General features: G+C 43.8%; 1 protein-coding gene, 1 long non-coding RNA gene and 1 other non-coding gene across 4 annotated transcripts; 2 read left to right on the forward strand and 1 right to left on the reverse strand.

Moving 5' to 3' along the window:
* Nucleotides 1–10,740: 10,740 nt before the first annotated feature.
* Nucleotides 10,741–235,149, reverse strand: PPM1L (protein phosphatase, Mg2+/Mn2+ dependent 1L). Its single transcript, XM_033958278.1, has 4 exons — nt 234,343–235,149; nt 76,773–76,947; nt 30,479–30,640; nt 10,741–12,329 (listed from the first exon to the last, which is right to left on the reverse strand). Exons 1-4 carry the CDS (start codon nt 234,739–234,741, stop codon nt 11,986–11,988), a joined length of 1,080 nt encoding a protein of 359 aa, XP_033814169.1. The 5' UTR covers nt 234,742–235,149; the 3' UTR covers nt 10,741–11,985.
* LOC117366650 lies at nt 150,652–151,700 on the forward strand. Of its 2 annotated transcripts, none has more exons than XR_004540628.1 (3): nt 150,652–150,938; nt 151,191–151,281; nt 151,376–151,700. It is a non-coding gene; the product is annotated as an uncharacterized LOC117366650 (long non-coding RNA). The 2 variants fall into 2 exon arrangements; XR_004540629.1 differs by having other exon boundaries at nt 150,652–150,911.
* Nucleotides 158,549–158,620, forward strand: TRNAQ-UUG. The gene has a single exon. It is a non-coding gene; the product is annotated as a tRNA-Gln (tRNA).
* Nucleotides 235,150–267,257: the final 32,108 nt, after the last annotated feature.

Below are 267,257 nucleotides of genomic sequence, written 5' to 3' on the forward strand. Positions count from 1 at the left end.
CTAACAGACAGAATGTACTACTGCCATGTGTTATTAACCAGGCTCATTTATTGCATAAATTTACCCACCCTTTGAGTAAAATGGACCCTTTGGAAAATGTCTATCAATGTCAGAGCTTGCCTAACCATTAAACATGACAAGGTGGTCGCCTAGGGCAGCAGTATCTAGGGGGCACCAAAAGCAGTTGCATTTATAGCAAAAAAGTACGTCCCAACAAAATGAAAGAACTAGCAGTACCTATTCATATCTGCAAAACACACTTTAATATTTAGAAGGCTACCCCTCAGTTGTATATAAAGTGCTACAAATTGCAAGCACAATTTTGATCGAGTCCCCAAACTGCATGTTGTGGCTTACCTGATGCTTCCTATAAACACTGTACTTTTATTCAACAATTTTGGACTGCAGTGTGGACTCATTGGAGTGGAATGTATCATTAAACATGGAATCCGACTCCCTACATTAGTTTATTGGACAACACAACATCTGTAATTGAAGGTACTAGATTCTCTAGTCCAGGGATGTCAAAGTCCCTCCTCGAGGGCCGTAATCCAGTCGGGTTTTCAGGATTTCCCCAATGAATATGCATGAGATCTATTTGCATGCACTGCTTTCATTGTATGCTAATAGATCTCATGCATATTCATTGGGGAAATCCTGTAAACCTGACTGGATTGCGGCCCTCGAGGAGGGACTTTGACACCCCTGCTCTAGCCTCTTCCTGTGTAAGGCAGCCCTCATCGCTCAACATTGTAAATTACAGCAATAGATCCACTCAATGCCTCCCACCTTTTGCTGATATTCTCCCCTTTGTCTCTACAAATCGTTGAGAAAGTGGTCACTATTCAGCTATCGGATTTCATGGCAAAAAACAAATGTACTACATCCTCGCCATACTGGATTTCGATTTCATCACTCTACCGAACACACTCTATTGGGTCTTTTAAATTATATAAGACAAACTCTTGATAGTAAATGTGATGTTCTTTTTTCCTTGGATAAGTCAGCGGCTTTCGACTTGGTCGACCACGCTATTCTTTTTTTTTTTTAAATTATTTATTCATTTTAAAAGCTTTCAATAAGTGCAATACAAGATACAAACATTCTTCTTAATCAACTAAAAGACATTCAGGTGTCTGGATCTGCTTTTCAATGGTTCCAATCTTATTTGTCTAATCACACATGTTGTACAATATTTAAAAACATAACACTTATATCCTCCAGTTCAAACACTGAAGCTAAAGCTTAAGAACATAAGAATTGCCACTGCTGGGTCAGACCAGTGGTCCATCGTGCCCAGCAGTCCGCTCATGCAGTGGTCCTCTGGTCAAGGACCAGTGCCCTGAGACTAGCCCTACCTGCATACGTTCTGGTTCAGCAGGAACTTGTCTAATTTTGTCTTGAATCCCTGGAGAGTGTTTTCCCCTATGACAGACTCTGGAAGAGCGTTCCAGTTCTTTACCCCTCTCTGGGTAAAGAAGAACTTCCTTACGTTTGTACGGAATCCATCCCCTTTCAATTTTAGACAGTGCCCTCTCGTTTTCCCTACCTTGGAGAGGGTGAACAACCTGTCTGTATTTTGAATGTTTTGATCATGTCCCCTCTCAATCTCCTTTGTTTGAGGGAGAAGAGGCCGAGTTTTCCTAATCTTTCGCTGTACGGCAACTCCTCCAGCCCCTTAACCATTTTAATCACTCTTCTCTGGACCCTTTCGAGTAGTACCGTGTCCTTCATGTACGGCGACCAGTGCTGGATGCAGTATTCCAGGTGAGTGCATACTATTTTTTACCTAAAGCATACAGTTCAAGCACATATGCAGGGGAATTTGCCACAGAAGCTACCGGACAGTCATTTCTCCAGAGCTAAGAAGGAGAACCTGAATTCCTCATTGGTTAACCTTCAATGTTCTATCATAGGCAACCCCACGGTGCCAACTATAACGGTAAGGTGATTAAATATTAATCTAACAAAGTGCAAGCCACACTTATCTGTTGCTTCACGGCAGACAGGCCATTCTTCAGGAATAGGGCAATCACAGAGGAACCCACCCCACAGTAGCCAGGCCCCCTGCAACCCAGTCACAGAAGCTTTGGGGCACTTAGATCTGTTTTACATTTGTCTAAGTCCCAGCGGGTTAAGTTCTGGGAAAGCTTTGATTATATTTCTTCAGGATGTTCAGGTTTAAACCCGCCCGATGCCCACCCATAACACACCCCTTTGAGCTCTGGACCCACTGCTGAACGTCCAGAAAGTTTGTTTTGTTTCAGCATTTGGATATCCCTGCTATTAGGAAGTCCTTCCTGACTTAAGCAGGTTTTTGGACGTTTTAAAGTTTTGATTATGCCCCTACAAAATGGTGCCTGTGGACTTTGTATCTCCTTCATTAAGCTGACAGGGCACTGAAAAGAAAGAGTAGACAAGAGACGCACTGGCCTGTGCTGTCCTGGCTGGTGGACATTTCTTTGATTCTTACTAGAGAATGACATGGGGAAAAAATCTGTCCCCGTCACCGCCCCGTCACCGGCCCACCATCCTCTGCACCGCCCCGTCACCGCCGTTCCCTTCACCGCCCCGTCACCGTCACCGCCATCCCTTTCACCGCCCCGTCACCGCCACTGCCATCCCATTCACCGCCCCGTCACTGTCCCCGCTGCATCCATATAAGCCTTAGTACTGTAATATTTAGCTTATTCCTTTCTTATAAATCAAAGTTCCTGCTGCTGAACTAGAGAAAGAGATGTTCAGCTGGCAGGGCTTTGTTTATAAATTTTTATCAACACAACTAAATCAAAAAATAAATAGAATTTTTTTTCTACCTTTGTTGTCTGGTTTCTGCTTTCCACATCTTCTCATTCAATTCCTTCCATCCACTGTGTGTCTTCTCTCTGCGTCTTCCATTTGCTGTTACTGTGCCTCTCCCTTAACCCCCCCCCCCCAATTGGTCTAGCACCCATCTTCTTCCCTCCGCTCCCGCATAGTCTGGCATCTGTCTTCTTCCCACTCTGTCTTCCACATTTCCCTTCGGGGTCTGTTCCTCTCCACCCTCCTTCAATGTCTGTCCTATTCCTTTCCACCACCACCCTTCCCTCCCTCCTTTACCATCTGTTCCTTTCTACCACCCTTCAGCTCCTCTCGCGTGGCCTATCTATCTACCTTCCTCCCTCTTATTTTCATGGCACGTTACAATGTAATTTGTGCAAGCCACTGGAGCCTGCGAGCTCGGTCCCTGTCCCATCCCCACAAACCATTTCGCTTCTGTGCTCCTATTTTCCCCATTTCTAATATCTCCCCTATGTATCTGCCATTGCCCCCCCCCCCCTGTGTCCATATACCATCCCCATGGCATGTCCCCTTTATGTCTCTGTCCCTATGCCCCATGCACATAATTTCCCCTCTTTCTGTTACCTTCCTGTGTCCAGATTTCCCCTATCTTCCTCTTCCATACCAGTGTGTCTCTTCTTTTCAACCCCATCTAGCTTTTTTCCCTCTTTCTTCCCCCCCCCTGCTTCTAGCATCTGGCTCACCTGCCTGTCCTTCCCTTTCTTTCCTGCTGTGGATTTTTCTTCCGTTTTCATCCCCTTGGCCCAGAATCCTTTTCCCTTTCACTCCCTCCTTCCAATTTGAGCCGGGAACACTAGCGATCGCACGGTCCCCGCAGCCACTACCTGCCTGCCCAATCGATCCTAGTGTTTAGCCAGCTCTCTCCCTTCTCCTCACCTTAGTTTATAGGTTTTCTTTTTCGGCGACCCGCACGCTATCAGAGAGCCGCGCACGCGCGGCTGCTCAGTGTTCAATCTTCTGCTCTGCTGCAACTTCCTGTTTCCGGTTGCGTCAGAGCAGAAGATTGAACACTGAGCAGCCGCGCGTGCGCGGCTCTCTGATAGCGTGCGGGTCGCCGAAAAAGAAAATCTACAAACTAAGGTGAGGAGAAGGGAGAGAGCTGGCTAAACACTAGAATCGATTGGGCAGGCGGGTGTGAGCTGCGGGGACCGCGCGATCCTTCATGCCTCACTGCGGGGACAAGACCATTCACCGCCCCGCGGGCGGTGAATGGCCTTGTCCCCGTCGCCGCAGCGACTGCTAGTTTTCTTCCCCGTTTTCGGCGGGTGACCCGCGGCTAAAATGCGGTGGCCGCGGGTAAACCGCCACCGTGTCATTCTCTAATTCTTACCTCTCATAGATGACATCACAGACTCTGAACTCTCCCAGGAGATGTGAGAGAATGGACTAAAGTCTGGTACAGAGAAGCAGATCATGTGCTCTGGAAAGTAGTTGTACTATGGGATGGATTTTCAAACCTGTCCATGTCTTCCAGCCCTTTATAATCCCACTTCTGTCAAATTCAGGATTATTCTTCCAGTGAGTGTGAAAGTCCCGATATGGGGTGTCAGATATGACCAATAAAAGCAAAACCAGTTGATGTCACCTGGTCATTGGAGGGACAGTCTTGGCAGAGGGATCACGTACCAGGGTTTCTTCTGGAACTCTGCATCCAAGAGACAGAAATGTGGCCAGCAGAGGTCACCCATGACTTTCTCTTTCCAGGGGCTGTGAATTCTGCCTTAACAATAACCTCAGCCCCGTCTGATCTGAGGAGTGGAAAAGGCCCGACACAAGAGATGAAATTGGGAACTATCCACATAGCATTGCACAGCACAGCACATACTCATACGCCTGAGCCACTGGGCAGGCTAAGCTTTTTTTCTAATGGGGCACAGTTACGCTCAGCCTCTGAAATCATAACTTGTCATTTGTACTACTACCCTGTTTCCTGAAAATAAGCCCCTGCATGATTTTCGAGGTAGGTCCTAATATAAGCCCTACCCCCAAAATAAGCCCTAGCTAAGATCCCTCCCTCCTATCTCTTTGTGCACTGGAACCCCACCGGCCCTCCCACGGTGTTATATCTATCTCTCCCTCCCATCCCTTTGTGCAACGGAACACTATCCACCACCTTACATACTTTTCAAGCCTCAAAATGGGTGGCAGTACTCTGAATTGGGCTGCTTTGCAGCCTTCCCCGCTTGGGCCTTCCCTCTGCCGCATCACAGCGGGGAAAGCCACGAAGCAACACAAAGGGATGGGAGAGAGGGATAGGTATAACACGATGGGAGGGTCGGTGGTGTTCCGGTGCACAAAGGGATGAGAGGTATAACACAGTGGGGGGGGGGGGGGGAGGGGGTTAAGTGGTGTTCCTGTGTGCATAGGAATGAGAGGAATAGGTATAACATGGTTGGGGGGGGGGTGTTTCCGGTGCACAAAGGGATGGGAGGGAGGGATAGGTATAACATTGCAAGTGTCAAGGGTAGATACCATGTTTCCCCATAAATAAGCCCTAGTGCGTTTTTAGGAGCACAAATTAATAAAAGACCCTGTCTTATTTTCGAGGAAACACGGTAGGAAATGAACCATTTGCGTTAGCCACGGAGCTACAAAGTAGCAATTAATCAACAGTGAAGACTCACTGAATCTTGATGAGGAAATAAACTGAAATAATTAAAAAAAACAAATTTATTTAAAAAAAGCAGAGATTTGGCCCACGCCTTTATAGTATTAACTCAAGGTGCATTCCATTCAATTGCACTGTTTTTTTTCCTGACTCCAGAGGGTTTGCGACTGTACCCGAGGTGATGGAGGATTAAATGACTTGCCCAAGGTCGCAAGGAGCATCAGTGGGATTTGAATCTTGGCGTTCCCTGTTCCTCCTCCATTCCAGACAGTCTCAACAAGGTGCCTTTGTTGTCAGCTCAGAACATTTGCACATAATGAACGTTTCCTAGGCACAATCACTTAGTCAATGACATAGGTGCCAACATTTCAAAATGAACAGGGGTGCCGCACACAATACAAACTACCTCTCCCTAGACCAGACATGGGCAACTCCAGCCCTCGAGGGCTGGAATCCAATCGGGTTTTCCCCAATGAATATGCATTGAAAGCAGCGCATGCACATAGATCTCATGCATATTCATTGGGGAAATCCTGAAAACCCAATTGGATTCCAGCCCTCGAGGACCGGAGTTGCCCATGTCTGCCCTAGACACAGTGAAGGAGCTTACTCAATATTGGGGTGGGGTAGGGGGAGTGCTCAGCACCTACTGAGCTGGTTCCTGTGGTCTGTGAGAATTTATGACTTCAAGTACCCATTATCTGACACTGCCTGTGCTACAGTGAAAGGAGCACCGCAGGTTAGATTGAAATGCCACCTGTATGACCAATCCAGTGGCTCTCTGGTAAGTACTGTGCAAGCTCATGAGGAAGGCTTCCAGTTTACTTACTGGACAGGCCTTCTATATATTAGGGCTGGCAAAGCTACAGGAGGAACATTCACAGAGCCAGGGAGTCATGGCCATCTACAAGAGTGCCACCAGGGGATTGGATTTAGAGCAGGGATCTCAAAGTCCCTCCTTGAGGGCCGCAACCCAGTTGGGTTTTCAGGATTTCTCCAATGAATATGCATTGAAAGCAGTGCATGCACATAGATCTCATGCATATTCATTGGGGAAATCCTGAAAACCCGACTGGATTGAGGCCATCAAGGAGGGACTTTGAGATCCCTGATTTAGAGCAAATGACACAATGTTCTAGAACAGGGGTGTCAAAGTCCCTCCTCGAGGGCCGCAATCCAGTTGGGTTTTCAGGATTTCCCCAATGAATATGCATGAGATCTATTAGCATTCAATGAAAGCAGTGCATGAAAATAGATATCATGATATTCATTGGGGAAATCCTGAAAACCTGACTGGATTGCGGCCTTCGAGGAAGGACTTTGACACCCCTGTTCTAGAAGGAGTCCTGGGGCACTGATTCTGGTTTCCAGATTGTTCTGGAATGGCCAGACTAGAACAATCTTACTCAGTGCTGTGATCAAAATCTGCTTCTTTAAATTACGAATGATCCGTTCCTTGGCAAGCTGCCTTGACCTCACATCCCTTAATATCTTGGTCCACTCCCTTATAATATCAAAACTAGACTACTATAATTCCTTATACAAGGGCATTTCACAGAAAGAACTCCGGCACCTGCAAATAATTCAAAATCCCATTATGTTTATCACTAACTCCAGGAAATTTGATCATGCCACCCCTCTTCTGAAAAGGGCCCACTGGTTACCAGTCGCACAGCGAATTACCTATAAAATAGCGCTCATAACGTTTAAAGTTCAAATTACAAGTGCTCCCAGTTTCATTGATAAGCTTCTCATACCACACACTTTATCTCGTACATTAAGATCCTCCTCTCAAAATCTATTGACAGTTCCCTCGCTGAAACCTCCAGACGGGCCCTGAGACGCCAGTGGAGGTGCAAGCAGGGAAGAGGGCCGGAGAGAAGGAAAGGCGCTGATGCCCGCTTATTGCCTACAGGACATGCCTCTCGTCGCGATTTTCAGGATATCCCTAATGAATATGTAAGAGGGTTACAAGCCTAGTACTTCCATTATATGCAAATTTTTCTCATGATTGGCTACTAGGGATATCCTGAAAACCTGACCTGTGGGCAGCCCTACAGGACTGGGAGTGAATTCCACTACATTAGACCAGTGCTTTCCAAGTCAGTCCTGGCGAACTACCTTGACAGTCAGGTGTTCAGGATATCCACAATGAATATGCATGAAATTGATTTGCATATATTGCCTCCATCATATGTACATCTCTCTCATGCATATTCAGTGTAGATATCCTGAAAACCTGACTAGCACGGGGGTGCTCTAGCACCAACTTGGGGGACACTTACTTAGATTAATAGTACACTGGTTCTTTGTACAGTATTTATCACATTAAGTTCCCCTGTCACAGGCTCTAAGGCCAACCTCACAGTTCAGCCTTTGCTTTATTAAATAGTTAAGATGGTTGGATTAATTGTATCCACTGAAATATAATAGATATAAATGTAGAGTGTTTTTCTTGCTCCTCCTATCTGTCTTCTCTCTTCTTCAGCAGTGGTGAGGCAGGTGACTCACCTTGTTGGGTCTTGCCTACTAGAAAGGGGGGGGGGGTACACGTAATTCCCCGCTCCTTCTCAGCTACCAACTGCTTCAGTGGGGCAGGGAGGAGGGACTTTACCTCTCACCACCCCCTTAGTTCAAAACCACTTTCATTAATCCTTGACAGTGACCTTCCTCATGTTTTATAAGCTTTAGAGCCTGAAGAATGATTCACAGTAAAATCAAACAAGCAAAAGTTATATTTTAAGTTAGAGGGTGTTTGTGCAATATTGTATGAAATAGCACAGATAAGGTTGCCAGCTGTTTCCAGATTTGCCCTACACAGTTGATTCAGTATTGGGTTTACCTCATTGCATGCAGGGACTTGTAGTTTTGCTTTTCTTTAGGGAGTGCAATGGAGAATTCAGAGCCACAAGAAGTCCCTGCATGCAATGGACTAAACCCAGGACTGGATCAACCTTGGGCAAATCTGGATCCAGTTGGCAACCCTAAGCCCAGAGTAATATTTCAGCTGTACTAGCACCTGACCCCCTGAGTTAGGCTGACAATATCTGATGTCAATTAAATCTAATTGCAGCATGATTGTTGTGGGTGAGGTCGACTGTGGTTGCTAGAAGTTATGTCATCGCTGGTTCCCATGCGATGGAAGATCAGCTGCAGTGCCATGCACTATATTCTAATGCAGTGGTTTTTAAACCTGTCCTGGGGGACACCCCCAGCCAGTCAGGTTTTCAAGATATCCCCAATGAATATGCATGAGGCAGATTTGCATGCCTGTTACCTCTATTATATGCAAATCTGCCTCATGCATATTCATTAGGGATATCTTGACAACTTAACTGGTTTTCAAGATATCCCTAATGAATATGCATGAGGTGAATTTGCATATAAGAGGTGACTGGCGTGCAAATCCGCCTCATGTGTATTCATTAGGAATATCTTGAAAACCAAACCCGAATGGCTGGGTCTAATGGAAATGGAAGTATTTCTAAATAAAATGATAAATCTGAACGTGCAGTTTAGCTGTTCACTATTGAACAGGTTTGTCTGCGTCAGTGTAACAATCTCAGAAATGCACCGCAGTTTTTCTCTGATAAATGTAGTTTAATTAAACCTCAAAGGTGCCATCAAATGCTTCTAGGTAGCAGGAACTGATTTCAGCTTGCTGTTTGCACACAAACATCTCACACTTTACAAATGTAATACATATAAATAGTGGTCTCTGTGCCTACACAGTGAATCCTTTGGTTGTTTTCACCTGTGAAGTTCTTGCTGCTAGAAGATGGACCATTGGTCTGACCAGGTATGGTTATTCTTATTTTTGTATGGACCAGGGGTAGGTAATTCCGGTTCTCAAGAGCCATAGGCAGGTCAGGTTTTCAGGATATCCACAATGAAAATACTGTATATGAGATGGATTTGCATGCACTGCCTCCTTGAGATGCAAATCCAACTCATGCATATTTATTGTGGATATCCTGAAAACCTGACCTGCCTGTGGCTCTCGAGGACCGGAATTGCCTACCCCTGTTCTAGAAGAAGGAAAGGTGTACCACCTGCTTGAATACTATGTTACAGCACTTCCAACTGTACAGAAGCAAATAAAACTATCCACCCCACTGTTTGTCCTTTGTTTTTGGTGATGAAGCTTGGCAGTTAGGGTTGCACTGAGGGTTTCTGCCATTTATGTAGGAAAAAGCATCGTAGGGCACAATGAAGGCTGGCCCTATGGACGAGCTTGGATAGAGTTACCATATTTTGTGAAGTAAAATCCTAGATGCATGGCCCCGCCCCATTCTGCCTCTAGCTCTGCCCCCACAAAGCCTTGTCTCTTCATTCCTAACCTCCGGGCCGCATCCAGAAAGCCTATGAGCATGCACGGATGCATGTGACATCATCCACGTATGCGCAGAGGCCCTCCAGCTGCGGCTGGAGCTGGGGACTTTCCAAAACCTGTTCCAACTGCCAGGTTTTGGAAAATCCAACTGGACACCTGGCAGTCATCTAAAAAAAAGGATGTGTCTATGTTTTCCCGGATGTCTGGTAACCCTAAGCTTGGATAAAACAGGTTGATGCAAAGCAACACAGCAGTTAACTCTCCAGTAATATTGTCCAGTGTTCACATTCATAACATAAAAAAGTTCAAAGACTTTTTTGCCACAGGAGTCCCAGTCTGTCGACAGTTAAAAGGAGGTGCAACACTGCCATCAAAGCAGCAGGAAGGGACGATTAATTCAGACCAATTGGTGGCTAATACTTTTTCCCTCTTGGAAAAAAGATCCATTAATTAAAAAGCGCAAACCAAATCTGCGAGCACGAAAAGATTAAGGCATAGGCAAATCAGGCATGCACCTAAAGCCCAAATGTTTGGGAGATGCCCTTTTAAATAACTGAAGCCGGTGCTGTTTACAGAGGTCTGTGCGTTTTCTTCTGGCTGTTAGCAGTGCTGTCATCTGTTACTTCTCACCTGCAGTCAGAACCAAGCAGGCCCCCATTTGAAAGAGTTTTACAATGCGGGACCCAACATGATTGTTGGTCTAGGGCCTACCAAGGGGGTCAATCCTGCCCTGTATGTATGCTACAGATTATACGAAAAAAAAAAACAGGGGAAAACAAGATTATAACTTAAAACTGTACAGACAGATGTGCGTGCTGGTGGCATTCAGAACGAAGTCCTTGCTAGACTACCCTTGATGCAGTAGAAAACAAACTTCCCCTCTTTGTTAAAGGCTACCTATGAAGTCCCCAGTAGGGTGGCCTGCAGGTCACACTACACGTAATGCATTCTTAGTGGGGGGGGGGGGGGGGGAGGAAAATAACTAGCAGAGAAGTTGGTGGGTGCAGTTTACTAACCACTGAAAAACCTGTATCTACCTTCACCCATTTGCTAATTATAGATTATGGATTAAAGAGAATTTACCAAATTTTTCAATCAATTTCAGTAAATGCGGGATGGTAGATTCAGGATTTCTCAAATGAAGCAAGATATCATCTGCTTAAGTAGAGATCTTATATTTTTGGAAGTCGATATGGGGACATATTAATACCATATTGGATTCATCGATTCCATTAACCTATGATGTAGTTATCTGTGGGACACTTTTGCATATTAAACCCCCATTGGATAGGTATAAATTAACCCTCTTTCTTCCTCCCCTCTTAAAGTCAATCAATTTGTACCTTTGCTTAATCTTTGTAAACCGCTTAGAACTTCACGGTATTGTGGTATATAAGCTGTTATTATTATTATTATTATAAATGCCGGCTTTTCCTGATCATGACCGGGATTGCCATGCAAATGGTAACTCGCAATTGGAAAAATTGGGATCGCCTTAGTTTTACCTTTTGGTGGGCGAATGTATGTTTATGCTACAAGTATGAAAAAATGAACGCTGACATGTTGGGACATAATAAGTTATTCGGATTAGTTTGGGGTCCATTGATGACTTTTGTTACTTCGTTATAGTAGTCTTTTATCTTAATTTCCTCTAGATCAGTGGTTCCCAACCCTGTCTTGGAGGACCACCAGGCCAATCGGGTTTTCAGGCTAGCCCTAATGAATATGCATGGAGCAGATTTGCATGCCTGTCAGTTTCATTATATGCAAATATCTCTCATGCATATTCATTAGGGCTAGCCTGAAAACCCGATTGGCCTGGTGGTCTTCCAGGACAGGGTTGAGAACCACTGCTCTAGATTATACACACATCCGGGGAAGGGGGATTATCTCCTTTGTTTTAGTACTTGATTGAATGCACTGGATAGGAGGGGGGGGTAATTCATTTTGTATTGTTACTGATGGACTGTAAGTGCTGATTCTGATTATTAATATATGTACAATTTTATGCACTTTATAATAGCCTTGAAAACTTAATAAAGATTAAAAAAAAAAAGATTATGGACTAAAGATCAGTCCAAGAGTTTTTTCTCTTTAGTATTGAGTACAACCTTAATGAGGGTTGCTACGGTCTCCTACTATGTTAAAACGAGGCAGTTTGTTTGAAGTTCACGTGTCACCGCCACACGATGACCTCATCACTTTATTGTTCCGTTTTGCTGCTATTCCGGAACTTCACCACCATGACGGTTATATTGTCGGGGCAGCCTCTGTAAAAGGACTGCAAAACGATGCTTTTCGCTCCAAAGTGGGGCTCATCCAAGCGCTCTTTGATGAATCTGACCGCCTCTTCGTTGCTGAAGGCATCCCACAAGCCATCCGATGCCAAGATCATGAACTCGGGCTGCAGTTTGTCCAGGTCAAAGGTCAAGATGTCTGGGTCAGAGATGACAACATTGAGGTTCTTCAGAGGATAGTCACCCAGCGAACGAGACATGGCGAGGATACCCTGCACACGCCATGAGCCGTTGAAACTGATGAAACCACCTTGAGGAAAGAGAAAACCCAATGACCATAGATAGTACAGGAAACCATACATTAATGCAGAGAAACCTGAAATTAATGCAGAGAATTCCCACATTTCCTTTCTGGTTTAGCTTTAGGAACATGACACTGCTCATTGTAATCTCAGTTGTAGTCCAATGCTCGGCTAGAAAGAAAATGCGGATGATCAGGCTCATAATAATCAAAACATTTAAATGTACAGAAACCAGCTTAAGTTAGCACTTGGGCCTAGATGCAGTAAAGAGGATCGGAAAGGCCGTGTGGCTCTCTCCAATCTGATTTTTTGGCTGATTCAAAAAGAGCTATTGATGTACTAAAAGGTTTGCATGCAAATGATTCACACGGAGGTTCATCGTAATCTCGCAGAGCTGGTAGGAAAAGCCCAAATAGCTGAGATGCAGGGGAAGCCCTGAAAGCAGCCCCCTGCCACTCAGCTGTTCGGGGCAGGAAACCTTTTTTTTAATGGGTACACATGCTCTACTCCACCAACCCCCCCCCCCATACCTTTTCAGGTGGACACAAGAGGGAAGCATAATCCTTCCACCTTCATTGCCCACCGATCCAAAATGGCGGGCCTTCCCTCCTCAGTGTATCATGTGATGTAAGGGGAGGGGCCGAAGGCCCTGATTGCCTGCTGCGGAGGGGGGGGGGTCAGTTCCAGATGTCAGTTCATCAGGAGGGCCGTCATCGGCGGGGGAAGGGTGCTATTTTTCTAATGGGGCAGATATTGTGCATGTGTAACATGCTCAGCATCTGTGCCCGTTAAAAAAAAAGGTTAGAGAGGTAAGCGACTGGTTTAGACCAGTGATTCCCAACCCTGTCCTGGAGGAACACCAGGCCAATCGGGTTTTCAGGCTAGCCCTAATGAATATGCATGAGAGAGATTTGCATATGATGGAAGTGATAGGCATGCAAATTTGCTTCATGCATATTCATTAGGGCTAGCCTGAAAACCCAATTGGCCTGGTGTTCCTCCAGGACAGGGTTGGGAACCACTGGTTTAGACCAGGGGAAGGCAATTCCGGTCCTTGAGAGCCAGAGCCAGGTCAGGTTTTCAGGATATCCACAATGAATAAGTATGAGATAGATTTGCATGCACTGCCTCCTTGAGATGCAAATCTATCACATGCATATTTATGGGTTTGAAGGGTATTGAAGTAGAGTGCAACGGGGTCTGGGGGTGTCAGGGTGGCATGCAACAGGCTCAGGGGGTGTCATAGGTTCAGGGGTGCTGGAGTTTGGGTGGAATGTTGGGGTTCGATGGGGCAGGTGTAACTACTAGGCAGACAAAATGATTGCCTAGGGCAGCATGTTTTTGGTGGGGGGCAAAAAGCAATTGCGGTCAAACAACAATAGGCCTTCATTACAATTATCAACATGTACTTCTACTTACAGGGAGAACTGACACATTTCAAATAACCCATTTATTGGGATAAATAACTTTTGGAAATCGCTAACAACTGAGGCAAAATATAGAGCTGAAAATATGGTGTTTGGAATATGCATTTTTAGAGGATCACTTTGGGAGAGATGTTTTGGGATGATCATGATCGTTGAGTCTAATTAGCAAAAACTCAGGAAAAGGGGCCTAGGAACATGAAAGTAAATTAGGGGAGAGGGGATGTCCAAAGATAAAGGTTCCCTTATGCTGATTAATACAACCTTGCACCAGCCCTGTATAAAAACCCTATTTTAGTTCAACAATTGATCTTTTGTGTTCATTTAGCTTGGGAGTAGAACACACAGAAAGTCATTTTCCATCTCAGTTTTTGAAGGTTATTGAGTGTTCTAGCCTATGGCATTGTTTTAAAGTTACTGTGACCTAAAGACAAGAGCAATGTAGGAAGCTGTCACCACTGAGAAGCTGGTAATCTGTTTTATCGAGACTTGTCATTTTTTATTTCCCTCACTCAGCACGGCATCTGGCTCCTCACTTTTTAAATGCTGCCCTTTCTACAGCTCGCTTAAACAATGGCAATGTGGTTTAAGTGAATGTTTTATCCAGTCCAAAAGCACTATCAATAAATGTTCAAAAAGTATGTCTGGATCAATATAAGATTTTAATAACTTGTGATAAGTTCAAAAAGGACACCTCAGCCCCACCATTCCACCGCATGTAATATTTTCTATAGCGGGAAGCAAATTGTGGTGCTTCATCATTGGCTGTCACTTTTTGTTTTTGCACTGTTGTTTTTTGTTATTTTTTATATATATATATGTGTATTTTCTTTTAAATCTCAATAATTTAAAGAAATAAATATTTCCTTAACACTAAACATTCTCAGAGTCATAGTGTATAGTTTAAAAGTAAGTAGTACTTATCTCAGCCAACACCTAGGGAGTCTGACCCAATCTCAATAATTTAAAGAAATAAATATTTCCTTAACACTAAACATTCTCAGTGTCATAGTGTATAGTTTAAAAGTAAGTAGTACTTATCTCAGCCAACACCTAGGGAGTCTGACCCGACATGTTTCACACAACCAAGTGTTTTATCAAGGGTCTCCCTGTGAAATATAAAGCAAAGGGTGTCATATATACTTAAATGTCACCCCTCCCCTATCTAAAACTTATTAGAAAATTACATATTCGCATTTATTTACCCTTACACTCACCAAAGCTGCCGCTGTCATCCGACTCCATATCTAAGTGAGAAAAGATGGCGGCGGCGGCCCTGATCCAGAGTTTAAATCCTCCCTCTCAAACAACTATAGTAAACGCCCCCTGCAGTTCATTGGTCCAAAAATAGGTTACATCAGGGAACCCCATTCTAATTCGCTGTTCAGGCCATGAGGCTCAACTGTGTCAAGTGAAAAAATAAGCCTTTGCTCGTTTTCATTAAGCTTAACCTGGTCACATCCCCCATCCCACTCTGTCACTTTCTTTATGACACGCCATCTCAAGTCCGCAATAGTATGTCCCACCCTCAGCCAATGGTCTACTAAGGGGGCCTGCAACGTGCTATTAACTATGCAGGATTTATGTTCTGTTAACCGTATTTTGATTTTCCTACTCGTTCGACCCACGTATATGAGGTCACATGGACAAAGAATAATGTAAATCACCCCCTGGGTGTTACAATCAGTAACATGTTTGGATTTTAAAGTGATTGGTCTACCCGGAACCTTCCAAAGGTCCCCCTGGATGGTGGAGGGGCACCACTGGCACCGTCCACATGCCCCATGGTGTCCCCCCATCACCCCCTCATCGGGGCGAATACCATACCTTTGGAAGTTGCATTTTTGACCTAGCGTGCTCCCCCGGGTATATGCAATCCTAGGGAACAGTTCTAAAGGTTTATGAGGTTGTACAATAAACCAATATTTTTAAAACATGTTTACCATCGCCTTAGTTGCTCGTGAAAAAGGCAAAACACATGTGAGTTGGTCATCCTCACTTTTAATATGGGATGGTTCCTGTAGGAGTAATTCCCTCTGTGCATATTTTCCCCTAATGTAAGCCTGTTTAATAGCTCTTTCTGGATAGCCTCTCGCACGAAGGCGGTCCGTTAGTTTTTTTGCCTGTGTTCTATACTCCCCCAAAGAGGAACAGACTCTACGTATGCGTAAGAATTGTCCTATAGGTAAGTTAAACCGTAGTTTAAACGGATGAAAACTATCGAAATGCAGTATAGTGTTACGGGTGACTGGCTTCCTATAGAGGGTGGTATTAATATTACCCCCCCGTACTTGAACAGTAATATCTAGAAAATCAATATCTGTCTGGTGGCATGTCATGGTAAATTTTATGTTTGGATCCACTGAATTCAAAAATTCCACAAAGGAATCTAAATCCTGTTTTGTACTATCCCAAATAAAAAAGATATCATCTAAGAATCTGCCCCAAAATACAATATAGGAATACCATGGAGATGTATACACCCAAGACTCTTCAAATCTTGCCATATATAGGGCAGCTACAGAGGGGGCCAAGGTGGCACCCATCGCCACCCCCTGTATTTGTTGAAAAAAATGTTGGTGATGTTGGAAATAGTTCCTTTTAATTACCCAAAAGGCTAGCTGCATCAAGAATTCAGTGGACATTTGGTGGGTATCCCTTCTCTGGAGTGACTCACTTATGACCTGGAGAGCGTCATCCTGAGGAATTTGTGTGTATAACGAGACCACGTCCAGAGTCACCAGCCATTTGTCATTCATATCCAGTTGTAACCTGTCCAGATTTCTTAAGAAATGGGAAGAGTCTCTGATGTATGATTTAATTTTTGGGACTTCCTCCCTAAGGAAGAAATCGACTACCTTTGACAAAGGTTCCAAAATAGAGGATCGGGTGTTGACGATAGGTCTACCCGGAGGACTCGTGAGAGTCTTGGGGACAAATGAAATTTTAGGGACTTTTGGATTCTTTTCAAACATAAAGTTGTATTCTCTCATAGTAATCGTGCCCCTTTCACGATGTTCATTCAAGAATTGTAATATTTCTTCCCCTAATGCTGTAGTGGGATCCTCTTGGAGAAGGCTATAAGCCTGTGTGTTTGCTAGTTGGCGTGCTGCTTCCGTGTTGTAATCTTCCCTATTAAGTATAACATTGAACATTTATTAAAATCTTTTATTAAAAAGTTATCACAACTTATCACGAGTGGTGGGGCTGAGGTGTCCTTTTTGAACTTATCTCAAGTTATTAAAATCTTATATTGATCCAGACATACTTTTTGAACATTTATTGATAGTGCTTTTGGACTGGATAAAACATTCACTTAAACCACATTGCCATTGTTTAAGCGAGCTTTAAGTGGAAATTAGTATGGCACAAGATCAGACACAGTTTGAAGGATATACAGAGGAGCAGTTTAAAAAAGTATTATCATCAAGACCTGCTCTACTGGACGATGAAGAATTGCCTCCTGCAGAATCTTCTTGGCTCGAATTAGAGAACACAATGAAAAGAGCCATTAGAGCTGAACTACATTGTAGCACACTAGTGCAATATCTAAAAAATGCAATGATCCCTAGGGGTCTGCGCATTTTAAAAGAACCTAAAATGATTTCAACTGAAAAGTCTTTTACAGACCGATGGACAGCGATATTGAATAAATGTTCAAGAGACCTTATGATTCTCTTGGTAGAGACTACTGAGAGTACAGAAAAAGAATTGTGTGTTAAGGTTAGCAACATCAAAAATGAACTTCAACAACGGCAGGACACCAGTGATTTTGATCAGAAACTGCAAGATTTGAAAACATCAATGAAAAAGTTCAGAGATGAGATTAGGATTAATAAAATTAAGAAATGGAAAAGGGATCAAAGGGACTACCTACAGGATCTGGTATACTCATGGCAAAGAAAAACTTCTACTGCTTTACAGAAGAAAAAAGTATCATTTGACAGTTCATCTGGGGAGTCCGATACCACCAGTGAAGGCTCTATTGAAACAAATGCTGAGAAACCAGGGAAGCCTACCAATACGGACTCTCGTGGACGGGGACGGACAAGATATCAACGTACAAGGGGCAATGCCCAGCAAACAACGCAAAAAACTCGGACGACGATCTCTCGTCAGTGATTAATTTATCATCTTTGTGCCTCACCAATCCACAAAAGGAGATTTTGGAGAAAGGTCTAGGGTTTGTAATGTCTCATCCCCCTGATTTTTTTAAACTTCATGTGGCATTATATGCCTTTGTGAGGAAGATGCAATTGAAGGTCTTTTTCATGACAACATGAAGGAGGAACTTCAACTAGTGGAAGAAGAACAGACACCTCAGACATCAACTAACAGAAATTCTATTACTGTGTGTAAGGTTAGGTCCTCTTGGATTCCCCGGGGCCTATGGATCCTCTTATTTTTACCTTCAAGGAGTTGATCATTAAGGAACTTAAAGACCTTCAGAGATGTTGGCAGAATATAGGCCCCTACAATACAACTAAAGGACAGAAAAATGGTTTCCAGGAACTCCTGGAGAACAAAGATATCATCATCACTAAAGCTGATAAAGGAGGGGCCACGGTTATACTTAATAGGGAAGATTACAACACGGAAGCAGCACGCCAACTAGCAAACACACAGGCTTATAGCCTTCTCCAAGAGGATCCCACTACAGCATTAGGGGAAGAAATATTACAATTCTTGAATGAACATCGTGAAAGGGGCACGATTACTATGAGAGAATACAACTTTATGTTTGAAAAGAATCCAAAAGTCCCTAAAATTTCATTTGTCCCCAAGACTCTCACGAGTCCTCCGGGTAGACCTATCGTCAACACCCGATCCTCTATTTTGGAACCTTTGTCAAAGGTAGTCGATTTCTTCCTTAGGGAGGAAGTCCCAAAAATTAAATCATACATCAGAGACTCTTCCCATTTCTTAAGAAATCTGGACAGGTTACAACTGGATATGAATGACAAATGGCTGGTGACTCTGGACGTGGTCTCGTTATACACACAAATTCCTCAGGATGACGCTCTCCAGGTCATAAGTGAGTCACTCCAGAGAAGGGATACCCACCAAATGTCCACTGAATTCTTGATGCAGCTAGCCTTTTGGGTAATTAAAAGGAACTATTTCCAACATCACCAACATTTTTTTCAACAAATACAGGGGGTGGCGATGGGTGCCACCTTGGCCCCCTCTGTAGCTGCCCTATATATGGCAAGATTTGAAGAGTCTTGGGTGTATACATCTCCATGGTATTCCTATATTGTATTTTGGGGCAGATTCTTAGATGATATCTTTTTTATTTGGGATAGTACAAAACAGGATTTAGATTCCTTTGTGGAATTTTTGAATTCAGTGGATCCAAACATAAAATTTACCATGACATGCCACCAGACAGATATTGATTTTCTAGATATTACTGTTCAAGTACGGGGGGGTAATATTAATACCACCCTCTATAGGAAGCCAGTCACCCGTAACACTATACTGCATTTCGATAGTTTTCATCCGTTTAAACTACGGTTTAACTTACCTATAGGACAATTCTTACGCATACGTAGAGTCTGTTCCTCTTTGGGGGAGTATAGAACACAGGCAAAAAAACTAAAGGACCGCCTTCGGGCGAGAGGCTATCCAGAAAGAGCTATTAAACAGGCTTACATTAGGGGAAAATATGCACAGAGGGAATTACTCCTACAGGAACCATCCCATATTAAAAGTGAGGATGACCAACTCACATGTGTTTTGCCCTTTTCACGAGCAACTAAGGCGATGGTAAACATGTTTAAAAAATATTGGTTTATTGTACAACATCATAAACCTTTAGAACTGTTCCCTAGGATTGCATATACCCGGGGGAGCACGCTAGGTCAAAAATGCAACTTCCAAAGGTATGGTATTCGCCCCGATGAGGGGGTGATGGGGGGACACCATGGGGCATGTGGACGGTGCCAGTGGTGCCCCTCCACCATTCAGGGGGACCTTTGGAAGGTTCCGGGTAGATCAATCACTTTAAAATCCAAACATGTTACTGATTGTAACACCCAGGGGGTGATTTACATTATTCTTTGTCCATGTGACCTCATATACGTGGGTCGAACGAGTAGGAAAATCAAAATACGGTTAACAGAACATAAATCCTGCATAGTTAATAGCACGTTGCAAGTCCCCTTAGTAGACCATTGGCTGAGAGTGGGACATACTATTGCGGACTTGAGATGGCGTGTCATAAAGAAAGTGACAGGGTGGGATGGGGGATGTGACCAGGTTAAGCTTAATGAAAACGAGCAAAGGCTTATTTTTTCACTTGACACAGTTGAGCCTCATGGCCTTAACAGCGAATTAGAATGGGGTTCCCTGATGTAACCTATTTTTGGACCAATGAACTGCAGGGGGCGTTTACTATAGTTGTTTGAGAGGGAGGATTTAAACTCTGGATCAGGGCCGCCGCCGCCATCTTTTCTCACTTAGATATGGAGTCGGATGACAGCGGCAGCTTTGGTGAGTGTAAGGGTAAATAAATGCGAATATGTAATTTTCTAATAAGTTTTAGATAGGGGAGGGGTGACATTTAAGTATATATGACACCCTTTGCTTTATATTTCACAGGGAGACCCTTGATAAAACACTTGGTTGTGTGAAACATGTCGGGTCAGACTCCCTAGGTGTTGGCTGAGATAAGTACTACTTACTTTTAAACTATACACTATGACACTGAGAATGTTTAGTGTTAAGGAAATATTTATTTCTTTAAATTATTGAGATTTAAAAGAAAATACACATATATATATATATATATAAAATAACAAAAAACAACAGTGCAAAAACAAAAAGTGACAGCCAATGATGAAGCACCACAATTTGCTTCCCGCTATAGAAAATATTACATGCGGTGGAGTGGTGGGGCTGAGGTGTCCTTTTTGAACTTATCACAAGTTATTAAAATCTTATATTGATCCTGATATACTTTTTGAACATTTATTGATAGCCCTTTCTACAGCAACATGCACAATCCCCCGGACTATACTGTATATAGGTCGCACAAAATTGGGTGTGCAACTCAGAAAGAATGATTCTCTAAAAAGTATGTGCCAGCTGCAATGTGCAAATATGGAAAGGGAACTGAAGTAAAGGCTGCTTTGTTTACCTCATTGGAATAACTACGAGATGGCATTGTATCTTCCAAAACAGACAATATTTGTTTATTGTTAGTATAAAAACTTACAAAAGTACAGCAGCAAAGGCATAGCAGAAAAATGTATTGTCAGTTCAGAATATGCAATGGAGAGAAGAACTTGCACCTAAACGCTTAGCAGGGGGCTAGCAGTTCCCCGTAGCATAAGTAAGTGAATCTCTCTGGCCCTATCTGTGATGCACATGTTTTTTATACAGAGAAATTCTTCCTTTGTTCCAAAAAGTACATCCCCGAATTCTGGTCATGTGACCCCCCTATTGGTACAAAAAATGTATACCTAACTATTCCTCCTCTCAGTCCACGCCTCTCTCACTCCCCCCCCACGAGAGGAGCCCGAGCAGTCCAGAAACAGAGAATTCTTCATGAACTTTCTTCTTCCAGCTCTGAGATCCTTATCACTTTGCAGATGCTAATTAGTGGTTTTACAATTCAGCTGCTTGGTTCCCATAACTCGGTTCAGAGGGTACCAAGTTCTCTCATCTCGCTACACCCACATCGTCCTGCAGGGATCCTTGCTCATTATAAATGTTTTATGGCTTTCCAGGGTGCCTGGCATATGAAGTCATACAGCACTGATAACAGTTCAGCAGAACCTTGGAGAAATATCCTCCCAGCAGGGAATGGAGACAAAAACTTTGTAGCAGAGGTCAGCTGGGTTAGCATTGCAAAGGATACATGTGTTCACAGACAGAAAGGTACAGGCTGGGCCTGGCTATGGGAAAATATAGGTCTGTAGTGCCCAGCATACACATTTGAGGCCAGTATGTTCAGTTGATCCATCTGTATGTCCAGGTTATCCATCTCAGAATGTTGCCAGGGGCAGGTCATAGGCAGATTGTGGACCTTCCTAAAACTTAGGTGTACTGATATAGAATGATTTAGGCCTGGTTTTAGCAGGCCTAAATGCCTGAAACTAAGTTATGCATCATACACTGGCGCTAAGTGCGATTCTATAGAAGGTGTTCACACCTTGTAGAATTGTTCTAGTTGGCATTAATTTTTTAGGCAACATATATAGAATATGGCTTTATGTGGATAAGAACATAAGAATTGCCGTACTGGGACAGACCGAAGGTCCATCAAGCCCAGTATCCTGTTTCCAACAGTGGCCAACCCAGGTCCCAAGTAGTAAAACAGATTTTATGCTGCTTATCCTAGGAATAAGCAGTGGATTTCTCCAAGTTCATCTCAATAATGGCCTGTGGACTTCTCTTTTGGGAAATTATCTAAGACTTTTTGAAACCCCACTAAGCTAACTGATTTCTCCACATTCTCCGGCAGCAAATTCCAGAGTTTAATTACACGTTGTGTCAGGACATAGCATGGACTATTCTAGAACTTATCTGGATAGCAGGAATATTTAGTCAACTCTCTGGATAACTTAAAGTATCTGGAGAATTTTGGACAGGAAAAAAGTTGTCTTACCTCAACCAGACAGTGAACTAGATATCCTGCTACCAGTGGAGTAGCAAGGTAGGTTGGAGCTTAGGGAGGTGGCACCCAGCGTCGCTGTACTGTGTGCCCCCCAACTCTTCTCTACAACCTCCCCACTGCTTTGACACTCTCCACTCTTCCCCGCTGCTTGGGCACCCCCCAGTTCTGCCCCACTTGCGCCCCCCCCGCCCCCGCATACCTCTCGCAAGGTTCATCAGTGCAAACAGTATCTTGCACCGCCTGCTTGCACTGGCGTTGGATCCCTTCTGACATCACATCCTGGTCCCGTGACCAGAAAGTGACATCAGAAGGGAGCCGACGCTGGTGTGAGCAGTAAGTACAGGGTGGACCATGGAAAAGTAACCCGCCTCTAATACCGTTGCCAGAAAGTTGGTCTTCTCCCTGGAACGGTGAATAGTGATTGTGGAAGGCTATGTGCAAAGCGGATCAATTAAGGAAACGCAAGAAGCCGACAAGTACCCAGGAACAAACTCACCAGCTAAACATTGTATTCAGAGTCTGGTTTGGAAATGGCATCAAACTGGCTCCGTCACAAACATGATGAAATCAAGGCCTCCATCAGTCCGGACGTCCAAAGTCGTCCGTGACATTCAGCAATGGATTGCAATTAGCCCCCGAAAATCAACTCAAAGATTCTCTCAGCTAGTTGGTATATCACAAACGACATGTCGGTGAGTGCTGAAATCATTGAACCTCAAACTGTACCGAATAACATATGTGTAGAAACTGAAAGAGCCCGACAAAGCTAAACGCGTAAATTACAGTATATGGTTGTTGACTAGGATTGCTGATGGACATTTGGAACCATCGCTGTACTTCAGGGCTCCTTTCATGAAGGTGCGCTAGCATTTTTAGTGCGCGCTACAATGCCCTGCGCGCTAACCCTGCGCTACATGGAAAATACTAACACCAGCTCAATGGAGGCATTAGCGTCTAGCGCGCGTGCGCTAAAACCGCTAGTGCACCTTCGTAAAAGGAGCCCTTAGTTTAATTTATCAGGTCACATAAATTCCCAGAACATGAGGTACAGGTCCTCTGAAAATCCCCACTTAACTCACGAAACACCACTTCACAACCAGAAAATTGGTGCTAGGTGTCCACATGCGATTTTTATCTGTGGGGAAATTTAAAGCAGAAACCATGCCGAGCTCCATCTTTATGGAGATGATGAGGTATACAAACTTACAATTTAGTTTAGTTTACGCCAACAATCCATCTACGCTAGATGAACTCAAGGAAAACATCACGAACACTATCCGCAGAATCGCCGTCGAAGAGGTGGAAGCAGTATCAGCCAACATGATCCGACGTGCCCAAAGGTGCTTAGACGTGAAGTGGGACCACTTTCACCATCTGTTGTAACTTGTGTGTAAGTGAATAAAAACAATCCACTTGCTCGTTCATCTTTGAGTAGTTTTAAGAAAATGTTGAAGAAACACCTCTTCTTAAGAAGCTATGGAACCACGGGGTGCAAGGGGAGGTCCACCGATGGATCAAAAACTGGCTGGCAGACAAGAAACAGAGGGTTGGAGTAAAGGGCCATTACTCAGACTGGCAATGGGTCACGAGCGGAGTTCCGCAGGGATCGGTGCTGGGACCGCTCCTGTTCAATATATTTATTAACGATCTGGAGGCAGGAACAAAATGTGAGGTCATTAAATTTGCGGATGACACCAAGCTATACAGCAGGGTCAAAACCACGGAAGACTGCGAAGATCTCCAAAAGGATCTGACAACGCTGGAAGAATGGGCCAAAAAGTGGCAGATGAGCTTCAACATAGGGAAATGCAAGGTCATGCATGTAGGGAAAAAGAACCCGATGTTCACTTACAAAATGGGGGGATCACCGCTAGGGGTAAGTAACCTGGAAAGAGATCTGGGAGTGATGGTAGACACAACATTGAAGGCGTCGGCGCAGTGCGCCACAGCCTCAAGGAAAGCAAACAAAATGTTGGGCATCATTAAGAAAGGTATCACGACCAGGACGAAGGAAGTCATCCTGCCACTGTATCGTGATATGGTGCGCCCGCATCTGGAATACTGTGTCCAGTACTGGTCGCCGTACCTCAAGAAGGACATTGCAGTGCTGGAGGGAGTCCAGAGAAGAGCAACAAAGCTAATAAAGGGTATGGAAAACCTCTCATATCCTGACAGGCTGAAAGAGCTGGGGCTGTTCTCCCTGGAGAAGCGGAGACTTAGAGGAGACATGATAGAAACCTTCAAGATCATGAAGGGCATAGAAAAAGTAGACAGGGACAGATTTTTCAAATTATGGGGGACCACAAGTACAAGGGGGCACTCGGAGAAGATGAAAGGGGCAGGTTTAGAACAAACGCTAAGAAGTTCTTTTTCACCCAGAGAGTGGTGGATACATGGAACGCGCTTCCGGAGGCTGTGATAGGCCGAAGCACGTTGTAGGGTTTCAAAGAAGGTTTGGATAGGTTCCTAGAGGACAAAGGGATTGAGGGGTACAGATAAGAGTAGAGGAAGGTTATAGGGATAGGAGTGAGAGGCAATTTATAGGAATAGTCGGGACCACTGATCAGGCAAATGGGCCTGATGGACCGCCGCGGGAGCGGACCGCTGGGCGAGATGGACCTCTGGTCTGCCTCAGCGGAGGCAACTTCTTATGTTCTTAAATATTGGACCTGATCTATGGTGTTTTGATGCGAGGCGCTGGTAGCCTCTTTGCCATTTTAGGAGGCTTTACATTGTCATTATTATGTTTTATTGATGTTCCATTTGTTGTAACGTATGTGATTCTGTTTGTGTATGTTCTTTATTGTGACCCAATCACACTACTAGATGTTAATTCTCAAATGAGAGTATCCTAAAGGTATAATACTAAATAAAACAAAAGAAGGATACTTAAAATATTTAATCCCTTAAACCAGGGATAGGCAATTCCGGTCCTCGAGAGCCAGAGCCAGGTCAGGTTTTCAGGATATCCACAATAAATATGCATGAGATAGATTTGCATCTCAAGGAGGCAGTGCATGCAAATCCATCTCATACATATTCATTGTGGATAACCTGAAAACCTGACCTGGCTCCGGCTCTCGTGGACCGGAATTGCCTACCCCTGCCTTAAACTGAAAGAGGTGCTCAGAACCAATGAAGATGGTAAGAAAATCACGCACTGGGACAAGCCCCTAAATGCGCTTTCCATAGTCTATCATTGCACCATCTTTTTTTGCCGGTGAAAAGGTTTTTACTGTGTCAAAAAAATTGTGGATTATTCAATCTTTAAATATAAATATAAATGCTTTCAATTTGTAAAGTGCAAAGCTATAACTTAACTTGAATGTAGCCAGAAGAAGTCTCACTGCAGCGTGTACTGGCGGGCTGACGCGTTTCGCCAATAGCTTCCTCAGAGAACTCGCTGGCTCCTTTTTTGGCTACATTCAACTTAAGTTATAGCTTTGCACTTTACAAATTGAAAACATTTATATTTAAAGACTAAATACGCCACAATTTTTTGACACAGTAAAAATCTTTATTGCGACCGTCTAGAAGTCGCAAGATTGTGGCGGTATAGAAGAATAAAGTTATTATTATTATATCAGTTAGCAGACTGTGTAACAGCATCACAGGAGCTTCAAGTTGCCTGTTCCAATCGATTTTTACGCCAATTGGTTTAAACTTCATATGGTTATTGTTCGTGTGTGACTTCGAACATTCTGGACCCCTGAGGAAGGAGTGTCGGGTCCCGTCTTCTCACGAAGAAGAACCATTCTTTTGGCTGATTACAGTTTATTTACTCCAATAAAGTTCCTGTGCTTTGAACATCATTGCTCCAGTTCTGTTTTTGTTCTTGCTGATTGACTGTCACTGCAGACCGGTGAGACGCACTACTTTGCATTACGTACGAGAAGAAGATCCTGATACAGAACATGTTTTTCATTCTGTCTGTAGGGCAAAAGTCCTTTGAAGAGTATATAACGTCCATCTCCTGTAATTATTCACTTCTCCACTGGATGACAGAGAAATTGATTGAATGCGACTGTCCTGGTGTTCTGATATTCGCCTGCCTGGCATACTGAGAGAACAGCTGAAAATCCATTTCTTTCCCCCTGCCTGCTGTATGCAACCGGAGCACTTTCAGGAAAGAGCGAATGACGACTAGCAAAACGCTAAATGATTCTGAACTGTCTAAGGATTACTTGGATCACTTCTCGTTACGTGCACAAGTCTTTCAGTGCTTTCTGTGTCCAGTTTGTCAGTTTTTAACAGGACATGGATAGCCAGAGGAGAAGGGGGGCTGCCTTGGGTGAAAGATCACAGATTAAAAAAAAAAAAAAAAAAATCTTTTCAAGGCCTTTTTTGTTACAGAATTATGACAGAAAATGATAAAAATTTCCAGTTCAGGCTCTAGCAAATTTTCCCATGCAAACGAGCTTTGAGCCCATCTGTATACGTTTCCATGCCCAATCTATTTTTGACTGATGACCACTGTGCTGTGACAGTCCGTGGGAGGGACAAGTTGTTATGGACACCAGACCCCTGGGAACTAAGCTCAGATCACTGATTTACTGTATTTCACATAGGTCAGGACAGTAATAGCTTTTTATTTTTCTCCTAACAAAACCAGATTTTTGATGCATGAACTAAGGGTGAAAAGCTTACTTTTAACAAAATTTAAAAAAAAAAATCTCTCTGCCATGTGACCAAGTAATGCAACCTTCTATCATCCACAGTGATTTATACCGAGTAAACAGTACAGTATATTATAGTTGGCAAACTCCTGTAATATTAATGACACACTTTCATACGACAGTCAGGAGCCCACATATGAAACCGAGACCTGAAAAATCAGAACTGTAACATTGCTGATATACGTCAGTGGACTTAGGGGTATGGTTAGCAATGTGGGTTACTGTTACGACATATTATTTTACTGTTAAGCCCAGTTATTATGGGTCCTGTGGTACAATACGAGGGGGTGCTGAAAAGTTCTCCGTTCAACCAATGAACTTCCTAAATTCTGAGCATTATTTTGCCACTGTAGCTGAAAGGAGTATCATCTTATTTTGCAAAGTGGCAGTTTGCAGAATCCAAATGCTATGTTTTGACATTGTTTCAGATCGTTGGTTGAACAATGTCAACAAAAAGTATGGAACGTTCAAGTGTGGAACTCCGCGCCACCGTGAAGTTCCTATTCCCGCAGAAGAAAGCTCCAAAGGAAATCCATGAATGTATGATGCAAACATTAAGTGACAATTACCAATTAACTCCACATTGAAGATGTGGTGTGCAAACTTACTTGTGGAGATTTCGAGACTGAAAAGGCCTCAAACGGAGCCAGCTCCTGAAATTGTCGACCATGTCCATGATCTGATTTTGGCAGATCAGCGAATATCGGCTAAAACACTTGCTGAGACACTACAGATATCCAGGGAATGTGTCGGGTGTATAATCCATGAGCAACTGGGTATGCAGAAGTGGATGCCCAAATTTTTGGAATGCTGACGAGAAACAATGTCGAGTGGACACTTCCAAGTTGATTTTGCAGCATTTTCAGCAAGCTGGTGCCAACATTTTGGAATGACTAGCTACTGCTGATGCAACATGGTTACACCACTATGATCCTGAAACAAAACAAGAGTCCACGCAAAGGCAGCACTCAGGTTCTCCAAGGCCAAGGAAATTCAAGACCCAAAAATCAGCAGGAAATGTCATGGCCACAGTGGTTTGGGATCGAGAAGGTATTGTAATAATTAACTATCTTCCAAGGGGCCAAACAGTTAATGCAGAGTACTACTGTAACTTGCTGTGCTGATTAAAGGAGGCACTGAAAGCAAAAAGGAGGGGGAAGCTGTGGAAAGGAATTCTCTTTTTGCATGACAATGTACCTGCTCATAAGACTGGCAAAATGATGGGTGCTTTAGTGCAGTTGGGGTTTCAGTGCATAGACCATCCACCCCGTTCATCAGATCTTGCTCCGTCTGACTATTTTCTGTTTTTAAACCTTAAAAAGAGTTTGAAAGGGACACAATTTTCCAGTGATTCGGAGGTGATTGCAGCAGTGGAGCCGTATTTTAGTGACATCGGAATATTTTTTTTTGGAAGGGTTACAGAAACTTCAGACATGATGTACACAGTGTGTTGAACTTAGGGGTGAATATGTGGAATAACTTGCAAGTTTCATGGCTCTATGTCATTCCCTTCTTGGTTGGGCTGAGAACTTTTCTGCACTCCCTCGTAGCACAAATTAGTGGTTAAATAACACATCTTAACTGTAGCCCAATTTGACAGCTTCCACCCTTAATGTGAAAAGCTTGTCTCTGGTAAGAACATAAGAAGGTGCCTCCGCTGGGACAGACCAGAGGTCCATCTTGCCCAGCGATCCGCTCATGCGGCGGCCCATCAGGCCTATCGCCTGAGCAGTGGTCCCAGACTAATTTTGTAACTTACCTCTAATCCTATCCTTATAACCTACCTCTACTCCTATCTGTACCCCTCAATCCCTTTGTCCTCTAGGTACCTATCCAAATCTTCTTTGAAGACCTGTAGCGTGCTCCTGCTTATCACTTCTGGTAGCGCGTTCCATGTATCCACCACCCTCTGTGTGAAAAAGAACTTCCTGGCGTCTGGTAACCAGAGATGATATTGTGATGTCATAATGCTTCATTCCACCAATGCCTAACAGACAACCTTATCAATGATGTTACAATGGCTTGATTGCCCTGGTACTTGGCTCACTTTTATTACCTACAGCAGCGATTTTAATCTCTAGAGACATTTCTTTGTTCTCTAAGTGGGAAAGTTATCAATATGGGCTACTGTTAAATAGTGTTATTTTATTATTAACAAGTAACTAGATCTCACTGCATAAAATGGAATGTATGTTAAAATAACACGTTAGTGGTAAAATAACACATTAGTGATAAACTAAACTAAACTAAACCTTAGGTTTGTATACCGCGCCATCTCCACAAGCGTAGAGCTCGGCACGGTTTACAGGGTTAGGTTGAAAAGGAGCTACAATGAAGGGTTATAGGAAAGGAGCTAGGAAGATAAAGAACCAAAGAGCGGGAGGTGTTAGATTTTTGAAAAGAGCCAAGTTTTCAGGTGTTTGCGGAAGGATTGGAGGGAGCTTGAAACTCTGAGTGGGGATGTGAGGTTATTCCAGAGTTCTGTGGTTCTAAAGGGGAGGGATGTTCCTAGTTTTCCTACGCGGGATATGCCTTTTGTTGAGGGGAATTATAGTTTCAGTTTTTGGGAGGATCTAATGGAATTAGGGTTAGAGGAATTCCAGAAGAGTGGGATAACGGGAGGGAGGATGCCATGTAGGATCTTGAAGGCTAAACACGCACATTTAAAGAGGACTCTGGAGTGAACTGGGAGCCATCATAACATCATAACAATGGCCCACTTGATACAATAGTTACATTCCTTAACCAGTTAAATCCCGCAGCTGAATTTATTTGGATAACTCTATATCTGAGCTTGGTAGGAGTTCTGTCTGCTGAAAGAGAAGGTTGTCATCTGGAGGAACTTGGAGATTTCTGCTAGTTAAGGCATTTATGAGTTGGGGGGCTCTAGTGGGATTGGTAGGGGGCAGCGAATGGGAGGGTTGGAGAGTGGGGACGTGGGGGAGGGTAAGACAGAGAAAATATTTAGTGCTCACCCACTTTGGGCTCAGGCCTAGGGTTACCAGACGTCTGGATTTCCCCGTCCGGGTTTTGAAAAGCTTCTGACATCGGGACAGCATCCGCAAACGTGGTGATGTCACGCGCAACGTCATCGCATTGCATGCATGGATGCTATCCCAACGCATGAACAGGTTAAGGGGGATAGAGATGGGGACGGGATGTGGGTGAAGCCGGGCTGGCCTGGGGGTGTGGCCATGGGTCCGGATTTTCCTTCGGGAAAATCTGGTAACCCTACTCAGGCCTATCCAGAATTGGTGGTCTGGCTATTCTGCTGTTTGTGCTTTATATGGAAAAGTGTCACCATACTGGCATCCCCACCAGCCACAGCAAAGGTGTACCACTGCCTGGTGGGTCTGAGCTCAAGGTAGATGGGACTGCGTACCCGGGCCCACTGCACACAAGTCCAACATCCCAATAGCTCTGGAGATACTCACCAGCTCTTTTAATCCGCTTTCTTTCCTTCAGTTGGTAGGGCTTATGGTCATGGGATAAGGGGATCGCATTTCCATCTTTATCACACAAGACCCCACGCGAATCCCCAACATTTGCAACCGTAAGATCCTTGTCAGACAGCAGGGCAATCAAGCAGGTGGTACCTACAAATCAGAGAACAGCTGTAATGAAGACGTGACATGGTCTATCCAGATGTTATCTGCGCTCATCAAGTGAACAGATGCAGGAGATGCTTTGAACAAGAGAGACATTTACCATTCTGTTAGCAAACTATACTTAGTACAGAAAATGTTCCTTTTGCTTTCCTTTGATTCGTTTGCATTCAGCACATGCTATTAAGAAGCAAAATGAAGCAATGTTGCAAATCTCTAGACACTCGGGAGAAACTCTATAAGTGGGTGGCTCTGCCTAGGCATCCATATGCCATGCCATGAAAGCCTGTTCTATAACAGCATCTGGGCACCCAGGTTCTATTACAGAATACTAGTGTAACCCAGTCTTGGCTCACCTTCCATTTACATGCCCGTGTACAGTGGTGCAGTGGCATAGCGAGGGTGAGAGGCGCTCTCTCCCGCCCCCATCCGATCCTTCCCCGCCCCCTCCTGCCGTGTGCGTATGTGTCCCTCCCCTTCCACGTACCTCCGCTCTTCCTCTGACGCCACTTCCTAGGCACGGGTCCAGACATTGCCCTGGGCAGACCGTCCCCCACCCCACCCCTTACTACACCACTGCAATGGTGTATTATGAGGGACGGTGCTGTTTTCACAAGGGACACTGGAGCCAGCACCAGCGCTGGCACCTCTCCTCCTCCCCCCCCACACATACCTCTTTAAATGTTTGCTGGGTGCAAGAATCTTCCACTTGATGCTCGCACCGGTCTTGGCTCCCTCCTGATGTCACTTTCTGGTCACAGGACCAGTTCGTGACGTCAGAAGGGAGCAGTGCCTGGCGTGAGCAGCGGGTGGAAGATGCTGCTCGCACCGGCAAGCATTTCAAGAGGTACGAAAAGGGCAGAGGGTGCTCAAGTGGTGGGGAAGAGTGGGGATACACAGCGTGGTGATGCCAGGCACCACCGCCATGGGCACCAGTCTCCCTTGCTATGCCACTGCCCGTGTAAGTGTGGCAGGGATGCGTGCAACTTACAAGGGCAGCTCTAGAAAGAGACACCTATGTGGAGCTTATTCTCTAAAGTAGTGTATCGCAAACTGTGTGCCATGACACACCAGTGTGCCTCCTGAGATTTCAGGTGTGCCGCGACACACTGGCGAGGAGGAGAATCGTCCACGCCGACCGACTGCGCAGATGACTCTTATCTTGGCCGGCGTCTCTCCTCCTCTCTCCCGGATCCCTCCGCCGAAGCGTGTCGCGGCCGGCTGGGCTTCCGCGCATGCACAGATGTTGATGCGATGACATCACGCAGGCGCGTGACGTCATCGCATCGGTCGTTCGTTCACTTCCAGGTGCCTTCCAGCTGGGCCACTGAATTTACCCCTTCTTTTACAAAGGTGCGCTACGCTTGTTAGCGCTCACCAAACCCGCGCTAAACGCTAACGCGTGAATGTTATCCTATGGATGCGTGAGCGGTTAGTACACGCTAAATCCACGCTAAAATGCTTAGCACACCTTTGTAAAAGAGGGCCTTAGTGTGCCGCTGGCCGGACAGTTTGCGAGACACTGCTCTAAAGCAAAGTAGGCACCTATCATTTATGTTCAACTCATTTTTATTAGAGTGGATAAACAGCAGGGAAACATCAAATCCTACAAAGCAAGACCATTTAGGACAGTTCTTCAAATGCAGCCTTGGCATAAAGTATGACTGCCCTATTTTCCACTTTTTGATCATTCTCCCTCCCCAACCTCCCCCCCTCATAGAAAGCACTACAATTACCCTCATAGAAAGCACTACAATTACCTCATAGAAAGCACTACAATTACCCTCATAGAAAGCACTACAATTACCCTCATAGAAAGCACTACAATTACCTCATAGAAAGCACTACAATTACCCTCATAGAAAGCACTACAATTACCTCATAGAAAGCACTACAATTACCCTCATAGAAAGCACTACAATTACCTCATAGAAAGCACTACAATTACCTCATAGAAAGCACTACAATTACCTCATAGAAAGCACTACAATTACCCTCATAGAAAGCACTACAATTACCCTCATAGAAAGCACTACAATTACCCTCATAGAAAGCACTACAATTACCCTCATAGAAAGCACTACAATTACCTCATAGAAAGCACTACAATTACCCTCATAGAAAGCACTACAATTACCTCATAGAAAGCACTACAATTACCCTCATAGAAAGCACTACAATTACCTCATAGAAAGCACTACAATTACCCTCATAGAAAGCACTACAATTACCTCATAGAAAGCACTACAATTACCTCATAGAAAGCACTACAATTACCCTCATAGAAAGCACTACAATTACCCTCATAGAAAGCACTACAATTACCTCATAGAAAGCACAATTACCCTCATAGAAAGCACTACAATTACCTCATAGAAAGCACTACAATTACCTCATAGAAAGCACTATAATTACCCTCATAGAAAGCACTACAATTACCTCATAGAAAGCACTACAATTACCCTCATAGAAAGCACTACAATTACCCTCATAGAAAGCACTACAATTACCTCATAGAAAGCACTACAATTACCCTCATAGAAAGCACTACAATTACCTCATAGAAAGCACTACAATTACCATCATAGAAAGCACTACAATTACCCTCATAGAAAGCACTACAATTACCTCATAGAAAGCACTACAATTACCCTCATAGAAAGCACTACAATTACCCTCATAGAAAGCACTACAATTACCTCATAGAAAGCACAATTACCCTCATAGAAAGCACTACAATTACCTCATAGAAAGCACTACAATTACCCTCATAGAAAGCACTATAATTACCTCATAGAAAGCACTATAATTACCCTCATAGAAAGCACTACAATAACCCTCATAGAAAGCACTACAATTACCTCATAGAAAGCACTACAATTACCTCATAGAAAGCACTACAATTACCCTCATAGAAAGCACTACAATTACCCTCATAGAAAGCACTACAATTACCTCATAGAAAGCACTACAATTACCCTCATAGAAAGCACTACAATTACCCTCATAGAAAGCACTACAATTACCACAGTACTCCGTCTACATATTTAAGACGCAACTTTGTGCTTTTGGAAGACAGGTGGCCCAAACGTTTTCCCAAATACAATGAAACCTCAATCAAAGGTTACACTGAAATTCTGCACCTCCAAGCACTCCAGACAAACAAGACGTAACCTACTGAAGTCCCCCCAAAACTTGTAAGTTTGGTGGGTGCAAGGGAAAGCCATGCCACCAGTATAATTTTTTTATCCATCAGCTCTGCCCGCTGCTGCTTTCCTTTAGGGAGCGTGTTTGCACCTAGATTTGGGAGATCATTGCATAACTTAGAGCATTTTATAAATTATGTGAATGTGAACCACGCACACGCTCCAGCCAGACTCCACCCATGTGAATGCTCACCTGCAAGTTATGTGCCATCAAAGATATGTGCAAAGATACAGAATAGCGTGTTTCCAGATCATTAACATTTACGTGTGTATGTGTGCACACATGTATATATATCGGGGACACAGCCAGACACCCAGTTTCGAGTGGACCTGAGCCCAAAGTGGGTGGGCATGACAGCACTGCCACCCTGCCCAGCATCTTTCCCTTCCTTGCAGGCAATGGGGGGGGGGGTCGATTTTACTTCCTTGCCTCCCCGGTACCTTTAAATTCATTAGGTTTTTTCTGGCAGCTAGCTTGCTCATGCTGGCTCTAAGCCTTCCCTTTGATGTATCCCCCTGGTCCCACGACCAGGAAGTTTCATCAGAGGGAAGGCTCGGCTTGTGCAAGCAGTGGGAATGTGTGGCTGCTTGCTGCCAATGAAGAGCTAAAGGATTTAAAGGTATTAGGGGGGTAGGGGTGGGGGTTTGGGGTAGAGGTCTGCACGGGAACAGGGATCGCGGGAATCCCGCGGATCCCGCGGGAGTCCCGCAGGAATCCCCCCTTAATCCACGGGACTCCCATGGGGACTCCCCTCTAGCCAACGGGACTCCCACAGGGACGGAAGGCTTTGGAAGCAGGGTTCATCCATATAATATAATGGACACGTCAGCCTTAGTAAAAGAGGAGGTTTATAAGTTAATTACCTGAACAGAAAACAAAAAAAGGGTTCCACCAAAGAGATTCCACAAGGAAAACAGCAGCGCAAACACAAAAGAAACTGTGGAATTGATGATCCTGTCAGAAGTAATTGCTGCTTTTTATGGGGATGGGCGGGGATGGAGGTAATTCCTTGCGGGGATGGGTGGGGATGGAGAGAATCCTGTTGGGGACGGGGTGGGGACGGAGAGGATCCTGGCGGGGATGGGTGGGATTTCTGTCCCCGCGCAACTCTCTAGTTTGGGGAGTAGCATTACGTGACCCCCCCTCTAATCTTTTGGAGGGAGAGATGCCAGGAGTCTTCAGCTGGCGATCTCCACCAGTAATATTGCTGCTTTGCCACTGCTAGGTGGACTTGGATCCAAAATGGGTGCCAACCTGGGCTATACCACTGACATACAGTCCATTTTCATTATTCGTGTATTCATGATGTATGATTTCGCCTATCCACGGTTGCGTCAACTGCTACCAATATTCATGAACTGATGCTTTCAAGAAACAACTTTTTTGCTTTTACTTTCATCTCGTGGTCAGGCTTCGCTTCCCGAGAGTGAATTACAGGTACTTCAAGTGCTGTCCCATTTGGGAACCTATCTCTATTTCCCCAAAAGGATCCATTGATTGCTTTCTGGTGATTTGAGGCACAGCGTGAACTGCTGGCACCAGAGCTCTATTTTAACATAGACTCAATGTTTCATTATTTGTGATTTCATGGTTCGCGAACATGTTCAGGAATCGCACTACTGCAAATAACAAGAATGGACTGTATATGCCAGTATTCTGATCATTTATGGACTTAGGTGATACCCTAAATGTTGGTACATACTTTATGGAATTACCCCTTATATCCTGTGGCATCCAAGGAGCGGGAGTAACTTTGTGGTAGGGGACTAGGCCGAAGCCTGAGTTCACACAACTGTTTTAACACTACTTCAGGTACTTGTGGAAAGGGCCCCTATGATCTGGGCTCTACCAATGGCATAAGTGAATGTTTTGGATCTGCACAGCTTACCCATAATAGGGAAGCCTGATTCACACCATCTGTTTTTAGAAACTTCAGGGGAAAAGTTCCTAATAAGACAAAAATAATCTCCTTGCAGCCTGGAGACCAACTCTGGCAGATCGCTTCATGTTTATTAAACCAGTTTGCAAAAATGATTCTTTCTGTGTCATAAAAAAGCAGGAAACCTCCACAACCTATTCCCTATAGCACATTATACAGTAGCAGTACTGACACAATATAATTGCATTCAGTGTAATTAAATGGCTGTGTGTAGTATTCTCATTGCCGGCTATATTTTGTCATTAACTAAGACAGTAGAAATCTGTTTAAAGTAAGGTGACGAGGAGAATTAATGTGCAAGGGGTAATTAAAAGGTGAATTTTCAACACTATGGTGGTGATTTTAGAAGGCTTACTCATGATTTGCTTATTTAAAGGTGTGTATTATATACACACAAAACTCCATTCAGAAAGCCAATATTTACATGTACATATGTACATGTAAATCGAAATTTCACGGTGGCATGGTTTGGGAATGATTTGGGTTAGATTTACCAGACGTCCAGGGAAACCCAAACAAGTCCTCTTTTGGCCGATACTGCTTGCATTTGTCCAGGTTTGCAAAGCCCTTACAAGCTTCGGCTGCATCTGGAAGGCCTCTGAGCGTGCACAGATGATGTCACACGCATAAACGCATGCTCCAGGCTCTCCAGATGCGGCCGGAGCTTGTTGTAAAGAGAGGAGGCTTTCTGGGGGCCGGGCTGGAATGGGGCGGGACTACAGGCGGAACCGGGTGGGATGGAACAGGGCGGGGTTATGTGTCCGGGGTTTTCTTTTTTTAAATATGGTAATTAATTTGGGTGGCACATGTTTCAGAAGAGAAATACATGTGTATGTAAGAAAAAAAAAAACCACACTGGAATTTACACCTGTTCAAAAGAATGTACAGATTTTTTTTTTTAAGTATTTGTTTTAGCCAGCACTTTACAAGAAGAGTTAAGCGGTCCTTTTACTTAACTGTGTTAAGTGCTAACATGGGAAAAAAGGCTTACTGCAAAACACACTAAAGCAGTGGTCTCAAACTCAAACCCTTTGCAGGGCCACATTTGGGATTTGTAGGTACTTGGAGGGCCTCAGAAAAAAATAGTTAATGTCTTATTAAAGAAATGATCACTCTATAGAGAGATAAATTACTTAGTAATCTGTGGCTAACAGGATCTATATTTCAATTTTTCACAGATATAAATCATTTAGAGTCCAAACTTGTTATGATTATAAAAAATAATAATAAATAAATTATATAAATTATTTGTGAAGTGCTCAGACCTGATAACCCATTTAGTAGTGATGTCACCACAATGAGGTTAACTAGGGGACCATCATTGCCTTCACTTGTCCCCTGCCCTCCCTGAATATTGAATATATTATTCTATCTAATGATGGTACTTATCTTCGTTCAGGGGCTGTTCTTGTTGAAGGTGTTAACTCTCATTGGTAACTGGTGTAAATTAAAGTGCTCGTGCTTCTTTTAAAATTCTTGTAGGTTCTTTCTTAGGAAAACTCCCGTCCCCCCAACCCGGATTTCGTCTCTTCGTCAGGGTGGGACACTAAGAAAAATCGAACAGCAAACTAGAAATATATGATAACAAAATATATTGGGTTATATTTCTACCATCTAAACAATATCTAATGCTTAAAAGGCTCTAGTAACCAATTTCTTATATAAATCTTACTGGTTATTATATTACCTGATATCGGCTCACTATAGTCAGAGAAGTTCAAAGTGGACTGAGCGAATGAGGCTCACTTCACGGTACGTGTGTTATAAAGGGGAGCTAGCCGGAAGTTGACATCAAAGTTTTTTTGCCGACAGCCGGAAGTAAATGCATCATTGAGAGATTAGTTCACGGATCATTAATCTATATTGCTAACCATTCTATATCTAAGTTTAATCCTGTTGGCTGTAGGGTTTGCCAATTATATATCAGACGCTGTTCTTTAAGTATTAAGGACCTAGATATATCCCCTTCAGTTTTACGTGTTTGAATTAACACTGTGTACTTTAAGTCTTCTAGTGTGTGAGAATGCTGGGACCAATGAGAAACCAGGGGGGGCGGTAACCCTATTGGTTCTAATATTACTTAAATGTTCCGTAATTCGGGTTTTAATTTTCCGGATCGTTTGACCAATATAAACTTTTTTACAAGGACATTGTATATAGTAAACCACGCCCCTGGAGTCACAATTGGTCCCAGTATTCAAGAAGAAATGACGTGATCCTGATGGTGGAATTTCTATAAATGTAGCGTCTAATACATAACTACAAACCCTGCATTTTCCACAAGGTTTGTGGGGTAATTTATTTGTAGAACTTTTTTGATGATAATTATATTTGAGCAATTCGCCTAGATTAGAAGCCCGTGAGTAAGCAAATTTAGGTAAATTCTGAAAAGAAGAATGATATTGCAATATTGCCCAATGTTTTAGAATGATATGTTTTATGGCGTTACCTTTACTAGTGTGAGGCATCACACAGATCATATCCTGTTGTGTTTGTTTATTATGATCATTGAGCATTAACCAGGGGCGGTGACAATTTTTTGCTCTTTTCCATGCTTTCCTAACGATTTTCCCAGGATACCCTCTCTGAATAAATTTCTCATACATATCATGGGCCTCCTTGTCAAAATCAGATTCATCAGAGCAAATTCTTCGAATACGTAGGAACTGTCCAATTGGGATACTGTTCCTGAGGGCTTTTGGATGAAAGCTTTGATATTGTAACAATGTGTTTCGATCAGATTTTTTCTTGTGGAGGGTGGTGGAGATTTGTAGTTCATTTTTAACGATCTTTATATCCAAAAAGGATATTTGGTGCTTATCATATGTATATGTGAAGGCTATATTAGCATCTTTTTGATTTAGTTCTTGCATAAAGAGTTTTAAATCTTCTTCTCCCCCACTCCACACAAAAAATATATCATCGATGAAGCGTTTCCAACAGGAAACCAAGTGAAATTGTGAGGAATTATAAACATTGGTTTCCTCGTACTGAGTCATGTACAGGCATGCTAATGTGGGAGCAACAGTGGCTCCCATTGCTACTCCTTTGGTTTGGAGATAGATCTCATTCTCAAATTTGAAATAGTTGTTAAAAATGACCTTCTCTGCAAATTTTATCAAAAGACTTCGTTTGGAGATGGAACAATTTAATTTTGTAACTAGTGACTCAACCAACCGTACTGCTTCGACTTGCGGGACGTTGGTGTATAACACAACCACGTCAGCAGTAACTAGTAATACTTCTTGGGAGTCAATTTGTTCAGAATATTGTTGTATAAATTGCAAAAAATGGGTTGAGTCCTTTATATATGACTCAGCACGAGGAACCAAATGTTTTAATTGACTATCTAGGTATTGAGAGACTGGCTCAAGGACTGAGCCTGTGCCTACAACTATTGGTCGTCCTGGAGGTGCTGTGTCAGACTTATGTATCTTGGGAATGAAATGAATTCTGGGTATCCTGGGAAAATCGCTGGTAAGAAATTTAATCTCTTTGGAAGTTAAACTTTGTTCAATTCTAGCTGGAGGAATCGTCATTCAGAATTACACTGATTATAAAAATGAAGCCCATCGCCAATTAAATGATACGGCATATTACACGCAGCTGCTAAATGACCCCACAGCCGAAATTAAATGCAACATAGATGAGATACTAATGACAGCTAGAATTGAACAAAGTTTAACTTCCAAAGAGATTAAATTTCTTACCAGCGATTTTCCCAGGATACCCAGAATTCATTTCATTCCCAAGATACATAAGTCTAAATCTTCGCCAGCACGAGCAGCTTCTCTGCCTGCTGCTCGTGCTGGCTTTCCCTCTGACATCACTTCCTGGCCCTGTGACCTGGAAGTGATTTCAGAGAGAACCAAGCATGCGCGAGCAACAGACTAGAGTAGATGCTCATGCTGGCGAAGATTTTAAAGAGGTATGGGGGCAGGGAAGGGAGGGCGCGAGCTTGGTATGTGGGGGGGAGCGCAAAGAGGTGTCGGCGCCCATACCAAAACTGCGCCTGAGGCGGTCCTTTCCCCCTTACTACGCCACTGCTCTGGAGTTTTCTTACTATACTAGGAATCAAGGGCTATTGTGTTGTACCGCATACAAACCCAGCATCATTGAGAAACCCGGCGCATCTTTGAGCACTTTCAGTTGCAGTCCTAGTTCAGATGGGGCTTTTTGTGCCGCTCTCTGAGTGGCAAGCCACAATTTGCAGTGCCGGCTCCTCCTCCTCTTTCAAAGCGTGTAGTCAGTGCTCTTCTCTGCAATGCTATCAGGCTGCAAACCATACAACAAACGCCTGATCCATACTTAAGGGGACCATACGTCCTGTTTTGAACGGGACTGTCCTGTTTTTAGATCCCCTGTCCCGTTGTTCCCACACACAGCTTCAGGATGCCGAAATGTCCCGTTTTCAGGGACAGCGTTCCGAAGCTGTGCCAATTCAAACCACCCCCCTCGGTACGCCGCTGCCGCTTGCCTGCCAGAAGCCTTCTTCCCGACATCAATTCCGACAGTGATTGGCTGGCCTGGAACTTCCTCTCCGACGTCAGACTGGGCGGCAAGAAGTGGCGGTGGACTGGGGTGGGGTTTGAATCGGGCGCTGGAGGGAGAGAAGGTGGGAGGCTGGCTTTGGCGCGGTAGGGAGGGACGGAGGCAGGCAGGCAGGCAGGCTATGGTGCGGCAGGGAGAGAGGGAGGTAGGCAGGCTGGCTTCGGAGGAGGGGTGGGACAAAGGCTGGAAGGCAGTGAGGACATAGGAAGGCGCACTGGGGGCTTTAAGGACATAGGAAGGGGCACTAAGGACATGGGAAGGAGGCACTGGTGGCACTAAAGACATAGGAAGGGGCACTAAGGACATGGGAAGGAGGCACTGGGGGCACTAAAGACATAGGAAGGGGCACTAAGGACATGGGAAGGAGGCACTAAGGACATAGAAAGGAGGCACTGGGGGCACTAAGGACATAGGAAGGAGGCACTAAGGACATGGGAAGGAGGCACTGAGGGCACGGGAAGGGGCACTAAGGACATAGGAAGCAGACATTGAGGATAATAAGGACATGGGAAGGAGGCACTGGGGGCATAAAGACATAGGAAGGGGCACTAAGGACATAGGAAGGAGGCACTGGGGGCACTAAGGACATGGGAAGGAGGCACAAAGGACATAGGAAGGAGGCACTGGGGGCACTGACATGGGAAGGGGCACTAAGGATATGGGAAGGAGGCACTGGGGGCATAAGGACATAGGAAGGGGCACTAAGGACATAGGAAGGAGGCATTGGGGGCACTAAGGACATGGGAAGGAGGCACAAAGGACATAGGAAGAAGGCACTGGAGGCACTGACATGGGAAGGGGCACTAAGGATATGGGAAGGAGGCACTGGGGGCATAAGGACATAGGAAGGGGCACTAAGGACATGGGAAGGAGGCACAAAGGACATAGGAAGGAGGTACTGGGGGCACTGACATGGGAAGGAGGCATTGGGGGCATAAGGACATAGAAAGGGGCACTAAGGACATGGGAAGGAGTTTTTGTTTCTAATGGAACAATATTTCTCTGATAAGTAATTCTACTGCCTACACTTTTAGCACAGGAGAACAAGTCTTTCTTTGCCCTATTCCCATACTTCCAGTAATCAGGTCTGGCATTGCTTTCAGGCTGCACTGTGCTGCTGAAATTAATTTACGTTCACACAATCATGACCTGTATTTCACTTTCAGTATCTACCAACAGCAAATAAAATTAATTTCATGGTTGCTTTGTTTCCCTTTCACAGACGCTGGAAAAAGCATTTGAATTCCCATTTTAGGTAACTCATTTGCATCTAATTATTCCAAACAGAGCCTAGTAATAAGTGATGTGAGGCAGCAATTTGCCGTATCGGAAATCTGTTAGAAAAGTTCTTCATTTTTTTCCCCCCTGCAGAATGAGAAGATTGACATGAAATGATCATCTGCGACTGCAAAGCAAACGCCTGAATCTATCTCAGAGCAGATGGGAAATTACCTCGCTGTCAGTTACCATGTTAGCCAAGAACATGTTATGCTTCTAGTTCTGTTTCAGATGTTCAAAAATTCAGAATCTCCAGGTCGTTATAGATCAGCGGTCTCAAACTCAAACCCTTTGCAGGGCCACATTTTGGATTTGTAGGTCCTTGGAGGGCCGCAGAAAAATTTGTTTATGTCTTATTAAAGAAATGACAACTTTGCATGAGGCCAAACTCATTATACACTTCTCTCACTATATCCACGGGGGATAAGGGCAGTGCCAGCCCGCGAATATTAAAAAACTGTGAATAATATTTGGGCCGGTTCTGACCCACCCCTCGCTTCCCTCCAGCATCTCTGCGTTGCAGCCAAGCAGGGAAGGTAATAGACACATTTTTAGAGCCCCCTCCTGAAGCGAACGGAGTCCGTTTCTTGGTCCCAAAACCGCCCTGCCCACACCCTGTCGCCTGGGTACAGATATCTGGAGGCATTCCCCTTAGAAAGAAAGGATACGCAGACAGTGTTCTAAAGAGATTGCCTAATCTTTTATTAGTTTACATCCAGCTTTATACCTTTTTTTTGTACAAGGGTTAGTGGTAACCAACACAGGAAAAGGGGGTTGGACAAGAGAGGGGAGTCAGTGGATGAGCAGGATATGTGCTTCATTGTTTAAATATAAAGGTGTTAAAGCTTCCCTTATCTCTCTCAACCGGTACATGGCAGTGGGGGGTCGAACCTCCATTGTCTCAAACAGTTAACATCATTAACAAGATTAAATGGCCTTTTCCCAGGACATCAAGAGAACAAACACACACACTGTCTGTGTTTGAGCACCTCCAGCACAGACAAAGACAAAAAACTTATACGATATATGTTGTGTCCTTTCAAATGTGTTCTTTCACCTCCTCTCTTGCACCCTGTGTGGCCACACTGCCCACATATCGTTTACTACAGCCTGTGTTTTGCAGGGAGCCTCTTTTTCTCATGTTAGGTGCGTTAGCACTTAAGCCCTCTTACCGCCCTGGAACCTTACCTAGTGGTCTAGCGGGCTTTCAGGGCAGGAGTGATCTTCCTATGCTCCTGCCCCGTGCAGATTGCTCATAGGAAATGGCTGACTTGAGCTCCCGTCATAGTTTCAAGAGACTGCGGGAGCTCAAGGCAGCCAATTGCTATGAGTGATCTGCACGGGGCAGGAGCGTAGGAAGATCGCTCCTGCCCCGAAAGCCCGCTAGACCACCAGGTAAGGTTCCGGGGGCTGTAAGAGGGCTTAAAAATAGCCCAAAATATTAAAATCATTAAAAAAAAAATCACAAATAACCAAATCCGCGGATGCTGAAACCGCGGATTTGGAGGGGGAAGTGTAGTTTATAAATCTTTCCCTAATTGCTTCTGATCATTTCAGCTATGCAGATCTGGTCTTATATTCTACTTTAGTTTCTCTTCTCTGCGTACGTTTGTAGGAAAGAAATGCTTTTTTCTTCTCCTTAATGAGGTGCGAGATCTCTTCAGTGAACCATTGGGGTTTGTTGTTTCTTTGCCGTTTATCTACTGATTTTATGTAGCGATTAGTTGCTTTGTGTATGGATGATTTCAGGTACGACCACATAGTTTCCACATTGCCAGTCTCTGCTTGGTCCTGCAGCGTCTGATGAACGAAATCTCCCATGCGTGCGAAGTCGGTGCCCCGGAATTTGAGCACCTTTGTTTTTGTAATTGATTTAGGGGATCCTTTCCCAAGGTTGAACCATACCATGTTATGGTCGCTGGAGGCTAGTGTATCTCCTACCGAGACCTCTGAGACGCTTTCCCCATTGGTGAATACCAGGTCTAGGATTGCCTGGGCCCTAGTGGGCTCCGTTACCATTTGTCTGAGATGTACTCCTTTTATGGTGGTCAAAAGCCTCCTGATCATTTCAGCTATACACAGCTGAAAGCAGTGCAACATGCAGAAAATGAAAAACTATCTAGACTTCACTTTCTGCATGTTGCACTGCTTTCAGCTGTGTATAGCTGAAATGATCAGGAGGCTTTTGACCACCATAAAAGGAGTACATCTCAGACAAATGGTAACGGAGCCCACTAGGGCCCAGGCAATCCTAGACCTGGTATTCACCAACGGGGAAAGCGTCTCAGAGGTCTCGGTAGGAGATACACTAGCCTCCAGCGACCATAACATGGTATGGTTCAACCTTGGGAAAGGATCCCCTAAATCAATTACAAAAACAAAGGTGCTCAAATTCCGGGGCACCGACTTCGCACGCATGGGAGATTTCGTTCATCAGACGCTGCAGGACCAAGCAGAGACTGGCAATGTGGAAACTATGTGGTCGTACCTGAAATCATCCATACACAAAGCAACTAATCGCTACATAAAATCAGTAGATAAACGGCAAAGAAACAACAAACCCCAATGGTTCACTGAAGAGATCTCGCACCTCATTAAGGAGAAGAAAAAAGCATTTCTTTCCTACAAACGTACGCAGAGAAGAGAAACTAAAGTAGAATATAAGACCAGATCTGCAGCGGTCAAAACAGCAGTTAGGGAGGCCAAACTTCGTGTGGAAGAAACTCTGGCAAAAAACATTAAAAAAGGGGACAAATCCTTCTTTAGGTATATCAGTGATAGGAAAAGGAACACAGACGGTATAGACAACCGGACGGAAACTACGCGGTGGCGGATTCAGAAAAAGCAGAACTACTAAATGAATATTTCTGCTCAGTCTTCACCTGCGAAGCACCGGGACACGGACCACAGTTGAAGGTAAAACAAGACGTGGATGACCCGTTTCAGAATTTTGAGTTCACACCTGGGGACGTCTATAACGAACTGGCAAGGTTAAAGGTAAACAAGGCCATGGGACCGGACAATTTACACCCAAGAATGCTCAGATAATTGAGAGATGTTCTGGCGGAACCGATGGCAGTGGTCTTCAATCTATCACTAAGTACGGGGAAAGTACCGTTGGACTGGAAAACAGCCAATGTTGTTCCTCTACATAAAAAGGGTTGTAAGGCTGAGGCTGTGAACTATAGACCGGTAAGCCTCACCTCAATAGTGTGTAAACTCATGGAAACACTAATTAAGTATAAATTAGATACGATCCTGAACGAGGGAAATCTCCGGGATCCCAGTCAACATGGATTCACCAAGGGTAGGTCATGCCTGTCCAATCTTATCAGCTTCTTTGACTGGGTAACAAGAAGACTGGACTCAGGAGAGTCCTTGGACGTCGTATACCTGGACTTCAGCAAAGCGTTTGACAGCGTCCCTCACCGCAGGCTGCTGAACAAGATGAAATCGATGGGATTAGGAGAGACTCTAACTGCATGGGTTAAAGATTGGCTTAGAGGCAGACTTCAGAGGGTGGTGGTTAACGGTACCCTCTCTAAAATGTCGGAGGTGACTAGCGGAGTGCCACAGGGTTCAGTCCTGGGCCCACTCCTCTTCAACATATTCATTGGGGATCTGACTCAAGGGCTTCAAGGCAAGGTAACCTTATTCGCTGATGACGCCAAACTATGCAATATAGTAAACGGCTATAATCTACAGGATGCTATGGAGCAAGACCTGCATACTTTAGAAAGTTGGTCCTCGATCTGGCAGCTGGGCTTCAACGCCAAGAAATGTAAGGTCATGCATCTCGGTAACGGAAATCCTTGCAGAACTTACACCCTGAATGGAGAAACTTTAACCAGGACTACGGCAGATCGAGACTTAGGAGTAATCATCAGTGCTGACATGAAAGCAGCCACTCAAGTGGAGAAGGCTTCATCTAAAGCACGGCAGATGATAGGTTGTATCAAGAGAAGCTTCGTCAACAGGAAGCCTGAAGTCATGATGCCATTGTACAGAGCCATGGTGAGACCTCATCTGGAATACTGTGTGCAATTTTGGAGGCCACATTACCGTAAAGATGTGCTCAGAATTGAATCGGTTCAGCGGATGGCCACCAGGATGGTCTCGGGGCTAAAGGGTCTCCCGTAGGAAGAAAGACTGAGCAAATTGCAGCTCTACACTCTCGAAGAGCGTAGGGAGAGGGGAGACATGATTGAGACTTTTAAGTACATCACGGGACGGGTCGAGGTGGAAGATGATATCTTTCTTCTGAAGGGACCCTCGACCACAAGGGGTCATCCGCTCAAGCTCAGGGGAGGGAAGTTTCGTGGAGACGCCAGGAAGTACTTCTTCAAGGAGAGAGTGATTGAGCATTGGAACAAGCTTCCAGTGCAGGTGATCGAGGCACGCAGCATCTCAGACTTCAAGAATAAATGGGATACCTATGTGGGATCCCTACGAGTGTCATGCCAAGGGATAGGGTCACTAGGGTATAGACTTGAAAGAGCGGGTCAGTAGAGTGGCAGTATAATTACAATTATACTTAAGGGGGTCATTAGACTTAATAGGGAGGGTCAATAGTGTGGGCATACTTGATGGGCTGTAGCCCTTATCTGCCGTCATCTTTCTATGTTTCTATGTTTCAATTAAGGAAAGATTTATAAACTATAAAGAGTTTTACCTCATGCAAAATTGTGATTTAGATTCTAATCTAAAGTATCAGCTGCAAGAGACAAGATTTTGGTGTAGTCCTCTAGGCTTTTTTGTAGAGGGGAGAACAATATCCGACTTGTACCTGGAAAACTTGTGCCTTAAGTGTCCAGTGGTCATGTCCGCAACTGCCTTCAGCTCTCACCTCCTCCAGCACTGGACACAACCGCCATCTTACATCAAGCAGTCACTGCCAGGACAGGTGCAGAATTTTGTAAGAGCTCACGAGATGATGTACACATGCACAAGCTGCATTGCCTCCAATGGTTACCTTATGTTCTGGAACGTTGCCCACCTTACTGTTGTAACCTCATGCAAGTGCTTTCCTGCGTCTGTACGCGATTGTCCTCTCCAATCCAAAACATCAAAACCATCAAATCCTAATGTGACTTTTAACTTAGCTTAAGGGGTCTCACGGCTATGAAGCATCCCAGAGTGCTTGACTGTTACACAATGGGGGGTGATGCTTCAATTTACACTATATTTATCTGTTGAAAGTAAGAGTTTTATCTCATTTTTTTCAACAGATAAATATGGTGTAAATTGAAGCATCACCCCCCCCCCCATTGTGTAATAGTCAAGCACACTGAGACGCTTCATAGCTGTGGATTCCTTGAAAAAGGTTCACGAAACGTGGCCCACATCGGGACCCGTGAAACCCCATAAGCTAAGTTAAAATTCATATTAGGATTTGATGTTTTTGATGAAGTAAATAATCTATAAAAAAAACTTTAAAAAACCTTTTTATTACATCTTCAGATTAACATTCATACACAGTGATTGGGTGGTGGGTTTGGCTATAGAGGCTTCGGCCTTTGGTCAAATTACACAATTCTGAGTGTATGTGAGGAGTTATCATAAATTTGAAGTATCCCAGTTCAAGTTTTTTCTTCTCTCTTTTTTTTTTTTTGAGCCATATGGTAAGCCCTCCCTCAGGGACTTCTGCTCTGTATCTTTGGTTGCTCTCTGTTTTCTTGAGATAGTATTATGGGGAGCACTGCAATGCCAAACCGCCTGCTAGGCCCGATTAATTTAAGAACATAGCCCGATGTACAATCAGGCCCACAGAACACAGATGCACAGAAAGTAGACAGTGGCTATGTAGACAACAAATCCAACAGAGTCTGCCAGAATGCTGATCAAGATATTTTCATGGAAATTTCAAGGTCTAGAAATTAAAAACCATGACTCATTATGCCTGGATTTATCTTTACCTTACAAAAGAGAGCAATGCATAGTCCTCTACCAAACAGAAGGGTGAAGATACACACTGCTCTAAGGTTCATTGCTTTCTACAAGGAAAAAAAGAAGTATGTGGATTAATTGTGAATGCAAAGGTTTAATCTAAGCCCAGTAATATTTTGCAGTCTTAGACACGGATGTTTGGGCAACGATTCAGGGTGCTTTCTATGCCATTATTAGAGTGAATTTGATCAATGAAATATAATTATATCTATTTGTATTTCTAACAGCAATATTTGAGAAATCAAAACAAATGATTTATAGCAATTTTTTAAGGACTTTTCAAGCAATTCCCATTTTCATCTGTTCGATCTTGCTCTTTTTTTTTGTTGTTAACGGCGTTTCACTGTTTTTCTGCACAAAAATTCATTTGCTTTTCTTTCAGTGCCAAAGTGGAAATGGAAGGGTAGCAGCTGGCACTGACAATGCTAATCACAGCCTTCCACAACCTCCACCCCCCACCCCCTCCTGTTTTCCTCCTTTCCTTAGCTTAGCTCCTACAAAAATGTAACCGCAGATCAGCAGGGAGGAGAATGGGGGTGTTTCCAGGCACCTCACGGTAAAATGATTGAACTGCGTTGCCAGATGAGATGCAGGCAGTCAGCAAGAAATCTGATAAGGCTGAAAGGGAGTGAAATCTCTTAGAAGAAAGAGAGAGAAAAAAGATAGCTTTTGCAGAGGAAATGATCCCATGTGTGGCTTGCAGAAGATACAATTTGAGTGGCTTTTGTAGGAAACAAACAGCTAAGAATATAGGGGAATTTTATTTATTGAAATGATTTTGACTCCACGTAATCATGAACATAATATTGCATATTTATAGAGATTGCTTAATATATTTATTCTTAAGGATCTTAACAACATATAAAGGAACTGAGAAATAGACAGTGTATAAACTCCCCCAGGGCCACATTTCCTACTGGGTGGAGTAGGCTTGTCCCTAGGGACACCTGCAGTGTGCAAGCTGCCAAAGATAATTAGACTGTAAGCTCTTCAGAGAAGGGACCATCTATTACATGCTAAATGTACAGCGCTGCGTTTACTTTTCAGCATTATAGAAATGATAAATAGTATTAGTCCATTCTCGATATTCACGGTAGTATAGTTCCCAGAAAAGTCCGTGAACCACGAAATCATGAATGATACAACGCTGGGCCTAAGGAAAAATAGAGGTTAGGTTAGCACCTCAAAACTGCTTAAAGTGAATAATGAATCCTATAGGAAAAATAAGGTTAGGTTCCTGCATTTAGAATATTACAGCGCTACATATATATATATATATATATATATATATATATATATATATACATACACTAGTCTTATAGCCCATTACATTAATATGTGTCTTTATTTCTTTCTCTCTCTCCTTAGCCGCTTTCTGTATTTCTGTCTTTCTTTTTCCTCGGCTGTCCACCCATTCTCCATTCCTTTTACCTTCCCTGTGTAATTCACTGATTGTCCAGCCTTCTTCAATGTGAACCGCTTAGAAGTCATTTGACTATTACATTACATTACATTAGTGACTTCTATTCCGCCTGTACCTTGCAGTTCTAAGCGGATTACAGTGTAAGATAGCTGGACATTTCCAGGAAGTTACTATTTAGGGGTCGGTTACATAGTAGAGGCATTGGTGAGAGATAGAAGGAAGGGTGGAGAATTGAGGTTTACTTGTAGGGAAGATGCAGTTTGGGGTAGGTTAATTGATAGAGTCATTGAGGAGATATTAGTAGAGGGGTAGGAAGTCAGCTGGAAATTTGCAAGGCGGTATGGAAGAATAAAGTTGTTATTATTATTATTATCTGTCCCATTGGGCTCACGGTCTGTCTAATGTACCTGGGGCAATGGAGGATTAAATGACTTCCTCAGGGTCTCAAGGAGCAGCACAGGGTTTGAACCCACAACCTCAGGGTGCTGAGGCTGTAGCTTTAACCACCGCAACACTCTAGAAATCAGAGTGTAGGAAAAGTGAGCCAAGTATAGGACAATCAAGCCATTGTGACATCACTGATGAGGCTGGCTCTTAGGCTTTGGTGGAATGAGGCATTATGACATCACATTATGAGCTCTGGAATGTTGCTTCTCTTTGGGTTTCTGCCAGGCATTATGACATCAGGGAAAGGGACTGGGACTTGTATATTGCCATTTTGTAGTTTTACAACCAAACTCAAAGCGGTTTACATACAGGTACTTCAAACATTTTCCCTATCTGTCCCGGTGGGCTCACAGTCTATTTAATGTACATGGGGCAGTGGAGAATTAAGTGACTTGCCCAGGGTCACCGGGAGCAGTGCAGGATTTGAACCCACAACCTCAGGGTGCTGAGGCTGTAGCTCTAACCACCATGCCATACTCTCCTCTCTTCAAGTCTTCTGAAGTATGAGATCTGTAAAATATTTGCTAGGTTACTCATGTCTGTCTCAGTTTCCTTCTACCAATAACTTTAAACTAATGGCAGCATACAGCCCTAAGAATATTTTCATATTTTTATGTGCTTTCTTCTTTTAATGCTAAACGTAAAATCTGAAATTTTATCTGTCTCTGGAGAGCTGAAATGTGACAAGCTCCAAGACCCAGCAGTAAAGCTTAAGAGAAAGAGGGTCTTGTTTTAAGCTCAGTGGAAAAATAAATCATCGGTTTTATGGCCAAGCAACTGTATTAAATTTTTTTGTTGGGTGTTATGATGAGGTTTGGTGAATGTGACACCAATATTCTGCTGACAAATATCGGCACGAATCCCAAAAAAAACCCCCACCAGACAACATAATAACTCAAAAAGGATTTGTGGAGGCAATTTTTTTTGAGTGCACTTTTGCTAGATGCTAATAATGAACTGCGTTGCAGAATTTTACGTTACCACAGCTCATTAACAACCATTCTGGGATTCAAGTTGGATGCACATCTTCATGCAAATCACATTGAGGGATACGGGTGAACAAGGTGTCCATTAGAGAACACCTAGCTTGGCCTCCGCGTGTGCGGGTCGCCGGACTAGATGGACCTAGGGTCTGCTCCGGTGAAGGCATTTCTTATGTTCTTATGTAAAATAACGAAAGCAATATACTATGGGCCTGATTCTGTATAGTGGGACCAAAGGTGTGTGTGCAAATCTGTGCACATTGCTGATTTGCACATGCAACTTTTTTTATTTTATTTTTATCATTTTATTTATTTTTTATTTATTTATTTATTGCTTTTAAGTTTTTTCCAAGCAACCTCTTGCACAGAATATTGAAAATAAGACATATAAAATATTTTAAGCAAGACAAAATCTCAATTAGGCAATGCCATTCTTAATCAATACTATTAATCCCATAATGTGGATCCATAAATTCCAGTGAGTGCTAGTAAAATTAAATCATATTATTAACAAGAAAAGCAAAACCTCTGACTGCGGTAATAGGAGTCTTCCTAAGTACTTTACTATATTGCTGTTGTTTTGTTTACCCCTTCCAGGCGTTTCGTAGAGAGAAACCCTGTTAATTGAGAAGGTTCAAAGAATACATATGTGTTGGATCTATATTTAACAATACATTTACAGGGATATCGTAATAAAAAAAGACCTCCCATCATTGTTACCCCTGGTTTAAGGAGCAAGAATTGTCGTTTTTGGGTATCTTTAGTCACGTCCGGGAACATCTGTATCTTTAGTCCTAAAAATTCTTTGTGTCTATTTTTGAAGAACATCTTTAATAACCAGTCTCTATCCGGTAATAAAGCCACTGTTAATATTAACGTAGCAGGTTTTACTATATCCTTCAATGATGTTTCCAGGATTGCAGTAGCGTCCATTTGTAAGTCCTGTTTTGGAAGAGGAAGGTCTTCTTGTTTTTTCGCTGGTAAACTAAACTAAACTAAACCTTAGGTTTGTATACCGCATCATCTCTACATTCGCAAAGCTCGACACGGTTAACAGGGTTAGGGTAGAAAGGAACTCCAGTGAAGGGAAAAGACAAAATGAAGAGAAAATTTAGGACAGAGTAACCAGAGAGAGAGGAGGAGTTACATTTTTGAAAATAACCAGGTTTTCAGATGTTTACGGAAGAGTTGGAGGGAGCTCAGATTCCTAAGAGGGGAGGTAAGGTTGTTCCAGAGCTCAGTGATTCTGAAAGGGAGGGAGGAACCTAGTTTTCCTACAAGGGAAACGCCTTTTAGAGAGGGAAAGGAAAGTTTCAGTTTTTGGGTAGATCTGGTGGAATTGGGGTTAAAGGAATTCCAAGAAAGAGGAATAAAAGGGGGGAGGATGCCGTGTAGGATCTTGAAAGTAAAGCAGGCACATTTGACGTGGACTCTGGAGATTATCAGAAGCCAGTGGAGCTTGGACAAAAGTGGTGAGACGTGGTCGAATTTGCTTTTTGCGAAGATAAGCTTAGCAGCGGCATTTTGAATCCGTTGGAGTCTTTGAAGTTTTTCTTTGTTACAAAAGGAGGAAGCATTTCTTCCAAAATATTCACATTTTCCATAAGATATTTTTTCAACATTTCTTTTGCGGAAATCATTTGAGTTTTTGGAAAATTTAATAATCTGAGATTACTGGAGCGGAAATTATTTTCAAAATTTTCAATTTGCCTTCTCAAATTAGTATTATCCCTAATAAGGGTAGTCTGTAATTGCTTCACTCCTAACAGAACTTTTTAATATTTTCCACCTTATTTTTCATTATAACAGTCTCTTGTTTAAAGTTTTTGAATTCTTCTTTTTGTTCCAATACTATTTTTTCCAGTTCCTTTATTTGTGGAGACAATGACTGCCCCAAACTAACGACTAAGTCCCATAAGGAATCCAGGGTAACATTGGTAAGTTTTGCATAGAAAAAAAAAGTACCTGAATGTATTGAGTGGATTATCTCAACCTCCAGATTTCTCTCTGCTCCACCTTGTCCTTCCGTCTGCTCCAAAGCTGTTCCTGCTGCAGGCTCGGTGGCTTCTGTAGCCTGGCTCAGCGAAGCCTCCTGGGAGAACAAGTCTACCTCTTCGGCTAGACTGTCCTCTCTAGGTGAGCTGGCTCCCTGCAGCTGTGTCCTTGCGTCGGGGCTCAGAGTTGCATCTAGGTTCACGACGGCCTCCCTCAGTGCCGGGACCTCCAGCGGGCGATTTCCCAGTGTCTCCTGCTGCAGGCGCCTCAGCATTTAATCTATCGTGAGCAGAGGAGAGGTTTCCAGGCTCCGTGAGGCTCCACCAGCGCTCTTTCCTCTCCTCTTCGGCACTCCAATGATGTAAGGTAAAACTTTAGGAAGAATTACTGAGAGCGTCTCCCCACAGTCAGATCATCGCGGCCATCTTGGATCCTGCTATTTTTATCATTTTCATAATACATTCAAGTACAGATAGCAATATAAGGACAAATCAAGTACATAAATCAATACATAAAAAGAAACATTTTTTACTTAATCGCTCTAGTCCCCAATAGAGAGATTCAAAAAAATAGATAGTGGAATAAAAAAGAACATAAGAACATAAGAAGTTGCCTCCGCTGAGGCAGACCAGAGGTCCATCCTGCTCAGCGGTCCGCTCCCGCGGTGGCCCATCAAGCCCATTGCCTGAGATCTATCTGTATCCTTCAATCCCTTTTTCTTCCAGGAATCTATCTAAACCTTCTTTGAAACCATTTAATGTGTTCCTGTCTACCACAGCCTCTGGAAGCGCGTTCCATGTATCCACCACCCTCTGAGTGAAGAAGAACTTCCTAGCGTTTGTTCTAAACCTGTCCCCTTTCAGTTTCTCCGAGTGCCCCCTTGTACTTGTGGTGCCCCTTAATTTGAAAAATCTGTCCCTGTCTACTTTTTCTATGCCTTTCAGGATCTTGAAGGTTTCTATCATGTCTCCTCTAAGTCTCCGCTTTTCCAGGGAGAAAAGTCCTAGCTGTTTTAATCTGTCGGTATATGGGAGATTTTCCATTCCCTTTATCAGTTTAGTCGCTCTTCTCTGTACCCCCTCTAGTATCGCCATGTCCTTCTTGAGGTGCGGCGACCAGTACTGGACACAGTACTCCAGATGCGGCCGCACCATTGCACGATACAGCGGCATGATGACTTCCCTCGTCCTGGTCATGATACCCTTCTTAATGATACCCAACATTCTGTTAGCTTTCCTTGAGGCCGTGGCGCACTGCGCCGATGCCTTCAGTGTTGCGTCTACCATCACTCCCAGGTCTCTCTCCAGGTTACTGACACCTAGTGGTGTTCCCCCCATTTTGTAAGTGAACATCGGGTTCTTTTTCCCCACGTGCATGACCTTACAGAAGAAATAAATACCAATAGATAGCATACATGATCAGGTTGATATTTAATTGAATTAGTCACCTCTTATACACTACAAATAGGGTATTAAGTTTTAACTCTATCTTTCTCCAATCGTGACAATGAAAGGAAAGTCATTAATTGAAAAGGTTCAAAAAAAGACATATTTGTGTATAGAATAATGAACCACACATTTACATGGATAATGTAGGAAAAAAGTCGCTCCCAGTGCCAAAACCACAGGTTTTAATAATAGAAACTCCCTCCGTCTTTGAGTATCCCTGGTTAAATCTGGGTACATTTGTACTTTTAAACCTAGAAATTTTTTCTGCCTAGCACATGCAACTTAATTGTTTAACAAGCCAATCAGTTCCGATAATTGGCACTAATTAGAATTTACGCGCACAACTTTCTAAGCATATTCTATAAAATAGTGCGCATAAGTTCTAGTGTGCAGACCCTACATGGGGGCATGACAGGGGCGGATCGTGGGCATTCCTACAAGTTAGGCACACTGTCATAGAATATGCTTATGCAGTGTAGTAGTCCAGCCCAACACAGAACTGCGTTTCGCTGAAAAAGCGTCTTCAGGAGCTGCGACAAGCCCGGGCCTCCCCTATCAAACTACACATTTTAAATGACAATAATCAATACATTTTATTCTACATTCATACATGCTCAATTCTTTAATTCCCACCTGTTCTCAACATCAACTTATCATATTGCAACCTCAGGGAGAACAGCGACATCAGATCTTCCCGTCCTCTGCTAACAAGATTCCAACTCGCTCCATTTTGATCCTACTGACCTGGGGCTCCTTTTACTAAGCCGCGTTAGGGATTTAAAGCGTGGAATAGCGCGCACTGCATATCCGCCCGCGCTAGACCTTAACGCCAGCATTGAGCTGGCGTTAGTTCTAGAAGCGTAGCGTGCGGTAATTTCCTGCGTGCGCTAAAAACGCTAGCGCACCTTAGTAAAAGGAGCCCCTAGTTATTCACAACAGGTGCCATTCCGCCTCCTTATTGTCATTATTTCAAATGTGCAGTTTGATAAGGGGAGCCCTGGCTTGTCGCAGCTCCTGGCGGCACTTTTTCAGCAAAACACAGTTCTGTGTCAGGCTGGACGACTACACTGCATGAGACATGGTTAAGAATTGTCAAGCATGGAAATGATAAGCTGAACTCAGAAGTTTCTTTTTTTTTGTTGTTCAGGAATTTTATTGAGTTTTATAATATAAGAACAGCATCGACATTAGAAGTGGACGTTGACAACTAAGGGAGCACTTTGTTTATAGGGCGATACTGAGCAAATTTGTGGACTCTTTACATGTTAGGGGTGGTTACCGTATACTGGTGGAGGGTCTCCTGTCTAACACATTTATTGTAGTGATTTTTTATCAGATAATTTATATATTTATGAAAATAAAATATGTGATAATAAATTTATTTTTCTGGTAAGATTTTTGGTAATATTTGAATGGGAGTTTGGTGTTAGCTCTTTTTCTTAATATACGTAAGCAGTACCTTATGAGCTGAGCTAATATTATGACTGGAAGTACCCTGAGTAGTATCAGATGCATATTCATTGGGGATATCCTGAAAACCCAATTGGGTTTGAGCCCAGTGGAAAGCAAGTGAAAGCTGAACCTTCGTTGACCACAGTCAGAGATGAACATAAGCTTGGAACAAGAATGAAATTGCATTTTTCCTGTGGCGATAGCACTCTTGGCACTGGCCACGGTTGCCATCAGCTATCATCACATGCCTGAAATACTGTGTACAATTCTGGAGGCCGCATTATCAAAAAGATGTGTGGAGAGTTGAGTCGGTTCAGCGAATGGCCACTGGGATGGTCTCAGGACTCAAGGATCTCCCGTATGAGGAACGACTGGGTAAGTTGCAGCTGTACTCACTCGAGGAACGCAGAGAGAGGGGAGACATGATCGAAATGTTCAAATATGTCATAGGCCTTATCGAGGTGGAAGAGGATCTTTTTCCTTAAAGGACCCACGGCAACAAGAGGGCATCCGTTGAAAATCAGGGGTGGGAAATTTCATGGCGACACCAGAAAATATTTCTTCACCGAAAGGGTGGTTGATCGCTGGAATAATCTTCCACAACAGGTAATTGAGGCAAGCAGCGTGCCAGATTTTAAGAAAAGATGGGATTGGCATGTGGGATCTCTTCATGGAGGTAGTTAGGGGGTGGGCCATTAGTGTGGGCAGACTAGATGGGCCGTGGCCCTTTTCTGCCGTCATGTTCTATGTTTCTATGTCGCCATGAGCAATTTTTTGATGATAACGCCTGCTGTGACAGCCACTGTTGCTATATAAGAACACAGAGCATTAACTGGCAGTAAAAGCCTGCTGCAGCTTGTAAGACACATTCTAAACATTTAAAATGTTTTGCAAATTGATTAAGTTCTACTTTCTAATAGCTATTATGCTTGGCAGCAAGTATTACCAGATAATTGCCCTGGCCTTGTCATCAGATACCTTCACCCTGGTTCAATATATCTATCATCAGCAGGAGTTCTACCTATAAATAACATCTGTGGTTAAGACCAGGCCCAAATGGCACGACTTTAGCTGAAGATCAAATATATTATTTCTGTAAAGCCCTGCTTTTGTTTCTAGCTTTTTTTCTTTTTAACATAGAGGGAAATAGCTACACTGCCATGAAAATGTTCCTTTTCTGTTTCTTTCAGGGGGGTAACCTTGCCATTCCCAAATCCCCAAACCAGAATAGCTTAGGTTCCTGGTGGCACGCTAAAAAAGTTCCACGCTGCAGATGATCAGTGAGAAAATGAAATCAATGGTTAACGTTGCCTTTTTTCTTCCCCGGCTTTTCCATTACTTTTTTCTTTATGAGTAGAGTTTACTGTGGTGTAATGCAGTTAGAGAAACCTGTTATAAATCAGCTCTGGCGTTTTCACAAGAAAACTGCAGCTGAAACAGAGTGACGGTACATTTCTAGCATGCGGCTTTGTACTCCTGGGCTGTAATGAAAAGGCGGAAACAGTAAAGTTAATTAAAAAAAAAAAAAAAAAAAGCAAGTCCAAGTAAAAAGCAACCGCAGTGTAGCACCTTTCAATGCCAGAGTGTTAGTCCTTATTGAAAGATTGTTAAACAGGTGAGAAAACAATGGTACATCTGTGTCTCAATGGCCACAAATTTGGACTTGGAGGATGAGGTGTACAGCATCAGCATCTATGAGACAAACATGGTTTTTTTTGTTGCATTGGATTTTTTTGGGACCCCAGTTCATTTGCAAAAGGTAGACAATTCTAAATCTAATAGATTGTCATCTTGATATAATAATAATAATAATAATAATTTTATTTCTTATATACCGCTATACCCTAAGTTCGAAGCGGTTTACAGTGAAGTCGTGTCTAGTGAGAGTACAGTGTTAACAGTAGGATACAGGATAATACAAAGTGAGCAGGTACTGGGGTGATTACAAAAGGTGCGAGATATCAACACGAAGAACAGTTACAGGATGTTTCCAATGAGATACAGGGTACTGGGGAGTTTACAATAAGGTATAGGGACTTTGGATCATCTGTTATTCTATTGTCCTTTGATACTTAATTTTTAGAAGTTGATATGGGGTCCAATTAATGTTGTACTTGAGTCATCAATCCCATTGACTTATGAAGTCATAATATGTGGAACACTATTACATGTTAAACCCCCTATGGATCGTTATAAATGCCGGCTTTTCTTAATTATGACGGGCATAGCCATACAGATGATAACACGTAATTGGAAGAACTATGATCGCCTTAACTTCCCTTTTTGATGGGCGTACTTATGCTTCAGCTACAAATATGGAAAAATGAATGCTGAGATATTGGGGCATAGATGATTCTAACAAGATGGCAGCCGATTAAGTCACCATTTGTGCTGTCTCCCTTTGCTCTCTTTTATTTCTTTTATTTATGGTTTTTCTTTCCTGCAGTTTTTTCTGTTTATTTATTTTAATTTATTTACTATTATCTTTCTTGATAATTTTTTGTATTCTTTTTTTGTTTTTTATTCTGGTTATCATTCCATCTATGGATCCTGACTTGACAGTTCAGATTTGACCATTATTCCTTGTTCTGTCAATAAGGCCTCATTCTCACCTGGTTGTTCCTGCACCGTTGACGATCCTGAATTATGCCTGACAACTTGCCTGTTTTCTCTCCTGATGTTTGTTGGCGATCCTGTGCTATGTCTGGCGACCGATCCATGGCGAGTGGCATTGGTGATGAGTTGGAGAGGGAGTGCTGCCGAGGTCGGCAGCGGGTGACTGGCTCACCGAACAGAGGCGGTTGTCGAGGCGGAGGCGTCGTGGCTGGGATGATGGGTGTGAGCTGTGATCTCCCTGCAGCTAGACGTGCTCGGATCCCCTACTGGCAATACGACACCAACAGGATGGGAGGTCTGGAGAATGGCCGTTTTGTCATGCCGGAGTGTTGCAGCGTCGGATGTCCCACAGCTGACTGGATCATCGTTCGTGTGTTGCGATGTCTTCGGGGGCTGAGTGAGCTGCTCTGTCCTGTCCGAAAAGCAGAGAATCGAAGCTGGAAGATCTGTAAGCTATTGAATTTGATGAACAGCAGTCCATAGGGTCGGAAAATGCTTCTTCTGCTTTGATGAATGATCCCAGGGCTGATGTACAAAGCTCGATGATGGCGGTTGCCCATTTGAAACAGCTAAAGCTCTAGAGACGATATTCATTGATGACTGAGGGAAATAAAATCAAGCCCTTCCTGAACTTTTGTCCTATTTATATATTATATCTATTTCTTTTTACCTTATTTTATTTTATTTATTTTGCTTAGCTTTACTTTTAATTAATTTTATTTAATTAGTTTCTTTTTATTACTTTATTATCTTGGCATGTACATTTTTGTTTTTCAATAGTTTTAAATATTGAGAGCTCTATGTATTCTTGTTAGGATGTTTTGTATCTCATTTCCGCTATCTTTATTTTCTTATAATATTTACTAATTTTGCTTGTCTTTGGTATTTTAGTTAGATTGTGAGCCTTCGGGACAGTAAGGGAATTTCAAAGTACCCATTCCTTATTTAATTCATCTTAACATCTTTTCTCTTTGTTTCTTCTTCTCTTTTCAAATGCTCTTGTAAATCTTTCTCCTCTTTCCTCCTATATTTAAGATTTGTAAACCGTGTCAAGCTCCACTTTTGTGGAGATGATGCGGTATATAAACTTAAGGCTTAAATTAAATTAAATTAAATTAGTAATGTATTTAACTTGGTGTGGGGCCCATTGGCATCTTTTATTGCTTCTATATAGTTGTCATTTCTCTTAATTTTTGTCTGATTTCCTTACACATCCAGGGTGGGAATGTATTACTACTTTAAATAAGAGTGGGTTATTGGAATGATAATTGCATTTATATTATTGATTAAGTAAAGGGGTGAGGGGAAAAGATTTTGAATATTTATAAGTTCAAAGTGCTTTTCTTGATTTGTTATATGTTCAGATTCATATGTATTGCACTGTTACTACTTGAAAATCAATAAAGATTTATATAAAAACAAAACAAAACAAAACAAAAAAACCCCCACCAATGGTACAGCTGATGTGTTGACAGGTTCGGTGTGCCATAGGAGGTTTCCAGATGTGCAAGTATAACTTGAGAGCTCTCCGAGGTCAGAAAATTCATAATAAAAAGCAAATTCCTAGGGGTCCCTTGTATTAAGCTTGCACAGGTTTCACTATGGTTATTTTTACCGCAGCCATAAAAATGGCCTTTTTCTTTTTCTTGTATTAATGGCCATGTCCTAATGTTCATCAAACAAAAAAGGGGAACACTAAGGAATACCGTATTTTCACTCATATACCACGCATCCGTGTAAAAAGCGCACACGGGTACAGCGCGCGGAAAACTGTAATTTATGTAAAGAAATTTTTATATACTGCACACACCCGTATACCGCGCATGCCGCCCTGACTCTCCCGTCGCCGCCCAACTCTCCTTTCGCCCGCCCCGACTCTTCTCTGGTCGCCCCGACTCTCCTTTCGCCCGCCCCGACTCTCCTCTCCCCCTTGAAATCCTGACCCCCTTGAAGTCCTGTCCCCACCCTGAAAGCCTGATGCCCCCCCCGACGTCCGATTCACCCACCCGTAGGACCGCTTGCACCCCCACCCTGAAGGACCACTCGCACTCGCACCCGCACCCCGAAGGACCGCTCGCACCCCCACAGCCTCCCCACCCCCCTCCATCATGGAGAAGCTGCCTACTGTTGTCCTGCTGCTTCCTCTGCCGGCGGTCCCGCCCCTTCTCTGAGCCCTGCGTCTTCGCTGCTTCCTCTTCCGATGGTCCCGCCCTTTCTCTGACGTCAGAGAAAGGGCGGGACCACCGGAAAAGGAAGCAGCGCTGCGCAGGGCTCAGAGAAGGGGCAGGACCGCCGGCAGAGGAAGCAGCAGGACAACGGTAAGCAGCTTCTCCATGATGGGGGGGTGGGGAGGCAGTGGGGGTGCGAGCGATCCTTCGGGGTGGGGGTGCGAGTGGTCCTGCGGGGTGAATCAGGCGTCGGGGGGGAGGGAACTATGTAAAAAATAAGTTGTACAACGCGCTCACGCGTATAACGCACATGGTTATGCACGGTTTGTAAAATCGTGTATAACGCGCACGTTATATGCGTGAAAATACGGTACAAGTTCTTTAAACCGACAAAGGTGCTCAGAACCAAAAACGATGGTAAGAAAATCACAAATTGGGGACCCTGTAAGCGTTTTCAGTAGTCTATGAAGATGGTGCAATGATAGACATTTCTTGTTTAAAAACACTTACCCAGTAGTGTGATTGGGCATGTCCTAATATTGCTATTAGTTTGTGGCCATTATAAAAAAAAGTGTGCCCACACACTTATCGCCACCCATTTTGTAGGTGGAAAGGGCCCACCTGCCATTCCTGTGCTATCCAGGTAGGGGCTGATTCTGTAAGTGGTGCCTGCTATTTGCCAATAACGGCCAAGCACCGCTTTCAGAATCAGTACAACTCTTAACAGCTTTCAAGAAATCCCTAAAAATACATTTCTCTAGAGTCTATATCAGGGGTGCCCACACCTTTTTGGCTTGCGAGCTACTTTTAAAATGACCAAGTCAAAATGATCTACCAATAATAAAATTTTAAAAAACACAAAGCACAGTGTACGCAGAGAAAATGTTAATTATCATTTATATTCGGGGGTTATTTTCAAAGAGGTCAAGGCAGATGACTTTAAAATATGCAATGTCACTTCAGTAACAACTATATAAAAACAGACAAATATACCTTCTCCCCTTTTACTAAACGGCGATAGTGGGAGCTGCGCTGAATGCCACTCACAGCTCCCAATGCTCATAGGCTCCTTGCGCTAAAAACCACTATCGTGGTTTAGTAAAAGGGGGCCATAGTGCAAAATATAGACAGCAGATATAAATTCTCAAAACGGACACATTTTGATCACTAAATTGAAAATAAAATCATTTTCCTAACTTTTTGTTTCGTGATTTCATGAGTCTCTGATTGCACTTCCTTTTTCTGTAAAGCCAATATTTCTTTCTTTCTGCCCCCTCCCCTTTTCTTTCTGTCTCTCTTTCTTTTTCCCCCTGCCCCCTCTTTATTTTTGTCTTTCTCTCTCCCCCTGCCTGCCTATCTTTCTTTCTCTCTCCCCCTGCTCCCCCAAGCTATCATGCCAATTTCTCCACTTCCCCAATTCTTTCTCTCTCCCTGCCCCCCCAAGTCACCACGCCAATTTCTCCTTGCTTCCCCGAGCCAGGCCAGGCGCATACAAGCACCAGGCTCACAAGCCTTCCTTCCCCTCCAGCGATTGGCTGGCCCAGAATTTCCTCTCTGACATCAGAATTGATGTCGGAGGTGAAGGATTGTGGGTCCGGTGCTTGTACGAGCCTGGCCTGGCTCGGGGAGGCAGGAAGAAATCAACTCGCGTTGCTTTTGTGATCTACTGGTCGACTGACCATTTGCGCACCCTGGTCTATATGGTGCCATTGCGCATGCGTGGGGATCGCACACTAGCGATCCGGGCAGGCAGATGGGGGCGTTCCTCCGATCACCCCCCTCTGCATATTTTTGTTTTAAGAATTCATCAGACCTGGGTCACAAGGAGCAGCATGGGTTTGAACCTACCACCTCAGGGTGCCGAGACTCCCTTAATTGTAGGCGCGAGCCATATCTAAGGCTGTTGCACGTGCTCATGCCTAACTGTCGGCAGTTAGATGCATAACCCCTAGTATTTTATAACATGTGTGCTTAATTCCTTGGCAAGTTGCTGACCCACCCAAGCCCCTCCCACATCCATACCCCCTGGAAGCTGCGTGTCATAGAATTTGCATGTGAAACTTGTAGAGCAGTGATGAAGGGCAGCTGGGCGTGTAATTGCTAATTGCTGCCAAATAACATCACTTAACGCCACTTAAAACCAATAACTGGCTGTTAACGTCAATCAACAGCCAAGTATTAAATAAGTTGCATGCATAACTGACCTTATTCTGCATATCGCACGCTCATATCTGCATGCTCATATGTAAATTTTGGCACGCGAGTTTATGGAATTAGGGGGATTGATCCCCAGTTATAATGATCCCACTGCAAAGCACATCCTTAAACTTTCCGAAATAAATGGCATGTTCAAATGACAGAGACCACTGCATAAAGAGACGAGGAAGCACTCGGAACAACTGGAGCCAGATGATTTATTTTGCAGAGGAAAGCGAGATAACAAATCATCCTCTTCACACATGCGACGAAGGAGATGATGAACCAGATGAGGGAGAGAGTCAGCATTTTCTTCTGTTAGACTAAGACCCACAGGCAAAGGAAAACGATCCAGAGGATAAGGCAGAAAAGGCAGACAATTCATTACCCAAAAACTGAAACTACGTCCGCAGGAAAAGTTCTTGGTTTTAGTTAGTTCTCTAATCTGTTCAACTGCATGAGAAAAACAATTGGTGAACATTCCTGAAAAGTGCTCCGAGGGCTCCTTTTACAAAGGTGCGTTAGGGCCTTAACGCACGCTAAAATGCCACGCGCGCTAGCTGCTACCGCCTCCTCTTGAGCAGGCAGTAGTTTTTCAAGTAGCGCGCACTAACCCGGTGCGTGCCCTAAAAATGCTAGCGCACCTTTGTAAAAGGAGCCCTTAATTACCCAGGCCCTGCTAAATGTGGCATTGCGCAGCTTTTCTTAGTGCTTGGATTTTCAGAACTGCAGATCAGCAAGTCATTTCTTTTTTATTTATAGAATTCAAAATAATAATTTCAAACAAGTGGTGTGTGGTGCAGTGGCTAGAACTTGGAACCCCGAGGTTGTGGGTTCAAATCCTGCACTGCTCATTGTGATCCTGGGCAAGTCACTTAATCCCCATTGCCCCAGGTACATTAGATAGAGTGGGAGCCCACCAGGACAGGTGGAGGGGGCATAATCAAAAAAACCCTCTAAGTCCCTTTTTAGCCTAAGGCCTTAAACGTTGAAAGCAGAAGCAGGGAAAATGTCCATAATAAAAAAAAAACATCCTTTTTTTGATAATGGCCTGCCTCTACATTCGGCTTTTTAAATGCCCAGACCACAACTACATCTACACTTATCCCCCCACGATGTCTACACTTATATTCCACAATGAACCAAAAAAACGCCTAAGCCCCAAACGTCCAACACAAGGGCTTTTAGGCGAGGGAGGAGCCAGTCCTTCGCCTATAAGTTGGATTCTGTAACCAGTGTCTGTCAAAAACAACACTGGTTACAGAATCCCCCCCACCTTAAAACGATTCGGGCAGGAGGGAGCCCAAGCCCTCCTGGCCCGCGGCATCCCAAACCCCCGACTATATTCAGGGCAAGAGGGAGGCCAAGCCCTCTTGCCCCGCAGCATCCGCGGCACCCCCCCCGATTACAATCAGGCCAGGAGGGAGCCCCAAGCCTTCCTAGCCTCTTGCCCCCACCCCCCTACACGATCGAGCAGAAGGGAGCCCAACCCCTTCTGCCCAGGCGGACCTCCTATTCCCCACCTCCCACTACAATACGAGCAGGAGGGATCCCAGGCCCTCCTGCCCTCGACACCACACCAACGACTGCCCCCCAAACCCCCGATCGTTTGTAACAAAAAGCCTCCAAGGAGGTCAGTTGTATTGTTCAAGGGGTAAAAGGAATGCTCAGAAAGGATAGAAACATAGAAATAGAAGGCAGATAAGGGCCACGGCCCATCTAGTCTGCCCACCCCAATGAGCCTCCCCTACCTTTCTCTGTGAATAGATCCCATTTGGCATTAAAATCAGGCACGCTGCTGGCCTCAATAACTGAAGTGGAAGACTATTCCAGCAATCAACCACCCTTTCAGTGAAAAAGAATTTCCTGGTGTCCCCGTGCAGTTTCCTGCCCCCGATTTTCCACGGATGCCCCCTTGTTGCCGCGGGACCCTTGAAAAAGAAGATATCTTCTTCCACCTCGATGCGGCCCGTGAGATACTTGAATGTCTCGATCATGTCACCCCTCTCTCTGCGTTCCTCGAGTGAGTACAGCTGCAACTTATTCATACGGGAGATCCTTGAGTCCCGAGACCATCCATGTGGCCATTCTCTGGACCGACTCCAGTCTCAGCACATCCTTACGGTAATGCGGCCTCTAGAATTGCACACAGTATTCCAGGTGGGGCCTCATCATGGATCTATACAATGGCATAATGACTTCAAGCTTAAGGCTGACGAAACTCCTGTGTATGCAACCTATGATTTGCCTTGCCTTGGATGAAGCTTGCTCCACTTGATTGGCAGTCTTCATCCTTTGGTCTTGACTGAGGAATATATTGGGATCATACCCACATCGGAAACCTTTTTTTTTTGATGGTGATGATTTGGATGAACAACAAATCATTGTAAATCTTGAGGATGTATTAGAGTAAATTACAAACTAAAAGGTAACTAATCACCGGATGGTATTTACCCAGAGTTTTGAAAGAACACAAACATGAAAACTGTTCAACTTTCACTAGTAATCTGTATGCTGTCATTTACCCACTGTACCCAATGACTGGAGGGTGGCCAATTAAACATCGGTTTTTAAAAAGGTCTCTGGAGTGATCCAGGGAACTATACACTGGAGAATTTGAAGTTGAGGTCAAGGTTGAAGTCAGGATCCTACTAAATGGCAGAAGCTATTCTATAAAACAAAATTACTGACCACACTTAATGGGAGTGACTCAGCATGGATTTAGCAAGGGGGAAGTTTTGCCTTACCAATTTAGTCGATTTTTTTGAAACGTGTAAACAAACATGTGGGTAAAGTGAGCTAGTTGATCTGGTGTTGATTTTCAAAGTCCTTCATGAGAGAGTCATGATGAAATCAGTCAGTCATGGGAAAGGAAGCAATAATAGGGTTGCCAGATTTTTCAATTGGAAAATCCGGACCCCCTAGCTCCGCCCTATTCTGTCCATCTCTGCCCTGTAATGTCCTAATCCTGCCCCTAGTCTCACCCTAGCACCAACCCCTGCTGCCTGCTCTCTCTAAAGTTCACTAGCCCATCCACCGGGTTACTTAAGACGCCTGTGTGATGCTCTACTAGGCTTTCCCATACCAAATGCTGCTGTTCTAGAGACAGGTAAGTACTCTTTCATTCAGATTTTTTTGGGGTGGGAGAAGGTTAGTGAGCAGTGGGGAAGTATGGGGGGCATACTTCAATGTATCCAGTGGTCATATGGGTCAGTTTGGGCACCTTTTTGGCACTTAGATGCTTTTAAAACAAGTCTAACTCTGAATGTCTAAGTTCCGTTCAGGACGTCTTGGAAAAGGTTCGATTATCAACACAATATGTCCAAGTTAAGCATGCCTACAGCACACCCAAAATACGCCCATAAACACACCTCCCCCAAAATGCCCCCTGGAACTCTGGACGCACAGCAGATGAAATGTCTCGCTAGACATCCAGGAAAACGGTTTCAATTATCAGCACTTGGATGTCCCAGTGATTAGGACGTCCAAGTGCCGACTTAGGTGGTGTTTTGGACATTTTCGTTTTTTGATTATGCTACATCTTCGAAGGCCTCAATATCAGCTCTTTGTCAGCAATGGGTTCACAATGTATCTGCCCCAAGAGTCCACGTCCTTCTGCCTGTGTTCATCAGACTGAAACACAACAGAATTTCATTTCAGAATGATTACTAATGTTCAGAATACACAGTTGATTTGACAGGCAGATCATATTCTGTTGATATGCAGAAGAGACTCAATGAAGGTTGCTGTAATTTCACTAACAATTACAAGCATCTGTGCGTTTTCAGTCTTCACTAAGGCATAATTTTTTTGATTGCAAATTTGCTCCATAAAGGCAGGCAGAATTGCATAGATGTCATTGCCCCACTGGAAGGACTCCAAATTACGAAACATCTGCCTTCTGCAATGATTGTAAGGGTCCGCCTTCTGTACTTGTAATCAAATGAAGTTGCAGAAACAGGTAAACCATTTACTTCTGTTGTAAGAAACAATACGTGTCTTAAAACTCTGATCACAGTCATTCGCGCGCGGGACAAAGCCGCGCTGACATTTGAGCCCAGACAATTGGGTGCAAGACTCCAGCGTGCTGCCGGAAATGTTAATTTTAAAGAGCTCTGACGGGGGTGTGTGAGGGGGGGAACCCCCACCCCCCGGCGCGCTTTTGTCCCGTCACCCTTAAACTCTTTCCTTGCATGAACCTTCTTCCTTCTCAGACTTCCTAGCAGAAAACAGAGCAGACTAAAAGATCCTTGGTTTCCCCCTTCCAATTAAAAAAAAAATAATAATGTGACTAAGAGGTTGACCAGAACTGTTGCAACCTCACTCCCAATCCCATTAAATGTAGTGGGGCTGAGATGTCTCTTGGAACCCCTGTCCTGGCCCACCCTCCAGTCAAAATAAGTGTAGGAGACAGAGGAGTCCTCCGGACCCCCTTATCTTCCAAATACAAATAAATGTTGCAGGCTAAGAGATCTCCCAAAACTTTCCCTCCTGTCCAACCATCAAAATAACCATAGCAAAACCAACATATAACCTAGAATCATTCTCCCAGTCTCCTGATTCAAATAAATGTCGTGGGATCAGGAGGTCCTCTATGCAAAGTTCCCAGAGACATTCCTAGCCAAGCCCGAAGGAGAATGCCAGCCACATTTCCACACACAATTTGAGTGTCCAACTAACTTTTAATCAACTAGATTTTGGTTTATTTTCAGCAAAAAATCAAGCTGGCTACAATTAACTGAAAGTTGACTTAACTTTGCAAACTATTGGCATCTTAAGTTAGGCACTCCAGCATTTATTGAATACAATTAAAAAAAAAAAATAGTGACTAGGGATGGTGTAGAAGAAATATTCATAATGCTTTCTGGAGGGGAGTGAGTCCTAAGTGCAAAAGCAACAGCCCTTATAATGCAGCTTGACCCCCTAGCACAGTGTATTGCAAACTGGATGCCGCGGTGAGATTATGGGTGTGCCACGAGAGATTTGTCAGGTATACGAGTGTGTCACTGCTGGCACCGCCACTGACGCCTCTCCGTCTCTCTGCCCCCTGGTGTATCTCTGTAAATGGAAATTTAAGGTTATCAGGTAGAGGGTTTTCCAAAACCGGGCAGTTTGTTCAGGTCTTGGAAAGCCCCTGAGCTCAGTGCCACATCTGGAGGGCCTCTGAGCATGCGCGGATGTTGACGTGATGACATCATGCACATATGTGTGATGTCATCGGTCAATATCCACGCATGCTCGGAGGCCCTGTGCACGTGGCAACGAGTTTAGTGTGTGGGGGCTATAAAAAGTTTGCGAGACTAGCAGTTTGAACTTGGTTTTGGCAGGAGCAGGACAACCGTTGATTCCGTCTGCCCCAGACACCCCCCTATACCACCAGGCACCGATAGAGAGGTCTGGGATTGGATTTACCCAGACATGTCCTCTTTCTCCAGGTTTTGAAAAGCTTCCAGCTCGGGACTGCATCAAGAGGGCATCTGGGTAGGCACGGATGCAATGCGCTGATGTCATTGCATCACACCTGCGCTTGCACAGATGCTCTCCCGAAGAGGCTCCGTACACAAGAACAGGTTGAGGGGTGGGGTTGGGATGCGAGGTTGGGGCAGAATGGAGGTGTGACTTGGGTGGAAAGGGGCAGGGCTGGGTGGAACTGGACAGGCCTGAGGGCAGGACCTTGGGTCCAGATTTTACAGTAGTAACTCTAGCCTGGGAGGGCCTACTAGGATGTGGGGATCTAGTGGAGGGGTCTTTTTGGTGGAGGAGGCATTTTTAAAAGAGGAGCACTGTGAGACAAACTTGGTTATTCCTATTACATAGGATTTTTTGGACCCCAGTTCGTTTGAATAAGGTAGATAGTTCTAAGCCTAATAGATGCTGGCATTATCATCTTGATATAGGGACCTTGGATCATCTGTTGTATTGTTGTCCAATGATATTTAATTTCTGGAAGTCAGTTTGGGGACAAATAAATATTATTCTTGAGTCATCAATCCCGTTAACCTACGAAGCCATAATTTGTGGTACAATATTGCATATTAAGCCTTCTTTAGATAGATATAAAAGCCGGCTCTTCTTGATTATGACCGGAATAGCTATCCAGATGATTACACGTAACTGGAAGAGTTACAACAGACTGAATTACACATTTTGGTGGGCAAATATTTGTTCCACGTATAAATATGAGACAATGAATGCGGAGTGTTTGGGGTCTAGTATGATATTCAATAAGGTTTGGAGTCCATTGACTGCATATGTTGAATTGCAATGAATGTCAGGCATTTTCCCTTTTTACAGATTCCTTACACATCCAGGGGTGGGGGGAGGGGAAGGTATTTGGGATTGCATATGTGAGGAAGGGAGGGAGAAAAGGATTGGTAATGTATTAATTTTGTGTATTTTAAGTGCGTTATGTATAATGCTCATGTTTAATATAGTTACATTGCACTGTCAAAATTTGAAAATCAATAAAGAATTAAACAAAAAGGGAGCACAGTTAATCTGGAACAGTTCCGGCCATTTTAAGTTAATGTCCAGGAGCAACAGATCTTGCAGTAGTGCCCTGATTCTTCCAAGCATAGGGGGTTTGAAAAGTCATCAGGGGGAGGAAATCCGGACGTCTGATAACCCTATCCAAGCAGGATAAATGATGCCAGCTTTGACTTGGTGCCAATTTGAGAGATTAATGCAAACAGCATTAGATTTTCATAATAACGAGGTGATTTGTGTACTTTGCACCTCATTACTGTGCAGTCTGCAGTGACTTTAACTAACATGCGTTATAGTAAAATAACAGCAGAGCAAGAAATCTTTTCAAAAAGAAATGAAAACCCTACTTTTCAAAAAATTTATCCAGATATCTTAACCCAACCCTTCCCTCTCCTCCTAGATAAATTCTCCCCCAAAACCTCCACTTAAATAATCTCTTCCTCCCCAAAACACCAACCAAGTATTCAGATCCCTGAAATGTAACGTAATCTTATTTGTACTCTAACTGTAATCTATTTGTTATATCACACAGTAACGTACAGTCAATTTAATATCCAATTTGCAAGTTCTTCCGGAAATAATCCAGGTACCTCTCCTCCCTTGTAACCAAAAAAAACAAAAACCCCAAAACTGTTGTAACTTCACTGGAAATGTCCAGTTAGCTCTTTTGTAATCCACCTTTAACTGCAAGGTATAGGCGGAATAGAAGTCCCTAATGTAATGTAATGTGATGTAAATGCTCCAACACCCACGTCATTGGCAAAAAAACATTGGTAAGAGCAAAGAAGCAACTTACGCAATAAATGTGGGAGAAGTGAATAAGCCCTGAAGAAACGGCCATCCGCCGTGAAACGTTGGCCTACATACAGCATCACTTACATCAGGGGTGTCCCACCTTTTGGCTTCCCTGGGCTGCATTGGCCGAAAAAAATGTTTCTGGGGCTGCACAAACGCGCAAACGCTGCAGCAAGACAGAGGAGGGAGCTGGCAAGATGGTAAACACCCAGGGGCAACAGAGTAAAACACTGCATCGCCCTTGACCAGGGCTGCACAAAATATTTCACTGGGCCGCAGGTTGGACACCCCTGATTTTACATCGTCACAATTTAAAAGGCAGCTTATGAATCGAGCCCTGCATAAATAGGGTAGTGGCAATTGCACATTCTCCTCGGAAGTTTTTTGCCAATGATGTGGGTGGAGGAGATTTGAGCATTTCTTGCTCTGCCGTGATATTACCCGAGGCTTTTTCTTCCGTTGGGGATGGTGCCCTTACATTGAATAAGTGGAGAGTCTAATTCAGTGGTTCTTAACCTGGGTTCGACCGAACCCCAGGGGTTCGGTGAGTCAGTCTCGAGGGTTCGGCGGAGGTCAAAACACACCTCTGACTCCTATAGCGCTTCGGTCACGTTCAATCATCTATCAGTTATTCAGTGATTTTGATCAAGACTGATCGTGTACTCGGTTTCTTGATCTATCAATCAACAGCAGAAGTCACACTGATTTGCAGTAAATTTCATTATTATGTTATTATTATTCGAAATATAGGAGAACTTTTTTGTTTTCAAAATTGATATTATTTTTTCCCTCACTGTATACTTATGTTTTGAATTTGTAAAAATCATATTTTATTTTTCCAATAAAGAAGGGTTCGGTGAACACGCATATGAAACTGGTGGGGTTCAGTACCTCCAACAAGGTTAAGAACCACTGGTCTAACTTATTATTATTTATTTATCCACTTCCACCTTTTTGAGTTACAGTAAAATAAACCACAATTTTGTCATTTAAAGGATGTAACTACCCATCCTCCCCAAGTCTTGTGTGTTTTAAAATGAACACCTCAGACCTTTCGTACCACCACACGCGTGGCCTGTAACTGTCGCCATAATCTTATTATTTAAAACAGTGGTAAAGAACAGTGCCTTAATTTCACAATAATTTGCATTTCTTGTTTTTTTTTTTAAATTCAAAAAATAGGTGACTTGCCAGCCCGGGTTTCTGACAAGCAAATGCGAAACTCCTAATATCAAGTTTACAAATAAAAACAGAACAGAAATTTAAATAAATTCTAATATAGAGATGAAATGAAGCAGATTCTTCTCTCAGCAGGATGAATAATGGTAAGACCCAGTGAGACCTGGAGGCAGACTTTCTTCTTATTTTCATAGATGAACTGCTGTTATGGTTTTGCTCAAACTCATCCTGGCGTGGACAGCTTTTGATTAACTGCCTTTAACTCTGCCCACTGTTGTTTTGGTTTCCCTAAAGTACAGTCCAACCTAGATATGTCAGTTATCCATCACATCCATCCTGTAATATATCACCCTCCATGATGTCCCAGCTTCTGATGAAACCTGTTGGATCTTTAACCTCCATAAAACTTATGTGGAGTCCACTACTGATACATTTGCTCATTACTCCTGTGAAAGAAGCTTAGTTCGTTTAGCACAGTTTTTCCACAGCACATTATCACTGAAAATATAAAATTGCAAAACCAACCAAAAAATTAAATTTGAGCTATTTATTTAAAGTTCTTTAAGTTATGTATAGGTAATTGGAACAACGGTGAAACTAAAGTGGATAGAATTGCGAATCACTGCGATGGAGTACTGCATCCAATATTGGTCGCCGTACCTTAAGAAGGACATGGCGTTACTCGAGAGGGTTCAGAGGAGAGCGACGCGTCTGATAAAGGGGATGGAAAACCTTTCATACGCTGAGAGATTGGAGAAACTGGGTCTCTTTTCCCTGGAGAAGAGGAGACTTAGAGGGGATATGATAGAGACTTATAAAATCACTAGTGTTTAAGCCCGTTAGATTAACGGGTGCTAGAATATATGTGCAGACTTAAGCAATAAAACAATTTACTGTCTGTCTCCTTGGCTACTGTCTGTCTACCTGTCTCATTGGCTGCTGTATGTCTCTCTGTCTTTTTTTCCTATCTCTCTCCTTTTGTGTTTTTCTGTCTGTCTCCTTGGCTACTGTCTGTCTATCTGTCTCATTGGCTGCTGTATGTCTCTCTGTCTTTTTTTCCTATCTCTCTCCTTTGGTGTTTTTCTGTCTGTCTCCTTGGCTACTGTGTCTATCTGTCTCATTGGCTGCTGTATGTCTCTCTTGTCTTTTTTTCCTATCTCTCTCCTTTGGTGTTTTTCTGTCTGTCTCCTTGGCTACTGTGTCTACCTGTCTCATTGGCTGCTGTATGTCTCTCTGTCTTTTTTTCCTATCTCTCTCCTTTTGTGTTTTTCTGTCTGTCTCCTTGGCTACTGTCTGTCTATCTGTCTCATTGGCTGCTGTATGTCTCTCTGTCTTTTTTTCCTATCTCTCTCCTTTGGTGTTTTTCTGTCTGTCTCCTTGGCTACTGTGTCTATCTGTCTCATTGGCTGCTGTATGTCTCTCTTGTCTTTTTTTCCTATCTCTCTCCTTTGGTGTTTTTCTGTCTGTCTCCTTGGCTACTGTGTCTATCTGTCTCATTGGCTGCTGTATGTCTCTCTTGTCTTTTTTTCCTATCTCTCTCCTTTTGTTGTTTTTTTTTTTCTGTGTGTCTCTCCTTGTGCATTTTTTTTCCTTTAAATCTGTCTCTCTAGCTCCCTGTCCTTTTGTGTGTTTGACTATCACCTTCTGTCTGCTTGGCCAGCCTCCTGCAAATGAACAGCCTCACTCTCAGCCACATTCCTTCATCTGCCAATTCCTTTATTCTTTTTCCTTCCAGTGACCTTACAGCTTCTTGCTCCTCTTCTTTCAATCTCTGCCACTCAGAGACAACGACACAGAACCTTCTGTTTTGCCTTCCTTTTCAGGAGTATCTGGGTTCTGGGCTTGCCCGCCGCGGCCTGTAGCCGTCGTGGACAGCAGCCGCCGCGGACAGCAGCCGCCGACATCTGCCTCAGGGGGGAGAGAGAGAAATGCGCACTCCTACCTGCGGTGCCCTACAGCACTTGGAAAACGGGAGCACGCAGATGGGAGTGCGCATGCGCGGCTTAGGGTTTTATTATATTAGATGAAGGGCATAGAGAGAGTAGAGAGGGACAGATTCTTCAAACTTTCGAATAATAAAAGAACAGGAGGGCATTCAGAAAAGTTGAAAGGGGAAAGATTCGAAATGAATGCTAGGAAGTTCTTCTTTACCCAACGTGTGGTGGACACCTGGAATGCGCTTCCAGAGAGCGTAATAGGGCAGAGTACGGTACTGGGGTTCAAGAAAGGATTGGACAATTTCCTGCTGGAAAAGGGGATAGAGGGGTATAGATAGAGGATTACTGCACAGGTCCTGGACCTGTTGGGCCGCTGCGTGAGCAGACTGCTGGGCACGATGGACCTCAGGTCTGACCCAGCAGAGGCACTGCGTATGTTCTTATGATGGATGAGCTTATTTTTGAGTGCATATTAACCCAAAACGCAGCTTGATAGTTGACAGGCAAACACGCATTTCATCATCCACCATCTGCAGTTGTTCTCTTTATATTTTTTGATTTAATTTCTGTCAGAGCTGAAAATCCAAGTTTGCAAAGATAAGAAGATCCAAATGGTAACATAAGAATAACCTTACTGGGTCAGACTAATGATCCATTAAGTGCAGTAGCCCATTCTCACGGTGGCCAAAACCCAAGGAGTAGCAACATTCCAGCATCTCAGAGTAAGCAAGATTCTGGAACCCCAAAGAGAAGCAATATTCCATGCAGAATCCTCAAAGAGGATCAACATTCTAGAACCCCAAAGAGTAGCAACATTCCATGCTACCGATCCAGGGCAAGCAGTGGCTTCCCCCATGTCTTTTTCAATAACAGACTATGGACTTTTTCTCCAGGAAATTGTCCAAATTTTTCTTAAAACTAGCTACGCTCTTACTGATTGCTTTGTTGCTCAAGTTAGGATAACTACTGCATAAAAAATAAAAATAAAATTACTTGCCGTTAGTTTTCAAGGACCAATCACATCAAAGAATGATGCTTGTCTGGGTGGTTGCATCCTTATGCATGTGACACTCATAACATTGACAGACTCTTGCATACACAACATACATGTCATCTGTTCTAGTGTATACTTATGAAGGGAATTTTTCAAAATAAAGTAAAATTCTGGAATGTCTCATGGTACACCCAGAATCTCTTCAGGGTACACCACTTTGCTGCAGCAAATACTAATTTAGATACTAATTTAGAAGTAGGAATGGGACAGTGCCTAGGTGCAAAGACAGAATATAGCTTGTACCTGGAGTCTTAAAATGCAATTATATGAGAATAAACTAGCTTGCAAATTCTACATAGTTCACCTACACTGGTGTGCCTAATTGAGGTAGGTGCCTAACTCAATTGATTAATAGGCTTAATCGGCAGCGATAACCAGCACTTATGTAACACCTCACAATTGGCTTCAATTGGACTTAATTGAAAGTTAGGTGTCTAACATGAAAAGCACGAGTTTATAAGAAGGTACCTAGTCCAAACTGCCTACTTGAAAGTGGGAGTGGCTAGAAGGCGGACCTTAGGTGTGTTTTTGAGTTAGGTGCCTCTTTGTGAATTAGGAACCATTAGGCACTTAACTTAGATGCAGGTATTTAGGCATAAAAACTCTGGCATAAATAGAATGCGCCTAAATGTTGGAATGCTTAGCGCTGCCTAAGCGCACTTAGGTAGCACTAAGCATGATTCCATAATGGGCACCTAAATTTCATAGAATTGCACTTAGTGCCACTCTACTCGGTGATGATTTTTTAGGCAACAACATATAGAATCGGGAGGGGGGGGGGTCGCCTGAGCAAACGTGAGAGAGAGGAATTGTCCACTCACTCTGGAAAAAACAGCAAAATTTACCTTTTTTCCTCTGTATTCCATCCAACATGCCTAACTACGCGAAGTGGAAAGGACCCCGGACTTGATCAACGTAGTTTGGGGCACGGAGGAACTACTGGCGTGCCCATACAAGCCGCAAAAACTTCCAGAGACAGACATCTGTCGATGCCAGCTAAGATGGTGGATGAGTCCGCATCTTTCACGATACCTGCCGGAGAGCGGATCCAAGAAATCACGAGGTCGGTGTCAGCAGCACTGGCAGATCACTTAAACAAGCTTCAGTCAGCAGTCGATGAAATGCATGAAAAATTAAACTCTTACTCTCGGCGACTTACAACCATGGAACAAAGAGTATCAGCACAAGAAGACATATGCAACAGTTTGGAGACGCAACTCACGGCACTGCGGAAAAACGAGGAGTTGCAGGACAGGCTTGAGAAGTATGAAAATAGAAGCCGACGTAATAATCTTCGGCTCGTAGGTCTGCTGGAGTCGGTTAAAGACAGCGACTTGTATCGCATTTTCACTAAATGGCTGCCTGAAAAACTAGGCCAGCTGAACAGTGATGTGCGCTTTGAATGCGAGAGGGCCTGCCACATTGGTTCCAAAACATCGAATGACAGGAGATTGCACACAGCCATAGCCCGCTTCATCAATTGGAGAGAAAAGGAGACCTTTCTAAGAGTTTATCTGAAGTCAGGGGCCTTGGAATATGAGAGGTCCAAAGTACTTGCGTTCAATGTGCGAGTGGCGGCTCAAAGAAAGCTCATGACACCATATTGCATCGATCTTCACAATACAGGTGTTCTGTTTACCTTGGTATTCTCTGCTAAATTCCCTGAACTCTAGGTAATGGCAGAATAGAAATCCCTAATGTAATGTAATGTAAATTACGAGTCTGGCATACTGGTAAAACTGTGACACTTAACACGGCGAAGGAAGCATGTGCCTTTGTGGACAAACTACCCGCCTGACCTTACTACTGAGTTTTCACTGGAGGGACCTTGGTCTTATGGCTCTCGTTCACTTCATCCTAAAATTGCTTTGCATTTTGTAGGAAGCTTTATGCAGCGCAGATCCCTGGATTTAGGAATGGCTTCTGAGACACAACTGTGTAGCCTGGGCCCTATGGACCATCCCTGGGCAAGGTGACCAATTGGGACCATGTGAGAGCTGTATTTCCGGCCAAAAATGCCATCAAAGACATATAAGAGACATCAGGGATTCTAGGAACAGTTGCTAGAGAGCGTAAAATGCTGAAGAACTTAGCAGAGTGTGGTGTCCTAATGAGCTGCTTGGAACAGTACGTGTGCTTAGCTTAGGGTTACGAGATTTGGCCTCGCCCTGTTCTGCCCCTAGCTACGCCCCATTCCACTTCCAGCCCCATTTCTGTTCTGCCTCTATCCTTGCCCCCGCCAAGCCTTGTCTTTGTTTTTCGACCTCCGGGCTGCATCTGGAAGGTCTCTGAGCATGTGCGGATGCGTGTGACATCATCCGTGCATTCTCGGAGGCCCTCCAGACGCAGCCGGGAGGTCAGGGCTTTCCAAAACCTGGCCAAACTACTGGGTTTTGGAAAGTCCGTCCGGGCACCCAGGCAGTCTTCTACAAAGAGGACATGTCCTGGTTTCCCTGATTGGGTAGATTGTCCTGGTTTAGCTGATTGGGTAGATTGATTGTAGTATAAGGCCATAAGCATGAAGAATAGAAACATTTTTTTCTGTTGCTGCTGATGAAATTTAAACAGCCTTATTGGTTCTCCTCTTCTGACTGCAGGCTTCTGTCTTCATAAATGCCATTAATGTTGCATTTCAGTTTGTAGAGAGAAAACAAGCAAAGTCCACCACGGTACTTCCACAGAAACAATAGCAAAGCAAAAAACAAAACACAATAGAATACTGTGCACAGACTATGCTCGTTTGTGCACAGTATTCTGTTTTTTCACAATTCCTAAGTTTGTGGTTTTCAGCAATATCGGACCCCGGAAGAAGGTCGTTTCACAACTGAAACACGACCCGTGTCGGGTCTATGCCACAATTTATATACCTTGTTTGAGTAATTGGATTTTTTATTTTCTGCACCTTGTTCAAATAAAGTTTTTTCAAGATCATCATTTCCACAGTTTTTGATTTTTGCGTTTCAGTTTATACCAATTCTAAATTCAGTGATGTAAGGAAAAGCAAAGTGAAACACGTACGGTACCTGCTTCATCGTAGGTCACCGTGAGCTTCTCCAGCATTTCCCGGTCAATTGACAGAATCTGTTGCTCCAGGATGGACTGGTATGACAGCACACTGTTTTCTTTGTCCTTCTCATAATCTTGAAGGTGATGTTTCAGGATCTCTGGAAGGCGGGATTTCACATACTCAGCTGCTGACTGTAGAACACACAAGGAAAAAAACAGGTCCATTTACTCTTGGTTCAGTCTACATACAGTGGTAATATAACCCCTCCCCCCCTTTTACTAAACCACAATAGCGGTTATTGGCGCAGGGAGCCATGCTGAATGCTCCTTGCTGACGCTATCGCAGTTTAGTAAAAAGGGGGGTGGGGCTGAAAGTTACTGATGGTATACAAAGAACACAATGGCCTCCAAGTTGGGATTTTGATAATTAAATTCAACAGCCATGATGAATGTGCTACCAACCCTCCCCCATTATATTTTATGTAATTATTAGTATTTACTGTAACTGTGTATATTAAGTAATCATTTAACTGTTATTTGATTTAGGTTTATGCTGTAATCCATCTTCAGCCTTAAAATAGGATAAAGTGGAATATAATTGCCATAACCCAATTAGATCAGAGAATGTTTAAAATCCATTTACATGGCTATGTAGTGATTTACCTGGTTAAAGGGGCTTTCTGAAAATTTCCCATCTTGAAAGGGCCTGAAGCTTACACAGTTCAAAGAGAAATGCACTTTTCCCTTCAGAACTGGTGAAAGCCACTTCACTCACCCCCATAACGCCAGCAGCAGCAGAAGCAGTGCTTAAACACATTTTAAGGCCCTTTTACTATGCTGCAAGAAAAAGTATCCACAGCGTGCCCTTACGCGGCTTTTCCCATGTGCTAAGGCCTGTGTCAACTCCCACAAAATTCCTGTGGATCTGGAAGGGGATCACCATGGGATTCCCACAGTAATTGTGGGATTCCCGCGGACCCTATTCCCATGCAGCTCTCTCAATTAAAGTAAATGATCTGGAGGGTATTGGGTAACACTACTAGAGGAAGATTCACTGCCTGTAACGCCTACTTCCTCACAGCATGCTGCCACCACTGCCACACAGACGTAGAAGAAAGAGTAGCTTCCTGTTGATTCCTTGACACACCTCCAAGATCTCCACTGCACACCAATATATCTTGATAACCCACTTAAGAACTGCTGGGATAGGACAATGAACTGGAAACCAGCACTGAAATCACAATTTCACCATTGACACTGCTTGTATCTTTATCTTCCATTGCCTCATGTGCCCACTCAGGGGCTTTTTACTAAACTGTGTTAAAATGTTGCCTAAGCTGTGGGTTTCCCATGTGATGAGACCACATTTAGCATGACTGTAAAACAGCTGCATTTTCCATATTTACAATTATGGCCTATGTGCTTGCATGGCCGTTAGTGCGTGAGCTCTTATTGACATCTATTTTCTAGGCATTAAGGGCTTATGCGCTAACCATGCGTTAATTGGTTAGCGCTCAGCAATATCCACACACTGATTAGCATAGTGGTGCTCACCTTCTGCCCCCATACACAACCCCAATGCTCATAAATACATTTTATTTTTTAGCACATGGACAGCTTGTACACATGCAAAAACTACCATGGGATGCCTGAGCACACCCCGTGGTAGTGCTTTTTTAACCTGCGGTATGCATGCATAGTGCTCACACAGCTTAGATGATAAGATCTCTGAGGAACAGATTTATACCTGAATTCTAAAAGTGCAGTAAGCCACCTGGAGCACTACCAAGTTTATTCGACACTTGATATCTATCAAGGAATACCTAAACGGTTTACAATACTAATTTAAGTAAAAAGCACATTGGGGGTTGACGAAATAAAAGTACTTAACTGAAACAGTGGAGAGAGGGTGGGGTGGGGCAGGAGAATAAAAATACATCAAGACGAAAATAAAAGAAAAGGGGGGAGGGAAGAGGTAGAGGAGAGATGAAACAATAATCCAAGTATAATATTAACAACTGGCCTTTAAGCCCGTTACAATAACGGGTGCTAAAATAGATGCGTCTATCTGTCTTTCTTTCTGTCTCTCTCTCTCCTTGGCCGCTTTCTGTCTGTCTGTCTTTCTTTCTATCTCTCTCTTTGGCCGCTGTCTGTTTGTATTTCTTTCTGTCTCTCTCTCTCCTTGGCCGCTGTCTGTCTGTCTGTCTTTCTGTCTGTCTCTCTGGCCCCCTGTCTGTCTGTCATTCTTTCTGTGTCTCTCCCTGGCCCCCTGTCTGTCTTTCTTTCTTTCTCTCTCTTTGGCCGCTGTCTGTCTGTCTTTTTTTTCTTTGTCTCTCTCTCTTTGGCTGCTGTCTGTCTCTCTGGCCCCCTGTCTGTTTGTCATTCTTTCTGTCTGTGTCTCTCCCTGGCCCCTTGTCTGTCTTTCTTTCTGTCTGTCTCTCTCCCTGGCCCCCTGCCTGTCTGTCTCTCTCTGTTGCACCATACCTGCCTGTCTCTCCATGGCCCCCTTCTGTCTCCCCTCCCCCAGAGCAAAGCAAGATTGCTGCCTGCCCCCAGCACAACCCTCCCCCCAAAGCAGCCCGCTTTCCCTCTCCCCCTCCACTTTCCTGTGCAGCAGTAGCAGCCGGACGCCTCGCAGCACCCGCATCCTATTGGCCTCGTCCAGGCCGAACGACACCCTTCTGCCATTGCTCTCGGCGGTGAACCCTCCTGCCGTTGTTCTCGCCGTCGCTGAAACTGCCGCACGCGCTGCAAGCCCGCGCACGCTCCACAAGCTGCTGCATGCGCCGCAAATGGAACACGGCCATGGAGGCACAAATCATGGCGGCAGGGAACATGCTGTTTCAACAGCACATGCACAGGTAAGAGTTTTATTATATTAGATACACTTCCTACAGTGAAAACTGAACAAACTGGGATTATACAGAAACTAGAAGTTAGTAAAATACGACGCAGTGGCTCGACACAGAAATCTCCTTACCAAGTACAGAATAGGTGATCACAAATTGGATGGTCTTACAAGTGGGCTAACCTATTGTTTACACCTGAGGTTGTTAGCTCAGTTGTCTATGTGGCCAATGGGAAATGTCCATTCAATCATGCAAAATTCTGACCAATGGGAAATGACCATTCAATTGTGCAAAAATCTGCCCACTGCTGGCCAATGGGAAATGCCCATACAATTGTGCAAAAATCTGCCCACTGCTATAATTAATTAGGAAGTCACATTTTTGACTGACTATGCTGTCAGATTTACAATAGGGTGAATGTTCCTGGCAGAGATCTTACAGAGTGGCATTTAATGTCATTAAATCAAGTGTAATTAAATTTCAAATACTGAAAATAGTTCATGTTAATGAAGGCACTTCCTGTGATTATAAATAAGGTGCTATATTCCTCTGTATTCAACTGAATTAGTTAAGGAATCTGATTGGTTTATATTTTTATTAGAGACATTAGACTAAGGCCCTCTTTTACTAAGGTGCGTTAAGCATTTGTGCGTGCGCTAAATCAACGCGTGCGCTAACCACTAATGTGTCCACAGGATAACATGCACGTGCTAGCGTTTAGCGTGTAATTAGCGCTTGCTAAAAAAGCATAGCGCATCTTAGTAAAAGAAGGGGTAAGTTATTAATAAAATATCTTGTTTAGTACCACATTAATCTCCCCCAAATATGTCCATGTCACTGTGAACCATTTGTAAGGTTATTTTCCCTCCCCCTTTTATAAAAACGTAGCGCAGTTTTTAATACCAGCCGTGGTGGTAACAGCTCCTACGCTCATAGGAATTCTATGAGTGTCAGAGCTGTTACTGCCGCGGCTGAAGCAAAAAAACGTGCTATGCTTTTGTGAAAGGGGGGGAAATAACCTTACAAATGGTTCATAGTGACATGGACATATTTGGGGGAGATTAATGTACATGTATCATCTGTGATATATGCATGAATAGACTTTTATAAAATGATCCCAAGTGTTCAGCATTTAAACTTTTTTTGCATAGGTTTACTGAGGAGAAAATACACAAGCCCATATTTGGATTACAGGAGGAAGTTGGTCTACTGAAAGGTATCAGAAATTGCAAACAAATGCAGTTTTCTCTGAAAAGATATAACTACGTTGATTCTGGCCCATAGAACGAAAGAGTTTCTATTTTTAAAAAAGGCCTGAAATGGAAAAAATACCAGCTGAAATCCATAGAAAAACAGATCCATTACTTTTTTATTGAAACATTAAAAAATTGTGATATTGTTAAGTGAGGAAGACCTTAAATTCTCTGAAAGGCGAGAGCTTGTATGTAATTGCAGCATCTCCATAACATAAAATGGAATCATCACTGGTAAAATATATACAGTATTCTAAGTGCTGGCAAAGTGTGTGTTAGGGCTTGCTTCTCAGTGTCCTTGATAATGATCTTGACTATTTTCTCCCTATTGCACTAGAAAGTAATTTAATTTCCAGGACAGTTCAATTCTAATTTAATTTTCCCATCAGGTATTACCAAATAGGTCGACGACGCGTGCTGGTTTTGTGATGGGACTATGCCGACAGGTTACACATTAATCACAGAGACGCTGAACTACTAAATGGTTTGGAGGGTTCTTTTTGGGGGTGGCGGAGGAGCCAGTACAGGATAGGTGATGTTTTCCAGTGCACATTTTCAGGATGCTGCGGCATTGTAATTGATGGCTTAAACCCACGCTCGTCTCTGTAACACTGAATAGGTTAAGACTTTCTATCACAATTTGCGTGGGACCTTTAGGTGGAATTGACAATTTCCACTTTCTGGTATTTTGCGCTTCAACTCATTCGACATTTCTATAACCCTTAAGTGGCTTGTTATAGACATTTCAAGAATTGCCAAGACCACTTATTCTCAATGGTGATCTACATGCGTAGACTGGCTGTTTGAAAATTGCTTTCCTTCTCAGATTCTGAGAGGGGAGATATGATAGAGATGTTTAAATATCTACGTAATATAAATGCGCATGAGTCAGGTCTCTTTCATTTGAAAGGAAACTCTGCAATGAGAGGGCATAGGATGAAGAGGTGATAGGCTCAGGAGTAATCTTAAAGAAATACGTTTTTTACAGAAAGGGTAGTCTCCCGGAAGAGGTGGTGGAGACAGAGACTGTGTCTGAATTCAAGAGGGCCTGGGATAGGCATGTGGGATCTCTCAGAGAGAGAAAGAGATAATGGTTACTGCGGATGGGCAGCTTGATGACCTCACAATGCAGGTGCACAGAGCCTTAGCCTATAGGAAGAGGAGATGCAAATGTTAAGAGCCTTAGCCAATAGGGAGAGGAGGAGATAATGGTTACTGTGGATAGGCAGACTAGATGGGCCATTTGGCCTTTATCTGCCATCATGTTTCTATATGTGCTTTTAGCCACGTCTAGAGAAGACATTCCCAGGGGCATGTTTACGTCAGGGAAGTAAGCAATTTAGTTAGACAATTTATGTACTAACCCTTCCTAAAAGCTAAAAGGTGCTTTACAGCAGTAGACACAAAATGCAATGCTACTTATTCAGTATATACTAATAAAACAATTTCAACTTACAGTGAACATAAAAATATCAGTGGTATGCGTTGAGGGCTTTCAAGGGATTCAGTGAATCCCCAGCTCTATAGTTCTGCTTTCTTGATGAAATTTGATTTGTTGAGTAGGCAGCCTGTTCAATCAGTCAAACGGCATCAAATAAAAAGTAACTCCCTTCCCCCCCCCAAAAAAAAAGAAGGGCTCTTGGGCTAGCGATTTTTGAACCCCCTGAAGACCCTGACAGTACTGATCTGAATTTGATTGGCTGAGCAGCATCTACCTGTTGCCTGCTTGGCCAATAAAATTCAAAGCAGTGCCCTCAGGGCCTTTAGGGGGGTAGGGCGAATCCCCTGAAGGCCTTGACTGCACACCACTGGAAAATACAATGCTACATATTCGTAAATATACACATAAAAAAACCTTCAACTTATAGTAGGTAATTCTATAACAAGGCGTCTTGGAAAAGAGAACATAAGAACAGCCATACTGTGTCAGCCTAATGATCCGTCTAGCTCAGTATACTGTTTCCAACTGTGGCCAGTCCAGGTCACGAGTACCTGGCAGAAAGCCAAATAGTAAGAACATAAGAACAGCCTTATTGGGTCAGACCAATGGTCTATATAGGCCAGTATCCCGTCTTCACGGAGGCCAATCCAAGTCACAAGTACCTGGCAAAAACAGAAATAGTAGCAGCATTCCACGCTACCAATCCAGGGCAAGTAATGGCTCCCCCCATGTATGTTTCAATAGCAGACTATGGACTTTTCCTCCAGGAACTTGTCCAACCCTTTTTTTAAAACTAGCTACATTAACCACTCTTACCACAACCTCTGGCAACGCATTCTAGAGCTTAACTATTCTCTGAGTGAAAAAATATTTACTCCTATTTACTTCATTGAGTGTCCCCTAGTCTTTGTAAATCTTGATGCAGTAAAAAAATCGATCCACTTGTACCCGTTCTACACCACTCAGGATTTTGTAGACTTCAATCATATCTCCCCCCTCAGCCGTCTCTTTTCCAAGCTGAAGAGCCCTAACCTTTTTCATCTTTCCTCATAAGAGAGGAGCTCCATGGTCTATTTTACAGTGCCAGACCCTAAAGAGAGACTCCTGAACAGAAAAAAAAAACTTTTTCCCTGGAGCAGTGCCGCTTCCAAAGTTCAATGCAAGCTACATGATCTGATTTACATAATAATGAGATATTGTAGAAGCATTTACATGCTTTGCATCTCATTAGGAAACCTGCAGTACTTTCAAGTGACATGTTATTGGAAAATAATGCACAACTTGGATGTGGTGGCGATATCCGAGACCTGGCTCACAGACTCCCACGGGTGGGACATGGTCATACCGGGTTACAACTTGCTTCGCCGGGACAGGGAGGGCAGAATGGGAGGAGGTGTAGCATTATATACTAAAGATGACATTAAGGTCACGAGAATCTCAGATGTCCAGTATACTGGGGAATCCCTTTGGGTTAATTTGGCCAGAGGGAAGGACAAATGCTTGTATCTTGGCGTAATTTACAGACCCCTAAGACAACAGGATGACCTGGATATGGAAATAATCGGAGATATAGAAAATATCACCTTGCGTGGGGACACAGTATTGCTGGGTGACTTTAACATGCCTGATGTGGATTGGGTTACACTTACCTCTGCTTCCGGCAGCAGCAGGAGGCTATTAAACTCTATGAAGGGAGCAAGACTCAGGCAACTGGTGTTGGAACCAACAAGGGATCAGGCAATACTGGACCTGATACTTACCAATGGAGAAAGTGTCACAGAGGTCTCGGTGGGCGACACATTGGCCTCCAGTGACCACAACATGGTATGGTTCAATCTCAGGAAAGGTTTCACTAAATCTACCACACTGACCAAGGTCCTCAAATTCAAAGACACAAATTTCAAAGAAATGGGAGACTTTGTTCACCAGGCGCTACAACAAAGCCAAGCAGAAACCGATAACGTGGAAGATATGTGGTCGACTTTGAAAGCAACCATACAAGAAGCAACAAACCGCTATGTTAAATCAGTAAGTAAACGGCGAAGGAACAATAAGCCACAGTGGTTTACTGCAGAGATCTCAGACCTCATCAAGGAGAAGAAAAAAGCATTCATCTCTTACAAACAATCGGGGAAGCAGGACTCTAGAGCAGACTACCTGACCAAATCAAAAACCGTCAAAACAGCAGTCAGGGAGGCTAAATTCCACATGGAGGAGTCTCTAGCAAAGAACATCCAGAAGGGAGATAAATCCTTCTTCAGGTATATCAGTGATAGAAGAAAAAACTCAAGCGGGATTGTACGTCTTAGGAATCCAGATGGAGACTATGTGGAAAAGGATTCAGAAAAAGCCCAACTATTAAATGAATACTTCTGCTCAGTCTTCACCCGAGAAGAGCCGGGGCTTGGCCCTCAGCTACAGACAAGGGTTGGCTCAGTTGACCCGTTTAGTAACTTTGAGTTTACGCCCAGCAGTGTCTACGGTGAGCTGTCAAAGCTCAAGGTTAACAAAGCAATGGGGCCGGACAACCTGCATCCCAGGGTGCTAAGGGAGCTGAGTGATGTCTTGGCGGAACCATTGTCCGCGCTCTTCAACCTCTCCCTTAGTACAGGCAGCGTCCCGTTGGACTGGAGGACGGCTTACGTCATTCCACTCCACAAGAAAGGCTCAAAGATGGAGACAGCAAACTACAGACCAGTGAGTCTAACGTCGATAGTGAGCAAACTAATGGAAACTCTAATCAAACACCAATTGGATAAGATCCTGGATGAGGAGAATCTACGGGATCCCCAACATGGATTTACTAAAGGGAGATCATGCCAATCCAACCTGATCAGCTTCTTTGATTGGGTGATGGGGAAGCTGGATATTGGGGAGTCCCTGGACATCGTGTACCTGGACTTTAGCAAAGCATTCGATAGTGTACCACACCGTAGGTTGCTGAGCAAGATGAGTTCTATAGGATTAGGCGACACTTTGACGCAATGGGTTGGAAACTGGCTTGGAGGTAGGCTTCAAAGGGTGGTGGTGAACGGCACCCCCCCTCCGAAATGATGGAGGTGATCAGTGGAGTGCCACAGGGCTCAGTCTTGGGCCCAATCCTATTCAACATCTTTATAAGAGACTTGGCAGAAGGGCTTCGAGGTAAAATAACATTATTCGCCGATGACCCCAAACTAAGTAATGTAGTGGGCAAATGCACAAAAGACAAAGATTCAATGCCCGACAACATGATGCACGACCTACTCCTACTGGAACGATGGTCTAGGACATGGCAACTCAACTTCAATGCCAAAAAATGTAAAGTTATGCACCTGGGCAGCCAAAATCCATGCAAGTCTTAATGGCGAGATCCTAGCAAAAACGGTAGCAGAACGAGACTTGGGGGTAATCGTCAGTGAAGACATGAAGTCTGCCAATCAAGTGGAACAGGCTTCGTCCAAGGCAAGACAAATCATGGGCTGCATACGAAGGGGTTTCGTCAGTCGTAAGGCGGAAGTCATTATGCCATTGTATAGATCCATGGTGAGGCCCCACCTACAATACTGTGTGCAATTCTGGAGGCCGCATTATCGCAAAGATGTGCTGAGACTGGAGTCGGTGCAGAGAATGGCCACCCGGATGGTCTCGGGGCTCAAAGATCTTCCATACGAGGAACGGCTTGACAAATTACAGCTATACTCGCTCGAGGAGCGCAGAGAGAGGGGAGACATGATCGAGACGTTCAAGTATCTTACGGGCCTCATCGAGGCGGAGGAAGATATCTTCTTTTTCAAGGGTCCCACGACAACAAGAGGGCATCCGTGGAGAATCAGGGGCGGGAAACTACGAGGTGACACCAGGAAGTTCTTTTTCACTGAAAGAGTGGTTGATCGCTGGAATAGTCTTCCACTACAGGTGATTGAGGCCAGCAGCGTGCCTGATTTTAAGGCCAAATGGGATCGGCACATGGGATCTATTCACAGGGCAAAGGTAGGGGAGGGACATTAGGGTGGGCAGACTAGATGGGCCGTGGCCCTTATCTGCCGTCTATTTCTATGTTTCTATGTAATTTTGCTGTTCAGCCTGCCTTAAGAGGCAAATATCGCATGTTGTTCCCGTAATGCATGTTAGAAACAACCTCACTGAATTAAATCTTAACCCTTAAAAGTGGCTATTCCACAGCATGCCTCTTTCTTGTTAGCAGGTTAGGCTGGCCCACTATACCTGGCTTGTATTGCTCTGCTTGGCTAGGAAGCCTGGTGCTGTCGATTCAGGGCCTCCCTCAAGCACTAAATATTTCTTACAGCAATGTTTTTCCCCTTCTGCCCAGAGATAACAGATTTTGCATAAAGAGACCCTACTACTACTATGAGCTCCTTTTACGAAGGTGCGCTAGTGTTTTTAGCGCACGCACTGGATTAGCGTGCGATATAGTACGCACTAGCCGAAAAACTACTGCCTGCTCAAGAAGAGGCGATAGCGGCTAGCGCGCGTGCTATTCCGCGCGTTAAGGCCCTAACGCACCTTCGTAAAAGGAGCCCTATTTATCATTTCTATAGCGCTGAAAGGCGTATTCAGCACTGTACAGTCAACTTGTAATAGATGATCCCTGCTCAGAAGAGCTTACAATCTAATTAGGACAGACAGACAGACAGAACAAAAGGGACAGATAGGGGTTGGGAAGTTTTCTTGCTTTTAGTTTCAATGCCTACAACAGACCTTTCTATAAATAATTTTCACACTGGAGTCCTCTCACAATACCCTAGGTCAGAGGTGTCCAACCTGCGGCCCCGTGAAGTATTTTGTGCGGCCCCTGTCAAGGACGATGCAGTGTTTTCCTCTGCTGCCCCCCGGTGTTTACTGTCTTGCCGACTCCCTCCTCTGTCTTGCTGCAGTGTAGGCCCCAGAAACATTTTTTTTGGCCAATGAGGCCCAGGGAAGCCATAAAGTTGGACACCTCTGCCCTAGGTGCCAGTTAAAAATGCTCTTCAAATAGCAGCGACAGGATAAAAATGCAGCATATTAAAATTTTGTAAAAAAGATTTCCCTACTGTATAATTTAAATGCTTTTTTTTCTGATGGGAGTTTTATAAGTGAAACCTGTGGCTTTTCAGATTCCAATTCGATTCAGCTATTTTATTTCTATTAATGCTAATACTCATAAGTCAGCAGCTCTCCGATACATGACATTAGCACAGCTCCTTTGTGGAGAAGTGAAAATATCTGTGCACACAGATCACAGCAGCACTGCATTCTGGGTAATCACCATGGGTTGAGAACTATGCCAGCCTTCATTGCAACTCCGATTTGCTGTTATGAAGTAGAACATTTAAAAGCTGCTGATCAGCTTGCTCTGTAGTTTTTCAGGAGTCTCACAGCATAAGAGAGATTGAGTGCTACATTAAGGTGCATTAGCATTGCCGCTAGCATCCATGTCGCATTCCTCCTTAAATTTTAATAACCTTAGGCCCCTCTTGCACAATGTATTTTGTATTAAATAATGCATTATGTTTTTGCTTGCTGTTCTAGTACATTTTCCACAACTTTACTGACTTTGACGCTTGTTTTCAGTGTTAAGAATGTCAATTAAAACTCCGTAGTTAGTTAGAAATCTAGAATTCAGAATGCATCACACTAATTCTAAGGCCTATGGATAGAATTAAAGGGATCCTTTTACTAAGGCGCATGAAACACTAACGCGCCCATAGATTATAATGGACGCGTTAGAGTTTAGTGCGCACTAAAAGGGCTAGCACGCCTTAGTAAAAGGACCCCAAAGTATTCTTGCCTTAGTACACGTCTACCAAAGTCATCTCTGTTCTAGTCCAGAAGAACTGTGAATTTCAAACGTATATTTAATACTCTTTGACAGATTTCAGCATATTAAAGAGAAGGTCTGTGCAAGAAGCTATTTTTATATTATGTTTTTGATGCAGAAAATGAAGTCATATCCCCTGGATAGTACATAGAATTTTTCTTATGAAAAATTATATGTCGATCTGTGAACTCAACAGGAACACTTTAGTCAATATATAGAATATTTTCCTGAAGAAGGACACGGTACTACTCGAAAGGGTCCAGAGAAGAGCGACTAAGATGGTTAAGGGGCTGGAGGAGTTGCCGTACAGTGAAAGATTAGAGAAACTGAGCCTTTTCTCCCTCGAACAGAGGAGATTGAGAGGGGACATGATCGAAACATTCAAGGTACTGAAGGGAATAGACTTAGTAGATAAGGACAAGTTGTTCACCCTCTCCAAGGTAGGGAGAACGAGAGGGCACTCTCTAAAGTTGAAAGGGGATAGATTCCGTACAAACGTAAGGAAGTTCTTCTTCACCCAGAGAATGGTAGGAAACTGGAATGCTCTTACGGAGTCTGTCGTAGGAGAAAACACCCTCCAGGGATTCAAGACTAAGTTAGACAAGTTCCTGCTGAACAAGGACGTACGCTGGTAGGGCTAGTCTCAGTTAGGACGCTGGTCTTTGACCAAAGGACCACCACGTGAGTGGACTGCTGGGCATGATGGACCACTGGTCTGACCCAGCAGCGGCAATTCTTATGTTCTTATGTCATATATCTTTTGGAAAAATTCTACAGTTTATTTCCAAGTTGATATACCAACCATCAAACAAATATCTGGATGGTTTACAATTGCTAAAATTAGAGTTTAAAAAAATGCATAAATTAAAACAGGGGAACATAAAAACTAGACAAAGACAAAGATATGGACAAGGTAGGTACAATAGGCACTGGGGGAGGGGAAGATTCAAAATTACATCGAAGTCAAAATAAAAAATAAAAGGGAGGTAGGAAGGGGAAGGGAGAGAGCAAAAAGGAGAGGGGAGGGGGGTCGCTTCTTAAAAACGGTTGTTTTGAACAATTACAAATTGGAAGAAGAAGGATCTTATCCAGAATTTTGGTATGCATCTTGAAATAAAAAAGTGCTATTTAGGCAGTGGTAGGCACCCTACTGCCGCCTAACTTAATCATTTTAATTGGTTGAATCGGTACAGTACTTGACTACACTGATTAAAAAACAATTAAAATGTTAAAAATAATGGCAGTGCCCTTAGGCACCTTTGTCTTGCCCAAAGAGACATCTGAGGGTGCCTGTGGCCACTGTAGGTGCGGTTAACGCCAGAACATACTTTAGGCATCATTAGGCGCCGCTGATTCTCATGGAAGGCAGGCACCAGAAATGTAGGCTTTAAAAACCCTGGCCTATATTTCTTGCGCCTTTCACATAGCTGCGATTCTCCAAATGGCGCCACTGCATGATTGACACGCGATCGGCGGACATTTTGTAAGTGACCGCAGATAATGGTGCCATTTGCAGAATCCGGCCCTTTGTGTAGAAAATACTACTTCCCATGTTGTGAGATGACTTATGTTTTGTTGGTTAAGTCATTCAGTGGGTCTGGTTGGCGGCCATCTTGAAAAGAGTTTCAACGATTACATCTAAAAGTTGTAATTTGATTAGTATTTATTTAAGCATTTATATACCACTTATAGTCTAAGTGGTTTACATTCAGGTACTCAAACATTTTTCAGTATCTGTCCCGGCAGGCTCACACTCTATCTAATGTACCTGGGGCAATAAGGGGATTAAGTGACTTGCCCAGGGTCACAAGGAGCAATGTGGGATTTGAACCCACAACCTCAGCGTGCTGAGGCTGTGGCTCTAACCACTGCACCACACACTCCCAAGTTTGCTGGAGTATTTTGCTCGTCTTGAAATATACTCGCAAACCACGTTACTTATAAACCGAGGTTAGACTGTATAGCTAAAAATCAGTGCATTTGTTCATTGGTTCTATTCCTTTTCTGACTTATGATTAAAAAATTTTTTGGGTACTTTTTCATTTACTATCTTCAATGAGTTCTGAGCTCATGGGTACTGTCTTGATTCTGTAGGGTTATTTCTAAGGATAAGACACAAATGGGGGGAGGAGGGGGGAGGGAGGGAAGCATGACCTCCAGGGTCACTAAGGTCCTCCCAAGGAGAACCCCTAATCACACCTTCTCCAAAGGACATGAAGCAATGTGATACCCTCCAAAAAGCCTTCCCTGGAGTAGCCACCACACTCTGAAACGCAGAGACTATTTCTACTTCAGGAGGCAGGTGCAATTTTCTATACTGTTCTCCCAGGGGAGCTCAAAACAATTTACATGAATTTATTCAGGTACTCAAGCATTTTGCCCTGTCTGTCCTGGTGGGCTCACAATCTATCTAATGTACCTGGGGCAATGGGGGGATTAAGTGACTTGCCCAAGGTCAGAAGGAGCAGCGTGTTCTAACTCCTGTTTCTCAATCTTATCTATATATATATAATCCATTTTTGCTTGCACTCTGTGCTGTGTATTAAATGCTTTATTGCATACTATGTTACATTGTAATATAGCATATTATGTCATACCTTACTTATTTTTATTACTGTTAGCTATGTTTGACCTATTCTTGCTGTACACTATCTTGAATAAATTTCTTCAAAAAGGTGGTAAATAAATCCTAATAAGAAATAAATCCGATGCATGTTTGTTAACGCCCAGGCAGGATGAGTCCGAGTTGACTGTATATAACTTGTTCTATTCCCTCTTCTCTGCCAGGTGCCCTTAATGAGCCATTAGCGAACTACCTGCCCCTGTAGCTCAGCCAACTTTTTCTGGTCTCCTCTGCGACCTTGATGTTTATCAGTCACTAGAGAAACAAGAACACTATTCAAGGCCGTGCTGTGTTTTCCAAAAGAGATAACAGCAGAGATTCAAGCAAAAGGCTGAATGGCATGTGGGGGGAGGGGGGCACAATTTTTTTTTTAAGCTGTCCCATGGGTAAACAGCTGTTTACTCGTGGGGAGAAGGCTCCTGAAAATCGGCAACCCCTCTCTCTGCAGGCGAAAATACTTCTGCTGATCACTGTACTTTTGTTTTTGTTTTTTTAATGATAAGATTTTATTAACACCACACAACCAATTATCCAAGAAAGAATCACAAAGCTGCAAACTAAACCAAACAATATTGCACTATACAAGAACAATATACAATGGTGTGCTTTTGTTATCATTGGGGAGTGTGTGGCGCAGTGGTTGGATCTACAGCCTCAGCACCCTGGGGTTGTGGGTTCAAACCCCGCGCTGCTCCTTGTGACCCTGGCCAAGTCACTTAATCCTCCATAGCCCCAGGTACGTTAGATAGATTGTGAGCCCACCGGGACAGAGAGGGAAAATGCTTGAGTACCTGATTGTAAAAACCGCTTAGATAATCTTGATAGGCGGTATATAAAATCCTAATAAACTTGAAACTTGATTCCTTAAATCAAATCCAGACCAAAAGAACAGTGATTGCAGGTTTATCCTCCATAATCACCAATGTACAAGACTAAACATCAATGTCTGACCACCCATTCCTCCCCCATCCTCTCACAAACCCTCTACTTCCAACCACCCGCCCTCCCAGGGTGCTGAAAATAACCTAAAAAAGGGGTGGGGAGGCAAGAATCATATCTTGACCATTGTCCTTTTACCTTGGTCAAAAGAGGGGCATATTACATTACATGACATTAGAGATTTCTAGTCCGCCATTGCCTTGCGGTTCAAGGCGGATTACATAAGAATTACAAAAAACGTATTACAAGAAGAAGATATCTGGTAATTTCTAGTGGAGATCAGGAGTAGATGAGGTTGCTTTTGGGAATCGGGAGGGTATTGGGAGTGGGAAGTTTGCAGGAATTTCTTGAAAAGTAGCACCTTTACTTCTTTTCTGAATGTTTTGTAGTTTGGGGTCATAACTAGTAGATTGGAGAGGACGGGGGAGGGAAAGCCCATTTGGATTTTCTATAGCTATTTTGCACCTGTTTCAAAGTAGGTACATTCGGGCAAAATCTATATAGTTTGCCTAAAGTGAAGGTGCGGTAGGGGTTGAACGCGCGGAATACCGCGCGTTCAACCGCCTGCCGCGCTAGTTGCTAACGCCTCCATTGATGAGGCGTTAGTTTTTTGGTGTGCCGCGGGGGGTAGCGTGTGATGAAATATCCGACGCGCTAGCCCCCGTAGCGCACCTTGATAAAAGGAGCCCTTAATTGGTGCCAATAATTGACACTTCACACCTCATAATTGCCGTAAATTACACTTAATTGGTTGTTAGGTGCCTAATTTGGTAGGCGCCTACCACCTTGAGCAATGGCATAGTAAGGGGGGGGGGGGGAGAGTGCGGATCGCTCTGGGAACCATTTCAATGGAGGCGCTGGCACCTTTCTGCCCCGCCTTGCTGGCACCATCCCTCCCCCCCCCCAACCTGTACCTCTGTAGATTTTTGCCAGCGCGAGCAACAGGCAGGAGAAGTTGATCGCGCCGGCCTGGTTCCCCTCTGAATCATTTGTGGGTTGCGGGGCCAGGAATTGATGTCAGAGGGAAACCCACCACTGGCATAAGTGGCATGCTGCAGAAGCCACTAGCGCTGGTGAAGATTTACAAAGGTACATGGGGAGGGAGAGCGCCATGAGCTCCGCCTCTCTTGCTTCAGTCCGCAGAACATTTTGATCTGCAAATTCCACCTGTAAGAGATCTGAGGTTAACATCATCCAGACATAGTATTTTCCATTGCCTTGGGCCCAGGGAATGGAATAACCTTCCTGAGTATATTCGCCAACAAAAAAATATACAGAATTTCAAGAGATTACTCAAAAGGCATCTGTTTTGTCAGATGAAATCCAGGGTCTGAGACTGAATAAATGAGGAAGAGTAGAGATTGAGGATCGTAGGGTGCTGGTCACTGGAACTTGTATATTCATTGCCTGATTGTTACCATCAATAAAAATTGTTTTCTTTATGGGCTCCTTTTACAAAGCCGCGTTAGCGGTTTAACGCGTGTAATAGCGCGCGCTAAACCGCCGGACATGCTAGCTGCTACCGCCTCCTCTTGAGCAGGCGGTAGTTTTTCGGCTAGCGCGTGATTAAAAGTCGTGTGTGCTAAAGCCGCTAACGCGGCTTCGTAAAGGAGCCCTAAGTTTGTCCCCATATGCCTTATAATGAAGACCACACACCATTTTAGTAGCCTTCCTCCGGACTGACTCCATCCTTTTTATATCTTTTTGAAGGTGCAGCCTCCAGAATTGTACACAATATTCTAAATGAGGTCTCACCAGAGTCTTATACAGAGGCATCAATACCTCCTTTCTCCTACTGGCCATACCTCTCCCTATGCACCCTAGCATCCTTCTAGCTTTTGCCGTCACCTTTTCTACCTGTTTGGCTACCTTAAGATCATCACATACAAGTCCCGCTCTTCTGTCGTGCCCATGAGTTCTTCGCCCCCCTAAACTGTACCGTTCCTTCAGGTTTTTGCAGCCCAAATGCATGACCTTGCAATTTTTGTAGCATTAAATTTTAGCTGCATGGTCACAGTGGAATGTGGTCCAGGCCTTCAGGGGATTCACTCAACCCCCTGAAGGTCCTGAGGCACTGCTCTGAATTTGATTGGTTATACAGGCAGCAGGCAGAAGCTGCTCAGCCAATCAGATTCAAATCTGTATTGTCAGGATCTTCAGGGGGTTGGATGAATCCCAAGCCCTAGAGCCCTGCTTTTTGTTTGTTTACTTTATGCTTGATGCAGTTTGATACATTTTTTGTTACCAAAGAATAAACTTTATCTTCCAAACGAGTAATTTAAATCCAGTGAACCTTCACATTCCCAGTCATGCATAGCCTTCTGGCATTTCTTAAGCTTGCCTATGTTATTAACACAAATGTTCTACTTGCAACAGAAAACGAAGAAAGGTTTAAATAGACGACTGACCGTACTACCTATGTTATCTGTGCCCTGGTTATTTGTAATATGCACAGCTTCTAAATTCAGACAGAAACAAATTGCAGCCACACCAAAAAGCACAAGAACACTTGCCTCCATTAAGGGGCAATTTTTACACTAAGGGCCATATTCTATATACTAGTATTTAAGCCCGTTACATTAACGGGTGCTAGAAAAACTACAATAACCACGAAAAGAAAATACCATCAGGTTTTCAAACAAATGACCAATAATAATCCCCTCCCCAATCCCAACATAAAATAGATAAACCGCAGTCCACCATTTCAGGATGAGGACAAACATAAAGATCTCAATATGTTTACTTTGAAGGAAAGGCAAAATACTGTATATAGGGCTCCTTTTACTAAGGTGCGTTAGGGCCTTATCGCACGGAATAGCGCGCGCTAGACCTTAACCCCAGCATTGAGCTGGCGTTATTCTATTAGCATATCGTGCGGTTTAGTGTGCAGTAATTTTGTGCGTGCGCTAAAAATGATAGCGCACCTTATTAGCGCACCTTATTTTTTCCCCCTCTCCCCCCCCTCCCCTCCTTTGTTGCTCTCTCCCTCCCTCTTTCCGTCCAATCCAACTCATCGCTGCCTGTAACTCCGATAAATTTCTGCTACAATGTTCCAACATTTCCTTCCTTGTTGCTTGTAACTCCAACAAAATGTTGTAAATCTGTGTTCAGATCGGATATTAATTAATTGATGTGAATCGCCTAGAACTCATTGGGTATGGCGGTATACAAGAACATAATAATAATTATTATTATTATTAAAAGGAGCTCATAGTGTTCCTGGATAAAAGTTATCTTGAGCTACTACAGAAAAAAGTTTGAACAAAATGCAAAATAACAAGAATCATAATTTGTCATGAGTGTAGAAATTATGATTTATTGATACAGGAAATATAAAGTTACATCAATAATCTTCCAAAATATCCAACTTTTACTCACAGTTTTATCCTGGGTAGGCAAATTGAAAATAAAAAGAGTTTTCAAGCGTTTCTTGAACTTCCCTAAATTACCTCCCCACACACACTTTTATCAAGCTGCATTAGAGGTTTTAAGCGTGGGTCGGCGAGGTAAGTGCTCCGATGTTCATAGGAATTTTATGAGCATATGCCGTTCCACCTCATTATAAAAACCTAACGCAGCTTGATAAACGAGTCCCTTAGTTAACAGGCATAAATTCAGAGGTAAAGCTTTGGAGCCACAAGAACATAAGAAATGCCGCCACCACTGAAAAAAATCTTTCCCAAAACATTAGGACTAGGGGGCATATGATGAAGCTACTAGGTAGGAGATTTAAACCAAACCAGAGAAAATATTTCTTCACACATCGTGTAATTAAACTCTTGAATTTGTTGTCGGAGAATGTGGTGAAATAATTTATCTTAGCAGGGTTTAAAAAAGGTCTGGCTAATTTCCTAAAAGAGAAGTCCATAGGCTATTATTGAGATGGCTTGGGGAAATTCACTGCTTATTCCTAGGATAAGCAGCATAAAATCTGTTTTACTACTTGGGATCTGGGTTGGCCACGTTGGAAGGAGGATACTGGGCTTGATGGACCTTCGGTCTGTCCCAATATGGCAATTCTTATGTCACATAAACAAATTTGTTGATGCTAAATTTAAAGTGATTATGTTTATTTATTCATTTAAAAACTTATATTACGCTTATACCAGGGGTGTCAAAGTCCCTCCTCGAGGGCCGCAGTCCAGTCGGGTTTTCAGGATTTCCCCAATGAATATGCATGAGATCTGTTTGCATGCACTGCTTTCATTATATGCTAATAGATCTTCATTGGGGAAACAAAATCATACGATAAAAACACCAAAAACTGTATAAAATGAAACAATATACAGATTACATTTCCATTATAATAACTTTATTTTTGTATACCGCCATACCCCGAAGTTAGACAGAGATTACAAGTGGTTACATATCAAATTGATCATAGAGTTGCGAACAGCAAGGAGAGAAGTAAGGGGGAGAGGAGGGAGACGGGGAAGGGGAGTAGATCAGAAGGGGGGGGAGGAGGAGGATTGAAAAGGGGCATTAAGGGTCTTGGTCTCGGAATAGGTGAGCTTTGAGTAATTTTCTAAAGTCGAGGTAGTTGTAGGCCTTCATTCCTTCAGTCACCGCTTCTTAACAACTTAAAAGGCTTCTATAAAAAGAGATGTTTTTAATAGCCCCTCTTAATCATGGCATATTATGCCAATTATTATTGACTGAAGAAAAAGCAATCTATATGGTCTTGCCAAGTTTTGATTAAATGTTGACCACATTGATAAAAAGAATCTGGTACAAAGTTGAAACCAGACATTTGGAAAACGTGTTTCTGTGATCCTAAGGCATCAGATTACAGTTAATAGGAAATTTGATAGACCATGAATACCGTAAAAACTGGCACTGTACCAGTCGAACAAGTGGCATTAGTTTCTCCAAGTCTTTGGTGGCTAAGAAATCAAATGATCACGAGAAAATTAAACAGGTTCCACAGAGACATGAAAAGTTTGAATTAGTATTCATCTTGGGTTGACAGGGGTATATTAAATCCCTAATTACTATAATCTACAGCTGCTTCGGCTGTTGAAAATAATGAATTGCCTTTTGAGAACTGAGGTCTATGAAATGGAAAAAAAGGGCCGGCTGTCGATGGCATGCTCTGACTTTATACCATGAGCACAGTATGGCTTGATCTTCTTCCTAGAGGCCTTCCTCAGCTTTGAAGCAAGTCGGTGCTCTTAACAACTGTGTAATAAAAATGCAAAAGCCAAAATGCAAAGAGCTACACCATTAAATGGTGCCATATTCTTCATTTTCTCAGATGCTCCCTGTGAATCGCTTTCCGCTAAGTGGGAACGGGGCAATATAAACATTAACAAAATTGACGAGACATATATTAAATCCGATTATTTGTCAACCTCATGTTTTATAATTCGGTGTTAAACACGGTTTCAGATGGCTGCACTTTGGTAACTGAGTTGATAACAGTGGAATTAACTGTTGAGATAAACCTTACAGCATATGACACACGAAGGGGGTCCTTTTCTCAAATTGCGGTAAACACTAGTGCACTTAGGTGTCCTATGGTTGAGTTCCAGCTTAGCGCATGCACACCATACACTAAAAAATTATTTTTATTTTTACCGTGGAAGGGGTGTGTCTGGGGCATGGGCATTTCTGCGGTAATCACTTACGGCCTTTTTTACAAAGCCACGCTAACGGCTGCACTGCGCTGACGGCCCCAAAGCCCACAGAGATTTAAAGGGCTTCGGGGCTGTTGCTGTGCGGCTTTGTAAAAGAGGCCGTTAGTGTAATTATATTGCTGCATGCTAATTAGCACATGAGTTCTTACCGCCTACAAAATAGAAACATGGCCTATTCAGTCTATCCATCCGCAGCATCCACTATCTCCTCCCCTCCCTATTGGCTAAGTGCATTGTGATGTCATAGAACTTTATGGTTATAGAAATATTGTAACATGATGGCAGATAAAGGCCAAATGGCCCATCCAGTCTGCCCATGCACAGCATCCACTCCTCTTCTCCCTATTGGCTAAGGCTCTTTACACCTGCATTGTGATGTCATAGAACTTTATGGTTATAGAAATATTGTGAGAAAATACAAAAAAAACATACTGTATATTTAGTTTAGCAGAAAAACCACATTCATACCAAATCAAAGCAAAAAAGACAGAAAAGTAATAGGTATAAAAAAACGGAGAAAAACAGACCTCATACACGGGCAGCTGGGACTACATAGTACCCTAAGCCACCCGTATCATCACTGGTCTGAAAAAAACTCCGTACAAATATATATATTCAATCTCTCCTTTTTTCATTTCATAGGCTTATTTTTCAAAATTCATTTTCTGTCATGTTTATCACTGTGTATGAACAAAGGGTTAATTCTGCATAAAACAATTGTATAATGACTACAGCTAGGAGCAAAAGTTATTTCAAATAGTACTAAAGCATGTAAAGGCTTTGGTAAACTTATCTTGGTGAAAAAAATCTCCTCTCAAAGCAGTTGTAGTTTCTTCATTTAATATTCCAGAATGCTTATTTCTCTTCCCGACAGAAAGCACTTCTGTTTCGCCCTCTCAAGGCTACTTCAGGGGACCCTTGTACTTATAGAAATATTGTAACATGATGACAGATAAAGTTCAAATGACCCATCCAGTCTGCCCATCTGCAGCATCCACTATCTCCTCCTCTCCCTATTGGCTAAGGCTCTTAACATTTGCATCTCCTCTTCCTATAGGCTAAGGCTCTTTACACCTGCATTGTGATGTCATAGAACTTTATGGTTATAGAAACATAGAAATAATATGACAGCAGATAAAGGCCAAATGGCCCATCCACAGCATCCACTGTCTCCCCCTTTCCCTATAAGCCCATCCACAGCATCCACTGTCTCCCCCTTTCCATATAGGCCCATCCACAGCATCTACTATCTCCCCCTCTCCCTATAGGCCCATCCACAGTATCCACTGTCTCCCCCTTTCTGTATTGGCCCATCCACAGCATCCACTGTCTCCCCCTTTCTGTATAGGCCCATCCACAGCATCCACTGTCTCCCCCCTTTCCCTATAGGCCCATCCACAGCATCCACTGTCTCCCCCTTTCCCTATAGGCCCATCCACAGCATCCACTGTCTCCCCCTTTCCATATAGGCCCATCCACAGCATCCACTGTCTCCCCCTCCCCCTATAGGCTAAGGCCTAAAATGCCCAAAAGCCTTCACTTGAGCAAGAGCAAATTTGAAAAAAGACAATGCTAATTTTTGCCATCGCCGCAGTGGCTTTATGCATCAAACTATCTTCAATGCTTTCAGCACAGGGATAGAAAAGTGGCGATAATACGAAAGCAAATAAAAAATAAAAGGCAATTGTTAAATTACGCGAAAACCGGAACAGAGCTAGTGAAATGCAACACATGCACTCGTACATTGCCTGTTGAACAGTTCATCCACGCACAGTGCAGTGCTCGGCCTTTAGTCGTGTGGCAGCCACGAGGTCAGAAACATGGACGCTCCATTGCAAGATTGCACCATTGAAGAACAACGTGCAGTAAAGCGCTTTCTTTGGGCAGAGGGAGTGAAACTTGTGGAAATTCACTGTCGGATATTGTCTCAGTATAAAAGGTTTATGAGTGGGTAAAGAGGTTTAAAATATGAAGAACAAGTGTAACCGACGAAGGTTGTTCTGGTCACCCATCAACATCATGCACACAAAAGCACATTGACAGGGCGGAAGCCTTGATTAATAATAATAACTTTATTCTTTTATACCACCATAACCAAAAGTTCTAGGCGGTTTATACTAAAAAGAGCTGGACAACCAGCAACATACAATAATTCAGTAAAAAATACAAATATTTGTAAAATAGAATTTCAATAATAAAATTCACTAAGTAATAAACTTATCGAACAAAGTGGTCTTAATTAATTTCCGAAAACTGCAATAGGATAGCATAGCTTGCTGAATACATTTACCTAACCAAGATTGTTGCCTACCAGCTTGAAATGCTAGGGTCCTATCTAAGGTCTTATATCTACACCCATTAATGTTTGGATAAGCAAATAAGTAGAATGATGGAATGAGGAAAAAGGTAAGCTAGAGACAATCCCAATATCAGCTTAAAGCACATATTTTATCTGTTCTATGTATTCTTTCCCTGCCATGCCAGTATTTTCTGCATTATATTGTAAATGCTTTCTGTCTTTATCTGTTTTTAAGTCCATTATTCTAATTTTTTTCCTTAGAATTTTATCTGTATCCCATGTATTAGCTCACCTTGTTGTGAACCGCCTAGAACATTTTTGGTATGGTGGTATATAAGAATAAAATTATTATTATTATTAATACTAGTATTTTAGCCCGTTACATTAACGGGTGCTAGCTGTCTGTCTTTCTTTCCCCCCCCCCCACTTCTCTGTGCAGCAGCCACAGCAGCATTCCCTCCCCCTCCATGTCCCTGTGCAGCAGCATTTCCCCCCACCCTACTTCCCTGTACAGCAGCATTTTGATCCAGCCCCCACTTCCCTGTGCAGCAGCCACAGCAGCAACATTCCCTCCCCCCACACCACTTCCCTGTGCAGCAGTAGCATTTCCCTTACCCCTTCCCTTCCCACGGTCCTGCCCCCCCCACACTACCCTGTGCAGCAGCAGCATTTCCCAGTCTTCCCTGTGCAGAAGCAGCATTTCCCCCCCCACACACACATACTTACCTGTGCAGCAGCAGCATTTCCCACCCTTTCCTGTGTAGCAGCATTTCCCTGCCTTCCCTGTGCAGAAGCATTTCCCCCCCCCACACACACACTTCCCTGTGCAGCAGCAGCATTTCCCACCCTTCCCTGTGCAGCAGCAGCATTTCCCTGCCTTCCCTGTGCAGAAGCAGCATTTCCCCCCCCACACACACACTTCCCTGTGCAGCAGCAGCATTTCCTGGCCTTCCCTGTGCAGAAGCAGCATTTCCCCACCACACACACACTTCCCTGTGCAGCATCAGCATTTCCCCCCACACACACACATTTCCCTGTGAGCAGCAGTATTTCCCAGCCTTTCCTGTGCAGCAGCAGCATTTCCCAGCCTTCCCTGTGCAGAAGCAGCATTTTCCCCCCACATACACACTTCCCTGTGCAGCAGCAGCATTTCCTGGCCTTCCCTGTGCAGAAGCAGCATTTCCCCACCACACACACACTTCCCTGTGCAGCATCAGCATTTCCCCCCCCCCCCACACACATTTCCCTGTGAGCAGCAGCATTTCCCAGCCTTTCCTGTGCAGCAGCAGCATTTCCCGGCCTTCCCTGTGCAGCAACAGCATTTCCCGCCGCACCCTTCCCAGCTGCCGCATTGAAATGATAGAAAAGCGCTGCACCGCACTACCGCTGGCTTCGGCATCTTCTATCCACTGCGGCCAACACTAGCGGAAACAGGAAGTAGTCAGAGAGGGTGGGCCACAGTGGACAGAAGACGGCGAGGACAGCGTTACTGCGGTGCAGCGCTTTTCTCTTAATTTAAATGCGGGTGAGCCGGCCAGCAGGAGGAGGCTTTGGCGGTGGTGGTTTTGGCGGTGAGGGCGGGAGGGGGGGAGTCGACGGCTGTGCTGTACGTGGGTGAGCCGGCCAGAAGGAGGAGGCTTTGGCAGTGGTGGTTTTGGCGGTGAGTGAGGGCGGGAGTCGCCAGCAGTGCTGTGTATCTCCGAGTTGCCTGGTCGCCGCATCCGCACTCCTGCTGGCCATGGACCTACTGATCACAGATCAGAGATCACGGAAGCACACAGGTAAGTGCGCATGCGCGGCTAGGGTTTTATTATATAGGATACAGGAAAATTTGAATAATACTCTTGCCTCCAAAAGCAGCCAATGAAGTAAACGATAATATGGACTAATATGGTCACTCTTTTTTAAACCAAAAATCAATCAAATAGCTGTATTTTGAATTATCCTTAATTTCCTTAGAATTTTTTTGGGTGCTCCTAAATAGATGATGATACAATAGTCTAAAATAGATAAAACTAATGCCTGCACCAATAGTCTGAACGATACAGGATCTAAATAACAGTGTCTCAATTGGCTGCAAATTTGGATATCAGCTATGGATCTGCATTTGCCAAACAGCTTACTGATCTGCACAAGAAACAGCATGTGGAGGTTGTGACCCAGTTCCTGAGATGGTATGAAGAAGATCCGAGTATTCTGGAGAGAATTGTCACCAGCGACGAAGCATGGGTGCATCACTGTGACCCGGAGAGCAAAAGACAAAGCATGATGATGTAAAGGAAGCGATGCACACCTGGCTTCGGAAGCAGGAATGCAGAAACTAGTTGAACGATACGACATATGCATCATCTTGCACGGGGACTACGTGGAAAAGTGACATGTTCAATTGCTCACAGTTACTTCTATTAAAGCTGGTAAACGTATTTTGCCTTTGCTTTTCGATTTAACCCTCGTACAAATATTGCATAGGCTAGCTAACAGTTGAGGTTCTTCATTTAATAAGCTTATGGTTCACATCGTGGACTCCTGACTTTTTAATCTGTTAATGCTGATAAATGCTTTTAACAAATTTGCTCAGAGATTTCAATAAATTTCAGCAGTCAGGAAGAAGGAAAGGGAGGAACCGGTTCTGGCAGAGAGGACATATTTTGTTTACCTCCTAGGAAAGCCTATGATTTGTTGTCATGAAATACTAACACAGCCTAATAAACCACTCCTTTTACAAAACTGCGGTGCTGAGAGACCCTTTCTATTCCTATGGGCGGCTTAGCATTTAGGATTTACAGCACAGCTTTGTAAGTCTCCATGATTTAATACGTGCTCTGAGTACTATAATATAGTTCCATCAAGCTTTGACATCTTTCTTTATAAGAAGGGGAAAGGGATTGGGGACTTTATATATTGCCTTTTTCTAGTTTTATAAGCACACTCAAAATGGTTTACATACAGGTTCGTCAAGAATTTATTTATTCAATGTTCTATACCGTTCTCCCAGGGGAACTCAGATTGGTTTACATGAATTTATTCAGATACTCAAGCATTTTACTCTGTCTGTCCTGGTGGGCTCACAATCTGTCTAATGTACCTGGGGCAATGGGGGGATTAAGTGACTTGCCCAAGGTCACAAGGAGCAGCATAGGTTTGAACCCACAACCTCAGGGTGCTGAGACTGTAGCTATAACCACTGCGCCACTCTAGAAATCAAAATGTAGTAAAAATGAGTCAAGAAAAGGACAATCAAGCTTTTGTGATATCACTGATGAGGCTGGCTCTTATTGGTGGGATGAGGCATTATGACATCACAGTCAGTTCTGATTATCAGAGGCTGAAGCCTTTCACACTATTTATTTATTCATTCAGTTTTCTATACTGTTCTTCCAGGGGAGCTCAGAACAATTTACATGGATTTATTCTGGTACTCATTTTTCCCTGTGTGTCCTGGCAGGCTCACAATCTATCTAATGTACCTGGGGGTAGTGGAGGACTAAGTGAGTGCTCTCTCACCTGAGCTTTTCAAGGTTGCCATTTAAACCCAAGTTCACTGAATAGGTGGATCCAGTACTAGTTTTGCTGTATTGCATGTAATTTTTTTATTTCCCTACCATAATCAGAGGTACAAATCCATGGATACAATGGGTGGAAAACCAGGAGTGGATCACTTTGTTTAGCAGACCTGGAGCAAGTTGGCAATGCTTGTGTTTACGCACAGAAAACTCCTACAAGTCCACAGCTACACAATGCTGCAGGGCATTCACACCTCATCTGTACACGCTTAATCTTGTAACAGCCAAAGGTAATGTAATACTCCTCTATGAAATGTGTGCAGTAAATATCAAACACATGAGGACTGCATGGTTCAGTGCTTCCCAGCCCAGTCCCTGGGGCATATTCAGCCAATCAGGTTTTCAGAATATAGACAATGAGAAATGATTGGATTAGAGAATGACACGGGGACAAATTTTTCCTCGTCCCTGCAGGAACTCATTTTCCCATCCTGTCCCGGAGACTTCTTTTCCTGTCCCTGCCCCATCCCTGAAAATTCTGTCCTCCTTTGCACAAGCCACAAACACTTTAAAATCATAAGTGTTTGAGGCTTGTGCGGTTAAGGCAGAACTTACAGGAATGGGGCAAGGACAGCGACAAAACTCGCGGGTCTTGGATGGGGAAATTGAGTTTCTGTGGGGACGGGGGTCAAATTTGTCTCTATGTCATTCTCTACAGTACACTGCACCACTCTAGAAATCAAAATGTAGTAAAAGTGAGCCAAGTAAAGGACAATCAAGCCATTGTGACATCACTGATGAGGTTGGTTTTTATTGGTGGGATGAGGCATTATGACATCACAGTCAGCTCTGGTTATCAGAGGCTGAATCTTTTAACACTGTATTTATTTATTCCATTTTCTATACTGTTCTCCCAAGTAGAGAATGACACGGGGACAAATTTTTCCCCATCCCAGTGGGAACTCATTTTCCCATCCCGTCCCTACGCGTTCTTTTCCTGTCCTTGCCCCATTCCTACAAGCTCCGTCCTCATCTGCACAAGCCTCAAACACTTTGAAATCCTAAGTAGCAACATTCTAGAGCTCAGATTGTGATGTCATAATGCCTCATTCCACCAATGCCTAAGCTCCGTCCTCATCTGCACAAGCCTCAAACACTTTAAAATCATAAGCAGCAACATTCTAGAGCTCAGATTGTGATGTCATAATGCCTCATTCCACCAATGCCTAAGCTCCGTCCTCATCTGCACAAGCCTCAAACACTTTAAAATCATAAGCAGCAACATTCTAGAGCTCAGATTGTGATGTCATAATGCCTCATTCCACCAGTGCCTAAGCTCCGTCCTCATCTGCACAAGCCTCAAACACTTGAAAATCCTAAGTAGCAACATTCTAGAGCTCAGATTGTGATGTCATAATGCCTCATTCCACCAGTGCCTAAGCTCCGTCCTCATCTGCACAAGCCTCAAGCACTTTAAAATCATAAGTGTTCGAGGCTTGTGCAATTAAGGCAGAGCTTACAGGAATGGTGCAGGGACAGGGACATAACTCATAGGGACGGGATGGGGAAATTAAGTTCCTGCGGGGATTGGGACAAATTTGTCCCCGTGTCATTCTCTACTTTAGATTACAGGTCTATGTACAGTGCCTAAATTGCAGCTTTCATTTTTACTTAAACAAATACCGTTGGTACAGAAATTTAAATATTTGGGACCAACGAGACTGGAAGTCCCGAATGAAAACAGCAGAGACAGAACAAAATAAACCAATAAAAAAGAAATTTAAAAGAAAAATCAACAAAGGCAAAATAAAACAAAAATAAAAGCAGGACAAGGGAGACAGCACAGAAGATGACCTAACTGGCTGCCATCTTGTTGGAATATTCATTTCTATCTCTATCTCTACTTCTGTCTTTATATTTTTATCTTTACTTTTCATAAATTGTTTCTTCAGGTACTTTAGTTAGATTGTGAGCCTTTGGGACAGTTAGGGAATTTCCAAGTACCTATCTTATTTATTTTTATTTATTGTATCTTTTAATGCATCATTTTTGTAAACCGCTTAGAAACCTCACGGTTATTAGCGGTATATAAGAATTAAATTAAATTAAATTATAGATTCAGGACTTAGGTTTAATGATCAAATTTCAGAAATTGTGAAGAAGGGTTTTTGTACACTGAGATCCCCAAGATCAATTTGACATTATTTTACAAACGCCGTTTTATATACTTTAATTCATGCTTTCTTCATATCAAAAATTGACTACAGTAATGGAGTTTATGCAGGAATCTCGAGTTGTAATTTATGACATCGTCAAACATTACAAAACACAGCTGTAAAATTGTTAGGTCACAAACAAAAATTTGATTATTGTTTCTACAATATCATTGGCTTCCTATCGTACACAGGATATAACACAAAGCATTATATCATCAAAAAACGACCTACTTGAATTCGTTGATTAAACTGTATATTCCTTCTCGAGTGCTTAGATCATTACAAGATAAGAGGTTAGTGACACTAACGGCAAAAAAGGTAAAATGGGAAAATGCTAGATCTAAAGTAGATAATGACATAGTGACAGAATTCATCACCGTTCCCGTCCCCAAGAATAACAGCGGGATACAATCGCCATGTCATTCTTTAAGGAAAGAGGGAAGAATCAGAGTATGAATGAGCTCAGTCACTGACCCTCAAGCCTTGCATTGAAGAATGCTGGTGTAGAAGGACTGAGGTTGTGACAGACACTAGAGAATGACAGTTTATGGTATCCATAGCAGATATTGTGATGTCATAATGCCTTATTCTACCAATAAGAGCCAAGGTTATCAGTGATGTCACAATGGCATCATTATCTTATACTTGGGTCACATAAGAATCAGAGTAGGAATGGGCACAGCCACTGACCTTCAAGTGCTGCATTGAAGAATGCTGGTGTAGAAGGGCTGAGGTTTTGATAGACACTAAACAATGACATGGGATGGTTTCCCGTTGTACTGGACAGACCGAAGCCCAGCACCCTGTTTCTAACAGTGGCCAATGCAGGTCACAAGTACCTCGCAGAAACCCAAAGAGTAGCAACGTTCCAGAGCTCATATTGTGATGTCATAATGCCTCATTCTACCAATAAGAGCCAAGGTTTATCAGTGATGTCACAACGGCTTCATTATCCTATACTTGGCTCACATAAGAATCAGAGTAGGAATGGCTCAGCCATTGACCCTCAAGCCTTGCATTGAAGAATGCTGGTGTAGAAGGACTGAGGTTGAGATAGACACGATAGAATGACATGAGATGGTTTCCCAAGGTTATCCACGGGGACGAGAACAGTGATGAATTCTGTCACTGTGTTATTCTCTAATCTAAAGCACTCTTATTTAGGTTCTAGTTTATGGAATCAATTACTAAATTATTTGCGATACCTGCCAAAGATCATATTTATTAATTTGTTATATCTTGACAGACAGTGAGTTTCACCAGAATCAATTGCAAGCTACTGTTTTCATAGGTACTCTGTATGCGTGGATTAGGTCTTTCCTTTTATTTTATGGAGTTCCTTTCTTGTTTTAATTGTTTATAATTTTGTTAACCGCTTAGAACTTTTGAAAGCTGTTACTGCTGCAGCCGGCGCTAAAAATAGCACTATGGTTTTGAAAAAAGGGGGGGGGAGGGGGATTAATGCATTTTGAAATCAATCAATCTCAATTCCTTTGGAAGTGCATTCCATTACTGGGGTCTGACCAGTAGCATAGTAAAGGAGAGGGGAGGATGCGGGTGGACTGTTCCGAGTGCTGTCTTGGTGGTGGTGCTGGCACTTCTCTATTCCCCCATGCCATATTCGCACCTTTCCTTCCCCGACCCCTATACCTCTTTAAAAATGTTTGCCAGAGTGAGCAACCAGCCTGGCTCCCTCTGAAATCACATCTGGGCTGTGGAAGTGACATCAGAGGGAAAGCCAACCCAGTGCGAGTAGCAGACCGGAGAAGCTGCTTGTGCTGGTGAAGATTTAAAGATCTACAGGAGTGGGAATGGAGGGTGCGAGGGAGGCGTGGGTGTGTGGAAGGAGCGGGGAGAGAGAGGGACAGGAGGGAGCAGAGGGGTTGGCACAGGAGGAGTGAGGGAGGGCGGAGAAGAGGAGGCAGGGGAGGGGGCACCACCTACCCTTGCTACACCACTGGGTCCCACAACCATAGAAACTGAGGCCCCCTTTTATCAAGTCACATTAGGATTTTTTTAAAATTGCCAGCCGCTGCAGTATAAGTTCTGATGCTCATAGGAATTCTATAAGCGCGGAGATTTTACCACAGCGGCCGGTAATAAAACACCCTAAGCGGCTTGATAGACGGGGGTACAGCTCAGGTCTTATTTGTTTAAAATCTGGAACATCAAGCAATGCCTGATTACCTGACCAAACATAAGAATTGCCACTGCTTGGTCAGACCAGTGGTCCATTGTGCCCAGCAGTCCGCTCACGTGGCGGCCCCCAGGTCAAAGAACAGTGCTCTAAATGAATCCAGCCTTTCCTGCGTACATTCCAGTTTAGCAGGAACTTGTCCAACATAGAAACATAGAAACATAGAAATAGACGGCAGATAAGGGCCCACGGCCCATCTAGTCTGCCCACCTTAATGTCCCTCCCCTACCTTTGCCCTGTGAATAGATCCCATGTGCCGATCCCATTTGGCCTTAAAATCAGGCACGCTGCTGGCCTCAATCACCTGTAGTGGAAGACTATTCCAGCGATCAACCACTCTTTCAGTGAAAAAGAATTTCCTGGTGTCACCTCGTAGTTTCCCGCCCCTGATTTTCAACAGATGCCCTCTTGTTGTCGTGGGACCCTTGAAAAAGAAGATATCTTCCTCCGCCTCGATGCGGCCCGTAAGATACTTGAACGTCTCGATCATGTCCCCCCTTTCTCTGCGCTCCTCGAGCGAGTATAGCTGTAATTTGTCAAGCCGTTTTGAATCCCTGGAGGGTGTTTTCCCCTATAACAGACTCCGGAAGAGCGTTCCAGTTTTCCACCACTCTCTGGGTGAAGAAGAACTTCCTTACATTTGTACGGAATCTATCCCCTTTTAACTTTAGAGCGTGCCCTCTCGTTCTCTCTACCTTGGAAAGGGTGAACAACCTGTCTTTATCTACTAAGTTTATTCCCTTCATTATCTTGAATGTTTCAATCATGTCCCCTCTCAGTCTCTTCTTTTCAAGGGAGAAGAGGCCCAGTTTCTCTAATCTCTCACTGTTCGGCAACTCCTTCAGCCCCTTAACCATTTTAGTCGCTCTTCTCTAGACCCTTTTGAGTAGTACCGTGTCTTTCTTCATGTACGGTGACCAGTGCTGGATGCAGTATTCCAGGTGAGGGCGTACCATGGCCCGGTACAGCGGCATAATAACCTTCTCCGATCTGTTCATGACCCCCTTCTTTATCATTCCTAGCATTTTGTTTGCCCTTTTCGCCACCACCGCACATTGCGCAGATGGCTTCATCGACTTGTCGATCAGAACGCCCAAGTCTCTTTCCTGGGAGGTCTCTCCAAGTACCGCCCCGGGCATCCTGTATTCGTGAACGTGAACCTTTAAGGTTGCAACCAAGCAAAGTGATTGTTGTTTACGACAAAGAGTTGTATATGTTGTTGTAGTCAAGTGCTCAGAAGATTAACGCGCAACCCTCTACTAAACCGCAGGCTCACTAGGAGAGCAATTAATGAGTGGTTGATGAAATGGCAGTCATACTCAGCCTTACTTACTAGATTTGTAGAGCAGATTTTCTTTTTTTTTTTCCCTTCACCAGGGTGCTAGGTGGCAGGTCCCAGAACCTGCCCAGGATCTGCCGGTTCTTATGGATGTTTCTAGTTCAAATCTATTTTATTAAGCAACAGTAAATACAACGGCAATAACAACCATGGGATACATTTTCAGCAAACACCCGTGGAAGACTGGACTCTTATGTCCTCCCCGGACCCACCATACCCCCACCCCCCAACAAAGAAGCCCCTACCCCCCACCCACCCCTCCCCATCCCCCCACAGATACAGATAAACTCGTAAGCAGGGAACAGCATAGACACCGCGAAACACAGGTTCAGAGGTGGAGTCTATTCAAGACCCGACTACGACTCTCAGGAGTCAAAATGTTCAAATATGGAGTCCAAGTGTGAACAAAATCTTTGCTCCGGCGTCGAGAAGGACGAGCCAAACGGGCCTCCCATCCCATAAGTTCATGAAGGCGATTCCTCCATTACCAGAATGAAGGTGGTTCAGATGACAGCCAGCAACACAAGATACATTTCTTCCCCAAAATAAAACATTTACTAAGAAATAATTTTTCATAAGAATTGTACATATACAAGAATGAGAAATGGGCAAACAGCATAGACTGCACGGATACTGGCACAGGGGTCTGCAACTTCACTCAACTAACAATGTAAAGGACCGTGAAAAATATAAAGCTTTCAAACCAAGGTGGTGCTCAGAACCATAGAATGGTATGAAAATCACGAGTCGGGGACACACCCCTGTAAGTCGGGGACACTCCCCTGTAAGTTACTCACAGGGGTGTGTCCCCGACTCGTGATTTTCTTACCATTCTATGGTTCTGAGCACCACCTTGGTTTGAAAGCTTTATATTTTTCACGGATCTTTTCATTGTTAGTTGAATGATTCTACACTTTGGGGACTTTTTGTTAATTTTTACCCAGTAATTTGATTGGGAATCTAATGCGTAGCTGGCATGTAACGTTTCTGAAAAAAAACAAAAAACCCTATAGCTGCTCTTTTCTTCCTGTGACAGATTTATTATATAGGCTGGTGACATTTTGTTTTGCTAGAGTATAATTAATGAGAAGTTAACGACCTCACTGGTTTAGTAAGCAGCTTTTCAGCACAGTTATGCTTCTTTCGAAGGGTTCATTTTTCATGAGGCTTTCAGGAACACAGGGGTCTATTTACGAACACGTGATGAGCAGTAACATGAATTCCTAATAAGGGCAGTGGTAAATACACATTAACCCGTAACCCATTTTGCGCTCGTTGGGGCGAACGGGACAGAAAACAAGTTGCGTAAATAAACTGGCAAATTGCAATTGTTTAGCAGGAGAACTTACACAATCACCGGTAAACGGGACAAACTTACAAGTGCATTCATTCTGTAGCTCCTCGGTATCTCTCTTTTCTTAGCGTGATCTGTCTCCATCCCCGTCCCGTCCCCACAAGTTCTTTTCCTGTCCCTACCCCATCCCTGCAAGCTCTGCCCTCGCCTGCACAAGCCTCGGTCACTTGATAATCACAAGCGGGAAGCGTGATTTGCACCAGAAATGAAATGGCTCTCAGAAATTTCCTCTCAGAAATTTGCTCTCAGAAATTTCCTCTCAGAAATTTGCAACATCTAGATCAGGGGAACTCTTAAACTGAAAAACATTTTCAGCCTCTGAAGACTGATAATTGTGAACGAGTTCTCTTTGTGTGTTTGAATGATATACTCTCTAAAAAGGTTCTTAATCTTGAGCCTCAACGTGAAGAGGAGGAAAAGTCTCAGAAATCTAAGCGCGAGGTGACGAGAGGATGGATAAGGGTTTTGGTAGCGTGCACAGAAAGGGATGGATGGATTTTGGTGATGTTATAGAGAAAGAAAGGACAGGTTTTAGCAGTCGGTTCGATTTGTGCAGCTCCCCTACGTATTGTCCCTATCGCGTCATGATCTAAAAGGTACTGTCATGCTTAATGTGACCACACGTCCCGTTTTGAATGGGACCATCCCGTTTTTAGGTAGTCTATCCCGTTGTCCCCAAGAACATCTTTGGGATGCCGAAATGTTCCATTTTCAGAAAGAGAGCAAACTACTGTAACAATTTCAAAAAAAGGCATTGTGCTTGGGGACAACGGGATGTGACTTTACAAGCAGCGGGTCCACAAGCCTCCCCCCCCCCCACCCCCGACGTCAATTCTGACGTCGGAGGGGAAGTTCTGGGCCAGCCAATCGCTGCCTGGCTGGCCCAGTACTTCATCTCTGACGTCAGAATTGACGTGGGGGGGGGGGGTAGAAAGACTTATGGGCCCGCTGCTTGTAAAGTTGCTGCACGCACCTGGCCTGTTGCTGCGTCGGCGTCGGGAAAGCAGGAAGAAATAGATTGGCGGTGGCTTGGAGAAATCAGCGGCGATGGGGGGAGTGGGGCAGGGAGAGAGAAAGAGAGAAAGAAGGGGGGAAGGGAGAAAGAAAGAAAGACAGAAAGAAAGAATGGGGGCAGGGAGAGAGAGAAAAAAGGGAAGGGAAGGGGAAGGGGGCAAGGAGAGAGAAAGAAAGAAAGAAAGGGAAGGGGGCAGGGAGAGAGAGAAAGAAAGAAAGGGAAGGGGGCAGCGAGAGAAAAAGAAAGAAAGATATCTACAATGTTATTACCTAAAAATTAGTAGATGTTCCGTTTTGAGGAAAAAAAATAAATGGTCCCATTAGTCATGGTCTAACATCACTATATCCTCTTATGTTTTATTATGTATGTAAACTTGTAATCTGTTCTGAGTTCTTCTGGGAGGTGGGATGTAAATCCAAAGAAAGAGAGAGACAGAGATAGAGAGGATGAGTCAAAGATGAGACAGGGAGGATGAGAGTGTTGTCTACAGACACAGAGAAAGTTTCTCAAGTTTAATAAAAAATTTGATGAATCGCCTATCTTAGATTCTAGGCGATATACAATAATCATAATTTGAAAAAGGGGGACATTACAAATTTAAAATACTAAACAAAAAAAAAAAACAAAGACAAAGACGGACGAACAAGGAAGCAAAAGGGAGAGGGCAGAACTGCAAGAAAGTCAAGAAAGGAGAACAAAAAAAAGGGGGAAAAAACATGAGGAGGGGGAAGGGGTTTCTTCGGAGCTGCCTTTTACGAATTTGAGGAAGGACTAGCGTCAGTGCTCAAAGGCGTCTTTATATCGGAAACATTTCAAAGCTCCTTTAAATTTATCTAAAAGATTTTTCTCCCAGAGATAGGGGGCAAATAATTCCAGGTAAAGGGGGGGGGCAGTGACTGCAAAAGAGGTTGTACGGCGAGTGCTGATAATCTTGAACAAGGGGCCAAAAAATAAATTTTGGGAGGAAGATCTAAGAACTTTAGATGGAGCTTGAGGGATGAGTAATTTAGCAATGAAGGCCAGTTCTCTGGAGGAAGAGGAGAGGTGGGTTTAGGGGGAAAGATAAGATGCTTACCCCGCTCTTTTACAAAACCGCGCAAGAGGTTTTAAGCGTCGGTCAGTGCGCTGAATGCTCTGAACTACTCCGACGCTCATAGGAACTCTATAACTGTCAGAGCAGAGCATTCAGTGCGCCAGATGGCGCTAAAAACCTCTTGCGCAGTTCTGTAAAAGTGGTGGGGGAGGGGGTTAATCTTGACCATATTTAGGGCTCCTTTTACAAAGGCGCGCTAAACCACCGTCCGTGCTAGCCGCTACCACCTCCTCTTGAGCAGGTAGTAGTTTTTTGGCTAGCACGGGGGTTAGCGCGTGATGAAAAGTCGCACGCGGCTTCTTAAAAGGAACCCTTAGTTTCAGATGGCAGTGACACATCCAGGCAGCAACTTGAGACAGACAGGTTGGGGCATGGGCCTGAATTCCTGCTGAAATTTCTGACGTGGAGAATGTAAGGTTAGACCCCCCAAAATGAAAGGTTGAGGTGATATGGTTGAAGCACCCTTACAAACGCCAGGTCCCAAGTTCAATACTCTCACAGAAGATTCATTAGGAAGTAGAATCCAATGCTAGGTTGACAGAGAGGTAGATCTGGGAGTCGTCGGCATAAAAATAACACTAGTAACCAAAGGGGAAAACCTCAAACTGCTCATTGAATTTTAATAATAATAACTTTATTCTTCTATACCGCCATAGTCAAATGACTTCTAGGCGGTTCACATCGAAGAAGGCTGGACAATCAGTGAATTACAGAATGCAAGAAGTGAGGGTACAACTTATTAACACAAGAAATAGATAAAACGAAAATATGCATCTTAAGTATGTAATATAGGTCTCATGCATGCAACCCAAGGAATGAAGCTGGACAGTCAGCGAATTGTGGAATGCAGAAAGTGAGGGAACAAGAAATAGACAGAGGGAAAATATAACTTTGTAAGTAGCGAGGCTTCTGTTTAGGAGATGAATCTGTCAAACAGTACGGTTTTAATTACTCTCCGAAAGGCGCCATAGGTCAACCTGGCTCCATTGATGTAATTACCCAGCCAGGACTGCAGTTTGCTTGCTTGGAACATGAAGAACCTGTCCAAAAAGGATTTGTATTTGCAGCCGGTGATCTTTGGGTATGTAAATATGTTACGGTTTCTGGTTGACCATGTGGGGTTGTGTAATACAAAATGTGGTAGAAGATAAGAAGGCACTAGTCCCCAGACATGCTTGAAATAAATACAGGCAAACTTGAACATTATTCGCGCCTCCATTGGCACCTAGTGTAACCTTCTGTAGTAAGGGCTAATGTGGTCATTTTTCCTCAATCCGAAGATCAAGCGAACTGCAGTGCTTTATACTATTCTTAATTTTTGTACTGTTTTCTTTGGGATGCTTAGATAAATGATATTGCAGTAGTCCAGAATTGTTAGGACCAGGGACTGCACCAGTAATCTAAAGGATGTAGTGTCAAAGTATTTTTTAATGGTTCTTAGTTTCCACAGTGTACAAAAGCATTTCTTCACCACTATATTCATGTGGTCAGCCATGGTTAGATGTGTGTCTACATAAGAACATAAGAAGTTGCCCCCGCTGAGTCAGACCAGAGGTCCATCTTGCTCAGCGGTCCGCTCCCGCGGCGGCTCATCAGGCCTAGTGCCTGAACAGTGGTCCCTGATTAATTTTGTAATTTACCTCTAATCCCATCCCTATAATCTACCTTTACTCTTATCTGTACCCCTCAATCCCTTTGTCTTCCAAGTACCTATCCAAAGCTTCTTTGAACCCCTGTAGCGTGCTCCTGTTTATCACATCCTCTGGTAGCGCGTTCCATGTATCCACCACCCTCTGTGTGAAAAAGAACTTCCTGGCGTTTGTTCTAAACCTTTCCCCTTTCAATTTCTCTGAGTGCCCCCAGTATTTTTATAGTTTTGGAAACTGGACTAAAAGATTTTTATAGTTTTGAAAATTGACTAAAACATGATCTGTGCTGCACCCAGCGAGCAAAGGGAAATATGAGCAAATCCTTGAAAAATGCAGGCAGCTACCTCCTGGCAAGATGCACCAAACATCCATCATCTGAAGGAGCTGATTTGCAATTTATGGTGCCCCAGAAATATTCCGAAAATGCTGAAACAAGATCCCATGCAGTGCAAATGTTCTCCCATATTGCATCCACAGCAAAAATCATACATTCCCCAGTGATTGGTTGATTCACTCTTCCCCGGTATGTAAGGACTAAAGCAAATAGTAAAATCTGAAACACATGCTAAGAGCCACATATTAGATTTAGAAATCCTTTTGCTAAAGGGTGTTAGAATTAGGACTTTCTCGTATGCTATGACTAGATTCACTGAGGAAATATTTAAGGCTTTATTTATTAAAAAATTTAAATACTGCATACAACTATGCGGTTTCCATATCACAAAAATCCCAAAATATCACTCCAAGACAAAAGCACCACACAAGCCAAGAAAGCTAGCTTATTACTTAAGTGAAAGAAAAGCCTCAGACAAACAGAGAGGTGGACCCACACTCTTCCACCAAGCATCATAGACAAAAAACATTTGCACAAGTTGAAAGTTAGCAGGTGGGAGCAAAAAAAATAGCCGAGAATGATTAATGGTAAAAACCACTGAATACAAAGAGGCCAGGCCGATGATCATTTCGTGGCCGGTAACCACTGCTTCGGGGCCTTAGTGCCAAATCCAGGCTATCCTATAACACAAATAACAAAATAGGTTTCTTGGCTTGTGTGGTGCTTTTGTCTTGGAGTGATATTTTTGAGTTTTTGGATTACACTTCCCTCCATTCCTCACTGTTTTTTGTGTTTCCATATCACATACATAAAATCTTGTTTCCCTCCGATTATCACATAGACATGTCAAGACATCGTTAATCGTCCCTGTTATAAGAGGGATAGAGCACAAATTATTATTTTGAGGTCCTGCATTAATTTTTGCATTTGCACATGGGATTTGCAAGAAATTAATGCGGGAACACCTACCAACTTCTAAATTCCGCATTCTATAACGCGCACCTAAAGTTAGGGGCCTACATTGGTGTGCCTAGGCGAGGTATGCGCTTAACTTATTCGAGTAATCGTCTAAAAGTGCGCTGATAATCGGCACGCAACACCTCTTAACTGGCACTGATTGGAGTTAATTGAAAGTTGGGTGCCTAACTTGGCGGATGTGGATCTATAACACTTATGGCACCTAGGCCCGGATTCTCTAAACGATGCAGTTGTCGGTGGCCGCCATTCACATGTCAATCACGCCGTTTAAGAGAATTGCACCTCTGGCAAGAGGCAGGCGCCAAAAATGTAGGCCAGGGTTTTCAAGGAGCCAATCTCTTCCATCACCAACTACAGACCCATCGCCAACATACCACTCTTCCAAAAACTCATGGAAGGTCTTGTCAACAACAACCTTACGAATTACCTCGACAAGTACAATATTCTTCATGACTCCCAGTCCGGTTTCCGCCCAAATCATAGCACCGAAACCGTCCTAGCTGCCCTGACAAATTACCTCCTCCACCTGTTCTCACTGGGTAAAAGCGCCCTGATACTTCAATTCGATTTGAGTAGTGCCTTCGACCTGGTCGACCACGACATTATGCTCAACTGCCTTGACTCCATCGGCATCTCCGGTCAGGTAATAGATTGGTTCACAGGCTTCCTAACCAACCGTACCTACCAGGTCCACAGTAATGGAGCCTTCTCCCACCACTGGCGTAACCCTTGTGGAGTCCCACAAGGCTCTCCCCTATCCCCCTCCCTATTCAATATTTACTTGACCCCTCTGGCACGAAGCCTAGCAAACTCTAACCTAAAATCGTTCATATATGCAGATGACATCACCATCATTGTTCCCATTACCTCACTCACTCTAGAAACGGAAAAACTCATCGCATCTATCCTCACCAAGTTAGAACTGTGGACCTCAAAACTCAAATTAAAATTGAACTCTGAAAAAACCAAAATCTTCCTAGCGAGTCCCAACCACAAATTAACAAACACTTCCCTCAGATTGAATGGGCTAGATTACCCTATCTTACCCACCATAAAAATCCTTGGAGTCATCCTGGACCGCACCCTAACCTTCGATGACCATACCAGTGCCCAGGTGAAAAAATGTTTCTGTACCCTCTGGAAACTGCGCACCATCAAACGTTACTTCGACCACCAAGCCTTCCGTCTACTCGTCCAATCTCTGGTATTAAGCATATTAGACTACTGCAACATTATTTACCTGGGATCCTATAAAAATACCATCAAACGTCTTAGAACAGTCCAAAATGCGGCCGTCCGCCTCATCTATGATCTCAAAAAATACGACCATGTTAGCCCCTACTACACCAAACTCCATTGGCTCCCAGTAGAGGCAAGGATCATCTTTAAGTTCGCCTGCCTCTGTTTCAAAACTCTAACAGGATCTTCCCCAATCTACTTGTCTGAGCACCTTGAAATAGCAGGCCCCTCTCGCACACGAAACGCCCACCTATTCACCTTTCCCTCCCTAAAAGGCTGCCTCTACAAGAGATTCACTGATAGAACCCTAGCATTCCAAGCGGGCAAATGGAACAATTGCCTTACCGCCCTCATCTCCAACTCTCCATCCTACCACCTGTTCAGGAAGTCACTAAAAACCTACCTCTTCGACAAATTCTGCTAACGCTGCCTTCCCCCCTTCCCTGCACCCTCCTGACCTCGACATGCCTCCATTCCCTCTGACTACGCCCCCCTCCCAAGCCACTATGGCCTCTCTTTCTCAAGCTCTGTCTTATCTAATTGCCCTGCCTTTTCATAGCCTCATATTTAACATCACTGTAAATGTACCACCGCTTTAACATGGAACATCGCTGTATACGTACAGTCTCTTCTTTAGTATATGCCTTTTTATTACTGCTATTTATGTAACATCTTTGTAAATGTAATAACACTGTAATATGTATCATCGCTGTAAATGTACAGTCTCTTCTATTGTTAACCGCATTGAACTTCCATGGTATTGCGGGATACAAGAATAAAGTTATTATTATTATTATTATTACATTTCCAGCGCCTACCATTGACGTGAATCACGCCTAACACCACTTCTGGCATTAGAAACACCTACAGTGGCGTTAGGTGCCGGCAGACTCCTTTGGAGGCGCGATTCCAGCGCCATTTGTTTAGGTGCAGGTAGGCACCTTGAAATTTTCTTTAAGTACTATTTGAAATGGCATTTCCTTCTTAACTTAGGGGCCAGTAGGGTACCTACCTCTGCCTAAGTTAAGGCGTCATTTATAGAATCTCCCCCCCCCCCCTTGGGCCATGATTTTACAATAGTAAAATCTGGTAACCCTAGTCCAGCTGCTACTGTACATTGCCACAGTAAGCTTTATAAAACTACTCAGAGTCCCTGCAGTGGACTCCCTTACTCCCATGAGGGTTTTCCTTTCAAAGAGGAAGCCCTGGAGAAGGACAGCAAGAGCTAATAAAGAGCCCACAAACAACTTGCATTGCCTCCGCTTGGTGACAGGATGCAACTGCTGAAGTTTACCCCTCGCAGCTGGGCCTCGGGCTCCAGTGCAGCTTTCCCAAGACATTGATATAAGGTTACCAGACGTCCGGACTTCCCCGGTGATGCACTCCATTAACTTCGGGATTTCCCCAGTGATGTCATCGCTTTGCATCTGCGCATGCGTGGATGCCGTCTTGGGGGTGGTGTTGAGAGGGGGGCAGAATGGAGCGTGATGCAGGTGGAACAGGGCAGAGACAGGAAGTAATGAACAAGAGAGTATAGACATGAATGAAAGAGGAGGGGGGACATGCAGGGATTGGAGGGTTCATGTCAAGTCCTGCTTCTTTTGGCCTATCCCTTTGCTCCTCCACTCGGCACTACAGTGTATGATTGCAAACCTTACAACCATTTCAGCTGGATTGTATTAAATTGCAGACATGGCTACATTAACTCGATGATTTCCCCTTAAAGCAGAGTGAGGGCAACTAAGAGAGACAGATTAAATACGGAAATAGCTGATTTGTGCTGTTACTGCGTTTTGTAATTGTGATCTATTTTAAGATCAGGTACATTGTGTATTAAGTATCTGTGACCTTGCACTAGAAAGCTTCAAAGACAACCAGAAATTGTTTGGCTTTTCTCTTCGATCCTTATGAAAAAAATCTGGCACGATGAGATAACACCGCTACTGTGATTGGAGTCATTTGTATAGTAAATTGCTCTGTAAACCGCTCCGAACTGTTTGTGGTACTGCGGTATATAAAAATAAAGTTATTATTATTATTATTATAAATGGACACAGACTAGTGTTTCCACTGTGGGCCATGAGCTGATGGAGTCCTAAGAAGCGTGTGCTTCTCTGGAGGGAACGCAGTTTAATGTCTCTTCGAAATGTTTTATAAACAAAAGAGAAGATAGTAAAATTTACTAAACAAAAAAACCCAAAACGTGCACTATAAAAATATGAGCAAAAAATAAAAAAGGCACCAGCAAATCCTATATACAATTTAATAATCTCTTCCATGCTTTGCATGTGCAACGCCAATAACATGTGTACTGTATTCTATTTGTTTGACATGAGATATCTGGTTGTATTGTATTGCCTTGTTGATGTTAATTTTTTTTTTCATATATTTCGCTTGGCTTGTACAGCTGGAATGTATCATGTCCTCGTCACTATTTGTATACCTGGTTCGCTCTTTACATGTTATTATTATAAATTAAATTTTTTAAAAAAATTTTATTGCTGACCTACAAAAATAAAATTTAAAAAAATGTATTTATTTTCTTGTATTTATGTATGTATCTTTTGTTACCCGCTTAGGATTTAAGCGGGAGAGGAATGTAAAATAAACAAATATTAGTAACAAAAACATTTAAAAAACCATACAGAAGAGGTATCAATGTAAATAAAACATTTGAATATATAGAGGACCATTTTTTAAAGGATGTCTAAGTCCGACTTTGGACGTCTCTCCCAAGACGTTCAAAAATTGGGGCAGGGAAATGTCCAGTTTTGAAACCGCAAGACGTCCATCTTTTTCGGCCATTTCTGAAAATGAAAACGTCCAGATGCAAAATGTCTAAAACAAGCCTATTTGGATCTGGGAGGGGGGGCCAGCATTTTAATGGACTAGCCACACAGAACTGCTAGCAGAGCAGTGGGGCATCTTAGGGGGTGGGCACTGCTGTGAACTTCACATAAAGGGTGCCAGGTACACATGTCACCATAACCCCCTTATAATTATGTATTTATTTTAAAAATTTCTTACCATGCAAACGTACACAATCGAGCATACTCAAACATATTATTATAACGACATTTCCCTATCAATTTCCCTCAACCCACAGCACATCTACTAAAAATAGCATATAGTTAATAAAAGTTTGCATGAAGCAGAATATAAAATAGACTGAACCCTCCAAAACCTACAATATCCACCTGTCTACCACCCCAATAGCTCTTATGGCTGCAGGTGTCACCTATATGGCAGTACAGTAGGATTTGGGTGGTTTTTGGTAGGCTCAAACTTTCCCACCATAAATGTAGTGGGTGGGGTGGGATATGGGCCAGCATTCCCCTCTCTATGGCTCACTACACTGCCCACCAGGCTACTCCAGACTACCTCCAGAGATTCCTGCAGGAGTGTACTCAAAATCTCTAATAACTCCAGAATGAGGCTTGGGATGCACTAAGAGAGACAATTGGAGCATCAGAATGAAGCTTGGAACGTATGGAGAGAAGCAGTTGGAGCACCAGAATGAGGCTTGAAATGCCAGCTGAAATACCAGATTGAGGCTTGAAACACTCATTGTTGAATAATGACTGCAATCCAACAATCCATGGGAAGCTGTTGGAGTTGGAAGGAAACAGAGGACAGTGAGTAAGTAAATGATAGTGTCAACTTCTGCGGAAACAGGTGGGGATGGAGGAGATTAATTGTGGGGACGGATGGAGATAGAATAGATTTTGGCAGGTACAGGTGAATATGGGTTAGATTTCATTGGGGGTGGGCAGGGATGGGTGAAATTCCTGTCTCTCCTGTGTAACTCTCTAAACCAAAACTGAACAGCTCTCTTCCATCCAAAATTGGTGGAAACAAACATCTTAGTGTTTGCTGCTCTACTAAGATTCATATTCATTGCTTGCTGCGACCCTGCACGCTTATCTCTGTTGTGTGTTTAGATTGTAAGCTCTTTTGAGCAGGGACTGTTTTCTTACTCTTTGTGACTCCGTACAGCGCTGCGCGTGTCAGGTAGCGCTATAGAAATAATTAATAGTAGTAGTAGGCAGTGGCAACCCGGGCGCCATCTTGGTGGATGCGTTAGCACCCGTCCTCATCTCTGCCCCCGGCTCCTTCCTGACACCCCTTCCCTTTCCTCGCACGTCTTCAATTTTCCCCAGCGCGAGCAGCATCACGAACTTGCTGCCTGCACCAGTGTCGGCTCTCTCGGACGTCACTTCCGAAGTGATGTCAGCGGGAGAGCCAACACGACGCGGGCAGGAAGTTCGTGAGTCTGGGTTATAGCCAAGAAGTTACTGTTTTGGAAGTTTAACTTTTGAACCTGGTGACTGAGGAGATTGTAAATGGTTAAATTTGAAACCTGCACTCAAGTTAAATGATAGGTTCCAGTTTATTCAATTGCAGCTGGGTTTCTTTCAGTGAGGAAGTTTCCAAGTTTCCAAGTTTAATATGTATTTGATTAATCGCTTTGTCATTCTTCAAAGCGATTTACATGTAATTAAAATTACAGTAAAAAGATATATATATAAAATAAATAATGACTGACGGGACACGGACAATTGACAAGAACTGGAAACAAAAGGATAGGTCGGGGAAGAAATTACAATATATAATTAAAGAGTGGGATACAATAATGGAAAACACATAAGGAAAGGGTAAAATATGAAAATGATTCGATATGAGATTGTGGAAAGAAGAAAAGGTTGATATTAAGACTCATTAAAATTCTTAAAAATTAAAAATTTCCGCTGGGGTTAAATTGTGAAGGCGTCGTTAAAAAGAAAAGTTTTCAGTTTAGTTTTAAATTTTTCTAATGTGATTTCTTCTCGTAAATAACCTGGGAGAGAATTCCAGTTTTGAGGAGCTGTGACTGAAAAAATATACTGCCGGCGCGTATTTATTATTTTTAATGAAGGGATTGTTAATAAATGCTGTTCATCTGATCTCTGTTAGAAGAGTAAGGGATTAATAATTTATGAATAAAAGCAGGAGTTTTAAAAAGAAGAGATTTAAAAGCTAAGTTTGTATAGTATTCTGTGGGCCACTGGAAGCCAATGGGCTTCCTTAAGAAGAGGTGTTATATGGTCAAATTTTTTAGCTTTTGTAATAAGCCTAATAGATGTGTTTTGTATGATCTGTAGTCGTTTGATTTCTTTTTGGGCTATTCCCTTAAACAAAGCATTACAATAATCTAATTTTGAAATGATGAGAGAATGAATAAGAATTTTTAAAGAATCGGTACTGAGAAATTGTGAGATAGAACGTATTTGTCTAAGTTTGAAGAATGAGGACTTGATGACGCTACTAATATGATCATGAAAGGAGAGTTTGTGATCAAAAATTACTCCAAGTATTTTAGTATTGTTTACAACTTGTAAAGAAAGCCCATTAATGGAGATCGGAAGGATGAGTTTAGGATTATCTTTCCAGGGAAAGAGCAACACGTTAGATTTATTGATGTTCAATGCAAGTCGGTTGTTGTTTAACCAGTGGTGGATTTTTTCAAGTTTTGTATTAATTAAAGATATATCTGATGGATTATTAGAATCGATAGGATGAAGAAGTTGTATGTCATCGGCATAAGCGAAAGCGTTAAAGCCGATTGATTGACATAAGGTCAGTAAAGGTGCAGGAAGCAGTGCCTGGTCTGATTGGGTGGCGACTGAGACCCAGGATTTCAACTCCTCCGGCCTACTTGAATTATCCAACCCCGGCTTACATCCAAGCGTGAAAGAGACTTTGAGATTCTGACCTGTAAGATCTGTGTCGTTCATTCATTCATTTTTTTCGTGAGCCCTGGTTGCGGGTCCCTGACCCGATGAGCTGGCTGGAGCCAGCAAAGAGGCCACGTGGTGGAGCCAGGGCTACATACAGGAGGAGAGCCTTTTTCAAATGAAGGAAAACTGCAACATTGAAGGCATAAGATGAAGTTAAGAAGTGATAGGTTCAGGAGTAATCTAAGGAAATACTTTTTTTTTTTTTTACAGAAATGGTGTTAGATATAGAGAATGACACGGGGCCAAATTTTTCCCCCTCCCCATAGGAACTCAATTTCCCCGTCCCATCCCCATGAGTTTTGTCACTGTCCTTGTCCCTGCACCATTCCTGTACGCTCTGCCTTAACCGCACAAGCCTCGAAAACTGATGATTCAAGACAAAGTTAGACAAGTTCCAGAACGTACGCAAGTAAGGCTAGACTCAGTTAGGGCACTGGTATTTGACCTAAGGGCTGTTGCAGAAGCGGACTGCTGGGCACAATGGACCACTGGTCTGACCCAGCAGCGGCAATTCTTATGTTCTTATGAGGCTTGTGCAGATGAGGACAGAGCTTAGGCATTGGTGGAATGAGGCATTATGACATCACAATCTGAGTTCTAGAATGTTGCTACTTAGGATTTTAAAGGGTTTGAGGCTTGTGCAGATGAGGACAGAGCTTAGGCATTGGTGGAATGAGGCATTATGACATCACAATCTGAGCTCTAGAATGTTGCTACTTAGGATCTGAAAGTGTTTGAGGCTTGCGCAGATGAGAACGAAGCTTAGGCATTGGTGGAATGAGGCATTATGACATCACAATCTGAGCTCTAGAATGTTGCTACTTAGGATTTTAAAGGGTTTGAGGCTTGTGCAGATGAGGACAGAGCTTAGGCATTGGTGGAATGAGGCATTATGACATCACAATCTGAGCTCTAGAATGTTGCTACTTAGGATCTGAAAGTGTTTGAGGCTTGCGCAGATGAGAACGAAGCTTAGGCATTGGTGGAATGAGGCATTATGACATCACAATCTGAGCTCTAGAATGTTGCTACTTAGGATTTTAAAGTGTTTGAGGCTTGTGCAGATGAGGACAGAGCTTGAAAGAATGGAGCAGGAAAAGAACTCACGGGGATGGGACGGGAAAATGAATTCCTGCAGGGATGGGGAAAAATTTGTCTCTGTGTCATTCTCTAAGTAAATGCATGGAATAGTCTCCCGGTAAAGGTGGTGGAGATAAAGAATTCATGAAAACATAGGATAGGCTAATGGGATCTCTTAGGGAGAGGAGGATATAGTGGTAGCTGCAGATGGGCAGACCGGATGGGCCATTGGCCATTGTCTGTCAATCATGTTTCTCCAAACTGCCCGAAAAAGATCTTACTCCCATTTCCTACCAAACCTTGGAGTAATATACTTCCTCAAATCGGATCCCTACAGGGCTTTCTAAACTTCAGGAAATCTATAAAAACCTACCTCTTTGCCTCACATATCTGTTAGATTGTACATCACGGTAGCTAAATGCATCAATCATGTCTGTCATGTTTTCCAAACCCAGTTCAACTCTTAGGGAACATTTGTTTTAGATTGTACTATCAGATAGCTTCCACAATTGAGCACCCTGATTGTAAAATCATGACACTTTGCACTGCTGAACGGTAACCCTATGTTTATTGTAACCCTATGAGTGGTAACTGTAACACTGTGAATGTTAACCAGGCTGTAACCTGTTCTGAGCTCTTTGGGGAGGACGGGATATAAATTTGAAAAAAAGAAAAGAAAGAGAATAGCTATTCCAGAGTCCAATAAGCCTCTGAACATAGAAACATTGTAACATGATGGCAGATAAAGGCCAAATGGCTCATCCAGTCTTCCCATCCACAGCATCCACTATCTCCTCCTCTCTCTATTGGCTAAGGCTCTTTACATCTGCATTGTGATGTCATAGAACTTTATGGTTATAGAAATATTGTAACATGATGGCAGATAAAGGCCAAATGGCCCATCCAGTCTTCCCATCCACAGCATCCACTATCTCCTCCTCTCTCTATTGGCTAAGGCTCTTTACATCTGCATTGTGATGTCATAGAACTTTATGGTTATAGAAACATTGTAACATGATGGCAAATAAAGGCCAAATGGCCCAGCCAGTCTGCCTACCCATAGTAACCATTATCTCATAGAAACATAGAAACATAGAAATAGACGGCAGATAAGGGCCACGGCCCATCCAGTCTGCCCACCTCAAAGACCCTCCCCTACCTTTTATTGTGAATAGATCCCACGTGTCTGTCCCATTTGGCCTTAAAATCAGGCATGCTGCTGGCCTCAATAACCTGAAGTGGGAGACTATTCCAGCGATCAACCACCCTTTCAGTGAAAAAGAATTTCCTGGTGTCCCCATGCAGTTTTCCTCCCCTAATTTTCCACAGATGCCCCCTTGTTGCCGCTGGACTCTTGAAGCAGAAGATATCTTCTTCCATCTCGATGCGGCCCGTGAGATGTTTGAATGTCTCTATCATGTCACCCCTCTCTCTGCGCTCCTCGAGTGAGTATAGCTGTAATTTATCCAGCCTTTCTTCGTACGGGAGATCCTTGAGTCCCGAGACCATCCGGGTGGCCATTCTCTGAACCGATTCCAGTCTCAGCACATCCTTACGATAGTGCGGCCTCCAGAATTGCACACAGTATTCCAGGTGGGGCCTCACCATTGACCTATACAATGGCATAATGACTTCCGGCTTACGGCTGATGAAACCCCTCCGTATGCAACCTATGATTTGTCTTGCCTTGGATGAAGCTTGCTCCATTTGATTGGCAGCTTTCATGTCCTTACTGACGATCACCCCTAAGTCTCGTTCAGCTACCGTTTTTGTTAGGATCTCTCCATTAAGGGTGTATATCTTACATGGGTTATGGCCGCCCAGGTGCATAACTTTGCATTTTTTGGCTTTGAAGCTGAGTTGCCAGTCCCTAGACCAGTGCTCCAGGAGGAGCAGGTCGTGCATCATGTTGTCAGGCATTGAATCTTCGTCCGTTGGGTTAATGCCCACAACATTGCCTAGTTTGGCGTCATCGGCAAATAATGTCATTTTACCTCGCAGTCCTTCTGCTAAGTCACTTATAAAGATGTTGAATAGGATCGGGCCCAGGACCGAGCCCTGCGGCACCCCACTGATCACCTCCGTCATTTCTGAGGGAGTGCCGTTCACCACCACCCTCTGAAGTCTACCTCCAAGCCAGTTCCCAACCCATTTCATCAATGTATCGCCCAATCCCATAGAACTCATCTTGCTTAGTAACCTGCGGTGTGGTACACTATCGAATGCTTTGCTGAAGTCCAGGTACACTATGTCCAGGGACTCCCCAACATCCAGCTTCCCCGTCACCCAGTCAAAGAAGCTGATTAGGTTGGATTGGCATGATCTCCCCTTAATAAATCCGTGTTGACGGGGGTCCCGTAGGTTCTCCTCATCTAGGATCGTATCCAATTGATGTTTGATAAGAGTTTCCATTAGTTTGCTCACTATTGATGTGAGACTCACCGGTCTGTAGTTTGCCGTCTCCATCTTGGAGCCTTTCTTGTGGAGTGGAATAACGTTAGCCGTCTTCCAGTCCATCGGGATGCTGCCTGTACTGAGGGAGAGGTTGAAGAGTGCGGACAGTGGCTCCGCCAAGACTTCACTCAATTCCCTATGCACCCTGGGGTGTAGGTTGTCAGGTCCCATTGCCTTGTTAACCTTGAGTTTTGACAGCTCACCGTAGACACTGCTGGGCGTAAACTTGAAGTTACTAAACGGGTCAATTGAGGCAACCCTTGTCTGTAGCTGAGGGCCAAGCCCCGGTGCTTCTCTGGTAAATACTGAGCAGAAGTAGTCATTAAGCAGCTGTGCCTTTTCTGAATCTTTTTCCACGTAGCCTCCGTCTGGTTTCTTAAGACGTACAATCCCTCCTGAGTTTTTACTTCTGTCACTGATATATCTGAAGAATGATTTATCTCCCTTCTTGATGTTCTTAGCTAGAGATTACTCCATGTGGAATTTAGCCTCCCTGACAGCTGTTTTGACGGCCTTTGACTTGGTCAGGTAGTCTGCTCTAAAGTCCTGTTTTCCCGATTGTTTATAAGACATGAATGCTTTTTTCTTCTCCTTGATGAGGTCAGAGATCTCCGCAGTGAACCACTGCGACTTGTTGTTCCTCCGCCGTTTACTTATTAATTTAACATAGCGGTTTGTCGCTTCTTGTATGGTGGCTTTCAAAGTTGACCACATCTCTTCCACGCTATCGGTTTCTGCTTGGCTATGTAGCGCCTGGTGGACATAGGAACCCATGTCTTGGAAATTCGTGTCCCTGAAATTGAGGACCTTGGTCAGTGTGGTAGTTTTAGTGAAACCTTTTTTAAGATTGAACCATACCATGTTGTGGTCACTGGAGGCCAGAGTGCCGCCCACCGAGACCTCTGTGACACTTTCTCCATTGGTAAGTAAAAGGTCCAGAATTGCTTGATCCCTTGTTGGGTCCAATACCAGTTGCCTGAGCCCAGCTCCCTTCATAGAGTTTAATAACCTCCTGCTGCTGCCGGAAGCAGAGGTAAGTGTATCCCAATCCACATCAGGCATGTTGAAGTCCCCTAATAATACTGTGTCCCCACGCAATGTGATATTTTCTATATCTCCTATAATTTCTAAATCCAGGTCACCCTTTTGTTTTGGGGGTCTGTAGATTATGCCAAGATACAGGCATTTGTCCTTCCCTCTGGCCATATTAACCCAAAGGGATTCCCCAGTGTATTGGACATCTGTGATTCTTGTGACCTTAATGTCATCTTTAGTATATAATGCTACTCCTCCTCCCATTCTGCCCTCCCTGTCCTGGCGAAGCAAATTGTAACCCGGTATGACCATGTCCCACCCGTGGGAGTCTGTGAGCCAGGTCTCGGATATCGCCACCACATCCAGGTTGGCATTCCTTATTTCTTTCCAATTCCAGGATTTTGTTACCCAAACTGTGTGCGTTGACGTACATAGCCTTCCATGTTATATTTTTGTTACATCTCGGTCGGGGTATTCCCGTTTGAGCTTCTTGAATTTCTTTAGCATTTTTTGTGCTCACTGCAGACCCAGAACTAAAATGTGTACACCCCCTAGTCCCTGAATTACAATGTGACCCATGATGCTGACGTGAACATACCCCCGGTTCGAAAGTGTGTGTACTCGCCCCTGACCCAGAATTTGGGTGACTACTTACCTCAGACTCTAGAAAGTATTGGCAGTTTAGTTCGTCAGGAATGTAGTTTGTGCATGTACCCTCCCCCGACTTACCTAGTTTAAAGCCCTGTCAAGTAGGCGGGCTAGACGGTGTCCAAGAACATTCTTCTCCTCCTCTCCCTATTGGCTAAGGCTCTTAACATTTGCATCTCCTCTTCCTATAGGCTAAGGCTCTGTGCACCTGCATTGTGAGGTCATAGAGCTGCCCATCCACAGTAACCATTATCTCTTCCTCTCTCTAAGAGATCCCACGTACCTATCCCATGCTTTTTTGAATTCAGACACAGTCTCTGTCTCCACCACCTCTTCCGGGAGACTGTTCCACGCATCTACCACCCTTTCTGTAAAAAACATATTTCCTTAGATTACTCTTAACTTCATCCTATGCCCTCTCATTGCAGAGTTTCCTTTCAAATGAAAGAGACTCGACTCATGCGCATTTACATTACGTAGATACTTAAACATCTCTATTATATCATATTATAGGGGGTAGCATTAAAAATCAGAAGTATGGCCAGCTTGAAGGGGTTGAAGATAGAGATAGGATGGTGAAGGCTGACTGGTGAGAATGGGAACTGAGACTGGTCAGGGTTGGGATGGGGAAGAGTGCATAGTGGAAAGAAGGGGAGAACATGTGTAGGGTAATGGGAAAGGATAATTACTTAGGGAAAGAATGTAGGTGAGTAAATGTTGTTTTAGTTACATGAGTCACTGTAATTGTGAATAAGCATCCAGACAGACGTCTTCTGAGAGGGAAGGCACCAGACCAGCTATGGCAGGGGTAGGGAATTCCGGTCCTCGAGACCCCCAGGCAGGTTTTCAGGATATCCGCAATAAATATGCATGAAATATATTTGCATCTCAAGGAGGCAGTGCATGCAAATCCATCTCATATATATTCATTGTAGATATCCTGAAAACCCGACTTGCCTGTGGCTCTCGAGGACCGGAATCGTCTACCCCTGCGTTATGGCATTAGGCATTTAAAGGGCCTCCCCAGTGCTCAGTGGTGTCAGGTCAAAAGCTCGCCGGGACAAAGGCGCGCCCAGACAATTGAGCGCAGCGGGAGGTGCGCGGCGCTCAAAATTACTGTTTTTAGGGCTCCGACAGGGGGGCATGGGGGGGAACCCCCCACTTTACTTAATAGACATTGCGCCGGCGTTATGGGGGGTTTGGGGGGGTTGTAACCCCCCACATTTTACTGAAAACTTCACTTTTTCCCATCGCAGATGTCCCCTATTGGTGTGTGGTGCAGATGTGCCGTTGTGTTGGCTATGGTTCTGCGCTGGTGGGCGTTGGCTCCCACCTGCGGTTGATGCTGCGCTTTTCTATAGGTGAAAGGGATGCACTCTTATATCCAGCGCGCGCGCAAGAATCGGGGGTGGGTTCTGGGTACCACCCTGTTCTCATGAGGGAGTGTGTCGGTAGACACGATGGTCAGGGTTTTCCCAGCCAGGAATACGGGATCTGCCTCCCCCAAAGGTTTGAAGGGGTCGAGGTGAGATGATGCGGCACCAAGTTGAGGTCCCATCTTGGTGGTGGTCTGACCGGTGGGTGCAGATTGGACAGTCCCTTCATGAAATTTTGTGATTACTGGATGCCTCGACACTGGTTTGCTGTCTAGGCCAGCGTGGTATGCCGTGATTGCACTTAGGTGGACCTTGATGGAAGTGGGTTTTAGGTCCCCCTGAGATAAGCTCAGTATGTACTGCAGGATGTCCGGTATGGGGCAGTTGTAGGGGTCTCGCTGCGTGTCTGTGCACTGGTAGCGGAACCTTCTCCCTTTCAACCCATAGCATTTTCTGGTTGAAGGTCTTCTGGCTGCCATAAGAGTGTGCTCCACGTCTTGTGGTTGGTTCATCCTCTCATCATCCATGCGGTCAGGGCTAAGGAACGCAGGTCGTGGTGGAGGGGGTAATGAGAACTGCACTGATCTGGAGCGGGGAGAGGTGGGTGAATCGCTATCCCTTGCCGGAACAGGAACCCTGGTTGCAGGAGCCCGATCAGGGCAATCATGATCACCGTTGCTCTGTCCTGAAGAATCTTCTGCAGGACTTAGGGTGTTTTTGCCACGATCATTGGATTCCACAACCTTCTGCCTTTTTCGTTTGGAACATTTGGGCATTTTCTTGTTTTGAGTTATTCCATGAAAATGAAGAATTCTTTTGTAACAAATTAAAAATTGGCTGTTCAGATAAATCGGCTTCCTTTCACAGTGGACCCCATAACCCCATTTATGGCAAGACTGGGCAGTATCTGTAAAACTCCTACATAGCTTTTGACCTTCACTAAACAGTCAGCATGTTTTCGATTCAATAACTTTTCATTCAATACACTGAATTATTAATAAAAAAAAAAACCAAACACCCCAACCCATTTTCTGGAAATGATTCAATAAAACAAACAATTTCCATTAAGCTCTGTCTGAGTGATAAACCAATCATTCTTAAAATATTTTGAGGTCAAACTATGGCAAGGATCTCATGGAAAATAATGTTCAGCTCTTTGTGCATTTGCTTTATTGGTTCTCTTCACTGTCTACTGCAGAGGGGAGATGGTCCGTAAAATGTCACACATTAATCAGTGAATTACTTGAGCATAATACTGGGTACACATAATCATTTTCCTTACTGTCAGTTTCTTTCAATTAAATAATGTCTCTAGTTCAGTTTCTCTTCCCTCCCCTTTTACAAAACCGAAGCGCGGTTTTAAGCGCCGGCAGCAGCTCCGACGCTCATAGGAATTCTATGAGCATCGGAGCTGTTACCGCTAAGCCTTAAGTTTATATACCACATCATCTCCACGGAAGTGGAACGCGACACGGTTTACAAAGCTTAAAAATATAGGAAGAGAGAAGAGAAAGAGTTTACAAAGCATAAAAAGAGGGGATGTAATCAGGAGAAGAGATGTTATATGCTAGGGAAAAGCCAGGTTTTCAGTTGTTTTCGGAATAGTTGGAGGGAGCCCAGGACAGTGGGACAGTCCGCAGCGGGACAGTGAGATCGTTCCAGAGGCCCGTGATTTTGGAGAGGAGGGATCTACCCACTAAAAACGCTAGCACGGTTTTGTAAAAGGGGGCTTTATTAATATAAAATTTTTCTAGGTTCTAATAGCAATACGCATCAATTTAGTAGAATCAATTACAGTGGTACCTTGGATTACGTGCATAATCCGTTCCAGGAGCATGCTCGTAATCCAAAATGCTCGTTTATCAAAGCGAGTTTCCCCATAAAAAATAATGGAAACTCGCTTTGATACGTTCCCCCCCCCCCCGATAACCGGCATCGCTCCCCCCCGCTCGCAAAGGCCCCCTTGCTCCAACCAGCACCCCCCCCCGCGCGAACATCTCAAATACTTCCTTCCACCTATCTTCTTCCTCACTCTCTGAATATACCCGCCCTCTTCCCTACCTTCACTTGTCATGACCACTGATCTCTTCTTGTAACAGACCAACCTTAAATTCTTTTGTAATCCGCCTTGAACTGCAAGGTAATGGCGGAATAGAAATCTCTAATGTAATGTAATAGGTGGAGAGAGCCCAGATCATGCAACTGGACAGGAAAATTGTTCCAGAGCTCAGTAAAATGAAGAGATTTCCCTAGTTTGCCAGTTTAGGATAACGCCTTTCAACGTAGGAAAAGATAGTTTAAGTTTTCGAGTAGATCTGGTAATATCAGATCGAACAGAATTCCAGGATAGAGGAAGTAAGAGAAGGAAAAACTACCATGCGAGAAGCAAGCACAATTCAAAAACTCCCATTCTCAGGAACACGCTAGGCTTCCCAGATCCTGATTAACTAGCCATGAAAACAACTATCATCTGGGATTTGTGCACCTCGCAAATGTCATAAGCCGGGACCTCTTCTTAAATTGTTTGCAGCTATGGCAGATCTAGTAGGGGCAGAAAGGCAATGGAGTGTAGTCGCCGATACTGATTTCTCTTGATTATTGTAACGTCTGTAATTGGGTTTAAAGTCTGGTGTGTTGGGTTCTAATCTAATTTTCCATTTGTGCGTTGCGCATACCTGTACAGGCTCAAAGAGACATCAAGAGAGGAGGGGGTCAGGAGAGGAGGGGGAGAGGGAGGGGGGAAGGCAGGAGCAAGAGGTGGAAGCATGAAGAAAAGGAGGGAGGTGAGAGAGAGGAGATGGGTTCTCTTCGGCCTTTGCATAATTCAGCAGTCAGGATGCAGGCTGAAGGTTCAGGTGACGCCTGTACTGTGTTCAGTGGCGTAGTGAGGGTGAGAGGCGCCTTTCCCCTGCCCTCGCCTGCACCCCTCTGCTCCTTCCCTGATCCCCTCTACTGCACATGTGCCCCCTTCACTTCCCCCGTACCTCTAGTCGTTCACCACCGCGTGTAACAACTTCAAGGTGCTCGTGACCCCGGCGGCTCTCCCTCCGACATCATCTCCTACACGCAGCACCTGGAAGAGACGTCAGCGGGAGAGCTGACGCGGTCGCACGGAAGACGTTGAAGTTGTTGCTCACAGCAGTGAACAACTGGAGGTACGGGGAAAGGGAAGGTGGGAGGCGCGTGTGGTGAGGAGAGGGCTGGAAAGAGGGGGAGGGGTGCCGGTGCCCTCACCAACATGGTGCCCGGGGCGGACTGTGTTTCCTATAGTGGCCGCTGGCTGTGTTTTGCATCCATTTCAACACAGGCAATTTGGTTTTCAAAGTTTCAAATAATGGCACATCCTCTTATTTGAAGGAACTGTCAGCAAACACACTCCAGCTGTGTGTAACAAACACCCAGGTAGTAGGGCACCAAGGGCTAGATTCACGAAGCAAACTGATCGTGTACCGATCGGTTTGCGACCCGATTTTCCTCCGACCCGATTCACTAACCTCTGTGCCATTGTGAATTGGTTGGCCTGCCATGGATCGGTCACAATCGAGCAGGTTAGTGACTGATCCATGGCAGGCCAACCAATTCACAATGGCACAATATTCAAATGGAGGCAATCGGAGGAACGCCCCCCCCCCCCCCCACTGACCGCATGAATCGCTACTGAGCAATCCCGACGCATGCACAGACCATCTTCTTTGCCTGTAGATGGTCTGCGCATGCATTTGCTGTCTGTGCTTTTTTATTTTTTTATTTACTTTTACTCGCGAGCCTGTGGTTTTAACCCGCAGGTTTAAAGCGGGTTAAAACCATAGGATCGTGCTACAGGGAAGGGAGGTAGAGCGGGACAGTATAGGGGCTGCAAAGGCAAGAGTCAGGGCTGAGCAGGGCGGCATGAGCAGGAGAATCGAGGCCGAGAGCAGGGTTTTTGCACAAGCGACTGGTACTCAGCAGTCACTTGTTTTTGGATCAGCCCGCCCAGTCGGTGTGCCTGAATTTTGTTTGTGAATCGCACCCATTGTACAGGGCCATGGTGAGACCTCATCTGGAGTACTGTGTGCAATTCTGGAGGCCACTTACAGTAAAGATGTGCGCAGAATTGAATCGGTTCAGCGGATGGCCACCAGGATGATCTCGGGGCTCAAGGGTCTCTCGTACGAAGAGAGACTGAACAAATTGCAGCTCTACACTCTCGAGGAACGTAGGGAGAGGGGAGACATGATCGAAACATTTAAGTACCTCACGGGACGTGTCGAAGTTGAAGATGGTATTTTCTTTCTCAAGGAACCCTCGGCCACAAGAGGGCACCCGCTCAAATTCAGGGGCGGAAAATTTCATGGCGACACCAGAAAGTATTTCTTCACAGAGAGAGTGGTTGATCATTGGAACAAGCTTCCAGTGCAGGTGATCGAGGCAGACAGCATGCCAGACTTTAAGAATAAATGGGATACCCATGTGGGATCCCTACGAGGGTCAAGATAAGGAAATTGGGTCATTAGGGCATAGACAGGGGGTGGGTAAGAAGAGTGGGCAGACTTGATGGGCTGTAGCCCTTTTCTGCCGTCATCTTCTATGTTTCTATGTTTACTTTGCAAGACATTTCCCCTCATTTGCACGCACAGATCGGAATCGGATCGGCACAGAGGTTAGTGAATCGGGTCGGAGGAAAATCGGGGTGCAAACCAATCGGTACACGATCAGTTTGCTTCGTGAATCTAGCCCTTGGTGCCCTACTACCTGGGTGTTTGTTACACACAGCTGGAGTGTGTTTGCTGACAGTTCCTTCTGAAAGGGAGAAAAGGCTTTTTGGCCCCGATTCTGTAAACGGTGCCTAACTCGTAGATGCCATTAGGTAGGGTTACCAGATGTCCGGACATGTCCTCCTTTTCAAGGATATGTCTGGGGGGTCCGGACGACTTTTCAAAAGTCGGCCCTGTCTCCAGGTTTCGAAAAGCCGCTTCTGAATCACATCGGGCAGGAGGAAATCACCACATGAACGGATTTCCTCCTGCCCGACGAGAGCAGGCAGCAGGGGGCGGAGCTAGGATGTTTGGTAACCCTAGGTGTGGGGTAGGTTTCATTTTACTTGAAATTGTAGGTTGGCTCATGCTCTTCTATGATAGTCCTTTTTTGGTTTCAGTTTGTGACTCTACTGATTCTTCATGGTTGAGGACATATGAATTTGACTGATCTTATAAAGGGAACTTATAAACATATCTGCCTTTGTAAAAAAAATCTCCCCTTCCCCAGTCACATTTGGAGAAAAATATATGTGACGGATGTTAACAGTTAAACTTTCCATACTTGTACTTTGTTGTTGGTGTTGTACACCCTATGTCGTAATAAAACAATGATTTCAAATGTCATGGTTTTTGCTTCTCCCCTACCAGAGACCGCTGCACTCGTCCTATCTATGCCCTTCTCCTCCTCTGCCAACTCCAGACTCCATTCTTTCTATTTTGCTGTGCCGTATGCCTGGAATAAACTGCCCGACTCTCTACAGCACGTTCTGTCGCTGACCATGTTCAAGTCCAAGTTAAAAGCCCACCTTTTCAAGAGTGCTTTCAATTCCTAACTCCTCTCACCTTGGGTTCTTCATCCCCAGCCCTATATGTCATGTCTGTCTGTCCAAGTTAGATTGTAAGCTCTTCTGAGCAGGGACTGTCTATAAATGTCAGCCCACTTCTTTGAGAGTGCTTTTGACTCCTAACTCCTCTCACCTTGGGTTCTTCATCCCCAGCCCTATATGTCATGTCTGTCTGTCCAAGTTAGATTGTAAGCTCTTCTGAGCAGGGACCGTCTATAAATGTCAGCCCACTTCTTTGAGAGTGCTTTTGACTCCTAACTCCTCTCACTTTGGGTTCTTCATCTCCAGCCCTATATGTCATGTCTGTCTGTCCAAGTTAGATTGTAAGCTCTTCCGAGAAGGGACCATCTATAAATGTCAGCCCACCTCTTTGAGAGTGCTTTCGACTCCTCCTAATTCCTCTCACCTTGGGTTCTGCATCCCCACCCTGATATGTCATGTCTGTCTGTCCAAGTTAGATTGTAAGCTCTTCTGAGAAGGGACTGTCTATAAATGTCAGCCCACTTCTTTGAGAGTGCTTTTGACTCCTAACTCCTCTCACCTTGGGTTCTTCATCCCCAGCCCTATATGTCATATCTGTCTGTCCAAGTTAGATTGTAAGCTCTTCCGAGAAGGGACCATCTATAAATGTCAGTCCACCTCTTTGAGAGTGCTTTCGACTCCTCTTACCTTGGGTTCTGCATTCCCACCCTGATATGTCATGTCTGTCTGTCCAAGTTAGATTGTAAGCTCTTCTGAGCAGGGACCGTCTATAAATGTCAGACCACTTCTTTGAGAGTGCTTTTGACTCCTAACTCCTCTCACCTTGGGTTCTTCATCCCCAGCCCTATATGTCATGTCTGTCTGTCCAAGTTAGATTGTAAGCTCTTCCGAGAAGGGACCATCTATAAATGTCAGCCCACCTCTTTGAGAGTGCTTTCGAACCCTCCTAACTCCTCTCACCTTGGGTTCTTCATCCCCAGCCCTATATGTCCTGTCTATCTGTCCAAGTTAGATTGTAAGCTCTTCCGAGCAGAGACCATCTATTAAATGTCAAAATGTACAGCGCTGCGTACACCTTCCAGCACTATATAAGTGATAAACAGTAGTAGCAGTAGTGTTGTGGATGCTACAGATAATGCACTCACTCTTCCCTCTGGGGGGATGGGGAGTCCTCAAAAGGGTTCTTACAAATGGACGGCTATCAGTTTACTTGTGACGTATTCCTACAAGAATTGCTTCTTAGGTAAGTTTTGCAGGACAGCCAAGAGATCCACTGGTTACAGAAAGCATCAGTATTGTGTTGATGAGGAGGATTAGTGACATCCACTGAATATGCTCCTGACATTTACAACAGAAAAACATTATAATTGGTGAAGGACGGTGGAGAAAGAAACTTTTCCTGCTGTGATAAGTCCTTCTCTTTCGATGTGGATAACAGAAGGACTTCAGTTTCCATTATTATTGATTTAACACTGTAAAAAAAAGTTAGTCCGACTGTGTATGCCAAATAGATTTCCAGTGAGGTTTTTATCTCCTTGGCATTCTGGTTTTTGTAACTAATCTTCTTTCTTTGTCTTTTGTTTGGTCTTACAGTTGCTTCCTGCTCCGTTCAGCCTCCGCCCCTTTCAGAACCAGCTTATAAAAACCACCCTGACCTTTCATTCACTGTTTGTTTGGTTTTTTTTTAATCCCGTAGCATTTTTTCCCCCTCTCTTCTCCCATCTAGCCCAGTCATCTTTACTACTAGTAGTAATCATTTCTATAGCACTGCTAGATGTACACAGCGCTGTACATTAAAACATTCGAGAGCCAGTCCCTGTTTGGTAGAGCTTACAATTTGTAGGGCCACAGACAAAGAGGCCAGATCCTGGTATGAATGCACATGGAGACTACAGCAGGCTTCGCTCCTGGCCCATGACTGGGAATCCTTTTCATCCACAGCACTCCCAGCTACAGACACCAAAGTACATCCAGCTCCCCTGCATGGAATTGGGCCATTTGGTTAGCCCTTTCATATTTTGTCCTCTTCTAATATGTCACGATATAGCATAATATAACATATTTAGAACAAAAACTTAGGGCCTGTTTTACAAAGCCGCGCTAGCAGCTACTGCATGGTAATGGCCCCAAAGCCCATAGAGTTTTAAAGGGCTTCGGGGCTTTTGCCGCACGGCTTTGTAAAACAGACTGTTAATTTAAAATTTTTTTTTAAAAACCCCCAATAAAAAATGTGTGCTACCTTCTCCAAAAGGAAATGCTTTTCTCTAGTACTTTCCAGAGGTAATTTCAAACACAGTGTATCTCGGCAGTCAAAATACACAGGCAGATATGTTGTGATTGTTGTATAAAAGCCACCCACAAATGTGTTGCTACAAATAACTTCCTGTTACAGAGAAATTTAAAAAAAATCCACACACTATACTTTCACTTCTTACCATTAATTGGACCATCAGAAGATCTGTCATATAACATATAAGCACAGTGGTGTGGTAAAGGGGGCGGGGCACCAGCTCCCCTCCTCCTCCCACTCCTCCCCATGCGCACGCCCCCTTCCTGTCCCCCAAACCTCTACTTGTTCACCGCCGCAAGCAGCAACTTTAAAATTCTCCTTGTGACTGCGTCGTCTCTCCCGCTGATGTCACTTCCGGGTGCCACGCATTGGAAGTGGCATCAGCGGGAGAGATGACGGGGTCGTGAGGAGCACGTTGAAGTTATTGTTGTTCGCGGCGGTGAACAGCCAGAGATACAGGGAAGGAGGCGTGCATGCAGAAGGGGGGAGCGGGGAAGGAACGGTAGGGGGGGCACTGTCACCCCAGGTGCCTCTCACCCGGAACGGAAGGTGGGGGGGCAGAGACGAGGGTGGGGGAGGGGTACTGTCACCCCAGGTGCCTCTCACCCGGAGCGGAAGGTGGGGGGCAGAGACGAGGGTGGGGGAGGGGAACTGTCACCCCAGGTGCCTCTTACCCTTGCTACTCCACTGTACAAGCACATCCTTTTTTTTTTTTTAAATTTTATTATTTTATAAACTACAACAGTGTAGTACATTTGATTGAATACAGAAAAATATTACAGAGATTACACCATTTTATACAATTACAGCGTTCCCACGGTTGTTCGCAGTCGGTGGTTCACGGTCCCGGTCATTCACGGTATTTTCGGACCGTGAACCACCGACAAGGAGAGGGTAGCTGGAGCTCTGCGAGTGCAAGAAATCACTTGCGGTTCACTCCAACCGCCTCTTCCTGCACGAAGTCGGGCTTTATCCAATCAGGAGCTGCTTTGACACGCAGCTCCTGATTGGATAAGGCCCAACTTCATGCAGGAAGAGGCGGTCGGAGCGAACCGTGAGTGATTTCCTGCACTCGCGGCACTCCGGCTGCCCTCTCCCGCTGCCCTCTTCAGGCTCCCCTATGAAAAACCGTATTCGCAGTTTTTCGAGATTCGCGGGGGTTCCTGGAACGGAACCCCCGCAAATCTCAGGGAGCACTGTAGTATATAGAATCATAACTTTACCCACCCATCCTTCTATCAATTATTAATAATACAAGAGAACTTTATTTATTACATTGATATGAAAAATTAATATCAATTTCTCAATTTCTCCCTCCCCACCTCCCCGGATGTGTAAGGAAAAACTTAGAGAAAAATACAGAAACCATTAATGTGAAGCAGCAAATAAAGCCAATGGACTCCATACTTTGTTAAATGAAACACTGGACCCGTAACATTCTGCATTCATTCTCTCATATATATATGTATTTACATACATTTGTCCACCAAAATGTGTAGTTTAATCTATCATGGCTTTTCCAATTTTTTGTGATCAATTGAACAGCTATTCCAGTCAAAACCAGGAAAAGGCGGCTTTTACATTTATCAAGGGGAGGTTTATCGTGTAACATAATACCACAAATTATGGCTTCATATGTTAAGGGAATGTCCACTGTACAAGCACATCCAATCACACATTCAGTGCTTTCACCTTGTTCCTCATAAGTCCATTTTGTAGTTTTTATAATTTTAAGATAAGTGTGTGCTTTCATATATTCGTCAAGTCTGAAGTTTGAATATTTTCAGAAGAGTGTAAAAGAATAAAGAAGATAAAATGTGTAAACTGATGGTCCAATTAATGCTAAGTCGTAAGGGCACGAGGAAAGGCTCAAGAGGTTATGGCTCTTCAGCTTGGAAAAGTGAAGGCAGAGGGGGAATATGATTGAGGTCGACAAAATCCTGAGTGGTGTAGAACAGCTAAACGTGAATCTGTTTTTTACTCTTTCAAAAAGTACAAAGACTTGTAGTACAGTGTTCCCCCGCGAATTGCGGACTCGCTCATTCACGGTCTGCTCCGACCGCCTCTTCCTGTAGAAAAGTTGGGCTACACCAATTGGGAGTTGCGTGTTGTGACAGGGAGAGGCCTGTCATGCTGGAAGAAACCCTGCAGTGCTCTAAAAACTATCCCTAAACCCGTTCCTAGAAGCAGGCAGGTTAAGGAAACTGCCCTGCCCAGTGAAAAGCAACCCAAAAGTGGCCCAATTATACTTGCCTAGTTCTAGTGTAGGGAATGCTAAAATCAAAGAACTACAGATACCAGCATGCACCAGGAAGGGGATAGCAAAACCCACAAAGGGATTAGCTCCTGCAATCAGGTCTGCTGGGGGCAGGGTTAATGAGCAGGGAAGCTATCCAGGCTCATTAGCAAAACACCAGAGAACCACAGGTGTTTGAAAAGGCAATCACCCCAAGCTAGAGAAAAGGGTGTGGTCCCTAGGCCAATGGGGCAGCCACAAACTTACAGCATTGCTGAATCCTTGGAAAGAGGTAGACCTATGCAAGCCCAGATTCAGAAGGGAGAGACCAGCACTTCCCAAAGCAAGCAGGTAGAAAACCTAAAAACTAAAGCCTCTAATCATGCTTCTGAAGGTACTAAATATGATGAGGAAATGCCAGAAGAAATGTTAGAGGATACTGAAATGGGGCCTGAGGAATTAGGCATGCATGCTTGAAGGTATGATCACAGAGTAATGTTTGTGGAAGTAGAAAGCTGTGTCTGATAATGTGGTGTTGCCTCATAAAACAAAGTACCAGAACAATTAAGGATTACTGCTTCTGATTTAACTAAATGTAACAGAAAAGATAAGAAGCCCATGCTTAGGGTGAGAGGGCTAATGACACCCTGCTCCAGAGTCAAGCGGTTTAAAGTTGCCATATTTTTCCTTGAACTGTAAAGTGAATAAGCATGGTGGGCTAACAGGCTGTTTAGCCACCAATTGAGAGGTATTTTTGTTTGTATGTTTAAATGGCACTACAGTATAAAGCCAGAAAATAAAGTCATCTTAAAATTCACAGTAAACACCTGTACTGGACCTTTTTATTTTGATGAAGACACCCCTCTACCCTCCATGCCTCATTCAACCGCTTGGCTGAGGCTTGGATAACCCAGGTCAGGGCTCTGGCTACTCCAGTCCAGGTCTTACCCGGTCACAGTGTCAAAGCAGCTCCTGATTGGTGTAGCCTGACTTTACTACAGGAAGAGGCGGTCGGAGCAGACTGCGAGTGATTTTCTTCACCCGCCAGCGCTCCAGCTGCCTTCTCCTGCCTCCCCTATGGTTTTTCAAAATTTGAGGGGGTTCAGGGAATGGAACCCCTGCAAATTTCAGGGGAATACTTTGTATTGCTTTTCTTAGGGAATGCAATGGGGAAATTAGAACTGCAAGTCTCTGCATGCAAACTCAGGCCTGGACCAACCCTGTCCTACAAATCCAGATCCAGTTAGCAGACTTATGCCTGAGAAATCACAATTTAAAAATGCCTAGGCACCTGGATTCTCCATTAACACAGCTTATGAAATACATTAGTTTCTCCACTTTATCCAGTCGCGTCGTGAGGGAGGAGGGTGTGGCCCCCCCTTCTCCTCTTCTTGCCACATATGCGCACCCCTTACCTTCCCCGAACCTTTTTTACTTTCCCCGGCGCGAGGTTGCTGCCCACTCGGCATCGGCGCTCTCTCTGATGTCACTTCTGGGACCTGCACCTAGGAAGTGACGCCAAAGGGTGAGCTGACTCCGACGTGGGCATGCTGCTCACGTCGGAGAAGTTAAAAGGTAATGGGGTAAGGGAAGGGGGCGCACGGCAGGGACGGCGGGAGAGGGGCGTTCACCCTTACGATGCCACTGACTTCATCTATTGGTACCAGTAACGGAGCTCTAATTCTTGTAGGAACATTAACATAAATGCACAGGTTTATAGAAAGATAAATTTTACCCATGTGGAACAGGTGAGTGGGTGATATTTACATTCTCTTGCTAAGGTGGTTGCCGGGGTGAAACGGGAACACTGTGTTGTCTTCCAAGCGACAGCTGCCTGGTGCAATCTGTGCACCGAACTCTCTGACTGTAGCCCTGTCATGTTTTAATAGGTAAAAGGAGAAAAATCTCCCTAGACCCTCAAAAAACGGGGTGAGGGGAAGAGACAGCTTGAACCACAAGCCTCAACTAAAATTATAATTGAACGGGAAGCCCTCAGCCACACAGCTTGCAGTGGGGACAAGCCCCTAATGCACCAGCTGTCACTAATATACACCCAAAAGGGTGTTATCTGTGAAAATCCCTGGGCTGACCCGTGTGAGTTAAAAAATATAACTAGTGCACAAACAAGGGTGCTAATAGTGAGTGAATAAACATCACAATGTACAAAAAATGGTAAGAACTGTCTCTGCCTCTCATCCGAGGGTGCAGGTCCAGGAGCGACCAAAAACAGCTAAGCAGGCACAGGCAATGTACTTAGCTCTCCATAACTGTGAACAAATAGCCAGCAGAACTGAAACTCTTCCAACAGGGCTCCGTTTCAAGGGTAAACCCCCCCCCCCTTCCTCAGGAACCAGCTGTGCTGAGACAAATAATTCTCGAATACCCGCTAAGGTGGAAGCAAAGTTGAAAATGGCGCTGAACCGAGCGGAACGTCTCCGCTACTTTAAACTGCAGGGCGTGTGACATCACACGCAATTCAATCCAAAAGGGGATTTTTCTCCTTTTGCATTATCTATATTCTCCCTTGGTTTTGGGTTTTTTCACGATGTTTAACAGGTAGACTTCGCAGAAAGATTCATATAGATGAGATCTACAAAGTGATAGACTCTCCAAAATAGCAGAAACTAGCCTTGTAAGGCTAAAACCCTTCCTTCCCTTAATGTGCATCCCTTGAATGTTTTTTTTTTTGCTTTTAAAAATTGTAGTTCTCTCCCTTTTTCCTTGTAAGTTAGTATTAACATAAATATTGTCTACATGTCTTCTTTGTATATCATTTATTTTAATGTAAATTGCTTAGAAATTATATAAGCGTTTTATCAGATTTTTAATAAAACTTGGAAATGTGCATGGCCAAGTGCACTGCACCAGATAATTCTTGTTTCCCTAACTTGACAAAGGACCAATAGACTCTATTAAAGCAGGAAGGTGAAGGAGAAATACCGTTACCTCTAGCCAACTGGCTTAAGACAGCGTAGCTGGTTTTAAGAAAGGTTTGGTCAATTTCCTGGAGGAAAAGTCCATAGTCTGTTATTGAGAAAGACATGGGGGAAGCCAGTGCTTGCCCTGGATTGGTAGAATGGAATGTTGCTAGTCTTTGGGGTTCTAGAATCTTGCTGTTATTTAGGATTCTGAATGGAATGTTGCTACTCCTTGGGGTTTGGCCAGGTACTAGTGACCTGAGAACGGGCTACTGGACTTGATGGACCAGTGGTCTGACCCAGAAAAGGCTATTCTTATGTTCCTATGACAATTTCATGCCCAAAGCACAACTGTATTTTCAAAACTCTCCTGAAAAACTTTCTATTTTCTGACGCTTTTGACTGTTCCCTCCCCAGCCCCCTCTCTAGGTCTCCTCACTTCTTCTATATGGGACACGCACGGGGGATTGATCTGCTAAGACAAACATGTTCCTGATTTTCCTACCTTCTCTAATAATGAAATATGTAGATCCCACTTCTATTCTTTCTCTTCTCAAAATGATTACAGTGTTCCCCCAGTCATTTGTGGTCCCGGTCATTCACGGTATTTTCTGACCCTGAACCGCTGACAATGAGAGGGCAGCGGGAGAGGCAGAAGAGAGCAGCCGGCGAGTGCAGGAAATCACTTGCTGTATGCTCTGACACGCAGCTCCTCATTGGTAAGGCCCGACTTAGTGCAGGAAGAGGCGGTCGGAGCATACAGCAAGTGATTGCCTTCACTCGCCGGCACTTCGGCTGCTCTCTCCTGCCTCTCCCGCTGCCCTCTCCAGTCTCCCCCATGAAAAACCGTATTTGCAGTTTTTCAAGATTCGCGGGGGTTCTTGGAACGGAACCCCCGTGAATATTGGAGGAGTACTATACATACTTTCTCTTGCAATTACCTTACTATAATAACAGAATTGTAAACCACATTGATGTTTCTTACTTAATGTGGTATATAAAAAAATATAACATACTTGGAAGCTCGGAAACTTGGTGTGCCGTTTTTATAGAATTAGGCCCTGGGTAATGAATTGTTAACCATCAATAACTAGATGCTATCAACCAATTAGTGATGTGAAATGATACCAGTTAGGATTTGTTTGTATCTGGCTGAATGATATTCTATAATACTGGGCACCTAAATCCTATAGCATGCAACCGAAAAGGGGACATGGCCATGGGAAGGGCATGAGTGGGTCAGGGGCATTCCAAAAAGTTGGGCTCAGTGTTAAAGATCTGCTCTTACAGCTGCCTCCTGTGAACCTTCACTCCGATCATGGTCCTGTTGCTGCTGCAGGAGAGAAGGAGCTAAAATCCGACCACTGAACTGGTAAGGACAATTCTTTTTAAAAACGAATCGAGTTCAGCCAGAGTGAAATTCGAATTGGGCAACTCTAGTATACATATGCTAAACTAAAACTTAATTTTATAGACCGGGCCTTCAACCAAAAAGGTGCTCGACTCCGTTTACATTAATGTAAATAGAGTACGTAAATATAGAAGAAGAATGGCTTAGTTTCCAAAGTGTTTAGTAAAGTTTTCAGAGCTTTCCGAAATAAAACGAAGTGGCCTAGACTTCTCAGTGAAAGCGGTAACTCATTCCAGGGTTCATAGTCTAAAGCGCGCGAGGACAAAGGCGCGCCGACAACCGAGCACAGACAACTGAGCGAAGGACTTAATCGCACCGAAGAAAAAACGTATTTTAAAGGGCTCCGGGGGGGGTGAAGGTGGGGAACCCCCCCACTTTACTTAATAGAGATCGTGTTGGCATTTGGGGGGTTGTAAGCCCCCTCATTATACTGGAAACAACTTTTTCCCTGTTTTTTAGGGAAAAAGTTAAGTTTTCAGTATAATGTGGGGGGTTACACCCCTCACACTCCCCCAACATGGCAGCACGATCCCTATTAAGTAGAGTGGGGGTTCCCCCCGCCCCCCATCAGAGCCCTTTAAAATACGGTTTTTCTTCAGCACGATTAAGCCCTGCACTCAGTTGTCCGTGCTCGGTTGTCGGCGCGCCTTTGTCCTCGCGTGCTTTTGACCCGTCACCCATTCCAGAGCTCAGTTAGTTTGAAAATGAAAGAGCGGCTTAATCTCTTGAAAGTTCTGATTTTTACCCCTAAGGGAAGGAAATGTTAAGTTTTAATTTATTTGAACTCCCAGTGAGATGAGATCTGTGTACATTCCAATCTAAAGCTCAGAACAGAGCTCGTGCCCATTGCGACTAATAAGATCCATCGCTAAATTTTTGGAACCTAAATCTCGTAACATTCTCATACATTCTTTAGTTATAACAAAGATCGATTATTGTAATTCTCTATTAATTAATATCACTCAAAAAGAAAAATGACGTCTTCAAATTATCCAAAATACCGCTATTAAATTGATTTACAATGCAAAGAAATTTGACCACGTTACTCCTTTATTAATCGATGCCCATTGGCTTCCTATAAGCCATCGTATTTTATACAAGGTTTTACTGCTTATATTCAAAACTTTAATTTACAATGAACCTCAGTTTATAGCAAGAATGTTAATTCCGTATAATCCCTCTCGCTCTTTAAGATCATCTTCCCAAAATTTATTAGTCATACCCTCTTTGAAAACAATAGGAACAAGAAGAGCAGATATATTCTCTGTCATGGGTCCACAATGGTGGAATTCTCTTCCTCAATTTATTGCAATTGAAAGAGATTTACATTCTTTTAAAAAATCTTTGAAAACACACCTTTTTAAAGATGCTTTTAATTCTTAATTTTTTAATTTGTCTTAGCATTTTAATTTTTAATCCAACCCTTTCCCTTATGTTTTTTTCCCTTTTTGTTTTCCTAACTAAGACAAATGTAATCTTTTCCCTTTCTTTCCCTCCGCCTCAAGTTTGTCCTGTCCTAATCTAATGTTATTGAGTTTTAATATTGTATATCTACATTTTATGTTTTATATTGTACATCGCTTTATAAACAGATTCAGCGATAAATCAAATGTTAATGAACCTTGTAAGGTGCTGAGAGCAGAGCCCATGCGTTGGTCTGTACCTGAGCGTTGGGCAGCAATGATCGTTTCCAAGACTGAAAGTACACCAGTGAAACATTGGGCTAAGATGAAGTAATGTGAAAAAAAAAACAAACAACAACAAAAAAACACAACCATTCTTTGAGCTGGATATTAAACCAATATCCACTCAGTGAACTCCTATTTTTAGCTATCTTCGTGTGTTTCTTGGATTCATTCTGAAGAGATGGAGGGAGAACAAGGGAATACTGTGTCTATCTGAAATGAGCTATGAAAAGAATGTCCTTCTCAGCTGTTTCCCCCCCCATCCTTTCCTGCCACAAATTAGGTTACAAAGCTAGATTCAAGTCTACAATGAGCGTGTCTTCTAAAGGTTTGCCAACCGCTTGTACTGTGTTGGCTGGATTCTGTAAATTTAAGGCCCCATTTATCAAGCAGCGGTAGAGCGTTTTACTGTGGGCCGGCGAGGTAAACGCTCCGATGCTCAGGAACTGAAAGGAGCGCAACGCTCTACTGCTGCTTGATAAAAGGGGCCCCTTAATGATCCTGTTTCTCATTCACTAGCCAAAAAAACCCAACCCTTTCCAAAAAACTTTTTATTTTCAAAATCAAATGAAACATTCTCAAATATTATGTGTAATACATCAAACTGTGGAAAACTTATCTAATATAGCAGTCCCCTCTAAGTGGGGTGTTTTATGAGTGTACAGCTTTCATAGGGCAGAAGAAACCTATTATTCCTGCATGATTTATCAGTCGCTGAATACTGAGTAGGATTCATTTATCCTTTCAGGAAGTGAAAAGGAACCTAATGATCCATCTTTTCGCAAGGATAAGGGAGACTGACACATCTGTATTAAATAGGTGTAACTGAAACATGAAGTAGCTTAAAAGTAAGATTACTAAATTTTCTGTTTGGAAAATCCAGGTCAGCTCGGTTCTACTCATCACCGCCCCATTATGCCCCAACCCCCTGCTGCCTGCTCTCGTCAGGAAGGAGCGGATGCGATGGCAATTATGTCACGCGTGTGATGTCATTGCCTGGCATCCGCACATGTGCGGATATTCTCCTGCCCTGCAGCGACTTGTTCCAAGCTTTTCAAAACCCGGACAAAGGGCCGGGTTTTGAAAAGCCGTCCGGGGAAATCTGGCAACTCGTAATCAAAACTTAAAACATGCCTAAAAACCCACCCAAGCCGGCACTTGGACGAACTAAAAGACAGGCCATCCCAAGTGCCAATAATCAAACTGAATTTCTGGATGTATTCAGGGATGTTTTAGGCCTCTGAATGCCACTGTGCACCCAGAGCTAAAAGGGGCATATCTGGAGGAGTGGTTAGGGCTGTGTTTCGGCGGGATGTGGGTCAACATAGACTTAGTCATCCTGTAGGGATAATCGAGACTTCTGGATGAAACTTTATATGCTGTGACTTAGATGATGTATAAGTGACCAGATCATCACTGCAGAGACACTAAGCAAACCGATTGTGTACCGTTCGGTGTGCGAGCTCTTTGCGACCCGATTTCTCTCCGACCCGATTCACTAACCTGTGTACTGATCCGATCCGTGCATGCAAATGAGGGGAAACGGCATACAAAGCAGGAAGGACGCGATTCACTAAACTTTCTTCTGACACACCGACTGGCTGGCTGATCAAAAAACAAGCGATTGGTGAGAACCAGTTACTTATGCTAAAACCCTGCTCTCTGCCCCGATCTCCTGTTCTGGTCACCCTCCTCTCTCCTGCTCTCTGCCGCCCTTCCCCGCAGTGTGAGCCCCTGGTTTTAACCCGCAGGTTTAAAGCGGGTTCCTGCCATTAGCTGCAAGCCCAATTCCCGCAAGCCCAGTTTTGCTCTAAAAAAAAAAAAGTATTTAAAACAGAGGAAATCAAGGAAGTAAAAAAAGTTCCAGCGGAGAACATGTGCAGACCATCTATAGGCAAAGAAGATGGTCTGAGCATGCGTTGGGATCGCTCAGTAGCGATCCATACGGCCGAATGGGGGTGTTCCTCTGATCACCCCCATTTGAATATTAGCCTGTAGTGAATTGGTCGGCCTGCCATGGATTGGCCACGATCGGGCAGATTAATGAATCAGTCCCACAATAGAGACCCTGATGTACACAATAAAGATGGTAAGCGAGACCCACTGGAACAACTCCAAAATAACAAAAAGATCCCACTGTTCAAAGCATAATGTGTAGAAAAGGATCTCGGAAACCTGCTTAGTGACAGGGAATAAACCTCAGTCTGATAAGGTTCCACATTTCATTCATTAATCCTGAAAAACCTCTTCCTTCCTTTTTTTATTCTGTTTCTTTTATATTAATTATCATTTTTTCTTCCTTTTTAATATTAATTTTTATAAAATCTTCACTTAAAAGCTATATTCGTTTGAATTACTGTTCAATCTATCTTCAGATTTATTTGTTGCAGACAGCCACAGCCCGACGGGACCGTTTAGCCAGAATTGCTGCCTTTCTCAAAGGTTCACATAGGCTACTGCATGTTTATTCAGTCATTCGGCTTCACACTAAATAAACACGCTAAATAAATATCTAATATCTAAATAAAATCTTTTAGTGGTTCACGAACCGTGCAGCACTGTAAATTTTCCTTCAGTTTCACTTGTTCATCGTAAACATCTGTTCGAGAATACTTTTGCGTATCAGGGACCTAAAACCTGGAATAGTTTACCTTCTTGTCTGAGACAGCTAGAATCTTATCAGTTTAGGAAAGACTTAGAGCTCCTTTTACGAAGCTGCGTTGGCAGCTTTATGGCGCGCACATTTTTAGCCCCCATGCTAGCTGAAAAACTACCCCCTGCTCAAGAGGAGGTGGTAGCAGCTAGCGCGGCCAGCAAATTAGCGTGCGCTATTACGCAGGTTAAACCGCTAATGCAACTTTGTAAAAGGAGCCCTTAAAGACATCTCTTCTTTTTTAATTGTATTTTGAAATCTGATATGCAGTAATTGTAGATCCCTAGACTAGGGGTGGTTGTTAGGTGCCATCAACTTGCGCTCGAGTCCTAGCGACTTGACGAATTGAGGATCTAAAAAGGAATCGGTTTTGTGCTAGTCTGGAAAGGTCCCCCAGCGTCTCCCCCATGGTTGTTTTCAACGTATGGGCCATTTGATTGCAGATCACCCTCTTCACCTGGTTCCTTCGATCTTCCCAAACAAGATATCCTTCTCCAGTGATCTCTCTCTTCTGCTGATGTGACCAAAATAAGACCGTCGTAACTTCATCATTTGGGCTTTCAGTGACGTTGCCAGTTTGATCTCTTCCAGAATCAATTTGTTAGTTCTTCTGGTGGTTCACGGCACGCCTAAAATCCTTCTCCAGCAACAAGGATTCTACGCTAGTTCTTCTGGCGCTCCACGGCATGCCTAAAATCCTTCTCCAGCAACATGGATTCTACGCTAGTTCTTCTGGTGGTTCACGGCATGCCTAAAATCCTTCTCCAGCAACAAGGATTCTATGCTAGTTCTTCTGGCAGACCACGGCACGCCTAAAATCCTTCTCCAGCAACATGGATTCTACGCTAGTTCTTCTGGTGGTTCACGGCACGCCTAAAATGCTTCTCCAGCAACAAGGATTGGTTCACGGCACGCCTAAAATCCTTCTATGCTAGTTCTTCTGGCGGTCCACGGCACGCCTAAAATCCTTCTCCAGCAACATGGATCGGTTCACGGCACGCCTAAAATCCTTCTCCAGCAACAAGGATTCTATGCTAGTTCTTCTGGCGGTCCATGGCACGCCTAAAATCCTTCTCCAGCAACAAGGATTCTACGCTAGTTCTTCTGGCGGTCCATGGCACGCCTAAAATCCTTCTCCAGCAACATGGATTGGTTCACGGCACGCCTAAAATCCTTCTCCAGCAAAATGGATTCTACGCTAGTTCTTCTGGTGGTTCACGGCACGCCTAAAATCCTTCTCCAGCAACAAGGATTCTATGCAGTTTATAATACCGCTAGGTGTGCCAAGGATTTTAGACTAAGGGTACAGGTATTGTAAACTGTGTAGAATCCATGTTGAACTTTGCGGGCTATATGGAATGGAATGACATTAGAAGGTACTGGCTTTCCAAAGAAGAAATGTTAAAATATTTGACTTGTATAAGTTCACATTCCATAGCTCTTAACAAGTGTGTGAGTTAGGTATTATATTTACAGCTGTTTTGTAGGAATAGGTCAGGTTATGTAGGGTAATTCAATATAAATACTGCAGTTGCAAAGTTTTGAAATCCTTGCTGCATTACCCTTAAACATACCAGAAGCCCACAACTCCCACAGATAAATTTAATTTATATTAATGAAGAATGAAATGTGCCTCAAGCGTCTCATAACATTTCTCTTGTTCCAGTTTTAATGACTTAACCACACGAAAAGGATTTAGAACATATTAGGAGTTCAACTTAAAAACTTCTATGAAATCGCTTTTTAATTGTAAAGTATTAACCACACAACTCCTCCAATTTCTCAAGAGAATACTGGGCTGTAAACTAGACAGCTCATATCTCAGAGATAATACACAGGAATCCCTTATGTGGGGCTTCTCAAACCTGTGAGAGGGGCTCCCAGCCAGTCAGGATTCTAAGATATGAATATGTGCAAAGTACATTAGAAACATAGAAACATGATGGCAGATAAAGGCCAAATGACTCATCCAGTCTGCCCATCCACAGCATCCACTATCTCCGCCTCTCCCTATTGGCTACTGCTCTTTATATCTGCATTGTGATGTCATAGAACTTTATGGTTAAAGAAACATTGTATCATGATGGCAGATGGAAGGCCATATGGCCCATCCAGTCTACCCATCCGGAGTAACCATTATATCTTCCTCTCTCTAAGAGATCCCACGTGCCTACCCCATGCTTTCTTGAATTCAGACACAGTTTCCTTCTCCACCACTTAACTTCATCCTACGCCCTCTCGTTCCAGAGTGTCCTTTCAAATGTAAGAGACTCGACTCATGTGGCATTTACGCCACGTAGGTATTTAAAACATCTCTATCATATTTACCAAAAAAAAAAAACCCAGTTTGGATGCTGTATCGGTACCGGGCCCAAGACTTTGGAACTCAATGAAAGGAACACTAAGATTAGGTGGCGACTTCAAATCCTTTCAACAATTGGTAAAGACCAGTCTATTTGTGAGAGCTTTTTTTACTTGATCGCTCTGAAACCAGTATGGAAAACAGGGCAATTAGGGACTTAGGCTCCTTTCTAAGGAAGTCTCTGATTGGCTCAGATGCCTCAGAACATCTGTCCCATTAAAAAAAAAAAAAAGCAGAAGCCCTGACAGCAGTGACAGGAGGCTGCTTCCCCTGTCATTATTATTAGGACTCTGCATTGTGTCAATCGCTCACTGGGGGAGTTTACATTGTGACCAACCCAGCACCAATGCTGGCTTACTCCCAAGAAAAGGCAGCATTAGGAACTTACAGTCCCTTACCAAAAGAGCTGACCAGGTCAGTAGCCATAGTCAGGAGTTAGCTGGCTACTCCCCAGGCTGTGAAGCTGAGCAAGTCAGAGACTGGTTACCTAGCCACACAAAGGAGACCTCGGGAAAGGTTTATTGCTGAGCCAAGAAGGTTTACTGTTTTTAAGGAGAAGCCTATTTTGAGACAGTCCCTTTAAAAAGCAGTATGGAGGAAGCCAGCGGCTCCTCAGCTTAGAGAATCAATTCCCCTCCTCCACTCCAGGTGCAGTGGGCGTGGCTCTTCCAAGAAAAAATGCAGGGCTTGGAACAACTAGAGGAGGAGCTGGGGAGGAGCAAGAGAAGCAGGTAAAACAGCCTCAGGAGCAGTGCTGGAGGCAGCAGAAGGAGCTGGTGGAAAGGACCAAGGGAGCAAAGCCATGGTTGGGCCAAGAGGTAAACATGCTTGAGGAGAGAATGGCTTCACCCCAAACCTCCAGAGAACCACCAGATTGGGAAGCTATGGATACCACCTGTGGGCCAGAGGAGGTCAGTTACCTTCCTGAAGTTATGGAGGTGGGTTCATGAAAGGTTAAACCTTCAAACTGTTTTGAATTGGGAGGTTTTTCTCCTTTGCCTGTTTGGTATAAACTGGGGCTGGGAAATCGAAGCTTCTATAGGAGGAAGCAGGAAGCTGACTTGGGGGAATTTGTCTCTTTTCCCCTATCAGTGTTTTGGAGGAGGGTTTTGGGTTTTTGTTTTTGTTTTCTTTTTCTGAATTTCTTTTTGGCTGTGAAGTTTGTTTTTGTTTTTTTTTCTACTGCTCAGTTTGGCAGTAATTGCAGCCTGGTGTGGACTATTGGGAGTGTGTACCTGGGGAGAAGGCTCAAGAACCCTAGAAGTCAGACCAAGAGGATTGGTATTTATTTTTGAGGGTTGTGGGTTTTTTTTGGTTTTTTTTTGTTTTTTTTTAAATAAATGCTAATTTGTGAATTTCTTCTCCTTTGTGCAAGCCAGACCACACTTACCACTTCAACCAGGAGGAAAAGGAACAACCTTCCTTTCTTTGAAGTACTTACCAGCATAAAGCCATTACAGGACCTGATTAAACCTGTGAGACCACCAGCAGCACAAGCCAATGCAAACAGCTACAACTCAGTGGTGCAGTTTATGGTGTATCATCTTTCTGTTTGGCATTGCATGTTTTTCTGTAAACTGTTCTTTTTGAGTTTCATGAAAACTGTGATGTGGATTACCTTTGTGATTTACAATTGACAGCCTGACTATTTTGCTTTAAGCCCCGTGAAAGGGCTAAATAAAGACTACTTTTTCTTTTCACTACTTGTTTGGTGTGGTGGTGATTTTGGTCTAGTACAGCCAGCCTACCAGGTGGCCCGAGGCAAGTGCTCAGGTCAGAGTTTACTCCTAAGGGTTACCCTAGTTCCAGGGGAACACGCCAGGGATCCGAATCTAGTCCCCACCAGCGCCATCTGCTGTCCTGACTAGAGGCTTGGTGGGCGACAACATGCAAATGATTAGCACCTCCGTGCAAATCATTTGCATGCAAACTTAATAGCGAATCAGTCGCTGTTGGAAAATTGGCCAGAGAATCGGCCAACAGCGATTCATTCACTACTGTTAAGTGACTCTGGGGCTAAGAAGGGTGCAAGGACTTGGCCCTCTCCCCAAAAACAGCACTCAGGAGGCGATCTGCTACCTTGTTGCAATACCATATAAATCAAGAAGATCTTAAATTTCATCCTGGCATCCAAGGAAGCTGTATCAACTGAGGGAGTGACATGTTCTGTACCATCTGTAATAGCTGGAGTGTAGACCGCGAAAAGCCTAAGTATACCGAATTACAATAATCAAGTTTGGTTATAACTAGGTTTTGGGGGTTTTTGTGACACTGTCTGAATCTTCAGCAGCTACCACTGCTTTCAACCTATGCAGGACACACAGTTTATAATAACAATCCACCACCACTTTCTTTATCTCTCTCTCGCTACGCCACTGGCATTTTCCTCCCATTACCATCAGCTCAGTTTTTGACATATTCCGCACTAACTTATAGGCAATCTCTGTCAACACTTCATTAAAGATGCTCAATAGTTTCCAATATTATTTTTTTTTAAATGGGGGGGAAAAACAATGGTATAGCATCAGCATAAAACCAGTAGTACACTTATTTCTTTCACTATTTTGCACAGTCGAAGCACATAAATGGTAAAGAGCATAGCCAACAAAGCAGAATCCTGTGGAACGCCCATCTTCACTTCTAAAGGAGCAGCAAAATTCATTTCCTGCATAATCTCTTGGCATTTCTTAACCAAATATGATCCAAATCAGTGTTCTTCAACCTTTTTACACCTATGGACCGGTGGAAATAAAATAATAATTTTGTGGATCTGCATCGGGATCTGCGGACTGGCGGTTGAAGAACACTGATATAATCTTATTAACAGCACATAATGGTTAACCACAAAATTAAACTACACAAAGCACACTGTATGCTTCTCAACATTCATTCCTACCAGAACACGGATAACCCCTACGCAAATATGGGACCAAAAGCTAAAAGTACTAATATACACAAACGAAACCCTAAGATTCAAGACTCTGTATGCTATTCAATCCCAGAAGAAAAACAAATACATTTCTTCTTGAACAGCAGATGAAAATTCTTAAAATTGACACAATTCAGTCACGAAATTGAAAATAAAATCATTCCCCCCTACCTTTGTTGTCTCTCTCCCCTCCATGCTCTGCCTCAATTAGGTGCCTCCCTTCGGCAGGTGTCTTGCCTTCTGGCCGGCTCCTGCCTGGCTGTTTTATGCGGCTCGTGGTGCGATTCATACGATGTTTCTATTGCTGCCCCCGGTGTTATCTTCTGGCCGGCTCCCTTTTCCTCACCGCTGCAGTGTGCACAAAGCCACATGCTGTGGTGCGTCCCGCGCTTCATCCAAAAGCCTCATCTCTGACGTTGCGAAATCAGAGAGAAGGCTTCCGGTTCAGGAGCAGGATGCTCATAGGCGCTGCCACCAGCGGCTTTGTGCACTGTGGCAGTGAGGAAGAGGGAGCCGGCCAGAAGATACCCAGCTTCTCGGGTGTACCGGCAGTTGAAGAACCCTGATCTAAACCACCTAAGAACTGCCCTTGAATACCACACAACTGCAATTTCGGCATCAAAGTCTCTTGATCAATGGCACTGAACAGTGGCCTAGCGAGGATGAGGTGCACTCCTACCCCGCCCTCTTCTCTGCCTCCCCACCCCCATCTGCTCTTTCCTTACCCCCTCCTGAGACATGCACGCCCCTTCCCTTACCCTCCCCTGTACCTCTTCAATGTTCCTGGAGCGAGCAGCAAGCCAAACCTGCTGCTCCACCTCCCTGGGCGCCTTCTACCCTTGCTACGCCACTGTACCCACAGGAATAGGGTGGAGTCCTGACCCAGAATTGCCTCCACAGAAGTGGTTGCTGACTTTCCAGTGACTGCCACAATCCTTTTGAAAATTAACTTGCCAGCATATGCAAATTTACCACAAACATAAGAGGGTCATTTCATAAATAATACACACTTTTTTTTTAATTTACATGTTATTTTTTATCAAGTATTTCTTTACAAGCCTTCAATATAGTCTCCCTGCTTTGCAATGACCAAGTCCCAACATCCGGGAAGCTTCATTATTCCATCCAAGACAACGTTTTAGTTCAGTTGCTGAATAGCTCGGGTACCACTGTAAGAAAGCTCTTCCAGAGATGCAAAACGATGTCCATGCATAGGATGTTTCAACTTTGGAAAAGGTCAAAGTCTGGTAGACTCATGTCTGGACTATAGGAAGCATGAGGTAACGCCTCCCAGCCGTATTTGCGCAGTTTTTCAATGACGAGTGAAGAGTTCCAACTTCCCCATGACCAAAAAAATTTTGATGAGCTCAATCAAAAGTCAAACAAATGATGATTTTTGCTTATGATCATGAAAGCATCATCATCACAGACAAAGTTCCATATGGAAGAAGTGTATTATCATGATTATCGTATATCTGAAAAGCTGACTGGCTTTGCTCTAGATGGTTTTGGGAAGAGCTGATCAATTCCTTTTATGAGATCTCGCAGCAACAATTGTAAGGTAATTAATTTTTTTTTCTTATAAACCTTACAAATCATCTTCTTTCCAAAAAGGGAACCCAAAGTGGTCTACAATCTGAAAATAATAAGATATATCTATAGACTATAATAAAACAAACAGTAAATAAGAGGTAAACATCTCTAAAACAACCAACCACATCCCTCGTTGAATCTGACCCTTTTAGAAAAAAAGGAGAAAAACACAGAAAGTAAAAAAAGGTTAATGAACTTAAGTAAGAACTTAAGGGTTAAATTTATAAGCCAGTAGTAAAAATGTCATAGTGAAAAGAGCCACTACAGCTATCCTCAAGATGATCTCGAAATGGTGCAGAAGAATGGCCAGTCCTTCATTAGCTTTGCCTACTATTGAAAGACACAGCTATTCATAAATAAATGGCGAGACTTGGAGCTTTCAGTCTATTCAAAGACTGACACCCAAAGGTTAATGGTGTTCAGATCAAACAAATGACTGTCTCTGGACTTCTTGTCTAGTGTATCCATTCTCTCAGCAGCTACCATATACTACTATTTTCTGGATCGTGTATGCGGCTCTCTCACTGTCAGATGCAAAGACAAGAAGAAAACGACAAACACTTCAGGTCTTCAGGTAAATGAATACACAGAAGCTACTTTTATTTTGCAGATAAAGGAACAGAGAAAAATAGTGGTAGGTAAGAACAAGAAAGCCATTTCCAATGAAATATGAAAGAATCTAGTGGCATAATGAGAGCGCATGACGCCTTCCCCGCTCCTTCCCGAATCCCCCCACCACGCACGCTCTCCCTTCCCCGTATCTTTTTTAATTTTCCAGCTGCAAGCAACCTCACAAATTTGCTGCCCGCATTGTGGATGTGACGTCGGAGAGAGTCAATACCGACGCGAGCAGCAAATTCATAATGAGAGAGGTACGAGGGAAGGGAAGAGGCGCACGCATATGGCAGAGGGGGTCAGAAAGGAGCGGGAGGGGGGGGGCAGAGAGGAGGACGGGTGATGGCGCCAAGACAGGATCACAAATTTCAAGACGCAATTAAAGGCATACTACTTCTCCTTGGCTTTCTGTTCTTAATTATCTAGGTCAGTGGTTCCCAACCCTGTCCTGGAGGAACACCAGTCCAATTGGGTTTTCAGGCTAGCCCTAATGAATATGCATGAAGCAAATTTGCATGCCTATCACTTCCATCATATGCAAATCTCTCTCATGCATATTCATTAGGGCTAGCCTGAAAACCTGATTGGCCTAGTGTTCCTCCAGGACAGGGTTGGGAATCACTGATCTAGGTAACCTTTCTCTAAAGTTCCAATTTTGGCTTTAGCTCAACTAGTGTGGGCAGAACAAACTTCTGTTTTCTCCCTTACCATATTGTTCATTCCTTCCCTTTCCCCAACCTTTTATGTTTTATTGTAAGCTACCAACTCCCTTGTAGGCCACCACAAATATAACTTGAACCACTACCATATTCTCCGACAACAAAGATGCACCCACCTGCTAAGAAAATTTATTTTACCTCCAGGTTATATCTACACTATAAACGTGGCAATTTAATCCACCCTATGTCTACTAAGGCCCTCTTTTACTAAGCTGCATTAACCAATTAGCACGCTCTAAACTTAGCGTGTACATTAGAGAATGACACGGTGACAAAATTCATCACCGTTCCTGTTCCCGCGGATAACCGTGGGAAACCATCTTCATATCATTCTTTAAGGAGAGAGGGAAGAATCAGAGTATGAATGGCCACAACCACTGACCCACAAGCTTTGCTTTGAAGAATGCTGGTGTAGAAGGACTGAGGTTGAAACAGACACTACAGAATGATAGTCTCTGGTATCCAGAGCAGATATTGTGATGTCATAATGCCTCATTCCACCAGTGCCAAAGAGCCAATCACATCAGTGATGTCACAATGGCTTCATTATCCTTGGCTCACATAAGAATCAGAGTATGAATGGCCACAACCAGTGACCCGCAAGCTTTGCTTTGAAGAATGCTGATGTAGAAGGACTGAGATTGAAACAGACACTACAGAATGACAGTCTCTGGTATCCAGAGCAGATATTGTGATGTCATAATGCCTCATTCCACCAGTTCCTAAGAGCCAATCACATCAGTGATGTCACAATGGCTTCATTATCCTTGGCTCACATAAGAATCAGAGTATGAATGGCCACAACCACTGACCCGCAAGCTTTGCTTAGAAGAATGCTGGTGTAGAAGGACTGAGGTTGAAATAGACACTAAAAAATGACATGGGATTATTTCCCGTGGTTATCCGCGGGGACGGGAACGGTGATGAATTTTGTCACCGTGTCATTCTCTAGTGTACATGTTAGTCTATGTCGAAAATAATAAGAGGTGAGGAAAAAGCTCTCAAAAATATGCAGAAGTGAGAGGTCAAAATCAATGACGAAAATATAACTAGAACCAAGACATCTCAATATATGAATCAAATAGTGAAACTTAAATATGAATGTTGAGAATATAAAATAGTACAATTTTTCACATACACTCAGATTTGTGTAATCCGACCAAGAGCCGGGGCTCCTATAGCCGAACCCACCATCCCATCACTGTGTATGACTTTGCTATACGAAAAAGTGAGTGAGGCTGCGTGCTCTATTGATTATTAACTTTGTTCTCAATGGCAATAAGAGGAAAAACCACTCCACTTAGCTTTAAGATGTGTTAGCAGGTCCTGACATGGACCATGTTTCAAGGGTCTGTTTCAAGGAACCCAAAGGAGAAATGCAAAACTTCAAATGCCAGAGAAATAGTTGATATGTGATTCAGACAACAACTTGTGTTCATAAGTTGAAACGGTCTCTTCTAATTGTTCATGTTAGTCTATGGACACGTTAGCGTACCTTAATAACAGAGGGGGTAAGTCTCTATTAAGCCTATATGTTATGTCTTCACTGTAAATGCTATAAAGTCTGTATTTCTCACTAAAATTTGTCCTACCCATACTATGAATGTACTTTTGTAACCCGTTCTGGGCTCCTTTGGGAGGATGGGCTAAATAAATAAAATTTTTCTTTGATGGTTTGACTGTATTTTAGGTTTTGTTTATCTTTTGTTCCCTACTGTATTTAATTTTTACAATTAGTTATTTTAAACTTTTATTGTAAACTGCTTAGATTTATCTTTGGTTTTATATTTGTGGTATATTAAATAAGTTGAACTTGACCCCAGGAAGAGAATAAAGTTAGGAAATAAGAGACGGAACAAAGTTTGCTTCTCTTTCCAAGGAAAATACTATTAGGAGTGGAAAGAATTGGAAAGCGTTAGGTTGTAACTTGTACTTGACATATCAATTCCAAATATATCGTCTTTGTCAATATATATACTGCATTAAGTAGTAGGTGATGTTCTTTAGAGAAACACTTCTATTTTAGGGAAGAATAGTGCCTAGCAACCGGTGATGGGATAATCGCGCGCCAGATGCCAGCGCGCTGACAATTTGGCGCAAGACAGAAGCGCGCGGGGGAAAAAAATAATTTTTAAAGAGCTCTGACTGGGGGTTTGGGGTGGCAACCCCCCCCCCCACTTTATTGGTTAGTGTTTGCGCTGCCGTTGCGGGGGGAGGGGGGTGAAACCCCCCATATTATAGAGAAAACAGAACTTTTCCCGAAAAAAATCAGAAAAAGTTCAGTTTTCGCTATAATGGAGGTTTCCAACCCCCCGAACCCCCTCCAACAGCAGCACGAACACTAACCAATAAAGTGGGGGGATTGCCACCCCAAACCCCCCCCCCCCGTTGGAGCTCTTTAAAAATTACTTTTTCCCCCGCGCGCTTCTTTCTTGCGCTGGATTGTCAGTGCGCTGGCGTTTTGCATGCCACTGACTATGAACCCTAGCAACCAGTGAAACAGGCTTTAAGAAAAAGAACTCTTGTGTACCTGTAACATGAACTGCAGAGAAGTTTCAGCAGGGAGGACCTAAGAAAAGGATGATTTTTATTAGTTATTTGGTAGCCTTATCATAGAGAAGCCCAGATCAAATTCCAATAAACACTACTCTTATCAGACTTGTAAATTATTCAGTACAAGGACTTACTAGATGGTTCCATGGTGTAATGGTTAGCACTCTGGACTTTGAATCCAGCAATCCGAGTTCAAATCTCGGTGGAACCTTGACAAAAATTTTGGCCAAACAGGAAAGGATGGTGAATGCATAGGACCACATACCCAGGGGATGTGATGACAGGTAAAAAACAGAACAGCATGAGAGAGAGAGAAAGGGTCCTGCATTGTAAAGCTGGGAAGAGAAAGTCACAGACTCTGATGTAATTATTAGATACATAAAAAAATGCTGTTCATCTCTCTCATGATGACACACCTTGCTAGACAGGTTTTCAGAATCATGAAAGTGAACATGACCAAAATCCAGGGGAGATATGATACAGACATTTAAATACTTGAAAGGTATTAATATAGAACCAAATCTTTTGCAGAGAACAGAAAATGGTAAAACTAGATGGCATAACTTGAGGTTGTAGAGAGGAAGTCTTAGGAGGAATGTTAAGAAATTATTTTTCATGGAGAGGGTGGTAGATGCCTTGAATGCCCTCCTGAGGGAGGTGGTGGAGAAGAAAACGATGATAGAATTTAAAAAAGCATGGGATAAACAGGGGATCTCTAATTAGAAAACAAATGGTATAAATTGAAGAACTAAGGCTGGTATTGGACAGACTTGTACAGTTTGTGTCCTATATATGGTGATTTGGTTTAGGATGGGCTGGGGAGGGCATCATAAGAACATAAGAATAGCCTTACTGGGTCAAACCAATGGTCCATCAAGCCCAGTAGCCCGTTCTCATGGTGGCCAATCTAGGTCACTAGTACCTGGCCAAATCCCAAGGTGTAGCAATATTCCATGCTACCAAGCCAGGGCAACAGATATAAATGGAGAAGAACAAGTTATTATTCTGTTCAAAGTTAAAAGTGGCAAGGATGGGGGAAGCCAGCAAGAGGAATTGACTTGCAGTTGTTTTTGACTACTTTTTATTTGGTTCTATATTTGATAGCAGGGGATGGAGGATAGGAACCAGAAAAGAAATGGTGGAAAGCATATACACTTCTCCCTCTGAATCCGCGGTTTCAGCATCCATGAATTCGATTACTCGCAATTTTTTTTTTAAAGATCCATTTTCATTTTTCGGGCTATCTTTAAGCCCTCGTAGACCCCCCCCCTTAAGCCTTACCTGGTGCTCTAGCAGGTTTTTAGGGCAGGAGCGATCTTCTTATGCTCCTGCCCCATGCAGATCACTCATAGGAAATGGCTGCCGTGAGCTCCAGTAGTCTCTCGAGACTACGACGGGAGTTCACAGCAGCCATTTCCTATGGGTTTGTAAGATATTCCCCCCCCCCCCCCCCCCCCCCGTTAAGTTTTTCAGGATATCCACAATGAATATACTTGAGAGAGAGATTTCCATGCACTGCCTTTTCAGCATGCAAATCTCTCACATGCATATTAATTTGTGCATATCCTGAAACCCTGATTGGCTGGGTATGCCCCGAGGATTGGGCTCCACTAGGGAACTGCAGGGCATTTCAGATGTAGTACAGAAAGCTGACTGCCATTTAAACCAAAGAAAAAGTTCTTATTTAATCAAAAGGTAATGGATTTTACATGCTTTCTTGACTTGTCGCATACAGGATGATGCATAATAATGTACACTGGCAGTGAGAGCTGTAAATAAACACCCCCCTTCCCCTACCATCTGCAGCCAGCTTCTGAAAAAGAAAAGCAGGAGATGTATGTGTGTGGCAGGCATATTATTATTTTAGTGCACGGTTAACAGCAGTAGCCAAAGATGGATGTTCCGTGTTCCAGGTCTGCATTGTTACGCTCCATTCTTTTCTGTGGTTGGCTTTGAAGATTTATCAGAGGGAGCTGGCTACTGCAGCGATTAATTTAAAAGCCAAGATAGGAAAAAGAAGGGTTTCGAGTGTAGGCACGCAGGCGCTGTATTCCGCACTCTGTTATCTGCAGGACGAGAAGCTCCCAACACAAATCCGGGAATAATGGGTTAAAGCACAAGCTTGCTCCCTGTCACGATGATGAGGAGTGCAATGCATCCTTTGTATATTTTGTTCCTAATGGAAATCTTTTGCAAATAAGGCATGTAAGAGCAATGTAGTGTAAAAGACACTTTTTTTTTTTTCTTAGAATAATGATTTTCTAAGCGCTATTAAGATTAGGAGAAGCAAAGACATGCAATTTATACAAGAATGAGGCTTAGGACTACAACGGTTTCTATACAACGGTGGCTTTCCTGGTCCTGGCCAATGATTTTGCTGCTCTTTCTTTGTGATGAAAAGTTTTGGACTTTAAAATTACAATTAAAGTACACCTTGCCCTAGTGAAGAGGATTTGGACTTTAGAGTCAGAAAGCCCAGGGGTAAGGAGAGAGTTTAAGCTTGCTGTGAATGAACAGGGGAAGAGAGTTTTGCTTTTCTTTCTTCTTTTCTCCGCCGAGTGCGGGTTTGATTTACATTTGAACTGTGCCTACACAGTTCAAAATGACAGAACTGAAATCTTTTTTTTTGTTTATTTTGGTACACAAGTAAAGACTACCTGAAGGGTTCCCTTTTTCCTAGGGGAGAAGCGCCTAGATCAGAGTCAGTCGCTGTTGGCACCGCCTACTGGCTTACACAGGGGTGTAGCACGCGACAATAAACTTGGGGCAAGATTTGCACGACTGTGACCTCCGTTTTATATGCAAATCTCTCTCCCCTTTCACCTTCATCCTATGCCCCCTCATTCCAGAGCTTCCATTCAATTGAAAGAGACTTGTTTCCTGTGCATTGCAGCGAATGAGAGAAAAACAAGTGGTAAATACACAATAAAGTAAGAAATAAATACAATACTCCCCCGAAATTTGCAGGGGTTCCATTCCAGGAACCCCTGCGAATTTCAAAAAACCGCAAATGCAGTTTTTCGTCTGTGAAAAGACAGGAGAGGGCAGCTGGAGCGCCGGCGAGTGAAGAAAATCACTCGCGGTCTGCTCCAACCGCCTCTTCCTGTAGCAAAGTCGGGCTACACCAATCAGGAGTTACTTTGACACGGTGTAGCCCGACTTTACTACAGGAAGAGGCAGTCGGAGCAGTTCGCGAACTGCGAAGTCACGGGGGAACACTGTAGTGTTATTCGAGGAACTATACAACTCTCCAACATTTATTGGCAGAGTCCTATACTATTTCCAGATCACTGCACTTCACTCAACAAAATCTCCTGTCAATCTAATCATTCCAAGCAAAGAAAATAGGCAAGAGAGAGGTCCTAATAACCAAGTGGAGTTTATTGTTTAAAACTTAACGTTCCATCAATCCACCATATAATCTACGACAGTGTTTGTCAACCTTTTTACACCCGTGGACCGGCAGAAATAAAATAATTATTTTGTAGACCGGCAAACTACTAGGACTAAAATTTTAAAACCTCGTTTCCGCCCCATCTCCGCGAGCTCGGTCACCTCAGTAACTATAGAAAAATAGATAAATATAGTGCAAAATATAGACAGCAGATATAAATTCTCAAAACTGACACGTTTTGATCACTAAATTGAAAATAAAATCATTTTTCCTACCTTTGCTGTTTGGTGATTTCATGAGTCTCTGGTTGCGTTTCCTTCTGTCTGTGTATCCTTTCTTTCTTTTTGCACTCAGGCCCAAGAATTGTCCCTTTCTATTCCCTCCCTCCTTCCTATGTCCTTAGTGCCCCCGGTGCCTCCTTCCCATGTCTTTAGTGCCCCTTCCTGTCTTTAGTGCCCCCAGTGCCTCCTTCCCACGTCCTTAGTGCTTCCTTTCCATGTCTTTAGTGCTCCCAGTGCCTCCTTCTCATGTCTTTAGTGCCCCCAGTGCCTCCTTCCCATGTCCTTAGTGCCTCCTTCCCATGTCTTTAGTGCCCCCAGTGCCTCCTTCCCATGTCCTTAGTGCCTCCTTCCCATGTCTTTAGTGCCCCCAGTGCCTCCTTCCCATGTCCTTAGTGCCTCCTTCCCATGTCTTTAGTGCCCCCAGTGCCTCCTTCCCATGTCCTCAGTGCCTAGTGCCTCCTCCCCATGTCTTTAGTGCCCCCAGTGCCTCCTTCCCATGTCCTTAGTGTCCCCAGTGCCTCCTTCCCATGTCTTTAGTGCCCCCAGTACCTCTCACCACCTTCTGCACTTTGTCCCACCCCCACCCCCACCCCCAAAGCCAGCCTGCCTGCCTGTCTACCTCTCTCTCTCCCTCCCTGGCCAAAGCCAGCTTGCTTGCCTGCCTACCTCCTTCCCTCCCTGCCGCGCAAAAAAAAAAGCCTCCCTCCTTCTTTTCCCCTGCTCTTACCGCCCTGCTGCTGCTGCTAAAGCAGACAGGAAGTCTTCTTTCCGACGTCAATTCTGACGTCAGAAAGGACGTTCTGGGCCAGCCAGGCAGCGATTGGCTGGCCCAGAACATCCTCTCTGATGTCAGAAAGAAGACTTCCTGTCGGCTTTGGCAGCAGCAGCAGGGCGGTAAGAGCAGGGGACTGGGGGAAAGGAAAGAGGGAGGCATTTTTTTTTTTTTTTTGCGTGGCAGGTAGGGACAGGAAATGATCGCCTGACCCGTTGTCCCCGAGCACAGCTTCGGGATCTGTCCTGAAGCTGTGTGTGGGGACAACGGGACAGGAGGTCTGAAAACGGTCACCTTAATCTTGCCGTCCCTGTGCGGACCGGCAAAAATTTCCTGTGGACCAGCGGTTGGAGAACAGTGATCTACGACACCACAAGTAAAACCATCTTTTCAGTTACTGCACCAACACTTTGGAATGCTCTACCCACCCATCTCAGGCAAGAAAACTCATTAACTAAACTTAAATCAAACCTTAAAACACTTTTGTTTAAAGACGCATACAATACATAAGTAATAATAATAATAACTTTATTCTTTTATACTGCCATATCTGAAAGTTCTAGGCGGTTTACACTAAAAAGAGCTGGACAATCAGTGAAATACAATACAGTAAAAAATGCAAATATTTATAAAACAGAATTTCAATAATAAAACTCACTGAATAATTAATTAGAAACACGAATAACACAGTTTATCCCCCCCCCTTTTGTGTTTCCCTTTTCCCCTCTGTATGCTAAAGAAATCATTGTATTTCCTCCTAGTTACTCCCGTTGTATCAAGTTATGGATTTATCGTTGTCTGTATTTATCTTTATCTTTTATTTTATATTCATAATAATTTTATTGCAAACTGATTAGGTTTTCTAATAGGTGGTATATCAAATTTTAAATAAACTTGAAACTTGATTACAATCACACACACACTCCCAGATTCTGTAATAGTCACCTAGATGCGGGTCCCAGAAGCAATGGCAGAGAGAGCGCCAATGCCAACGTGTGCAGCATCCTTGCTCCAGGGAAGTGAAAAAGGTACGAAGGAAGACAAAGGGCAAGGAAAGGAGCAGGGGGTGGAGAGAGGGAGGGACGCTGCGTCCTTAGGAAGACTGCACCCAGGACTGACCATCCCCCCCTCGCCACGTCACTGCCGGCACCTATTTCTAGGATGCCTAGATGTCACTAGGCAGGATTCTATAAACAGCGCCTAGCGGCTGATTGCCAACTGTGCAGAGCGGTGCCGCTAGGCACCTTTTATAGAATTGGGCCAAATATCTGGCACTGGGATGCTTTGCAATAACTCCCAAATTCCATATAGAAACATGATGGCAGATAAAGGCCAAATGGCCCATCCAGTCTGCCTATCCACAGTAACCATTATCTCCTCCTCTCCCTATTGGCTAAGGCTCTTAACATTTGCATCTCCTCTTCCTATAGGCTAAGGCTCTGTGCACCTGCATTGTGAGGTCATAGAGCTGCCCATCCGCAGTAACCATTATCTCTTCTTCTCTCTAAGAGATCCCATGTGCCTATCCCAGACCCTTTTGAATTCAGACAGTCTCTGTCTCCACCACCTCTTCCGGGAGACTGTTCCATGCATCTACCACCCTTTCTGTAAAAAAGTATTTCCTCAGATTACTCCGGAGCCTATCACCTCTTAACTTCATTCTATGTCCTCTCATTGCAGAGTTTCTTTCCAAATAAAAGAGACTTGACTCATGCACAATTATATTAGGTAGGTATTTAAATGACTATCATTTCTCCCCTCTCCCGCCTTTCCTCCAAAGTATACAGATTGAGATCTTTAAGTCTGTCCCCATATGCCTTATGATGAAGACCACATGCCGTTTTGGTAGCCTTCCTCTGGACTGACTCCGTCCTTTTTATATCTTTTTGAAGGTGCGGCCTCCAGAATTGTACACAATATTCTAAATGAGGTCTCACCAGAGTCTTATACAGGGGCATCAATACCTCCTTTTTCCTACTGATCATACCTCTCCCCATGCAACCTATCATCCTTCTAGCTTTCAGATGTGTGTGCAAATCAGTGCAACTTAAGTAGTCTAATTGTAACATAAGTTATGCTAATTGTCACTAATTAGAAGTTATATGCACCAACTTGTTAGGCACATCAGTTCTAGAGCATGAATCTGAAAAGGAGGCATGGCCAAGGGAGGAGCATGGGCTGATCATGGGCATTCCTAAAATTTACGTGCACCGTTATAGAATGCACGCACAAGTTGCGCACACAAGTAAGGCGTGGGTATTTTAGGCCTGGTTTTCTTTGGCCTAAATGGGTTCGCCTAAAAGTTATGACACATACTGGTGCTTGGCGCGATTTCGTATGATGCGTGTACCTTTTATAGTGTTCTAATCAGCACTGTAATGATAATTATGTCTGTAATTGCAGGTATATTTTCAGCATGCATTATTTCTTTATCAACCCATATGTCTGTGATCATGGGGGTGGGTTGTTTTTTTTAATGTTTTTTTGTTGTTTTTTTTGCATCCCTAAGAATTTTTGGATCTTTGGCAGAAATTAAATATGTTTTTTATGTTTTCTAGAGCATAATGTTACATATTTAAAAAAGCAGCGTAAGGTATAACGTATAAAACTTCCATTAAAGCTTCTGCTTATGTGCTGAATTTTAGCTAAGAGATGCAGAACCCATTTCGGAAAGGTGTACAGACAGCACATCTGTGCCCGTTCCAGTGGAGTGCATATGCCCACTGCAGGGTTGCCAACTGTCAGTACATTTACTTGCAATCAATAACCAACCATAAAAAAAGAGACACATTCAAACAAATGATTTCATCTTTGTGAAAATATCTTAAAGTTTTGGGATCTGGATCTCCAGTGCCTCGGACTCAATCTAAGCAAGGTTCCACTATTTGGGAGTCAGGGACCATGTCTGTTTATTGTTTAAAAACTTACTATACCTCTTTTCCAGGGGTCAAGGCGGTATACAGAGTATAAATCAAAAGGATATAAGACATTCAAGCTTAGAGACACACACGTTCCACAAGAAAAGACTTAACAAAACTTACAAATACTAACCCCCTCTTTTACAAAGCTGTGCGGCAACAGCCCCAAAGCCCTTTAAATCTCTTTGGGCTTCGGGCCCGTTACCGTGCGGCAGCCGCTAGCGAGGCTTTGTAGAAGAGGTGGGTAAGTTCAATACATATAATTTCTCATGTCACAAGGCCCAGCAATAGTCCTCAATCGGATGAACCGAACGAGTTTGCAAAAAAAAAAAAAAAAAGTTTTCATTACAGTTTTGAAAGCAGGAAATGATGTCAGCCCTCTGATTGAATGTGCTAAGTCATTTCACAGCCTGGTACATAAATGGGTGACTCATCTAGGCCCCGATTCTATAAACGGTGCCAAGGAATGTGGCACACAGCGCATATCAGTCTTAAGTCAAGTGCCGTTTATAGAATTGTGCCTAGTGATGCCTAAAGTGGACTAAAGATGCCGGTAGGCATCCTAACCATAGGCGTATCCTATTTATGCTAGGGTTTCCTTGGCCTAAATACCAGTGCCTATGTCCAAAACAGGTACCTACATGCTAAGCATGCCAATGATCTGCCCCTAAATATGCCTCCTTATTGGTAGGCGCCTACTGAGTTAGGCATCTATCATTCAATGAATTTTTATTTAAACCAATTATGAAGTGTCGATTGCTTGTTAATGGCTCCAATTAAGCTTTTTAAATTATTAAGTTAGGTGCCTAGATTGTGTTCTGATCTAGGCATCTAACTTTAGGCGTCTGTTATAGAAGGTTCACTGTCATTCGTGCGCGGGACAAAGCTGCGCCGACATTTGAGCCCAGACAGTTGGGCTCAAGAATCCAGCACGCTGCCAGAAAAGTTAATTCTAAAGAGCTCCGACGGGGGTGTGAGGGGGGAACCTCCCCAGTTTACTTAATAGTGTTCGCTCTGCTGTTGGGGGGGGTTTGGGGGGTTGGAACCCCCCATTATAGAGGAAACAACTTTTTCCCGATTTTTTAGGAAAAAGTTAAGTTTTCTGTATAATGTGGGGGATTGTACCCCCCACCCTCTCCAATGGTAGCGTGAGCAGTATTAAGTAAAGTGTGTGTGGTGGGGGGTTCCCCCCACACCCCCCATCGGAGCTCTTTAAAATTAACTAGAGTCTTGCGTGCAATTGTCTGGGCCAAAATGTCAGCGCGGCTATGTCCGGCGCGCTTTTGTCCCGTCACCGTTATAGAATCTGGGCCATAGGGAGTAACTCTCTACAGGTTGCCCAAAGTTAGATGCCAGGGTGCTGAGCGCCAAGCATGAAACACAAATTCTATATTGGAAACTGTGGACTAGGTTCAATAAATGGCACAAAAGTTTGGGTGCTGAAAACCAAATGTACACCGAACGTTATTCTATGCAAGCGAATAAATCAAATAATTTAAGCGTGTTACTGCTAGCATTCTACAACATGCGCGCACAGGTGCTGGGCATGCCCTGACCCATCCATGCGCCCATGGATTTTGCACGCTTGGTTTCTAGAATCCTAAGGGCAGTTACATGTAACATAATATAACATCAAAATTTATTTCTATACCGCAGTATCATTAAGTTTTATGCGATTTACAAAAGAAAGTTACAATTCAGATGAAGTACTTTAGTTACCTAGATATCTGGTAAACAAATATGTTTTCAACTGTCTCCTAATTGGTAAGTACTAGAAGTCGCAATTAAAGATTTAAATCCTTATCCCAAGATGCGGCTTGATAATGTATAACTGCTAATTAGTAGCAATTAGCACCAACACAAATTATAGCCAATAATTAATTGATAATTCTGGTCTCCTTATCTCAAGAAAGATATAGCGGCACTAGAAAAGGTTCAAAGAAGAGCGAGCAAGATGGTAAAGGGGATGAACTCCTCTCGTATGAGGAAAGACTGAAAAGGTTAGGGATCTACAGCTTGGAAAAGATACGGCTGAGGGGAGATATGATTGAAGTCTACAAAATCCTGAGTGGAGTCGAACGGGTACAAGTGGATCGATTTTTTCACTCCGTCAAAAATTGCAAAGACTAGTGGACACTCGATGAAATTGCAGGGAAATACTTTTAAAACCAATAGGAGGAAACATTTTTTCACTCAGAGAATAGTTAAGCTCTGGAATGCATTGCCAGAGGTTGTAGTAAAAGCAGATAGCATAGCTGGTTTTAAGAAAGGTTTGGACAAATTCCGGGAGGAAAAGTCCATAGTCTGTTAAGACATGGGGAAAGCCTCTGCTTGCCCTGGATCATGCATGGAATGTTGCTACTCTTTGGGTTTTGGCCAGGTACTGGCCATGAGAATGGGCTATTGGGCTTGATGGACCATTGGTTTGACCCAGTAAGGCTATTCTTATGCTTTTTAACACTAATTACCAGCTAAGTATTAAGTTATGAGCAAAACTAGCACTTAGCATGCAAAGTTGTGTGTGTAATATAAATTTATGCAAAGAAGTTTACGGAATCAGAGGGAAAATGTTAATCATAAAATGTAGAACCATAAACACTCATAAGAATGCAACATGAAATTCCCCCCAAACTCAATATCACAAAAACCACACCTTACAAAAACTATTATAAATCATTTCCCAATCATCAAAAGATATTTTTCATAAGGACCATCAAAGTAAGTCACCTCATTCCAAGCAACGTGATGTCACTTATATGAAACCATTACTAGCTGTCATCATCAGTCCATTTTATATTTACATATAAAACATGAGAACTTTTCTGTAGAAATTCAGATCATTTCAGTGTCTATGTAAAGCAATATGAGATTGTAGAAGATGGACTGGTTGGATGATTTTCCCTGATGCAGACTTTTCAAAAGGTAATATCAACTCAGATGGTTCTACTTGCAGCCTTCTACAGAATTAAGTACTTGAGATGTTTTTTAATGAATATTTAGACATTTCTTGAAAATAATATGGGTTTGCACTGAAGAAAAACTTTGCTTAGGGATGTTATCTGCATGGACACTGAAATGATATGAATTTATCTACAGAAAAATTCTCATGAGTTTTATATGCAGAAGGTTGCTAGGTTGCATAGGGAGAGGTTTGGCCAGTAGGAAAAAGGAGGTATTGATGCCTCTGTATAAGACTCTGGTGAGACCTCATTTAGAATATTGTGTACAATTCTGGAGGCCACACCTTCAAAAAGATATAAAAAGGATGGAGTCGGTCCAGAGGAAGGCTACCAAAATGGTATGTGGTCTTCATCATAAGGCATATGAGGACAAACTTAAAGATCTCAATCTGTATACTTTGGAGGAAAGGCGGGAGAGGGGAGATATGATAGAGATGTTTAAATACCTATGTAATATAAATGTGTATGAATTGAGTCTCTTTTATTTGAAAGGAAACTCTGCAATGCAAGAGCATAGGATGAAGTTTAGAGGTGATAGGCTCTGGAGTAATCTGAAGAAAAATTCTTTTTTACAGAAAGGGTGGTAGATGCGTGGAACAGTCTCCCAGAAGAGGTGGTGGAAACAAAGACTGTGTCTGAATTCAAGAGGGCCTGAGATAGGCACGTGGGATCTCTCGGAGAGAGAAAGACATAACGGTTACTGCGGATGGGCAGACTAGATGGGCCATTTGGCCTTTATCTGCCATCATGTTTCTATATAACATGGACTAATGATGACAGCTGGTAATGGTTGCATATTTATTGACACTGCTTGGCAGAATGTGACCTAGCTTGATGGCAATAAAAACAATCCTTTTGGTGTGCTGGCAACATTGGCCCTGCATATGACTGGGGAAACCAGAAAAGCTATAGAGAATTGAAAAATATGCTCATTTCCTATTAGGCCAAAATGCTAAACAGGTCGATACTTCAATTCTTCACTCCAAATAGCACATTGTTCTTTTCCATTTTCTGTTCTTTATTCTACTCTAGTTCTCATTTTCTCTTTCTTTTTTTTATCACCCCGGCCTTTTGAACAATGATATATTTGTTCAATTATCTGCATACCTACATCCTCTTCATCAAATTAGCAGCTGCTCTGAGGCTGATAATTCTGAATGGGTGACCTAATGAAAGGCAAGGGACTGATAAAGCGTAAAAAAGGCTTTTATGCTCCTCTTCAGCACTGCTGAGTTAATAGAGAAATGCATCGAGGGGACGGCGCCTGCTTTATTATAAGCATTTGTTACTATTTAAATTACTGAATGCTGGAAATAATATCTGTGAAAGCTTCTAAGTAGTACAGCCAAATTATGATGCAGGTTTGAGAGCAGTGTATCACTTTACAATCACATATGCCAGCTGAGAAAAAAAGGTGTCAGCTCCCAAAGTAGCATTTAAAAGTGAAAAGCTCTATAGAGAAGTACAAAAATCTAACAGGGGAGGATGACCTTTTTTTAGTTCAATCTTTATTACATTTTAACATCTTACAGAGACATATAATGCACAAATATTATAAACGTATGTAAACATACTCTAGAAAATTCTTAACAGAAACATGTCTTTATCTAGCTAACCCTCCCTCCCTAACCCAAACCCCTACCCTACCTCCCTCCCATTTGTCTGGCAGGTCAGTTATTCCATCACTCATACTGCCTAATGAAATCCTCCGAGGGGCTCCAAAAATCCTTAAATGAGGCCATATTCCCAGACCTTTCAGCTAAGTTAGCTTCATATCTATAGAAGAGACATAGAAACATGATGGCAGATAAAGGCCAAATGGCCCATCTAGTCTGCCCACCCGCAGTAACTATTATCTCTTTCTCTCTCCAAGAGATCCTACTTGCCTATCCCAGGCCCCTTTTGAATTCAGACACAGTCTCTGTCTCCACCACCTCTTCGGGAGACTATTCCCCACATCTACCACCCTTTCCATAAAAATTTATTTCCTCAGATTACTCCAGAGCCTATGACCTTAACTTCATCCTATGCCCTCTCATTGAAGAGTTTCCTTTCAAATGAAAGAAACTCGACTCATGCACATTTAAATTATGTAGGTATTTAAAGTCTCTATCATATCTCCCCTCTCCCGCCTTTCCTCCAAAGTATACAGATTGAGATCTTTCAGTCTGTCCCCGTACGCCTCTTGATGAAGACCATATAACATTTTAGTAGCCACCATACTGTTTCCCACCAAAAATGAAAATTCAACAGTGTGAAATCCTTCCAGTTCTTAACTATTGACTGTATTGCCACTCCAGATAGAATCAAGAACAATTTATTTTTGTTTGTTGTCAATAATGTCGTTGAAGTAGCATGTGCTCCATCTATCGCCATGCCATATGAACTTCCAATATGGTTTGTATTTTATTCCACACTTCCTTCCAGAATGTTTGAACCAGTGGGCAGTAAAACAAACAATGGTCAAGTGTACCCATCTTTCTTGCAGCTCCTGCATGTATTAGACTTATTAGCATTCAATTTTTGTAATTTAACCAGAGTCCAGAATGTTCTATGGAGCACCAAGTAAAGAGTTTGTTGTAACGAAGCAGAAGCCATATCCTCTTCCAATTCTCAGATAGAACTGAACATTTCAACTCTTTAGACCTCATAGAGTTCAGAAAGAGGACCTGTTAGAGCAGTGGTCTGGGAAACAGGGAAGCCTTGTTCAAATAATACTGATATTCCTCGTGATCTTGTGCAAGACACTTATCCCTTCATTACCTCAGGTACAAACTTAGATTTAAGTCCAGCATGGACAGGAAAATGCCCACTATGCCTTGGACTACTGAGAAAGGTATGAGCTAAATCAAAAAGTGACATTCAGTATTTTCTGTATAAAACCAAGTATGACCTTGCAATTGGTGGATAGGTTCCAAATGCCCCCTGAGTTATGAGATTCTATGTAGTTATGGTCAAACAGATGATGTAATGGACCACCCAAATTGTGGATTCCTCTTTGTATAGACTTCTGTCATCCCTTCTTGGATCACTGCCGAGTTCCTCGCCATCTTTGAAAGAACTCCTAGGATAAGAATTCCAAAAGATGTGCTTCCAAAAAAGTCTAGTTGTTTAACAGAGAAGATCCACTCTTGTCTCTTATGGCAGCCATTTTTGTTCCCAGTTCGGAACAGAGCAGGAGCATAGGAAGATCGCTCCTGCCCTGCTTCACCGCTAGGTTTTAAAAAGTAAGTGGAGAGATCCGGGAGGCGGGAGCGAAAACTGCAAATAAACGAAGTCACGAATTCCGAACCCGCAAATATGGAGGGGCATGTGTAATTTGTATTGTGTTTCTGACCCTCAGTCAGTTTGAAATGTTGGTGCCCAAGGTTTTCATTAGACATAAATAAACAGAATATAAATACACACAAATTAAATCCCTTTATCTTCCTAATTCATCTGTGTGCCTAAGGTCTCTACATACTGACACATAACAAAGTAATTACAGATTTTGAAACCAGCATATACTTAAGTAATTATAGGGTTATTGTTTCTACTGAAAACCTTCTTAATAGATGCTGTGATACACTAGGATTCAGCATCTAGGGCTTTTCATGCCCCAAAATACTGCAAACCAATATGCATACCACCAAGTTCACTTTATTTTTATTATCAATACAGTGGTACCTTGGATTACGAGCATAATTCGTTCCAGGAGCATGCTCGTAATCCAAAATGCTCGTTTATCAAAGCGAGTTTCCCCATAGGAAATAATGGAAACTCGCTTTGATGCGTTCCCCCCCCCCGAGAACCGGCATTGCTCCCCTCGAAGGCCCCCCCTGCGATCCGGCACCCCCCCTGCGATCCAGCACCCCCCCTGCCTCGAACCGGCACCCCCCCGCCACGATCCGACCCTCCCCGCCACGATCCGACATCCCCCCCGACACAATTGGGCACCCCCCTGCTGCTTCTTACCCTCATCTGGGTACTCTTGAAGATCGGCCTACTCGTCTGCTGGGCCTTGAGCATCTGAGCATGCTCAAGGCCTGCGAGTTCACGCTCACGTTCAGAACGTGAACTCGCAGGCCTTGAGCATGCTCAGATGCTCAAGGCCCATCAGACGAGTAGGCCGATCTTCAAGAGCCCAGATGAAGGTAAGAAGCGGCGGGGGGGATGTCGAATCGTGTTGGGGGGGTGCCCAATCGTGTCGGGGGAGGGGGGGTCGGATCGTGGCAGGGGGGTGCCCAATCGTGTCGGGGGGGGGTTGGATCGTGGCGGGAGGGTGCCGGTTCGAGGCAGGGGGGTGTGCCGGATCACAAGGGGGGGTGCCAGATTGCGGAGGGGGGGGGGTGCTCGTAAATCGAGCCATGCTCGATTTCCGAGGCACCGATTTTGCAAATGTTTTGCTCGTCTTGCAAAACACTCGCAAACCGAGGTACCACTGTATTCTTTCCAACTCAATGGATAGTTGGAAGAAACTGTAAATAAAGGAATTCTATGAGCATCAGAACTGTTACCGCCATGGCCGGCGTTAAAAACCGTGCTACAGTTTAATTAAAAAAATAAAAAATAAAAAGGGAGGGGGGAGGTAAACCAACTTTTAAAATGAGGTTTTGCACAGAATTCAGTTAGGCATTGCTAGTCGTCCCCAATTAGGGTGCTTAGCAGCGCCTAACCTCGGAGCCATTTATAGAATTTCCCCCTTAGCGTGCATCATCCCGGCACATAACCTTGGGTGACCTTTCCTGAATTTCCCCGCTCCTCCAAAGTGACACACTTATTAATGTTGGCTTTGTGAACATTACAAAGGCCATTTATATTCTTTTAGCTCTCTCCATCACATGATTTAATTCTTTTCATAAATATTACATTAGTCAGATTTCATGTTTCATTTGAATTTATTGTTGAGTCCTTTGAGGGATCTCTTACTTGGAGAAATTCTCTCGACCGTATTGTTTCAAGCTTTAATCTCCCTTTAAGAACATAAGAACATAAGCAATGCCTCTGCCGGGTCAGACCTGAGGTCCATCGTGCCCAGCAGTCCGCTCACGCGGCGACCCAACAGGTCCAGGACCTGTGCAGTAAACCTCTATCTATACCCCTCTATCCCCTTTTCCAACAGGAAATTGTCCAATCCTTTCTTAAACCCCAGTACCGTACTCTGCCCTATTAAGTCCTCTGGAAGCGCATTCCAGGTGTCCACCACCCGCTGAGTAAAGAAAAACTTCCTAGCATTTGTTTTTAATCTATCCCCTTCCAATTTTTCCGAATGCCCTCTTGTTCTTTTATGTTTTGAAAATTTGAAGAATCTATCTCTCTCTACTTTCTCTATTCCCTTCATGATCTTGTAGGTCCTCTGAGTCTCCGCTTTTCCAGGGAGAAGAGCTCCAGCCTCTCCAATCTTTCAATGTATGAAAGGTTTTCCATGCCCTTAATCATTCGTGTCGCTCTCCTCTGGACCCTCTCAAGTATTGCCATATCCTTCTTAAGGTACAGTGACCAATACTGAACACAGTACTCCAGGTGCGGACGCACCATTGCCCGATACAACGGCAAGATGACTTCTTTTGTTCTGGTCGTAATACCATTTTTAATAATACCCAACATTCTGTTTGCCTTCTTCGCGGCTGCTGCGCATTGCGCCATTGACTTCATTGTTGTATCCACCAGTACACCCAAATCTCTTTCAAGGTTACTTCCCTCTAATACTAATCCCCCCATTTGGTAGCTGAACATCGGGTTCTTTCTCCCTATATGCATGACCTTGCATTTCCCTACATTGAATTTCATCTGCCATTTATTCGCCCACTCCTCCAGTTTGTTTAGGTCCCTTTGTAGGTCCTCACACTCTTCCGTAGTTCTAACCCTTCTACAGAGTTTAGTGTCGTCCGCAAATTTTATAACTTCACATTTCGTCCCCGTTTCCAGGTCATTAATAAATATATTGAACAGCAGCGGTCCAAGTACAGACCCCTGCGGAACTCCGCTCGTGACTTTCCTCCAGCCCGAGTAGTGACCCTTCACTCCAACCCTCTGTCTCCTGCCTGCCAACCAGTGTTTGATCCATCTGTGTACGTCCCCTTCCACCCCGTGGTTCCACAGCTTCCTAAGTAGCCGCTCATGGGGTACCTTGTCAAAGGCCTTTTGGAAGTCAAGGTAAATGATGTCTACAGGTTCCCCTTTGTCCAACTGGCTGTTTACCCCCTCAAAGAAGTGCAGTAAGTTTGTTTGGCACGATCTTCCCTTGCAGAAGCCATGTTGGCTCGCTTTCATCAGCCCATTTTTTTCGATGTGCTCACAGATGCTGTCCTTTATCAGTGCTTCTACCATCTTGCCTGGAACCGATGTCAAACTTACCGGTCTATAGTTTCCCAGGTCTCCTCTTGACCTCTTTTTAAAGATAGGTGTAACATTTGCTATCTTCCAGTCCTCCGGAATCTCTCCAGTTTTCAAGGATAGGTTGCAAACTCGTTGGAGTATTCCCGCTATCCGGGCCTGGTGATTTGTCGCTTTTCAATCTATCTATCTGTTGGAGGACATCCTCATGGCTCACCTCTATTGCTGACAGTTTTTCTTCTTGGTCACCATGGAAGATCACATCGGGTTCCGGTACACTGGATGTGTCCTCGCTTGTGAAGACTGACGAGAAGAATTTGTTTAACCTGTCGGCTACCTCTTTTTGCTCCTTTATCACTTCCTTTTTGTCTCCATCATCCAACGGTCCTACTTCCTCCCTCGCTGGTTTCTTCCCTTTAACATATCTGAAGAATGATTTGAAGTTTTTTTCCTCCCTGGCCAGTCTCTCTTTGTATTCTCTTTTCGCTCTCCTAACCACTTGATGACATTCTCTTTGGCGTTTCCTGTGTTCATTCCAGTTTTCCCCAGTTTAGTCCTTTTTCCATTTCCGGAATGATTTTTTCTTGTCTCCTATCGCTTTCTTCACCTCATTGTTTATCCATGCGGGGTCTTTTGTTCGGTTTTTTTTGCACCCTTTTCTAAATCTGGGGATGTACATATGTTGTGCTTCTTGCACTGTGCCCTTGAATAGAGACCAGGCTTGCTCTACAGTTTCTGTTTTCCTTGAGCTGTTTCTAAGTTTTTTTCTTACCATTGCTCTCATAGCATCATAGTTCCCTTTCTTGAAGTTGAACGTTGTCACTGTGGTTCTCTTCCCTTTTGCTGTACTTACTCCTAATTTGTACTGGATCATGTTGTGATCGCTGTTTCCTAGTGGTCCTACTACTTCCACTTCTTTTGCAGGTCCCCCTATTCCGTTGAGGATTAGGTCAAGAGTGGCATATCCTCTTGTTGCTTCCTTGACAAGCTGATCCATAAAGCAGTCCCTCACAGCCTCTAAGAATTCTGTTTCCCTCGCACAGTTTGAGTTTCCAATATTCCAGTTTATCCCGGGGTAGTTAAAATCTCCCATTACTGTCACATTCCTGTTGTTGCCTTCCCGCCTCAATTCTGCTGCCAGATCTTTGTCGTTTGCTTCCGTTTGTCCAGGTGGACGATAGTATAGACCCAATCTTATGTCAAGGCCACTTTTTCCTGGTAATTTGACCCATAATGACTCCAGTCCTTCCGCCTTTGGTTCTATATCCACTCCGGACGAGGGAATGGTGTCTTTTATGTATAGTGCTATTCCTCCACCCTTCTTGTGGGTCCTGTCTCTTCTATAGAGTTTGTACCCTGGCAGCACTACGTCCAATTGGTTATCCTCATTCCACCATGTTTCCGTGATTCCAATGATGTCTAGGTTTTCTTTTTTGGCTATGGCTTCTAATTCTCCCATTTTGGTCTTTAGGCTCCTTGCATTAGCGTACAAGCAATTTAAGTCCTGGTCTTTTCTTTTCTCTGCTGGTTTTACATGTGTTTTGCTCCTCTTACCATCCCCTATTTGGGCTGCCAGTCCCTCATTTCTGTTCCTTTCTTCCTCATTTTTTGGTGTATTTTTTCTGTTCCTTTCTTCCTCATTTTTTGGTGTATCTTTTTCGTCTGCAACCTGATTTCCTGATCTCTCCTGTTCCTCTAATTTTATCTGTTTGCCCTTTTTGTTGGTCAACAGCTTCTGTTGTTCGTCTCTTGCCTGTTCCCAGCATTTTTCCCGCTCAGTATCTTCTTTGGATACTCTTGTCCGAACCGTCAACCTTAGGTCGACTATCGGCTTTCCCCTTCTTCTCAGTTTAAAGCCTGCTCAATTCCTCTCTTGACGTTGTTTGCTAGCAGTCTCGTTCCTGCCTTGCTCAGGTGTAGTCCGTCCCTCCTGAAGAGCTTGTTCTTCCCCCAAAAAAGCATGTCATGTTCTGCTCTTTTATACTGTGGAGCGCCATTTGCAATGGTGGCGCACTGGGGCTCTTTAAATGGGCCAGGCCTGTTTGGCTCATTTTACCTTCTGAAAACTAGGAAAACAGTAACAGGTTGAGATAAATGTTTGCCTTTTATGGCAAGAGTCAAACAAAGCAAAAATCCAACTCTCTAGTCTGGTGACCTATCAACATCAAATATTTGGTTCATAGACAACGGCGCGAAAGACAAAAGCGCACGCCGACAATTGAGCGCAGCGCGGAGGCGCGCGCCACACAAAATTACAGTTTTTAGGGGCTCCGACGGGGGTTTTTGTTGGGGAACCCCCCCCAGTTTACTTAATAGACATCGCGCCGGCGTTATGGGAGGTTTGAGGGGTTGTAACCCCCCACATTTTACTGTAAACTGAACTTTTTCCCTAAAAACAGGGAAAAAGTTAAGTTTTCATTAAAATGTGGGGGGTTACAACCCCCCACAACGCCCCCACAACGCGGCGCAATGTCTATTAAGTAAAGTGGGGGGGTTCCCCACCCACGCCCCCCCGTCGGAGCCCTAAAAACAGTAATTTAGAGCGGCGCGCGCATCCGCACTGCGCTCAATTCTCTGGGCGTGCCTTTGTCGCGGCGCGCTTTTGACCTAACACCAAATATTCAGGACCTGGCAAGACACGAGAGGTCTGATGGGGGCAATTTTATTTTCAGATCTCTGTACATACAAGCATCCAATTTAAGAACTTTCAAAATACAAATAAAACCAGATATTTGGCTGAGTTATTCAACTTAAGCTTTTTGATTTGCCATTGGAGATTTCTTCTCCAATCTCCTCCCTAACGTCCTGATGTAAGATAGCTCCTATAGTCATGTCCTGGTACTATAAACCCTTGGCTTTCTAGTTCTTATGGATTATTTGAACAGGCCGGTCAGGTTAAGGCATGCTTAGGTATGAGTTTTGTTTCCTGTCTGAAAAAGCCAAGCAGACTAAAGTGTTTATGAGAGGATTACACGGTATCCTTCAGTTCAAAGACTTGCCCTGGACCCCTGCCATGGTCTGAAACCTCAGTGCTCCAAAGTATTTGAAGAGCTAAATGGAAGAGTTTTCCCTTTTCTGGGAAAAAGTACCTTTAAGCCTGGCTGTATAGTCATTGGCACAAAAGTGAAGCAAAGGAGAGGCCACGAAAATTGAATCCCCATTCACTGTAAATATGTGCATCAAAAGGCATTGCAATGCTTTTTAAATGACGCTTCTCTCTCTGTATTCGCAGTTTCAGCAATCGCGGTTTCGATTATTCATGGTTTGTGGTCTGCTGGCTCCTCCCCCAAATTACATCAGCTTGCATAGAGAAATCGCTTCCAAGTGTTTACAGAGAAAATTGCTGATTCCCAGCACTTTCTTCGCCGTGTTTTGTCTCTCCTTCAAGAATAGGCCAGGTCTCCCACCATGTTATTCCTGGTTTCACCATATTCACGGTGGTTTTTAATATAAAACGATGAATAACATATGAAAAAGTTAATCCCCTATTACAGAGGGAGAAGTGTGCTCATTTCTTGATGAAATTCAAATTCCCAAAATGAATGTCCCTGTCTCGTGCATTAAAGAAGTTAAAACAAAACACAAAAGAAATGACTCAATAACAGATTATGGACTTTTCCTCCAGGAAATTGTCTAGACTCTTCTTAAAGCCAGCTCTTCAGTATCCGCTCTTACCACAACCTCTGGCAACGCGTTCCAGAGGCCAGTCATGTAAAAAGTGCCCTGTGGTCTGTAATGCCTACACAGGACTTTGGTTTAAAATCTGATGTCGTAATAAGCATCCCAAACTCAGGGTTCATAGACAACTCTGTGAAAGACAAAGGCGCGCGCCGACAACTGAGCGCAAGACGGAGGCACGCGCCAAAGAAAATTACAGTTTTTAGGGGCTCCGACGGGGGGTTTTGTTGGGGAGCCCCCCCAGTTTACTTAATAGATATCGCGCCGGCGTTGTGGGGGGTTTGGGGGGTTGTAACCCTCCACATTTTACTGTAAACTTAACTTTTTCCCTAAAAACAGGGAAAAAGTTAAGTTTTCAGTAAAATGTGGGGGGTTACAACCCCCCACAACGCCCCCACAACGCGGCACGATCTCTATTAAGTAAAGTGGGGGGATTCCCCCTCCCCCGTCGGAGCCGTAAAAACAGTAATTTTCTTTGGCGCGTGCCTCCACGCTGCGCTCAATTGTCTGCGCGCGCCTTTGTCCTGGCGCGCTTTTGACCTGACACCCAAACTCAGTGTAAGCAGTGCAGTATAGCTGCAGTATGATCGCCTCAATATTAATGGCTTTCACCCTTACGGATGTCAGCTGTTGCACCATAGCGTATGATCCGGTTTGCTTTTTGTAAGTCCATTGGCCCGTTTGCGGTCACATGATCGTGGGAGTAATGTTATTAGGTCCACCTAGAACGGCGTGGCCATATTGCAGCCTCGGCAAACATGCAGGGAATTAGCGTTTTGCTAAAGCTCTGAACCGTTCTGGTAAGCATAGCTTTTGTATTTTTGATGCTTAGTTTTATTATTTGGGGACTTTGGGTCGCTGATTTATTTCTTTTTGTTTATAGCTTGTTCTGTCCCTGACCCTGATGAAATCTTGAAACGCGTCGGTGGGGACCGATGCAGACCCGTTCTGAAGCAAAAGCTAAGTAACAAACTTGCATTTGCTAGTTCACAACTATGTTAGTCCTTTTAAACAAAGTACTGGCACTAGCACTTTATAAATTATTAGTACAATATAAAAGAAAGTATTTAATATTCAATATTTAACTAAAAAATCACACTGCATTCAGTTCCTGTGAGGATGGCTACCACACTACTTTACTGTGTGGCATTCTGAGGAACAAATGTGACAATATTATAGCTATAAAGGTGGCCATTTTGTGTTTGATGGTAATAAGCATCAAACAAGCTGTATGTAAGACCTTTGCATTGGATACACTCCGTACTTTTAGTGATAAGCTATGTGGAGATAGTCCATTTAATGAGCTAATTTGCATCATTAACAATGCTCCCACATTAAGGTCAAATTTTCTGTGTTAAACAGTAATGCAGGGCTGTCCAAGTCCGGTCCTCGAGATCTACTGGCAGACCAGGTTTTCAGGACATCCACAATGGATATGCATGAGAGAGATTTGCCTGCACTGCCTTCTTGGTATGCAAATCTCTCTCATGCATGATCATTGTAGATATCCTGAAACCCTGGCCTGCCAGTAGATCTCGAGGCTCGGACTTGGGCAGCCCTGCAGTAATGCAAGTATATGCATTACCTTTAATGATTAAGAAGGAGATCACAAACAGATTTGAGAAGGCTATCATGCCGCTGTATCGGGCCATGGTATGCCCCCCACCTGAAATACTGCATCCAACACTGCTCGCCGTACATGAAAAAGGACATAGCACTACTTGAGAAGAGCGACAAAAATGGTTAAGGGTCTGGAGGAGTTGCCGTACAATGAGAGGCTAGAGAAACTGGGCCTCTTCTCCCTTGAAAAGAGGAGAATGAGAGGGGACATGATCAAAACATTCAAAATATTGAAGTGAATTGACTTACGGTAGTAGAGAAAGAGAGATTGTTCACCCTCTCCGAGGTGAAGAGAACCAGAGGGCACTCACTAAAGTTAGAAGGGAAAACATTCCGTACAAACGTAAGGAAGTTCTTCTTCACCCAGAGAGTGGTAGAAAACTGGAACGCTCTTCCAGAGGTTGTTATAGGGGAAAGCACCCTCTAGGGATTCAAGAAAAGGTTAGATAAGTTTCTGCTGAACCAGAACGTACGCAGGTAAGGTTAGACTCAAATAGGGCACTTGTCTTTGACCTAAGGGCCGCCGCAGGAGCGGACTGCTGGGCACGATGGACCGCTAGTCTGACCCAGTATTGGCAGTTCTTATGTTCTTATGACACAGCCATTTAGGGCCAGATTCTGCAAACAGCGCCGGCCTCATGTCAATTACGTTACAGCGCCATTTGCAGAATGTAGAGCAGGGTTTTGAAGGCCTACATTACTAGCGTATACCTTTGACCTGAATTACATCTACTGAGGTGCTTAACAGCACCTAATGTCATTTTCAGCGCAAACCATGCCAACTTTGACCTTAGGCGCTGCTAGGAGCCTCTGTAGGCAGGATGCCAGTGACTACATTTTTTAAAATGAGTTTTTAATTGGTGTAGTCAATTACTGCGCCAATTGAACCAATTAAAACAATTAAGTTAGGCTGTGGCAGGATTAGAGTTGCCAGATTTTACATTTGTAAAATCCGAACCCTTAGACCCGCCCCAGTCCTGCCCCAGCCACGCCCCCTACTGCTTGCCCGACACAATTTTGAGGGAAGTTTTTCAAAACCCGGACAAAGTGCCGGGTTTTGAAAACACTTAAAAGGAGGACGTCTGGTAACCCTGGTGTCAGGTCAAAAGCGCGCCAGGAAAAAGGCGCGCCCAGACAATTGAGCGCAGCGCAGAGGCGTGCGCCACTCAAAATTAGTTTTTAGGGCTCCGACGGGGAGGTGTGGGGGGGAACCCCCCCACTTTACTTAATAGACATCGCACCGCATTTTGGGGGCATTGTGGGGGGTTGTAACCCCCCACATTTTACTGAAAACTTAACTTTTTCCCTGTTTTTAGGGAAAAAGTTAAGTTTACAGTAAAATGTGGAGGGTTACAAACCCCCCATAACGCCGGCGCGATGTCTATTAAGTAAAGTGGGGGGGTTCCCCAACAAAAACCCCCATCGGAGCCCCTAAAAACTGTAATTTTCTTCGGCGCGCGCCTTTGTCTTTCGCGCCATTGTCTATGAACCGGTAACCCTAGGCAGGATGCCTACTACTGCCTTACAGCACCGTTCAGAGAATTAGGGCCTTAGTGTGTATTAATACCCTCCAATAAACAGAACTGGAAAGCTTTTATCCCTAAGACATGACAATATTGCAGCTCCTGCTGGCCTAAGTGGCACTATAAACCAGACTTTTTCTATAATCGGAAAGAGCAAAATACTGTGTGAAAAGGCTGGATAATTTAGCCTGAAAAGAAGCCAAAAGCCGCCATTATGTGCTCTTTCTCCCTTTAAGAGACCTACTGTGGCTTGTTAATTTGTGAGGTACGACTCCACTTTGCAGCCCAAAAATGAGATCTGGCTTTTACTTTCTTTTTCCTATTATGCCGGTTCTCCCCCTGTCACCATTTCCTTTCCCGTGACAGCTCTTTCTTCGTAGTCCAGTCTCTCCAATTATCTTTCTCATTTCCTCCATCCTTGATCAATGTCCTTCCTAGGCCACCTTCGCTTCTGGTCCCTTCAGTGCCTACTGCATTTTTATCATTAATGCTAACAACACACACAGCACAGTGGAGCTGGCAAGGCTTGGGCAATTTTCCTAGATCCAGTGTTCCAGCTCACTATTCCGCAGCACTGTTATCTCCTGACGGCGGAACATCAATTTTAATTACAGGACCATCAGCGGACGGGTCTGGTAGTTTCCAGATCGCTGGAAAGGAAAGCTAATCTGTTTCATGTAAATTTTCCCTTCACTTTTGCTCTGTCAAAACTTGATTCCTTAAACCAAATCAGAACAAAGATTTCTATTAGATCTAATGTCATATAACGGTGTTCTATATCAAAAGATCCCTGACACCTCAATTTAGCACTTTTCCACCATCAAAGACATCTTAATGCAACATAGAGACAATTTTCAAAGCCATTTATCTGGGCAAATTGGCTAGGCTTTAAACTGCCATTCTCTGTCGGGCTGAATGTGTGCACTGGCTTGCACTTCTTGTAGCTGGGTTAGAGAGGGTTACGTGTTTAAGTCATGGAAGTGACTTTCAAATGTACAAACACTATCTGCCTTCACCTGTGAACCTGCATGAATAGAAGGCACTAAGTCAATCTGACTGCAACGTTTGTGGGACCAGAAAATAAAACTGAATAAAATTATAAAAACAGGTCGCATCCATACAAATTCTTCAAAAAACAAAGGGGCTGATGGCATCTTGCCGGTAGCCACGCTGAGAAAGGCTACTGTTTGGAGCTTATTTTCCTCTTGCTGTATAGCGCTGAACTAATATCAACATGGGTATGAGAAAGGGGAAAGTAAGGACTTACCCCTCCGAGTCCTTTCCACTTCCCCTTTCCACCATGGAGAGATTTGTAGTCCGAACAGCGTATATCCCCGGAGCGGGTGCTGGCGAAGGGGCGGCCTTACCCGAGCTCAATGTCACTCTGAGCCCGGAGGAGCGACTTCCACCCTCTGACCCAGGCATGGTGACGCTGCCAGAACAAGCGTTGAACCCGCAGGCTGTGATTAGCGCTGCGGATTATTCAACAGAGGAGGGTAGTATCCGGAGCATAAGAGGAGAAACCAGAGAGCTGGGAGACAATATGGGAGCGAGTTCTGAGCTCCACCTGGTTATTGAAGGTGCTGTAGGAGGTGTAGAGGAGACGCACGGAGAGAGCTCCAGGTCTGAGAAATTAGACCAGCGGCAGGATATTGGTGAGCAGCAAATTACACCACTGGTTATGTTTAAATGATTTTTATTATTCCAGCAGTAAGAAGCAAATACAAACAGTAGTACCATTCAGGAAATAACATTTTCAACAATATAATCAGTTCCCCTCCCAACCCCCCCTCCCCTCCCCTCCCCTCCCCAAGAATCCATGGCCAGTCCAACAGCTGAGAGTGGGAATAAAATCTTAAAGATTCAAAAGTCTACTGCGAGCACGCGGTGTGAGGTCCTGCCAGAAGTGCTCCCACACCTGACAAAATTTGCGACCCGGGCCAAGAGTCAAGTCTCCCACCATGCGTTTCTCCAGTGTTGCATGCACTATCATTAGGGATCTCCATTGTGCATATGACGGGGGATCACGGGAGAGCCAGTTGGTGAGGATGGCTTTTTTTCCCATCAAAAGGGCTCTGGAGATAAATGCTGACATTCCCCTGGGTTTGGGCGAGGCTATATTATAAAATCCAAATAACGCCCTCAGTTGCAGAAGCCATCGCCTTCCCCAAAGCGATGTGGTATATAGGCCAAGATGTCTCCAAAACTGTTGGATTGCGGGGCAGGCCCAAAACATGTGACTCAAAGATGCGTGAGCTTGATTTTACACCACTGGTTAAACCTCCCCATGTTACTTTAGATTCTATCTGGGATGCTATAGCTCGCTTGGAGAAGATTTTCATGGGAAATAAGGTTTTGGTGGACAATTCTTTGCAAGACTGTAAAACACATATTGTCATCCAGGAGGCAAAGAATTTTGAGCTTGAAAAAAAAGTAGAGGAAGTTCAACAAAGTCTTAAAGACTCAAAATCTAATACCCAGATCTATGGACAAGGTATGACTGGACTGAGGAATAAAATGGAGAAAATGGAGAATGACACCCGTAGGTTGAATCTGCGTTTTATCAATTTTCCTCAATCCAGGACTGTAGCCCCCATTGAACTGCTTAATGGAAGTTCTGGGGGTACCAAAGGAAACTGTGCCTCCATTTTCTCAAGTCTATTCTATGCCAGGGAAGAAACGGCAAACTTCTTCCCAAGGAGAACTATTGATGGATAGTTTGAATGTAACACAATTATTAGAAACATCTTTGGAAGAAGAGTGTATAAGAGCAACACTCCTAGTTACATTTGTTTTTGAATCTGACAAGGACTGGGTGATGAGAATGTTTTTTTGTAACTCTGATAAATTGCTTTTGGGAGGTAAAGTTTGGGTTTTCCCTGATGTCTGTGTAGACACACAGGAGAAAAGGAAGCAATTCTGACTCTACGCCCTCAGGTGTTAGCCCTGGGTGCTCATTTCTTTTTGCGTTTTCCTTGTAAATGTTTAATATTGTATGAGTCAAATAGGTATCTTTTCTTTGATCTCAAACAATTGGAGGCTTTTCTTTAGAATAAGCGTAAAATACAGGTACAGGTGTCGGGTCAGGGGGGAAGAATATAATAATTATTAGAAATGGAAGATTGTATTAGTTTATTTCCGGCAAGACGTTGTCATTATTGATTTATTTAAGTTCTTTTTTTCTCCTGAGATGTGCCTCTTTTTCCTTATCCTCTCCCTATCTTTAATTGAGGACTTATAGAGAAAGTTGCTATGAATATGTTTGCTTGTTAGATTTCAATGGGAAATATTATTTTGTGAATTGTTTTTGTATTTAGCAATATGCTTTCTATTTCTTAATGCATTTTTATGTTGTATGTTCATTTAAAATTGCATAAATAAATAATTAAAAAACCAAAGGAGCTGCTATTTAGGGTGTCAGGTCAAAAGCGCGCCTGGACAAAGGCGCGCGCAGACAATTGAGCGCAGCGTGGAGGCGCGCGCCGCAGAAAATTACTGTTTTTAGGGCTCCGATGGGGGGGGGTGTGTGTGGGGGGAACCCCCCACTTTACTTAATAGAGATCGCGCCGCGTTGTGGGGGGTTTGGGGGGTTGTAACCCTCACATTTTTCCCTGTTTTTAGGGAAAAAGTTAAGTTTACAGTAAAATGTGGAGGGTTACAACCCCCCAAAACCCCCACGCCGGCGCGATGTCTATTAAGTAAAGTGGGGGGGCTCCCCAACAAAAACCCCCGTCGGAGCCCCTAAAAACTGTAATTTTCTTCGGTGCGCTCCTCCGTCTTGCACTCAATTGTCAGCACGCGCCTTTGTCTTTCGTGGGGTTGTCTATGAACCGCTATTTAGTTCACAACAGCAAGTGGCTTACAGCCGTGGACTGAATTAACCCCAAATATTCAGTGCTGGGGCATGCACAGTTCCTGACAACTGAATATCTGTGTATCTGATACCCGGTTAACTCGGTACATACAGGATACAGGAGTGAATATTGTCACAATCAAGATAATTAAATAGAATGTCCACCATCTGTCCAAACACTGGCTGGGTAGAGCTCGAGCAGTCTTTAATCATTTTCATTGAGTGATTTTTGAAGTTGTCTGGGTCTCACCATGTCTGGGTAGATAGAACCGACGTTGTGGCCATCGTGCTGTGGCTTTCTTCAAGGTATGCTGTGAGGTCTGCAGTTTGTCTTTATATATATATAGTGAGTCCTCTAACCCGATTGGCTGGGGTTTGAGGTGATTGAGGCAGGAAAGTCTGTTGGTCATGAATTTGAGTTTTGGCAGGAAAGTTTGTTGGTCACAAATATGAATTGTGGCGGGAAAGTCCTGGAGAAAGAAGACCGCTGGTGGCTGAGAAGACTCATATAGGCATTAGAGATAGCAAGACACCCCAATAACTTCAATGGAGATAAAGGGCTCTCCATAAACAAAGCATGTATACTCTGGAGGAGAGGAGGGACAGGGGAGATATGATACAGACGTTTAAATACTTGAAAGGCATTGATATAGAACCAAATCTTTTACAGAGGAGAGAAAATGGTAAAACTAGAGAGCATAATTTGAGTTTGCAGGGAGGAAGACTCAGGAGCAATGTTAGAAAATTATTTTTCACGGAGAGGGTGGTAGATGCCTAGAATGCCCTCCCGAGAGAAGTGGTGGAGAGGAAAACGGTGATTGAATTTAAAAAGGCATGAGATAAACATAGAGGATCTCTAATTAGAAAATGAAGGATGTAAATTAATGAACTAAGGCCAGTACTGGACAGACTTGCATGGTGTGTGTCCCATATGTGGTGATTTGGTGTAGGATGGGCTGAGGGGGGGTTCAATGGGAACTGCACTAACTTGGAACATGAGGATGTTACTGGTCAGACTTTATGGTAGATATCCTGCAAACAGGATGTTTGGATAGGATGGGATGAGCTAGGATGGCAACTTCAGCATTTGGAACCTAGGACAATACCAGGTAGACTTTACAGTCTATAATCCAGAAATATCAAAGAAGAGACAAGTTAATTTAATCCCATATTTTTAATGGGTATAACTAATGGGCAGAATGGATGGACCATTATCTGCCATCATTTACTATGTTACATGGCAACCGCTCATCCAAAAGAAATTTTGTGCAGAGGATTGGAGCTGAGGACAAATGCTTCTCCCTCCATCTTAAACTTTCCTGCCAGAATTTAAAATTGTGTCCAACAGACTTTCCTGCCACAAATCGTGTACCAACAAACTTTTCTGCCAAAATTCAAATTTGTAACCAACAGACTTTCTTGCCAATTTCAAATTTGTGACTAACAAACTTTCCTGCCAAAATTGAAATTCACCAATGGACTTTCCTGACTCAATCACCTCAAACCCCAACCAATCAGGTTAGAGGACCCATTATGTATAAAGAAAAATTGAAGGCCTCACAGCATACTCTGAAGAAAGCTATGGCAAGATAGCTGAAATGTCAGTTCTATCTAGCCTTGGGGTTAGAGCACCAGGCTGGCAACCGGGAAAGCCTACTTCAAATCCCACTGCTGCTCCTTGTGACCTTGGGCCAGTCATTTAAACCCTCCATTGCTTCAGGAACAAAGATTGTAAGCCCTGCAGGGACAGGGAAATACCTTGTTTACCTAAATGTTAACTCACCTTGAGCAACTTCTGAAAATTCAAATAAATAAATATAAGTGAAGGCCAAGAAAATACCTATTTTGAAACAGGTTTTTTTTGTTGTTTTAATTCACACAGGCGTCTATGGGGCCCTTTTACTAAAGCCGTGGCAAAAATGGCTTTAGTGCAGTGGTCTCAAACTCGAACCCTTTGCAGGGCCACATTTTAGATTTGTCGGTACTTGGAGGGCCTCAGAAAAAAAAGAGTTAATGTCTTATTAAAGAAATGACAATTTTGCATGAGGTAAAACTCTTTATAGTTTATAAATCTTTTCTTTTGGCTAAGTCTTAATAATAATATTGTAATTTATAGCTAAAGAGACATATGATCAAGAAACTGTTTGATTTTACTTCTGTGATTATGATAAACATACCGAGGGCCTCAAAATAGTACCTGGTGGGCCGCATGTGGCCCCCGGGCCGCGAGTTTAAGACCACTGCTTTAGTGTGACCCTTACGCATGGCTTTCCCGTGCACTAAGGCCACTTTTTCCACAGCTGGAAAATGGCTGATTTTGAGCACAAACTAATTTTGCCATTAGCACACAGCCATTAAAAAAAATCTAACACATGATCCCCTACTGCCACCTATTTCGTAGGTGGTAAAGGTTCCCACGCTAAATCAATTAGCACACGGCAATATCTCATGCGCTAATACAATTTCTTCACATGATTCCTAGTAAAGGTTCATATCTGCTTCGGGAAAAGTTGAATAAATAGGACTCGGAAGAAGGGGTACATTTGGGAAATGAAGGCCTGGGCGTTTGGCCTTTCACGCGCATACTAAGCTTTCTTACGTATTTCTCACACCATCTCACAGATAAACTTCTGAGTTTCCTTTCACAAGCACTCCTTTTTTTTGCTATATAATAGCCCCTTTACAAAAATGTAGCGTTTTTTAGTGCTGGTAACAGCTCCTACGCTCGTAGTAATTCTATGACCGTCAGAACTGTTACCGCTTGGCCAGCACTATGTTTTTGTAAAAAAGGGGGGGGTGGGGGATGCATTTAAAAAAATTAAAAAATTTCTCTATTGGTGAACGTACAAGCAATCCACTAACGTTAACAGGAATAAAAAAAGACCGCAGTACCTAAAAAGCAAATGAAGATTTCACTGTTTTGCTGCCTCGAAGGACTTTACAGACCTCCTTTGCCAGTCTGTTTTTTCTCAGCTATGAAAGCCATGCCTGGCCACCTTATCTTGGACACTGCTTGGTTTCAGGTGCCCTCTGCTGCACCTTTCCCGGTTCTTGTACACCCCACTATTACGGATTTTTCACAATTGTAATGTGATCAGTTTTACCTGATCTATAAAATGTAAACACACACACTACAAATTGAAAAGTGCACATGTATAGTGTGACAAAATGGCACATTTCCCTTGCCTTTCTCCAATTGCAAACATACATCTCTGTTAGGGACTGGGTATGCTTATGGTAGAATATATCTAGTTGGGGTGATAGGGGCTGTATTCTATGAGGTATGTGTGTGTGTGTTTGTGAGTTTTTTGTATGTGTGCATATGGGTGTTTTGTGAGAGTGTGTGTGTGCTTGTGTTTGTGTAAGAGTGTGTGTGTCTCTTTCTCTGTGTACGTGTCTGCGCTTGTATGTGTGTCTGTGAGCATCAGTGTATGTGTGTCTCTGCGAGCGTCAGTGTATGTCTCTCTCTCTCTCTGTCTTTGTGAGTGTTTGTCTTTATGCATACAGAGTGACAGACAGTCGGATGCAGCATTCTTGACAGACACTCTTTCTCTTGGCTGAAATGTGTTTAAAAAAATGAAAAGGCTGAGGAAAATGAGAAAAGCTCTTAAGGATAACCCCCCCCTCCCAAAGAAACCAAAGCAACAAAACAATGGTTTACAATACAGGAATATTTAAACAGCTTTGGGGAATCTGTCGTTTGCCTGAAAGATCTGGGAGACACGTCGCTGTGAGCACCATACTTAGCCTGCTAAAAGGAGCATGAACCTGCCTGCAAAAAAATAATAACAAAACCCCTTATAGGAACAGGAAAATGGTCACGAAGATGGCATGCGGGTGCACTCTGGCCTGCAGTGTCATTAACTCTGCTCCCTCTCTTCAGAATCTAGGCTCGCTATTGTGGGGGAAATGTGTCGTCTTCCTAGGACATCGCCTTCTGATGCAGAAATATTTTTCCTTAGTTAAAATTTGTTTTCAAGCACACTGAACTCCAAGATGCGTCATCTAAGGTAGGAGATGTGTCTTGCCTGACCCATTAAATCAAATACAGACATGAAATTCTACAATAGGACACCTGGAGGGCGCTTGGCAGGAACCTGCTCGCTAATGGAAAGCCAGCGCCTACCTTCCTTCAAAGCAGTGGCTCTCAACTTTTTTTTTTTCCCATTGTGATACCCTCTGACAGTTGATTTTCACATTCGTGATGTACTGAACACTGCAGTTCATAGCTGAACAAAAAAAAAAAAAAAAAAAGTCCTTATATATCGTTCACTTTTGGTGAAAATGATACAAAGAAAGGTGGTGACTCCTGCGTGGGGATGAGCAGACTCACAACACTTCCAGCTGGGGCTGGTGGCACCACTGAGCATTGTGGGTAATGATGAAGCAGAAAGGACCAGTTATGTGTGGCTTTCAAGTACTTAATTCCCTGCTCTGCTCTCAGCCCGCAGGCACACATGGTTGTTAGAGAAAGCAAGGGCTTTCTGCCCGTCACATTTTTGGTGACGAACGTCTCGGCTCTTGGTGACTTACAAGTGTGTCCTGACACACTGGTTGAAAACCACTGCTTTAAAAAAAAAATACTAGCATAACCAGGTATAGATGCGCTTATCGTTTACACCTGTAGGAGAACAAATCTCCCCTGACCCTACCCACAAAAAAGAGGGTGAGGGGAAGAGACAGCTCAAACCTCTACTAAAAATTATAATGGTGGACGGGAAGCCCTCAGTCACACAGCTCGCAATGGGGACTAGCCCCTAATGCACCAGCTGTCACATGCATACACCCACAAGGTTGTTATCTGTGAAACATCCTCGGGCTAGCCAGTAAATAATCAAACGTGTGACTAGTTCACAAACCAATGTGCTAATAGTGCAAAATGTGTTAGCAAGAAGCATAAATAATATAAACAAAGGTTAAAGCTGTCTCTGCCTCTCATCCGAGGGTACAGGAGCAACCAAAATCAGCCTGAAGGCACAGGAACAAGGCACGAGCTAACAGTCTATGGCAGTGGTCTCAAACTCAAATCCTTTGTAGGGCCACATTTTGGATTTGTAGGTACTTGGAGGGCCGCAGAAAAAATAGTTAATGTCTTATTAAAGAAATGACAACTTTGCATGAGGTAAAACTCTTTATAGTTTAAAAATCTTTCCTTTTGGCTAAGTCTTTATAATAATATTATAATTTATAGCTAAAGAGACATATGATCAAGAAACTGTTTTATTTTACGGGCCGCGAGTTTGAGACCACTGGTCTATGGAGTACTTAGCTTCTCCGTAATGATGAAGGTATAGCCAGCAATAATAAAGCTTATCCACATGGCACATACCTGCATAACTTTGGTATGTATGGTAAGTTTGAACCCTGCTTATGCCCTGTCCAAGTTCCTCCCATGTGTAAACCACCCCCGTGCAAATAAGTGCTATGTAAATTAAATGGGTATTTACCTTTAGCACTTAAGTGCGATTTTAGCATTTATGGGCATACATACTATCCAATCACACGTAAGCACTGTTCCCTTTAAGCTGAGCAGGTGTTCGTTCTCCAACTGAAGTGTTGCCAGTAGGGGGTGCTACTTCAATATTGTGTTTTCAATCATTAGAGATGGGCAGGTTGCTTGAAGTCCGGCTGAGTTTGCCTCTCCCTCACTATTGAAAATTAGGGTTACCAGGTTTCATCTTTAAAGAAAGAGAACGCCTGGCCATGTCGAGGTAATACCCAAAATTACCCACACCTATCGGTTCAATATCAACCCCATAATGTCCAAGTGCGGATTTTCAAAACTAAATTTTAAGACATATTGCAGGGCATTCACCCTCTAGGACATCTAAATATTATTGGGGGGTGGGTGTAATAGGTGTGGTTTGGGTGGTATTTGGGCGGGCTCAGCACTTGGACATCTTGCAGGGATATAATCAAACCTTTTTCAATACGTCCAGGGCGTCATTTAGACATTTTGAGTTAGACCTGTTTAAAAACCGAATAAGGGCCAAAAAGGTACCCAAACTGACTACTGAAGAGATGAAAGTATGCCCCCCCCACACTCCCCCAGTGGTCAATGACCCCTCCCACCCTACAAAGATGTAAATGAAACAATACATAACTGTCTCTAGAACAGCAGCCCCCAAATATGGGAAAGTGTAGTAGAGCAGTACGATGACGGGACTAAATCGCGCGAGACAACTGCGCGCCGACAACTGAGCGCAAGGTTGATGGCGCGCCGAAGAAAAGCACTATTTTAAAGGGCTCCGACAGGGGGTATGGGGGAGAACCCCCCCACTTTACTTAACAGACATTGCACTGCCGTTGTGGGGGGTTTATACTTTATACATTTATACTTTATACATTATACTTAAAACTGAACTTTTTCCCTAAAAAACAGGCAAAAAATTCGGTTTCAAGTATAATGAGTGGGGTTACAACCCCCCCAAGCCCCCCACAACGCCAGCACGATGTCTGTTGAGTAAAATAGGGGGGTTCCCCACCAACACCCCCCGTCGGAACCCTTTAAAATAGTGCTTTTCTTCGGCGCCGTCAACCTTACGCTCAGTTGTCTGCGCTCAGTTGTCGGTGCGCCATTGTCTCGCGCGATTTTGTATATCACCCGAGCAGTACATAGGTGTCTTTAGTAGCCTGGTGGGTGGGATAGTGCAGTGTTCTTCAACCTTTTGACACCTATGGACCAGCAGAAATAAAATAATGATTTTGCGGATCGGCAGTTGAAGAACACTGGGCTAAGTCATGCTCATGTCCACCCAATCTCCACCCCAGACCCCGCCCCCATAATAGTACTAATTGTAACACCATTCATTTTTCATATATATATATATATATATATATATATATATATATACACACACACACACATATAAATATACACATATACACCCATATATATATATATACACATACATACATACACACACAATATAATTGTATTAAGAACACATAATGGTTAACCACAAAATTAAAATACACAGAGCACACTATATGCTTTTCAACATTCATTCCTACCAGAAAACAGATAACCCCATGCAAATGCTAAAAGTACTAATATTCACAAACAAACCCTAAGATGCAAGACTCTGCAGGCAGTACAACCCCAGAGGAAAAGAAACAAATGCATTTCTTCCTGAACAGACAAATCAATCACTAAATAAAAAAATAAAAGCATTTCCCCTACCGTCGTTGTCTCTCTCCTTCCATGTGCCTTGCCTTCTGACCTGCCCCTGGTGTTATCTTTGGGCCGGTCCACTGTGCGATCAATGCGGCGTCTTCGGGCCAGCTTCCTGAATGCTGCATTGCACAAAGATGTGGGCAGCGGCTCCTCGTGAGCATTCTGTGCCTCATCTGAAAGCCTTCTCTCTGATGTTGTGATTTCAGAAAAGGCTTCCGGTTTACGCGTAGGCTGCACTTAGGAGCCTTTTCCCACAGCTTTGTGCACTGAAGCACTCAGGGAGCCAGCCCGAAGACGCCGCGTTGATTGCACCGTGGACCGGCGGCTGAAAAACGCTGTCTTGGATCCGATGGACGTGCCAACCATGTGGACCGGCAGAAAATTTCTGCGTACCGGCACCGGTCCACGGACCGGCGGTTGAAGAACACTGGGCTAGAAGGTCCTAGGTCCATAAGCCACTCTACTCACTACATTATGGTGGATAGTGTGAACCCATCAAAATCCACCCAAAACCTACTGTACTCCCATTAGGTGACACGTGCAGCCATAAGGGTTATAGGTGTGGTAGACAGGTAGGTACAGTAGGTTTGGGGAGCTCATCATAACTAAAATGGGGTTCTGGTGAAATATGTACCTGGCACCCTTTATGTGAAGTTCACAGCAGTGACCCCTAGGGTAGAGAATGACACCGGGTCTGTTTACCACAGTAAACCGTGGTCACTGCAGTAAATCCTCAGGAATGGATAAATTTGCAACTGGTTTAACGCAGAAATGGGGACAAGACCTTTTAGCGCCCCATGGGAATGGGGACAAGACCTTTCAATGCCCCGCAGGAATGGGGACAAGACCTTTCACCGCCCCATGGGAATGGGGACAAGACCTTTCATTGCCCCGCAGGAATGGGGACAAGACCTTTTAGCGCCCCGTGGGAGTGGTGAAAAGTCTTGCTCCTGTGGAAAAATAATGGCACCCGTGTCAGACTCGGCATCTTCTCCCCAGCTTCTCTTGCGCCTATTTTACCTTCAGGAGCCAGCTATGCCACGATGAAGACAGAAGGAACCCAAAACCAAAGCCTGAGACCAATGTGATTTGAAGAATAAAATTACCAGACAATAAAAAGTAGAAAAAAAATAAATTTATTTTATATTTTGTGATTAGAATATTCTAGATTTGAAATATGCATCTTGTTAGAACTGATATAACTGGGGACACAAAGCCCACGCTATGCTTCTTTAGCTGCCAGCTGGTTTAGGGCTCTCTCTGACCAGGGGGCAGTTGCCCTAGTTGCTTTCCCCTAACACTATTCCTGCCATGTGTGACTGAAGTATTCTGTTAGCTTGATTTTTCTGTAGTAATTTGGTTCAGTTCAATAGTGAAGGGGATATTTGTGAAAGGGAGGGGAGACAGGGGTTTTGTTGATCCTTGCTCTGTATTATTTGTGTTTATAAAATGACAATTGTACAGAATATTGTCTCTCTTATATTTTAATAAAATAAGTTCAGTATAAAATCATAACTATTCGAAGCTTGTGTGGATGGGGGCAGCAACAGGGACGGAGCTTGCGGAGTGGGGACGGGGACTGAGCTTGTGGGGACGGGGCAGGGACGGGGACGAGCTCACAGGGATGGGGTGGGAACGGTAATAAATTTTTCCCCCGTGTCATTCTCTACCCTAGGATGCCTCACTGCCCTGTTATGATGTCTGCGTAGCCAGTCCATTAAGATGCTGGCCCCTCCCACATTCAAATGGGCTTGGTTTGAACGTCTTTTGTATTCAAAAATGGCCAAAAATGTTAAGACGTCCTAAGGGTCAAGAAATCCAAATAGGTTTTTTTTTTAAAAAAATTGGACATCTAGCCGTTTCATAAATGGATCACTGCCCCAACATTTGGACATCTTAATGGGAAGCATCCAAAGTTGGCTCAGATACACTATTAAAAATGCCCCTCCACGTATCCTCTGTCTGAATGCAGACTGACTCAATGAGAACTAAAAGCAAAATAACAACAAAAAAAAACCAACAACCTGGGAAAGAACACTGAAGCTAGAAAACATTTTTGTGTATGGTAACTGTCAACTTGCATAAGAATATAAGAACAGCCTTACTGAGTCAGTCCAAAGGTCTATCAAGCCCAGTAGCCTGTTCTCACGGTGGCCAATCCAGGTCCCTAGTACCTGGCCAAAACTCAAAGAGTAGCAACATTCCAGAGCCCCAATGAGAGCAACATTCCCGAGCTGAGATTGTGATGTCATAATGCCTCATTCCACAGTGCCTCAGAGCCAACCTTATCAGTGATGTTACAATAGCTTAATTGTCCTATACTTGGCTCATGTAAGAACTTAAGAATAGCCGTACTGGATCAGACCAAAGGTCCATCAAGCCCAGCAACCTGTTCTCATGATGGCCAATCCAGGTCATTAGTACCTAGCTAAAACCCAAGGAGTAGCAACATTCCAGCATCTCAAAGAATAGCAAGATTCTAGAACCCCAATGAGAGCAACATTCCACAGCTGAGATTGTGATGTCATAATGCCTCAGCCCACAGTGCCTCAGAGCCAACCTCATCAGTGATGTTACAATGGCTTAATTGTCCTATACTTGGCTCATGTAAGAACTTAAGAATAGCCGTACTGGATCAGACCAAAGGTCCATCAAGCCCAGCAGCCTGTTCTCATGATGGCCAATCCAGGTCATTAGTACCTAGCTAAAACCCATGGGGTAGCAACATTCCATGCTACCAATCCAGGGCAAGCAGTGGCTTGCCCCATGTCTTTGTTTTTTGTTTTACTGAAAGCTGTATTGTTGCTACATGGAATAGTCTCTTTTTACCGAACATAACTAACACAGCTTAGGAAACATTGGCCGTTATTAGCAATAGAGAATCTCATAAGTTTTTTCAGGGACAGACTTTCAACAGTCCACACCATATGGGATCCATTTATTGTTTTGCACAGATATTATATCCTTTGCAAGCTGCGCTTAAATCACAAGCTTCATTTCAACTAGTCTAGGAGACGTGGCAACGAGTCAAGTGATGAAAGGATCCTCCAATAAAGTACTCGATGATAAGCAATTATTTACAGAGATACGTGTGGGACTTTACAACCCCCTTAATCTCCTTCCCAAGATTGCACTTTGGTTGCTTTTATTATAGTTTTGATTTAAAAATTGAATTGAACTGTAGTATATAATAGTAGATAAAACACATCAGGCCCATCTAGTTGTTCGATTTCCTCTCTCTTTTCTTGGCACAAAAATTTATGATGAAAATAAACTTATAAAAAAAAAAGTTCATGCTCTACGTATTTCTGACTCCTACTGACTCATAAAGATGACAACATAAAGCAGTGATACTGTCTGCGGCGAACAAAGGGGGTTGGGGGCGGTCCGCCCCGGGTGCCAGCCATGAGGGGGGTGTTCCTGGCCTGGGAGTCATGGTTCGGGAACTTCCCTTCTCACGGCCCGGTGCCAAGGCTCTGGATAGTCCCCGTGGCCTAGCATGTTCCCAGCCTTCTCTCCCTTTACCTTCCGTGAAGCTGAAAAAACTGCTGGCCTCAGCAGTGATCCAGCTACATCGCCCGTGGCTCCCCTTCCTGCTTTCCGCGTCTGCCAATGACGCAACTTCCTATTTCCGCCCGGGTGGATTTCAGAGGCAGACACAGAAAGCAGGAAGGGGAGCCGCGGGTGACGTAGCTGAATCACTGCCGAGGCTGGCAGTTTTGTCAGCTTCACGGAAGGTATAAAGGGAGAGAAGGCTGGGAACATGCTGGGCCACGGGGACTATCTAGAGCCTTGGCACCGGGCCGTGCGAAGGGAAGTTCCCGGACCATGACTCCTAGGCCGGGAACACCCCCTCATGGCTGGCACCTGGGGGGAACATTACTAAAAATATTTTTTACATTGGGGGGTATCACAAAAAACAATGGTCTCCGGGTGTCACATACCCTAGGTACGCCTCTGGATATTGTTAATTACCAGTGAGGGTATGATTCACTAATATTTTGCTTCCTTCCTGGGTGTTTATTGCCTAAAAAAGGTAAGATGTAGGACCAGTGGCGTGGTGAGAGTAAGTGGCGCCCTTCCTGCCTTCTTCTTTGCCCCCCGCTCCCTCCTGACCACCCCCCCCCCCCGCCACATGCACGCTCCCTTCCTTTCCCCCTTACCTCTTTAATTTTCCCAGCGCAAGCAACATTACGAACTAGGGACCCTGAAGTGATATCAGACAGCTGACAACAATACAGGCAGCAAGTTTGTGATACTATTCATGCGGCAAAAATTAAAGAGGTACGAGGGAAGGGGTGTACGGATGCAGTAAGGAGGGTCAGGAAGGAGAGGGGGCAGAGACGGTGCCAGGGGCAGACTGCTCCCCTTTACTATGCCACCGCGTAGGACTAACCTATTAAAAATTTAAATGAGCCATATTGCTTGCACATGCATGCAAAACATGAGATTTGATATACCGCAGCTGCATTTTACTGACATAAGCGGTTTACAAAGTATCAAACTCAAATGAAATTAGCTACTTGAGAAAAACGACCCGATCTGTCCCGAAGGCTCACAATCTAGCTAAAGTACCTGATAAACTAAAAATAAGTAATAACAACATATAATACATTTCCAAGATCAAAAATCAAAGAAATAGAAAATTAAAAATAAAATAAAACAAATTTAAGGAGATAGAAAAGTCTCTGAAGCAACTCATATATACTGTACATCTCATATATACAGTACTATAAAGAGATTAACACAATAGAAATTCAAAAATGTAATCACACCTTCCAGTGTTAAATGTTTATTAAAAACTTTATATACCGCATAAAAGCCTAAAAAGATCCAAGCGGTTTACAATGTATAGTTCACGTTCATTAAGAAAAGAACTCCATTTAAAAGTAGGAAAGGAAAGAATAAAAGCAAAAGTTAATTTTTTTTCACATAAAATACTATGGGCTCCTTTTACAAAGCCGCACTAGCGGGATTAACGCGCGCGACTTTTCTTCACGCGCTAACCCCCGCGCTGGCCAAAAACTACCGCCTGCTCAAGAGGAGGCGGTAGCGGCTAGCGCTTCTGGCGGTTTAGCGTGCACTATTACATGCGTTAAACCGCTAGCACGCCTTTGTAAAAGGAGCCCTATAACAATCAACATCTCAATAATAACAATTCTAATAATAAAACAGTAAAATAATCAAATCTCAATAAAAAATAACTAACACATACAACAGAAATTAATCATTACATAAATACTTTTCTGAGGTGTACTTCAGTTTTTATATTAACCTCCAGTAGTGGTAATGTATTGTTTTAACTCTGCCAAAACCATGGAGGTTTAACACCCATTAGTGTCTTGGGGCTCCATTTACTAAGGTGCACTAGCGTTTTTAGCGCACGCACAAAATTACCGCGCGCTAGACCACACCTAACTGTGTATCATTTATTGAATTTAGCCCATGATGTCTGAGTTAAAATGGGTTGATAACGTGCGAGGACTAAAGCAGAGCATGATTTGGGAGTGATCATTAGTGAAGACATGAAAACTGCCAATCAAGTGGAGAAGGCTTCATCCAAGGCTAGACAAATGATGGGTTGTATCCACAGAAGTTTTGTCAGCCGGAAGCCCGAGGTCATAATGCCGTTGTACAGATCCATGGTGAGACCTCATCTGGACTATTGTGTACAATTCTGGAGGCCACATTAACAAAAAGATGTGCGAAGAGTTGAGTCGGTTCAACGAATGGCCACCAGGATGGTCTCGGGGCTCAAGGATCTCCCGTATGAGGAAAGGCTGAATAAATTGCAGCTATACTCACTCGAAGAACGTAGAGAGAGAGGAGACATGATTGAGACGTTTAAATATATCACGGGCCGTATAGAGGTGGAAGATGATATCTTCTTTCTTAAAGGACCCTCAGCCACGAGAGGGCATCCGATGAAAATCAGTGGCGGGAAATTTCATGGCGACACCAGGAAGTATTTCTTCACCGACAGGGTGGTTGATCATTGGAATGAACTTCCACTGCAGGTGGTTGAGGCCAGTAGCGTGCCAGATTTTAAGAGTAAATGGGAAATGCATGTGGGATCTCTAGGAGGGTAAAGTCAGGGGGGTGGGTCATTGGAGTGGGCAGACTTGATGGGCTTTGGCCCTTTTCTGCCATCATTTTTCTATAGTTTTTGTTTTGTTTTTTTTCTATCAGCCAATTTTAGCATGATGGTGTATGGGGGCCCTTGGGTGAATCAGACCTTTAACAATAGTGATTGTAAAGCAAGCAAAAATAAGCTGTCTTAAGTAAATGGCAAAAAAAGTGACTGGATAAGGTTCTTTGCCCTATACAATGTCTGCATTTCACTGATGAGCTTATGGAATTTAACTCTTATTTGACTGCTGTGTCAGTGATTAAAATAGTTTACAATGGAACCCTTTGTAAACACAGGCATTCTGGATAACATGTAGAGGGAAAGCCCCTGATGTGTCACTGCAGTTCTCCGATGTCTCTGTTCCTTTGAAGGAATCAATCCAAATCCTGGGTGCAATTTCTGATTCTCATCTTACTCTGCAGAATCGTATTTCCTCACTAACATGGACATCATTCTTCTATCTGCAGACGATGAGATCATCATGACCTTTTCTACAGGAGAAAGATCTACTGTAATTGAGGCCGACATTTAATTATGTCTCATCTTGACTAAGGGGATACTCTTTTTTTTTTCAGGTGGTGCAGGTTTCAGGTGGTCCTGAAACAGTGATTGCTTATTCAAAAATATCAACAGAGATTGTTATGTGCACAGATCTCATCATGTGACACTGCTTTTAGTGATAAATCCAAATGCCTTTATTCATCCAAAACCTCATAAATTCATCCAATGACCCGACATGTACATGTTTCGGCCAAACCGGCCTGACTCAGGAGTTTTGTGAGTCTTCGACGGGTGTATTAGGAAAACCTAATAGAATACAGAGATACAGGCACCCTTTAACTGCGGCTGCTAAAGTAAAAGTCGTAAAGCGGTGATGATCACTGCGACCATGCTGTAACTACCGCTTTACGACTTTTACTTTAGTTTCAAGTTTTATTTACATTTGATGTATCGCTTATTACAAATATCTAAGCGATGTACAATTTAAAAACCAGCAGATTGTGGTAATACATATAATTTAACTAAGTTAGACAATTGACAAAACAATTTGGACAAACATGATTGAGAAGGAAGGAAGGGGAAAGTTACAATTGCATTATTTGTTAAAATTTACATAGAGGGGATAATACAATAGGTATAATTGGAAAGAAACAAGAGAAGAGAATATTAAAGACATATATGAGTATAAAATAGATCATTTCATAAGTCAAATGCATCTTGAAATAAGTAAGTTTTTAACAATTTTTTAAAAGAGATAAGATCTTTTTCATTTTTAATAAAGTTTGGGAGGGAGTTCCACAATGAGGGGGCCACCACTGAAAACATATCTTTACGTCTAGTGCCAATTATTCTTAATGAAGGGACTGAAAGCTGATTAGATAAAGATGATCTTAAGGATCGTGGAGGATTATATGGGACTATCATTTTTGATATGAAAAGGGGTTCGTTTGATTTTAATGTTTTATAAACTAGAAATAAGGTTTTAAAAGTGATTCGGTGAGAGATTGGAAGCCAGTGAGATTTGATGAGTAAAGGGGTAACGTGATCGTATTTAGCAGCTGCAGGTAAAGGGTGCCTGTATCTCTGTATTCTATACGGTTTTCCTAATACACCCGAAGACTCACAAGACTCCTGAGGCAGGCCGGTTAGGCCGAAACATGTACATGTCGGGTCATTGAGTCATTGGATGAATTTATGAGGCTTTGGATGAATAAAGGCATTTGAATTTATCAGATGAGTTGAAGGACACTTTTGTTTGGTGCGCCCCATTCTGATTGGGACAATTCCACTTTGGTTTTGCGCTTTTGAGTTTGTGGTTTTGTTTCCCCTGTTTCTTTTTTGTTACTGCTTTTAGTGAGCCATCATTGACTACCCATTAAATATAGAATTCATTTCCGGATATTTTGACGTGCTCACAAGTGAGCGCCCTGACTACAGTGGTGCCTCACACAACGAACTTAATTGGTTCCAGGAGCAAGTTTGTTATGCAAAAAGTTCGTTATGTGAAACGCGTTTTCCCATAACAATACATGTTAAAAAAAATAATTCGTTCTGTAGCATAAAATATGCTAAGATGACATAAAAAAAGATAAATTTTTTGTTATTATTTTTATTTAGATACATCTAAAAACATAATTGTTTTTTAAAACAACACACATTTTTTAAATTTAAAGACAGACTAAGTAGAGTCTAATTTTACAGTGAGAGAGGACAGAGTCTCAGCGGCAAAAACTGGGACTGTTCATTTTTTTTTTTTTTCTAGCATCGGGGAAGCGGCGAGAGTAGCTCCGCCCCCCCCAACGCATCAGCAGTAGGCGCCGGGCCCCTGCGAACCGACGGTCCGCCACTGCACAGGGAGCCAGGCGGAGAGAGGGCAGTTAAGCGCAGTGCCTGCGCGGAAGGATGCAGCTCGGGCGACTTCGTTGTGTGAAACGAAGTTCGTTGTAGGAAGCAAGACATGAAGTTCGTTGTGCGCAGCGTTCGCTGTGCGAGGTGTTCGTTATGCGAGGCACCACTGTACTTATTTTCTGAGCCCACACCTGCCTGTACACACATTAAACAATCCCACAAAAAAACGGAAATACTCATCCTAAAAAGGGTTGCTATTTATAGAGGAGTGATATTATGTGATCGGTTAGTGACAGTAAAGTCGTTTTGACTTAAATTTGTCAACTCATTCAGTGACGATTCACTGAAACTTCCTCTTTAAAAATTAACCCCCCCCCCCCTTTTTTACGAGGCTGCATTAGGCATTTTTATCGCCGGCTGCTGTGGGATTATTTCCGACGTTCATAGAATTCCTATGAGTGTCAGTGCTAATACCACTGCGGCTTGCGATTTAAAAAAAAAGCCTATCGTGGCTTTGTAAAAGGGGAGGTAAAAATTTAAATATATTTTTATATTTATTGATTTTGTTTTTTTTATCCTATCCTCCCAAGAGAACCCATAACGGGTTACAAAAAAAACATACATACAAAAGCATAGCGCGGTTTTTAGCACCAGCCATGGCGGTAAAAGCTCCTATGCTCAGAAATTCTATGAGCGTGGGAGCTGTTACCTCCCTGACCGGCACTAAAAACCATGCTACGCTTTTGTAAAAAAGGGGGGGGGGATAATTAAGAAACTGGGTAGGATAGACTCATGTACCTAGTATTTTTAAACAACTTGGCAGGACAGACTTCTTGCCTTAGTGTTGCCTCCTTTGGGTCAGATCACGTTACAGCTGTGGGGAGTTATTTTTGGATTAGCATTCTATACACATCTTGACTAAGGGGATATTAGCACTTTAGGTTTTTGATTGATGCCAATAATTGGCCATTAGTGGCTTAATTCTATATAAATGGTAGACCTATAGTCTATTCTGTATTTGATTGGGAGCCAATAATTATCCTTGAGATGAGGAGTTACATGATCATAGCGACATTTACATGTTAGTAGTCTAATGAATGCATTTTGGATCGACTGAAGATTTTTGAGGGCTATAGCAGGAAATCCAGAATAGATAACATTACAAAAATCCAATTTTGAGGCAACTAATGCATATAGTTGGTGGAGCAAAGGGCGAAGTGAACAAATCATACGAAGTGAGCAAAAACAGGATTTAGTGACTGCTGAGATTTGTGTGGAGAAAGTTAGTGCACTGTCGATGTGTACCCTAGATGCTTCAAAGTGGGGACTAATTGAATTGGTTTAGATTGGATTATCAAGGTTGTGAGAGGTGTAGAATGAGTACTGGTCACCCATAGACCTTGTTTGGAGGGATTCGAGATCAGATGGTTAGAAAATAACCAATTACCAATTTGTCAAGACATGCCTATAAAGGTAGTTTCACTGGAAACGTCACTGTCCCAGTTTGGCAAAATGTATGTTCTTTCCATTGGAACGCTTTTCATGTTTCACTTAAAAGATGCTTTGATATTGGTAGGGTTACCATATCTGTGAAGTCAAAAAAGAGGATACATGACCCTGCCCTTGCCCCACTCCTGCCCTCACTCTGACCACACCCCCACCCTTGCCTCCACCCCATCTTTCACATATTAGTCCCCTTTCCCATCCTCTGTACCCTTTTAATGCTTATTTCTTTCTATCTCTCTCTCTCTCCAATCCCATCCACCGTGGGTGCTTCTCTCTCTCTCCCCTCCCTCCAGACTCCCTCCCATAGGTGCTACTCTCTCTCCTTCCCCCCTTCCAACCCCCTCTCCTGCCCTTCCCCTCCTGTCCATCCCTTTCACACAGCTCCTACAATTTGGTACCTCTTTCTCTTATCTTCTCTCCTTTCCACAGTTAATCATTCTCTGTATTGCCAGTACCATCAGCAAGAGCAGGCTGCTTCAATCAACCCTTTCTCCAACCACCCCTTCTGCTGACCCAGTGTCATGGGCTCCCTCTCTCCATTGGAATTAAGTGGCTCTTCCTTATCTCCCATGTACCTCATCTACTAAAATTAAATCCTTGGGCTGGCTGGCAGCATCAATGAAGTGACCCTACTGCCATCGGCCTGCCCCAGAAGCCTTCATTCTGCAGGGACTTCCTGTTCTTGCACAGGCAGGACAGCTGCAGAATGAAGACTTCTGGGGTAGACCGATGGCAGCAGGCTCACCCTATTGACGCTGTCAGCTGGCCTGAAGATTTAATTTTAGCAGAACAGGTAGATGGGGAATCGTCCTGGCACCTAACTTTGCATATCATTTATTGAATTTAGTCCATGATGTCTGAGTTAAAATGGGTTGATAAAGTGCCCTATCAGCCAATTTTAGAATGAGAGGAAACCCTGGACAAACTGCTTAGATTTCAGAAAGACATCTGACACCTGAACAACCCTCCAAAAAGAGGGCATGTCCGGGTAAATCTAGCCATCTGGTAACCCTAGATATTGTCATCTTTTGCCGATACATGACTTGAAGAAGAATGTTCTGACTATGAAAGCCTGTCAGAAAAGCTTATTTTCCTTTCCTTTCTACTTATTACCAAGGAAGTGCTGGGAAAGATTTTATAATGTAATTCCACTGGCAATTACAAGAGAGCACAGAGCAGCACATTTAAATTCTGTTTAAGCAAAATTTTAAACGATGAGCTTGTGTTCTTTGAAGGCTTTTCCCAGTGGTGAACACATGGATCCTGTGAATGACTTTCTTCTTACTGATTAACTATTACTATTATAAGTATTTTTCAAGTACCTTTCTTATTTCTAATCTTAATGTATATTTTCTGTAAACCGCTTAGAACCTAACGGATGTAGCGGTATATAAGAAATAAATTACATTACATTACAATGGCAGAACACAAAACAGAACACCATTTCAGGATGGCACGTTCTCACTTTTGAGATGCACTGGGCTTGCAATGCAGACTGTTATGCCAATAAAAAGTACTGGTGGTTGCTGTTGATAAAACTGATACTTTTACAATTGACTATGTAGAGGGTCATTTAGATAGGACATGCACATGAGAAAGGTTTGGACAAATTCCTGGAGGAAAAGTCCATAGTCTGCTATTAAGACATAGGGGAAGCCTCTGCTTGCCCTGGATCGACAGCATGGAATGTTGCTACTCTTTAGGGTTCTAGAATGTTGCTACTCTTTGAGATTCTGAAATGTCGTTACTCCTTGGGTTTTGGCCAGGTACTAGTGACCTGGATTGGCCACCGTGAGAACGGGCTACTGGGCTTGATGGACCATTGGTCTGACTCAGTAAGGCTATTCTTATGTTCGCCAAGTATAGGACAATCAAGCCATTGTAACATCACTGATGAGGTTGGCTCTGAGGCACTGTGGAATGAGGCGTTATGACATCACAATCTCTGCTCTGGAATGTTGCTCTCATTGGGGTTCCGTAATCTTGCTATTCTTTGAGATGCTGGAATGTTGCTACTCCTTGGGTTTTGGCCAGGTACTAGGAACCTGGATTGGTCACAATGAGAAAGGGCTACTGGGCTTCATGGACCATTGGTCTGACCCAGTAAGGCTATTCTTATGTTCTTATGTCAAGTCTATTTCGATTGAAAGGAAGCTCGAGAATAAGAGGGCATAGGATGAAGTTAAGAGGCGATAGGCTCAGGAGTAATCCAAGGAAATACTTTTTTTGCAGAAAGGGTGGAACAGTCTCCTGGTGGAGGCAGTGGAGACAGAGACTGTGTCTGAGTTCAAGAGGGCCTGGAATAGTCATATGGGATCTCTTAGAGCAGGGGTGTCCAATGTCGGTCCTCGAGGGCCGCAATCCAGTCGGGTTTTCAGGATTTCCCCAATGAATATGCATGAGATCTATTAGCATACAATGAAAGCAGTGCATGCAAATAGACCTCATGTATATTCATTGGGGAAATCCTGAAAATCCGACTGGACTGCGGCCCTCGAGGACCGACATTGGACACCCCTTTCTTAGAGAGAGGAAGAGATAATGGTTACTGCAGATGGGCAGCCTGGATAGGCCATTTGGCCTTTATCTGTCATCATGTTTCTATGCTTCTATCCCAGTCAGTGTATCACAAATGGTTGTCCATTTCACATGCATTTTAGAACAAGATGAACAGCCTGTTTCTAAAATACATGTGAAATGGACATCCATATGCTAGAAGCGTTCAGGATGAACATCCATTTTACAAGCTGCAATGTCCAAATTGTGAACAGGTAAAATGAAGGATATGGACATCTGTGTGGCAGCATAGGAATGTCCAGTGGCTATACAGATGTTCATGTAGGGCACCAGCACAGATATTACATTACATTAGAGATTTCTATTCCGCCATTGCCTTGTAGTTCAAGGCGGATTACAAAAGAATTACAAAAAACGTATTACAAGAAGAAGATATCTGGTAATTTCTAGAGGTTAGATATAGAGGTTGAAGGTTACGCCCCATTGCAGCTTTTCTTTCTTTCTTTTTCTTTATTATTAGTGTGAATCACTATGGACAGAAAAAAATACCTACTGTTACTTCCTTTATCTCCATTCAGTGAAGAACTGCTCAATCAGAGCACCTTTCTGTAATCTAGACATGACAAGTACCAGGTCTAAATATGGGCGGCCATCTTTTTAGACTTGGCCATATCTTTCCATTCTGCAGTTGAAGTGGGACATCCATATTTTCGACCTTCCTTAGTCTCACCTAAAACATGCCCACACCATGGCCCCTAGCCATATGGATGTACTACAGCTGTGGTTCTTAAACCTGTCCTGGGGGACCCACAGCCAGTCAGGTTTTCAAGATATCCCTAATGAATATGATTTTGGGGCTTGTGGAGGGAGTGTTTACATGGCTCTGTTGAATGGTGGTTGGTTTGAATACCGCCGACAGCAGAGCATTTTTGAAGGATTTGGATTTCCTAAGGTTGTATGTAGCTGGAACAGAATTATTTGGAACTAATTTATTATAGTGGGATTGAGCTTTAATGAATTGGATTGGGGTTTTATAGCAGTAGAGGAAGGGGTGTGCTAGCAGTGTATGTTTTGATGGTATGTTTTATCTGTATGTCACAGTGGGTGTCTCCTCCTGAAGAAGCCAAGATCAGCGAAACTTGAGTCAGGGGTTGTCCTTTGAGTTTGTATGTTACATGTTGTGGAGGGTGTTTAATGCCCAGGAGATAAGATAACCTGCGAAAGCAATGGAACCAACAATCACACTAAGACGTACCTTTAATTCACCTGTGCTGATACCTATTGCAATGTTTTAGTGTGACAGGTAACGGGCGGTTAAGGACTCTGATGTGACAGTGAAGGTCCCATGGTAGCCTTTGCCTAAACTTGTGGCATAATGGTTATGGGTCCGAGCACATCATATTATCAAACATTTTCTTATATAAAGAAAAGGATTTCGAGCACTTTAGAGTTGGATTTGTGTTTTGTGGATAATATACGAGACTAGAAGACAAACAAAAAATCCACCAAAAAGGTTGCACATGAGAAGCAGCAGAGCAAAAACAAGAACAACTGTGGAACTGATGATCTTGATAAAGTCTTTATTTGAACAATCCTGGTGTGCAAGTTGCAGTTCAGAGAATCTAATATAAAAAATACACAGTAAATAAATTGTGGTATAGATCCGACACAGGGCGTGTTTCGGTCACAAAAGACCTTCTTCCAGGGTCCGGTACTTCTACAGACCATAAGCAATGGATTGCAAATAAGCAAAACAAAATACTATGTATGGATAATCGTAGCCGATCAAAACGATGCCGTCTAGTCGACAGAGACTATACACAAACAATGTTTACTAATATGTATTCCTAGAGTGGACAATAATGAATATGCATAAGGCAGATTTGCATGCCCGTCACCTCTGTTATATGCAAATATGCCTCATTAGGGGTATCTTGAAAACCCGACTGGGGGTCTCCCAGGACAGGTTTAAGAACCACTGTACTTTGTAAAATTAGGATTAGAGCATCCATGCAATGTGGACATTTAAATGCCAGTTTTCAGGTGTCCAAAACGAGAACAGAGCTTCTAAAATAACCACCTTAATGAATCAATAACAAAGCCTATGAAGGTATCAAAAGTGCATGAGAATTTCCTGCACTGGCCTGAGATGTGTGCTACAGTAGTGGCTTTTCAGTTTATTAGTATGCTAATCCTCTAAAAACTAGCAAACAGATCAATACCTTATAGCAGAAAACTGAAGATCCAGAAGACTTTGGCAGTGCATAAGTTGGAGACCTGATAATGCAGACTGAAGTGACAAAGAACCTACTTCAATTTTTTGAGACAGTGAACAGACAAATTGATAGTGGAGAACCGGTGGATATTGTATACTTGGACTTTCAGAAAGTGTTCGACAAGGTTCCACATGTAAAACTTCTCAGGAAATTACAAGGCCATGGAATAGAGGGAGATATACTAAGATGGATAGGCAAATGGCTAGAGAACAGAAAACAGAGTGGGCATAAATGGGAAGTTCTCAGAATGGGAAAAAGTGACTAGCGGTGTACCCCAGGGCTCGGTACTTGGACCCATCTTATTTAATATTTTCATAAATGACCTGGAAGAAGGAAAATCCAGTGAAATCATCAAGTTTACAGATGACACAAAGCTATGCCGGGCAATCAGATCACAAAAGGACAGCGAGGAACTCCAGAGCGACTTGAATCAATTGGAAAAGTGGGCAGATAAATGGCAGATGAATTTTAATGTGGAAAAATGCAAAGTGATGCATTTAGGCAGAAAAAATAAAGATCACAAGTATAGTATGTCAGGTGTAACTCTGGGAAAGACCGAACAGGAAAAGGACCCTGAAACCGTTGGCGCAATGTGTGGTGGCGGCAAAAAAGCAAATAGAATGCTAGGCACGATAAAGAAGGGAATTACGAGTAGATCAGAGAAAGTTATAATACCACTCTACAGAGCCATGGTCAGACCGCACCTGGAATACTGCATCCAGCATTGGTCTCCATACCTAAAGAAGGATATAAAACTACTAGAGAGGGTGCAGAGACGAGCAACAAAGCTAGTAAAAGGTATGGAGAACCTGAACTAGGTTGTTCTCTCTTGAGAAAAGGAGACTGTGAGGGGATATGATCGAGACTTTCAAAATACTGAAAGGATTCGACAAAATGGAGCAGGGAAAGCAGTTATTTACAATGTCCAATGTGACACGGACAAGAGGACATAGACTGAAGCTGAGGGGGGATAGGTCCAGGACGAATATCAGGAAGTTCTGTTTCACGCAGTGAGTGGTGGACACCTGGAATGCTCTCCCAGAGGAAGTAATTACAGAATCCACCATTCTAGGATTTAAGGGTAAACTAGATGCACATCTCCCTTGAGAAGCATACAGTGATATGGGGACTAAAACTAGGCCAGGGTACACCTGGCGGGGCCTCCGCGTGTGCGGATCACCGGACTTGATGGACCAAGGATCTGATCCGGAGATGGCAATTCTTATGTTCTAATTCTATTATCTAGAAAATTATGCAGGTGATTTTGATCATAGAAAATATATATTTCCAACACAAAGACATGGAACCCAAGGAAAACACTCTTTGCCTATATCCAAGAACAGATTTCCAACTCTCTTGGTTTACTGAGGTTAGATTTCTTCTTTCTGTATAAATGTACGTCAACATTTGCTCATTTCTGAAGAAGGATTGCCTTCGAAAGCTAACAAAAAAATGTACGAGTATTTCCAATCACAAAAACAGCATCTTATTTTCTTTTTTTAATGTTTTGTTTCTATATATTACCTTTTAAAAGTAGACTAACACACCTACCATACTATTTTATTTCTTAACTAGTGTTTAAGCCCGTTAGATTAACGGGTGCTAGATGACCGCCTCTCCTGCTTTTGAACCTGGGCAGGGGCAGAGGCAGAGCCGGGGCGGGAGGGAGTGACGGTGGGAGAGCAATTTCAAAGCCTCGGAAGCAGCGGCTCCTTGACCAATCCGTGCTTACAACGTCCCCACACTCGCGGTCTGGTTGGCTCCCCGACCAAAGCCCTTCGCAGTGGCAGCTCCTCCCGCATCCGTCCCTGCGTCCCAAGCCTCTCCGAAGGCCGGCTCCCACGAAAATGGTACCCCTCTGTCCAAAGCAGCGGCGGCAGCCTCCCTCAAAACACATTTCAAATCTGACATATTGTAATCACAAAACAGAAAATAAAATTATTTTTCTTACCTTTTGTTGTCTGGTCATTATTCATATCATGTAGGGGTCCCAGGCTATGGTTGGCTTTTGATAACTCGCTTGCCAGGGCCCCTTCTTTCTTCTTCCCTCCCTCCATCCCTGCAGCTGAAGACAGGAACCTCCCCCCAGTGGTCTGAGACAGGAGGGAGCAGTTAGGAGAGAGTCTGAGGGCAAAGAGGGGCTCAACAGCGCCCAACCACCTTTCCTTCCCTCCCTCCATCAGGTGCAGTGAATCCACCAATGTTAAAAGGAGCCGCGTCGAAATCGGAAGCCTGCCACTGCCGTAGCACGTTCCCCTCTGCCTTGGTCCCGCCCCTTCTCTGACATATGGGACCGCGGCAGAGGGAACGTGTTAAGGTGGCGGCAGGGCTCCAATTTCAAAGCAGCTGCTTTTAACATAGACGGAGCTGAACTGACCTGATGGAAGAAGGGAAGGAACGGTGGGGCAAATTTCGGCAACGGCAGGAATTGTTTGGCGGGCCAAGCACCGGTTTCTTTAGGCAGGCCCGGTTGTTTACTTGGATTAAATGTGAGCCGGGTGAGGAAGGCCGCTGCAGCCTCGCGGCTAGGTAGGGGGACAACAATGGCGCTTATGCTCAAGCCCCCGCCGCAGCTCCTCTCTCGATCCTGGTGCGGTTCGAGAGAGGAGTCGTGGCGGCGGCTTGAGCATAAGCGCGATTGTTGTCCCCCTACCTAGCGGCGAGGCTGCGGCGGCCTTCCTCACCCAGCTCTCACGGCTGGCGTCCGGCGAACCCTAATGCTGACATTGAATCCAAGTAAACAACCGGGGCTGCCTAAAGAAACATGGTAATCATATTCTGTTCTGAAAGCCCCCGCCGCAGCTCCTAGGCGGTTGAGGGTGGAAGGTTGTGGTCGGAGTTGCTAGGCTGCAGCGGATGTGTGAGTTGCGAGTGTGGGGCCTGTAGCGGCGCGAGGTGGAGACGGAGAGCAGGCTGTGGTGACGTAGTAGGCGCGCATGCGCACTCGTATTTTCGCGACGGACCAGGGAACATGTTTTTTTTAGTGCGCATGCGCGTCCTACCATTTTATTATATTAGATGCACAAAATATGCCACTGATTCCTGTCCCTTTTCTCTTCTTTAAATTATAGCTTTCTCGTATAATGTGCCATCTTGCTATTTTTTTTTTCTTTTCTTGGTTGTGGGTCCTTATACAACAAGTCACTCAATTATATTTATTTCTGGCTCCTTTTTTGTTTACATTTGATGTTTGTTGGGTTTTTTTTTGGGGGGGGGGTTAAATCTTTATTAATTTTCAAAACTACAAACAGTGCAATGCTTTTTTTGTGAGAGATATTGGCATTCTTTCTAGAGGTAAACCAAATAGCATATCTTACTATTTGGCCGGATCCGAATAATGAAAAAATATTATTTGGCCTAATATGGGCTTTGGGCTATAATATAACAAATAATAAAAGAAGCAACGTGAAAATCAGAGATCAAGGTTTTATTTCAGTAGGATCTAGCCTGGTAGAGCTCTGGATTATTTGTATTTGAATTTAAATCAGTATTCAGCAGAATATAAATAATGTATTTTGGGACACTATTTGAAGCTGAACCAAATTGAATATAAATATTTGGTACAGCCCTAATTCTTTCACAAAAATAATATTAAATATTGAACTAGGCCAGTTACTGGGCAGACTTGCACGGTCTGTGTCTGTGTATGGCCGTTTGGTGGAGGATGGGCAGGGGAGGGCTTCAATGGCTGGGAGGGTGTAGATGGGCTGGAGTAAGTCTTAACAGAGATTTCGGCAGTTGGAACCCAAGCACAGTACCGGGTAAAGCTTTGGATTCTTGCCCAGAAATAGCTAAGAAGAAAAAAAAAAAAAAAAAAAAATTTAAATTGAATCAGGTTGGGCAGACTGGATGGACCATTCGGGTCTTTATCTGCCGTCATCTACTATGTTACTATGGAAACCTGATGTGAGAGAATGCATTGAAAACTTATATCACAGCAGGCTGTGTCTACTTTATATTATTCTCAGAATGTGTCTGCTTACATTACAGCAATAGTAGAAAACCCTTAATTGGATCAAAGCCAATAAAATCCAAAAAATGAAAATAAAAGGAATTGGCTAAATCACCTAATCCCTGGAGAAAAGAGGTCTAGAAAGATAGGACAAATCTTTAAATTTGTAAATTTAAACAATGGACATCAGTATGAGCCCTTCATGCGTAAGCGGACCTGGATCTTTGGCTCAGGCAACATCTCAAAAGGTGACTAGCACCAGACAACAGTCTAATTGAGAATTGCCTCATACATCATATAGTCCATAAGTTGTTTAACAGTGAAAACTATGATATGCCTCCTCCCAAATCTGAAAAGACCTCTTCTCACCAGGGAAAAGGGGAATATATTGTGGGCAACATATACATACAATGCCTAAATACACACCTTGTGAACACGCTAATTAATGTAATTGACAGGATATGTGTGGTATACCAAAATCTGTGTGTAAAGTACGCATGGAAATACACAAATTGTGTGGCTGGAATCCAACCTAAAGTGCAAATGCAACATGTCCCCAAAACGGAACATAAAGTGCTAGTGCCTCAAGCACCATAGTAAAAAATACCTACTTAAATCGTATCACAACAATACATAAAAAGTGCCAAAGAATGCATGAACAGTGAAAAGTAAAGTGCGAATGCAAACCATGGCATCACTGATATACTTCTGTGTATGAGAATGCTCTAAGCACTAAAATCTAAGTATGAATATAAATATAAAGTGCAAATGCAAGTCCTAACATTTAAACATTTAAAATGTGAATACAATTTCTCACTGGTTGCCAATAAAAGGCACCAGACATACACACTCATACGTACCTAACTCAACAATACCCAAGATAAATACCCAATATAAACATTCACACATACACCACACAAATTCAAAAATCCCAGTCAAACATTGAAAAAATCATTCATGAGATATCAACAGTATATCACCACTCATCACCACTCGACAGAGCCCCGTTTCACTACTTCGTCAGGAGCAGAGACGGATTAGAATGAATGTAAATATATAAACAACCGACATAAACCAACATAAACTGTTAGAATGTCGGAAGGAAAAAATCCTGCGGATCCCTCGCTTATAACAATCAAAAACAAAGGGACCTAAAAAATCAGACATGGCGGCTTCAGACTTTAAATCCTGTCAATTACATTAATTAGCGTGTTCACAAGGTGTGTATTTAGGCATTGTATGTATATGTTGCCCACAATATATTCCCCTTTTCCCTGGTGAGAAGAGGTCTTTTCAGATTTGGGAGGAGGCATATCATAGTTTTCACTGTTAAACAACTTATGGACTATATGATGTATGAGGCAATTCTCAATTAGACTGTTGTCTGGTGCTAGTCACCTTTTGAGATGTTGCCTGAGCCAAAGATCCAGGTCCGCTTACGCATGAAGGGCTCATACTGATGTCCATTGTTTAAATTTACAAATTTAAAGATTTGTCCTATCTTTCTAGACCTCTTTTCTCCAGGGATTAGGTGATTTAGCCAATTCCTTTTATTTTCATTGCTTACATTACAACCATATCTCCTAGTTCAAGATTAACACTATGACTGGAAGCTTATTGTAACTGCAAACTCTACGTATGTCCATAGGGCTCTGAAACCTTGTTTATTTGAGGACGCAAGGAGTTCTATAAACACACATATCCAGGTCTAAGAGTTTGATTAGTGGCCGTATATAAACCTAACATGTAAAGTTCATTTTTCTTGATGTATTCAAAACCAAGTCCCATAAAAATGCACCTTTTTCAAATGTAATCTATCAATCCCTATCCCACACACAGCTTATTTTGCATGCTGAAAACAATTTAGTATTATCCAATTTGGAAACAAAAGCTATTCCCTGTGATACATATACAATGAAGAATTTTCATAGCCATTGATATGGCAGCTTGCCCTCTTAGTGGTAGTACCATGAGACTACTGCTAGGCGTAGTGAGTACCATTTTGAACTTGAGACTTCAATGTAATAACAGGGGTTAACTTGTGCTCCCCACTAGGTGCCAGAGACCCCCCCACAAAAGAGGCATAGTGGAATCAAGGGTGGGAATCCTCATCTGGAGGAGATCAGAAGGGTCTGCCATATTTGGAGGGGGAAGACTGGAAGAGGATACACATGGAGAGAAAGAAAAGGGGGTTGCTCTCAGCCTTTGCACTTGCCTTTTCAACAAAATAAGAACATAAGAATTGTCATACTGGGACAGACCGAAGGTCCTTCAAGCCCGGCATCCTGTTTACCAACAGTGGCCAACCCAGGTCCCAAGTACCTGGCAGAAACCCAAAGAGTAGCAACATTCCAGAGCAGATATTGTGATGTCATAATGCCTCATTCCACCAATGCCTAAGAGCCAATCACATCAGTGATGTCACAATGGCTTCATTATCCTGTACTTGGCTCACATAAGAATCAGAGTCTGAATGGGCCCAGCCACTGACCCTCAAGCCTTGCATTGAAGAATGCTGGTGTAGAAGGACCGAGGTCCCAAGTGCCTGGCAGAAACCCAAAGATTAGCAACATTCCAGAGCTGAGATTGTGATGTCACAATGCCTCATTCCACCAATGCCTAAGAGCCAACCATCAGTGATGTCAAAATGGCTTGATTATCCTATACTTGGCTCACATAAGAACATAAGAGTTTTCATACTGGGCCAGACCGAAGGTCCATCAAGCCCAGTATCCTGTTTCCAAAAGTGGCCAACCCAAGTCCCAAGTACTGGTGACAAAAAATCAGCAGCAGTACTACAGAAAGTGGTTGACGGTGCATTGCAGCAGGACTAGCGCTGCTGAATTGTTGGTCAATGAGAAGTGTATTCTTTGTGTTTAAATACTTTGGATTGTTTGGTAAGCTGTTTGAGAGAAGCTTGATGCCTGTTCTTCCTCTCCAGTTTTGCCTCTGACGCAGCCCTCGGGCGAAACGTGGCCACATCAGGCACATGTTACATCCAATTTCTTTCTGCTCCACATACTCGTTTGGGCTGCTATTTGTTCCACTTCAGGGGTGTCAAAGTTCCTCCTCGAGGGCCACAATCCAGTCAGGTTTTCAGGATTTCCTGCATGAGATCTATCAGCATACAATGAAAGCAGTGCATGCAAATAGATCTCGTGCATATTCATTGGGGAAATCCTGAAAACCCAACTGGATTGCGACCCTCGAGGAGGGACTTTGACACCCCTGTTCTACTTCTAAAGTAAGGGCCGTAGTGAAATAAAGATATCCTTTCCTGATAAATCTAGTTCTGTGATGGCCCAATAACAAGAAACTGCCTTTGCTACCTCATTTAATTGGAAATCCTAAAAAGCTCTGAATTGTGGTAGATCAAAGGGGCCGCATAGTGGTCCACGCTGTTATCATGAAGAAACACTCACTACCCCCCGAGCAGTTTCATTTCTAGCACAGAGACAAAAAGTACAGAGTGGTATTACTTTTAGAAGCTTATTGGCTGAAATTTGGTTTGCTAGTCTTCTCTTATAAAGTCATCACTGATAACATTGAAGTTTGTTGCTGCTGCAGGGAGTTTTCTTCATCTTGTTTTAGACCTGCCAGCATTTCTGATGGGTGGAAAATTTGCACAAGAAAGGGAGAACCGAAATTTTACTATTGAAAGGAAAGGCAAATAAACGATCATTTCTCCAGGGGAACATACGAGACTTGCAGGCAGGCCACGCTATGGATAATTGCAATCATGGTTTAGCAGTTAAAGCACGTACTTTGATTGTCTGGCTGGAGATGTCAGCTGCTCACACAGCTGTGAAGCAGACAAGGTCGGAGATGATGTGAGAGGCAATGTTTCAGTATCAGAATCAACTGGTATTATCAGTGCTTATACTGGTATTCCACATTACCACACAATATTTTTAAGGCTCTGTCTTTCCTCTTTGTGCTCAGGCTTTAACTTAATGATTGTTGATGCTTTAATGAAACTTAAGAACAAAAATAGAACCCAAAAGATAGGGAGGTAAAAATCACAAAACAAGAAAAAACCTCCCAAACCCCAAGAAAGGAAAAAGGATAAGGGGGAGAGACAAAGGTAACCAGAACTGCGCCAAAGATTGACCAATTATAACAACAAATTTTGTAGGAACAGAAGAACCCTCAGTCACACAGCCACCTACTGGGAATTCCCAGAGGAAAGGCTGTCACTGGCTTACACCCAGAAGAGTGTCAACTGTGAAACATCCCCGGGTTCTTCCGTGCGTGTGAAAAATCAAGTGCACCCCAAAAGCGCAAAGTGTGAAAAAATGTAAATAAATGAATCAAAAAAACACACTCTTATAACTGGTTTACGTTTGTCTCTGCCCCTTGTCTGGGGGGCCAAAAAAGGAAGGTAAGTGTCCAAATCTAACCAAGCCAGTCACAAACTGGAAGTACTTAGCTTCTCCGTGTGACGAACAGCCAGCAGATGATAACTTCGTCCAACGGGACTCTGTTTCGGGGGTGCACACCCCCTTCCTCAGGAACAACTGGACTGCGCTGAGACTCTCGATTCCTCCGACACAGCTTGGAAAGCAAGGTAGAAAATGGCGCTTAACCGAAATGGACGCTTCCGATTTAAACTGCAGACACAAGTATCATTGGTTGAAAGAGTCAGCTGACTCACAGGTTCCTTGAGGGAACGTCTATCAAAAAATAGAAAATAAACTGGAAAAAAAATGTGAACTGAGGAGAAAAATACCAACAAGGTACAAATGGAAGGAACAACCAGACAGTCCCCAGACTGACAGCAGCTAATAAGTATATTGCCATTCGATGTAATCATTATGTCCGCTGGGAGTCAAAGCTTGGAGTTCAAATATCCAATATTGTTCTTTTCGTTGCAACCACGACACTTTATCCCCCTGATGGTCGTCAAATAGTTGTTCAATGATGAACCAATGTAGGTCTCGAAAAACATGCCCATATTGGATACAATGAGGGACCATGGGGGAACTCGTGGATTGAGTGTTGATCCGTGACCGATGTTCTATTAAACGAGTTCTAACAGTTCTTTGAGTCCGGCCCACATATATCATGCTGCAGGGGCATATAATAACGTAAACTACCCACATAGATTTGCAGCTGGTAACTGATTTGAGGGTATAGAGTTTATTGGTTCTAGGGTGTTGCCACCGGTTACCTTCAATAGTGGTCTTGCAAATATCGCAAGTATCACTACATTTGGAATTTTGTCCCTCACGGTTGATAGTCCCCCTGGTCATGGTGTATTTTGAATGGACCAGATAGTCTGCTAGATTTTTTGCACGTGAATACGCTATACGGGGAAAATCTTGAAAAATCGAGTGCAACTGTAGGATATGCCAGTGTTTCCTGATGCTCTGAGCAACAGAGGCAGCATGGTCTGAAAAAGCTAGAATGCAAGTAGTACCCGCTTCTTCTTGAGTGGGGACTGTAGATAATAACAGCTCCCTGTTAGCATACAGGGCTCTATTATAAGCGTTATGAAGAACACGGTGGGGATACCCCCTCTTTTTGAACCTGACATATAGTTTCCGAGCTTGAATGCGGAACTCATTGATGTCAGTACATAGCCTGCGGATGCGGAGAAACTGGCTTGTAGGTAGAGATTGTTTGAGTTTAGTAGGATGACAACTAGTATAGCTTAAGTAGTTGTTAACCTCAACTGGTTTTCTGTATACTGTGGTGGTTAAAGTATGATCTAACTTAGAGACCCACACGTCCAAAAAAGATATTTGATTAAAGTTGAACTCCATAGTAGAGAATGACACGGGGAAAAAATCTGTCCCCGTCACCGCCCCGTCACCGCCATTCCATTCACCGCCCCGTCACCGTCACTGCCATTCCTTTCACCGCCCCGTCACCGCCACTGCCATCCCATTCACCGTCCCATCACCGTCCCCGCAGCATCCATATAAGCCTTAGTACTCTAATATTTAGCGTATTCCATTCTTATAAATCAAAGTTCCTGCTGCTGAACTAGAGAAAGAGATGTTCAGCTGGCAGGGCTTTGTTTATAAATTTTTATTAACACAACTAATATACCACCATAATGTTTCCGACAGAGGACAAGTATGCAATAAATGCATTTTGCTGTTTCAATGCCAGTGCTCAGCAGAACAACAGACAGCAATATGGACATTCACCTTATGTAGTACTTTTTTAATATATAAAAATAGGCAAAATTAGTTGCTGTTTTATCATTATATTTTCTTGCCATTATAGTATTCTTCATTGATCATTTTTCTTTTTAAATTCAAAACAAATTCAACCTATCTTGTGTCCCAGCATGAATTCATGTTTCACTCAATTGGCTGTTTCAAGGGAATTAACCCTCCAACTTCCATTTGCAAAAATACCCAATGTTGTTCCTTCTATGAGCAATATTTAAATTATGAGGAACAACATTGGGTATTTTTGCTGAATTGTGTGACACCATTTGGGCTGAACATGAAGATTGAAAATGCCTGGTTAGCCCTGGACAGATGATTTGAACAGCCAGGAGCCTGTCCTGGCCATTTAAATCATTTTGAATATCTAGTCCAATGATAACAGAATTAGGGTGATTATAGAAACATAGAACTTTGTTGATCACTAAAAACAGTGGAGACTAAGGGTCTATCAAGCTCAGCATCCTGTCTTTGACACTGGCCAGTCTTGGTCTTTGGAACTGCCCATTGTGTCAGAAGCAATAGGGATTAAGTGACTTGCCCAGGGTCACAAGGAGTGTAGTGTAGCTCTAACCACTGGATTTAGAAGTTGGCTTCTTTTGGGATCTTTAACTCATCATCACTAGGACTCGAATCTGAGTCCGTGGCACCTAACATAGAATGGAATTAGTATGGCAAAGTAATGAAGAATGGTCCAGCAGCCCCCACCCTCCCTCCACCTCACCTTATATTCGTTCCGAGTTTGCTGGCTTCCTTTTTCCCTAGCCGCACGCGTTCAAAAAGCCGTGCATTTAGCCAGCTCCCTCCCTCCACCTCACCTTAAATTTCGAGTTTTCCGGCTTCCTTTTTTCCGAGCCGCACGTGTTCAAAAATCCGTGCACGCGCGGCTGCGCGAGTCAATCAAACTTCTCCTCTCCTGCAACTTCCTGTTTCCGGTTGCGTCAGAGGAGAAGATTGATTGACTCACGCAGCCGCGCGTGCACGGATTTTTGAACACGTGCGGCTCGGAAAAAAGGAAGCCGGAAAACTCAAAATTTAAGGTGAGGTGGAGGGAGGGAGCTGGCTAAATGCTACGGGCGGGCGGGCGGTGGCTGCGGGGACCGCGCGATCCTTGATACCTCACTGCGGAGACAAGACCATTCACCGCCCCGCGGGCGGTGAATGGCCTTGTCCCCGTCGCCGCAGCGACTGCTAGTTTTCTTCCCCGTTTTCGGCGGGTGACCCGCGGCTAAAATGCGGTGGCCGCGGGTAAACCGCCACCGTGTCATTCTCTACTCCATAGTGAATCTCAAATTAGGGTCCAACGAATTGAGCCAATCCAAAAAATAAGGTAACAATTCGGGAGGACCCATCCAGATACAGAAAACGTCGTCGATGAATCTGCGCCAAACTTTAATATATGAGTATCAGGCTGAAGAATACAAGTAACGTTCCTCAAACCGGGAAACATATAAATTGGCAATGCTTGGAGCTGCTGCGGTGCCCATGGCGACGCCATGTGTCTGTAGAAAAAATTGTTGATCAAACTGAAAATAATTGTGATTCAATACTAGTTGAGCCAGTTGAATGAGAAAATCTGCTCTAATCCTATCATGATGAACATCCTGCATGAATATTCTGGAAATGAGTTCTAAAGCAGCTGTCTGAGGTATATTGGAATAAAGGGATTCAAGGTCCATGGTAACCAGTATATGAGTATCTTGAATGTCTGTAATGTGAGTAATGCAAGTTAGAAAGTGGGTGGTATCTTTAAGATAAGATCTTGCGCAAACCACTTGGGGTTTGAGAAACCAGTTGATAAATTTGGATAGAGGCTCCAGAACCGTGCCCCTTAGGGACACTATAGGCCTACCTGGGGGAGGGCTGATGTTCTTATGAACCTTAGGGACGATATAGAAATCCTGAAACCCCAACTGGATTGCGGCCCTCAAGGAGGAACTTTGAGATCCCTTCTCATTTTATAAACACAAATAATACAGAGCAAGGATCAACAAAACCCCTGTCTCCCCTCCCTTTCACAAATATCCCCTCCACTATTGAACTGAACCAAATTACTACAGAAAAATCAAGCTAACAGAATACTTCAGTCATACATGGTAGGAATAGTGTTAGGGGAAAGCAACTAGGGCAAATGTCCCCTGGTCAGAGAGAGAGCCCTAAGCCAGCTGGAAGCTAAAGAAGCACAGCCTGGGCTTTGCATCCCCAGTTATATCAGCTCTAGCAGGATACATATTTCAAATCTGGAATATTCTAATCACAAAATATAAAATTTTATTTTTTTCTACCTTTTGTTGTCTGGTAATTTTATTCTTCAAATCACATTGGTCTTGGGCTTTGGGTTCCTTCTGTCTTCATCATGGCATGGCTGGTTCTTGAAGGTAAAATAGGTGCAAGAGCATGTAAACCGTTCTGAGCTCCCCTGGCAGAACAGTATAGAAAATTGAATAAATAAAATAAAAATAAAAAATAAGGAGCTGGGGAGGAGATGCCGAGTCTGACACGGGCACAATTTTTTTTTACCAAAGGAACAAGACTTTTCACCGCTCCCATGGGAAGGTGAAAGGTCTTGTCCCCATTCCCGCGGGGCGGTGAAAGGTCTTGCCCCATTCTTGCGGTAAACCAGTTGCAAAAGTCTCTATTCCTCCGGATTTACTGCGGTGACCACGGTTTACCATGGTAAACGGTGCCCATATCATTCTCTAATTGGGAAGATGAGTTTCTCAATTCATTAAAAAAAAAAAATCTTTCAGATACATTAAGTACCAAATAAAAGTTTAACATGTAGATTTCCAGAATCATATTCACTTGTAAATTCTGATCTAGTGGTAAAAGTGCAATAAATCACTCTAAGCCAGGCTTATCCAAACTTTGGCCCTGGGGCCAGAACCCGGCCCTCCGTGTGCATTTATCTGGTCTTGGAAGCTTGGTAATTCATGTGGTGCTTTTAGCAAGACTTCCTTTTCCTCGCTATGACTCAGATCTTTGTAAGTTTCAGTCAAGCAGTCCTGGACATTTGGATTGGTCTCATGATTTCAAGTCTCGTAAGATTTGAAACCGTTAGACCAACCTGAACTTCCAGCATTATGAAGCCAAGTTGTGGTGGGGCAAATGGAAGCCCATTGTTTGTTTTGCAACTGAAGCCAGGTGAAGGGAAAGATACTGGCTCGGGGGAGGGGGGGGTAATGAGAACAAGTAGACTGGATGAAAGCTGCGGGTAGATGAGACACAGAGAAAGATTCTCTGGGAAGGAATGACACATTGTTATATTTTGCCACTATTTGGCAAAATACAGCGATGTGTGTTTTGACCCTCTGAATGTTACAACATATAAAATATGGCCCCTGATAGAAAAAGGTTAGGACAAACCTGCTCTAAACTCTAATGATGACCTGGGCTCTGTCATTTACACATAGAATAGATTGCCAAAGTCAAATGGCATAGAGATTTTGCCAACCTATTTTCCTCATGGAAAATGCATTCAAGGTCTCTAACATCTCAGAGCTCAGTCATCACTAGGGTTTTGAGGACGGTATAACGGGGCGGGGATGGATGGAACTGGGCGGGTCTGGGGACAGGTCTAGGGGTCACAAGCAAGGTCTACCTGGCTTTGCATTTTAAATCATCTGCTCAACAATAATTATTCACATAGAAATATTCAACATTTTCTTGTATACCTTGATGGAGGCTTGATGTCAACTTCCTTTCAACCTATGCAAAAATCCTACCATGAGCTTATTATGAGTATCCAGTAAAATGGATAAAATTTATGATCCTTGGTGACATTCATCATAGCACATCTGAAATTTATGCAAGAATGCAGCCATCAAGCCATCCTGAAGTGACAGCCAGTGTTTTCTCCCTCACTATCAAATGCCCTCTGTAATGTTCAAAATCTACACTCCTACCCCTGGACATAGCAACACACCATCAACATAAAGATTACTTTGTCTTCTGCAACAGGAATTAAGTGGAAGCTCAAGGCCTACAAAATTGCACGTGGTATCTGACCTTAAGACGTAGGCAACAAGCAATACATTATTTCTCTAACTCTCATCAACGTTTTCATTTAAAACTGAGAATTAAACAAAGGGCCCAGTTTACCGAAAACGGTTGTTGTGACACTTTGGGCTATTTGTTCTGGGGCAGCAAGACCCCCCATTTACATAAATGTTTATTGAAGCACAAAACGCTCGCCAAAGATCCCAGGGCAGAAAAGCGAGCAAGGCAAACTCTACTATCACAATGAAGATGCCAGAATCATTGCTGCTTCCTTCGTTTAAGCTCAAACATAACATCCTCTGAAAACTCAGGGGTAAATATTTAAATGGCTAGACATATCCTGGCACTGACATTGGTCTTATCTGGCTAAGTGTAATATTCTGCACTTAATCTTCGTACAGGATCTGCCTCAGGGACTTCAGGGTAAAATTGCATTATTTGCCGATGACGCTAAATTATGCAATGTAGTGGGCGGAGGTACCGTACCCTACACTATGACACAGGACCTACTTTTACTGGAGCAATGGTCTACTATTTGGCAGCTGAGCTTTAATGCCAAGAAGTGTAAAGTTATGCACCTTGGTAGCGGAAACCCTTGCAGAACCTACACTCTGAACAGTGAGATCTTAACTAGAACTGTTACAGAACGGGACCTGGGAGTAATCTTAGAGGAGACATAATAGAAACCTTCAAGATCATGAAGGGCATAGAAAAAATAGACAGGGACAGATTTTTCAAATTAAGGGGATCAATAAGTACAAGGGGGCACTCAGAGAAATTGAAAGGGGAGAGGTTTAGAACAAACGCCAGGAAGTTCTTTTTCACACAGAGGGTGGTGGATACATGGAACGCACTACCAGAGGATGTGATAAACAGGAGCACGCTACAGGGGTTCAAAGAAGCTTTGGATAGGTACTTGGAAGACAAAGGGATTGAGGGGTACAGATAAGAGTAGAGGTAGATTATAGGGATGGGATTAGAGGTAAGTTACAAAATTAATCAGGGACCACTGTTCAGGCACTAGGCCTGATGGGCCGCCGCGGGAGCGGACCACTGAGCAAGATGGACCTCTGGTCTGACTCTGCGGGGGCAACTTCTTATGTTCTTAATCATTAGTGAACATATGAAGGCAGCCAATCAACTGGAGAAAGCTTCATCCAAGGCTAGACAAATGCTGGGTTGCATCCGGAGAAATCTCGTCAGCCGAAAGCCCGAAGTGGTAATGCCGCTTTACAGGTCCATGGTTAGACCACATCTGGAATACTGTGTTCAATTTTGGAGGCCACATTATCAAAAGGATGTGCTGAGAATAGAGTCGGTTCAGAGATTGGCCACTAGGATGGTCTCAGGACTCAAGGATCTCCCATATGAAGAACGTCTAGGTAAGTTGCAGCTATACTCTCTCAAGGAACGCAGAGAGAGGGGAGGCATGATAGAGACGTTCAAATATGTTACTGGCCGTATGGAGGTGGAAGAAGACATCTTTTTCCTTACAGAACCTACGGCAACAAGAGGGTATCCGCAAACAATCAGGGGTGGGAGATTTCATGCTGACATTAGGAAGTATTTCTTCACCGAAAGGGTGGTTGATCGTTGGAATGATCTTCCACTTCAGGTAGTAGAAGCCAACAACGTTCTCGATTTTAAGAATAAATGGGATAAACATATGGGTTCACTTCGGGGAAGTGCTTCAGGGGGTGGGTTATTCGAGTGGGCAGACTTGTTGGGCCAGCACGTGCATCAGCACGTGCATCAGGCCAGCACGTGCATCAGGCCCAAAACAGTGTTCTTCAACTGCTGGTCCACAGACCGATGCCGGTCCACAGAATAATTCTTTTATTTCTGCCGGTCCATAGGTGTACTACTTTGAATGCCAAAGCCACAAAAGGCAGTATGCAAGTCACCATTCCCTTCCCCCATATATGGAAGTTTTTGGCTGTGTTTATTTTAAGGAGACTTGTGGCCTTCACTACAAGTTGCAATTATAGATTTTACATAGTAATGAATTGCTTTATATGTTTTTGCATGTTTTGCATCTCATTATTATGTAGCCTGTGGTGCCTTAGTTATTGTTGTATTACATTTAATTATGTTAGTGACCTTTAACTTGAATTAAGGTACAAATAAAGCAATTTAGAGCCCTAATACAGATTAATAACTTCACCCCTAAATTAAGAACATAAGAATAGTCTTATTGGGTCAGACCAATGGTCCATCCAGTCCAGTATCCCATCTTCGCGGAGGCCAATCCAAATCACTAATACCTGGCAAAAAACCCAAATAGTAGCAGCATTCCATGCTACCATCCCATGTCTATCTCAACGGAAGACTATAGACTTTTCCTCCAGGAATTTGTCCAAACCTTTTTAAAACCAGCTACATTAATTGCTCTTACCACATTCTCTGGCAACGCGTTCCAGAACTTAACTATTCTCTGAGTGAAAAAAATATTGCCTCCTATTGGTTGTAAAAGTATTACTCTTTAACTTCATTGAGTGTCTCCTAGTCTTTGTAAATCTTGATGCAGTAAAAAAAATAAATAAATAAATCGATCCACTTGTACCCATTCTACATTACTCGGGATTTTGTAGACTTCAATTATATCTCCCCTTAGCCGACATTTGAAAAACAGATGTTTCCTGGAGTACATACGCATACCAGTATCACTTCATAAATAAGACCCTACGTCAGACATGGGCAACTCCGGTCCTCGAGGGCCAGAATCCAATCGGTTTTTCAGGATTGCCCCAATGAATATGCATTGAAAGCAGTGCATGCAAATATATCTCATGCATATTCATTGGGGAAATCCTGAAAACCCAATTGGATTCTGGCCCTCGAGAACTGGTGTTGCCTGGTCTGCCCTACGTCATTTTCAGTATTTTAGTGACATTCTACAGATTGGCATGAACAGACAGCAGGAACCAAAATAGTGTACAACAAAAATCAAAGTACCATAGAACAGTGGTTCCCAACCCTGTCCTGGAGGACCACCAGCCAGTCAGGTTTGCAGGATAGCTCTAATGAATATACATGGAGCAGATTTGCATGCCTGTCACCTCCATTATATTCAAATCTCTCTCCTACATATTTATTAGGGTTATCCCGAAAACCCGACTGGCTGGTGGTCCTCCAGGACAGAGTTGGGAAACACTGCCATAGAATTCTTTGAGGACTCCTGGGGAAGGAACTGATTGCCAATACACAGACCATGATTCTTTTAAAGACACATAAAATGCAAATCACAAACTATTTCAAACTGTATTTCAATCATGGTTGTCAAGAGTACTAAAAAGTCTGTAAGTAAAGTCTGTCACAAAGGAATGATCTGCTTAGAAGAAATACGGCCTGTATCGAGTCATATCAATAAAGCCTGTTTCACAAGAATGAAGACTTTGTAATAGAGACTTTACTTACAGACTTTTTAGTACTCTCGACTACCACAATTGAAATACTATTGAGACACCATTTTATGTGTCTTTACTTGTTTCTGTGGAGTTACTTAAGAACATAAGCAATCCTCTGCTGGTCCATCGTGCCCAGCAGTCCGCTCATGCGGCGGCCCAACAGGTCCAGGACCTGTGCAGTAATCCTCTATCTATACCCCTCTATCCCCTTTTCCAGCAGGAAATTGTCCAATCCTTTCTTGAACCCCAGTACCGTACTCTGCCCTATTACGCTCTCTGGAAGCACATTCCAGGTGTCCACCACACGTTGGGAAAAGAAGAACTTCCTAGCATTCGTTTTGAATCTGTCCCCTTTCAACTTTTCTGAATGCCCTCCTGTTCTTTTATTATTCGAAAGTTTGAAGAATCTGTCCCTCTCTACTCTCTCTATGCCCTTCGTGATCTTGTAAGTCTCTATCATATCCCCTTTAAGTCTCCTCTTCTCCAGGGAAAAGAGACCCAGTTTCTCCAATCTCTCAGCGTATGAAAGGTTTTCCATTCCCTTTATCAGAAGCGTCGCTCTCCTCTGAACCCTCTCGAGTAACGCCACGTCCTTCTTAAGGTATGGCAACCAATATTGTTTTTCTTGCTCGTGTTCAATTCGTGATTCTTTTACCGTTATTCAAAATGATCAGCCCTAGCCGATTTGCAGAGCTGCATACAAAAGCTTACGGAAAATGTACTTTTTCCCCCAGATGCTTGCTCCACTGTGGATGATGCTGATGTGATGTGGGGAGAGTGTGGCGCAGTGGTTAAAGCTACAGCCTCAGCACACTGCTCCTTGTGACCCTGGCCAAGTCACTTAATCCCCCCATTGCCCTGGGTACTTTAGACAAACCGTGAGCCCACCAGGACAGACAGGGAAAATGCTTGAGTACTTGAATAAATTCATGTAAACCATTCTGAGCTGGGAGAACAGTATAGAAAATTGAATAAATAAATAGTGTGAACAGCTTCAGCCTCTGATAACCAGAGCTGATACTGTGACATCATAATGCTTCATTCCACCAATGCCCATGAGCCAACCTCATCAGTGATGTCACAATGTCTCAATTGTCCTATACTTGGCTCACTTTTATTATATTTTGATTTCTAGAGTGGTGATGTGGTTAAAGCTACAGACTCAGCACCCTGATCCTTTTACAAAGGTGCGCTAGTGTTTTTAGCGCATGGACCAGATTAGCGCACGCTACCTGAAAAACTACCACCTGCTCAAGAGGAGGTGGTAGCGGCTAGCGCGCGCGCTATTCCGTGCGTTAAGGTCCTAATGCACCTTTGTAAAAGGAGCCCTTAATCCTCCCATCGCCCCAGGTACATTAGATAGATAGATTGAGAGCCCACCAGGACATTCAGGGAAAATGCTTGAGTACCTGAAAAAATTCATGTAAACCATTCGGAGCTCCCTGGGGTGAATGGTATCGAAAACTAAATAAATAAATTGTGCTTCCTATAAAAATGGTTTAGTTTTATATTCACAATCAACTCTAGTAATTATGCATTCCCAGCTCCAGTCCCCGCTTTCCTTCCGTCATTCACTGCAACCCACATCTGTCAATTATAACACGAAGACTCAGGCATTGGCCATCTACATGACATTATACTGAGCTGTCCACTCGATAACTGCGCTCAGTAATTGATGGCAGAATAATTGCCAGTTTATTTATAACCGCTGAATGAACAGTTTTAGGCTTCAGGAAACTGTTTCTTTGTAAAACAGGATCTCTCTGTGAGCTGCTGCTGTAAGGAAAGCTCTTTCAATTCAAAGTTTTGCTTTGGTGATGCAAACTAGCCTCTGTACACATGTTTAGAATCTGATCTGCCAAACATAGGGCTTAGGAAATATTTAACATTTGTAAAAGTCTGTAAGGCAATGTGACCCACATACTTAAAAAACAAACCAACCAAAAAAACCCAAAACAAACAAACCTCTCCACTCTTGTAAGAATATTGATACCTTATATGGAGCATCAAAACGGGAAAACACTTCATATGTAAAGTTCTACATTAAAATGAAGTCTCCAGAAAATTTTAAAAGCATTGGGGGGGTCTTTTACTAAGGTGCGCTAGCCAATTTAGCGCGCTAAATGCTAACGCGTTCATAGACTATGATGGGCGCATTAGCATTTAGCACGCAATAAATCAGCTAACGCGCCTTAGTAAAAGACCCCCATTATTTTGAAAAAAAAAAAAAAAAAGAATAACCAAAATTGTGTCAAGTATTATTTAAAATTTGTCTTCTTCAGTATCAATACACTTATAGAGCGTTATCTATATCTAAAGTCCACACAATCCAGTTGGGACTATACCATCCAGAGCCAACCCAATAGTATCTGACACCATAGCCAAGCCTTCACAAGTGTACACAGGCAGCGGAATGCCATTTTGTTTGGGGGAGGGGGGGGAGCAAAGGCTCCACCCTAGCCAGCAGAATCCTGCGGCACTACCCCTGGAAGTAGAATGAAGGGTTTCGGGGCAGACCTGCTTATTGACCCTGCACAGTGGCACTGGCCTTTTTAACAGGCTTCTAGGAACATTAGGCCACGCACTAGTGGTCTGATGTTTCCAGAGAGGAAAGATAATGCCAGCTAAAAGCTGACATTAACTTTCCACGAATAACACAGCTTTTAAGGTTAAAATGCAAGATGCATTATTCAATTTGCATAAAAATTAGGTAATTTAGATGCATTTCGATGTTCTGCATTTCATTAACTCAAGATGCACTAACAAAATATGCGTTAAAGACAAGGAATGGGCTGTGAAATGGCAAATGAGGTTCAACGTGGATAAGTACAAGGTGATGCATGTCGGTAACCAAAATCATATCCACGAATACAGGATGTCCGGTGCTATACTCGGAGACACCCCCCAAGAAAGAGACTTGGGAGTACTTGTGGACAAGTCAATGAAACTGTCTGTGCAATGTGCGGCGGCGAAAAGGGCAAACAGAATGCTAGGAATGATTCAGAAGGGGATCACAAACAGATCTGAGAAGGTTATCATGCCGCTGTACCGGGCCATGGTACGCCCCCACCTGGAATACTGCGTCCAACACTGGTCGTCGTACATGAAAGGGTCCAGAGAAGAGCGACAAAAATGGTTAAGGGACTGGAGGAGTTGCCGTACAGTGAGAGATTGGAGAAACTGGGCCTCTTCTCCCTTGAAAAGAGGAGAATGAGAGAGGATATGATCGAAACATTCAAGATATTGAAGGGAATTGACTTAGTAGAGAAAGAGAGATTGTTCACCCTCTCCGAGGTGAAGAGAACCAGAGGGCACTCGCTAAACTTAAAAGGGAATAGATTCCATACAAACGTAAGGAAGTTCTTCTTCACCCAGAGAGTGGGAGAAATCTGGAACGCTCTTCCAGAGGCTGTTATAGGGGAAAACACCCTCCAGGGATTCAAGACACAGTTAGACAAGTTCCTGCTGAACCAGAACGTACGCAGGTAAGGCTAGACTTAAACTGGGCACTGGTCTTTGACCTAAGGGCCGCCGCATGAGTAGACTGCTAGGCACGATGGACCACTGGATGGACACGATGGTCTGACCTAGCAGTGGCAATTCTTATGTTCTTAATCAAAAATGTGAGGTGTGGAGGAAAGTAATATACACTAATACAGCAAAATATCACTCCACTAATGAATAGTCTGATTAAACACCAGTAATTTCAGTGCAAAATGAAAGAAAAAGCCTCAGTGTTGGGTGAGTCATAAGACCCTACTTCCTACCCATCATCGGCATTTAAAACTTTCATAAACACACTGAATAATAGTCTTTAAATGCGTCTTTGAAAAAAAAAAAAAAAAATTATACTGACGATACTTTAATCTCGTGTCCAGCAAGCTTTCTCGAGCCGCAGCACACTAAAGGTAGTGTCCGTGGCTTGAGGCACCTGGAAGTGCGTGGATATCAACGTGACGACATCACACGCATGCGTGACATCATCATATCGATGTCCGCGTGTGCGTCAAGGCCCTCCAGGAGGGCCTCGAGATGCCAGTGGAGGGAGGGGGGGTGCCAGAAGGGAAGAGGGCCAGAAAGAATGATAGGTGCTGGCGCCCACCGATTGCAAAAAGGGCGTGTCTCTCGCTACGAGAGGCACGTCCTATAGGCAAACAGCTGGCCCCGGCGCCTCTGCTCCTCCCCAGTGTACCGCGGCACACCTGAAATCTCAGGAGGCACACAGTTTGAGATACACTGCTTTAATCCATAACAGATAAGATATTCAAGGTTCGAATCAAAATAGGTCAACGATCGTTTCGTGGCTTTCTGCCATTGCCTCAGGACCACTGAATCTGACCCCAGCGCCAACAACTGAGCAGTATACTCTCTGCTTCCTGGCGGACAAAGACAAAGCCTACATCATTTCTGCATTTAAGGCGCAGAATTTGGCAAAAAGGATGGGATATTCTGTTAACACACATTAGTTAACAACCCCCCGCTCAATCGTGATTCTAATCCGGGATTCTGCTGGCTACATGCAAGAAAGAGCTGTCCTGATAATGTATTTCAAAAGGGAGAAAACCAATCCATCCTTTCTGTATTGGCTCTAGATGTATACCTCAGAAACTGCAGCAACATGGCATGATCACTCAAGCACAGCTCTGGCTTCAGCCAAGCATACCGCAAAACAATGCCAGGATGCCTCGTGTTCCAGAACAGCAAATGATGCTCAGCGAGAATGGCCATTTAAAATGTCAATAATGATCCAAAATGCAGCAGCATAATTTGACAGGGTTAGTATTTCTTTCCCATTTCAAGACAGCCAACCCATCATCCCTAGCCACTATCTGTTCAAGGCGCTAGAGCCAGATTCAGGAATGAATCAACATTCCGGGGCGAGGTGGTGGAGACAAAGACTGTGTCTGAATTCAAGAAAGCGGGGAGCAGGTGGTACACCGTCAAAAGAGTGGAGGGCAACGAGGCGCTGACAATCCTGTGCCAACATTCTGCCACTTTGAGGCCTTCTGTTTTACGTTCTGAGGTGTGGTGGGGGAGGTACCTCCCCAACTACACTTAGAACTGCTGTTGCTCCCGTTGGGGGGTTTGGAGGGAGAACCCCCCACCCCAGTATACTAAAAACTCCCGTTCTTTTCACTGTTTGGGAGTTTTCAGTGTAGTGAGGGGAGGGGGGTCCTCAAAACGGCGGAAGCAGCGGCGTGCATTTGTCCTGCGCTCAAATGTCAGTGCGAGACTGTCGGAGCGCCGTTGTCTTGTGCGGTTTTGACACGTCACCAGGACAGGCACGTGGGATCTCTCAGGGAGAGGAGGAGATGATGGGATGCTGCGGCTGGGCAGACTGGATGGGCCATTTGGCCTTTATCTGCAATCATGTTTCTATGTTGCCTTCTAGACGGTCTCAAATCCCTATGGGCTAGTGATCCACAAAATCCTCTCCCCAGCCCCACTCTGGGACAAATAAAGTCACCCACGAAGTTCTATCCCTACTAGAAAGCCTTCTCCCCCTTAGTCCATCAAGATTTTTCTCCAACCCCACCTCAGGCTTAGTTCAAAACTACTACATCACAGTTATCTAGATTTATTGTGGACAACGGTGTGGTGACAGCAAGTACCCCTACCAATAGACAAGAATAAGCTCATAGTTAATATTTTAGGCTTACTTCAGGATGTCCGTCTGGTTTTCTATGGAATTATGTCAGTGTAATTTCTCTGATTTATTTGCAATAGAGAATGACATGGTGACAAAATTCATCCCATGTCATTTTCTAGTGTCTATTTCAACCTCAGTCCTTCTACACCAGCATTCTTCAAAGCAAAGCTTGCGGGTCAGTGGGTGTGGCCATTCATACGCTGATTCTTATGTGAGCCAAGGATAATGAAGCCATTGTGACATCACTGATGTGATTGGCTCTTAGGCACTGGTGGAATGAGGCATTATGACATCACAATATCTGCTCTGGATACCAGAGACTGTCATTCTCAACCTCAGTCCTTCTACACCAGCATTCTTCAAAGCAAAGTTTGCGGGTCAGTGGTTGTGCCCAATTATACTCTGATTCTTCCCTCTCTCTTTAAAGAATGGCATGAAGATGATTTCCCGTGGTTATCCGCGGGGACGGGGGACGGTGATGAATTTTGTCACTGTGTCATTCTCTAATTTGCAACTCTCTTCCTCCAAGTATTGTGGACTGACAAATAGTTAAGATATGTTTAGATTTCCTTTTTATTAATTTTATTTCCTTTTTTATTCATATTACCATGGAAACTGTTGATTTCAAGATGATTGCTGTTATCATAAAAAAATACGAAACTTAGGGCCCCTTTTATCAAGGTGCGCTACAGGGGTTAGCGCGTCAGACATTTCATCACGTGCTAACCCCCGTGGCAAGCCAAAAAACTAACGCCTCGTCAATGGAGGTGTTAGCAACTAGCGCGGCAGGCGGTTGAACGTACAGTATTCCGTGCGTTATCATTTATATCTGCTGTGTGTATTGTGTGTATATGAAAAATGAAATGAACAGCCTGGCAGGGAAGGGGAGACAGGGTGCAGAGCCTGGTATATATTAGTACACAATTTGGTTTCAGAATGTTTTTTTTTTCTGGTTTTCCTACTCTAAGGGGTCCTTTTATCAAACTGCGGTAAGGGTTTAAGGCGTGTAATACCGTGCGTTAAACTGCCTGCCGCGCTAGCCGCTAACGCCTGCATTGAGCAGGTATTAGTTTTTTAGCCAGCCGCGAGGGTTAGCGCGTGATGAAATGTCCAATGCGCTAACCCCACTAGAACGGCTTGCTAAAAGGAGCCCTAAGGGTTCCTTTTATTAAGCCGCGCTAGCGGGGTTAATGCGTGCGATTTTTCATCACGCACTAACCCCCGCGCTGGCCTAAAAACTACCGCCTGCTCAAGTGGCTCTCTCCCTGACCTTTCTTTCTTTTTTTCTGTTTCTCTTCTTTCCTTCTGTTTCCCTGCCTGCCCCCTTTCTTTCTTTCTCCCTGCCATTCCCCAAGCCACTGCCACTGCCGCTGCCATCGGGGAACAGGACCCACCAATGGATAACAGGCCCCAAAGCCGACGCCAACGCATGCTCTCCCTGACGTCAATTCTGCAATCGGAGAGGAAGTTCCGCCCAGCCAGGCAGCGATTGGCTGGCCCGAACTTCCTCTCCGACTGCAGAATTGACGTCGGGGAGAAGAAGACTTATCGGCTCGATAGATTAGATCGCCAAGACAAAGTGAGTCCTGGGTGATCGACTCACTTTGCCTTGGCGAGCTACTGGCGCCCCTGCCTCGGGCCCCCTGTCAGCTCCGGGCCCCTGAATGCAGGACTGGTAGTACTGCCCTGATGGCGGCCCTGCGGCACACCAGGCAACATCTCGCGGCACACTAGCGGTTGAAAAACACTGTCCTAGAGGTCTGTATGCTGAGACTAAAAGTGGCACGGACCTCAGATTTTTAAGGACGCGCGGTTAAGATCCGTGAGGTCCGCGTTTTACCCCTTCCCGTCACCAAGGTCCTTACTGAATAAACTTCCATAAGCATAGTATGGGGAATCGTTTTTGAGTAAGGCTAGCCTTTGGTCCTTTGAAGCTAGCTGTTACAGTAGTTGACTAGTTCCCTTTGTTACTTCACAAAATAAATAAATAAATACAAATCTCATTGTCCCACCACAAAGGAACGGGAAGCTATGTGACATTTTTGGCTTCATAGACAGCAAAATCAGAATGGTATTCAGTAAGTTGATTCCTAATATAATTAGGTCTAATCACTAAATCAGACCCACTGTTTGGCTCCTGTTTGGGGGAGGGGGGTTGGGGTTAGTGATCACTGCCATTCATTGAAAGGATTCAGGATAGGGCAGTTTTGCTCAATATAGCTCTAGCTGGCCATATGCTCTTGTTGTCATTGGGCTATTCAAATCTCACCGAAGCGATGAACTGAAACTTTTGCAACCCCAGACCATTTTGCAACGACATCTGCCCTAGTAAAGCAGCGCCGCATTACCCAAAGTTCTATGCGGTTTACGAAAAAATTACTAATGATAACATATTACATAGAAAGAATGGATTAATTAGTCAAATATTTAAGGGGGGGAAAAATAGGTTTTCAACTTCTTCCTAAAATGTTTGTAAGACTCAGCGGAAAGCAGCAATGAATGAAATTCCTTTTCACGAGAAGCTGCCTGGAATGCTAGGACACGATTGAGGAATATCTTACTTTTACGGGAGGGAAATTGGAAGAAAGTATGTGGGGTTTTTTCTACTATTGTTATGTGTAGCTCTAATGAAGCCATCGATCAGATCAATTGGGGCTGAGCCATAAATGACCCTCGAGAGTTCCAGGAGCTGTTCCCGGACATCGATGCAGTTAAAACAAAACAACGAAAGCGATCTAGAGCCTAATAACAATAGGAAAACCTACAGAATCAGAGAATCCCAATCTTTCGGAGCACACCAGCAGGTTCACTGACCAAACGCATCCTTTTACTAGGCTAAGAAGCAGGTTTGGAAAATGCATCTGTCAGACTTGAAGAATAAATGGGATACCCATGTGGGATCCCTACGAGGGTCAAGATAAGGAAATTGGGTCATTAGGGCATAGACAGGGGGTGGGTAAGCAGAGTGGGCAGACTTGATTACCCACCTTAACACCTTCCAATTAAACAAATACCATTAATAGATTGTAACCTACCCTCTCTAACTGCATTCCATGTGTATTTTTCATACAGTTCTTCACTGTCAGTTTAATTTCCATCCTATAAATTCACATAGAATTTTTCTTTTTTCAACCATCTTTATTTTCTCTTCTTTATTAATTTCCAGGTACTTTAGTTAGATTGTGAGCCTTCGGGACAGTAAGAGAATTTTTTTAAGTACCTTCTTACTTCTCATTTATAATCTTAATGTATATTTTCTTCAAACCGCTTAGAACCTAACGGATGTAGCGGTATATAAGAAATAAATTACATTACATTACATTACTTGATGGGCTGTAGCCCTTTCCTGCCGTCATCTTCTATGTTTCTAATATTATACAGATCAAGTGAAAAGGGGCTGCTTTCGGGTCAAATAATAATAATAAAAAAAAGCCTCTATCGCCCTTTGCACGAGAGCAAAAGCAAGGCTGACGTTACCTCTCCTCCGTGCCCGTCAAAAATGCCGAAGATGGACGGGTGGGTTTTGTTGAGCAGGTCGGTGACGACCTCGAAGCGGTCCTCCATGTGGTCCCTCCGGCCCTGGATGGAGAAGACGGCCACGTTGTGGCTCCGGAACTGCCAGGTCTTGGAGAACTCGGCGTCCAGCACGTCGAGCCCCCCGAGCCGCTCGTTCTGCATGATCTCCGCCACTTTGCCCTTCACCATCTTCACGGCGTCGCGGCTCGACTTCACGATGGTCTTCACCTCGTCCGTGTGGAAGAAGTAGCTCCAGAGGGCCAGGCTGATGCAGAGCAGGAAGAGGGTCTCGGGTCGGAGCAAGAAGTAGCGCATGATGCGACCCAGGAGAGACAGCAAAGTCATAGTATCCTCTATCATTGAGAGCCGCGCGAGCGAGCGCCCGGCCGAGGAGGGGGACGGGGGGAGCAGCCCGCGGCCGCCTCCGATCAATGCATTCTCCCCCCAGGGAAGCCCGAAGCAGGCAGGGATTCCCCCTGCAGGGCTGGGAGGCGGCTCTTCCCCGGGAGCGAGGGGCTGTGTCGGAGGAGCAGCCGCAGCCCGGACAGCTCCAGCCGCCAAAGCAGCGGCCCGTCAGCCCGCAGTCAGGGTGACACGGGGGAGAAGGGGCGGAGCCCTCTCGGCCACGCCTCCTCTGCGAGGCGGGAGGGGGGGCTCCTTCGGCTGGCGGGAAGGAACTTCCGGCTCGCGCCCCGCTGCGCGCGGGATCTGGGCGGTTGGAGGCGCGCGCCCAGGCCGCAACGGTTTCGCTTTGAGGGTTCCCTTCCCGATTTTTTTAAGCCCGGTCCCTCCGTCTCTAGGGCAGGTTCTGGTTTTGCTTCCTAGCCCCCCCCCCCCCCGCCGGACTGGACTCATGTTCCCTCTCCGTCTCTCGCTGCTGCTTTCCTTCCGTTTGGTGGTGCCAGGGGGGGGGGGGGGCAGCGCTCGCGTCGGAACAGATCTGAGTCCCTGAAAATCTCGATTGCAGCTCTGGAAAGCACATTTTTTTCTTCTTAATGGAACAAAAGTTGATCTCCCTCTTGGAGTCGTGAATGGTCCCCCAGCGTGGAGTGAACTTCTTCACTATGGGGTCATTTGTATTGTAATGTAATGTAATGTAATTTATTTCTTATATACCGCTACATCCGTTAGGTTCTAAGCGGTTTGAAGAAAATATACATTAAGATTTTAAATGAGAAGTAAGAAGGTACTTAAAAAATTCCCTTACTGTCCCGAAGGCTCACAATCTAACTAAAGTACCTGGAAATTAATAAAGAAAATAAAGATGGTTGAAAAAAGAAAAATTCTATGTGAATTTGCGTTTCTCTCTCTCTCAATCCTACTAAAAAAAAGTTGGCTTCTATGGTCTGAATATTTTAGTTTTATTGATGGCAATTATATACCTACTAGTCTTTAAGCCCGTTACATTAACGGGTGCTAGAATAGATGTGTCTGTCTGTCTGTGTTTCTTTATCTCTCTCTCCTTGGCCGCTGTCTGTATCCTTCTGTGTCCCGTCCCCCCCCCCCCCGAGCAAAGCTGTCTGCCCCCAGCACACACCTCCCCCCCCCAAAGCAGCCCCCTTTCCCTATCTCTCCATGGCCCCTTCTGTCTCCTCCCAAAGCAAAGCTGTCTGACCCTAGCACACCTCCCCCCCCCCCAAAGCAGCCTCCTTTCCCTGTCCCTATCCATGGCCCCTTCTGTCTCCCCTAGCACACCCCTCCTCCCAAAGCAGCCCCCTTTCCCTTTCCCTCTCTCCCTGGCTCCCGGTATTGATCTCCTTCATACCCTCCCTCCATCCTAGCGTCTTCTGGCCTGCTCCTCTTCAAAGCAGCCTACGATCGCGGTGGCCGGCTTTAGCAAACCTAGCAGGCCGCTCTCCAACTGCAGGATTGCGTCAGAGGGATCGTGCTACCGAGGTTGGAGAGTGGCCTGCGAGGTTCTTTAAAGCCGGCCACGATCGCAGGCTGCTCTGAAGAGGAGGATCGGCGGCAGCGGCGAGTGAGGGCGGGAGGTGACGCGGGCAGGGAGAGAGCACTGTCATGCGAGTGAGGGCAGGCGGCGAGTGAGAGGCAGCGGCGAGTGAGGGCGGGCGGTGACGCGCCGAGGACAGGGAGAGAGTACAGTTGCGCGCCTCCAGCCACCGCACGCGCCTCCAGCCCCTGCAAGCGCCGTGAGGTGTCAAATAGAACATTGCCACAGAAGCACACCTCATGGCGCCAGGAATCACGAATTTTCAAGAGCGCATGCACGCTCTAGGGTTTTATTATTATAGATAGAAACAGGAGCCTGTGCTGTGGGCAATTGAGCAGACTCCTTTACCGTTGCCAGTGAGGGACAATTTGTTCCTAGTTTAGCATCCCCCAATCATTTTGGAAAAGTTTTACTAATCTTTCTATATACACATTATGTACGTCATGCACAGCTGTATTTACTTCTGAACCTGCTCTTTTCTGTGCCCGCAGGATAGGTTACTTTATACCAAAGCTCTAAATCAGAGAGGTAATCAAAGACCACTTTGTTCTAGGGACGCAACACAGCTGTGTTTTGCAATGGGATCTGCATCAGGAGTCCATCAACGGTGACATAACCATCAAATGTTTTAAATTAATTACACTGTACAAACATATTTAAGAACATAAGAATTGCTGCTGGTCCATCGTGCCCAGCAGTCCGCTCCTGCGGCGGCCCTTAGGTCAAAGACCAGTCTAGCCTTACCTACGTCTGTTCTGGTTCAGCAGGAACTTGTCTAACTTTGTCTTGAGTCCCTGGAGGGTGTTTTCCCCTATAACAGCCCCTGGAAGAGCGTTCCAGATTATTACCACTCTCTGGATGAAGAAGAACTTCCTTACATTTGTACAGAATCTATCCCCTTTCAACTTTAGAGAGTGCCTTCTCGTTCTCCCTACCTTGGAGAGGGTGAACAACCAGTCTTTATCTACTAAGTCTATTCCCTTCATTATCTTGAATGTTTCGATCATGTCCCCTCTGTCTTCTCTTTTCAAGGGAGAAGAGGCCCAGTTTCTCTAATCTCTCACTGTACGACAACTCCTCCAGCCCCTTAATGAACTGTATGTTGCAACATGTGCATGAAATGCTTTGAAAAACAAAATCTATAGGTGATGTATAATCCAAACGCAGTGTATATAATGCACTATTCATTCATGAATTGTTATGTATTTATTGACCAATTTTTAACTATGGCCCTCTTTTACTAAGCTGCGGTAGAGGCTTCTACTGTGGCCCGGAGTGCTAAATGTTCGGATGCTCATAGGAATTCTGTGAGTGTCTGAGCAGCATTGGAGCATTTAATGCTCCGAGCCACAGTAGAAACTTCTACTGTGGCTACTGGGCTTGATGGACCACTGGTCTGACTCAGTAAGGCTATTCTTATGTTCTAATGTAATTTATTTAAAATATTTTGTAGTTATGTCAATGTTGATGGACTTCTGATGCAGGCGTCATTGCCGAAACACAGCCGTGTTGAATCCCTATAATAAAGTGGTCTTTGATTACATCTCTGATTTTAGAGCTTTGTTATAAAGTAATCTACCTAGACTTATCTGCACCTTACTGCTTTTTTTGTCTATCAACCCATGAGGTATTGGATGTTCCTTTCTTTAAATTCCTTGGCCTCATTTTCAACCAGGCATCCCACCGAAGAATGGCTAGGCAAAAAGACATATAAATCAAGCAAAAGGACTTCTGTAAGATTCCTTTTCCCTTTCCACAGCCTGTTCTGAAGAAAACCACAGCAATTTTATTAGAATGGTCATACAAGGAACTTGTAAATTATACTGACCATGACTAAAGTACAGGTGCTTAGTCATCACTTAATGAGATTGTTGTAACCTTTCTCTTTGTTTTCCTATCTTTTTCTGTTTTCCTCAGTGTTTTTCAACAGCCTCCCCTCCCCTCCATCTTTCACTGCCTCTTTTTCTTAGCATCCCAGAATCATACTTCTGGGAAAAATTAAAGTTACAGGGTAGAGGAGGGCAAAGAGGAATGTAGTAGGAGAAAGAACAAGGAGCTGCAAGAGGAAGAAAGCAAATGGATCTGTTTTTTTATTATTGTTATTATTATTTCTATTTTGGAGGAAGAACATATTTTAATACTTGCATTTTTAGCTTTTTTTTATCTTTACATACTGTGCATTTGTTATAGTCTTATTTTGTTTTGTTTTAGTAGTCAAATATATAAAAGGACCTAGGATACAAACGGCACTACAAAACTATTCACTAGGTATATGAGGGGGGCTCTAAAAAGTTCTTAGCCCAACCAAGAAGAGAATGACGTAGATATGGTTCAATCAGTGATTTGAAACAATGCCAAAAAACGTGGAGGGACATAATCGAAAGGGACGTCTAAGTCCGTTTACGTCCATTTCGCAAGTTGTCCAAAGTCAAAAAGTGCCTAAGTCCCATTTTCGAAAGAGACGTCCAACTTCTTTTGACTTTTGAAAATCGTCCAAATTATACGTCAAGTTTTAAGTTTCAAGTTTATTAAAATTTTTGATGAATCGCTTAATCTTACTTCAAAGCGATGAACAGAAACAATTAAAATTACAATATTAAAAAAAATAAAAACATTAATTTAAACATAACATTAAAATAAATTAGACTATATCAAACGTTAACAAAACACGAGTAATAGGAAGAGGGGATTTGAACTACAAACTATTATAGAAAAGGAGGTCAGGCAAAAACACAAGGATGGGATTTGAAATGGATGGTCAAATACAGCATTAATGAATTTAGAGTAAGACTTATTAATCAAAAGCGTCTTTGAAAAGGAATGTTTTTAAATTGGTCTTGAATTTATCAATATCATGTTCTTCTCTTAAATAAATTGGCAGAGAGTTCCAGATTTGTGGGGCAGTAACTGAGAAGATAAATTGTCTTCTGGTATTAATGATCTTTAGAGATGGAATTGTCAGTAAATGCTGTTCGTTTGACCGCAATATTCTGTTTGTGGAGTAAGGGATCAATGATTTAAAAATAAATGCAGGTGTTTTGAAAAGCATTGCTTTAAAGGTGAGTAGGCATATTTTATACGTTATTCTATGTGATACCGGAAGCCAGTGAGCGTTTTTGAGAAGTGGTGCCCAAGGCCCGGCACAGGAAGCAGATTTTCGGGCACCAGCACCAACACACAGGACATGCTGGTGCGGTGCCGATGCGGAGGCTACACTGGAAGTAAGAAGAGGGTTCGGGTGGGTTGGGGGATCTCAGGTTGTGGCGGGGGGGTGCCCGATGGCGGCGGGGGGGGGTGTGCCGGTTCACAGGGGGGGGCGCTCGTACAACGAGGCAAGCTCGGTTTACGAGACACCATGTTTGCGAATGTTTTGCTCGTCTTGCAAAACACTCGCAAACCGGTGCACTCGTAAACCGAGGTACCACTGTACATATAAATCTTATAAAACTAACGTCAATAACATATAAATTAAAAAATTAAAATAACAATTACCCATCACAGATCAAGATAAGCCTTCCTAAAAAAAACTAAGCCTTCAAGCTCTTGCTAAAAGCTAACAAACAAACTGGCTCAGAAGGGAATTCCCTAGTAGAGGCTGAGGTTGGACTAAATTATCAAGTAAAAGCCAATATAATTATTTTGTTTTATCATGTATTTTATGTATCTGTCCCCCTCTCCCTTTTACAAAACTACAATAGTGTATTTTAGAGCTCCTATTACAAAGGTGCACTGGATTAGCGCACGCTACCCGAAAAACTACCGCCTGCTTAAGAGGAGGCAGTAACGGCTAGCGCATGCAGCAATTTAGTGTGCGCTATTCCACGCGTTAAGGCCCTAACGCATCTTTGTAAAAGGAGCCCTTAGTGCAGGCCGGCGCACTGAATGCTCTGCTCCCAACGCTCATACAGTCCCTATAAGCGTTGGAAACAGCACAGAGCATTCAGCATGCCAGCCTACGCTAAAAAACACTATTGCGGTTTTGTAAAAAAAAAAAGGGGGGGGGAATATTTGTAATCTGCTTAGAATTGTATATAGATAACTAGTGTTTAAGCCCGTTACATTAACGGGTGCTAGTAAAGCCTCCTTCCCTCACATGTCCCCTATTTTCAGTCCCAGCTCCAAACCCATTTTACCCCCCCACCCAGCCCCCTTCTCCCATCTGTTCACGTTCAGTCAGAGCCCCCTTTTCTCACCAGCAGCATTTCCCTCCCCACTTCCCGGTCCAGCAGCACCTCTTCCCTGCTCCCCCTGTCCCTCTTCATTGCTCCCCCAGCCCAGTAGCACCTCTTCCCTGCTCTCCCTGTCCCTCTTCCTTGCTCCCCCGGTTCAACAGCACCTCTTCCCTGCTCCCCCTGTCCCTCTTCCTTGCTCTCCCGGCCCAATCCCCTGCGAAGTCCAGGGAAAACTTAACCCAGCAAATGCATGCGTCCTAGCCCACACAATGAGCCCAGGGGCGATGCAAAATGCCGGGCCCCGTTGCTGTGTATGGAAGTTCTTCAGAGTGCATAAAACAGAAAAGAGGTATTTGGGGCAGATTCCTCCCTCCCCCCAGCACTTATTCACCGCGGACTCGTACACTGCAATCAACCGAAGAGCGCTGTGAGTAGGCGAGTGGGCGGCAGGGGGTTTGGAGGTCGGGACGCGTGCGGCAAGCCGCTGCTCGCGTCTGAAGATTTTTAAAAGGCGGTAGACATTGGGGTGCGTGCGGCAAGCCGCCGCTCGCGCCTGAAGATTTTAAAAGCTCCCCTGGATCGGTCTGCCCAGCTCCTTATCTTAGTTGAAAGACGCTGCGGTGGCGCCTCTTTGCAGGAGCAGGGCAGACTGAAGAACAGCATGGCCGCCAGCCGCCACGTCTGACATCCACGTCGGGGAAGGAGAGAATGTTTCGCGCGCATGCGCACTCCTATCCGAGGTGCCCTACAGCACACGGAAAATGGAACACGCAATGGGAGTGCGCATGCGCGGCTTAGCCTTTTATTATATTAGATATTGACTATAAATATTTTAAAGAAATAAATACATAAAAAATATGTTTGGGGAAGAGCATGTTCCCTACCATCCCCCCTCTCCCATCTCCTGTGCTTCTGTTCTGTCTCCCACTTTTCCATCTCCTTTTGCCTTCTCTTTAATTGCCCCTTCTACATCCCATGTTACCATTTTATTTCCCCTATTTTCTCAACCGCCTTTTTGCTCCTTTCTCCCCCTACTTTTTAATGTTAGCATATTCTGTATATGTTGATTTTGATTTGCTTTTGAATTGCAGATTACAATCCACATCTAGGATGCAAGGCTCCAAAAGCATCATCACCGTGACCCTTTTACCATGGTTTATGATGTGTGAAATTTTGGGTATATTAATACTGAAGCAGCTGGGCCCGTCATACCAAGCTGCTCTTTGGCAAAGAGCTCATTCCCTCCTAAGACAGCAATATCTGATTCATAATAATGCAACATTCAAACTAAAACTGGGAACACAGCCTCATCTTTTCAAGGGAAAATTCTTGCCCATACCTAGTTAAGACAGTTATGCATTACAAAGCGGCTTCCCTTTTCTTTTTTCTTCACAAATATATCAGGTGAAGGTGTTGCCTGCTCAATGGAGATCAAACCACGTTTACAGTTTTCATGGTTATGGAAATGAGAAAGGAACAGTGCTATAAAGTCCAGCATTGCAGTCTGTTGTGTGCAGGAATCAGGGTCAGAATGCAGCCAAGATTCAATACACAAATTAGGTAGCTGCCTAGGGTGAAATCTGGAAGGGGGTGAGAATGGGGGAGAGGAACTGTGGTTGAAGCAAAGTAGATCCTCCTGATAGCAGTATACACTTTCTCCCTCGGTATTTGCTGTGATAGGGGATTAACAGACCCGCAAATAACTTTTTCATGTTATTTGCTGATTTTTTTTTTTTTTTTAAACTAAAAACCATCGTGAATATGTTGAAACCGCGAATAACATGTTCCTGAAGGAGAGGCAAAACACGGTGAAGAAAGTGCTGGGAATCAGCGATTTCTCTATGCAAGCTGACATAATTGGGGAGGAGCCAGCAAGCTAAAAACCACAAATAATTGAAACTGCGATTGCTGAAATCGCAAATACGGAGGGAGAAGTGTATACTTTTGGGAAACTATCAACCTTTTTTATTTATTTATTTTTACCATCTATTTAAAAGTATGAGCCCAATTACATATGGGGCTGCACACTATTGTACTGTTTATATTTATTGTCTTTATATACCATGATTCAAAACAATATCAAAGAAGTTTACAATTAAAATACAAACCCAAATATAAATATCAGGGGGAAAATTCATGAGTGTTGAATGTAATTATTAAAATCTTGTGGGGATTCAGAGAGGTAATGGAGGTTTGTTTAGGATGCCTAATGCCCTTGTGTTGGTCCTAAGTGAAGTCTCTTTATTTTCTTAATTTGAAGTTTATTTAATTACTTGGATTTACTACTACTCCTTATAATTTCTACAGCAGTGGTCTCAATCTCGCAGCCCGCTAGGTATTATTATGAAGTCCTCGGTATTATAAAGAATGATTCTTTATGGAAAACTTGTGCCTTAAGTGTCCGGTGGTCGCATCCGCAACTGCCTTCAGCTCTCACCTCCTACACCACCGGACACAACCGCCATCTTACATCAAGCAGTAACCGCCAGGAGAGGTGCCGAATTTCGAGAGAGTTCACTAGATTGCGTACACATGCACAAGCTGCACTGCCTCCAATGGTTACCTTACATTTTTGAACGTTGCCTGCCTTACAGTTGTAATCTCACGCAAGCGCTTTCCGGCATCTGTATGCGATTGTGAGGTGGAGAGGGGAGGACTCAAAATAGTACCTTGTCTCTTGCAGTTGATACTTTGATAGCTTTTCACTTTCTGCATATTGCACTGCTTTCAGCTGTGTATAGCTGAAATTATCAGAAACAATTAAGGAAAGATTTATAAACTAATAATGAGTTTTACCTCATGCATAGTTGTCATCCTCTATAATAAAATCCTAAGCATGCATGCACACTTAGGATGGCGTGATCCCTGCCACCATGGTCTCTGGGTCCGTGCTGAATTCCATTTTCAAACACGGAGGCAGGGAACACGCCGGCAACTCCTCTCACCAACCACTGCCGCAGCCGCCGCTCCTCTTCAAAGCAGCCTGCTCAGGTTCGTGGCTGGCTGTAGGGAACCTCACAGGCTTCTCTGCACCTCCGTAGCACGTTCCCTCTGACGCTCGGGATCGCATCAGAGGGAACGTGCTACCAATGTGCAGAGTGGCCTGCGAGGTTTGCTACAGCCGGCTGCGAACCTCAGCAGGCTGCTTTGAAGAGGAGGGCAGATGCGAACGACCAGGAAGCCGTATGCTGGATAGGGGGAGCAGGTAAGGGGTGCTGCTGGACAGGGGGGAGCAGGGAAGAGGTGCTGCTGGACAGGGGGAGCAAGGAAGAGGTGCTGCTGGACAGGGGGAGAGGTAACAGGAAGGGAGGCCTACTGCTGGACAGGGGGGAGATAAAACAAAAGGAGAAGGGCTACTGCTGTACAGGGGGAGCAGGCAAGGGGTGGTGGTGGACAGCCGAGGAAAGAGAAAGAAAGACAGACAGAAAGTGGCCAAAGAGAGAAAGAAAGACACATCTATTCTAGCACCCATTAATGTTTTTTTGTTTTTGTTTTCTTCTCTTTCAGGAGCGGAGAGGCAGAGGGGAAGGCAGGAGGAAACAGCCAGAGCAGGCTGTTAGACCGGGGTTGCGGCGAGAGTTAGCTCCGCCCACCCCCACCCGCGTCAGAGGTTACATCGGGCCCGGGCTCCCCCTATAAGAAGAAGGGAGCCAGGACACGAGGTAAACCTCGGCAGCGTTTTTTTTGTTTTTGTTTTCTTCTCTTTCAGGAGCGGAGAGGCAGAGGGGAAGGCAGGAGGAAACAGCCAGAGCAGGCTGTTAGACCGGGGTTGCGGCGAGAGTTAGCTCCGCCCACCCCCACCCGCGTCAGAGGTTACATCGGGCCCGGGCTCCCCCTATAAGAAGAAGGGAGCCAGGACACGAGGTAAACCTCGGCAGCGTTTTTTTGTTTTTGTTTTCTTCTCTTTCAGGAGCGGAGAGGCAGAGGGGAAGGCAGGAGGAAACAGCCAGAGCAGGCTGTTAGACCGGGGTTGCGGCGAGAGTTAGCTCCGCCCACCCCCACCCGCGTCAGAGGTTACATCGGGCCCGGGCTCCCCCTATAAGAAGAAGGGAGCCAGGACACGAGGTAAACCTCGGCAGCGTTTTTTTGTTTTTGTTTTCTTCTCTTTCAGGAGCGGAGAGGCAGAGGGGAAGGCAGGAAGAAACATCCAGAGCAGGCTGTTAGACCGGGGTTGCGGCGAGAGTTAGCTCCGCCCACCCCCACCCGCGTCAGAGGTTACATCGGGCCCGGGCTCCCCCTATAAGAAGAAGGGAGCCAACGGCGCCCAGCCGTTCGGCGCACGGCGAAGGCGAGCGGCAAAGGCGCTCGCCTTAGCGAGAGCGCCTTTGCGAAGGAGCCTTGAGAAGGAGCCCAGACAGCAGCAGCAGCAAACATCTTTTTTTTCTCTCTCATTACTCTCTTCTCTCTCTACCCTTTCAGCTAGCTGCACGCCAGACACCACTCATACACACCGAGGAACCAAAGGAGCAGGGAAAAAGAAATGGAGGCTGCAGGAACCCAGCGGAGCTACCCAGTGTACTGCATCGAGTGTCATATGTATGACTACCTCCCCTCCGGGAGGCAGGCGTACATATGCGGTCGATGTCAGGAACTGGATAGCCTGAGGAAGGAGGTCGGGAGACTGCAGGCCAGGGTCCAGGAGCTGGAAGGACTGTGCACCTTAGAGGATCCATGCTGGACAACGGAGGATACCACCGGAGAGAGTCATGTCACGGAGCAAGTAAGAGAGCTCGAGAAATTCATCGAGGAGGCCTGCAGGATGGTGGCGGCTCAGGACAAACAGCACATCGGAATGGAACCAACAATTGGACAGAATCCACCAGACGCCATGAGAGTAGGACCTTGCGGAGGAGCTGGACAGACAGAGGAGATAGTGACCCAACCGAACCCAGAGGAAATTCTAACGGATCGCGACACGGACCTGAGACCAGAGAGACAACCAAGGAAGGGGAAGTCTGCAATTGTAGTGGGAGACTCAATCCTGAGAGAAGTGGACAGTCACATAGCAGGAGGGAGAGAGGACCGACTAGTGACATGTCTCCCGGGGGCGAGAACGAAGGACGTCATTGACAGAATAGAGAGAATCCTGGACGGAGCTGAAACAGAGGAGACAGCGGTGATAATCCACGTTGGAACCAACGACATCAGCAGGAGGAGCTACAACAGGACTACACTAACTGAGCAGTTCAGGATCCTGGGGAGGAAACTGAAGCTGAGGACAAGGAGGATAGCCTTCTCGGAGATCCTGCCAGTACCGAGGGCAGATGCTAAGAGACAGACCGAGCTGCAAGCAGTAAACGGTTGGCTGAGGAGATGGTGCGAAGAGGAGGGTTTCCACTTTGTACGGAACTGGACAACTTTTTTGGGGAAGAACAAGCTCTACAGGAGGGACGGACTGCACCTGAGCACGGCTGGGACGAGGTTGCTGGCACGCAACGTCCAGAGCAGCATAGACTTAGCTTTAAACTGAGGAGAAGGGGAAAGCCGACAGTCGACCTGACCTCGACACATCGGACCAAAGTATCAAACAAGGATACTGAACCAGAAATTTGTAAAAGAGGGCTCGGGACTGAGAGGGAACTTTTGGGAAAAGGACACAAGGACGCAATGCAGGGAGCCAATGCACAAACGAACCTAGCAAGCAGAATTAAGAGAGAGCAACAGGAGCCAGAGGGTCATCCAAACATGGGGGAGCAGGCTGAGGACAACATAGACACACCGCAGGATGGGGATGAACACAACAAAGCTCCGGGGCTGGCAACCAATGAGGAGGTTGGCAGGGGCGCCAAACCACGAGGAAAACCAGCGGAGAAGGCAAACAACCAGGACTTAAATTGCCTATACACTAATGCTAGGAGCCTAAGAGCCAAAATGGGAGAACTAGAAGTCATAGCCAGTACAAAGGACCTGGACATAATAGGAGTCACAGAAACGTGGTGGACTGACGACAACAAATGGGATGTGGCCATACCAGGGTACAAACTCTACAGGAGGGACAGGACACACAAGAAGGGTGGAGGAATAGCGCTTTATATAAAGGACTCCATACCTTCAACCAGGATAGAAACAACAGTAAGGGCGGACGACTTGGAATCACTATGGATTAAGCTACCTGGAGGAGCTGGAGCAGACATAAAATTGGGCCTGTACTATCGCCCACCTGGACAAACGGAAGCACTTGACCAGGACCTGGAGGCTGAGCTGAGGCAGATATGCAAAAGCGGAAGCGTGATGGTGATGGGAGACTTCAACTACCCTGGGATAGACTGGAGTATTGGACACTCAAACTGCACAAGGGAGACCAAATTCCTGGAAACCACGAGGGACTGTTTCATGGAACAGCTGGTCACGGAACCAACACGGGGGGATGCAACTCTCGACCTAATCCTCAATGGGCTAGGGGGACCTGCAAAGGAGGTGGCGGTACTAGAACCCCTAGGAAACAGCGATCACAACATGATCCAGTGCAAGCTGGAAATTGGACCATCAAAGGTGAAAAGATCCACAGCGACAGCACTCAACTACAAAAAAGGGAATTATGATGGCATGAGGAAACTGGTGGGAAAGAAACTCAATGGTAGCGAAAGGAAGATGGAGTCTGTAGAAAAAGCCTGGTCCCTACTCAAGGGCACGGTGCAAGAGGCACAGAACCTGTACATCCCCAGATTCAGGAAGGGGTGCAAAAAAAAACCGAACAAAAAACCCAGCGTGGATAACAACTGCAGTGAAAAAGGCGATAAGTGACAAGAAAGCATCGTTCAAAAAATGGAAAAAGGACCAAACAAAGGACAACCAAAAGGAACACAAAGAACACCAAAGGGAGTGTCATCGTGTGGTTAAAAAAGCTAAAAGGGAATATGAGGAGAGACTGGCGGGGGAAGCAACAAACTTCAAATCGTTCTTCAGATATGTGAAGGGGAAGCAACCGGCAAGGGAAGAAGTGGGGCCATTGGATGATGGAGACAAAAAAGGAGTGGTAAAAGAGGAAAAAGAGATAGCAGACAGGTTAAATAAGTTCTTCACGTCAGTCTTCACGAGGGAGGATACATCCAATATTCCGGAACCGGAGGACATCGTAAATGGGGATCGGGATGAAAAGCTGGTCCAACTAGAGGTAAGCCAAGAGGATGTCCTCAGGCAGATAGACAGACTAAAGAGCGACAAATCGCCAGGTCCGGACGGCATTCACCCAAGGGTACTCAAGGAACTAAGGAACGTAATAGCAGAGCCACTTCGCCAAATATGTAACCTATCCTTAAAAACTGGAGAGATCCCGGAGGATTGGAAAATTGCAAATGTCACACCCATCTTCAAGAAGGGTTCAAGGGGGGACCCAGGGAACTACAGGCCGGTGAGCTTGACCTCGGTCCCGGGAAAAATGATGGAAGCACTGATTAAGGACAGTATCTGTGAACACATAGAAAACAATGGACAGCTAAAGTCGAGCCAGCACGGCTTCTGCAAGGGTAGGTCATGCCTCACAAACTTATTGTACTTCTTTGAGGGGGTAAACAGACAGGTGGATAAAGGGGAATCCATTGACATCATTTACCTTGACTTTCAAAAAGCCTTTGACAAGGTACCGCACGAAAGACTGCTTAAAAAGCTGTGGAGACACGGGGTGCAAGGGGAGGTCCACCGATGGATCAAAAACTGGCTGGCAGACAGGAAACAGAGGGTTGGAGTGAAGGGCCATTACTCAGACTGGCATGGGGTCACGAGCGGAGTTCCGCAGGGGTCGGTGCTGGGACCGCTCCTGTTCAATATATTTATTAATGACCTGGAGGCGGGAACAAATTGCGAAGTTATTAAATTTGCGGATGACACCAAACTCTACCGCAGGGTTGAAACCATGGAAGACTGCGAAGATCTGCAAAGGGACCTAACGACGCTAGAAGAATGGGCCAAAAAATGGCAAATGAACTTTAATGTAGGGAAATGCAAGGTCATGCATGTAGGGAAAAAGAACCCGATGTTCAGCTACAAAATGGGAGGATCACTGCTAGGGGTAAGTAACCTTGAAAGAGACCTGGGAGTGATGGTGGACACGTCTTTAAAGGCGTCGGCACAGTGCGCCACAGCCTCAAGAAAAGCAAACAAAATGTTGGGTATCATTAAGAAGGGTATCACGACCAGGACAAAGGAGGTCATCCTGCCACTGTATCGTGCAATGGTGCGACCGCATCTGGAGTACTGTGTCCAATATTGGTCGCCGTACCTCAAAAAGGACATGGCGGTACTTGAGGGAGTCCAGAGAAGAGCAACTAAACTGATAAGAGGTATGGAAAACCTCTCATATACTGACAGACTGAAAAAGCTGGGGCTGTTCTCCCTGGAAAAGCGGAGACTTAGAGGAGACATGATAGAAACCTTCAAGATCCTGAAGGGTATAGAAAAAGTAGACAGGGACAGATTTTTCAGATTACGGGGAACCACAAGTACAAGGGGGCACTCGGAAAAATTAAAAGGAGACAGGTTTAAAACAAATGCCAGAAAGTTCTTTTTCACCCAGAGGGTGGTGGACACATGGAATGCGCTTCCGGAGGCTGTGATAGGCCGGAGCACGTTACAAGGCTTCAAAGAAGGTTTGGATAGGTTCCTAGAGGATAAAGGAATTGAAGGGTACAGATAAGAGTAGCGGTAGGTTATAGGGATAGTCTGGGACCATTGCTCAGGCAATGGGCCTGATGGGCCGCCGCGGGAGCGGAACGCTGGGCGAGATGGACCTCTGGTCTGCCTCAGCGGAGGCAACTTCTTATGTTCTTATGTTCTTATGTTTAATAAGACATTAACTATTTTTTTCTGCGGCCCTCCAAGTACCTACAACTCCAAAATGTGGCCCTGCAAAGGGTTTGAATTTAAGACCGCTGCTAGACTTACATTCATATCTTTTTACTAGTAGCTCAAAATGAGTTACATTCAGGTACACTAGATATTTTTCTGTCCCCAGAGGGCTTACAATCTAAGGCCCCAATGTTCAGAATTTAACAGAGTTAGAACTGATTAATGTGCCGAGGGTTTTAGCAGAGGAAGCTATATGTTTGCCAAAGATGGCTGCAAATTGTTTTTAAATGTAGTCAAATGGATGTGAATGAGATTCAGAAAGGATAGCAATCTCGGAGAACAACGCACAAACAAGCCCTGCTCTTACTGCTGGAAACCTACCGCCTTCTCAGAGCTGGTATTGGGCGTTTTGAAGAGGTGATTTCTTATGACTTTTTTTTTTTTAATTAAAATCTGCTGGTTTTGATTTGTTTCAGAAGCGGAAGGAAACCCGTTCAAGTGCCGGTACTGAGAAACAAATGTGTGTGAGTTTGAGCAATCACGCAATGTGGAGCCAAGCATTTGGGGCCTGTTTTCTGCACTTAAATATAAGCCTTTCAAGTGAAAAAACTGAATACCTTGTATTTAAAGGCACAGAAGAATGGTATCAGTGCTTCACGTCAGGGTTTGCCTGGGCATGCGCATGAGAGCTGTGTTTACTGCAAAACTTTTCTATGCATGCATCAGGGACGTTCTTCCCCCTTATGTTCAGTATGACTGCGCATATAATTTGAATGCCATTAGCTTTGAGCATCGAAGGGCTACTGTACTTTTCTGCCCTGTTCCTGTGGGCACTGTTTGCTTTAGTGCTGGAGGTTTAAGCATCATGACCTATGTTTGTACCTGGGGCAATGTAGGGTTTATTGACTTGCCCAAGATCACAAGGAGCTGCAGTGGACTTTGAACACAGCTTTCCTGGTTCTCATCTGTATCCATTGTGCTACCCCTCAATAGCCTACTTAAAGGGCTCTAATCAAAAGAACTAAAACGTCCACAGAACCGCCTAAGACAGCTCTTGGATGTCCTAATCGCTGGGATGTTCGAATGCCAATAATCAAAACCCGTTTCCTGGACGTCTAGTGAGACGTTTCTACCGCTGTATGTCCAGAGTTCCAGGGGGTGTGCTGGGAGGCATGTCATGGGTGTGATTTGGGCATGCTTAACTTGGAATTCTTGCGGCGATAAGCAAACCTTTTCCAAGACTTCCTGGATGGAACTTCAATGGTTGGAGCTAGACCTGTTTTAGAAGCATCTAAGTGCCACAAAGGGATCCAAACTGACCAGAAGACCACTGGATACATTGTATATTGAGACTTTCTATACTGCTACTATTGAGTGGGGAGTCAAGTCGGAGCGGTTTACTTGGGCTTCTGCAAAGGTGTTACACTGCTTGAACTTCTGTAGAGATGTTACCATACAGAGTTTCAAAAAGAGCTTCTGTGAGATGTTACAGTACACGGGCTCTAGACCAGGGATCTCAAAGTCCCTCCTTGAGGGCCGCAATCCAGTTGGGTTTTTAGGATTTCCCCAATGAATATGCATTGAAAGCAGTGCATGCACATAGATCTCATGCATATTCATTGGGGAAATCCTGAAAACCCGATTGGATTCTGGCCCTCGAGGAGGGACTTTGAGACCCCTGCTCTAGACTGAAATACACGGAGCTCTGTGGTGGTGTTATAATAGAGAGTTATTAATATCGGCATGATTATGCCATAATCATTCCAATGTTAATGGCACTTTGGTCATCCTACTTAAATGCACATGTTTATACCAAATCAATCAGTCTACGTATATACAAATATAAACTAGATTTACTATTGCAGCTAAATACACTATATTTCTATACCTCCTAAGGAGGTTGGCCATTTCAACTAGCTATAATCTATTAACATACATCTTTGAAAGTTCTGCTCTGTCAATTTCATTAAGGTATGACCCCCCCACCACACACACACAGTCCTCCACTGCTCACTAACCCCCTTCCACCCACCCCCCAAAAAAAAATCAGAATGAAAGAGAATGGGACTTGTCTACCACCTTTGGTTACACATTCAAAGCAGTTTATGTATATATAGGTACTTATTTTGTACCCAGGGCAATGGAAGATTACGTGACTTGCCCGGGGTCACAAGGAGCAGCACTGGGATTTGATCCCACAACCTCAGGGTGTGAAGGCAGTAGTTCTACTACGCTACTCCTCACCTTCTAGCTGCTTTTTACCACCTGTCTCTAGAACAGCAGCACTTGGTATGGGAAAGCCTAGTAGACACAGATGTCTTAGGTAACTGGTGGATGGACTAGTGATGCTTTATTATATCACAGCTCTCATTCACAATTTACAAAACATTGTATTAAAAACAAAATTATCCTTGCATATTCTGATTCAGTGTTCGTAACACGCTGGAAACACTCTTAGGGCTAGTATATGTTATTAGCCATATCTTCCTAATACCCCTGCCACAATCCAAAAAATGGCAGGGAAATATCGCTAAAAGAGTCCAGCGGAAAATAAAATCTAGTGCAAAAATGTGCAATTTGTGCAAAAAAGCATTTGGTGCAAGTAGTGCAGTAAAGTGCCAAATATCACATTTGTTCAATGCCTGGCCCCCCGACCCGAGTTTCGTGTTCTTCTTCAGGAGGGGTCGGCCAGGATTCAGGACGTCATGTCTAACTCTGCTCAGTCGCTCTGCATTGTTCGTTGGACTGTGACAGGGGTATTAGGAAGATACGGCTAATAACATATACTAGCCCTAAGAGTGTTTCCAGCGTATTACGAACACTGAATTAGAATATGCAAGGATAATTTTGTTTTTAATATAATGTTTTGTAAATTGAGAATGAGAGCTGTGATATAATAAAGCATTTATAGTAATTCATCACAGAATATTACTCATTATCTCCCTAGTAGTGTATATCGGATGGACTAGTGAGCCATAAAGAGGAGGACCCAGGCCCATAAGCTACTCTAATCACTACATTTATGGTGGAAACTGTGAGCCTACCAAAACCTGCTAAACTGCCATATAGGTGCCACCTGTAGTCATGAGAGCTATTGGGGTGGTAGACAGGTGGGTCTAGTAGGTTTTGGAGGTCTCACCATAAATTATAAGGGGAATATGGCAAGATGTACAGTATATCTGGCACCTTTTCATTCACAACAGTGCACTATAAGATGTCCCACTGCTCTGTTGGCATATCTGTGTGACCAGTCCATCATAATGATGGTCACTCCCACGTCCCACAATGATCTGGATTTGGATGTTTTCAGCTTGGATGCTTCTTTGGTCAAAAATGGGGTATAAAGTTAGGCGTCCTAAGGGTTGGGCTCCTGTCAACCTAGATATCCAAGTAGACGATTACAAAAAAACCCAAAACATTTTGGACATCTAGTGATTTGGCTTTCAAAAATGGACATTTCTGTACTTCCGACTTTGAACGTTTAGCAGGAAACATCCAAATCAAACTTAGACGTCCTTTATGAAAATGACCCTCTAAGTGTCTGCTTTTTCCTGATAGGTAGATGATTCATTTGTAGGAATCACCATCTTAGCAATGATTAGTGCATAGAGAAATCAGAGTACACTGAGGCTTCCTCTTTAACATGAGACCAGGCCAAGTAAAATGTAATGAGATGTAGAAACATAGAAACTGACAACGCTGATTTTGTACAGAATACAAATTTGGAAGGTGTAGAGTAATTGTGACCATCTCGGGGACAAAAAGTGATTACAGTACTGGTCAAGTTCAAGGTGGAAGAGGATCTCTTTTTCCTTAAAGGACCCACGGCAACAAGAGGGCATCCGTTGAAAATCAGGGGTGGGAAATTTCATGGCGGCACCAGAAAATATTTCTTCACCGATAGGGTGGTTGACCGCTGGAATAATCTTCCACGACGGGTAATTGAGGCCAGCAGCATGCCAGATTTTAAGAAAAGATGGGATTGGCATGTGGGATCTCTTCATGGAGGTAGTTAGGGGGTGGGCCATTAGTATGGGCAGACTAGATGGGCCGTGGCCCTTTTCTGCCATCATGTTCTATGTTTCTATGTTTGGAGGAAAACTTCATAGTCTGCAATTGAGACACACATGGGGAAGCCACTGCTTCACCTTGGATTGGTAGCATGGAATGTTGCTCCTGTGTGGGTTTCTGGGTGTCAGGTCAAAAGCGCGCCGGGACAAAGGCGCGCCCAGACAATTGAGCGCACCACTCTAAATTACTGTTTTTAGTGCTCCGCTGGGGGGGCGTGGGGGGGAACCCCCCCACTTTACTTAATAGACATCGTGCCGCATTGTGGGGGGTGTGGGGGGTTGTAACCCCCCACATTTTACTGAAAACTTCACTTTTTCCCTGTTTTTAGGGAAAAAGTTCAGTTTACAGTAAAATGTGGAGGGTTACAACCCCCCAAACCCCCCATAATGCCGGCGCGATGTCTATTAAGTAAACTGGGGGGGGGGTTCCCCAACAAAACCCCCCATCGGAGCACCTAAAAACTGTAATTTAGAGCGGCGCGCGCTGCGCTCAATTGGCGTGTGCTTTTGTCTTTCGCGCCATTGTCTATGAACTGGGTTTCTGACAGGTACTTGTGACCTGGATTGGCCACTGTGGAAACAGGATCCTGGGCTAGATGGCCTGATCCAGTTATGGCTATTATGTTCTTATGATGTTACATGTCATGGATCCATAATCAATGTGAAAAAGTTACCTGTTTGTTGTAACTTTTTTTCACATGAAAGGATGGGGTTTGCACTGTTGTATTACAAATTGCTCTAACAGACTTCATTAATATTTGGGGGTTTTTTGTGTTTTTTTTTTGGGGGGGGGGTGATTTTAGACACCTTTTTCCAAAGATGGCCACAATTGAGTAAATTAGAACCCGCAATAACTGTTTTAGTAGCCGATGGCTGTTTTTTCTTTTTCTAAATTGTGCACACCTAATTAATATTGGCTGTATGTGATGACTGAGACACACAATAGATCCATAAATATGATTCCACTATATAATATTAATGGTTCATTCTATGCAGAGGTCTGCTCTTTCAAGGATGAATGCATGAGGGACAAGATTTCCGAGAAGCAGTTTTTTTTAATGCATCTTGGCAGACAATGGACCTGATTTGTAAAGGATTTTCTTTATTTGCTGATGATGAAAAAAATTCCTTTGCTATATCAAAACTAATGGGTTACAGAAAATCAAGTGGTTAACCCAATAGTGCAGTTATTTAAAATTGTCAAGCTATGTTTAGCACCAAATATAGCATTAATTCAGCATACAACACAGATGTAAAATGTGACTTAAGCAAGAGCAACACATGCAGTGTGCAGGACAGGGACTGCTCGTTTTCTGGTTCTCTGTGCTGCAAAGCCACATGTTCATGAATGTGGTAAAAGATCAAGGCTTTATTAAGTCCAGCCTTCCCTGCAATGCTCCTTCTGATCTTGGGTAAGCCATAATTCTACATTGCCTCATATTCAGACTTGGGTTGTAAGTCCTCTGAAGATAAGGAAATGCCTACTGTATCTCAACATAACATAAGAACATAAGATTAGCCTTAATGGGTCAGACAAATGGTCCATCAAGCCCAGTAGCCCTTTCACAAGGTGGCTAATCCAGGTCACTAATTCCTGGCCAAAACCCAACAACATTCCATTATCTCAGAGTAAGCAAGATTCCGGAATCCCAAATAGTAGCAACATTCCATGCAATATCCTCAAAGAGTAGCAAGATTCTAGAATCCCAAAGAGTAGCAACATTCCATGCTACCGATCCAGGGCAAGCAGTGGCTTCCCCCGTGTCTCTTTCAATGACAGACTATGGACTTTTCCTCCAGGAAAAGGCCTAGTAATTTTCTTCACAATGCTCTCTGTCAGAGGAGTAGCCTAATGTTAGAGCAGTGGGCTGGGAACCAGGGGTCCCAGGTTCAAATCCCTTAGCAGCTCCCTGTGTTACTGTGGGATGAATAGAGGCAGTGCTGCAACCTCATCCCATCGGGCCTGCCACTGAAACCGTCACATTTATGATAGTCTCAAGCCATCCATGCCTTGCTAATTATAGGCAGCAAACATATGAGAGAGATTAATGGGCAAGTAATTTGAAATGACTTTTCCCATGTTTCATTTCATTTTTAATCTGAAACAGTCCAAACTGTTTTGTTATTAAGTGTGCACTACTGACAGTGACTTGCTTTGAGTGAAATCCAGATAAAATAAAAATCTTTCTTTATGTTTATCTGGGGTTGTAGACTTATTTTGTGTTTTGCTCAGGAACTAATGCTTTGATTGTTCAAAATCCAATAGAACCTTTTGAGTCTTGTACAAAAATTAAGGTAATTTTTCCAAGCTTATTGTGTAGGCTGCTATATAGTTTCAAGTTTCAAGTTTAATAAAATTTTGATTTGATTGCAAAATCTTACTTCAATGCGATTTACAAAAAAATGTTGCAAATTAGGGTGACATAAACGAATAACATTTTACTAAGACAATGATTTACATAACTATATACCAACCAAACACAAGGAAAAAATAAAATGGATTAAATACAATTATAAAGTAAATATAACAAGGTAGGAATTTGAAACAAAAGGAAGGGTAAAAGATTACCTGCTTGATTTTACTTATAGCTCTTTCTAAAGAAAAGAAAGTCTAGGAGGAATTTAAAATGTATATAGCTTAATTAAAAGCTTCCTTAAAAAGCCAACTTTTTAATAGGTTTTTAAATTTGCCAAGTGATTTTTATACAGTAACAAACACCACAAGCATGAGAGAGATGTAACAGTCATTCAGATGTACCAAATTATCCCCTTTACATAACTGCACAAAAGGTTTTTTTTTAGCACTGGCCGGTGCGCTGAATGCTCTGCGCTGCTCCAATGCTCAAAGGAACTCTATGACCGTTGGAGCGGCTCAGAATATTCAGCGTGCCAGCCGGTGCTACAAACCTCATGAACGTTTTTCTAAAATAAAAAAGGGAGGGGGGTAAAGCATTACAGATACAGTTTTCAGTACATTTTGTTCACTCCTGTCTGAAATTTAAATGTTCTGGGTCACAAAGAATGTTGCTCTGTTCAAAGATTAAACTTGGAGCCTAGTGGCTCAATAACAATGCTGTACCACCATGTGGAAGAACTGGGTTTCATATTTAAATCTTCTGTTTCTGCACAGGTGACATTTAAAGGGGAGTTCCAACTATCACACAATGGCGACACCTAGTGGTTAGACTCAGGATGCATGTCAAAGAGGTGGTTGAAGCAGTTATGCTTTTGTGGCCCTTACTGAGAACTATCATTGTAACAGCTGGCACAACCTATTAACAAGCACTTACCATTATTCATCCTGTCTTTCTTCCGTTGATACTGCTGTGACCTTCAGAAGCTAAGCAGTATAGAAAGTGTTTAGAGTTGAAGCTGCAGGAAGCAACTATGCTTCTCAGCTCTAAGTGGCTGTGTTCTTAAGTACGTGTTGCTCTATACTTCCACTGTTTCATTTTTGTTTTGTTAGCATTTTCCCGTGGGGAAACTTACTACTTTTTGATTGCCTGTTTCACTTTATTTATTTTGATACTTTTGATGCATTTTACATACTGTGTTATCTGATGATGGTGTGTGGCATACAGTTGGCAAAAGTAAGCCACCTTTGATGTCTGAGCTATTTTAAAGCAATAGAGCTTTAGACCTTCAGCCAATCTGCTCTCATAGCTTATGACTTCACAGTGAGGATATACTCGTAAATTTATTAATACATGTGTCAGTCGTAAAATATACTGTGCATTCCTTGTGAGTCAACTGCCATTTGATGATCGTTTGAAGAACTTATATAGAGGAGTGTTTGGAGATGGTGAGACAGCATGTGTTTACTGCAGGGGTATGCAGACAAAAATGTTAATTTCATTTCCCTTTTTCATTTTTGTCTATCCATTTTGTTTTGTAATAGCATGCGTTATCTTGTAATGCACATCAGGGTAATTCTAGAAATGACAAGCAGCTGGTACATGCGCCTTATGCACACAAAGGGGTGTCTATATTGGTGGTTATATGTACTAGAGAATGATACGGGGACAAATTTTTCCCTGTCCCCGAGGGAACTCATTTTCCTGTCCCGTCCCTGTGAGACACTTTAAAATAAGTAACAATATTCTAGAGCTCAGATTGTGATGTCATAATGCCTCATTCTACCAATGCCTAAGCTCCGTCCTCATCCGCACAAGCCTCATACCCTTTAAAATCCTAAGTAGCAACATTCTAGAGCTCAGATTGTGATGTCATAATGTCTTATTCCACCAGTGCCTAAGCTGAGTCCTCATCTGCACAAGCCTTAAACACTTTAAAATCCTAAGTAGCAACATTCTAGAGCTCAGATTGTGATGTCATAATGCCTCATCCTACCAATGCCTAAGCTCCGCCCTCATCAGCACAAGCCTCACACCCTTTAAAATCCTAAGTAGCAACATTCTAGAGCTAAGATTGTGAAGTCATAATGCCTCATTTCATCAATGCCTAAGCTCTGTCCTCATGTGCAGAAGCCTCAAACACTTTAAAATCATAAGTAGCAACATTCTAGAGCTCAGATTGTGATGTCATAATGCCTCATTTCACCAATGCCTAAGCTCTGTTCTCATGTGCACAAGCCTCAAACATTTTAAAATCATGAGGGTTCAAGGCTTGTGTGGTTAAGGCAGAGCTTACAGGAATGGGGCAGGGACAGGGACAATGACAAAACTCACAGGAATGGGGACAAATTTGTCCTCGTGTCATTCTCTAATGTGCACTAATGCACTACACGCTATTTTGTAAGGTAGTGCATAAATGCTTCAGTGCCACTTGCAAAGGGGGTGTCATATGGGTGAGGCCGAATGGGCCTTGGGCATTTCCACTATCAATGCACTCAAAGAATACTGAAGGGACATACATATATCTTATAAGTTTTCTGGCTCTATTTGTGCTGGGGAACACAGACACAGTTTGTGTTGATTCTGCTGATTTGTTCTGAGACAAAGTCATTTAATCTTGTTAATGAAGTTAGCTGCTTGGGACAATGGAGGTTCGACCCCCCACAGCTATGCTCTGGTTGAGAGAGATAAAGGAAGCTTTAGATAAGACACTGTTGCTAAGACAGCACCTTTAGATTTAGACAATGAAGCACATATGCTGTTCACCTTTCTTGTGTTGATTACTTCTTTGAAGTTTATGTATCCTGTCACCAGATATGGTTTGTACTCACGTCATCTGCTAATACCACTGACCCATGTAAAAAAGGTATAAAACTGGATGTAAGACTAATAATAAACAGGCAATTTCTTTGGGACAAGTCTGAGTATCCTTCCTTCCTAAGGGGATTGCCTCCAGATATCTGAAAGGGCGACAGAGTGTGTGCAGGGTGGTTTCGGGACCAAGAAACGGACCCCGTTCGTTTCAAATACTATCAGATGCGCTCATTGAGTGGCATATTTAGGCATGCCCACTTGTTTGCCATTGATTTGATGTAAATGGGCATGCCTTCCTTTTGGGCATGTTGACGGGGGCTTGTGCCAATATGTTTAGTTAGGATTTGATGAATTGTCATACTGCGGTACAGCCAAATTTCAGCAATTTACAAAAATATTAACAAGAGGAAAAGAACGCCAATTAAAGATAGGATAGAATACAGACACTCCAAGAAACGTTACAGTGATACATTAAAAGGGTGCAAACCATGCTACCTAGCTAAGTAAGTGTACAAGTTAAAAAAAAAAAAAATCTAAATTCTAACACAAATAGTAATTACTATAGTGATTACTGCTATTGCAATACCAAACAGCAATAACTCAGATTGAAAGCAAGGTTAGAAAGATGAGTCTTCAAATTGCATTTGAATTGTTTCAGAGCCGATTCAAAAGAAGATTGTTCCAATGACATTCTTCATAGAATCAAGGCAGGGCACCCAAAGGGAACACAGCTTTATAGCACTGCCCTGTATATGAATCAATGCACACTTATACAAAATGATACAGAACTCATACACAGCCCTAGCTTACGGTTCCTTTGGCAGCCCTAATGCCTTCCATGCAGTTACTGTCTAAACCAGGGATCTCAAAGTCCCTCCTTGAGGGCCACAATCCAGTCGTGTTTTCAGGATTTCCCCAATGAATGTGCATTGAAAGCAGTGCATGCACATAGATCTCATGCATATTCATTGGGGAAATCCTGAAAAAACGACTGGACTGCTGCCCTCAAGGAGGGACTTTGAGATCCCTGGTCTAAACAGAAGGCTGCATGTGAGCAGATGAGAGTGTCATGAGGATTTGAGTAGGGTTACCTGTACCATATTTTAGGCTGCAAAACCTTGGAGACATGGCCCCGCCCTGTTCCGCCTCTAGCCCTACCCCATTCTGCCTCCACGATGTGTGTGCACTATGTTTAGTGTGCCGCAGCTCGAGAAAGTTTGCGGGACCCTGGTCTAGAGTATGAAGACCTGCAAGTTTGTGCTGAATTTCGCAAATACAATTTCTGCTGCTGCTGTCTCTGCTCTAGAATCAAAGGGATGATAAAGAAAAAGCAGAACTGTTGTGGGGTAGAGGGAGCACAGCACCTTTCCCCACCCCCATTCCTTGTGGGTGCTTAGGGAGAATATCCAGCCCTGCATTTGTGTGTGTTGGACAGTAGTAATGAGTGTGAGGGGAGAAGCAACACATTTTGACACAGCCTGTGATGGCAAAGATAGCAAAATTTCTTGATCTGGTCTTGCTGTGCAATGGCTGGACTAGTATAGGGGGAAGGGTATAGAGGAGACTTACAGCACAGGGGAAAAACTCAGAGTAACTCAATAAAAATTCAGGGGGCCACAGTTGGAAGCTGAATGGAAGAGACGGCAGCCATCAGGCCAGAGAAACAAACCCACATTTGAATAATTGTAACTGCAGCAAATGAAGAGGAACTCTTAAGCCTTTATTGCTGTAAAAATAATTTCTACACTCGAGATCTGATTCATTAGAACTTTCCTTCTGTTCTGTACCTATTGGGGAAAAGGAAATTTAGTGAATCCAGCCCTTGATGAGCCCCTGATGAGTTATAAATCATGCATGAGCCATCTGCACACAACCTTCAGGACCAGCTAGCCTGACACATCAATAGAGAAATGGATCAGCGTTCTATTTATGGGGTAAAAGAAAAAATATTATGCACATCCATGCTGTTTCATATCCAAAATTTCAGAAACCTAACCTAAAATAATGCTCCTTTATGAACATACTATATAAAACATCTATGATCCATTAATCCTATCAAAAAGAAAGATGGAACTGGCTCTTAGCTTCCAGAGCCCTCATAAAATGCATCCAGGAAGAACTCGGACTAAGAAATCTAAAATGCCCTTATTTTCAGCTCTGGCAGTTTCCTTTTCCTCCTCTGGGCTTCCAGCTCAATCAGAAGGGTCTCTGTTGGACTACAATGCCACAAGCCTTCATCCGCAATGACCTGGAGGGTTTACTCCACTTTTAATAACCTTCTAGCGGTGATCCGTCAATTGAGCGCAGGACGTATACGCTCCGTCGGGCCCACTGCTTTAAACCCGTTACGTTAGCGCTGTGAGTGTGTGTGTGTGTGTGGAGAACCCCCCCACTACACTGAAAAACTCCCGAACTCCAAAAACTTAACGGAAAATGGAAGTTTTAAGTGTACCCTTCCAAACCACCCCCTAACAGGAGTGGGGGACTTCTACATGCACTGGGGGGCTTCCCCTCCCATACTCCCCTCACAGCAGTAACGTTACCAGTTTAAAGTGGTGAGATCGGTGGCATGCATACGCCCTGCGCGCAATTGTCAGCGTGCCAATGTCCAGTGCGCTTTAGTTACGAAACCCCCTTCTAGCACACCATAGCCATAGTGACATCCTCTGAATGAGGGATACAAACGTACCATTTACCATAGCACAGTTAACATGAACCCTAAGTCTGGCCACTAAGGAGGCAATTTTGTAAAAGGGCCCATAATGTTAAGATACCGACGTCCAAAAAGCATCCTAAATCAGCACTTGAATGTCCTAATTGCCAGGACGTCCAAGTACCGATAATCAGAACCATCTTTCTGTACTTCTAGCGAGGTGTTCCAGCCTCTGAGATGGGTGTGGTGGAGGTGTGTTATGGGCAAGACTTTGGGCAGTCTCAAGAGCGGGTTAGACATGAATGTCTTGCTGCGATAAACATTTTGCAACACATCCTGGACAGAACTTATACATTTGGAACTAGACCTTTTATTGAAGGGTTTAAGTGCCACAAAGGTGCCCAAACTGACCATATGACCACTGCATGCATCAAGGTAAGACACCCCCACACTCTTCCAGTGCTCCCCTCACACCCACAAAGATCTGCATACAGACATATATACTTGTCTCCAGAACATCAGCACCTGGATTAGGAAAGCCTAATAGAGCTGTACAGAGATGTCTTAAGTGGCCTGGTGAGTGGACTAGTGAACTATAGAGAGAAGTAGCAAGTCCCATAAGCCACTCTAACTACTACATTCATGGAGGAAAATGTGAACCCACCAACCCCTCCCCCCTCCAAACAGTACTCTACTGCCATATAGATGCCATCTGCAGCCATAAGGGCTATTGGAGTTGTAGGCAGGTGGGTATAGTGGGTTTTGGGGGGCTCACCATAACCTATAAGGGAGTTCTGGTGAAATGTTTATCTGGCACCCTTTATGTGAAGTTCACAGCAGCACCCTCTAAGGTGACCCACCGCTCTGTTGCCATATCTGGGTGGCCAGTCCCTTACAGGACGAGCCCCTCCCACGTTCAAATGGTCTTATTCTGGCTGTTTGAGACTTGGATGAAATTTTGGTCGAAAATGTGGTATAAAGATAGATGTCCTGGCGGTCTGAGCGTTCCAATGGCCTGGACATCCAGATAGAGGATCTTAAAAAAATATATATATTTCTAGACGTTTGGTGGTTTGCCTTTCGAAAATAGGCATTTTCTTACTGCCGACTTTGGACGTCTAGTGCCATACGTCCAAATCGGACTTAGACGTATGTTTTGAAAATGCCCCTCAAAATCTAGGCTAGGCTAGTATTCTGTAACAGCAAATTTGTGCCTCTAATCAATAATAATAAAACGCTAGAGCGTGCATGCGCTCTCAAAAATTCTTGAGTCCTGGCGCCATGAGGTGTGCTTCTGTGGCAACATTCTAATTGACACTTCACGGCGCTTGCAGGGGCCGGAGGCACAGGCGCGTGACTGTGCTCTCTACAAACCTCCCGGCTCCAGCGGAGTAGGCAGCACCAGTGGCAGCAAACGAGTGGTGGACAGCAGCCCCGCTCCGGCCGTTGACCCTCCACAAACCTCCCGGCTCCAGCGGCGTAGGCAGCACTATAAACACGCTGCTTCGCGCCCTTCTCTGCCGATTCCTCTGCCGCGTCTCTGATGACATCATCGGAGACAGACGCGGCAGAGGAAATCGGCAGTAGAAGGCCGAGAAGCAGCGTGTTTAAAGTGCTACCTATGCGGCTGGAGCCCCGAGGTTTGTCGGTGGTGGGAGGGTCAGGAGCAGGCCAGATCGGGCAGTAAAAGAAGGGGGAGGGGCCGAACGGAGCAGGGAAGAGAAGGTAAGAGAAGGGAAAGGGGGTGGGGGAAAATGCTGCTACTGCTTCTGCACAGGAAAGGGGGGGGATAGGAGGGAAATGCTGTTGCTGATGCATAGGGAAGTGGGATGGAAATGCTGCTGCACAGGGAAATGGGGAAAAATTACAGACAGACAGCGGGAGGGAGGGAGACAGAAAGAAAGAAAGACACAGGGCCAGGGAGAGGGACAGAAAGACAGACAGAGAAAGGGGGCCAGAGAGAGAGTCAGCAGGAGAGGGAAAGGGGGCTGCTTTGGGGGGAGGGGTGTGCTTGGGGCAAACAGCTTTGCTCTGGGGGGGAAGACAGAAGGGGCCATGGAGAGACAGGGAGAGGGAAAGGGAGCTGCTTTGGGGGGAGGGTTGTGCTGGGGGGAGACAGAAGGAGCCATGGAGAGATAGGGAAAGGGGGCTGCTTTGGGGGGAGGTGTGCTGGGGACAGACAGCTTTTCTCTGGGGGGGGGAAGACAGAAGCGGGCCATGGAGAGACATTTGGGGGGAGGTGGGTGCTGGGGACAGACAGCTTTGCTCGGGGGGAGGGGGAGACAGAAGGATACAGACAGCGGCCAAGGAGAGAGAAAGAAAGACAGACAGACATCTATTCTAGCACCCGTTAATGTAACGGGCTTAAAGACTAGTGCATTATAAAATATTAGCATAAGTAAGCAATTAGGCGTCACCACTTACGCTTGCTGTATGGCAGGTATAAATGTGAGCACCTACCGATAAATGCAGCAGTTACACACCTGACAGTATTCAATAAAGCATGCACTGAAATAGAGCATCTATGACATGCTCTTGACCGTCCCACCCACTTAGGTGCCAAATTTAGACTAGCACTTAAGTGAACTTAGGTACCTAACTGCCGCTTTTCCTATGTTTTGATACTTAATTACCATTAACTTCCCCAAAAGTTAGGCAGCTAAGTAGTCACACCTCTTCCCCAAGAGTTGCCATGTTAAATTTGCACTTATTGCAAGTTAATTTATTGTGTTAAGACACAGTAACTACAAAATCGAAAGCACATTAGTAGAAGGGCCCCCAAATGTTGATGCGGTATTCATGTTATCTGTTAGCATATGCTAAAGGCTGGTTAACAGCTCCCACAGCTTAGCAAATAAGCTCCTTTGTGCCGTGATGTTTTGCAAGAGCTATTTAAAAAGGTCTTTATATGGAAAATTATGGAATTATATTTTTTGCCTGCTTAAGCCTCAAATTTGACAAAACTGCACATTGTCTCCTTTTAATATTCTGAGTCCTGGGACCTGGAGCTAAAATGCATAATTTGCTAAATAGATTCCTTTTCATCTCCTGTAGTTGAAAAATAAAAAGAAGAACGCCGTATTTGGGTAGAACAAATTTCATGTAGACTGGGCAGAGCTCTCTGTCTCTGTGCCCCAGGGTTTTTAGCTTTATTAGAAAGAAAAGCTGCTCCCCAGTTCTTGTCTATTCAAAACCATTTTTTATAAGCTATCTTTCCTTTCAAGACAGGCTTTCATAGTTCTTTTGTCTTTAAGTATCTGTGGTTTTAGCTACCAGGGACAGAGAAGTAATGCTCATTCAATTCACACATCACACTTTATATAATAAAGGAGACATATGAATATTACATTTTTCTTTCTGTCTAACATTTTATATAGTCTGGTATAGAAATATAAAACAACTTTTCTTTAAGCCCGTTACATTAACGGGTGCTAGAATAGATGTGTGTCTGTCTTTCTTTCTTTCTCTCTCTCCTTGGCCGCTTTCTGTCTTTCCTTCTTTCTCTCTCTCTCTCCTTGGCCGCTGTCTGTCTTTCTTTCTTTCTTTCTTTCTGTCTGTCTCTATCTTTCCTCGGCTGTCCACCACCACCCCTTCCCTGCTCCCCCTGTCCAGCAGTAGGCCTTCTCCCTTCCTTTTACCTCCTCCCTGTCCAGCAGCACCCCTTCCCTGCTCCCCCTGTCCAGCAGTAGGCCTTCTCCCTTCCTTTTACCTCCTCCCTGTTCAGCAGTACCTCTTCCATGCTCCCCCTGTCCAGCAGTAGGCCTTCTCCCTTCCTTTTACCTCCCCCCCTGTCCAGCAGCACCACTTACCTGATCCTCCTGTCCAGTAGTACCCCTTCTCCTTTCCCTGCTCTCCTGTCCAGCATCCGCTAGTCCGGGCAGCCTCGGGGGCTTCTGCTAGGCCGGCCCACCTTGCATTATCGAAGTGGGCCAGCCTAGCAAATGCCCCGTGGGTGCTGCGTTTGCTGGTCCGGGGGTGTGAAGAGGCATCTTGGCAGCGGCAGCGCAGGAGTCAAACTGCCACCGTCAAATGTCTGCACGCATTGCAAGCTGTCGTGAGCTGCCCCACGCGCCGCAAATCGAATTCGGCACAGAGACACACAGCACGATGGCAGAGATCACGAAACCCTAAGCGCGCATGCGCGCTTAGGGTTTTATTATAGGAGGATAAACAATGCAATAAAATTACAACATTTTCCTGAAGCCCAATATTGTGCCCACTCATAGATTGAAGGCTTTGCTTCTCCATGTGTCCATTTTTATCACTGATTTGTTGGGAATCCTTAATAGATTCTTTTGAGATTATAGAGTATGATCAGGAAATGCAGGCCTCCACACAAGACAGCAATAAGGGCCCCTTTCACAAAGCTGCGGTAGTGATGCTGCCGCGGTAAATGCGCCGAAGCCCATTCAATTGCTATGGTGAATTTACTTTTGTGTTGCTACAGCCAAGATCACATATTCCTGGTTCCAATTGCAGATAGTATGCCTCCACCCCCCACACAGTTATTTACTGGAGTCTCTTTGGTGTGCAATAGGGGGCATATTCTTGGCAAGGGTCTCATGATACTACTTCCAGGATTCAGGCTGCTAAATACCACTGATCAGTCAGGCTCACAGAAGCGTTTCACAAGGGCCAGAATCTGAAACAAACATATAAGTTTTGAGTATCTCACTATAAGGAATGTAGGGCAACACACCAAAGCCTTGGGTTGGCATTTTTAATCTATGCATGTGTGACTGCTTCTGGTGTACTGAAAATTCTAGCCTAAATGCTCATTAAGGGCTCAGCTGGAAGTACAGCTTTAGAACCCTGAGGCTGTGGGTTCAATCCCATGTTGCTCCCTGTGACCCTGGGCAAGTCACTTAATCCTCCTCTGTCCCAGGTACATTAGATAGATTGTGAACCCACCGGGACAGATAGTGAAAATGCTTGAAGTACCTGTATGTAAACGGCTTTGAGTGTGGTTGTAAAACTATAAAAAGGCAGTATACAAATCCTAGTCCCTTTCCCTGATATCATAATGCCTCATTCCACCAATAAAAAACAACCTCATCAGTGATGTAACAATGGCTTCATTGTTCTACTCTTGGCTCACTTCTGCTATTGTATTCAGGAAGAATGTGAGCAGTGGTTAGAGCTACAGCCTCAGCTCGTACAGAGGGCCTCAAAATCGTACATGGCAGGCCGCAAGTTTGAGACCACTGATTTATATGGTGCTACTGTGGAGATACTTGGTGGTTGGCTGGGAAAGCAGCAGAGCTCTACATCCTGATTCTCTGTATTGTGACCGATGTGTGCTGTGTTTGCTGGCTGTCCCTGTGCCCTTCTCAAATTATTTTCTGCTTTGCTGGGCCCTGAATCAGCTCGGTACAAAATGCAGTTGATTAACTTTAACATTTTTAAGCTATGTGAAGTCTATTCTGACTCAGAGGCATTCCACGTATCCATTTCCACTCGGGACTGCATCTAGTGCTTCACATCTTTCTTTCATGGAGATTTACCACCACTGTGCTGGAGATTGAAACCCAATGAGCGATGTTGTTCTCATGGGCCCCAGCATGTCTAAAACCAGTTCTGGCACATTCACAGTCCAAAAAATGGACATATTCTAAACCCTCTGTTCAGTGTGCAGTGGTAGCTAAGAAAGCAAACAGAATGTTAGGAATTATCAGGAAAAGAAGGGAAAACAAAAAATGAGAATGTTATAAGACCATACCTTGAATACTGTCGCAATTCTGGCTTCCACATCTCAAGAAAGATATAGTGGAATTAGTAAAAGGTACAGAGAAAGATGACAAAGATAATAAATGGGATGGCATGACTTCCCTATCAGTTAAAACTAATGTGGCCAGAGCTCTTCAGCCTGGAGATGATAATGGCTAAGGGGAGATTTTTTTATAGAGACCTAGAAATACTGAGTGGAATGGAACATGTACATGTGACTTGTTTGTTTACTCTTTCCAAAAAATACTAGAATTAGGGGGCATGAAATGAAACTACTAAATAGTAGATTTAAAACAATCTGGAGAAAATATTTCTTTACTCAATGTGTAAACTTTGGAATTCATTGCCAGA

The sequence above is a fragment of the Geotrypetes seraphini genome, chromosome 9, assembly GCF_902459505.1.
Source record: "Geotrypetes seraphini chromosome 9, aGeoSer1.1, whole genome shotgun sequence".
Classification (NCBI taxonomy): domain Eukaryota; kingdom Metazoa; phylum Chordata; class Amphibia; order Gymnophiona; family Dermophiidae; genus Geotrypetes; species Geotrypetes seraphini.

Excerpts from the sequence above, each read along its gene's own strand:
- PPM1L (XM_033958278.1), bottom strand. The coding sequence starts at position 234,741 with ATGATAGAGGATACTATGACTTTGCTGTCTCTCCTGGGTCGCATCATG. Across the intron at positions 76,948-234,342 it reads TTGACGGGCACGGAGGAGAG|TCAGCAGCTGAGTATGTGAA; the intron begins GTAACGTCAGCC and ends TGTGTTCTACAG. Across the intron at positions 30,641-76,772 it reads GGTGACCTACGATGAAGCAG|GTACCACCTGCTTGATTGCC; the intron begins GTACCGTACGTG and ends TCTGATTTGTAG.